Source organism: Platichthys flesus, chromosome 23, assembly GCF_949316205.1.
Source record: "Platichthys flesus chromosome 23, fPlaFle2.1, whole genome shotgun sequence".
Classification (NCBI taxonomy): domain Eukaryota; kingdom Metazoa; phylum Chordata; class Actinopteri; order Pleuronectiformes; family Pleuronectidae; genus Platichthys; species Platichthys flesus.
This window is the reverse complement of record NC_084967.1, coordinates 11,300,718-11,544,510: the sequence shown is the minus strand read 5'-3', so window position 1 is coordinate 11,544,510 and position 243,793 is coordinate 11,300,718. Positions and strand designations below refer to the sequence as shown.

General features: G+C 44.0%; 2 protein-coding genes and 1 long non-coding RNA gene across 3 annotated transcripts; 1 reads left to right on the top strand and 2 right to left on the bottom strand.

Annotated features, from left to right (window-relative positions):
• Positions 1-2,361: 2,361 nt before the first annotated feature.
• On the bottom strand, positions 2,362-8,000 carry LOC133949172 (zinc finger MYM-type protein 1-like). Its single transcript, XM_062383374.1, has 4 exons — positions 6,030-8,000; positions 5,814-5,916; positions 5,282-5,444; positions 2,362-2,528 (listed from the first exon to the last, which is right to left on the bottom strand). Exons 1-4 carry the CDS (start codon positions 7,523-7,525, stop codon positions 2,362-2,364), a joined length of 1,929 nt encoding a protein of 642 aa, XP_062239358.1. The 5' UTR covers positions 7,526-8,000.
• Positions 8,001-12,652: 4,652 nt separating this feature from the next.
• On the top strand, positions 12,653-198,587 carry plxna4 (plexin A4). Its single transcript, XM_062383138.1, is given in 32 exon segments — positions 12,653-13,976; positions 26,346-26,528; positions 116,293-116,421; positions 129,811-129,911; positions 143,508-143,631; positions 147,260-147,413; positions 149,923-150,022; positions 150,359-150,473; positions 157,075-157,275; positions 158,178-158,274; positions 159,967-160,157; positions 163,273-163,424; positions 164,148-164,271; positions 164,844-164,980; positions 165,391-165,558; positions 166,366-166,459; positions 167,975-168,214; positions 168,394-168,540; positions 169,354-169,588; positions 170,065-170,207; positions 172,561-172,829; positions 177,158-177,224; positions 177,915-178,061; positions 179,084-179,123; positions 179,126-179,242; positions 182,583-182,686; positions 184,649-184,748; positions 187,143-187,333; positions 190,403-190,572; positions 195,183-195,395; positions 197,372-197,522; positions 198,404-198,587. Coding segments are annotated over 32 exon segments (5,745 nt in total). The 5' UTR covers positions 12,653-12,731; the 3' UTR covers positions 198,500-198,587.
• LOC133949017 (uncharacterized) lies at positions 196,655-198,857 on the bottom strand. Its single transcript, XR_009920116.1, has 3 exons — positions 198,718-198,857; positions 197,653-197,713; positions 196,655-197,169 (listed from the first exon to the last, which is right to left on the bottom strand). It is a non-coding gene; the product is annotated as an uncharacterized LOC133949017 (long non-coding RNA).
• Between the last annotated feature and the right edge of the window lie 44,936 nt (positions 198,858-243,793).

Here is a 243,793-nt window from a genome sequence, read left to right as displayed (position 1 = left end):
CACACCAAGATGTAATGTGTTTATCCTTGACACAAAGGACACGTTTCCACTAAAATTCATGGAAATTTCTCTTGTAGTTTCAGTTATCTTGCTAACAAACAAACATGTGGTAGTATTATTATGTAATGCCGTACAGTATCTGGCATTTCTTCAAATGTGTCGTCTTTACGAGCCAACATGAATCTATTAGGAGATCTTTAGGTTACTTTCGTAACCCCGGTTCTCTGAGTAGCATGAGTGAGATGTCTCACTATGGGATACGCCCCTCGCGCGTATTCACAGAAGCACTTATTCCAATTTGCAGGTAATATCAGCCGTGCTGATAAAAAACGCCAGGCTCTTATCCAGATAGACCCCAGCTCCTCCGTGAGGATGCTGCTGCAGCTCCACAGCAGAACGCTGCCTCGAAGGTGACAAGTCACTTCTGTACACCCAGAACATGCTGCACTGCCGTGTTTTGTTTCTCATTCTTCACCAAAAACATCCATCATTCCAGCTTCAAGCAAAACTATAACTCATAATGACTGTGTCGGGAGGGATACTGGAAACCAGACCTGCAGAGGAAAGCAAGGAAGGAGGGAGGGAGTTGAAGGAAAGATGGAGAGAGAGAGAGAGAGAGAGATTGTGTTCTCATGTACAGGTAAGGGAGAGCTGGAAGGAGAGCAGGAACAGGGAAGGAAAGAATGGATGGATGGAGAAAGAGAGGGGAGGACGTGTTGGGACTTCAGATGGTGCCAGTCGGCAGCCGATGGAAGCGAGTGCTGATTTGTCGACACGGCCCTGCATTCCTGTCTACCCGTGAGCGTGGGGAATAAGGGAATTGAGGGAGAGGAGAGGAGAGGAAAAGGAGAAGGGAGCTAGAGGCTTTGAATATGTTCTGTGAAAGCAGCTGTCAGACAGCGCCTAGCAACACCGTTTATGGAGGATTCTAAGCTGCATTTATCATAATTACAGCAAAATATCTCAGTCTTTTTAGTCCACATGAGCTTATAAAGCACAACAGGACCATAACTAGGGGCAGTTAGGAGAACGATAGAGAGCGTATCGTCTTTGTTAACACCTATGTCACTGTGCGGCTTGTTAAATACATATTCCAGGGAGGTATCGAGACTCTGCTCCAGGCTTCACCGATGCAGTTTTCAATTTTTGAGCTCCATATCATTTAATTTTTTTTAAATGTATTCTTGTCAGAAGGTTTCAAACGTTTGCTCAGGGTTACTGTACTTTTACTTTCTTTTGTTTTAAACTTTGCATTCGCTTGCTATATCGTTTTTACACCATCAATTAATACATGTGAGTAAAGCTCATTATCGTTTCCGTAACATCATTCCTCATAAACAGCCGGGACTCCATCCTAATTGAATCCAGAGCTTCATCAGGTTCACCCTGTCGATGGCCCTGTCCAATCAATGCTCTGTCGTCCGCGTCAAACTCGGAGGCCCCGCCCATTCAGGAAGTCTGACAGACTCAGATGCCAATCAGAGCGACGGCTGGCCAGTGGGCTCCTCAACAGTCCTCCTAATGTAATTAGAGCCTGTTGATGTGCACTGATGATAACTCACCTATATCTCAGCCTCCATCAGCACTCACTGCACAGAGGACTGGCAGTGTGCGTGAGTGTGTGTCTGTGTGTCTGTGGAGGTTTACAGTGTGCGCTTTGACCTTACTTGGAAGCTACAAGGACTATTTGAGTGCTGCACTCCCTCAAGGACTCTGTCGCTCCTCGCTCTCTCTGCAGTGCAGTTCCACCAGCAACCAAAGACACAATGCAGAGATTATTATTCCTGTATTGAAAACATTCTGGAGGGACCTGACTCCGCGCCCGTGTGTGTGTTTAGAAAAATGAGTGCGTTTGAACCCCTCTTCTGCCGAGGAGGATTAGCGAGTCTCAGAAGTGTGCGAGGAAAAGAGGAGGAGTGGCGAAAAATGAAAGAGATTGAGCGGGAAGAGGGGACAGGCAGATGTCAGCTATTTCTCTCAAATCCAGAGGGGTTGTCCAGTTGGATCATTGCCTCGACCCCTTCTTTGAAATGCTCTGACTCACTGCAGGAGAGTGAAGAGGGGAGACGGAGACATAGACGGCCAGCTCGCAGGAAAGTCAGAAAAGATGTGACACAGAAAATGGGTTTATTCTTGACACACTTATACTAGATCAGTGATTCATATGCTCGGCCATGATTCTGTCATCCAGTGTCTTTTCAGGACATGTGCTGTTTGTATTGTATCCCACCCCCATTCTGTACAGCTGTCTCCCGCTGTTGTCGTGCGATTGTGTGGACAAGGATCTGATACACAAAGAGTCACTTGATCATCCTTTCGTCCAGTGCTGGGGGGTGGGGGGGGGGGGACACGAGCAAACATCTACGCTATCCCACACCCCCTTCGCAGCTCATCCAGCACAGGGATCCTGAAACGTAGGGATCGCCTCTCATGCTGCAACGAGGACATGATCCCTTTCTGGCTTCCCACCTTCAGAACACGGATGTTGTGTTTGGCGAGGCATCCGGCCAAGCCGAAGACACTCTTATCTGAATTCCCCACTGAGGAAAAAACCTTCAACCCTTAATCACGCTGCTCCCCGCCAATGCCAGACTCTTGCAGGAAGAATTTAAAAGCGTTGGCAAGGAATCGTCGTAAACGTTGCCATTTAACGTAACCTGGGGCTTTCGAGAGTCATGAACATCATCATTCTGTTTAGTGAATATATCGCCTCCATTTGAAAGCCACTTATGCAGTATAATCATAGTTAGCACATGTAGTAAGACATAATTCCTCCCCAACATAGGGAATTCATGTGTTTGGTATAAACCGATTTCCTTTAAAGATGTCAGGTACAGATTTCTGTTTCAGTTCTAGCTTAAATAATTAAAAATAACATGTTGCTGCTTGTAAACACTGGGTTTGTAGAACATCATGTCTCTCAGTTGTTTTTTTGTCATTCATATGACATGGAGCCGGTTGACGGTACAATCCTCAGGCTTTTTTTGTAATATCAACAGCTCCGCGGTGGATTAGACCTCCTAACCCCGATCTAGACGGGGTATCTGGTGACAGTAATCCATGCTGCTAATCCACGACTTGATGTAAACACCAAGGACACCCCGCCTTCTCTCTCTCGCTCTCTCTCTCTCTCCTCTCTGTCCTTCCTTTTTCTTCTCCACTGCCGTCTTTCCTGAGAGAGACGAGTGCACCATCTGTTTTGCGCACCAGCAGGGGTTAGCTCAGGCGGATAGGTGTGTTAAACCCGATAACTCCATCATTATTTAAGTTGTTGTTTGTTCACAGGTGTGTGTGCGTGTAAATAAAAGGGCTTTGCTTTATTATAATGGAATTCAGCCTCATTGTTGTTTCTCAATATCCCAGAATATTTTTGAAGCTGCTTCTAAACATAATAGTTCTTATAATGAAATGAAATGTTTGCAACGATACTCTGAAAGGCCATTGGATTCAAACCAAGACCGTGATGCCAATTTCTGCAGCCTCATGAGTCACAGATTATCACGGAGGAGGAGGATGAGCTCCATGTTCCACAGAGCTGCTGCAAATCAAATGTTTGGTGACACTTCAGATTTTCCGTCTGACGATTTGACAAGATGCTTGCAGTTTGATAAATATGCTGTGCTGCTCTAAATTGGAGAAGGAGCACCGCTGCTTGAAACCAACGGTGTTGAACAGCACTGCGTCCCAATAGAGGTGAATCATGTCATTTCAGATTTACAGCTCTTTAATCTGTATATTTAGATCAGTGTCATGTGCATCAGATTGACCTCAGTGATGGAAACAAAGTTCAAATGTCCTGCATGTGTTTGGATTTAGTTGAGCCCCCCCCCTCTTGTAGCCACCAGCAAGCTGCAAAATCCTCGGGTTGCTTTCCTAGTTTAATTTGGTTGTGGCAGTGGAAAGGAGTGGGGGGGGGGCATAATGTGGACTGCGCCAAGGTAAAATGCCAGTTTGTGTGTGTGTGTGTGTGCTCGGGGACATTCCTGCTCTGTATGCTTGTGGCGTTTTGTGTGTATTTTATGCCGAGGTGTCACGTTGGAGTGTGTTTTGCTGTTTTGTGGTCTGCGTGGTGTGTGTGTGTGTGTGTGTGTGTGTGTGTTGGGATTTGTGATTATGCTGGCCGAATGCAGGGACACTGTTTTGCTCCAGTCCCAGTGTGTGGCTGCGATGCAGAGTGACGCTTACTCCTCTGATCAGTGCCAGAGCTCAGCAGGGGACGGGGGTGGGAGGAGGTTTTTGGGAGGAGGAGGGGATCCACCACTACTCTCAGTACATCCACTGATCTGGGACACACATCTCTGCCTGCTTGTCTTCTCTTTCTTCATCTCTCTCTCTCTCTCCCCCTGTCCGTCTTTTGCATTTGTCTGGCTCCCTCCCTCACTTTTGTTTTGCACTGAAACTCCTGCTCGTACACACAGTATACTTATCTAATACTACAACATGGCTACTACCCATTCACATACTACAGCGTTCCAATCATTGGAGCGTTTATTTCTCGGGGATGGAAGGACGCATGATTCGTCCACATTTTAAAGCAGCCTTCAAACTGGGACAGCCTCGTGGCCAGTGGCGGCTGGTGACATTTTTTTTGGGGGGGGCGCACTTGGGCGGTGCGGTTTAAATAGCCCACCGCAATGAGAAAAAAAAACTGAGGTTTTGATTAGAATATTAAAAAAAACATAGCTTTATTTCAATAACATACAGTGCTCAACACTAGTATCCAACAACAATAACAATAACCTGTTACTTTGGGCATGACAGTTCAGAGCAGAATGGTAGGGACATAGGTAAGAGACATTGGGTAGGGTTTCAGAGATGAACAGAATAAAAAAGGTGCCCACACCCTCACACGAAAGAGGTTTAGAGCAGAAGAGACATAACATTTTACATTTGTTGTTTGTCAAGAGTAGGCCCTACTACTTGTAAAGAAACTTAGCCCTCCTCTCTTTCAAGCTGGCAAATCTCTCTATCACCTTCTGGTTAAAGTCAATCATGTCTGTGACAAGCCTTTTTTCCATTGAGAGCATGGCTAAGGCATTCAGTCTGTCCTGAGTCATTGTGTTCCTGAGAAAGGTTTTAACCCTTTTCAGTGTTGAAAAACACCTCTCAGCCTCAGCAGTGGCCATGGGAGTTGTGATGATGATTTTAAGCAGTGTTTCTGTCTCTGAAAATACCTCAGAAAGGTTATTGTCTTTGAACAACTGGTAAAGATCCACAGCACCACGACAGGTTCGGAATTCTTCTGAGCCATAGATGAGGGTAAGCTCTGTCTTCAGCCTACTTCCATCGAGCACAGGATAGGCCTTCAATGTTGTGGCCAGAGCAACTTCAGGGAATGCATCGAGGTAGTGGTCAAACTGGGGGCTGTCCAGTAAGGTGGCACTGATGAGGTGGTCCTTGAAGGCAAAGCGTTCCTTGGTGTGTCCAAGTATGGTGTCGCATACCTACAGATAAATATAGAGAGAGACAGACAGATAAGGTGTGGGGCATTTAGATGCTAATAACCTTTGACTTCAACCATCTTGTCCTGGCTGCAGACAAAAGCCAACAATCAGAGTCTAACAGCTCTGGCTCTAGACACACAAAAGCCAGGAACTAGCCTGGTGCTATGAAACACACACACCCCCACTCCATGACACACAAAAGCCAGGAATTAGGTCTCATGGCTCATCAACATTTCGAATTGGTATTTTAGATAAAGTATAGTCTGATATGATATCCACACAAATCTCACAATTTCCAACATGTGTTCTGCTGTGGGAAAGACAAAACATTGAACTTTAACACAGGCATCTGCTGATTTTGACACTCACCTCTGTGGCAATCCATTTAAGCTCATCTTGATCGATAGCCCGGCGCTTCCTCGGCTGCTCAGAGCCACTCCTGTGCTCCACCACCATTGCATGGACTGAATCTCTGTAAATAAAAATAATAATAATTTAAATATCACATTTGTCTTATTACTATGGTTAATGTAAAATAAGAATGTTATGACTAAGCTTACAGAATAATAACAATAATGAAATTACCTGATTTTTTGTATGTCCTCTTGGAACTGCTGGATGCAGCGATTTATATAGACTGAATCTATGTTTCTGTTCTGGAGCTTGGCATAGAGAATGTCCACGTGTGGCATTATCCGATGAAACAGTTTAAGGAAGAAGTTGAAATCAGGATCCTCCAGTAGCCTGATGTGGCCTCCTGCTTCGTGGCTGGTCTTGTCATCAAAGCCATCTGATGCTCGAATTCTTTCAAAGCAGTCAATGAGGTCATCTCTGTGCTCAAACACAGTATTGACGGCACGGCTGTGAAAGTTCCACCTCACATTGCTGGCCGTTGGCAGTCTACGGGCCACTGTTTTATCAAGGACAACGGTCCGCTTCGGGGATCTTGAAAAGAACGCAGCTAATCCACCCAAGTCAGAAAAAAAGTTCTTGACTTTAACAATGTGAGAGGTGGCCTGTTGCATTATAAGATTGAGCTGATGGGCATAGCAGTGGATATAGTGGGCAGTTGGGTAGTCGTCCTGGATTCTCTTCTGAACACCTGAAGAGGTACCCCTCATTACACTGGCACCGTCATATGCCTGGCAGATGAGTTTAACTTTCTGCTCACCTGGGAGGATGGCAGCAAGGCGTTCTTTTAATGCCATGGCAATGGTCGCTGCTGTAGCTGACTGCAGAGGGATGAACTCAAAGAATCTTTCCTCCAGGTTAGCACCATTTAAGTAGCGAAGCACAAGCACAAGCTGGGTTTGTGTGCTAATATCCGTGGTCTCATCTGCTTGGATCGATAGAAAATCGCTGCTTTGAATCTCGCTTATGATCTTTTCCCTAACAACAGCCAGCATACAGTCAAGAAGTTCATTCTGGACCGTTTTGGATGTTCCCTTGAACACAGTCGCGCTGTCGAGATGGTCTTTCAGTGCACCGTCGAGTGAGGCAACAACGTCCACCAAGCCACGAAATATCCCTGGGTTATCAGAGCTCTCGCTCTCATCATGACCACGCAGTGCCAACTCAAATGCACCACAGAACTTAATACAGTCTATAATTCTTGAGAGAATGTGCCTGTTCTTCCTTACTTCCTCATTGTGTTTACGGATGCCAATTCGGTACCCTTCGTCGAGCTGTTCCGCTATACTCAGTCTCCCAAAGAGACTTAGCTTCATGCTGTTAGTGAGATGGCAGCGAGACGATTCGTGTTTCTTGCATTTCTGGGTGAAGTGCTTTAGATCCCTCATCCCCGTTGTAGTCCAGAGTATTTCAGTCCCAGTACATTGGAACAACAAGCAGGGGAAACAAAAAAACGCATTACTCACTGCACAGCCCGCTAACCAGCTCCGGTTAGCATAAAGGCTGGAGGAGAAGCTCCGCTTGTAGGTTCTTCCGCGGTCAGTGCTTATCTGTTCAAGTTTTAAATCCGGACGGTCAGGTCCCATTTCTTTTAGTTTCTTTTTATCGACATCCGATCGTCGATTGAATGGTGTTCTGTGAATAGCTACAATAGAGTTTTCATTCGCCATACTCTCAGATTAAAACAAGTATCTGCTAAGTGCTAACTATGCTGCACCTTTAGATATGTGATGTGAGGGAATCACAAAAGGTCTCTGATTGGACAGTCCTGTTAGAAACCCTTTCATTGGCTGTGGGCGCAAGGTACGTGCGCCCATGGCTCGAACTGTCATCCGCCAATGAGAACTGTCCTTGCTCAAATGTTCCTGCCCCTTTTTTTGGCTTCCATAGACTTCCACTTGACCGGCGCCCACAGGGAGGAGTGGCTTCTCTCTCAGTGACGTTATCGTATGTTATCATTCAACGAATGGCAATATATTATATTTGGTCACATTTAAGTGGTTTTTGACAGGGGCTTACGGTCTCCGGCACACATTTAACGCTTTAAAACAGTACATTTCTTATTAAATTATTTGATATATAATGTTTTTTGACATGTCATTTTTTTTTTTTTTTTTTTTTCATCTCAAAATTGTAGGGTGGGCGGCGCCCCAGCGCCCTGTATTGACGCACCGCCACTGCTCGTGGCTCCACTGTGACATAATATTTCCTAGAATGCAGCCTTAGAGGGACGCTGCCCCCGAGTTGAGACACATTTGTTGTCCTGTCTTTTGAGCCTCACCTCCCCATTGTGCCTCTGTTTTCATGCAGTTGTCTTAATTGTCGTCTTCCACACAGCGACTGTCATTCTTTCACACCCCCCCTCCCCCCCGCTGTGACAGATTACCACCGATAAGTGTGGAAAAAGCCATATTTTTTTCTTTATGAATATAAAGGATTATGTGTAATTACTCTACTTCTTACCCACTCATAATCTGCTAATCCCATTTGACTCGTAGTGTTTTATGAATGTGATAGGTATTTTTGAATATCTTTCCGCACAGTGAGGAGTTAAGCTGTTTACCCAGCACTTTGACAGTTTCTTCGTTTCCCGAGTCGTTCCTTCAACACTCTAAATAGAGATTATTATGTCGAGACTCGTTTTGTTTGTCGTCTCCTCCGATTGTTCCGTCTGGCCTTGGCTCACCACTACACGATCATAGCCAAAGCAAAATGGCTCCTGACATTTCCATAATAGCTTCGCCTAATACCGTTGTCCCTGAAATTAGCTTTGCTGCATCAAAATACTTGAGCTGAGAACGGGGCCATTTCGAGTCGCTGATCTTTGAACTTGTCGATGTTTGTGGGTTTAATGCTCGTGTGAGAAACGCCAGAGAAAAACTGTCATCTGCTTTATGGTTTGAAGGGGGGGGCAGTTTATCCATGAGCCATCACATGTCTGGTGTGAAGCCATGTCGATGCCACGTCAGCTGATGGAGCTCAGGCAGGACCTAATCAATCTCTTCCCTTTTCTTTTCTATCTCATCCTCTTGTCCTCTTTCTTCTCCTCTTCCTCTTTCTGTCTTCTTCGTTTCCTCTTTCTCTCCTCACTTCCTCCTCCTCTCCTTTCTTGTTTCCATCTCTTCTCCTCTCCTCTTCCTATTTCTCTCCTCTACTCTACCTCTTTTTCTCTTCTCCTCCTCCTCTTCTTCCACCTCTCCTTTTCCTCTTCCTCTTCCTCTTCCTCTCCTTCATTTCTTCCTCCCTTCTTCTTTTCTTCATATTTTCTCACTCCTGTCCTGTCCTCTCCTCTCCTCTCTCTCTATTTGAGGGAGTCACACATTTATAAATGTAAATGCAGTTTCACAGTCTCAGTTTCCTGGCTGGCTGCTGACAGCCCTTAAAGAAGAAAAAAAAGAACGAAACAGGAAAACATCCCAATTATTTCCTAAATGCTGAGGTAATAGTCAGTGACTCAGTCTCACAGAAGGAGATAATACACACTGTGGTGTTTATGCCCACAGTTCCAGTGATGTGATGGAAGTGCTGTGCTAATCATGAATTCATTAGCACTCTTTGATGTCTACAGGGCTGTGAATATGTGATTGTGTATGTGTTTCATTAAAGTATATCTGTCATCTCACAGGTCCGAGGTCACACACACACATGCACACACACACACACACACACACACACAGATCTACTGTATCTGCAGGCCAGTTTGTGGACGTTACAAACTTTCTCTATTCGATCGAAACTGTTTGTCAAAGCAAGCAAGAATAAGATGGAGAAACTGTTAAGTCAACATCACTATAAGTAGTTTTACTCCTTTTTTGCACTTGTTCTCCAACATCATCCCTTTCTATTTTTCACCAGTGTCACTTCATTGTGATTTGCATATGTAAGAGTAGCTGCGGACAAGGGCTTGTACTAATTTCACATACCAGGATGAAGATTAGCTATATGCTGGAATAATCAGACCAGTGGGGACCAAAATACCAGACCCCACAAATTGATATGGCTCTTTGTAGGTAAGAGGCGAGGAGCTGCTTTATAGGTCCCTTCAAAGATACGAGTACAAGGCTGTCTGTGTGTGTGTCTGCGTGTGTGTGTGTGTGTGCGTGTGTGTGTGTGCGTCTTATGTATAAATCCACAGAACCATAGCAAGCTTTAATTAATGGCGCTTGATGATCAGCGGGCAAAGACAAACGGCAACTAAACGAGCTGGCCCCCCCGTCAGGGAGGATAATTGCATTTCACCAACACATTCATGTGGCAGACACGCTGCCATCGCAGGGTGTTTCTTATGAGGATGTTTTTCACGGTTTCAGTGTTTCATGTTTGCAAAACTCTCATTTATTTCTCGAGGGAGACTTCTGAGGGCCTTTCTCTTCTTGTGTTATTTGTTTTGTTTTTGGACGTCAGCCATGTGCGTGCGTTCGTCATATTCATGAGAATAAAGGTCGATGTGAAGGTGATGGAACAGACTCTCCCTGTGTCTCTCTCCGTGTCTCACACCTTCCTTCTTTCTCTTACTCTCATTTCATCTGACCTCCTTCCTCTCTGTCTCTTTTGCTATGAATAATACCCGCTGAATAAAGTTGTCTGGGAGTTTCAGAGGAACACTTTGTTAAGGGCTGCTCCTCCCGCTAGTTAAGTGAGAGGTGGGAGCTCCACTGCTGTTCCCTGTGTGAGATTAATATGCAGTTCCGCTTTTTATTTTTAGAGGAACATTATGGGCTCACTGCCCTGTCATTATTACTCAGGTAGCAGCAGCAGTTCTTTCTCTAAATGAGTCTCTCTCTCTCTGCCTCACAGCCTCTGTCTCTCTCTCTTTAGTGGCTGGACACAGAAACATCATTCACCATGGAAAACATACAATATTTGACATGACTCTCATATTGCAACACAAATTTGGTGGTTTTTGTTACTCTTTTGATTTTGTGTGTCACTGAATTCATATTTATTGCTTTATTTCCCTATATCCCCCTGAAATCTATGGTAAAAACTGCTGTTTGCTGTTTTACAAACTTGAATAAAACACACACATCTGAGCACATGTCACCTCGTCTATCTCCACATCATTTTTTTTCTTATCCTTCCCATCATCCTCTCTGGTCCTCTTATCATGTGCAGAGAGGCTCTGTTCTTACAGGAGATTGGGGGGGTGGGGATTGGTAAGATTGCAGCGAGGTTGAGTTTGACATCCCCTGCACTTGTGATTGCTCGGTTATGAACCTGAGATGAGATCGGCGGCAGGATAAAATCAGGTTGTGCCACCTCTCAAGGCAGCAAGCATCCGTAGTGATCACTGTAAAAACAACTTATTTCTTATAGTCTGCGGAATTAAAATGGTGATTCTCCGACAAAGTACATTTTGACTTTCAAATGTTTCCAGGCTTTACATGAAATATGTAAGAAGTGCTTTACGGACAGAAGCAAATATACACCGTCACATTGTTCAATAAAACTGTCTGATTTGCTGATGGAACTTTGCCTTAAGTGTTACAGGCGCTCACATAGCTTAGACTGTTTTTCTTTTCTTTCAATATCTGACAAAACAACAGACAGTTGAATTGAATTGAAAAGAGAAGATTATCACCTATTTTACTCACTGCTAGATTATAAGCACAATGCACAAATCACATTTTCCATGTTTAAACCTTAATCACAGTTGAAAAACTTTTACATTTTTTTTAATATCTGAAGTTTAAATGTCTTTTATAATTAGTACATAAAGGACACATTGACATTTGTAAGGATTAGCATTATCTCTGGCATTTTCCTACATCAAATAATACATCTACATGGTAGTAAATATGAATTGGATTAGTGTTGCAGGTCAAAACTAATACCTGGATACTACGCAGCTGAACACTACTCCTTGTTATACCCAGCTTGCCACTGGAGAAGCCTAATGAGCAGGGGCCACAGAAACACACACACACACACACACACACATTGGAACACCTTGTTTACAATAAATGCTGTCATTTCTTTATGACAATCTGTGTTTTTTTATACTCTGTGCCAGGCTTTGAAATGGTCACCCTAATGCCTGCAACATACCTATTAAAATACCATGGATTTAAGTCTATGTTTTGTGTGTTTGTGTTTGCACCTGGCTGTTATGGCTGTGTGTGCATTGTTGAGACTTTGCAAATGACCTGAGGACTACAGGGAAATGCAATTCTGCGAGCGCTTGCACTTTCTCCCTAATTGTTCCTCTTCTGCCTACGAACCTCCTACTTTGTGAGCGTGTCTGTGTGCGTATCTTTAAAGAGAGAAAGGTCCTTTTCTCTCTGCAAGCATTGTCAGCAGGTGAGCGGCCCTATTGGGAGAAAAGAGAGAAATCGCCAAAGCATGCAAATTGCTACTCCAAGGGGAGAATCAATTAGGTGCATAGTAGCTGGAGCAGAAAGGCAAGAAGGGGCGGAGAGGGGCAGGGGTTCATGCAGAGAGATGGTGCAGGGCCAGTCTGATCACCTCCACTGAGACAATGCATCACCCCTCCTCTTCTGTCACCTTCCTCAGCCTGTGCACGGTGCTTTAGCCTCATTCCTCTTCGGTCTAGCCTATTTCATCTCCAATTATAGATTGTGCTAGAGTCTCAAGTGAGCCGCCAATTCACCTGTAATCCTCATTATTCTTTCAAATGAAGCTCTGCTCTAACCTCTGTGAGATAGCGTTGGAACAAAGATCATGTATGGCTTTGTATGCGATATGTATGTTTGTGAATACTATGTGACCGTTATGTCAATTTTGACACATGTGTTTGTTTCTTCCCTCCTCAGGCACATGATGCCCTCCATCTCAAGAGAGGTTTGATCCTGATTGGCTACAGTACTGGTCTGTGCCTCCTTCCCTCTCCTCACCGCTCCCACCGTCAGCAGAGCCATGACATCCCTCACCAGGACATGGGCCTGCTTTTTTGTATGCTGCATCCTGTCTAGTCTGACACTTCCTGTGACATCTCAAACAGTGGTGCAAGCCCCGCAGGCTCACAGCGCAGGCTCCCAGGTGATCACAGTGTCCCTTCAGGAGGACGAGTATTCATCCTTCCACGCAGAGAACCCGGAGTGGAAATTCAACCATCTGGCGGTGGACTATCGCAATGGCAATGTTTATTTGGGTGCCGTCAATCGCATTTATAAACTGTCCCCTGACCTGGATGTCCAGGTGTCCCACGAGACTGGCCCAGATGAAGACAACCGCAATTGCTACCCACCGCGAATCGTCCAGCCATGCAGTGAGCCACTGTCACTCACCAACAATGTCAACAAAATGCTTCTAATGGACTACCGGGAGAACCGGCTGCTGGCATGTGGCAGCCTCTACCAGGGCATCTGCAAACTCCTCCGTTTAGATGACCTCTTCAAACTAGGGGAGCCCTTCCACAAGAAGGAGCACTATCTCTCTGGTACCAATGAGAGCGGCTCAGTGTTTGGTGTCATCGTTTCATATGGCAATGCCTCTCCGGACATGCTGTTTATAGCCACAGCAGTGGACGGCAAGCCAGAGTACTTCCCCACCATTTCTAGCCGCAAGTTGGCCACGAACTCCGAGGCGGACGGGATGTTTGCATATGTTTTCCATGATGAGTTTGTGGCCTCTATGATCAAGATCCCTTCAGACACCTTCACCGTCATCCCAGACTTTGACATATACTACATTTATGGCTTTGCCAGTGGAAACTTTGTCTACTTTCTGACTCTGCAGCCTGAAATGGAGGGTGGGCCTACTACCGGATCCTCCTCTACAGGCCGGGAGCAGGTCTACACTTCCAAGATAGTCCGCCTTTGTAAGGCCGACACCGCCTTCAACTCCTATGTGGAAGTGCCTATCGGATGCATCAGTGGCAACGTGGAGTACCGATTACTCGAGGCGGCCTACCTATCCAAAGCTGGTGCTACTCTGGCACGCTCGCTAGACGTGGCACCAGATGACGATGTGTTATACGCCGTCTTCTCAAAGGGCCAGAAGAGACGTCCTCGTCAGGCCTCCCAGGACTCAGCACTGTGTGTTTTCTCACTGCGGAAGATAAACGAGAAAATCAAGGAGAGGCTGCAGTCCTGCTACAAGGGTGAGGGCACGCTGGACCTGGCTTGGCTCAAAGTCAAAGATGTCCCCTGCGGCAGTGCGGTGAGTAACACTATCATGCACACACACACCTTTTGTGAGTTTTCAAGCACTCAAATTCAATAATGAGAACACTGGGGCATTGAAAACCACTATTTACAGATATTAAAAAGGGAAACGCTCCGGATGTTGCTATAGGTACTTTAATTACAACTACTACTACAAATACCCAGAACAGCAGGTGTCGAGCATTTCTGCTAAAAGCAGAGCGGGACAAAAACCCTCATTAAGGAAGTTAATTCTAGGAGGGAATTATATTGTTCAATAATTTGTAATTTGAAGGACGTTCCAAGTGAGCATCTCTGGAGGAAAATCCGAAGTGAAGGCTTAACCCCATGTTACTATAATGAGCTTGGCTGCACTGCGGGAGGCCTTTGTGATCACTGCTCTTGGGTGGGTTTCCGCTCCATCCCATAATGATGGGATGTTAACCATCCACTGCCTCTTTTAATCCACTCACCCTTTAAACAATGCAGCCGAATGCTCAGCCAAATTACCATAACTCCGTTCTCCATAACAGCATTACGAATTCAGTGATTCAGTTCATTTGATTTCTCACTTTATGCACATAAAAAAACAAGGTTAAATTGGGTGGTGCGTGTTTACACCACATCACAAGCACCCATAGCTGTTCCAGGCATGTTTTTCTTTTTTTCTTGATCTCATACTACGTCATTAATAAAAGCTTCCAACCTCAAGAAGTAGAAAATTACCCAGATCAGGATGAATTGGAGGCTTTCAGGTTGTTTCACATGGCAGGCGTGGTTAATAAATCATGTCTTCAAATTGCTTATATTGAGGTCAAAGAGGTGTAGATAATAGGATGGAATAGAATGTCACTGAAGAGGTCTATTGTTGCATTTGGATGGTTTTAGTACATTTATTATTAGTTTTTTTACTTAATGTTATATACTGTACATATATATACTACATGTAAACTGTATGTACAGTAACTGTACTAAAGCTTCAAATATATTTCATTCAACCGTGATACGATTTGTAGCATTGGAGAATCACAGTTAAAAATACTATACCGAGGTAAATAATGAAATCTCTCAGTCCAGTGGTCCACATGAGCTTTCATACAGCCACATGCACTCCTAACAAGATGATAAGTCCGTCATGGTCACATATCAGAAACATCAATTTGATCTTCTCAGTGCCTAGTCCATATTTCTCTGACCTTAGCCACGCACTCTCAAGACACCGTGGAATCACTGTGTTTATCTGTTAATTCATCTCTGGCACCGTACACGTGCCGCGGCGCCTTTGTCTGCTGCTCGAGGGCCTGATAAATCATGCCTGGGGTGGACCTGTCAGCGGGGCGAGGAAGTGTGAGGGAGCACGCAGGGGTTAGTGCTGAGGAATGATGCCATTTCAGCACGAGCCACAGTGTCACCAGCACCAGCCCCACCGCATAAATTAGAACCTGCTGAACAAGTGACGGAGGACTCTGCAGGAGATAGATGTAGTGCTGACCCTCACACACACACACACACATGGCATTACACTTATAACTACTGAAGAGATGGAGGGCAGGTTTGGGATAACGTAGAATAATGTTAATAAATAAACTTCTTACAAGTGCACTTATGGAATTATTTATGAAAATGCAGATCACAGGCTACTTTAGAATGGAGTCGATGCTCAAGCCATAAAAACATGGACACACAACACAGTGATAAATCAGCAGGTGAAGCCCTATTGCTTTAGCATTAGTAAATTAAGATGTAAATTCACGCTGTATATATATTTCCTGAAAGTTTTTTCACAGTAAAAACATGTTAAATCTAAAGTGAAAGTGTTGTGAGGAAATGTAGCAGTGTGGTAAGTCGTCTCTGTAATATCTCATGTTTGGTGTCTCTGATAAATTCCTTTTCTATTCTAAATGATGCATGACCGGGATGCCTCTGATATAAACAGTTTAAAACTCATCGCTCACATCTTCTCCACGCTGCGATTCCCTCGGATGTACAGTAGCGTGCCGTCAGACGGATAATCTCGAACACACCAAGCAAGGTTACTCTGGGAATTGCAGAAGGCAAACTGCTTTTTAGGATCCTGTACTCACAGGAGACTCTAATTGTGGAGTCACACAGCCACATAAATATCAAATAAGGATCTGACTCGCCGTCTCACAGCTGTGGGACATCTCTCACAGAAGCTCACATGGGCTTCTTCTTTTTTTCCTGAGGATACAAATATTTTTTTATTAAATGTGAAATCTAGACTGATGAAGACTGCTTGCAAACCTATAGAGTTTAAATTGTGTACATTGGCAGTTGACTTTTTAGATGCATTTATATTTTATTTAATCGTTAAATAATAACTGAAGATGTATCAAAAGCGACTATATAAAAAGACTTGTGCGGTGAAAAGTTCTATTTAACCACTGAGTTTTTTCTTATTTCTTAAAGGACTCTAGCCTGTATAGTTTCAACTCAATTGCTTATAATCTTATTTGATATAATTTGCAGTATTCAGTGTCAAAAAAATAATATGACAAATATCTGTCTTTGTAGTCATCAGAACAGTCTCGATGTTCTATTAAAAATAGTTTTTTTCCCGAAATTATAGCAAAAAAAAGATGTGAACAAAATATATATTTATTTAATGTCTGGTTTAAATGTCATTCTGGCTGTTACTATAGAGGGGACACAGATGAGAGGGGGCCTTGTATTAGGGCTGCGCCCCTTTATCTCGCCCTCTTTCTCGCTCTCTGTCTTCCCTGTTTCTCGCTTTCTCTTACACTCCTCTTCTTTTTTTTTCTTTTTTTTTCCAGACTCTTTCAAACGCTCTCGTATTGCGATCATGATGTGTTTTTCCTCCAATTAGGGAGAGGATGAACATCTTCCAGGCTCATTAGGGTAGCCTGGCTGTACGGACCACCACACACACACACACACACACACAAACACACACTCACACACTCACACACTCACACAAAGACACACATGTTTTTGATATGGATGAAACACTTTAAGACTGAATGTAGATTCTACACGTTGTATAGGCACACTCTCTGCTAGGGGAGATGGATGTTGGACGATGGATCAGTATAGAAGCTACTTTTTTGATAGTAACAATGTTCCCATCACATTCTATCCAATTTTGTATTTTAATAACATAAAACAAATTATCTGGTTACATACTTTTTGTTTTTATGGTGGACAAATTAGGAAATGATGTGAATAATATTCCGTAATTCACTAATTTGACTTATTTGTAATACAAGGTGTGTCCCATATAGTAAATGATCTCTTCAGCTGCTTTTCCTATAATTTGATTCATGAACATTATATATTAGGTTTCATTCAAGGTATTTTGGGGAAAAAGAGAGATAATCAAATAACCCCCGTATGTGAGAATATGTGCGAGGACACATTTGCAGGACCTGGGTGGTAACATCAGCTCTTAATCCTGACACCTACAACCTTGTTGCTTTACACCATCTTTAAGAGGCTTTCAGTGGGAGTGGGAGAGCTGCAAGGACGGAGAAGTTGAGAGGGAGAAAAGGGAACCGGCAGAGAGTGGCATGATGGGTAAGAGAACAGCACTAGAGAGGAGAGATGGGAAGTGAGAGAGAGTACGAGGGAGACGCTCCCCCCCCCCCCCCCCCCGAATGGCCATGCTTGGCTGAGCCACATAATGCATGCTCAACAGTATAAGTCTGCAAAGGGCCTGCATCCATAGATCATTGTGAAGTGGCATGTGACCTATAAAAAAAAAAAAAAAATACTCTGCCTTTTCCCTCCATGTTCACTGTGTCAGCAGAAAAAAAACACAACAACAAAACAGCGGGATCGCAATAAATTCTCCCTGCTCTCTTCTCTCTCATCCTTGAGTCGATGCACTCTGCCCACGCCGCTCTTTTCTTTTTTCTGTCCTTCTCTTCATGTCGTTATAAAACTCTCTCCCTCATATTATTCTTATTCCCCATCCGTCGGTCTGTCCTCCTCTCCCCTTTATCTCCACTGCTTCCCATAAGCACAGTGTTAAGTGCGCCTCCCCTGCCTAGCATCGTGTTAGAATTACAAGGTCGCCTGTAAGTCCCTGACGGGCCACGACCGTCCTCTCATCCTTTCTGCTAATGATCATTAATTACATGTCATTAACTAACATGCCACGGGCTCTTCTTCCGCATTTGTCATGTGCTATCGACTTCTCGTTCTGAATTCACTCCAATTAATTTGATTATTCTACTCGGCCGCTGCTGTTTCTTGTAGTCTTCTTCTTGATCTCTTGATCACACATGCTCATCCCTCCCTTGTTTCATCATTCACTTGAAAGGAACTCTTCCAATATGGCGTCCTCCGTCTCGCCGCTGTGCTCGTCTTTCCTGTAGTATTGGCTCTTTTCTCTGTTCATATTGTGTTCGACCATCCGTCTCACAGTGTTGTCTCCCGCACTGACCGTCCTCCCGTCCGTCCTCCTGATTGCCGAGCTTAATCAGTGGCTGGTTGCCGCTGCTGATGAGTCAGTCTGGGCCACATCCTCAGGAAGAGAGAGGCTGGTGGATTCATTAAGAACATCCAGCCTTCCCCCCCCCTCCCCATCCCTCCTCCTCCTCCTCCCAATTCACCCCACTCCATCCACATATCCGCTATCCAGCTTGCTGGCTGGCTCACTAATTAAATCTCCATACATGATACCACTTACTAAAGGTCAGAATCCATCACAATATCATTATTCTGTGATTAAACATGTCTCCCTCTTCCTTCAGCGTACTCCACTGGCTGGCTGATACCCTGCGCCTGAAACACGGACTGAATTGGCTGCTTTCATTTCTTTCCCCCTGTTGACGTTTGTCTTGTCACCGAGTAGCCCCAGTGATTTATTGGCTACACCGAATGTGTTGTGTTGTTTTGTTCCTGAAGTTTGTCATAGTCATACTTTTTGCTGCAACAAGTCGCCTGATACAACCCACAGGAGTATCTCCTGAGATAGAGCCCCCTTAGTGGCAGATGTACCAGACATTTAACAGGCTATTGGATTAGTCCCAGTTTGAGTTGATTTAGTCACAAAAAAAACAATTTAGTTGGGTTTATGGGAAAAAATATTGTGGGTTTAGGTAAGTGCTTCTTTAAGTTAAATAACTGTTGATGTCGTAGCTACAACAATAAGGTTGTGAAGCTGTCGTCGATAAAAGAAAAACGATTATCAGATTTATGCTCTTAGTGAACTTAATCCATAACTAATTGTTAATTATATCACAGGAGATCAATTGCAAAAAATACTCAATAGGTTTCCAGGGAACTTGGTGGATGGGTAGGACGTGGGCTAAGAAATAATCATTTAAAGTTTTCCTGCTGAATCCATAGAAGGGAATGAATCAGGGAATTTTTGATCAACTATTTTTAACATCGCAAGTTTCCGTTAAATTCCCAGAGAATAATTAATGGATCTTGATGAAAGAAATCTGGCCTACTGAGGAGACTGATATCAATAAGTCTAGTGCAGCTTGATCAAAGTTAAGGGGACTATTGGGCCTTGGTAATGGTTTGTGCCATCGTGTTGATAAGGTCTTTAATTGCTGTATTGAAGAAATCAGTTATGGAAGATCTTTTTCTTTCCTAAACATTACAATACACCATTGTAAGAATCAGTCTGTTGCAAGTAAAAGATCTTAATTCAAATCCTTATGAAAGTAAAAGAGCATACATTTTCGTTATGCAGATAATTGTCCCTTTGTGTCACATTATTTTAAAATTATTACAGTTCCGCCGACAGACGATTCTCCCGTCAAGATAATGAAATGCAATGCAACTCCACCGCGCAGACGGCTGCCTGAAATATAAGCTCCGAGTTGAATCAACACCTCTGTGACACGGCATCAACAAAATGAAAACGATAGTTGTTGCATCGCATCGCATTGCAGTAGCTGAAGCTAATAATGCCTAATAAACTGTCAACTACGCCGTTTGTTATACAAGCAGGCTTATTTTTTTCTCAGTTTATCTTTTCATTACTTGAATAAAAACAGTTTAAGGGGGAAAAAACTGGCTGGCAATGCAGAGTAATCCTTCCAGGATGAAATAATGAAAGATCTGCTGCCGGTACCCATGTGAAGTGGGTTGGCGAGGTATCTGACACATCTTTCTCTTTCTGATGCTGGATGTTTTTTTTTCTTTTCCTAGATTGATTTGTGAATTTACTATTTTCCCCTGCCTCTGCATCTTTTTATACTCCCGTCCCGCGTCTGACATTCTCCTAGCTTCTCTCTCCTGGCTCTGCTCCAGTGATGTCTCGGTTTTTCCCCCCAGAAATCCTCATGGTGTTTTGTTAGTTCCTGATTTGATTGTTTCCTCTAACAGGCGTTCATTATCTGCTGTAGCTGCTGAGCTAACAGGCAGGTGCGAACATCTGCAAATATGAATTTACAAAACATCACAGGATTGACAAACTTTGTTTTAATGTCAATCCTCACTAGGGGTGGAAATAACAGGATAACAAAATGCGACACATGGTAACGATACAGTATATTGCATTTACTAGATTTGTTTAATATGAATATGCATTAACACATTCTATCATTACCCACTTTTCAAAGTCGATGGTCAATCTTTCCTCAGTCCTAATCATTGTGAATGTTTTTTGGATACACTCCCCAGGGTGCCACACAAAGTGGCAGTTAAATACAGGCCTACACGGTGACAGCACTTGTTCTACATGTCGACCCTCTTGCATTCAAACTGAATTCCGATCGCGATACAGTTAGAGTGCCTCAAAAGAATGCTAAGTGTTTTGGATTGCCCTGCAGATGCGTTAGCAAAATGTCAAAGAGCAGTGAACCTCAGCCATCGGAAAGAGGTTCACGGCGACTCCTGCTCTTACCAAGACAAGGAGGTGCACACCTGAGCCCAAGAGGGATTGTCTTTTCAGTTTATCCAGATATCTCCACACTCCTTTACCTCAGGAAATATTCTTTTTGTGACAAGTGCCACTCTTTTGGGTCGACACACTGAATGCACCCATTCATTGTTATGCCCCATTGACTTGTCCAATCTCTGGACGCACTAAAAGCTCCATACTAAAATAGTTCTACGCGTGCTCTAGGTGATATATCTACACACATGCAGTCAGAAGTCATTGTGCACTTGTACGAATATTTGACCAGCCGGGCTTTGATGCCGAGGCTTCTCTCTTCCTCTGGTATTCAGTTGCTATCTCGCACATTCTCTTTCTGCCCGAAACACAAGGGAGGGAAATGGAAAAATCATCTATGGAGACAGGACACAACAACTAGAGGCTGTGATGAGATGCTGTTAGACGGCAATAACAAAAGAGGAAACCACATAAAGAGGAGTGCAGACAGGGTTGGCAGCGTATTTTTAGTGAAGTGGGAGTTTGAATTGTGTTTTTGTACATCTCACCGTGTGTGTGTGATGTTGTGTTCACACTCGTTGTTAGTGTGATGGAAGGCACTGTGGGTCACTAGTCAGACAGACTATGTCATAGCACCATGGAAACAAAACACACACACACATGCTTGCAATTTCAGACACACAAGCATGTGGAGGCTAGAGCTTGATTTAAACTTGCAGACTCAAAGGTTCAGCTTTCCACTGGTGTAAGCAGATCATGTCCCAGACAAAGAGAAGTCATTGTCGGTTAACATAGCTGACCCCAACAGGGTTTCACACAAATCACTATAATACAAATTTGAAATAAAGTTACAAGAGGAGAGTAATTTTAGTCAGTCTTTCAAAATCCATCAACCATTTATTTGCCAACGCATGGCATGCATGCAGGAAATATGTCAATATGACGTAACAACAACGTCCGGACAATGACACCATATGATGTCATGATGCATTAACTTCTGCAACCACTCTACAGTTATATAGATTAAACAATCATTCCTCGTCATATGGTTAACATAAAATCACTATGACGTCATCATGAAATACATTGTATATGGGTATAAACAGCGGGGGTGCAGGGTTCATCTTCCTCCTGATACTTTTCATTCGCTTTTTAAATCTTTGGAGATAAACACTTAAAAATCTAAACCAGTTTTCATTCAAATGGTCTAATTCATCTATTTCCATGCACAAATATATCATTGAGTCAAATATTCAATGAATATGAAATTCAGCACCAAATCCATGCAGCATAAAGCCTATGATTCCAGCTTATGTACTTTAGATGCCTTGAGATCATTGACACGTTTTCCTGCATATCATAATATATAGCCACTAATCAATACCCTGTTAGCAGATGCTTTCCTTCAGTGTGACTTCTGCAGGACTCGCACAGTCAATGTTTTATTATAGGGAAATTGAATGTTGACATTATGTCTTTGAATGAACGTCGACAACCCACTTAGTCGTGACATAATTCTCAAGTGCTGCCAATCATCCTGGCAGCTCCGTCCTTTAGCACAGTGGGACTAGAGGAAAAATATTGAATGCCTAAGTGCTCATTAAAGAACGACCACAAGCATACATTTCCACCCATACAGTTTTTCTTTGTAAGGGAATATTTCCCATATAGTCATCAATAACTCCACAGTAAAATAAGCTCCGAGTTGTTAAAATAAAAGAAGTAAAGAAAGTGTTTGAAACTGGCACATGCAGCATATCACCGTAATAAAAGAGAATGGCTGGAAGTGGAGGAAAACTGACTCTTTGGATCCTCCCACGATTGAGCAGCGACATGAAGCGACATGTCTCGGTGGTTTAATGTGTATCATTAACTTTGTGAACTCGCAGCCAATGGTACAGGGCCTTCACAGCAGCGCGAGCCCCAGATTAGGCCGTACATCAGAGAGCGTCGGAGAGCTGATCTCTTTCACTCCCCTCTAATCGCGTCGAGCAACTCTTCTCTCTTCCACGCGCGCCCACTACACCCCTCTCTTTCTCTGCGCTGTGTATCGGCTGATCCCTCTGCACAGTCCAGAAAGAGAGCTCTCTTTGTGCCGGCGCTGGCAGGAGGACAGAAGCACAGAGATGGATATGGCTGAGAGTGACCTGATTCTGCCTCGCCGCCTGGCCTCTGTCCAAACACAGGGACTCGGCCTCCCTGTCCCTCTGTCTTTCGGGGAGTAGCCCCTCCGTTGCTGCGCAGTGGGACTGGAACCCTAAACCAGACCTGAGCAAGAACTGACCTTCTAGTTTGAAGGGTTCAAGATTTGCAACTTTGAATCAGACGTGTACAAGTTAAGGTATCAGTGGCAGTAATCATTTGTTTAACTCGTATGTCTGCAGTTCCCAGACATGGAGAAGTTTGTAGGCAGTGATTTTTTTACTTACTCTTAACTTTCAGGGTTTCTGGGGAAATACTACTACCACTGTTTCAGGATCAGTACAACAAATTCTAGAGGAAACACTGAATTCACTTTATAAATTAATTGAATAGTAATAAATGATTAATTATTAGTAATATTGTTGAATAGAAAATAAAGTGTGAGCCTGCGTTTTGCACTCAGAGTGTGGGTCACTGACACCTTTGACTGAACCTCTACATTTAGATATGTTTTTGAGCATATTTCAAATAAACATTAGACATGTTAAATACTGTAACTCTTAATTTGTGAGTGGTTAGTACCACTTGTAATATTAGAACCTTTTGAGTCCTATATTAATTTATAATATGCGTCTCTGCAGAAATCCAACACGTGCATTACGGGAGGGGGACTCCACCTAAAGACGGAGACAAATAGGAATTAAAAGGCATCCTCAAGGTCTTACAGGGCATTGGCCATCAGAAGTTCAGACAGAAGTAGTTGAGAGAGAAAGCAGTAAAGAATAGTTAAGACAAGGGGCAGAGAACAGGATGAAAGCAGTGACAGCCTTGTCTTATTGGTAGACAACGTCGGGGGGGCAACAGTGATATTATTTTGGATTCAGACTAGACACGTCTTCGGGCATCACAACCACAAATGTCATGTTACGGTGGCGCTGTAATGAAAATGTGTCTCCTCGCTGAAAGGACTGACGGATAGAAAGTATATTTCATTAGATTGCAGAATGCGGCACAGAGATGGCGGCTGTGATTGGCAACCGGCAGGAGACAAAAGATGGAAACACACACATGAAAAAGATTCTCGTCCACGTCTACACATCGACAGAAACTAGTATAATTACATTTTTCTTTTCTTTTAACGATGGAAATGCTAAAGCAATCATTCTTGGGGGAAGTGGCTTCACCTTTATTATCTTTTGAGGAAGCGTTTAATCACGTAGACCCCCAAATACTACAAACTGCTCCCTTTGCTTCTGATAAACCCTTTTAACCTTTCACCCCCGGGGACAATGAAGCTCCTTTACAACCGATAGCAACGCACAGGGGCTGTTTATCTTTGTCACCAAACGAGGAATATGAGGGATTGCACAGAAAAAGTGCTTTATTGCCTAAACCTGCAGTAACTGGACACTAGTGCAGATCAGTGGCGGCTTCGGGGAATTGTCTTGATTGTGAAGCATCGCCTTCGAGTGACCCCGGTCCAGCAGCGAGCCGCCAGATGACTTGCATGACTTAGAGAGTGTTTTTGGCAGTAGCTCATTCTGAAAAGGTCAAACAGGGAAACAACACGTATTTTAAACACACCAGTATTCACCTGTGTTTTTGCTTTTGCACCACAACCTTCCATTGTAATCTCTCCCCTCTCCTGAATCCATACGCTGTTGCTTTTCATCCTCACCTCACCCCTCGGACCATATGACATGATCAAATCTAAGTCATCTCTATCGATCATTCGCACCACTTCATATAACCCCCCCACCGTGTTATTGCCTGGAGGGCATTGTGGCCTGGACCAGCCACGTTCCATTTGTCTAATGAAAGCAGACCCCATATTTCCTCTGTGGCTCGGTCTGAGGCTTCTGATGATGATGGCCTTTAGTGAAAGGTTGTGAGGAGACACTTGCGAGATTGATTGATTGAGTCCAGGGGGTGCACTTCCAGGAAGGGAAAATAAGACATTTACTAAAAGACCCTCCGCCACCTCTGACAGCTCCGCTAAGCATCTGCATGTAAAAATCTAAAAAGGTTAGGTTATTGTTGGTTTTTAGCAAAATGAAACATCCCATAAATCCCTGTTCACCTTTTTCTTTATCACACTGCAGAAATTTCATTGTAAGGCCCAGGAAATTTACCAAAGGATTTACGTTTAATTTATTTTACTTTGCCGGACGGTTTCTTTGTAAAAATTCGTTATCTTTTTTTTTTGTCTTGTTTTATTCTGTGGTGGAATATATATATATATATATAAGCACTTTTTCAAATTTGGGGAGCTGTCATGTCGTCCATCTTAACGTGCAATCTGTGTATCTGATATGATAAATTACAATTCAATCTCGACAAAGCAACTTTCAAATCCATCCGTAACTCAATGCATCCATCACGTCATTACAGTAACATGTGGACACCATATCTCACATCTAGTGTTTCATCTAACTACTGCCAACGGATTCATTTTTTATTTTTCCACACATCACATTGCTCAGCTATTAATCAAGACGCGGCTGCTTCGGTCCAAAACTCAGTGTTTCAAATCCACCCATACACACAGAGTAATGACCAATCCCCAGCATTATTATTATTCTCTTATCAGAGCCCATAAGTCATTCTGCCCACAATGACTGGTATGAATGTCCCCCCCCCCCCCCCCCCCAGTCATCATAAAGCACATGCACGCAAAGCACAAAAACAGAAAGTCACGAAACATGAAAACACACTGGTCTGTAAATAATCACAAAATCCGAGCGGCGTGTCCTGGGAGCGAGCGTAACAGATGAACCTCCATCGGGTCCTCTGCTCCTCCTGAATCTGTTCTTTCATACTTCATTTATTTACCGTAGATGCATAGTCTTGATTGGCCTCAGAGCCATGTGACCACGTAGCACCTTTTTTGTTTATTTGTCTTCTTCCTCCACTCGGTTCACTTTGAATCATTTCACTGTGCATGTCTTGCGGCACTGCTGCTGCTGCAGTTGCTGTTGCGTCGGGTGGACGGTGGGGGATTGTGCCTGACAGAGCAGCCTCCGGCGTCAGTGCAGAGCTGGAGCCTGACTGCAGTCTTCTCACTTCTTACTCTCCCACTTGTTTCCGCATTGTGTTCCAGACGCACACACTGGTTCTCTCACTAATCTGTGTTCACCTCTGTCTTTATCAGCTCCTTGTGGACACACACTCAAACTAAGACAATATGATTTTTATTAATCCTGAGCTCCTGGGTTGTTTGTTCTGGAGTGGCATGATCTGTACTGCAGGACACCCCCAACCTTTCTCCCTGGGCTCATCTCAGTTTTCTACTCATTATCGTCCAAGCAGTGACTTTTACTTTAAATTTGGAATCCATTTATAAGCCTTGTATCCATGAGAAAAAACTGTGTCTAACTAATCCCTCTTCTTCTTTTGCACCTGCAGCTCTTGACCATAGACGATGACTTTTGCGGCCTCGACATGAACGCGCCGCTGGGCGTGTCCGAGATGGTGCGCGGCAAGCCCCTCTTCTCCGACGCCAACGACAAAATGTCCTCTGTCATCGCCTACGTCTACAAGAACCACTCGCTCGTCTTCGTGGGCACAAAAAGTGGCCGTGTCAAGAAGGTAAGGCCGGGGAAGAGCTGTAGCGGAGATTTGGTTTCTCTCTGTTGAACGTGCACCCAAGCCTGGGAATTGGGGACTGCTTCGGAGGAAGGATCATAGTAGTGAGGCAGATTGACTTTCAGGCAAATCAGCTGAGTTAGCTGTATTTGCAAGTGGAAGAGGTGTGTGTGCAGGAAAAAGAGGGAGAGTGAAAGGAGGAGGAGAGTGTGTGTATACGAGGAAGGAGGATCCGGAGAGCCCCTGAGGGGGGTTTTATTCCAAGAGACAAGCCTATCTGGTATCTCTCAACATCCTCCTCATCCACTGCACCATATATCACACATGCACCTCAGTGTGCAGCAGCATCAGGAGGATCTGCTGTACTTTTCCTTCACTCTGGACTTGTATAAAATCCAGAGCCCTGGGGGCAGAATGCAGCTCACATCAGCATGTTGCAGAACTTGCCAGACAGCACAGATCAGCATGTTGCCGAATCGATTCAACAAAGTTTCTTATCTGTTTCTCGAGGCAAATTGAAGGATCAGAATAGGAAGTAATACATCGTTTAAGCGATTTATGTAACTGCATTAAACATTGTATCAGAACACCAGGCCGCGAGTCACAGTTATTTGACATTTTTCTTTACTGACTCTGTGTCGAAAACTAGATTATTTTCACATTATTTGATATTAAAGGAAACGAAACTGGTCTGTGCTGGAAAATTGCGTTAGTTGTGATCAACTTCAGACCATAACTGTGAAAAACCCTAACCCCGATACAAAGTTCCCAGCAAAAAATAAGATTTGTCTTCTCAAAGTTAAACACCACTGGATAAGTTAGTTTTGTTGTGTTGTTGCTTCCACCTCACACTCCTCTCTCATGCCCCGGTGCCGCAGCCCCTTTCTGCGCTAACGGGATGATGCGCCGCTACAACAAGGTGTGATTGAAGTGTGGTAGCTCCTGTGCTTCTACCTTCCCTTTCGGACACACAAGCGCACAAACATCATACGGCCGTGACTGAGACCAATTTGCCGGGGGAGCCGGAGCATCACAGGCTCGGGGGAAACTAGCATTGCATGGAGAGGAGGACGGAGAGAAGGATGGAGGGACTGGGGGAAGCAGAGGAGACAGATCTCAGGCTTAATGGAAGAAAGACATGGAGAGTAATACAAAGAGGTTATTGGGTCTAGAGCAAGAAACAAATGTCGGCAGGTTTTATCTCCACCAGTGCACCCTGCTGTTTCTGCTTTACACATTTTTGCAGCAGATGCCCATCGCCACCGAGTCATTACAGCTGGTGTAATGTTGTCAATGAAGTCACAATTACACAACTTCCGCAGAATGCTTTTAACAAACACCAGATACTGGGAGAAAAATCATGTGGCGACAATTGGCCAAGGCCACGGGGAGAGAGGGGGGGGAAGAGGAAGAAAAAAGAAGAAAGACGAGAGAAAGATAGATTTAACTAGCTGACGTTAAGTTAGATAAATGTTTATTACCTGTAGATATTCCCTCCGACAGCTGGCGTGTGTTTTAGTATTGTTGGTTTTTGCTGATTACTGCCCCTGCCTGTGTTTGCTGTTGTTTTGAACAGTGTGTCTCTTTTTTAAGACGATAACCGACGCAGATGGTTCAAGCAGGGGAAATACTGCAATCATATTTAACGGCTATTGCTCGTCCCTGATGACGAGTGTGTTAGCAAGGGGGACTTTTTGTGGCTTTGACTTCTTTAAGTATAACAAGAGGTTCTGCCTGACCTATTGTTTTTGCTTCAGGATGTTAAAAACAAATTCTGTTCCTGGTTATCTTTCGTGCTTCTCCCCTTCCTTCTTTCCCCCCGGCCTCTCTCCAGACATCCCTCTCAAAAACCCACATTTTGGCACTCGAGACAATCTGCAGGGATTTGGCGTAGTTCTCGTTCAAGCTGGACGTAGCTGAAGATCCGATTTTGGACATGTGGTAGATTCAGGCACAGAAAAGCTCACGGACAAAAGGTGATCAATATCCCGTGTCAACACGGGCGTGCACAACTTGCACAAAGGCCCATTACTGCCCCATCCTCCCCTCCCATGTACATACTTCCCCTCCCCTGTCGTTAGCTGTATACCATTAGATGACATCACTGGCAATAAAAGACAACAACAAGACAATAAAAGGCCCGAGTTTCAGTCCACCTCCTTCATCAGTGACTTTATAACCCCTCAGCTAATGGATGTTGATTTATACACACTCCTCCATCTCACTTCTTCCAGCCATCAGCCCTCCTCCTCCTCCTCTTTCTCTTTCTCCTCCTCCTCCTTTCGCTCAGATCTTCTCTCACAGTCTCCTTCACCCCCCCCCGTGTTATTTATGATCCTGTGACTACCACACTGTCCTGAGTAAATATAGGCATAACAGTAAAAGAGAGCGGATGGACTTCAATGCCGTGATGTTTGGGTGAGCTCAATGTTTGTGTTTACAGGCTCACGTTTATGACATCATGAAGCTGAGTCGGACGGGAAGCGGAGTGAATTAAATTAAATTTGCTTGTGAAATAGCTTTATGGAATCGGAGTAAGAGTAAAGTTTCTCTGGTGGATCAGAGTAGAAATAGTTGTATGTAAGGGCCGTCATTAACATTATTTATTCTCTAACCCTTAAACTTAACTTTAAGTAACATAAATGTATATCCAACCCCAGCCCTTACCTTTAATTCAACCTAAACAGGAGATCAGACGCAGATGCATATTTCAGATGCTAAAAGAGAACCACATGGGTTTTAGGCCCCTTATTGTCTTGTAACGTCGGCCCATGAGGAAAAGATATGAGACAGGTTCTCCCCGGAGTCTAGACAGAGCTGGTGCTGGTGAAGCCATTCCTGTAAAAATCTGGAGATGATTGTGGTTGCGGGGGTTGTATTGTCATGTTGTTCTGGAAATAGAGCAGAAAATTCATTGCGAGGGCCGTGGGAAAGTAGAACTGAGTCTGGGAACTTAGGCTGGATCAGAAAGAAACAACAAAAATTCACTTTATATATAAATATATAAATAAAACCCCCAAAAAGCAAGCGGGGACGAGCCAGAATGTCTCCACTCTGCTGTCAGGATCTGCCAGTTTTGAGTTTGTCCTCACAACGTTATATATTGAAACAAACCCTATCCTCAAATGTCTCTGGCGCTGAATGGCTGTGCCGTGTAAAGACCATATTGACACAGTCTATAAGCTGAGTTGTATAACACCCTCCTGTCAGCATAAAACAGGCAGCGCTGTCAGATCAGTCGAATTCTGCACATGCCCACGGCTGCAGCCACGTTCATCCTTCACTGTCTCTGAACAGGGCTGGTTTGTGTGATCTGCTCACGTCCACGTCTTTTCAATAACTCTTTCCATTTCCACCTCTTTTGAATCGAAAGAATGTCTCCCCCTCTTTACTCTTCACCACTTCCCAGCTCCTTCTCCTCTTATTCCGCCGCTTCCCCTCCCACTCTCCACCTCTATTTGCCCTCGCCTCATAATTCCCCCGTCTTCCCTTTCCCTTCATGTGTCTCCCTCCCTCGCTGGGCGCGTCTGTGGCTGAGCGGAGTTGCCGTGAGAGCTCTTTGATGGCCACCTCCTGCCATTGCAAGTGAATGGACCATATGGCTTCTGTCTGTTGGTCAGTTGGTGTGTGTTGGTCTGTGCCTTAAGGAGGAGATGGAGATGTGATGGAGATAAAAGACTTTGACTGGGAAAGGTTTAAACCCATTTACGGCGGGTCATTGCACACCAGCAGGTCAAGAGGAAAGCCGTAGCCCCCTGCAGGCTTTGGTTAGTTCATGGTCATCTGGTCATGCTGCACATTAGCATGTGAGGTTCATGCTTGTGCGGGCACACGATTGCATGTATTGAGATAAGCACACATGCATGCATCAGGGGACAATTTGCACTCGCACGCCAGCTGACGCACACACTGCTGGACAAAGGCGGCCCAGGTACCTCCACGGGGCCCGCGGATGGAGAGGTGGACTAGGGGACAGGAGGGTGGTGTGAAGGGATGGAAGTGCAGAGGGAAGAGATGAGATTGAGAGCCTCCCGCTGAGGTGCTAATGCATCTCCCCTCTGTCAATCCCGATGGGGGAGCATTGGTGCTCAGCACAATGAGCAGCTAACTGCGAAGACAGTGAGGCTGAAGAATCTGAGGATAAATGTGTTTTTCAGTATTTCAGATATTACCAGTTTGTACGCGGTGGCTGTCAAAGCGAATGCCTCCAGGAGCGATGGCGCAGAGGGGGTAAAAAAGACGAGGAGAGAAGAAGCATCTTTCCCACAGAGCGTTTGTCAGTATTTGGCCAAAGGCAAAGAGCAGAGTTGTTAGGCTGCAACAATTCATTCAACTTTTAAAACCGCTGTCACTGCTTTTTAACTGTCCCGCTCAAAAAGAAAAAACAAAGGAGATGGAGGGGGGGAACTAATTTGCATGACAAGGAAGAGAGATGGAGGGCGAGACAAGACGGTGATTGCAATAGCCAAGATGAGGAAATCTGGGGTCAGTGTAGAGACAGAGTGAGATATGTCATTTAAGGTTGTCAGGTGAAAGGACGTGAGCGGGGAACAGGTCAATTCAACACCGAATGGTTAATGTTTGTGTTGTTGAGAAGTGAAAGGTCACACGCTCACTTTTGACTCCACCTCTGTCAGTTTCTCTCTCTCTCTCTCTCTCTCTCTCTCTCTCTCTATATATATATATATATATATATATGCATCCCCCACCTCCCTCTCTCTCGCTCTCTCTCTCTCGTCTCGTTACTCCTCTCTCCTGCTATGTCTTTTCACCACCTGTCCGCTACATCACAAACATGCTAACATTAAATTCTTCCGCTCAGTTGTTTTCTATGCTATGTCAATCTGCACAGTAACTCCCACGCCTTCTTCTCACGCCTCACATGTGAACGTGAACACTTATACACCTATACATACGATGCAGATAACAGAAAACCACTCCATCGCATCAATCAAATGTATTTTTATATTTTATTTTATTTCTCTTCCTTTCAGCAGAGACACGGTTTCTTGCACAATCTGTATAAATTCCTGGTACTTGGATAATGTGGTGCAGATTATATTTCTTTATTTGTGGCACTTGTACTAAAGCATAGTTTAACGAGAAGCTCCACAGTCTTCATTTTAATGCAGATGACATTCCCCCACTAAAATGACACCTTGCCTTAAAAGTTACGACTTTATCCTCACAATATTACGACTCTTTCCCGGTAAAATTACGACTTAATTATCTTCTTCTTCCTTTAATACTGATACTCCATCGCAGTTGAATGTGGGAACTTAATTTGTGTTTATTTGACCAATCGTGTCTGTTAAATTTGAAATAGTGAAGATAAACGACGAAACGGGTTCCAATTAACTACTTAAAATCGTACTAGTGTTAAAAGAGCGCACTGAACAAATTCACCTGATAGGTTTGCTCCAGATGGTTGAGATTTCAGTGCCACATTGTTGGAAATATATGTCCAATTATTTTTCTTTTCAACTTATTAAAATCACACTTAACGTTGCATTTCTGTCTCTCTCTGTCTCTCTCTGTCAACCCAACACCCGTCTTACTAACTGGCTTGTCTGTCAGCACCACAGATAATAGATGGATGGATTCACGTGTGTGTGGGTGATGGAGCTTTTCCGTGAGAAATGTATTGCTCTGGACCAATCCCATATGTTTTGTAGGTTGATTGTGTCCTTGTCTTGCATGTGTGCGTGTGTGGATGTCTGTGTGTGTGTGTGTGTATGATGGGTTGGTTAGCCCCAGATGCAGATTATTGAAATAGGCTGAGCTGATCCGTGGTCAGTGGAGCAGAGGATTAACTGCTTACAGCTAATGATGAAATATGCTTCAGGACAGACAGGCATTGTGTGTGTGTGTGTGTGTGTGTGTGTGTGTGTGTGTGTGTGTGTGTGTGTGTGTGTGTGTGTGTGTGAGTGTGTGTGTTTGTGTTGGTGTGTGTGTGTGGACAGTGGTTACAACTATTCATTCTGGCCAACCGTCTTATTTCTGTAGCTGTATACAACCAGATTTCATGCATACAATCATTCATGTAGTATTCATGACTTGTGCTGGTGAAAACAGGTGCAGGGTGTTGGTGCAGTCGTGCAGGGGGCCACTCAGCTGATGAGGACTGCATCCAGCTAAAGGGACCTGACACCTTCGGAGAACCGCAGCCACATTTTAGCACATTTTAAGAGCCTTTAAAGGAACATTTAATCTTTTTCTAATTTCACAAAAGATCAAGTGCAGCCTTTAACCAATAATCTCGAGAGGGGGGCAAAAAGATATTCAGTACATCGTGCTTTAAATGCAGTACGAGCAAATCCATAAAGCCAATGAAACAGGACGGCTGCGAATGGTCCGTGAGCTGGTGCCAAGCAGGCCAACGAGGTGAAGATGCTGGGAGATGCGATGGCTGAGTGGGTCAAAGACTCACTTCCAAATACAGCTGGCAAAGTGCAAGTCCACAGTCCCAGGTGTCCTATACCACCGTTTAAATCAGTGCCAGGATTGATATGAGCTTGAAATAGTCTGTAAGATATGGAACACATGGATAACGTGTGGACACATTTCAAAACCAAACCACGCGTCTATATTGAGTTTGTGCTGGTGTTAGGGGCGTCAGAGGCGGCTGGAAGGATTGGCACATGAAGAGAGTGGTGTGTTGCCTCGAAACGCTATTCTCCGGAGGCAAGTATTAATATTAAAAGATGTTTTCAACCGATGTAATGGGAGGCATAGTGGGGAAACCAGTGAGGGGGAATATGATATGGCTGTAGGTCTCAGATTTGTAAGTAAAGGTGAAACTGAATAAACAAGTTAACAGATCAATAGATGCAAACGTTCGATCAGTGTTGAGATGATTTGCAGAGACAATCTCATATACTGCTATGTAATACTAAAGGCTGTGTCGGTAATGGAAGGAGGGAGCAGAGGGCTGGAGAGTGCAGGGGTATGAAGAAGAGGGGACGCTGATGATAGTGGTGACGCCAGGGGGAGATACTAGAGGGACGATGTTCCTTTTACTATTAAGTATTCCTCAGCGTGTGTGTGTATGTGAGAGTGAGAGAGAGAGACAGAGTGTGTGTGTGTGTGTGTGTGTGTGTGACTGGCTGCGTCTACACAACTAGTGCCGCAACTCACACTGCATGCTCAGCCGTGGGTTGCCATGGCAGCACATCCTGCTCTGCGTGCATAGGATAGAATGTATAGAAGGCATCAACGCGGGGAGGACTCGCACACAAACAAAGACACACAGACACACACACACAAACACACACACACAAAAACACGTTTGAGAGTATATTGTGATTCACTGTAAATAATTCCCGGGGAATCTCACGGCGCTGCACACACACTGTCGACACCGTGCTGCTGCGTGCGCATCACAATGATCCGATCTGATGATAGTGGCATGGTGTTTGATGACAGGTGCCGTCCACCACACTTCTCTCAGGCTGATTGAACACACAACATTAGTGTGTTGGTGTTTTCGTCTCGCTGTATTAACCGCTGTCTGTTACCCAGCTCCGCTCGGCTGTCTGTTGTGGAGATAGAAAAGGCAAGTCAAGGGCAATGAGTAAGTGGGAACCCCCGCAGCAAGTCCAACCACTCCCCTTCACCTCATCCCATCTTTTCTCTGTCCTCATTTTGTTCCAGGCCAGTTGTTTCTCCATACATGTTCTATTGGTAATTGCTTCGTGCACAATGTTTGCTTCCTGCTGAAAGATGCTGAGAGTTGGTGGATAGTTTGTGTTTCAGGCATGCACACAGGTTTACTGTGCGTATATATTAGTGGGTTCTGTGCAGGAAATCATGCGAGTTAATGAGGAGTGAGGTCCAGTAATGGAAGAGAATCAGAGGGTAGTGCTCACAATCCCCACAGTGCTTCCCGATCCGGCTGCCAACACAAGAAAAAGCTCATCCAGGAGCCAGGCAGCCTGACTGCGCAGCAGGAAGAGCCCATGTTGTATTCAAGCCTCATCCTTCACTCAGGGAAGGGTGTGGAGCGGAGGTGGAGGGAGGGAGGGAATGAAGAGAAATGCACAGACACCAGGAATGGTTTGGGGGCTGGATGAAGAAAAAGTGGAGTTGAGAGAAAGATGTGGAGATGAACAGAGAGACAGTTAGACGGATGGATGCATGATGGAGAAGCTGAGAAGACAGATGGTGAGATGGGGAGAGGCATATCTTGTTGGTAGATTGAACGTGCAACACATGGCGAGGGTGAGAGAGAAATGGTATAGAGATGGATGGATGCAGAGATAAAGCGAGGGGGGGGGGGAAGCAATCTCCCCTCTGATTCAGACATAAGAGTATCAAATGGTGCTTGGGGGAGCGGAGAGCAGCCAGTGAACACTCTGACTTCCTGATTCAACAGATACACAAAGTGCCCCGATAAGGTGGATGACATTGCCTGGTGCGTTCAGCGTGTCCACGCATGTGTGTGTATGTGTGTGTGTAGTATGCAAAAATAGATGTTCACCTCAAGTGTGTCAGGTGTGTATTTATAGATGCCATTGCTGTAGCTTGGCCTTATCCTTCCTTTCCAGAGCTCCTTTATAATTGATGAACCGCCAGGGGCTGAGCACGACAATAACACACACACATGCACACACACACGCACACACACACAAACACACACACGACACCAACCTTGGTCACCAGCTGCTTCACTGCAGGTTGACACCATGTTTGCACACACACTTTGCACACTAAGTCAGAAGCGCTTGATTACAATAAGCTCATGTGCTGCTGCAGCACAGAGGTGAGCCTCCAGCAATGACTTATGCTCCATGTTGTGTTACGGCCCAACTGCTTAAATTCTGTTTATATTGCTTTGCACTCCTCTGCTGATTAGCCGCAGTCAAATTAAACTACCTCTGAATGTCAACTCAACGCTTTTTTCTTTTGATGTTTTCCTAACCTTCTCCTGAAACTTAATTAGCATTCAGACGCAGTGCTCGGAGATGCATTTATTTTATTTTATATACACAGATCTATCATGAAATAGGAAGCAGGGGAGAGAGAGAGAGCACAGCAGAGACACTTAAAGAGTAAAGAGGGCGAAATTGTCAAGCAAGTGTGATGGGCGAAAAGCTATAGAGATGGAGAGAATGTCAAGAAAGAGTAAAGGGAAACAGTCTGATGGGAGGAGAGGGCGCGAGTGGTGAAATGGAGTTCGATGTTCATTGCGCTCTCGTGAGTCTGCACCTATTGAGAGGAGTACCAGTATGTGGCAGCCTATTGAGCTGTGAGTGATTTGAGTGGCCGTTCTGTGCAGTGTGTGTACGTGGAGCTTTGAAAGGCTCGACGCCAGCCGAGAAGTTGAGGAGAGAGAAAATGACTAACTTCAGCCTGATCTTTCTGTTTCCCGGGCAGTTTGAACTGCCGCCGCCTCTGATGTGTTGCCGGCTCAGGGTTAAGACAAGGTCGGCTGCTGGGAAAGATGAGTCAAGGGCCAGGGACAGAAACAAATCAAAGGGCTCTCACGGAATCCAGGATCCGGGCTGAGATCTTGAACATTAATTTGCCCGTCGTTTTTTCCCACTCTGCAGAAAATCTCAGGATTCAGAAGTTTCAGTATCTGCAGTTTACAACAGTTGTTTATTTCTGCAAAGCATTTTTGATGAGGCTGATTCAGTAGCTTACAAAGTTCTTTTGCTCGATGCACAGTGCCACTAATTCTTGTAAATAGCTGCGAATCATTGCCAGACTAGGAAGGAAAAGCTTCATTTGTGATTCATTCAGTTAAATATCTGTAGAAAACTGCGAACAAAAGGAAAGTGATTGGCTCCGTCAGCAGGTGAATTACAATTCTCAACATCAAACCTGCAAAAAAAAACGAACCTCCTTTTCTTTCTTTTAGCTTCCACCATTTAAGTGGTGTTTTCACTTCTCGTTCGACTTCTCCGCTTCTTTCAAGCTCCACGTTATCTCAATATCTCCCTTTCTCGGCTTCCTTTGTTTCTCTGTCAGTCTGTCTTCCCTTTCTTCCTTCGTTCCCTCCGTCCCCTCCCCTCTTCTCTAATTAACATGTTGTCGTATAGCCGTCCACTGAGAGAAGCTGGCAGCTTGTGTGTGTTTACAAGCTGCTCACTGAGGGTGTCTCTGCCAGGCGGGCATGGGGCTCGCATCATGAGGCGAGTCAGACTGTCAGACTGCTTTTAGGTTATCGGCCCCCGCTACCTCTGCTAAGACTCAAAGGTAGAAGCCCAACTCACTGAGATGACTGGGATAATGGCTGCTGCCTGTGAAGCTGCGCTGTGGAAGCCACACTAACACATGTGGCATACAAGTCCCAGACTGAACAAAGATGGATGACAAGACAGTTCCCCCCCAAAGCGTCTGGATCGTCTCCTGGTGGCTGGCAGCTGGAGAGGGACATGGGACAGTTAGTGGATGGGACATGGGCCAAACTAAAAAGTCAAAAGTTTATTTTCTCTCAAACCATTCATGTAGTTTTTGTCTAACGTTTGTATCTTTAAGTGTTCAAGTTTGGTTTAAATGAATTATTTGATGCCATACAAAAGGATCATCGCGCATCAAACACTAAATTAAAGCCTCCAGTTCCTACAAGAAATGAAAACCTGTACACATGTCACAATCCCTAACGGAACACTTTTGAATGTTACATACAACATGTGTCATGTTTTGCTCTCACACTCGCCTGCCATGCTCGCTCTTAAAGCCGAGATCTACTCAGCCGGCTAATGAGCTTCACTGTTCACATTCTCCAGCCACATCAAGCCGGAGTCTTGGTCATTATGTCCAGGCCTTTCCCTCTGTGTTCCTACTGATGGATCATTGGATAGGTAACCACAGTGAAACACTCCAGACTGCCGCTGTCTCTCACTCACACATTCACACACACACACACACACACACACGATTCTGCTTTTGTCAGAGGTGATGGACGGGCCCAGTTAAGAATCACCCTCCGTGCTGCTGCTGCAGAAGGAAGACGCCATTGCTTCTTTCTCTTGAATTAGCGTTAGTTACTCTTGTGTAGCAGACGGTGAAGGTACTGGCTCCTCAACACTGATTCCTAAAGGTGATTGATCGCTAATTAAACGGTGCAGAAAAAGTTTGTAGTAGCTGCCCCCCCCCCCCCCCCGATAAAATTACAGTGTAGCAATTATCACTTCAATTTGGTTTTGCATGCACGTGTGCGCGCGCCAAATCGTTGCGTGGCGATTTGTTAATTTGTGTTCCAGCAGGGGGAAATCAATACAGCGCCCGGCAACTAATCACACAGTGTGTTCCTGTGCAGCTCTGTGGATGGATGGCGAGCAGTAACCCTGCCAGGGCCGGAGTGTAATTTCCCATCAGTGCCTCCCCTACCTCAAATTTATACTGTTGTCTCCGAGAAAAGCGTTTAAGGCGTGCGAAGGTTAGAGGCGGAAAAAATAAAGCATTTAGCTCCACCTTCCGTTATTTCCCACGGCGCAACTAAAAAAAAGGATGAAGAGGGATAATGAAGATGAATGTTCTCGTCATCCCAGGGCCGGTTCATCACAAGCAAAGTTATCTTTTGTTGAGAACGTCTCCCCTTTTCTTTATCTTTCAACTCCACACAAACTTTCACATAATGGATCATCGTAAAAATAATCCCTGATGGGTGACGACTTTAAGCGTATATCCATTTTCTCCCCATTTTCTCCCCGTAGCAGTAACATCCATATTTCTACAGTTACACTTGAATCCCTGGAAATCACCCTTTCTCCTTTTCATCTTTCTATCCTCTGTGTCTCCGCTCTTTTCCCTCTCATTTCCCTTCTCCTCTCACAGTCTCTAAGTCGGTGTGATTAATGGCCGAGTCTCTGCCGCTATAGAGGACACACCGCTGCAGGTCAGCCCCTCTGCCCCCCCCCCCCCCTTCCCTCTCTACCTCCTTCCCTGCACGCCTGTAGCCAATCATTGCACACTTTAGGTCTCTGGGGGTGACTAGTGCCTGAACATACCTTTTCCCTCCACCTCTCCTTTCTCTGTCTGTCTCCCTTTCTTTCTCTCTCTCTCTCTCTCTCTCTCTCTCTCTCTCTTTCTCTCTCTCTCTCTGCGGAGAACAGTTTGCCTCACAACTGGGTCACTCTCTCTCCTCCCTGCAGCAAACGCCAGCAGCCAGTCAGGCAGGTAACGCTTAGCTCGGCTGCAATCTGTGGGCTCAGCTGCGATGGGAGACTTCTGAGACTGCAGACGCGAGACTGTGCCGGGTAGGGCGTTGCTTGGTGCGCATGCAAACCTGTTGAGGCTTTCGCCGGGCAAGGTGGCAAAGCGGGCGTGAATAAGAGGCCCATATGAATGGAACGCATCTCTTTCAGCGTGCTCATTTTCGTCTCGTGCGTTTGGAAGCTCGTGTTAACCACCACTTGCATTCAGCCCCTTGTAAATAACAGCTGCATCTGCCAGCATCTGTTTGTTTGTTTGTTTGTTTGCACTTTTTATTATACTGCTCAGCTTTTCCTCCTCCTCATCTCACACACACACACACCCCACTAATGTGGTGTCAGTGAGTTGTGATTCAGATTACGCCGACTCGCCCATTAAGCAGATGCCAGCGTAAACATCTTTAAAAGGGTCCCTGGGTCTGCGCGTGCGACATCAGGACTTTGAAGTGTGCCTCAGGTTCTGAAGCAGCTCCGCGAACACAATGACAGGAGGAGAGCGGGAAAGCGAGGGAGATTGAGGCGGAGGGAGAGAGTGAGAGAGAGAGAGAGAGGAATGCTGGGATAGATATGAAAAAGACGGCAGAGGCAAGCGAAAGGAGAGAAAGAAATTAACATGTGTAATCTTGCACACCTGTCCTCGCCGTCCTCTCTTTTCGTCTCACTTCCTCTCCATGCCCTTTCTTTCCCCGTCCTCAACACCCAACTTAATAAGTGGATTCTTATCTCGGCTGCACCAGCACTTCCAAAAGGATTATGGGAACCACCGCCATCCTCCTGGTGCACGCACAGAATGGTAATTGGGAATCTGCAGTTAGAGACACTCCTTGTTTTTAAGGAAAAAAAGCAGAATGGATGAACTTTTTCTCAAATGGTGATCGTGGATTTGTGTGTACGGTCGAATCTTATGTGCTTTCCTGCCGGCGCATCTCTCTAATGTGTGTGTTGTTTGGGGTTCGCACAGCATCCAATCACTGTCTCGACTTAGACAAATTACCAGTGGCCTGCACCACCTAAAGGCGTTCTTAACTCACACATGGTAACATATATGACACTTACTCCATATGCCTCATCTGCCTGCCAGCTGCCACAGCTATAGTAGTCGTCAGGTTGGGCGCTGCGTACAACCCACCTCTTCCCTTATCCTCTCTCCTCCCAATTAAAAAATACAGGAAGGAAGCCAGTGCAACACTTCATTAATTGTTTTTTAGGAGCGTAATATCCCCTGAGCTCAGAATCACCAGTACACAAACACACACACACACACACACACACACACACACAAAACAAACAAACAACGTGTGAAACCTTTTGAGGAGCTGCTGATCACATTTAATCGCTAATACTGTACATAACACCGATAACAAAACACACTTACAGTCATTTTGTGTGTATGTGTTTTGTTCATTTATTCGGAGGGTTTGTATTTCCACTATAACAGAAAATATAAGTGCAAAGGCAGCGGGCGTGACGTGAGAGAAGGGATTAGAGACAGTGTGAGGGAAAGATGATCCCTTCTTCTTTTTTTTTTTTTTTTTACAGTCGGTGTAATGGACTTGTGAGCAAAGCGTTGGGAATACCATGAGCTCGTCTCCTATCTGTCAAAACATTGTCTGTCAGCGTAACATCAGTCCAGTTACAGCTCACTGGCGTAATAGTCAAAGATGGATTCAGGTTAGCCATCACACTGCAGCCCCTGTGTATCCTCAAAGATGTTTGTGTGTGTGTGTGTGCGTGCATGTCAGTGTGTCCTTGTGTTTGCCGAACCTGTATGAATCCTCATTTTTTTATCCTTTCTCCACGTCCTTGATTCCTAACACTTGAGCATCCTGGGAAATTTGACTTGCAAGGACACTGGTGTGCACACCACCTACTCCAATTCCCCCTTTCCTCCCGTCTGCTTTCATTGTTGACTAGAAGTCAGCGCGGCATCTTGTCTACTACTCTCCTCCCTGGAGATGGAGGCCTAGTTCTTGCTCCCCGCATGTAATCAACTTCTGCCCTTTCATTAAAGTTAAGCCCTCAGCTCATAGAGAGAGGGAAAACAAGCTTAGTCACTGAATGTGCTGAATACCAATTGGAGAGAGAATTTGCGTAGAGGGAGAGGATGTGGGGAGGAGGTAGGAACAGGTGAAGGTCTCTAGAGAAAGTCCAGGTTAGAGAAAATATGCTTTAAATCCATATTTAAACAAAAACAGGGAATCTAAAAGCAAGATGCAAAGGAGACAATATCCCATCAGTCTCACTTCCACATTCCTTTTTTGTCTTAATTTCTGACAAACAAAGCGGTGAGAGAGCCAGACGGCCTCGTGGCTGTGGCCGTTCCATCTGGTCTGGCTCTCCAGCTCTCTCCTTGTTAGGCCTTTTCTGCCGGTTAGTCTCAGCTGCCCGCTCCTACAACTGGCAAACCAACCAAACCACTGTCTCCTTCTGCCGCCACCAGCATTGCTTGGCGGTGGTCCGCAGTAGCAGCTCAACTATCGGCTCCCATGTCCCCCCAAAAATCTGTCAGTCTCCGAAAAGTAGAAGACTAAAGAGTTTAGTGCATCATCGCAGGACTTGTTTGGTGGGAGTTTTTAATTAAATTATTGCAAAAACTTTTTGAGTAAGCATTTAGAATTAGATTTTTAATAGTCCACTTCAGGTAAATCAGTCAAAGTATCAATCAAAAGTTTTGCGTTTAAAACCCAAAATACAACATGCATCATTCTTGCATCATATTGCATCACAAGCACATGCAAAATGTGCTTTTAAAGGTGCATGTTGCTTTAGCTCTATTTATTCTCACAAGTACCTCGTGTTGTGATAGAATGCTCTACAGTTTAGGCTCTGATTCCCTCGCGGCTTTGCACACCACTGATGTAACTCTGTGTGTGTGTGTGTGTGTGTGTGTGTTAGAATGAGCTGGCAGGTGCCCTGATTCAAACAGTGTGGGCTACAGACTTGGCCAACGAAGACATGCCAGGGGAGACACGTTCTGAAATAGAAACTTGAGTCGCGCACGCTTCCACACAGACGGATGGAGAACGAGGGAACCGGGGAGGTGGCAGCGGGTGCCAGAATCCGGAGAAAGAGCTGTCGCCCCCTTGTTTTGTACCTCGGTGCTTTCCTCACACGACCGCCCGATCTGTTAGTCGGCCTCTGAGATCGTCAAACACTTGAAATAAACTGATAACGCACCACGCTTTGCCTCCTTCGCCCCCCCCCTGATTCGGCACACCGGCCTTCCTGGAGATCAGTGGGCCAGCTAGCAGCTGCTGGATGAGCGACTCACTTCTGATTTGCACATAGAGCTAACATGCCGACCAGTCGCTGAATAATGAGCTTGCGATGCCAATTTGGGAGCAGTGTAGTTTTTGTGGGTGCAGGAGGGGGGGGGGGGGGGGTGGGTGGGGGGGGGTTTGCTAAATGAGCAAAACGAACAAACGAGGAGGAGGAATGGAGGGTGCTTTCCCATTTCTTAGGAAAACATTGTTTAGGCTTCATTTGTCCCTAAAGAATGCCTGAAAAACTGTCAAGGCTCTCCACGGATCCGACTCAAATTAAAAACTGTTTTCCCACTTGCTTACGAACAAGGGAAATAATATTGAAGATTAATTCTTAACCCTCCTCCTCTTATCGTTGATTTCCTCTCATCCATTGATTGTTAATCTATTGCTTCCTTTACCCCCCCCCCCCCCCCCCCCCCCCCCCCCCAGGAGCTAAATAAACAGTTCATCCCAAAATTACCAATTATTTTTAGTCTTCTCTCAATCTGCCAAAAGGACTGTTTTCTAAAATTGGAAGTCTAACAAATCCGGGTGTTTAATCAGAGTTCACGGCTACGCTGTGGAATCACTCCTGATAATACATTTGTCACCTCTTGAAAGTGGATAAACGCTGAGAACGATTTAGACAAAAGGCTCTAAATCATGAGAAAAGTAGTTATCACTCTGGTAGATGAAAGTGGCTCAAACCAGGCTGAATTGCCGATGCTTTTGCCACATCGCCGGAAAATAACAATAACACCAGCCCCAGTTCATTATGTCCATCATCTCCGCAGAGAATTCACTTTGTGCTGAGTCAGAAATAAAGCGTGTTTACATCACTATAACTCTCTGCTTTAGCAAATCATCACTCAGACATCTCGCGCATAAACACACACGGACGTGTTAATGTGCGCACGCTGAGACACACTGAAACACTTAGCTTCCTCATGTTGAATGGCCACTAATTCTCTGTATCAGGGGATTATACATAATTGATTTATGGATGAGGAGTGAAATTACTCATCAGTTGAGAGAAAGAGGCATTTTGTCTTCGGGCTGGAGCGTGTCGAACTGTATTCTGAGTTAATGGAGGGGATGTAGCCGGCTCGTGCTGAAGGCCATCCGTACAGTCTGCTAGAATGCAATTTAGTGAATAATGTGCATCCAAAACTTTGATCGTGAACATGATAACAGATGCTGAACCTTGAGCAAATGGCACTGTGTAGAATTTTTAATCATGCAAGACATTGAACCCGAGGCCCGTGTGATCATCTAGTCGGAGTAGACGGGAGAAGCTGTGTCGCTGTAAACAGCTTCCGTGTCTTTCTTCGTGTAGACAAACCAGCCCTCGGATAAGCAGATAGAATACACACTTTATAAACTCTTCCTTCAAACTCCCCTATGTGGCTCAACAACAAAAAAAAAAAGGAATCATCTCAAGTTATGAAATTGTCCCTTCGTTGCCTCATAGTCCTGAACTGCAATCACCCTTTCTTTTCCTGCCACAGTTGGATATTTCCCTCGAAGCCGTGCGAGTGTGTTTGTGTGTCAACAGAAACCCGAGCCAGCGCCGAACACCAACTCGTCTAAAGGCGACTCATTGTGTTAGCAAACAGCAGGAAGAGGATCTGTGTCTACATTACAGTCGATATGGCAGATCCATTTCAGGAGAGTTGGATGTTCTCCCCGGTACCTGGGTTAATAAATCCCCTGCTTTGCTGAAAGTGGAGGTTTCTTTCTCCCGTCAAGTTTCCTGTGCAGCGATAGCATATCTCCACTGCTGCTGTTGCTATGGCCCTGTTGCTAGGCAGCGATTTATCTACTATTATGGGATTTGGTGGCGCTCGATGGGGAAGTTAGCACGGACAATTTGGCCTTCTGTTTTGTGCATTATGCGATGTCACATTATGCATATTCAAGTTGTGAGTGTGAACAATCTGCAGCAGCGGAGGTAAACAACAGCTGCAAGTCAGCTGCTGCCCACAACATATTCATGCATATATATACAGCAAGAGGCGAAACACCAAAACAAAGGCAACATCATAAATCATTCAGATATGCACAGTTTACTGTCAGTGGCTGGGTCTCGATTCAAAGGCTTCATCCTTCGACAGTCCAGTCACAGAGGTGCGACTGGGCTGTACCATTTCAATGGCTCCTTCAAATTCAGCCAACAAATGCTTCCTCTCATCTCCAAGGAGCGAAGGCGCCAATGTGTAACAGTTCCCTGTCTAACCTCCCAGGATTCATTGCATGTCAGTGACAAACCATATTTCAAAGAGGTAATGCCGCCTTAAGCATTGAGACTTCTGTCTAGTGGCAGAAACTTGGACTATGGGCAGAGAAGGTCTCTGGTTCGTCTCTGGTTCGACTCCACGGAGAGACAACAAAAAGACGAACCTGGATTGATCTGTCCAAAAATCCAAGAGTCTCCCTACCCTCTCTAGTGCCCCTGAGCAAGGCACCTTACTCCCCCAACATCTGCTCCCCGAGCGCCGTACATGGTCACTCACTGCTCTGTGTGTCCTGCACCAGATGGGTCAAAAGCAGAAGTTAAATTTCCCTACCTGCATGAGTGTGCCTTTGCATGTCTGTGCATGTGTTTGGGACTAGTAAATGCATCTTAATCTTAAGTTTCAGACTTCAACTAAACCGAAAAACTAACGGTACACATGTTAAAACACCAAGGACATTAAAGAGTAAGAGCAATAAGGGCTGGTGACCCTGATCATGAAGGAGACCTTCCACGGCTGCGTAGACCGAGTCCTCAGAAGGACGCCCCTGAATTGAGACACAGCTTTTCTAATAGAGGTTTTGCCTGCTGTTGTCATTGTTCAAGTACGGAGGCTGGCAGGGGTCAAGGGGAGGGTCGGATACTCATTAAGAGATCAGCTATTTATACAAGAGTGACTTCTACTGTATCTCGACCTGTCCTACACACTCACACACACACACATAGACCCACACTGTCTCTCTCTTTCTCTCTACTTCTCTACCTGTCACTAGGCAATCGATTGTTTTCCCTCTTGTCATTCCCTCCAAAGGTGAGTGTCTGACCTTCCCAGCCCATCCATTAAAAGCATTACTGTTAAATCTAATCTAACACACGCTGCAGGACTATCTGCACATAGATGCCATGAAAACACAGACACACACACACACACACACACACACACTATCATTATGTCATCACAGTGTGTACACTCAATGTCAATTGCTGTAGCGTTGGCTCACCGGCGGACAGGGAGAGGACATGACTGAAGCCAATCAGTGGCCAATGTTCATGGCAATTGGACTGTGAATAGGCCGTGATTGGGGGAATGGTTAATTTCCTTGCAGGACTTAGAGATCATCTCTTGAGGCTAAAGAAATGTCTTGATGGCCTTCACATTTTCATTTCATGAATCGGATTAATTGCGTGATTGGGATGTAATGAGCCTGTGGTGATGGCTAAGAAAACTGTTCTTGGCACCGGATCCCTCGTGTCTCTGCATACTAATTTAAATGTTGTTTGATTAATTTGACTTTAGAGCAATTGCTTTATTTAACCAACATTAATATTTCCCCTAATATACATCTCCAAGCTCTTCACAATAAAATTCCTTGTTATTTAAAAACAAGCATGCAAACTCCTTTTCCCCAAGAGTGCTGGCAAAGGTTAACGGTTTTCTCAGGATGGAAATATAAAGTAGCTGCTGTGAAAGTGGGAAGCAATAAATCTTAGCTTGTCTTGTGAAACTTTCTTATTAGATATGACGTGGATATGTCTGGGGGTGTTTTTTACACAAGGCTGTGTTGCTTGCGGATGTGGTGAATCGAGCACAGCGAGGGAAGTGCTTTTATAGAAAACGAGCAAACCATAAAGACATTTGAGGAGATCTTGTGAGTGCATGGACATCTCTCTGTGTGTGTGTGCATCTGTGTGCGTGTTGGAAGCTCCTCTGTCCAGGTGATGAATAAGTCAGGAGGCTGAGTAGAGGACAGGGTCTATAAACACACGCTCTTTTTTTTTTTTACCATCATCCATCTTTTCATCTTCATTCTCTCTCTCTCTCTCTCCAGCTGAAATCCCCTTCTCTCATCCTCTTTGTTTTGTCTGTATTTTTCCCTGTCATCTCTCTTCCCCCTCACAAACCTCTCGTCTGTCTGCGGCGCTTCGGGCTCTGGCGGCAAATAAATGAGCGCAATATTATTTCACAGGGACCGCGAAGTGCAAAGTTTCCCCCTGTTCGGAACAATTAACAAGACAAAACCCTGAGGGGACGATGCAAGGAGAGACAAGCTGGGGAAGAGACACTCAGAGGAGGAGGGGGAGAGTATTTGTTGACAGACAGGAGGAATATGCCCCAAAACAAGCCTGAGCTAGTGGGGGAGAGAGATTGATGGATATAAATAGTTCAGTTGGGACAGGAAACCCAGTAAGAAATAAACAAGGATACGTACAAATGTAGTCAGGAGACAGGACTTGCTCTTGCTCTAGCCTGGAACACGATGACTTCCCATATAATGCATGTGTGGATGCCTTGGGTTGTGGTTGTGCCTGTAGGGGTGGACAAATCCCACCGAGGCCCCCACATGAGCCCAGTCTGTTAATGAACAACAAACAGGGCTATGGTGGCATCTGGTTTTATAACCAGTTCAAATAATTTAGTGGGAGAGGAAAAGGGGAATATGAAATTGGAAAAATACTCCCCGTGCCTGTGTTTCCACCCACTTCACACTGCGCCGAGTGATTCAGTTCCCTGGCACCTGTTGGCCTCGACCATTATGGCTGTTTTTCTTCTGACCATCAGATCTCAGCCAGCAGCCGGCCCCCCCACACGTACACTACACAGTCACTACATAAACTCCCTCAACACGCCCCAGCTCCCTGCCTTTTATATCATGGTGTTTTAGCCTTGTTTGTGCCAGCTCCCCCTCACTGTGCCAACTAACAACCTCCCTGCAACCCTCCGTACACAGACTAACACATACACACAGGCTCCCCCCCTCCCCCCTCCCCAAACCAGCTGAGATAAAACAGGCCGCGGATCACACAACTGCTAAACTTTGATCAATCTGGCAACAAGTGTGAATAGGATCGTTAATAGGGATTTAGCAGGGGGCTGCTATGTGCGATTAGACATGTACGCAAACATGCACATATGCATTTTTCCGCCGCTGGTTTAGTGCACGGACACACACACACACACACACACACACATGCAGACAGACACAGATCATTTGTGTTTTCAGAGACGAGCTGCAGCATGCAAACAGAGTACCAACGGGGCCTTTAATTGGGGTGTAATCGGAAAAGTGTAATTTGCCTAGAGTGGAAGGGGAGATCTGACAGCTAGAGAAAAAGGAAGGACGGGAGGAGGGGATTACTGTTAGAGGAGGAAGAAAAAAAGGGGGGTTAGATGAAGAAATCGTGTAGATGAGCATAGAATAATAACCCGAGAAGCGTGATGGCAGGGTGAGGGGAGAGAAGCATAAAGACGCGTCTGGGATTCCGAGATTGTGAGGAGAAAATGAGCCAGAGCACGAGAAGTGGTGCAAACTTCACAGGTCCTCTCTCATATTAAACCATAATTCACTGCCTCCTTCTCTCATGTGCACAGCTCCTCTCAGATTACAGCCATTTGCCACATTAGATCTGGTTCTAAACAAGTCTCAGTCCAATTCAAATCCGCAAATCAGTGAGTATTCCCCCTTCCTAAACTCCTTGGATTTCTATTGCAGAAACCCGATTACATCGCTTTTGAAAACCGCAAAGCCCCACCGCTGCTGTGGCTTTCCAGCTGCAAGCCTCTTATCTATCAAAACGGACTAATGAGTTTGAAGCTGACCACCGCCCAAGCACACACACACACACACACACACAGAGAGAGAGGGAGAGAGGGAGAAATCCGGTGTTATTGTGCCGAGCATCGTTGGTTGATATACCTCTGCAAAAAATACAACACGGAGATAAAATCGACAGCTGCGATCTCGCAGGGGGGGGGTGAGTACGGATTGTCTCTTACAAAAAAATCGGTCTCTCGAACTCTGACTCTTGCCCTTCACCCCAGCTGTAGTGGCTTTATTCTGTGCAACCTTTCCTTTTTCAGAATTTTAAATCGAATTCCAAGCCCTTTTGTTTACATGTTTCTTTGGGCACTGAAATGTGGTTCAATTAAGTTATTTGGTGTTTTTAATTGAATCATTCAATCATCAATTTCCTCCGCTGACAATGGACGACAACCGGAGACTTGAGAAGGCGCTGGAGCAGCGACTCCACTCCTGCAGAGCAGCATCATCTTTATTCATTGACGTCCAGGTCCCCTCGGCGTTAAGATCAATTACGACGAGCGTGTGTTTATCCAGCCAAGGTCACATTGTGTCGGTCTATTGTTGAGCTTTGCAAAATGGCTCTGACCTCGACCTTCATCCCGACCTCCCGCACCTCGACCACTGACCCCGTGACCCCCTGTGTGGTGCGTAACCTCATTGATTGTCCAATGAGCTAAGCGGAGAAGACGGAGTGGGGAGGCGCAGCTGTTGCCAGTCGTTTTAATGGGCCTACTTATGAGGGTTTACAAGTCTGAGTGTGTGTCTTCTGGGTGTTGTTGTGTTTGCTATCTTCTGTTATTCGTCTTTCATTTTTTCCTTTATTCATCCCTTAACTCCACCTTTGGCTCCCCCCACCCCTTTTACTGATATAAAAGGAGCCTGGCAGTTGGCATTTTGCTTTTTGGATGGCAGGCTTCTACCCCCCCCTCATGTTCAATAATTCATGCTGAACTCCTCACTCCCCACAGCTATGGAAGCTACCACACACACACACACACACACACACACACACACACACACACACACTCTCACACACATACACACACTCCGCTCTGTAAATGCATGTTCCATGTGTTGGCAGTGATATTTTTGGGGCTTTGTTTTGGGAAGGGGAACTGGCAGCTCCACTATAGAGCGAGTGCAATACACAAGTGAAAGACTATTATTGGAGATGAAGGCAAAGGGACTGCCGTGTCTCTGCCTCCCTCTCTCACCTCCCTTTTTATAACAGTTTGATGTAATTTCCAGTGAGACCTGCTCTCACATTATCACACCTCCCAGTCATTTGACTAGTTTCTACTAGTTTCCTTTTAACACCCTTATTGTCCTCAGTTTTATATAGAGCTCTCTTTTATTTGTGGCCAATCTTCCATAATACCCATCAAGCAGTGAGTAGTCTTTGTTTCTAATATTTCCTCTTTATTTCCACCCATTCATCTCCACGCTCTCGTCATCTCCCGCGTGCAGCGGGATCTCCAAACCTTCTTCTGTCCATCTTCACACATGTCATTCTCCCTGTGCTGTGACAGAGGCTGTGAGAGGGTTAGGTAACAGTGTGCAGCTTGCCCTACTGAGTCTCTGTGAATAATTCAGTCAGCAGGACATGAAGCTGCGCTCTTATGTCAACGGGAATTACAAGTTACAAAATAGCCTGTGTACAGAGGAGAAAGTGAGGCACCAGCTGGGCATCGTGTGTGGATAAGAAAGCAGGAGAGTCCGGCTACCTCTGTGCATTTCTGTTTCTAAATGGCCTTTTCAAATTAAAACAACACAAACATTTTGGCTCTGTATCTGTATCATACTGACACGCAGTTGCATCATTGTAAAATGCAGAATTTAACCGTACAACCGCTGTTAGCAAATGCAACAGGGTGAATAACACCTGTACTTGATTATCCATGTTGTGTTCTCCAGCTTGCAGTAGGGGGTCATGTGATAGGAGTGTAAACCTCGACTGAAAGGCGTTGGGTCTTCATCGTTTCCAAACATCTCTGTTTCTGCCCGTCCTCTCTGAAATGCTACTGCAGAGTTTGTAAACTGAAACGGTTCAGCAGTGTTTCGCAGCTTCTCTCTTTAGCGGTTCCACAAGGTGGTGTACGGATGAAGCCTCAGGTGTGCCTGCAGGAAAGAATAAAGACACAAAGCTAAAATATGGCCTTTGCTGTAAGTATATCCATAGTCAGCACCTGCTGTACTAGATTTAGTTTCCTTAATATTGTGTGCTTATGTGCAATATAGTGCAACGTTGCTTGTGTCAGTGTAGTGCTTGATTTGAAAAGGCTGCCAAACTGTGGTTTAGCATATGAGCTGTTTTACTCAGTCAGGTGCAAACCACTTAGTCACAGGTGATGGCTTTCTCTGCAGAAAGGTGACAGATAGTGGGAGGAAAAGCATGAACACAGGAAGAGGAGATGAGTCAGTGGGACAGAGGAAGGACGGCAGCAACAGAGCACAGGGAGAACGAGACTAAATAGGAAATCAAGGTGAATTATAGCGACCGAGTGTTAGAAACCAGAAAAGGCTGCATGAACTCCAGATGGAGGTGATGAGAGGGGAGAGAGTGACTGAGTGAGAGAGAGAGATGGGCTTGGACAAAGGACTCCTGATGTGAGTCATCCAGCCAGGGAGAAATGGGTCACCATGGACACGGCCGCTGACCCCACACTGATGCCCGATCTATTGATCCTATTAAAGCGACACCTCCGTGTTCCTGCTCCTCCCTTTCTCTGTGGCTGCTTTCCTGTCCGACTGTATTCATCTTAATGAGATCAACGACTCTGCGTCTCTCTTTGCTGCTCTCTCGTCTGCATCGGTTTCTGTCTTGCTGCCCGGCTCTCATGCACATCTGCCTACTTCTGTTTTTTCCTTTTTAATTGGCTGCTGCTTTGTGATATATTAAGGCATTGATTTAAAACTATCTCTGTGTGCAAAGCCGTTCCAGTCTTAATGTATATATTTGTCATTCTGTTCTGTTTTCTTACATTCTTTCCTTATCGTTAAAGTTCCCTGTCCTTGTCTCCTCTTCCTCGTCTCATTCTGACAGCAGAGTTGAAACATTTGCCTCCTGCTAATTGGGCTCATTAGAGAGGGCATCTGAAGATTAAGTGAAGGCCGTCAATAAAGAATCTGCTATTTGTTCTACTGTATATCATGAATGTGAGTGTGTTTGTTGGAGAGAGTGAAGAAGTGCTGTCCTATTACTCAACAGTGAGATCACTCGCAATTAGCTCCCTTTGTGCAAATACAAAAGGTTATCAGCCATGTGGCAATATACAAATACACACACACACACACACACACACACACACACACCTAATTTAAAGCCAATAAAGATATTTGTGTGGGAAATGTCCTCGCCGGCAAAGCTTTACCATTCTACGGCGAGACTTGATTAGAGGTTGATTTAATACTCTCCAAACAATGAGCTCCTGTTTATTTCCAATTAGCATGATGGATGCAGACCATAACAAACATACTGCCTTTCTTTTCTTTTTTTCTCCCCCACTCTCCCACAACCTACATCTCTCCCTCCTACGTTCTTTCATTTAAACACAGCTTTTTCCTGGATGGCATGACAACAGCGCACTTTGACATGAGTGGTTGGAGCTGCCCTCTGTTACGATTAATTGGATGTTCATTGTCCGTAACCTGCTTGAGTTCTGCTCTGCTTTGTGTTAACTAGAAACTCTCTGCCCGTTCTATTTCTTAGGTTGTCATTAGGGATACTTTTGAAGATGGAGTCCACTATGTTCAAGAACTTATTATTCCACAAATGTCTCATATCTCGCTTAACGTTTGTCTAATAAACAAAATAACCAAAGTTTTCTAACTTGACTCCGCATCAAAGACTGTTTCTAAAAAGCTCTGCTCACAAATCCCAGCACGCAAACAATAAAATAGTGACCATCTACCACAGGCCGAGCAAAAAGGCTTCGCACTTCACAAAATGAACCCGGGTAAACAGTTCCAGTTTAGCACATGCATTCCTATTTCCCAAGAATCTTTCAGAGCTGAATTATCTTAACTCTGAAACCTATCAAATATATAGCCAGCCGTTGCACTCAGGCAGCCCCGAGCCATCAGTCTGCCACATCCACCTTGACACATCCCATCATTTAAAATCAGAAGCACTCAGAGCGCTATTTGCAGGCAAAGAGGGGCTGCAATTTTATGCATTTTTGATTTGGGAATTTTGAACAAGCTCCTTGCCTCTCCAAGCTGGCTTTCAATAAATTCAGATGATTCCCCGTGTCATTAAACGCTGAATTTGATTTGCAAATGGCCTCCTCGTGCTTCCTACGAGGGCGAGATGAATGCGCCGCAGACACACACACTCGTAGATCCAGACACGGAGAAGAGGCAGACAGCCAGGACTCGCGTAGCTCATGTTTAATTAAGCGGTTTGTCTGTGAGCTAGTGAGTGATGGGCCTCGCACTCCGTTACCTCAATGTGGGTTTTCTTCAATAAACTTTTCCTTTCATTACTCAATATCCTGTGGCCCTATAGGGGGCAGTGCATATTAGTGGCCTCTTTTGTCCTCTGCCAGCATGGCCAAGGTAAACATCCTCTTGGATTATCTCTTTCATTCTTTATCTCACTTTCTTCCCCTTTTCACCCGGCCCTCGTCCCCCTCTCTCCCCCCTTCTCATCCTCTTTCACACTCACTCCATCTTGATTCCGTCTCTCTTTTTCCCATCTCAAGAGATGAAAGCCACCCCACAGCTCCTTTCACTCCTCCTGAAGCGGCCCAAATGAGGTAGCTTATCTGATGAATTCCCCCTCTCCCTCTTCAGACAGGGAGACACTTACAAACACACAAGTGCATGCATGTCTTGCCAGCATATACACTCTCACCAGACCCATTCTGCACTTGCACCTCCACAACTCATGTATGCATCATATAAACATATGCATAGGCAGATAATAAGTGAAACACCCACACAGGCGCACATACGGTGTGCCTGGAGGCGTAGCAGGCCTGGTGGGAGATTGGGGGCGCCTGGCATCGTGGTATGAGGTGGCTGGCGTCGGGTCCCCGGGGGTGGCAGGCTGACTGTGATGTCAGGTTATTGGGCTGCGCACAGCAATGCCTTTTGGTCTGCTCTGCAGGGGGGCGTGAGGCAGTGCATGCGTATGACGGCTTTTATTAAACAGTAATCCCAACAGCTGTTGTTCATCCGAGCATCTTCCCTTCCCCCAGCTTCTCCCACCTTCTTTCTTTTCCTTCCGTCTTTGCAGGCGTCTGTCTGCTTTCCCTGTGAGAGCACAGCACGAGCCAACTGGATCCACCAGAGACCCATTATTAGCGAGCTGCACATCCGCCCTGACTCAAACATTATGTTCATTTACTTCTTATTTCGATTTGTGTTTTAGGAAATGTAAAAAGGCCTGGATTATGTATTTAATTGACATAACAATCAGAAAATGTTAAGAAAGTGAAAATAAAATGAGTCTGGGTCATTCCCCTTATTCAGATCCGCACCAAAATTGAGTTGGTTCCTCCAAAACTCATTCTGCATCCTTCCACCAGATTTTGTTTTAACCTGTCTAGTAGTTTTTACGTAATCCTGAAAAGTAACAGAAAACCAAGACGAAAACATGACCTCCTTTGTGGAGATAATGATGCATGTGAATGTAAGTGAGCATTTGTTTTACATAAATGTTCTCTCACACACACGCACAAACGTTTTCATGTTGAGTTTCATGTTCAGTAACCATGAAGGAAGCAGCTCTTCAATAGAGACCTTTGTGTTGCTTTGTGTTTGTTTTATTAAACCCCTTCTTTAATGTAGCATGAGAATTAATGATACCGAGTGCAAAGGCTAAAAGTGCAGCTGTGCACTGGCACCTGCACCTCCGCTCACTCTCTCACCCCCTCATACCTGCAGCTGGCTATTGATTGAGTTGTTCCACGCCCGGGGGACCGTCCTCAATGAGGGACCCCGTGTGTCCCGCTCACTAATTACCCCTCCAACGCCAGCTTGCCAAGTGCGCACCCCTTCCTCCTTTTTCTGCTTCCTAATAAGAAGAAAGATACTGTAGCTTCCTGTCTGCCCCCCCCCCTATGCTTTCACACACCCGCCCGTCCCTCTCTCTCTCTCGCCCTGCTGCCTGTCTGTCACCCAGGACGTCCCACCCCAGCTCTCTCCCCGAGGCCCCTGCCCTCTCCCCTGGGTACCATGCGGAGGAAAGTCCCCGTCTTTGTCTCCTTGTCTGGTCTCTGACACCGACCACAAGGGGAGAGAACTTAATGATGGGTTCAGCTAATGTGCTTACTGGCTCTAACCCGTGTGTGTGTGTGTGTGTGTCTGTGTGTTTGAAACATGCACATGCACGATTCCTTCTCCCCTCTCCACCTCCGTCCCTCTGTCTTTCCATGACAGTGGCGACAATGGTGCCGTCTGTTCACCATATCATTAACATGTCCCCCACTGTACTTATCCTGTTGCGGCGCATAATGAAAGATTATTTTAATCTAATCATCACGCATTTAAAATCCAATATTAAACCCACTAAACCATCAGTGTTATCCTTCATCTGGCTTAATGCTAATGCAGCTAAATAGACGTCTTATAGCGTTATAACTAGATTGGCGCAGCGCTGACAAGTTAAGAGAGAGTTAGGCTTCACTCTATTGACATTAGTGTTTGAATTAGTACAATTATTTTATTAAAAATAATTAAATCAGACTTTATTTACCACCCTATTTGAGAATTCATTACAATGTGTTGTTCTCATCCTTCTAGAATACATTTGTTTTCCGTTTAAGACCATTGAACTCGGAAAAGGAATAATCTCCCACGTTCTAATTAAAACCTTATTTATTCAATCTTTACACGCATGCATCATTTAATCCCTGAAAGTCAATGACATTGTAATATCCTCAACTCTGTGGAAGATTTAAATCGCACGGTTTGAGGCATAACAATGCTGCACTGCAGCTGGCTTCACCTCCGGGTGACCGAGGGGTTTGGTGACTCGGATGTTACACAACTTTTCTCTTTGAATCACGGGCACAACTTAACGTGTGACACCCCCCTGTCTCACACACTTCATCAGGCTCCTTGTGCGGGTAATTCTTTTTACAGAAATAAACCCCAAATCCTTGTGTAAGAAAAGAGTGGAAAAATCGGGGCTGGAATCGCAAATGCATTAGTTTGTCTCTGGTTGGAAAATGTCTTGATCGGCAGGAGGTGGTATATAAAGGACCGTGTCTGACTCTCGTCTCGCTCTATCTGTCTCTATCTGTTTATTCCGCCTTCACCTTCTCAAGCAGCCTTTCTGTTCGTGGCGGCGATGAGAAATCAGACCGCCGAACGCTTTGGTGGTGACGGGCCGGACAATAGATGGACGCTGCCCTTTTCTCTCCTGTGTTTGTTTGGCCGTGTGTTTGAGTGAGCACTGAGCCAAAGGGCAGCTTCAGTGGTGTTGAATGATAAAACCGAAAATATACCTCTGTGAGTGTGTGTTTTTGTTTGTGTGTCAGAGACTAACGCAAGAAGTGGGAACCGCTTTTCCAACTTGGGGGGACAATGCTGTCCCCAGTCTAAATGACTCATAGGAAGGTCATAATGCAAATGTATTAAATAGTGATGATTAAGGCTTTAGGTCATATTGTCCGATTGTGTATTTTGTCTTTAACGTTGACTGCAAGTTCTCAGGTTCCTTTTTGTTTTTGTTTTTTAACTCTTCATATTTACTGTTGCAATATAACATCTTTAGCTGACTTCATCCACCTCCTAATTTGTTTTCTCTGTCACATTGTCGAGTGTAGTTCGACCGTTTCTTTTTCTCGTGTTCTGATCTAATTGCCACACAAGCAGTTTATCTCTCCCTCTCTCTCTTTCTCTCTCTCCTTCTATTTCTCTCCTTTCTCGCTCTTGCCTTTGTGTTTCTGTTTCCGTCTGGTTACTTTTGACATCTTTACCGGCCGTCTAAGAAGCACACAGGCTTCTGTGGAACACACAAAGTTGCCCTGTAACAACAAGAATACCGCACACACAGACACACACACACTGGCCCTGCCAATGTATCCCTCTTCAGCCTAATGAGCAGTGCTGGACAGCCAGTATAACAATCATATCTCTGTTTCTGTGTTTGACTGTTTGCACTGGAAGCTCTGAGCCAATGCTAAATCTACAGTCAACTCTGTGTGGCTTGATGAGAACCGTTTTGATTCACTAGGCTGTGAAACACAACCACATTGAAGAGTTTATGGATCTTAGAGCCATTTTGGCCTCATACACTGCTTGAAACAGAAAAGGAATATTATGTAGGAGAAAGTCTGGAGTGGTAGCCACTCTTTTGATCAATCCACTCGCAGTGAGCAGAACAAATCTGCGTCTAACCGGTGGCTTTGTAAGTCTAAAGGGATCATAAATAATCATAAAAAACTTGTAATTGCAGTCAATGGAGCCGCTAATGCAGACAAGTTTGCCCACAGTGTTTTAGACGAGATGGAATCTTGTTTGCTGAGCTGGTTTCAACCCGAACATGTCTTTGACTTTGTTTCAAATAGTTTTAAAACCGACTCCAAGTAACCAACTGTTCCATAAACTAGAAAAAAAGTTAAAACCAGCAGTTTCCAATACGATGGGTGAGATCAAAGATGTGAAAACTGTTGCCTGTCCACATCGCTGCCAAAAACAATGAATTAATCCTGGAAGCCTATTGAAGAAGAGATGTTCATCCAATCAGCTCGTGGACGAGGACACTTCAGCTCAGAAGCTGGAGCCGCTCAGCCTCATAAACAACAGCTGTTGTTTCTTAAGGTTTTCTTTAAAAAAGTGAAGGATAAAAGTCAGGACCATTTGTTCTGAATTGAATTATGAAATCCAGATCTCTGTGGAAATTGAGCCAATATGTTTGTGTGAGTTTGTATATTGTGCAACTGTTCTTAAGCATCTAGGTCTTTGTCCCTGAGTGACCCAATGTGTTCTGCATGTACTTTGACTGCCACTGATAATACTCAACTTGATGAAGTAGATGTAATATGATCTCTCCTGTCATCTCAACTTTATGATTATGATGCATAGATTAATTCCTGTTGTCTTCCATGCTACTTCAATACTGAAGTGCTTTTTACCAAGTAGAGATCAATCATTTAGTCCTTCTGTTGCTTAACCACTCTGAAGTTATATACACAAAGTGCTCCATATATAAAACGATCATTTAGTTATTACCTAGTGGCAATTTTCTTGTAGCAGGTACAACATCTGCTTTCTGTAATGTTATTATTTCCATTGGATTACTAATATAGTTCATACAGTCATTTCCCTTGGTTTACAGGCCCTCATAACTTTTATCACGTCATTTAATAGCGCTCAGAATATCACAGTAAGCAGCGCCAACACAGATTGTCGTTATTCATTTATTCATATTTGCGACTGTGAGTCATTGTTTAGTTTTGATTTACCGCAACATCACGGGGGGATATATCTTGAGACCGCCTGTGTTTAATGATCAGAAGAGCAGTGTCCAGGAGGGCCAATGAAATTGCTAAAACGCTGGCATGTGTTTGTGTTTCCAGTTCCTGTGTTGCAGCTTTGTATGAGACCATATTTCCTTTTTTGTAGCTGTTGGACGTCTGATCTGGATATTTAGTCTTTTCTCATTCATCGTCATTTCTCTTGCTTCTCTTCTCTCACCTCTCATTGCAATTTCAATCCACATCCATTTCCCTTTCACAGTGTGATTGGTGCATTATTCTTCATGCATGCCTAATTCTGTGTGTGTGTGTGTGTTTTGATGTGAATACTCTGCACTGAACACAGTGACCACTTTAGTATTTTGGCACACGCACACACACGCGCACACACTCTCCTGTCCACGCCTCAGGGAGCATGTCACTTGGTTTGACCTGTGGAGTTTTGGCACCAGATGTCTCCAGCTGGCACTACTGGAGACATATGCTACATCTCCATCCGTGTGTTTGTGTGCGAGGACGTGTGGGTCTGTGGGTGCGCATGTGCGTGTGTACCCTGGCACCTTCAATAAGCCCCTGTGTTTGTTTTTGCCTTATTGCCTTTGTCCTTTCATTTCCAATCTCCTCGTGGTTGCTTTTCTCTCGCTCTGTATCCTTCCCCCTGTCATTTCCCACACTGATTCACTCACAACTCCCTGCGTCTGCGACTCTTTTCTAAATAAGCAATGCTTCTTTACATTCACGCATCATCACTGCCATTGTGTGTTGTGTTAAAGGAAATTCTTTGGCCCAACTCCCAGCTGCTCTGTGCTGTAGCCTTTATAATATCCACGGTTGTGAACCTTGGTGTTTACCTTGGTGTGTGTAGTTTTTCCTCCATATCTGGAGAGGTGTGACACACATACACACACAGACTCAGTTCTACACAGGAAAATGAACGAGAGTTGTTTACACCCGGAGTGGCCCCTTTGGTTCGTCTCGTCCATCATTTATGAGGCCACTTATTCGTCAGCATGCCCAAGGATGTTCCTTTATTTTGTAATGTTAAATTATTCAGCTGTTTGTTGTGATGGATGTGCATGATGGTAAGATAAGGTATAGTAACACGTGGACACACTCACACACAGACACACCCACACACACACAAATGAGGCGAGATTCCCTTTTGTGATCTACTGGGACTCTTCTTCCGTTGTTTATCGCTGAGGTGTGTGTGTGTGTGTGTGTGTGTGTGTGTGTGTGTGTGTGTGTGTGTGTGTGTGTGTGTGTGTGTGTGTGTGTGTGTGTGTGTGTGTGTGTGTGTGTGTGTGTGTGTGTGTGTGTGTGTGTGTGTGTGTGTGTGTGTGTGTGTGTGTGTGTGTGTGTGTGTGTGTGTGTGTGTGTGTGTATGTCTGTCCCATGGTAGATTAAAGATGAACCGTAGACTTGTCTGATCATGTACAGTTTAGGAGGAGCAAATTTATTTTTAGCAAGGATTAAATTGACTCTTTCAGTATTATCACTGAGGATATATACACTTTTATATCTTTTTGTTTTGTGTTAGTGATATTCCCTCTTGTGTAGCAGATGTGAGATGTGGACTCCCTCTCCTTGTAGCCTTTTGGTAATGGATGAATAATGCACTGAGCTGCTCTGCCGGCCATAACGGGGCTGACTCATCGAGGGGCACAGGAGTTTCCACCCTTCCACCTCTCTCTGTTTCATCTGTGTCTAGTTGTCGTGTCGTCACTTTGTCCTTCATCCACACAGATGAAAATCCCTTCTCTTGACCCGTCCACTCTGGTATTTTGCACTCAACCCACATTTCTGCCAACTCTCACCCAGTTTTTACTCATGTGCTTTTTCGGATTCAGTGCCATGTCACAGCAGATACAGACACTGGGAAATGTATTTGTGTATCCTATTGCGAAAAAAGGGACACTAGAAGTCTGCTGTTGTCACTACTTTAGGTAGTGAGGTGGCTGTTGATATTTGCTAGTTAGCTTCACCAAGTTGGCTATTACTTTATCTGGCGCTCTCCATTTACCCTTTTACTTTTGTATGTGGTCAAAAGGATACAGCTATTGAGAACGCCTGTTAAAAAAAACCTGCTGTGCTTTTTGAATGAGTTTCAAATTGGATGTTGCTGCACAGTTTTAGCCGAATTACCTTTTTTGTCCTTAATAAGAAAAGTTAAAAAGGTGCCTTGGTAAGCTGTTGCTACTTTGTATACTGTAATAAATTACTTCATTTTAGATTCTTATGTCTGTTACCACAAAGGTCAAAACTGTCAGGATGATTTATAATTGGTCAGTAGCACAAATAATTGTATCGCACACACACACACACACACACACACACACACACACACACACTCTCACACATTCACACTCACACTCACACTTAATCTCCATAACGGAAACTCAAAGCCTCTCCCGTGGTCTCCAGCTCTGTTTACTTTCCATGGTGTTGTAACAAACAGTGATTTGTTCCACTGCTGTGGTTGTTTACAGTCTGTTACATCATGGCTTCCTTCACAACTCCACCTTCTTATTAGACCTGTTTACGCCACTGTGCTGGAAAATGGAACCTCAGACAAACAAGAGCCACAATTCTGGGATTTGTTTGCATTTGTTTGTTAGGAAAATGTGTGTGACTTTTCTTATACTTGTGCCCAGCGAGTAACGGTGGCTAGCTGTGGACATTTGAGCGCCACCATTGTCGCACATTATAAGCTACTCTTAGCAGATGGAACTGGTTTACCTCCCACCTGCTGCTGATGTTGCTTGTGAGGGGCTAGACACACATATGAACAGATTAGGTGTTTGAGCCCACATAACGACAGCTGGATTGATAATCTCACTCATGCACATAAACAAATCTCAATCAAACAACATTAACAAGGTAAGTGTTCACTCTTTCACTGATAAAACACCAATCCCCTCCAGCGCATAGAGCTCGACTACATAGGGACAACATGGTATACTGTAACATCATTAATAATGTAATACTCACATGCAGGGGAAACACAGGGACCAGCACAGCACTGATGGAACCTCCTAGTCCTTATTAATAATACATAAGTGGAGAGACATCTGAATTTTAAATCATTAGAAACACCAGCCAAATTAGTCAAAGTAGTGGTGGTGGTTGGTTTGTTGTTGAAAGAATATTTTTAATTTATTGTGTGAACGGTCTTAACTTCTGCTTTTTATAACAACTTTACGTTTTTAGCAAGTCGAACAAAAACATAATTTACCCTCAATTAAAATTAAAAGTTTGAAACCATCACATAAACTCAGCATCCTTTGACAACTCTGGAGTCTCATCCAAAAATGTGATAACGAAGTCATTAAGCAGTGCTGAGACATCTCTCTGATTTCAGAGACGCTGTCCACACTGGCTGCGTTTTACCCATGGGGTTGTGTCCCACTCTCTGTTAAAGGTTGTGGTAAAGTCTTCTCTATATTTCTGAACAGTTTAAACAGCACCAGTCTCTGGAGATCAATTAATAGTTTATAGACGAGAAGAGAGAGCAGTGAAATTGCCCGTCTTAGTGATCCATGCTCTGATACGCACCGCCGACGTTTGCTTAATTAGGCCAGAAATATCTTTCAACTTTTTACTGCTAAACACATTTTTGTTTATGCTTTTATTCAAGGTTTATTTTTTTTGTATGTGTACATGCCTTCATAAGAAAATGTTTCTTAAATCATGGTGTTTTATGGAAAGTTTTATTAAGAAATAAAAGCCCAATAATATCCTGGGCCTAATGACAGATGATGGTTTGACCGAGGAAGATACCAACTGTATATTTAACTCTCGGACACATATTCAAGCTAAAATGCCTAAAATTGTAATTGACAATTGCATCACATTTGTCCAGACCATCAAACCTCAAATTTGTCACAGTACAATACTTGAAACTAAGACTTCATCCATACTACTTTATTTTTAAACCTGCATTTTTCAACTAAAATGACACCTGATAAGGTATGTCACGTGACCACTCATGTAAACAGGATTTGCTTTAATAGCTCATCTTCTATGCATGAAAGCAGTTGTGACATTTTAAAATCGAAACTTGATCTGGTTGGGTTGTTGTGTGAGGTTGTCAGATCAGCACCATGGACAGTGACTGGAGATGTGATTGGCATCATCAGCACCATCATCAGCACTCGAGACGTTGGTTCCAGGAGTAAAGTTCACACCTTGTGCCTCAAAAGAACTTTGGAGATTATTCCTATTTGTGCGTAAGAATCCAACCGCAAATTCAATTTCGTCTTTGTCAAAACAAATGAAATGCTCAGAGTCCCTCCAGCTGTTCACATGTAATTGAATTTGCCACAATTATTTGGCCGCAGGGTATAAATGTATTACAGTGGAGACTGTTTACTCTTGTTTTTATTTCTCTTGGGATAACATAATCTCTTTGAATGTCCTGAGTTTACTGCGCAGAGGGCTCTGCTGGCACTGCAGCGCTTCTGTCGAAGGTCAGTGAATACTGTGACACTGCAGAGGTGGAGGCTGCTGTAGAGGAGACTATTGAGCACAGATACATTCATATACATTTTAGTCTGTCCTCATCTGTAAACCAAATGGAAGAGACAAAGGGATATGGAGAAGTTGCAAATGATTACTTCTGTAGAGTTAGAGACAGTGACGTGAGGAGAGGGGGAAGCTGATCTATTACCCCAACAGTAAAGAAAAACTATTTTTCCCCCTTCTTTTTATCATCGCTGCCTTTTTAGAGGCAGCCATCACCCTTCCTGCCTCTACAACTATATATATATTATTGCATTATAACCTGTTTTGCATTATTCTTTCAGCTTTAAGTTCCAATTTAATTTTCTGTCACATGAAGCTCATTGGCAATTAATTATTTAAAGTAAAGGGAAAATGGTTTCGCTTGCCATATTTAGCCATATTTTTTTTAAAGCTTTTTTAGATGAATATAATAAACGGCTGTGTGCAAAAACATGTTCATTATGTATGTGCAATACTGTTGTATGGGTTACATGGAGCGTCTGTAGAGGGGATCCATATTTCTATGTCTCTGTATAAAACACCTTGTTTGCATGACTTCTATGCAACTTCTATATCTGTTATTTTAATTATATGAGCCTGCATATATTATATGAACAGGCAATCAATTTCATCTGCACGGAGAGTGTCTCTGTACACCTGCTTCTCCCCTCATTAAATCTGCGCAGAACGCCATTTGTCAGCACAACTGTCACCGTCTCTCATGGGCCACATAGAGTATGTGTCCAAACATGGATCAGGTGGAAAGCTGAAATCACAGCGGGCTTCATTAAGCCCGTCACGACAGACATCAGTGCAGCGCCAGTCGCTCACCTGCTGCTTGACCTCTGACCCGGACACATGGGGGAAAAAGATGGGACACATTCAGACCATGAAAAGCTGCTAATGCTTTGATGAATTTTGGCTCTCATCACTTCCTTCTCCTCTTGTAAACATCCCGTCTGTGCCCCTCCTCGAACCATCCCAGTTGATTTTTGGTGGTTTAAGACGCCACCATTTCCACCTTGCTCTCTTTCTCTCAGTCTTTTTCCAGCTCTGTGTATTCCGAGGAGAAAACACACTGATAGTTTTGACCAATCTTGTCCCATTTAAATAGGCCACGCCAGAAATAGTACGCCAACGTAACAGTCTGAAATCAGGCCTCCTCAACTTGAGTCTCTCTTAATGAAACCGAGATACGTGCGCCGGTTCATTTCCTTGTCTTAACCTTGATGGCTGGTTCTCCATGTTCAATGAACAGCTACACTGGCTGGAACGATCAGATATGTATTTTCATCATTCTTACAAGGGATGTAATATTCCTTTCATAAGGGAGTGGTATTATTAACACATGAATAGATTGAGTAACCTTGAGACTCTGACTCCAGCACTTCATGCGCTCTTCACCGTTGCCATGGCGATGCAGCAGCAGCAGCAGCGCCTTGCACTGTGGCGTGTTGTTTCTCCAAAGCTCCCTGCACTTTACATTCCAGTGGATTGTAGTGTCCTCTGAACATGTCCACCTGCATGGAGATGACCCAGCAGCTTGTGGCACCAGTGCAAAGAGACAGAGGTTCAGTGTGGTGGTGTGTGCACACCTGTCTGCAGGGGTGCATGTGTGCAATGTGCCAGGAAACATGGAGTGTGTATGTGTGTGCATTGCCAGGGAGATAACCGTGATTGGGTGTGTGTCTGTCAACGTAGCTGCATGTGAAGCAGCCCTGTCTGCCTTTAGAGATAAGACAGCCTTGTTAACAGCATGTGCACGCAATTTAAAGTTTGATCTCTAGATGTGTTGCTTGTTGGGAGCAGACCAGTCCCATCCCCTTGTTTTTGGGGCTGTCGTGTATCAGATATTGATTTTTGAATATAAAAGTAGAAACATCGTATAGTATGTTTGCCCCCACAGTGCAATCTCTAGACTTGTCTGAACAGACTAGTTTTGTTTTTCACTGTCTCACAGTGTATCTCTCTGTGTTCAACGACCGTCACTCTGCCTTTCCATCTGATTTAGCCCCGGTTACCAACATGCAGGGGGATGGCAACACCTGTCAATGGGAAATAAGGAACAGGTGCCTTTGCGCCATGGGAGAGCTGCTGAGTCATTCTTACAAGCTTAAGCACACACAGACACACACACACACTCACACACACACAGCAAAACCACCACTTGGGAAAAAAAATATCTGAATGAACCATGTCTCTTAGTATTGCATTCATTGCATTAGAGTTTTGCCTCTTGGAAAATAAACTATAGATATACAGGTACTGCTAAGCTTTTTGACCTCGATAGATGTTCTAATATATGATATATATGTAGTCAAGATAATGATTACTCTCAAAACATTTTATAAAGCACATTATAATGCACATAGGTCGATAGAAGGTGATAAGAGATTAAATGATGTAAAATAAAATATAGTATAGTAGTGTGTATAGTAATAGAATAAGAATAGAATAAAACAGAATGATACGATCTTATAAAATAGTGTAGTTAAAGGCTCAGATTAATAATAAGTGTGACTATAGACTGAGACTGTGTCATGTGAAGAGAACCAAAACGTCCTTGGATTATTTACTATCTCACTGGCCTCAGGTTCAACTCACTCTCCTCCACTCTCTCATCATAATTTCTGAATACGTAGAATGAATTGGGGGAAACCCCCTGAGTTGATGTGGTCTGGAGCTGTGCCTCGACTCCGTCCTGCGTCTAACCTCTCTGCTGCTACATGAAGCCAGCAGCTTACACTGTGTCTGTCTCTGCTGCAGTTACAGCTAAGCCTCAACCCCGGGGAGCCTCTCTCCAAGCTGCCTGAACAACAACAACAGCGAAGGAAACATTTGGACACGTCAGGAACAGCATCCTCTGTTGGTTCATGTTTCTCCCACTGAATTCCCACTTTAGTGTTTCTCTTTTTTTGGCTTTATTCATACCAACTCCTTACCTCCCCCCCCCCTCAGATTCTGTGCCATCTTTTTTCCCCACTCTATCCGTCTTCTTCCATCATTTTCCATACATCTTCAATTCTTTCCTCCTCTCCCTCCTTATGTTTTTACCTTCCCCTTTACCGCCTTACATTCCCTTCCTCCCTCCCTCCCTCCCCTCCTGTCTCCCGCTGTATGCCAGCCAAGCTCCAGCTCCCCACTACGTATCTTTACCCGGGCAGCGCTGCCAACAATTAGAACACATTACTGCCAATTGTGCCACCTGCGGCCCCCTGAAAGGCAGAAAAAGAGGAGAGGAGGGGACGGCACCGTGCCAGTGGATGTGGGGAGGGTGCGGGTGCAGTGGTGGGGACGTGGAGTGCTTTACGGCATTCTGGATACTGACACAAAGCACAGTGTTTAATTACCAATAAGCACTGGTTTAATCAGGGGCCTCAATATTGCAGGATGGACAGACTGCAACTGTGGATGTCTGCGTGTGGGGGGGGCTCGGGTATGTAGGGATTGTTCATGCGTGTGTGTGTGTGTGTGTGTGTCTCTGTGTGTGTGTGTGTGTGTGTGTGAGCAGTGGTTTATGGTTAAGCTGTTGTGGAAGAATGAGTTGCAGGCTTGAATAGATGGGAGAGGGGTCATTGTTTTGGGGGGGGGGCTTTATTGTTTGAAAAATAAGTGGCGCTTGTGGCAATGAGATAGTGGGGAGAGAAATGCAGAGCGAGGGAGATAGAGACAGAGACAAATATTGTGTGTGTGATTTCATGTGTTTCTTTGTGTGTGTGTGGGTGTACATATACACACCTGCAGTTTGGCCAAGGACTGGCTCAAATCACAGTGAATTGGATGCGTTGTGTGAGGCTTGAGTGAAAGCAGTCTCTTCTCTGGTCTTGGGGAGAGAAACGAAGAGGTGTCTGTGAGGAGATTTAGCCCCGAGCCAAAACCAATTCACAAGCACTCCACACTGGAGAGGGGTCTTATCCCTCCAACCTGTCCTTGCTATGACAGGCCTGAGCCTCCTGCACACACACACCCACACACAAATATATACACAAATGCATCCTGAGAGACACAAACACAAACACACACACACAGTCTTCTGCTGTAACCTTTGCTGTTTGCATAAAATATGAAAACGCACACTCACTTTAACACAGAAACACTGTGTGCCAAGGTAGAGTTAGAGCCACAGTGTTTGTCTGTGCAGGCTGGAGCCAGTGGCCAGATGAGAATGTAATCCTCCATTGTGTTTTAAATGGATCAACCTGAGAGCTTATAAGACCCGGACACTGTAAAAAGAAACACACACACACACTGGAGTAAGCCTTATTCGCTGTTATAAATTCTCTCCGGTATATTGTGACTATTGTTCTATATTGCTTTATATCACCACTGTTGTTGTGTAGGGTGTGTGTGGGTGTGTATTTTGTTGTGCAGCGGGGAAGCTACAGCTGGTCGACAGAACTTGGTCTGTTCTCCAGAAGTGCCGTGTGTGTGTGTGTATGTTTGTGTGGAGAGCATGTGCAACCCAGCTGTAACACACACACACACACATGACCCTCCCCAATGAATAAATTATGTTGTGTCATACTGCTGTGACCCCCCTCCTAAAAGACACACACTCCCCTTAACCTCACGCTACACACACACACACACACACACACATTACAGATGAGACTCACACACTCTTGCCTGACACCTTGACCCCGGTCATTGAGGAGCAGATGTTTTGAGATGCTCCTCCTTTTAAAGACTCTTGCCGTCAGGGACAGGCAATTTTCCATTCTCCCTCGCTCTGCATCTATCTCTCTCCATCCTTCTCTCCAACTCCTATCCCTCTCCCTCTCTCTCTCTTTCTCTGTCTCTCTCTCTTCTGGTCTTCTCTCGAGTCTTGAAGAGTAATTGCTCAGGGCTTCAGAGAGAAGGAGGGATGGAAAGAAAAAAAAAAGGAGGGGGGGCTGTACGAGAGCACCTATATACGAGAAACGGAGCAGGAACGATGGGAGGATGAGGAAGATTGAATGTATGTGTGTGAGAGTTTGTGCGCCATATATGTGCGGATGTGAGGAGAAATTGTGTGCGTGTGTGTGCAAGGCACTGGGGGATCATTGATCTGCTGAAAGTGCAGTGTGTGTGCTGAATTAGAGGAGCAGGCACGGGGCTTTGAGCCCGTACAACACTCCCACTGTTACAGCTCTTAGCGCTCTCCGTCTGTGTCTCACTCACGCACCCATCAACATACACACTGCCACACAGATCTATATTTGGGTGTTATAGCATCCAGACTGAACGTGTGAGAGCTTTTATTAATGCCTCATCTGTGAGGAGGTGACTTTATCTGCCGCAGGGAAAATGGATGGAGCGTTTTTTATGTAATCTCAGTGTCTGTGAAGCAGATGAGTCAGCAAATAGCTGAGTACTTTTGGCGTTTGGCTTTTATTTTACAGCATCAGCAGCACATTTGCATGAAAATTAATTAATAGCTAGGAGTAAGGACTGAATGACAAATGGTGAATTAGTACGTGCTGTGACAGTCAGCATGACAATGCAGAAAAGTTGGGGAAAGAACATTTGGCCTCCTTAATTGCTTTAAAACAAAATACTACATAAAATCACTAGAAAAGTAACAACTGAGCGAACAAGGATTTGAATAAATGAACTTTTGGTCGATCATCATTCTTCTTCGAGGCATTTCACCAGCGCGACTGAGCCGAGCCGGGCGACTCCTGGACACAATCTGTCTGTCACGTATGTGTAATCAATATTAATTCTCTTATCTGGGACCCGAGCTCCATCCCATTGTGCGCCCATTCAGTCCCAAGTCACCTGCTTCGGCCTGATTGCGGGCCTGACACGGCAGATTAGCTCGGCGGCCAGTAAGAAGATAGCAAAACAATCAGAGCTCATTTGCGGCGTGGTGTAGTGCAAGTGCTCGACAGCAGAGGCTCTTATTCTGGGGTTGTTAATTCACAAATGATGCTGTAGGCTTTCAGTCTGGAGCGAGTTTGTAGTAACCTCGATAAAAACCATAATAGACTACAGGCTGTAGCAGATGATACTAAACAGGACGTGTTAACAATTAATTCAAACAAAGGTGCAGTAAGAAAATATAGAAAGGATTTTACAGATCATGTTTCTTTTCAATGTGAAGTCCAGTTTATTCCTTCAAGACTTCCATGTACAACACAAATCCAAGTAAAATAAGATGTAGTCAAACAAGGAAAGCTCAGGGAACTAAATACAAGCTGCATTATTTAATGTTGTGGCCTCTTTGTTTTTTGTGGTTTGTCATCATAAATATAAACTATAATACTATAGCTAAGACATTAATACATTAATGGCAGTGGCAAAGCCTTTCAAGAAGCAATTATCCCTCACTTGATGATTGTAGTAAATCTATACGGAAAAAGAAAATCCTCAGGATACCGGAATCTGCCACTCGGCGTTCAGCTCCCACCCCAACACACCTGCTGTTGACCATTAAGATTATTAAGTAGCACCATCTCCATACAAACGACTGCTTAAAGCTTTGAGAGCATCTGGGAGCTCTAATGTAGTGTCTCCAAACTTTCCTACGATGACGTATCGATCGCGCCAATCAATGGGGCCTGAAAAGCCATAAGTGCAATCTGGTAACCATAATGGCGGCACTTAAAAGAAGAATGGATGAGGGTAATATTCACTAAGCCTCATTGTCTATGATGATGGAAGGAGGGGGAGGAGGAGGAGGGGGAGGTGGATGGAGGAATGCAGAGCGGGAGAAGATAAGGTTGTGACAAGCAGACGGAGAATTGAGGATAAGGAAAGGTACATCTGTGTGTGTCTGTGTGTGTGTGGGGGGGGGGGGGGATAAGATTTGGAGAAGAAGAAGTAGGAGGGCTGGATTTGATAAAATGAAATGAGAGGTAACTGAAAAGTACAAATTCCGTCTATATAAGCAAAGCTTCTTTTCACATTTCTGAGGTGCCGATTATTTTTCTGGGAAGTGTTGTGGCTTCAGCGTCGTCCCGTTCCCGCTCTTTTTTTTTTTTATGCGAGTGATTTATGTGCCGGTAAGCAGCGGGTTCTATCCTCCATCAGCTGCGGCTGTCCTCCCTCTATCTATCTCTCCATCCATCCATCTATCCCTCTCTCTTCTGATTCTTTATTCCACGTTTGCTGTTGAGCGGTGATTTGTGTCGGCTATGCTCTGCCACCGAGACCCAGTTTTGAATATGAGGGATTGCAGACAGTGCACATTAGGCACGACAAGACTTTGATCCTCAACTTTTTCTGAGTGGACGGGAAAGAAGAAACAATATATTATATATGTTTTAAGGGACATAATACATTCTCTCTAACTTTAATAAAAAAAAGTCTGTTTTGTATCCTCCTGGGAAACATAGGCCCAAATGTTGGTCTTTGTTTTGTGTGTCCTGCAGTAGCTGTGTGTGAGCCCAACCTGGTCCCCAGCAGCTGGGTCACACAACCGACCATTTGTGCTCATCAAACATTCATTGACCCAAATCTCTGCCTCTCCGTTCACCAACCTACCCCCTTATTTCCTTACCTTCTTAAAACACCCGCCCAGTTAAACTCTAAGAACCCTCACAAGGCTCTAAAAAGTAGAGCGGGACCCTAGCTTCTGATCAAAATACATCTTCTTTTACAGTACTCAGTGGGTCTGTACAGTTCCTGGTGGAGTGACTCAAATCTAAGCTTTGTACAAAGCACATGGGACTTTGTGTCATTACAAGAAACCGGCTGGATCTGTGGACAGACCTGCCCCAGTGGTTGAGGACTTAGGACTGATTTATATGTATGGAGGCCATATGTGTGTCTGGGTGGTGTCGAGGAAACAAGGAGTTAAAGGAAGTGAAAGATGAGAGTGGCAACAGTAAAAGGGTATTAGAAGGAAGATGGAAAGCCCTCAAACTTAATCCCGGAAAGATGGTCTCACTTAGCTTTTAGATATTCCACCACCTTGAAAAGCCCTAAAGGCCTGCAGTGGTACATTCCCAGCTCATAAACTCATGCATATTTTAGGAATGCTCCCCTCCAGGGAGGGGGTGGGAGTATCGACTGGTCTAGGATACACAACAACCCACGACGGAGTGGAGAATGGGATAAGAGCAGTAGAGAGCTTCCCTAAGGCAAACTAGGCTAACTAGCACCCGCCATATTTCATACTCCTTTATACCTCGTCCCCCCCCCCCCCCCCCCCCCCCCGGCAGGCTCTCAAGACCTCAATACATGAGGGAGAGGTGCTTCATAGGGCAAAGTGCTCGTCCCTGGAAAGCAGCTGTTGTGTTTGAAAAAATAGGACCTTCTGATAGTCGATCCTTTGATTCACTAGGTTCCTTTGTCTGCTGTAACAGAAATAATAACCAAAGGATCACCTTACTTACACACAAACAAACACACACACAAACACACACCCTCATAACCTTAGAAAGACAAACACACACACAAACACACACTGTAATATCCTCTTCAGGACTTTAAAGGACATTATATTTGTCCACCTTTGAATTTAATGTTTTACATTGTGGGGACTTGCTCCTAGTTCATAACAAGTTCATAACACATTTAGATTTCCACAATGTTAGTAATACATAGACCGCACACACACAAACACACACACACACACACACACACACACACACACACACACACACATTATAGCATAATGTTTGTGGGACAAGCCCCAATTTTGCATATTGTAGGGACTCCTTGAGTCAAGTTCATTTTGATTAATGACACAAGCCAATAACGAGCAGAGCATATGTCTAATCACATGACACTATTGATCCCGAAGGTCCCTCCCCCCTTACGCACCACACACACTATAGCTTGTGTTGACACAACACAGATGACCTAAACACTGGAGGGAGATTATCACAGATCTGGTTTCTTGTTTCAGGAGCCCCTGCTGTCAGTTTGTATAACACCCCCGACAAATCTCCGCATCCAACCGTGAACGTTTTTGTGTTTGCCAGAGTTTGTTAGAAACGAAAAGTTTCTTTTTTATACTAAATTTGTATTTGATTAATTTCTCATCATTTGATTAAATTCCTACTGAGCAGAGTTGTTTTTCAAATTGAATTGATTTGGCTCGAAGCTGAAGCTGCAACTGTTTCATTCAATTCCATGTTAATTCATGAATACCTTTATTGAGGAACATGACATTTCTAAAACTACTCAAATTAGTCTTTTAATGTAATTAAGGGAATAAACTCACTCAGGTTCTCTTACCTGCAGAACTGCAACAAATAAAAACAACAACAACCCAGTCCCTTCTCCCGCTGTCCTCTCTGATTCATAAATCTCTATCGGTAATGTCCTGAGGCCGAGTCTCTTCTCCTGAACCCAGCGATCAGTAAGAGGTCTAGACATATTCAGCACTCTGACTCTGTATCACTGTGAGAGGTCAGAGGTTAAACACAATGCGGTGGAAAGAATGATTGCCCCCAAGTATCACCCCTGGGGCGGTGGCTGGCTGACACACACACACACACACACACACACACACACACACGCCCACACACACCCACACCCTTTGCCTTTATGCATGCATGACTTGTCTCTACCATTATCCTAACAATGGAGTGTGTCGGCTGAGTAATTGAGTGGTTGCACTGGTCCTGTGTATACCATGATCATATATGACTCTCTGGATGTCAGCTGTTACACCTCAGACGTCTTCATTAGCTCTGCCATTGGACAGGCGGCACGTTAAACAGGCTTGGTGAGCAGGGTCAAGGCCCTGTGTTTGAAAATACATCAGGAGAAGTGGTAAAGAAAAAGGCAACATACATAATATAGATCGTATATATCTTACTGCACCGCTTTCTGACATGAAGGAGAAGGGACAGATGGTTATTACGTGTGATTATGAACGTCATGACAGCAGTGCCAGTAAATATTTAACAGGGGTAAGTGCCGCTGTCCCCCCAGGCGTGATGAGCTGGACATCTTTGTGCGCGTCGGCCTCTTCTCATGTGGTTTTTGTGCGTGTTGGCGTAGGACGTCCTGACCCGCACTCGCACACACTCATCTGTGACATTTGACCTCAATCTAGGGCCAGACTCGGCCTGAGGCAAGGTGAAGCGCTGAAGGGACGCAGACAGACTGACATAGTTAGAAACTGGACATTGGTCGCTATTGATTACACACAAAGAGCTCAGTCTCCGGAGTGGCCTTTCATCATCGTCGTCTTCATCATCTCAACAGAGGCAATGGCTTTTTCTTCCTCGTCTCAAAATCTTCTCTCATCTAGTTCCAAAAAGTGATTAACGTCCTGTACCCTCAGCCTAGTCCTCTTCTTCCGCTCTGTCTTTATAACCACCCTTACTCTTCTCTGTTCATGCTGTTATAGATGGTAATGATGACAGTAATGGCTGCACGACTGGTAGAAAGTCAAGGTCACACCGATTGTGGGTCATATGTTTTACGATGCCGCGTTAAAAATATGCAATTGAGTGGCGCTTAATCTAATTATACATTGTTATATCAATTCGTGGGATGAAATAAAACAAGGGCTACTTTGTAAGAGCATTTTTTTAAAGCTGTGACTGTTAACATGTAACGCCGACGCATGCACAGACACACACGCACTGTACACGCAACGCACACGCACCACACGCGAGGAGCGAGACTGATCCGGGAACAGATGCACAGGTATTTAATTAGGACCGACTGCAGCTGTTACTGTTTATTACAGAGACATTGTGAAGATAAACGTCTGAAACACACACACACAGACACACTCACAGGTCAACCATTTGTTTGAGGTGGCTTCCCGAGGGAACATCAGAAGTGTGTGTTTGTTTGAACTCTCTGTGTGTGTGTGGGTGTGTGTATAATATTGCAGAAGTGACCATGTCCACCGCCTGCGATATGGTTTCCTCTCTTTTTTTCCCGCAGAGGCTATTTGAGCCGAGTGCTTAAAAACATGCAGCTAGCAAACTAAAACCCCTTTCATTCAGTATATACATACTCACACACACACACACACACACACACACACACACACACACACCAGATGGCCTGCTGTTGTCTTTATCCTTTTCTTCCTTGTTGTGTTTCTCCATATTTGTTATTTTTCCCCCATGGCAGTAGTGTCTTTACTTCTCCGTTCATTCAAATCATCTTTCCTCTGCCTTTTTTCCTCATTTTTCTGCATTCCCTTGTACTCTCTCTTTTCCCCGTCCCCTCCATCCCTTGTTTTCAGGTGACAGGTCCCCTGCTTGCAGTTAATGCTGTCGTGTTCTCTGTCTGCTCTCTGTCAGCGTTGACGCGCTACTCCGCGGGCACAGACACACACACACACACACACACACAGACACACAAAGTGGCGTGATTGGGATGCTGCTCGGCTTTTTTGCAAATTCAGGCAGCCTCAGATTTACACTGGTGGCAGCTTCTGGCTCCTCAACTGTCTTATTGGACTGTAAGATTTTTAACTAGCGCAGTCATAAACTTCAATGTGACACTCCACCAGAATCATGTCTTTTCACTTGCAGCTGCTCATTTAGTGTAGACTCAAAAGATGGCTTTTAAAAGTAGTGGGAGGCTTTGCAGGTATAGCAGAGGTTGTGCTTAGATTTAATTCTTGGGAGGGGAAGTGTCAAAACATCCTTTTACTTACAGCTTTATATCCATTTCCACGCTAATCAGTGTCTACTCATTATGTTCCAGATTATAGACTTTATTTAAGAATAGTTGAAAGTAAATCATCGTGCCCTGGAGGCTGGCTGCAGTAGACTCTGTCTCCTCCCTTTTAATTGATGGGACAAAGACGGAACTAAAAAGTCAAGTTTCATACATTTTAATGGTTTGTTAAATTTTCCAGTACTTCTGGGTTTAATAAGGTATTTGATGCTATAAAAAACGTAGACTGACTCGAGAAAGGTTGCGCATATATAAATCCGTGGGAGCGCAAGGTGGTGGTGCCTGTATCTGGGATATTTTGGCTTCATCTGTGGCCGCCAAAATTGATATATAATGTATAATACTTATGTTTATGATCCTATGGTGCACGCTTTGCAGAAAGCTTTGTGTTTGTAACATGGTGAGTTCATTGTGTTTGTACTCCTGCCGGTGGATCACCTGAGCATCGTCTTTGTTTGGAGCTATGTGGGAGGAATTTAATAATGTGACACATGAACTTGAATTACCATAATGCATGTTTGTGTCGGTATATGCACTCCACTTCCTTTTGTACTCCACCACACGTACATGCAGTTCCTTTGAACACTCTGCACCTTAACTCCACTTGTATTTGTACTTTGTATCGGGAACTAGGCCAGTGTGATTAATGTTCACGGGGTGATCCGGCGCTGCTCTCCATTCCAGCAGGTCCCATAGGGAGCCCTGGGCTTTCTGTCTCACACAGGTTGGTTAGCCAGCTAACAGCCTTGCTCATCCTGAATGGTTACGGGGATGAATGATTAACATACTGCCTTGCTAAATGGTGACCAATAGATCATTTGTGTAGTACCCACAGAAGAAAACCTTTCAGAGAGTGAGTGAGAGATAATTCAGCCTGTTATCACAGCCTCTGTCTACATCCATACTTTCAAACTAAAGGATCTTTGTCCACACAAGCGATGCCTGAAAATTAGCGAAGACAACTGGGACAGCACATGTAGTTGTAATAACCCATGATGCGTTCTGCACTGGTATCCGAGACCTAAAACGGGACTGGCACTTTTTCCATACGTTTCCAATTTAGCGGCTCTAAGGCTCTTGAGTATAGTGGACTTCCAGGCATGTGTGTAGCAGAGTTGATGCATTTTCAAACTATTATAGCCAAGTGGATGCAGCCTCTATCTGGGTTTATCCCCAAGTTTGCCCAACGGTCCTTTTCTCCCCTTGACTCACCTCAGCTCCAGCTCATCACCTCATGTGCCGGTGTGTGTGTGTCTCCTCCTCCTCTCTCTACTCACTGCAGGAGTGCTTAGTTAGTGTTTCTGAGTATTAGTCAACTTCAGTCGCCCTCTGCTCATGATCCTCTGTATTTCCCTGTTCAGCATGTCTGTCCGCTTCCTGGCATCTGTGTCATGTTGCAGTGGCTGAGGTCGTGCTCTGGCACAGACACACGTGCACACATGCCCCCACACCAAGCAGCACTCACACCTTGGACCAGTTCCACCGGATGTCAACAGTCTCTCCTGCAACTCTTTGCGTCCCACTGCACGTCCTCGTCTCCTTCTTTTCACCGCCTGTCTTTCTCTCGCCTCTCCTCGAGCGCAGCGCTGTGAAGACAGCCGTGACACAGAGCCTCATTTCCCCAGTTATTTCCTGAAAAAGCCCAAATGAAAAGATACTACTAACCTTTTCTCTCTCCTGCCACACCGCTCGCCGCAAATGCTGACAAGAGACTGCGGGGCCATCTCTGACCTTTTTTGCAGGACTCCAAGAACACACACACACACACACACACCATTCTATGCCGGTTCCATTTGCTTCAGCAGACTCTGCGGTGGTGTGGAGGAATTTAATGACACACAATGTCACTTCAATTTGAGCACTCCCCAGGCCAGGCTGCCCAGGTGCACCATTTGTCCTTTATTCAGAGGAGAAAGGGGGGGCTCGCCTAAACTAGTCTGATTGCCAGTGTGTAAGGGAATGAAGGAGTGAACGAGGAGAGTGTGGATTCCATTACTTAGATGTGAATGAATATTAGATCTAAAGGTCTTTCTCATAGGTTTGTATTTGTACCACCCCCACCTTTAAAACACTCAGTGAAGCCCCTTATAACCCCCATCACCCTGCTGGCCCCTTATTGCCACTCTTATAAGCTGTCCATATTTCATAAGGACTGGGTTGTCCTTTCACCGTGCCCTGTGACCCCACAGTATGTCTTCCAGGGATGGTGGATGAGCAACTGGGAGGCAATGGCCTTAAATATCCTTTATGGAAATACTGCTCAGCCTCCTGTCAGACCCCATGCAGCCCCCTCCTCCGCCACCTCCTCGATCCCTGATCAATAAATAATGGGACGAGGCGGGTGAGTGTGTGCGGCTGAACAGACTGTGAGGGAGGGGAGAGAAAGCTGCTGCATCGCGAAGAGGAGCTGCAGGAACTGGACAGAAGGAGAGATGAGGGGAGAGGGAGCGAGGGGGGAGCCTGAGGAAGAAATCGACAATGGCAGAGAGAGGAGGGGAAGAAGATGAAGATAAAGTAATACTCGAGTAACACTTTGCTCCATTAAAGAGATACTACAGGAAAAGGAAGATCAAATAGTGTTGGGGAGGGTCTCCTGTGTGGATGAGAGGATGATGCAAGATAGCCTTGTTAGGCATCATCCACTAGAACTGGGCCACTTCAAAATCACTGCAAATTGAACCACTGGTGTTGGAGAACTGGCAAAGAAAATAACCACAGAGCAGAGAGAGAATATCAATATTTGTCTGTGTCCGCCGGTTGTAAAACTCTGGATTTTACGGCCACTAATTTCTCCCGCAAACCCGTCTCCCCCGTTCTTACTTAAGGTTCAGTTCTGCTGTTGTTGCCGTCAATTACGTCCCATTGGCGGATAATTACGGGCATATTAAGAACAGCCATTAGCTGCTGTGAAATAATGTCGTGAATTCTACAGGTAATTAGTTTGAGCCACAGTCGAGTGTGCGGATGCTGTGTGCAGGGAAAAAACAAGGCGCGCTTAAGCCCCCCCCCCCTCTGTTGCTCCCTGAAGTATTTGAAGGACAGGCAACACATGCACACGAGACGAGACGTGCACTTCTTCAGACACACTAACGTGCACCAACAGAGACACGCTTCAATCCTCTTTTCCTCTGAAGTGTTTACCTAATGCAGACACATTTTCAGGGAGCCACAAACCTCCCTAAATGAAGCCCATATGTTGAACCTTAATCAGAATTTCCATAATTTTCTTCATGCGCTAATGTATTTCTTCACTCCTCTGCTCCCTCCGTCTCTACCATGTCCGCCCACTATCTCATTTGCAGAGTTTAAATGCTAATTCATAACACCCAGAGTATTCTCCTGGTGGCCACGCATGTTGTGTGGATGTATATTTGAAATATCACAATGAAGTAAGTGGCTCCCAGTAGAACGGACCTGTTCCCACTATGAAAAGGGTTCCTGACCTACTGGGATAATGTTATGATGGATGGAGGACATGCAGAGAGGTGTGGAGCTGCTACTTATGTGCCCGGCCGTGATGACTGGCAACGGTCCTGCGTCCTCTGGGGGCTTCAATATGGATTTTTCTTTTCCCTTTAAAGCAGATCTAATCTGAAATAAGTGGTGGGTCTCACAAATCAAATGACACAGAGGCACACCCCTCGGTGTCGGACAGGACATATAGTACGATTGATGTGTTGCTGAAGCAGTCTTAAGTCGGGCCCTTTTTTTCCTATCGACCAGATTCAAAAGGCGGTTTGTGGTGGAAATGACCATTGTTTAAAAATCCCTTCTGTTCAGCATCACTGTGCCAAACACTCTGAATCAGTGTATTTCTCCTTTCAGAAACAGTATGTGAACTTTGTCACACAGTTGCTCTCATGTTGGTTGCGTATCCTCAGCGACTCATTTTCTCCAGCCTGCAGAGGGAACTCTTTTCCTCGGCTCTTTGCCTCCTCCATTAATGCTGCTTGCTTTAGGTCGATGTGAGAGCCGCGCTGCATCAAACAGTGTTTTGGCAGCACAGATATGACCTTTTATCTCTAATCCCAGCAAGACCGGGCTCTTAAAATGTCTATCAGAGGGCTCGATGGGCCAGACTGCATGGTTACTCAAGATGTTAAAGCAGCACTTAAGAAGAGCCCGGGAAACCTCGGGGAATTAAACGGCATGTGCAAGTTTTTCCGAGCCGGACACTCATCCTCAGTGTATTGATAGGAAGCATCCGTGGAGTGTCTCAGCTTGTTTCCTCAAAGGAAGCCGTTCACCAGAGTGAGGGGTGTAAAAAACACACATTTTCACCTGCTGTTATCTGAATGAGGATTTGGTAAAGGGAACCTGTTTGTGCAGGTCTTATCAAGCAGTAAAACATCACAGAGCAAAAACACACATCCCCTGAAAGTCCTCTCACCTTTATAGAGCAACACCGAGGACCCGTTTAATGTTGCACGTAACACTACAAACAGCAATTACTGGCCACTTCAGGCCCTATTATGGCTGACAGTGATTAATAAAACCCAAGTTGCTACATAAATTAAAATTGGAAGTGAATGTAAATGGTTGACCAAAGAGGGCAGGACTGTGCGAGAGAAATCTGCAGCTTTCAGATAAAAATTCCCAAACCCGCTTTCAACTGATTATCCTCCTACCCTCATCAGTCCCCAAACCAAGGCCATTCCATCACAGATAGGCCTCGGGAGACAAAGCTCAGGCAACACAAGTATGAATATTTATGTTGACATGCGGCGGCTGTGTTTGTGTAAGTGTTTAATTACAAGTGCAATGCATACCAGTGGGCTGGTACACGCGCACCCTTATGTATACAGCAAACTATTGTGCTGTTTGTCCAGTAGATAGTCGGAGCGTGGAGAGAGAGAGAGAGAGGGCGAGGCGGTGCCAGCAGGCAGCGTTATTCCCTGCAGGGAGTGTTGATTAATGAATCACATCTTTCTAACCTGCGGCGGCTGCTGTGCCGCTGCACTGCGGAGCGCCGGTTTGCCACCGCGCCAGCCCGCCTCGCTCGCACGACGTGGCACAGGCTGTGGGTGCTGTCACCGCTAACCGGGGCTGAGAGTTAGTGCGAGAAAAAGAAAATTAGATTCCGGGTATGAGCGGAAACGGCCTGACAAATTTGATCATTTCAGCCTGTGGGTGTTTCTCGCTTCACACAAACAACCCCCTGCGGGACGTTGCTGGAATTAGTTTGACATATGTGGTTATTATGTGGTGTGAATGGAGCTTTTGGTTTTTTGAGTTGTTGTGTTGTGCCACTTTTGATAATTTTAGCTCAAAATGTATTGTTATGTGTCCTTGTTTAATAATGTACTAATGTAATTTCTCTTTTTCTTTCTTTCTCTTTGCCATGTCCCTGTGGTGTCTCCTTTGGAATGGCCCTCCTCCTGTTACAGGTATGTAAACAGATATGAGTTCCTTACTGTCATGCAGCGGTGTAAAGCTTTACATGAGGATGATGAATCGGGTCTTATTTGTGTAAAGTTATCAAAGTATCCGAGTGTACTACCAAATTTAATTTCAGTCAAATTATGGTCACTTTAATTATGTAACAGCCAAATTTATTCTACAAAAGCATTTCTAAAAATGTATCTAATTATCATTTCAATATTTCAAATCAATCCCCAGCCTGGCCATGATTGCTGTAATTAAATTATTTGGTGTATTGGCTAATGTTCTGCTTTGAGGTACTGCAGAGGACGATCCTTTTAGTCTCTAGTTTCTATCATTACCTCTGTTGTTAGTGGAACAACTGGAGTGTCACACATATTTACTATCTGTGTGTTCTAGCCTGTCCGAGGGTTCAAAATGGTGACCTTTACGTGGGCCAGGTGAAAATGTCCCTGTTGCACCCACTTAATCTTTTTGTCAGCCGAGCCCCTAAGAGCTGACTGAGCATTACAGACAAAACAAAAAAAATGAATGTGATCTTACGCAGGTGTGTGAGAGTGTGTGTCCTGTGTGCCCTGCTTTCCTGTTCAGGCCGTTTCTCACTGCCAGAGGCCACAGCAGGCTGCTACCACAGCACTAGATTAGCATCTGGTATATGTTTAGGGCTTCTGCCCCGGCTCTGCTTTTTGCCGTACTCCTTTACTTGTGTTTGTTCCATAAGCTGTTCCATTGTCCATTTGAGTTTGTTGAAGAAAAAGTGGTTGTATTGGCTCAGGAACGATTTTGGATTGGCCTATGGTCATAATACTATGGCCTGAGGCAGATATTGCTGTGTAATATCTGAATTGTTGACTACGACACAAATGTTTAATGTTTAGAAGGTGGCTGCTTTCGTATCATCTAGAATTAGAGGTTGTGTCCTGAGGCCCTATTTGACACCCACTGCAAAGAGACATTAAGCACTTTTCAAGTTTCTTTGTTAGTTGTTCTTTGCTAGAGACCCACACAGTTGTCCCTGTCCCATCCAGCACCCACGCTGTTGCACTTGCACCATCTGAGCACCTGTCTGAAAACGAGGTGTGGTCAGTTGAATTGTTGGCTGCAAGAAGCGATGACCTAGAAAAACCTGGTGTGAAGTTAGCAGCACTTTACACAGGTGGTGGTACAATGTGTGCACTCTCTGCTTCCTCGGACTCACAGATGGTCTTGACTCTCACACTGACACACACACACACACAGCTAGTAAAGTTAAAAGCTTCACCACTGCACAAACGACTCTTCACACCTGCCTTCGTAATCGTCTCTATGAAGCTGTCACGCACTGATTTGCTCTGGATGTTAAGCAGCTAGTTGTCACACAAACTCACATGTCGAGCAGTGGTGGAGTTTTCATGACGTGCACACGCAATCCAGAAACACAACCAAGAAGAAATCACACACAACTCAATTATGGCAGCAGCCGCTCGAACGGTCTCACACTGACCTTGATAGATACTCCACTGGATATCTGTCTTTATCTTGCAGCTTCCCTAGTTAACTATACAGAATACAGTATTATCTTGCACTGCGTTATTTTTAACAGCTTCCACAATGTTGCTCTTGAGTAATTCTGTCCTTGCTAAAGACAGTTTTGCCCTTTCATGTTTTATTCAAGTTTAAAGAGAGAAAGAAAGTGTGAAATAAAACCTACACTCCTCTAATATTGATCATATCTGGGTCAAACACACGGTGCAGAGAACTCCCAGGGTTATTTATAACCCCTGCACTTCACCCAGTGTGTCAGGTTCTCTTCACGTAGCCTCGGAAAAATTGTCAATCACAGGTGAAAAGAAAAACTTTCATGGCTGCGATTTTTTTTCTGAGTATGAATGTCTGATTATTTCATACCAGAGACTTTTCAAAGTTTCCCCAGTAGTGACATTGAGCTGACAACAGGCACGTCTGAACTGATCGACTGCTTGGATGTGTATCGTGTTACAGATAGAGGAATGCTGTAGAATAGAATCGGTTTTCCGTTGTGAGTGTGTTTATCTGACACATTTATGTCTTCTAGTTGAAATGCATAGTTTCCCTGTTGTTTAATCTGTCCTACCAGACCTAATTCAAATTATATCTCCCCGTTCTATCATTCCTGTGATTTTTATCTTCCTGATTGTGTCCCTTTTGAGGACAAACACTTTCAGAAAGCACTGTGGACGACCATGGGAATTACCATGCCAACACGTGCTGTCATTCTTGCTGTTATCATCGAGATCTTAAGTGGAGGCCCATCGACCTCCGAGCCAGCGCTTTGCCACCCCGTCACAAAGGAGGCTGTTAAGCTCTTAACTGGACTTTTTAGCCAGATTTTCAATATCTGTGTCTGGGTGAAAAACCCTGCCAGAAGATGAAAAGCACTTAATCCGTCAGGTGGTGTCAAAAGGGCTGTGATGGTGTCAAGTGAGGAAAAAGTGCAGAACAGGTTGTAATTTTATCTTTTTGTACTTACAGTTAACTTGGCGTTCCCTCAGTCTCCATTAAAACCCTCCACCCTTAATTCTTATCTGCTCTTTCCTCCTCCCTAACATTCTGCCACCGCTCTCAACCCTGCTGCGTTCTCCTCCATCCAACCCGGCAACACCTGTCCCCCCCCTCACACAGTGCCAGACTCCCTCTCCGCGTCTTTGTCTACTTGTCTCTCACCTAGTGTATGCTGTCATCCGCACAATTTAAATGGCTCACGTGATAGTGTAATACATGCTAATTTAGGCAGATGAGATGTGTGGCGGCAGAAGTGTCCCAGTGTGGTGTCATGGGCTGGTGTGATCACTGCTTACCTGGAGGAGAGGCAGTGGAACAGCAGGGTAGGCAGCCAGCGGCGGCGGAAGATGAAAATAGAAACTGGAATATCTGTGAATTTATCCCTGGTTGAGTTACCTTTGAGAAAACAGGGCATAATGTCAAAGCTTAGTGACTTAATATTGGCTGTAATTGATATACATAGTTAATTCAATATCTCATAAATACCAATATACATTTTCAAATACGGATTTTCAGTGGAAACATAAATAATTAACTGACAAAGGTTGTATTTTATTTTATCTAATCAAATCAAACCTAATGTCAATCATTTCATATCTATGGACAGTATTTAAAGATGGATAACATAACAGGATAAAGTGAAAACAAATCATCTTGATCGCCCCCTGGGGGCTGGTTGCAACATGTACTGTAAACCTCCACTCCTCCATGTTAGAGGATGGGACATGGACATGATTGGGACATGGTAGATTCAGGCTGATTTAATCCTCCAGTGTTTCCCTGTTGTCTGCAGTAACCGGGACTGTTTGTCACAGTGTGAACTCAGGTCTGGATATTTCTCATGACACAGCAGCGGCCTATATGACCTGACTGGAATTCATTGAGGGTGTTTGCTGAGTCATTGTTTGTCTCTCTCCCTCTTTCTCTCTCTCTCTCTCCACTGACAAACTGTACCGACTGACAAGATATGACATAGCGAGGTCGTACGCTCTCTCTCTCACACACATACACACACACACACACACACACACACATAAACCTTGAGGTGCCTGCAGTCAGCTGTCATAGGTTTATTGATTAATAGGTTATTGGCACCTGTAAAGCAAATCACTTTTTTACTGCAAAGAATAAACCAAATTGCTGATGCTATTGAAATGTAGGTATTTTTCTAGAAGTATTAAGTTATTGATCACCTACTACTACTATTACTACTAATAGTATTACTTTAACATACCATCAGTTCCCATTAATTTCATTGGATGTTTCGGCCCTTTATTTGCAAGACTCCACCACAGGCTGATCAAACCTGGGTGTGTGAACCTGGGTGTGTGTCCTTAACCTTTAGTTCCAGTTGGGGTCTACCCCTCTGATCCAGAGCCTTGACAGCAGCTGAGAGTCATGTGGCAGACATAGTTTACTCGAACACAAGGAGAACATGAAGTAACAGGAGCTGAAAACATGTTTCCTGTCCCTCTATCAGTTTATTTACTTTGTTGTGCAACACTGCAACTGCTCAAGCTGAAGAGACTAAAGTGATAAATCGAAGTAAAGACGGAGATTCAGCAAATTCCTCCACTGTGCTCCGCGGGTCGTGACTGCAAAGCCATTGAAACCATAACAAGCTGCTGGGCTCTCAGTTATCTCTGTATCACATTAAAATGCCAATCATGTCAAGTACCCTCATTTCTCACAGTTCCTCTCATTTCCGCGCCTCTGTCTTGTTCTCTCTCCACTCGCTGCTGCAGTAAGTGCACAGTCCCGACTGATTGGAGGGAAAAACAGAGGGATACTTAAATAATTCATCGTTTTCTCTGTGGGTGAAACATTATGATTTGGTTTTCTCTTGTTTCTATTGTTTACACTCACTCCGCCTCTCTTCGTCGCTTGTGTGTTGGCTCCTCATTTTCTTACACTTCTCCCTCCTCTTCCTCTTCATCCTTTACCTGCAGTGATACTCTCCCGACCATCATGACTTTTTCTATGCTACTGGGAGGTTTGGACACTTCCGACGCTCTCCCAATTTACTTGTTTACCGTACGTTTCGCGCACCATCTCCTATGGAGCCTCCCGTTCCATTTCCCCTTCCTGCTTTTAAAATATGTATAGCTGCCATTGCTCCCGCCGGATCACTAAGTGGACAAAGCTAATCTAAATGGGGCTTAAATTATGTAAGGTGAATACCAGCGTAGCTCTGGCATGGAGACCAGCTGTTAAACACTGCTCCCATGGTAATGTAGTATGATCAGCGGAAATGTGCTTTTCCTCCCTTTACGTGGGGTAACAGCATTTAAGTGTGATAGTGTGTGTGTTGGTGTGTGTGTGTGTGTGTGTTCATGCATTCTTGTGCGTGTAGCATCTGTGATATTTTATACTTTTTCTGTGTGTTCTTCTTTGTTCGATCCCTCTTTCACTAATTCATTTCATTTTTTTTTATTCACCATAAATTTGCTTGTTATAGATGTGAAGGCAAAAAAAGAACTTAAAGACAAACAATGAAATTCTCTCACATTCACGTCTATGGTCAATTTAGAGTCTCCAGTTAATCAAACCCTAATTTGCATGTCTTTGGACTGTGGGAGGAAGCCAGAGTCCTCAGAGAAAACCCACACAGACGAGGAGGGAAACATTCAAACTCCACACAAAAAGAAGTGAAAGGGATTTAATCTGAATAAAATATTGGCTTGTGTACCGCGTCAGTCTGCTTGCCCGAACACTTGGGTCTATTGCCCCGTTAGACTCTGTTGTAGCAACGTCGTCATATAAGCCCAAATCACAGAAACTGCTTTTGTGACTAAATCGCCATCACAACCACTAGAATCTGAGGCCAAGACCACCACAACAAAGCTCTTCATTCTGCTCTAGTCCTGCATCTGGGCTTGGGTCCGTTTTCACCAGCGCACTTGATTTTTTCATACTCGGTGAAACGTTGTGAGCCTTGTTTGCATATTATATTTCCCCTCATTTTTTCTTGACTACTGAACTGGTTACCCTGATTAAAGTCCTGATGATTAAAATGCAAAGCGGCTGCCACCGAGGTCTGTAATTTGCTTTAAAAAATCCCCCCTTTTTTTAAGTCTTTGCTGGAACCACTCGGCTACTCACTATTTTCTATCACAATAAATAACTACCGAATGCAATATTGTGGCAAGCTCATATCAAACTTGGCCGAACAGGATTTAGTGGAACCCCCCCCCCCCCCCCCCTCTCCTCCATGCTGGTTTGCTGTGAGTCACTCCGTCGCCCTTATGAATATTCACAGTTTGTCTGCTCATTGTTTTCCCGCCCCCTGTCTTTTCTTTAGTTGTCTCTCTAAGCAGTGGCCACTTTTCCACCTACACGCGGCCACACATACACAGAGGCACGCTTGCTTGCTACACACAAAAGCGCACACATTCTGCTCTAGTCGCACAAAGGTGGCTGGAGAAGCCAACCTGATACCGGCTCCACTCATGAATATTCATCCACACCTGCTTCCGGCAGAAAGTTTTTAGCGTGTGTTGCTTCTCAGACAGAAGTTTGGACCAGATTTGTCTTTGTCGACTGGGGTTTTGTGAGTGTATGTTTCCTGCTTGGCCCTTGTTTAGCTTCCTGCAATAGACTCTAGGCCTTTTTTATTTCTATACCCAAGTCTGCCTGGGCACTGAAGTGATAATCTTTTAGCACATAAAAATGAATTAACTCTAATAGGTTGATATTTTGACCTGGAGATGAAATTATGCTTTTATTCTCCTGGCGAGAGTTTACATATGGTGTTTTATTGCCTGCAAAATAGCCAGGGTTACTAAGTGGCGAATTTGCTAATAGTAAGGCCATTATGCAAATCTGCATTTTCTTGCCAGCTTTTGGCCATAAGAAGCTTTGGTGATATGAATGTGTTTGTATATATAGATATACGCCGTGTCTGGCGTACAGTACTCACTGATCTATACCTCAAGGAGAGTCTGTGATGTCATCTAACGGCAGTGATGCAACATCAGTGGAGGTTTTGGAAATCACTGTAGGCTGGAGGAAGGGAGGTTAAGGGATTAGAGTTTGGTGGGAAAGGGTTTTGCAGATTGAAGGGGAAGCCTCAGGGTGTGTGTGTGCGCTGGCATTTCTACATGGTGTATGGGTCTGAGACTGTATGTTCTAAACCTTTCACACCTCCAGTTTACAGTTTATTTGAAGATGTTTGCTTTAGTTCCACCTGTCCATCGTCTTCTTCTTTTTCTTTCTTTCTTTCTTTGCTTTCCAGACAGTATTTTTCATGTTCCTTATCTTCGTCTGATTTATTATCCGCATCTGCCCTCGCTCTTCCTCTTCGTAATCCTTCCTCTTTCCATCCCTCCATCCCGGAGAAAGCTATCAGGGTTTGAGAGGCTGTTTTAGGAGAGTTGAGAGAACAAGAGAACATGACACTCACTCATTAAAGAGACAAGTTATTGGCCTGCTCCGGTCACACAGCAACCATGTCCCCCCCTTTACTTCCTATTCCCGCACACACGCACACACACACACACAGACAGACACACACACTAACCAACCCCTTCACCGGGAGCTGACAGTGTTGGAGAGTGTGTGTTCGGGGAATGAACGGAGCAAGGGAACAGGACATGCTCATTAAAGAGAGAAGTTATTTGCCTGGTCTGCTCACACAGAGAAAATGGAGAACAACTCCTCTCGACCGAGTGCCAGCACTGGGGGGAAAAGTGGAAACAAAAGAGGTGGGAGGGAACGAGTAATGAAGGAGCGATGGAGGTGCATCACAGGGAGGACAGGAGAGAGAGGAGAGAGGTTTATCTGGCGTCTGCGGATGGCAATGCACTTCCCTTCCTTTGCCGGTGGGTGAATGGTAGTGTGTGTGTGTGTGTGTGTGTGTGTGTGTGTGTGTCTGTGTTTGTGTTTGTGTGTGTGTGTATGCATTAGGCCGGTTCCAGGATTGGGAGATAAAAGACACAGAGAGGGCTTTGATGTCTTCCTCACATCAGTTAAACACCAAACCAAATAGCACTCAACTTTTCCACAATGTTATTTACACATCAGAGTGATGCAACGACACACACTGACTTCAAACCTGGGCTGCCCACTCGGCCCAGCAGACCACTGAATGGCCTCAATCGTTTATCTGTCCCATTACAAAATTAGATCAAATGGGAGACCTACTTTGAAACGATTATGGCTTTCGATCCACTCAAATGTATGCGCATATATAATATCTATGAAATAGAATCAAACTCTTCAGCTTGATGTTTTCACTTTAGTCATTTTGTCATCTTGTGTAGTGTTAGTCTATGTATAAATGTGCTAAACACTGGATAAGCATTGAAGCATTAATGCAGTAATGGGTTGATGTGGTTTCCGGACCTGTCCTGCTTGCCTGCCCTGTTATGGCTCCTGTATGGCTGCCCTCTTAAATGAATGCATCAAGAAAAAAAATGATAAGGCCTGTTTTTTGTTTTAGTACTGTGAGCTTAGTCTTAGAGACATAATACAAGTGTATCTCACATATTTGGGACATTAGGGGCCAGGACACCGCCTGTAACAAAGCCTGTCAGAGTCCAACACAGCTGCTCTGTTCAAGGTCACCGCATTGACTTTGTCTTAAAGCAGGGATCACTAGTGTGAGCTCATCTTGACGTGGCAGCGGTGATCTCACTGCCAGCACACCCATCTATCAATAATCTGTTAAATAGAGACGCATCTGCAGCTATGTCACTGGGCACTGATGGCATTTTGATTAGATGTTACTCACCCGTTTACGTTTTACTAGGTCATCGGCTGACTTATGCTCTTTGGCCATATGTTGCTTTTCAATAAATGTGGTTAAATACATAATTTGGGACTAATTACTGCTATAACATTAATAAATTAGTTGTTTTAGACATTTTAGACGAGAGAACATTTAATATCTGGTCTGCTTTAAGTAGTACAAGGCTCTTGAGGGATATAAAAGCAATTAATAATGTTTTAAAAGCAGTTCTAAAAACCACAGACAACCAGTGAGGGTATAGAATACAGCTACAGTATTAAAACAATAACTGTTATGTGGAATGGATTAAATCGGGCTTGAAAATGACAGAAGAAGAACGAACATGCGTCGTCCACCGTTGTTAGTGTGGTCTCTGTCTTCCACCATCTTCCCCTCATCCCTCTGTTCTGTTCAGCCTCTCCACCTCCTGACTCTTAACCCTCTCAATAGATTTCTGCTATTTGGACACAAGTCCTGAGAAACCTGCGCTTCCCTCATGCTCCCCTTCCAACACCAGAAACCAACATGGCGGCCAATTACACTGCGAGGCAACGCTCGCCATAAATCATCCATTGGACTGTCAGACGCGTGGGGACTCAGCGCGAGAAGAAATATGCTCTTCTCTCTCTTCGCCTCTATATAGTTTTTTCTCGCTCTCTATTTCCTTTTCTCTTTCTATTAGCTGGTTCAGATGATGGTGTTCCGAGTCACACTCATACTTTGCCACATTCCATCTGCATATCTGCTCCTGTGTCTCTTTTGTTCATTTTTTATCCTTCATTGATTTGTCTTTCAATCCTTTCAGGCTTCAGTTTAATTAGATTTCCCTTCTCACCTTTGTTGCCTGTTGCTTGAACTTTTAATCAAGGTTGTCATTTCTTTGTGTCTGACCTGCCGCCTGCCTCGCTCCCCCAATCCAACGAGACGTTCTCTAACGATTGTCTGTGACACGATCAATGTTTTGAAAAAAAGCTTTGCATTGGGCTCAATATTTCTCTCTTTGTATAAAGCACTGTAGATATTTGACTGTATCATAGCTGGTAGTTTCTCATAGGCAGAGATTCTTCACTTCTCTTCTCTTGTTTTTCTTCTCCTTTGCTTCTCTGAACTCTGTAATGGTGCAGGAGCTCCCACCTCTAATACCGTCTTTCTGCATACTTGTCCTGCGCTTAAAAGAAGACAAGGGAGCTTTATTGAGGTGGGGTTTTGACTTGGGTTGGGTGGATGTGTGTAAAGCATCAGTTTTAATGCTACAAATCCAGATGCTTACATTCTGCAATACTTTTTCTATGCTTGGTAGGTCTTTGTCTGAGGTCTATACATTATAACGATGTGTTTCTATAGGATGTGACTTGAGGGTTAATGGAGCGAGAGCTGGAAGAGCTGAAGCAAAATACATATTATAATTTTCTTTGGAGATTACACTTGTTGGTACCTATTTGAATTTCAGTGTTCACCCTGAGGTGTGTGGATGGGTCACATTGCGAATAATGTGTTTTGTTATTCGTCTGTTTGTGTGTGAGATAAGGTCACTGTTTATGATCAGCACTGTGTTGTTGCATCGTCTTTTACTGTGCGACTGTAGGTTGTGAAGGTTAAGTGTGTGTGTGTACTGTAAAGTGTGTGTGTGTGCGATAGGGAGTCTGGTTGTGTGTCATTACAATTCAAAAAAGAATTGGACTGGTCTTATCCCCATTTGACATAGATGGTAACACACACATACACATACACACACACACCCCATTTTCAAATCAGCTTTAACAGCTTTAGGAAATCTATATTCCTCCTAAGATGAAAAAGCTACATGAGCTGCGAGTGTGTGACAATAAGAACTTGACCTTGACAAAGTTTTTAAATATATCTGTGTCATTGTCATTGAGAACTATTGTGCATTTGTGTTACTTGTGATCCTCTCATCAGCGATCCCCCTCATGAAGTATAACTGTGCCTGGATTTTCTCTCAGTTAGATTTATTGCTTGTTCATATCAGTGTGAACAACAAACACTGTGCCGGCCTGCAGCAGGGTTGCACAGACACTGATAGAGAATTTCCTCTTGTATCAGTGGAGCCTCCCTCTGGTAGTGTGTGTTAATTAAAGTTGCTCAGAGTAACCTTGAAAAAGCCTGATAAAAGTGAGAAACGGGGGTTCAGGACTCGTATAAGCTTGCGACACACACATGACAGAGGCTGCACACACATATTAATCTACACATTAACATCCGACAGACACAGACGTGTAAAGTTACATGTGCTGGTTCGAGTCACTGCATCGTAATTATTCTTTGTTTTGTTTTATTTCCCCTTATGCACTAATGCACTCTGTTAATGAAGGGGTCCTGCGCCATATAACATCTCCATCTTTACATCCATGCTCTCTTAATTGTGTTTATACAGGGACTACATCAGCCATAAAAAGATTCTCCAGCTCACTGCATTAATCAACTACCATGTTATTGCATGTACTATATGATTCAAATGACAAGGACAGAAGTGGGGTTCAAGATTTGGTTCTATATCCCCTTTTTATTCTAAATTTCCAAAGTTGAACACGTTATCCCAAAATGTCTGTCAGGCATGTAGAGAATGAGATGTTATGTTAAGCCTCCTCCACGTTAATGGATGAGACATGGACCAAACTAAAAAGACAAAGTCAAATATTGTTTCTTTCATTTTATTAAGTTCTTATCACACTTATCTTCAGGGTGATTGACAGCTGAGACTGACTCCTGATTGGTCGAGCTCATTGTCCATGACACAGCGGCTCCATCCCCCATCGTTACTGGACAGACCCTGGCTCTAAATGCTCATTATCATCTACAACAGGATTTATAAATGCTATAATATCATCTGCCTGTAGGAATGGTGACTGTGGCCCTCATGAAAGTGCAAGATTTAATATTGTGTACCGTCCCGATTGGAATCTGTGACAGCAAACGCAGCCGCAAACAGCGACAAGTGATAATGGCTAAGGCTTTATCAAATCAGGTTAACACATCCGAGTTTATATTTCTAATCTGCTAAAGCTACAAATCCATGATGGATAACAGGTTTTTATTAAACGTGACCTCAGACCATTTCAGGTAAATGTCTTTAAACGGAAGGGATGAAATATTGTAGGCTGTGGCAGGATGACCTTCAGTAGGATCCATCCCAGCGCAATAAGCCACATCTGAAACATCAGGGTATTCAAGACACAGACAAATGAGTATATACACACATATCTACACACAAAAACCACACATCATTTGTCCTTTTCTAAAACCGGATGCTGGTAATCAGGTTATGTTGTCTTTCACAGGGAATGTGAGCCGCTGCAGTAATGATGGGATAAGCAGACTGCCTGTGTTGTGTGTCAAAACAGGATCCAGTTGTATTTTTGGATGGAAGGGCGGAGGATGTCCCTGGATGCGATCCTATCAGTGTTCTATGTGATTTCCTCTTGTCATCCAATACCCCAAATCTGAACCAGAATCAGCTGGTGAGATCACTGCGATCACAGTTGGTTTGGTCGCATAAATAGTGAAGATGAATGGGGCGGGAGCTTGTGTGTGTGTGTGTGTGTGTGTGTTTGTGTGTCTCTCCCTCCATCTGAATCCATGTGCGTAGTTGTACATGGCTGTTGCGTCTATATGGGCCCGGATAAGGATCTCTACACTCGGTGACAGCCAATATAAATCCTTTTATGAACATCTTTATCAGCGTGATGGGAGCCTCGGCACCGTGGCCCTGCTCAGGTCAGATTGGTACATCAGAGTGACAGCTTTGCCTTTACTTATGACTCTTACAGGCCCAGATACAGACGGACTTTATTACTCCCCTCTGCCACCGGAGCCACAACAGCGCCTCATATGATAATAATAAAGTCAGGGACCAGGACCGGACTAAATGTTGTATCTGCACAATCAGAAACATTACACCAGTTTCAAATTTCAAAATCAAGGTTTAAGTTAAACTTTCAAATATGACAACTACTTTCAGATAATTTATCACCAGTAAATAATAAAACTTAAAACTATCCTGAACACATATAGCCCAAAAAAAGAGCGCTGCAAATAGGTGGCCTCATTTCCTAGGGTCCTTCAAATGCGATCTTCAACCACCATATTATTGATGAATAAGGAATAAGCTTCTGCCTCGGTCAGCAGTATAACAGCAGCTCCACGCTCTTTTCTAAATGTCACAGAAAAGGAAACATGTAAAGATGTTATGTCCCAATGTATAACTTAAGTGTGGAGTGAGAGTCTGTGTTAGTGTTTTTATGTCAGCTCTATAATGTCATGAGGTGACATTTAAAGCACAGCTATTCCTCTCAGATATGACATGACAGTCCGACATCCATAAAAAGATGCTCTCCGCTCTCACATGAGACAGATGTGACCCCGCCAACAACATAAAGCAGATTGAGCTCTTTCTTCCATCTTTTCAACAAAGTACAGATGTCACCCGCTGTAAGGCCTCCTTCTCATTCTCCCGGCATAACCAGGAGTGACATTTTTATAATTACAATTCTACTTCACCACTGTGGACCGAAAACCACTGTCATCACTAATTCATTCCGGGAGGTGGAAGAGGAGAGGGAAGGGGAGGGACAGGCACAAAGGAGAAGAAGAAGAAGAAAAAGAAGAGGAGAGAAATAGGGGGGGAAGAAGAGGAAGGATGAAGATTGAAAGGAATAGAGAGCGTTTTGCGACAAAGAGGGACCAGGAGGACAGGATCAGGGGAGGAGGAAGGAGATAAGAGAGGAAGAGTGGGAAAGACAAGTCGGTGTTGATGCTGAAGGACAAATTTGAGGGGAAAAAAAGGAAGTTGGGGATGAGCTGTTGTCTCTTCATCTCTCCCTCCAGATTCCCCTCTGGGCTTCTGCTGCCGGTGAGGGGACTGCAGGTGGACTCTTCTCTCCCTCTCTTCGTCTCCTCTCTCTCCCTCTCTTCGTCTCCTCTCTCTCCCTCTTCGTCTCCTCGCTCCCTCCTTAGGTGTCGCTGTGCCGCACTGGTCCTTGTTGCCATGGTAACACAGGCCGAGTGAGAGAGAGAGAGAGAGAGAGAGTTTTCCATTTCTGTGATCTGTAGGGAAGAGGGTGTCCCCCCCCCCCCCCCCCCCCACAGGTCAACGTCAGAGGAGAAATAGATTCAAGAGACGTTTTCAATCCGTGAGCTAATGCTTATTACTATGCACATGATGTTTTATCTTCTCTGCTTTGTTTTTGCATCATGAGCAAAGGAAACTGGAGGATTTAATATATTAGACAAAAAGCATAAATTAATTTGAGTCGAAGGATTATGGTTGATTTACATTCAAAAACTTTATGTAAAGATCATAAATCTATTTCCAGAATGTTTAAGCGAAAAACAACTGCACCACTTCTCTTCTCCCAAAACACATAATACCTTTGACCCAGTTAGGATTAATTGTTGTGTGTGTATAGACCTTTTTAATGCCCCGTGCCAATAGATGCTCATTTTAAAAGCCTGAAATGCTTCTATAGTCAGTCTGTTGCTACCACCTGTGCATCTGTCTCACATGTTTTGGCTGTATGCACTTTGAAATAGACACACACACACACACACACACACACACACAAACACACAAAAGCACAATCACAATGCACAAACAGAACAATCCAACCAACCAGCCAACTCATTACCAACTCTTCCTGCGTGGCAAAAAGGAAAAGATAACGGGGAAGCAGACGGAGGGGAAGCATTCAGCTGCAGAGCTCGACTTTTCAGACCAACAAGTGCGGATAGGACACTTTATTAAACCATTCTGAAAATGCTGCCTGGCCTTGTTTATGAATAGATCCCGACTTCACGGTCCCTTGCTCATTCACTGCTGCATTCTGAAGAGATTTCTGCAGCTGAGAGGGGTGGGTGGAGGTTTTGTTCCTCAGGTGTTGAGACTGACCAGGGTTCAGAACCACTGTGATTCTCTGACACGACAAAGTGGTTGAGTTGAAACAAAGATGCGTCCATGAACAAAAACCTTGTGTTGTTGTGAACGCGTCTGAGAATCTCCTGTTGTGTTGTTTATGTGCGGAAAGCAAACTCCAGAAAAAGTTCAGACTCAAATCTTTGGACGTCTTTTGGAGGTCGTGTTCTGAATATGGCTTCATTTGTGTTGAAGTCTGTGGAGCTCGGAGCTCATCAGCCAGTGTACTGTCTCAAATCAAATCATCAGCTACATTAAGTCCCTGACAACACGTGTGTCACACTGTGTTTCACCAACAAACGACCGGGCTACTTTCGTGTGAGGCAAACATTTCACTACCCTCCATCCCAAGTGTATGCATCTCTGTGCTCAGGCTAATGGTCAACGACATACTGATTGTCGAGCGTCCGTATCCATGTGTAAGGAGGGCAACACAGTGTAAAAAAAAACAATTGCATATGGAAAAAGAATTAACCCTGTGAAGTGAGGGAGATAATTCCATGGTAATTAGTGTTCTGTGTAATCAGTTTTTTATTTTGCCGCGCCGTTGTGAGGCGCAACAGGCAAAACAAAAGGAGGCTCGCGTGCAACTCTCCCTCTCTCTGCCCCTAATTACAAACATATTCAATTAATCACACACAAGTCCCGCTTTCATCTGTGCGCACGACGTGAGCGATGAGAATGCGGAGTAGTCAGGCAGGAGCGGTGACACACACCAATACACAATGTAGAAATGAATAATTAGTCACACACTGGAATTATACGTATGCCCATCTGAGTCTTATGGATACATCTGAGGGGTTTCTTAAGGCAAACATGTCCGGAATTTGTTCGTCTGCTTTTGTTTTGCGAAGCGGGGTCGTGTTGCTGAGCTTCTTGTGTATGATTCTCTGTGGATATTGTTAAAGAAAGAAAGGTGAATTCCCCTTTGATTACTGTATTATTTTGTTTGTTTGTGTGTGTGTGTGTGTGTGTGTGTGTGTGTGTGTGTGTGTGTGTGTGTTTGTGTGTGTGAACAGGGTGATGAGGTCTGCTATCTGGATGGAAGACTCTTTAAGTTTCCCTACATCTTGTCTTTTACTCTTTGTACCTTTTCTACCAACTTTCTGAATTCATTCAAGCTGCACATCATTGTTGGATGCCTGTAGTTAATGAAGTATTAGTATTAATCTTTAAATTTGACATATTGGGCTCATATTCAGATTCAACATTTTAATTTTGAAGTAGGCGGGAGAAGTGCAGATAAGTAAACTGTATTTTCCTCATTGCTATATGAGCATCTTCAACAAACACATCATACATTCCACCTGGCTGCCTGTCGATTCAGCCCCTCCACCGACCCAGCATCCACCTGCATGGGCCCAACAGGTGCACTGCATTCACTTTGGTTTCGAATGATAGTATAAGACTGAGCCCAATGGACTGGGGGAAAAAAATGGATGCCAAATTGTGTTCTTTATGAGTCGGCAGCATCCTTTTCTCCAACACAAAACTAGCATTGTTAGCGTACTGAAAACCTTCAAGCATAAAACACTAATAAGAGTCTTTTATCACTCCACCTGTTCAACAGGATTTAAGAACCCAGAAATAGAGATGTTCTTAACTGCTGCTGTCCACAACCATGCGCTTGTTAAGTTAATAGGGAATTCTTGATAACAAATATAAACAAGGACTGTTATTCAGCCTGGCAGCTTTCCTGCCACAGATCTTACATTTATTGAAGTTAGTAAACTTAAAGCTGCAGGCTTTCTTTCAAGGGAGATATTATAAAGTTTATGTACTGCAGTGACTTCAGTGAGAACATTATTGTTGCTCCTCTAGAAACTCATTATATTTATCCTAGTCCAATTCTTAATGTAATTCTATTGAACAAGGCTATGGCGTATTGCAGTTTTACCTCTTGTCGTGCCGGCTTAGTAAAGAGGGACATTAGTTGATGTTTGGTAAAGGCAAGGTAAAAATAAATAGTTACAGAGCATTTGGCTCAAGAGGAGAGACTTACAGGAAAAATAAGTGTTCTGAGCCCACTGGGTTCAGGATGTGACTACAGAGGACTGGTTTGACTGGCATGGTGCTTGCCACTTGTGTCTGAGGCCATTCAGTGTATGCGTGAGAAAGATTGAGACAGAGGGACAAAAGCCGAAGTCATTGTCAAGCTTTAGTGACAGTAATGATTGTGTTCTCTGCCCCTTGACACCCTTGGGTCATAGCATTGAGCTTAGCCGTACTCCATAGGCATTTCTGCCCCAAGGCCAAGTGTCTTTGGCTGTGAAATGGTTCTCAGTCTCACCCTCTTAATGCCAAACCCACCGTGAAGTGGACTTCAGCCCAAATCAATGACTCCTCTTCATGGACTTCTCCATTATAAGCAATTCAAAGGCCACGGCTGCATGCATTCACATCAGTAGCATTCTTTGGCTGGTCGAGTTCCTTCTATTTTATGAAACCCTTTATCACTGACACACACAGAACATCAGTTCAAGGTTATTTGTCAGTTTTTCCCAAGGTTGATTAGCCATGCATTCTTGCTGAGTGTGTATATGCATGTGTGTGTGTGTGTGTGAGACAGGAAGAGAGAGAAATCCCAAAGAGCCATTGTACCCTTATTTGAGTTTTGACCACCCCTTGACCCCCTGTGGTGATTGACATGCCTTTTGTCCAATAGCGAGGACTCACTCGGACCCAGGCTCCAGTTTTGTTTTTCTGGGGGGGGGGGGGTGGGGGGGGTGGAATTGGTTAGTAGATTCTGAATAATAGTCTCAGTCTAGATTCTTCTGAGGTGTCATTGGATGCTTGCTCCTATGAAAGCATGGAGATGTGCATCCATGTGCACTCCACAGACACACACACACACACACACACACACACACACATCCTTGATCTTTATACGCACATCTAGACCCCTCAGCCCTTTTGCCTTTCCCACTGTCCATTGCTGTCAAGCCTTTTGGCGGCCATGCTTTTTTTTTTTTTTATCCATTCTCTCACTTCAGTGACAGAAGCTTTGTCCTCCTCCAAGCCACTGGTAGACAATCTGCCTTCCATGGCTCCAGGTGGCTTACACAGTATATGTCACAGCCAGTTTACGAACACTGAGCACAGTAGAACCCATATGTCTTTTTGATTGCAATGCAATGAATCATAGTCTTGAATGTGTGTATGTGTCTGAACTGTGTGGATATTAAATCTAGGTTGATTATTCATAGAGTAGCGTGAATTATTGAGGAGGCAGATCATTATATTAGCAAAACGAAATGACAAAACCAACCAATCAATCACCCCCCCCCCCCCCAAAAAAAAACAACAGAAGATGGACTCTGCCAACATAGATGACATATGTTCATCCAACCCTAGGACCCACCCAGTTTCTCTTTTACTAACTTAGCCCGATGTTCACTGTTACTCTTGAAGTCCCTTCCCTTTTCTTCTTCCTGCTTAGTTAACCCTTCCCCCCGGCTGATTTGGTTGATTGTTTGAAGGGGAAATCGTGAGGTTTTTGCCCGGTAGTAATAATAATATTCATATCAGCAGGTAATTACAGTTCCTTCAATAGAGAGGTAATCCCCATGTGCCCTCTCTGTGTTATCAGGGTGCATACCGGAGCTTTGGAGGTAGGCCCACAGAAACCTAAATTACTCTTTTATTCTGGCAGAAGACACACACACACAAACCAGGTTGTGCAGACACACTCGTACGCGACACCCACATATTTCCGTCTTGGTCTGCCTCACGCACACACCTCTCCTCGGTCCCCTCTCATCAGCGCCATATCTCACTCCATTTCCCCGTACAATAGCTGTACTGTATTAGAGCCGTCCCCCGAACCCCTGCAGCCACATTCTGTCCCCAGGCCCAGACTGGGACACAGTTGGCTGGGGTGGAAGAAAGACCCTCTGGCCCGGCCTCATTAAAATGGTAAAGAGCTGGAGAAGGATAGGAGAGCTAATCCCTCCACCAGTCCGCTCCGAGAGCCCTCATCTCCTGGCCTGAGACCTCCAGAGAGACACGCATTTTTATGGATCATGAGAAGCTAAGGGTCTGTGACTGGGCTCGCTAAAATACATAGCCCCTGGGAGAGATGGGAATGATTGGGCTCAAATGGGACAGTTTAGGGACTTGGAGTGACGGAAAAGAGGTTGAGGGAGGAGCAGCAAATCTGACTATGAGGTTTTATTGATTTTGTTTATCGGTTCTCTATAGATACAGCCGTGACCGACTGTGATCCTGGATTTGTAAACATTAAATCGCTTCTCACGCTGTTGGAGCTATCTTCTATTAAGTCACAGGGACCCAACAATATTGGATGCTGAAAGATTTCCACAAGAGAAATAACATAAACCTCGGCAATGTGACCTTCAGGGGTCAAATAATTTCAGCAACAATTTTACCAGCGTATCATACAGTAAGGCGACTGTCTGCTCATTGGGATTCCAGATGGCCAGTTTCATATCGCTGAATGAAAAATCAATCACACCAAAGCACATAATACAATTTGGCTTTGTATTCCGTAAAGAGGTTAAAACAATAATGAGTTTATTTCTGAATCTTTTCACCAAACCAGTCAATAATTGAAGATAATTTTCTTTTATGTATTTTGTCCCAATAGTAATTCCCGCAGCCAAGCGCACACTGCATCAGTCATTCGCTCAGAATGCAAGTTGCTGGGCTTGCAAAGGGAAAACAGGGAAATGTTGTTAATTTCCCCAAAGACTAACGTTACACAGGCCGGCTGAGTAGTGACAACAATAATCCCTTCTTCTATTACCCCACACTGACGGCCAGCAAAAAATACTGCAGCAATTTTTACGGTAGTAACTGCATTTATTGATTGTGCTTTAAACACCACAGTGGCAGCAACTTAATAATGCAGTGATTGATTGTACACAGAACGAGTGTTGCATGCACTGGTTTGGCCATTTAGGCAGTATTAGTTCCAGTAAGTCCTTCACACCCTGAATAATGGGGAAGATGTTGAGGGGAAAATGGATGAGGTCGGTCCGTGTGCTTACTCAGCAGGTCCACCTGAAGAACAGATAATGATGAGAGGGAGGGAGAGAGGGGAGAGGCTGGTGAGGGAACCCATCTGTCTGTGTCCAAAGGCAGCTCTCTCATCCAGACTGTAAAATTAACCCACTGTGGAGGATGGGGGGGCGCTCAGCCCTGTGGCTACCTCTCCGAGAAGGAGACCCTGGTGGTGTGTTTGGGCTGTTTTAATGTTTTTGGCCTCTAACAGCAGGGATGATAGATACTTTATGCATTATTTATACTCTCAGACATAATTATTATTATTATTATAAACTGTATTTATAAAGCAGCCTTCAAAACACAGTCGCAAGGTGCCTTAGACATGTGAAAAAATGAAAAATTGAAGGCAAACAATAGGAAAGAGTAATACAACAAAAAAACAATAAGAAACAATGTAAAAGCAATTTCCCACAGCAATAGAGCACAGATATAGAAATAGCATGTTACGCAAGAGAAAAGAGTAAAACGAGATCTAATAAAAGATTAGAAAGCACACCAATAAAAATGTGTCTTTCAGAGAGATTTAAAAGAAGAGAAGGAGTTTGTGAGGATCCCCTCAGGGAGGTTGTTCCAAAGAGTCAAAGCCCTGACAAGAAAGGACTCGGCCTCCTTTGGTTTTCAGCTGGGACTGTGAAATGGCAAGTCGGGTCTCCACTGAGGACCTCAGGTTACCATCGGGCACAAGTGCCGTGGTGACAAACAAGTGAATACTACTGAAAGATAATCATATTGTAGCATCCAGCATTATGCCAGTATGCCAGCTTTATTAAGCTCGAGCTGTGTCCTGGTCTTATCTTCTTCTTCAGGTAATTCCTCAATCTGACACTTGACATTTACTCACATCTGCAAACTTCATAACCTGATAGAAACGGTGTGCATACTGTTGTTTCCTGTACTTCTTCACATTATAATCTTGCTGTATTCTTGAACTTTTGCAAGGGGTGACTTTCCAACTTTGCACATTAGCATGGCTCTGTCATGCTCTCTCGATACTTCACGAACAATGCGCTTCCCAATGAGCCTGACAAATTAGCTGTTTTGTGGAAGGCTTTCATGATAAATGCTTATCATAACAGGGCAAGGCTCTGCTCTCATCTTTGTCTGTGTGTATGTTGTGTGTATGTGTGTGCGTGTGTGAGAGAGAGCCTGCAGGATTTTGCCGTCTTTTTCAACAGCTGTAAGAGGCCATTTGCCTGTTGATCACTTCATTCATTCATTCATTGAGCTCGCTCATCTCGCCTCGAGTGATTTCTGAATCCGCACACAGAGGATGTGGACGGCAACCAAACAGCCTCTGAGGGCCTATTGAGAGAACTGTGGATCATTCAGGGCAATAAGCACCACATACTGTTGCCTTTGATTGTAAGAATTATCATGACAAACATGTTAATGTATTCATTGTGTGTAATTTCCATTTTGATGTGTGCGGGTGGTAATTTCTGCCAAAGACTAAAGAATCGTTATTTCCAGAAAGGGCTAATTCAATTCAGTTTGTGAATGTAAAGGCTCTGCTCTGTTTCTCCTCCCCAGCCCTCCCTCTCTTTCCTCTCAAGTATTTCTCCCTCGCTCTCTATTTTTCTTGCCAAATTAGTGCGTTGCTCCTCGTATACTGGGATTGCAGTGGGAGCTCGGACTGATTGCATTTATTTTCTGTTTGCCTTTGGTATAAAAACACATTTATTATTTGGAGCTGGGGGGGGGGTGCGCGAGTTTGTGTTACGACTGGTTTCATTACTGAGCACCCTTACTTTCCGCCTGTCACTTCTGCCCTACTTTTGACTGACGGACTGTATTCTACTGACTGTATTGTGTTGTCGCAGCTCAGCGGTCTCACAAACACACAACCACACACACACACACACACACACACACACACAGTCCCTATGTGTCAGCTGGCATGCAGCCAAGGCCATAGTCGTAAGGCAGTGACAGTCGATGACAGCAGTAAGATTAAAGGGTGAGGGAGTTGTGAGTATGGTCAGAGGACAGGCAGCTCTATAAATATCTCATATGGGGATGCCCCTTATTCTTGAAAGGCCCATAACATCACACATCTGTTTCACCCAGAGGAGACATGGAGAAGGAAGTGGGCCAAAACAGTTGCTCAATTAACTATTAACTCATCACACATCTTGTTTTAATCATTAATTTATCATGCAAACGAATACAAACAATTGTAAATTTGCAAAAAATACAATACAACAGTTTCATGATAATCCACACAGTTGTTTTTGTGTAGTGCTGCTACTACTAACAGACAAATAAACAATTAAAAACTAACAACAAAAGAAACACAACATAAACCCCTTGGAGGAGGTGGAAATAAAATGTATTTGTAGAAAGTTGGAACTGATTCAGGATTTAAATTTGATGTTTTGGTGTTTGAAATCTTTGCAAGTACAACAATCTACACACATGCACACGCACACACACACAATAATTTCCCCCCCTCAGTAACCAAACCTTGCAATTGTCAGACGCTAACTCTGCACTCCACTGTACCCACAGCTGGATGCTCACTCACTGACTGACACAGTTCCCCATTTCCACAGTGACACAAATGCACAAAAAACTGCAAACACACGAATACACACCCACACAAACTGAGTCGGTGCGATAAACAGCTGGAGGGCATCCTGTAATTAAACCTGGGCTGCTGTTTGTAAACTGTCAGTGTGTGTGTGTGTGTGTGTGTGTGCGTGTGTATAGGCAGAGACACACACTTAAGCACAAATTCTGTTGCATTTACATCTCATGTATTTTTCTCAAGGTAAATATCGGTGTGCACGTGACTGGAGCCTGAATATGATCCACTTTTTCAAGAATGAAAAATGAGCTTCAGTCCAAGATTTAACAAATATTGTATCTCAGTCATTCATTTCTACTTCTTCATCCTTTCTTCCGTCTTTTTGAGCAATTCTCTTTGTTTGATTTTAACTCGAGTGCTGTGCATTGTTGTTGTTTCTCTGTTAATGCATGCTTTTGTGTTTGTGTTGTTTGTTTGCTATGCAGTGTTACTTCAGCCAGCGTCTGTGTGTGTGTCTCCCCAGTGAGGTGTGCTCTTAGCTGTGAGTGGGCGTTACACAGACAGCCAAGAGACCAGCAGGGATATTTCCCATCAGCCCATGGTGCAGTGTGTAGTGCAGGTTAACCACTGAAGGCTCTGAAATCTATAAGCGCAGCAACACTGCCTTTTCTTGTACCTCTTGTCTGTCTCTCTCTCTCTCTGTCTCTCTCTCTTTCTCTCCCTCTCCACTAGTATCCTCTGCATTCCTCTCTTTCTTTCTCCCTCACTCTCCAGCGCTCCCTCTGTCTCCCTGGATGAATCGAAGTGGAGATGAAACGCTTTCAGGAATGCTAGCAGACAGGCAGTGCTTTACAGTAATCTAACCTGGGCAAGATGAAAGCCAGCTGGGAAGCAGGGAATAGAGCGCAGGGGGGGGAGGTGAGAGGAAGAGAAGGACAGGATTGAGTTTTTGGGAAAGAAAAGAACAGAAAGGCTGGAGAGGCAGAAAGAAAAGAAACGTTAAAGGAGCGAGTGAGAGGGTTCGCGGACACAGGAGAGGCAGAGGTAACAAGAGATGGGTAGTTTGTAAAGAACAACGGGGGGGGGGGGTGGATAAAAACATTCGGTAAAATGTTTGTCGGAGTGTGATGGGATAGCGAGAGGAGAGAGGGAGGAGAAAGAAACTAAAGTTGTTTGAAAAGAGGAGCCGGGGAAAGTTAGAAAGGGGAACATACACCGAGTCATTGAGTAGACAACCATGAAAAGACATTTAGCTTCATCCTGAGGAATAATTCAAAGACATTCAAGGTAACCTATTTTCAAGTTTACCTCCGATAAGAGTCTCATTATCACATTGTCTCATTTTGCAAAGCAGTGCCCCGATGTTTATAGATCTTTAAGTTTACTTTGATGATAAAACTAATGGAATAGCTGGTTTGAATAAAGTACGTTTAACTTGGCTGATATTTACACCCTGAATTTGACTCTTATTAAAACACAATTTCAGAGCTAACCCTTGATATTGTCTCTCTCTTTCCGGCCGTGTGCGACTTTAAGGACAACGCTAAATGAAAGCGAGACAGTGAGGTTAGAGACTTAAGTGAAAACAGAGCATGAGACCAGGCCGCCACGTTTGGCGCGGCAATTACTGCAAGTCGTGTCGTCTGGAAAGATTGACACAGAGCGTAATTGCCGCTGTTACATGACTGCACAAACCTGTGGAGTTTGAATTTCAGATCCTCTTCAGTGGAACAAACTCAATTGCAATACCGCTCGCTGAACACTGAAGTAGCATCACATGCACCGCCGTTGTCACTTGAAATGACTGTGGCAGTTGGACGGGATGTTTGTGTGTGTGTGCGTGTTTTGTGTGTGTGTGCGCGTCTCATTTGAATGATAGTGTAGGTGGAGCGGGCCTGTCGCCGCTGTGACAAATCCCACCTCGTGCACCTTGTACTTCCTGCACAGAATGAGAGAAGCGCGCCGCACCGAAGCGCTTTCCCCACCTAATTGAAATTTTGAGGTATAAGAGGATTTCTGCACGACGTGAGCTGACAGGCCCCATTCACCAGATATCCTCTCAGTCTCTTCTCCCTCCCTCCCTCCCTGCGTCTGTCTCTCCCTGAGAAAGAATTAACTTTTATCTGTCGTCAAGTTTTAATGCAGCTTACACTCATATCTTCCCGGCGTTCTGCAGGTGATCTGTCTCAGTTCCTCTCAATCTCCCCTCTTTGTCTCTTCCCCTCTGTCATTCAGGCTTGCTCTGCTCCGACAGAGGGGCACTCGGTTTGCCTGTTTGCTCGTTGAGCTTTGATTTGTCAAATCGTGGCGGGGGAAGACATGAATGTAGATAATAAGACAGCGCTGGAGGAGAGGAGTAAAGAAAGACCCTGTGCAAAGGAGACAGAGCTGTGGGTACGAGTTGCCCACGGACTTCTCCTCGCACTTTAAATCTACTGTCTGAAGAGAAAAATAGAATTCCAACTCATGGGTCTGTGCTTTGACAGATTGCATAACACCCCATGTGCTTCATTATATTTTACACTCCAGTAGTTAAAGTGCATGTCCATGTTGTGACTCACTCACACATACATGAGCTACTTGAAAAGGTATTGTTTCATATTTGAAAGTGCTCCCCTTTACCTTCTCATCATTGTTATTATCTAACCAACCATCCTGGATCAATAAATCAATAACCATTAATGTACGGTGTGAAGTCGTCTAATGTGTAGTCTATGAAAGGATGGAGATAGGATGTAAAATAATAATAATAGTAATGATAATAATATTAAGATTTACTGAGTGGTTAATGAGATCATTTTTTGAATCCTACATGAAGGCAAAACAGAAATAATAAATCTTTCAGCTTATATAACAAAACTCATAGCTGCCGAGTGTCCCTCAGTCTAATGCATCATGGGAGTTTTTTTTTCTCCAGACAAGCCAGAAAAACCTTGCCGCTATATTAAAGTTAAAGTCAAGCTGTAGCCTATAATACAATTCCAGTGTGCCAGACATAATTGTGTTGTGTTGTGATTAATGTGTTTGCCTCTGGTGCATTTTTGAAGTGAGAGCGAGAAAATGGAAGTGACTCGAGGGAATTGGACTCATTGTTTGGTAAACGTACAGCACAGTTATTCTTTTATTTCTCTTCTTCCTTTTCTCCTTCTTTCTTGAGCTCTCTCTCTCTCTCTCTCTCTCTCTCTCTCTCTCTCTCTCTCTCTGTCTCTCTCACTCACGGCAAATGTCCACTGCAGCAATGATCAGCTTGCGGGGTAGCACTAACTCAGACGCTTGTTTTTGGAGTTTTGTATTTCTAATCCCTCAAAAAAAAATGTAACGCCGTAGTTTCCCATCACATATATCGACAAGGAAATTTACTCTTAGTTTTATACAAACTAATAATTAAAATGCTGACAATATGTGGTATTTCCTGTTCATATATTGTGCATGTTTTATTGCACATATTGTACTTAGACGCAGTATAACGGTCCACATGATCCCTGCAGCCTGCAGTGCAAATTCAAACCATTAAATGAACCAGTATTGTATTTGCACCTTCACATATAAGGTTCCAGGCCATTATCCGTGGACACTGACCTTTCCTCTTTTCGCTCCTTCCCAGTCTTACCTTATTTCCTTCAATGATTTCCATTATTGTAGCAGTTGACGAATCAACACATGCCTCAAGGGTTTAGTGTTATTCCTCGCTCCCCCTGTCCTCTTCACTTGCCTTATTTTTTTATTTTCTCTCTCCGTGCCTCCCCCTCCTCGTCCCCCCCCCCACCCCTGCTATACCAGCAACACAATTTTTCACTTCAGCGGGAAAACAAGTATAACAGAGGGAGTGTGGCAGTGTGTTTAATGAAGGAATAAAGCCAAAGAGGAGAGATGAGGAAGAAAAAGGGAAGTGCCCTTAGGGCTGGAAACAAGGGAATATACAGACACGCGTAGACTCACATACACACATGCACTTGCACAGACAATAAGGAAGGAGCACACAAAAAAATCCCACCTGCTTATCTCTGAGGAATTGGTTGTGAGGTGTTTCCCTATTTAATTAGAAACACTGATAGGAACCTCATAAATCACCACACCATAAAAGTGAAGGGTCGGCCGAGAATGCTTCCAATGCACATACACACACATATACACACACACACACATACACACACACGCAACAGTAAGGCCATTTGTAATTCATGAAACCATGGGTATGTGTAATCCTCAGCCTCAGTCAGTTTGCCATAGATTTGTGTGGTATTTTGGGGATTTTGTTACATAGCAGTGTGTGTCTGTGTGTACGTGTGTATGTGTGTACCATCCCAAGCCTTGTATCTCTTTACAACTGCAGTAGAAAATTGCTTGTTACCTCATGTAGTTCATCAACTTTGGCGAAGATTTCAAATTCCAATTTCAAGATCAAATTACTAAACTCTGTGATTACACCTGAAAAAAGAGATATTGTTGTGCATGGGGGTGTGGAAAGGTCACGTGTTTGTGTTAGTGTGTGCATGGAGCTGTGCACATTTATAGGCCATGTGCATGTGTACTAGTGCCTGAACTCAAGGTTTGTGTGTGTTTGTGAGAGTGTGTGTGTCTCTAGAGTTATTCTGATGGCAGTGTGTGTGGTAACAGGATCCAGGGTGATGTCTGCTCTCAAGACAGCGTCTGGCTTTCAGTCCTCCATCTATTATTCACACACCTGGAAGCAAACACACACACACACACAGACAAACACACTCTGCTTTCTAACCCCTAACCCATGTGTTGCTCACTACATTTTCCCACATTTTTTCTGGAAACAGTTAAAGGTTCAGAATTGTCAACTTTTTCATTTGTCTACTTGTGTATTGACATGTTTGTTTTTTGTGTATTTGAGCTTATCTGCCAGACAAACCAATGACACTGTTGAAGTCAATGAGCTGTCGTTTGACCTGATAAACGAGTCGAAAATGAGTATTGACCACTCAGAGGAGGGCGGGCTGATAAGCAGGAAAAGAGCAAGAGAGAGAGAGATATCCAATAAAACAAAGCACAGCCTGAAAAGTTCCCAAAGTCGTATCTTCACCTTGACTGAACTAGATCTGAGTATGTCAGTGCGTCATTATCTGTCCTAGACATCTCTTTGGGGACCTGGCCCATCTCCACCACCCTGGTCGGACAGGCTGCTGATTGACATTTATACAAGCGGAGTATGGTCCAATGAAGAAAGAGCCTGTTGAGTTGACTCTGTTAAGATGAAAGAACGTCCCTGTGTTGGGGAATATGAGCTTACATAGAGATGGGTAAAGGTCACAGTGGGGGTGTTTGAGAAGTGACCCCGTGAATGTTGATCAAAGTCTGTCGACGGACAATTATCTGAAGAACGAATGTCATTTGAAGAGAGTTGTATACATGTTCTGTGTCAGGTTGATCTGGTTTCCTCAATAATACCGTGTTTATCTATTAATCATGACCTCAGGTTATCATAGGTCAGTTATCTCATCCTCTTCTTATTATCTTCTCCAAGGTTGGACACATTTGTAATGGACGTTGAGGGAAGTAGGATCTGGTTAACTGATAAAAGTCCCATTAACTTAGTTATTAGAGCCTCTAGAAGAATGGAGAACCTTGTTAATATATGAAACTGACTTTTCAGGTCTTTTCACCTTTTCAGGCTTCAGTCGGAACTCAGCCATCTTTCCATGTGTTCTTGTTCTCTATGCTTTGGGCTAGGGTTAGAGATCTGCAGAGATCTACAGCATATAACCTTTTCCTCTCTGCTACCTGCTCATACACATAAATAAAACACTGCCTATATTCTCATTAGATTTATATTCGGCAGGCTGGATTTATACTTTTCATCCTGCAGAAATAGTTTGCAGGCTTCACTCCTCCCAATAAATGTCATCCATAGCTCTGGGTGTCTGCACTGTTGAAAGGCCAAATCTTAATTCAACACAATAGGCAGATTTGGCGCCCTCGCTCCCCACCGAGGGGGGGTGACAAGGAGTGGCACAGGAAGCCTGTTGACTTCATTAATGGCTCCCAAAGCCTCTTCAGCTCTTGCACAGTGGCCTCTGGTGACAAAATATGATGGGGCGCGCACAACTTTGTAGCACTGCCACCGGGTTGCAGCACTAATAGAGGCAAAGGTGGCGATGTGCACTCAAATCATGCCCTTGCCTCCGTGTGGTCCTTGAGGCCCAGTGAGGAGCTGCAGCAGCAGCTGTGGTGGGAACAGCAGCTCTTATCAGGGCAGAATAACAGGGTCAGAAAGAAAGAAAGAAAGAAGGAAATGATTGAAAGAGAAATGTGTGTGTTGGTTTTTCTCAGCCAGGGAAGTTATTTGTCTGCACTAAATGAGGTCTGTCATGAGATCTCTACCTGTCACCCCTCTAACACCCTGCTGCGGCTCTAATGAGACAGGGAAAGAGGAATTGGAAGGGGAAAGCGAAAAGAACAGAGGGTTTTATAGGGAGAGAGATGGAGAGAGATGTCTTTCTGCACAGTGAAAATGACTTGATGATGCATGTCGCGAGCAAAAAATTGCAAAACTGGAAAATCAATGGACAAAGAAATGAAGTAGGACCATGAGAACAGAAAGAGGCGACTGAGAGAGAAGAAAGCTTGAGCGATGCAGCAGTTGATGAATACGGAATAAGAAAGGGACAATTGCCCAGACGAAGTCAGGCCTTTTCTTTGATCACATCGAATATATTCTTGCTTTATCTAACCGACTTGATAGAGGAGCCTTTCTCTGTCCACTCTCACAGAGAAGTGCCACGGTTTACTTCAAATTTTTCAGGAAAATTGGCAAACTTAAATAACAATGTGCAAACAGGCTTTGCAGGGAAGAATGAAAAAAAAAACAACATTAATTCTGCAAGGCCCCTTGTTTTAAGTCACATGCGACAGGAGTGTAAGCACAATTAAAATAGGGGAGATGGATGAAAGACAACATGCAAAGGAGAACATTGTGTCAATGTTAAAACCCATGAGTCTCAATTGTCACTACTATGTAAAATGTAAAATACTATAGATTCAAGATCAAGATTCAAGATTCAAGATTTTTTATTGTCAAATGCACAACAATAACATTAAGCAGTCGCTGGCAGTGACATGCTTGAGTCTCAGGCTCTCTTCTAGCAATGCTCAAGTAATTACAACCTATAAAATAAAATAAATAGAAATAGTATAAAATAGAATATCAAAATATAACATTCTGACCTCAGTGTATTATATTGCGCCGGCCGGCCACATTCTAGTTTATCCCACAGTGTTTTATATTGAACCAATGCTTTTTACACATCTCAATATAAGAGATGAGATCTCTTCCTTGGTGTGTGCAGCGCTATTTGCTGCCTGCTCGCTACCACTTGCCCTCGCTATGCTCCATAAAGTTGTTGCCAGTCAGACAGACAGACCTCATAGTCTCAGTTGCAGTTGGTGCATGCACTGCAGTTTGGTCTCTCACGTGGGAGTGCATGAAAGTGACCTTCGTCCATGTGCACCCCCGCTACTGCCATAGACTGAATTAATTCAGTGGGAAACGCTGATTACACGACTTCTCAGAACGCACGGGTTAAACCAGGAATTGATTTTTTATCCTCACTTGCAGATCTGTAAAGTTTTTGCTGCAGTAGATTTGACGTTTTTCCGTGATGTCACACTTGAAGACTCACAAAACGATACGTGTCCGAGAGCTCAGTGCTGAAACGTTTCAACAGCAACAGCGTCTGCAGAAAAACCCTCACAAGTAAGAGAAGTTTTAGAATGAACTGGGAGGGGGGGGGGTGTATGAGAGAAGCTCTGTGAGCTGTGAAAGGTCAAGAGGTCACAAATGTCAAGATTGAACTGTCCATAAGCCTGCAGGTATTTCAGACAGCCTAATGACTTAGAGAGAGAGGGAGACAGAGAGACAGAGAGAGAGCGAGGAAGTGAACAAACTAAGAGCTGTAGCAGTGGAGAGAAATGAGTTACAAAAGCTGAGCTCTGAGCCCCCTGCCTGGCCACAGTGCTCAAAGGCATCTCAGCAGTGAAAGCAATGATAGCAGGGGAGACCTGTCACTCACCCTTTCAAGCCGTGGGGGAGATTGAAGGAGGAGAGGAGAACAGGTGCAGAAATGAGTTGGGAAGCCTCCAGACACTTGTCCCCTTTCACGTCCGACACGTTCTTGTCCTTCTTTCTGCCTCTCCCCTCGCTTTTCCTGCCTATCTCCCAGCAGGGGGATAAGGTTAGATTAGTAGGCTGCACGGACCTGCAGGCAAACAGGTACCACACCTTTAATGCCACGGCGGTCACTCACCAAACCAGGGGTCCCCCCGCGGCTCTGTCTGCTGTGGTGTCAGATCCCAAGTGGGAGACTGGAGGGGCACTTATAGAAACGGTAGAGGTGCAGATATGTGTGCTCACTTTCACCACTTTATTTTTAATTCTGGATTTACCTAGCTTTCAAAGTTGCTTCGTATCGATGCTTCATGATTCAACTGTCCAGTCAATTTGCAGACTTCGCATTTGAAAGCAGCATCAGCCATTTGTATCTCAGAGCATTGAGTTGTGGATTGTATTAAAGCTTTCTCTTTCTAATGAACCGCCAGAATAAAAGATCTGCGGAGGCTTAACCTCAATAGAACCAGACTCAACAGGAGGGCCAATGTCGATGTCATAATTCTGTGTCTCTTTGACTCTGCCAGCATAAGTAGTTACTTCCCTGCTAACAATGACATTTTCCCTGATATCCACCCACAAAGCACCTTCGCTCACAGTGCCGGCATCGAGGGGGGCATTAATTAAAATCCTGCTGTGTAGCAGATATGCATAATAACAAACATAGAACAGAGAATAGTGAATTAAAGCACAGAATGAGTTTAGCTCCACACTGTGTTTTTTTTTGCCCCCTCATCCTCCTAAAGAGCAAGAAGAATCAAGCCAGAAGGAAAAGGGAAGAAAGTAAAGAAGGAGGGAGCTTAAAAGTGTCTTTAATGAGGTGGATGAATATTTTACCTCCACAAAGGAAAGCAATAAAGCGTTGTCTTTGTTGTACCTGCAAGTTGTATCCATTATGGCTTGTCTTAAAACTTTAAATGCATGTAAAACTATCACCGCATTTGACAATCTCATGTGACCTTCTCCTGTGTAGACTGCGAAGGCCTGACCGAAATGAGACGGTCTGGTCCACTGAGGCTTTCTGTGAATACCTTCATCCAGTTGGACTCGACAGGAACGTATTAGATGCGTCTTGTTTTTATAACATATGTACTGATAGCTGTTCGTTTGAGCTAAAGCGTGGTACTCAAGCATCGGACGTCTCGTGCCATTACCTGCTGCCATAACCTCACTGGAGTGCAATGAATCCTGGGATAGGTTGGGCTCGGAAGGATCCCCCCCGCTGGAGCCTTTGTTTCTAGGAAATGGAAGGAAGCATTTGAAGGAGACTTTGAAATGGGACAATCGAGTCACTCCGCTGTGACGCAATCAGTCTTCGAATGCAGCGCCGGAGGTTGCAGGCCCTGAATTGAGACATGGCTCATATCTGCCATGTGCTGTCCACTCGGATAAAATACCAACATGCCCGTCTTTGATTGTCCCTCGTATCTCAGGAGCTGCACAACCAGGCTAGCTTTCCACAGTAGTGATCCACATCCTTGTTAATACTCTCAGATTAATGTCAAATCATCCACCCCCCCCCCCCCCCCCCCCCCCCCCCCCACTACTCCCACACCAGTCCATCTTGCCTAAAGCTACACATCTAGGCCACTGCATGTGGAAGTGGCGGGTTTGTTCCAGCATTGACTGACAGTCCGAGATGGATCCAGTCCACCTCCCAGCCCCTTTCTCCTCCTGTTATTATCCCCTACTCCCTCCTCTCCCCCTCTTTTCACTCTGTCTGCCATATGTTTCAGTGAGCCTGACACATTTGGGCAATCAGACAGCCGCCATTGTATTACTGTCGTTATGAATAGAGTGCGTGAAGAGATACATTGCCATTATGTGGGGACGATTCGTTGTTCCTTTTCTTCCCGTGTCTTTCACAGCTAATGTTTCTCAGTCGTCTCTGTCCGTCTGGCTGTCTCTCTCTCTCTCTCTCTCTCTCTCTCTCTCTCTATCTCTCTCTCTCTCTCTCTCTCTCTCTCTCCTCCTCTGCTCTTCTTGCGTGTCTTGCCTTGCCTGGTTGAATACCTAACACACCGCTGTGGTTTGACAAAGAGGGATGAAACCCGACCGAAGTGTGGCAGCTTGGGTTGCAGTGGCATTTGGCATTTGGCCGTGCGGCTGCTCCTCTAAAATGATTCTGACTGATATCATGAAGAGGCTAAGGACCCAGGGGCCTAAAGAGGAGATCCCGGGAGATCCCCCCACGTGTGTATTTTCCTGCTACTCTGTGATGCTTTTGAAAATTCTGCTGTTACAAATCACCCCCTATGCAAAGTGTAAAACGTCGGTTTTAATTTCTTTGCAGAGTCCAGTTGGAAAACAACAATTTAATGCAGAAATTTGAATTAAAAAATGTAAAGAAAAGTAAATGCACCAAGTAAAAGCTAATGCTAAGTTAGGTCAAATAAAACTGAGTAAGAAACGATATAGGATTTTTTTTTTTTCGGTATCTTTGACTTCGCGAGATATAGCTCTTTTTAGAAATATACTTTCACCTTTTTCCTAGCGAATCATTCATGGATCTTTCTGAGGACTGATATCTGTGAGCATATGAAATTTGTTACAGCTGTATTGAATTTAAGTGTTGAAGCTTGGCAGGTTGCCGTTATAGTTTGAATTGGAGTCAGTGCTGCAAATATACTTCAAGACTCTACCTGTTATCTTTAAAGCATTTTGTATTCAATGCGATCGTGAAACCAGACTTATTAATATTTATTGTGCATGACTTCTAGCCATGGTGATATGCAGCAGGTTGAGGTCCGTGCCCAGTATGTCCGTAGTACTGCTGGCACTGACTTTGGGTGCACGTTTCTGAAGATCGTGGAAGTATTGTGGTAATTGAAGTTTCCCAGCATGCTGTGTGACTTTGGATGACATTCTGCTCCAGCCCACTCACCTCGCTGTGGCTGTGTGACCCGTGTCTGAGCGCAGAGTGATACTTTAGTCAGCAGCTTATTCTGGCCTCTACCAGCAGCTTGTTGGTCATGGCGTGTGTTCCAGCCATAGTGGTTTAGTGTGTGTGTATGTGTGTGTGAGCCATTCTGAACAGACTGCAGCTCTGCATGACTAGCCTCCGTTTTGCTTCCCACAAAATCTATGGCATAACAGGGAAAAACACAAATCCTTCAACCGCTCTTTCATTCAGAATGCACATGCACATAACTCCGTCTCAATTCATGGGCCACGTCCATCCAACGCTGCATTTGAAGACGAGAAGAAGGCTCTCATTTCGGTTTACTCGTGAAAACTCCCTCCATCGCTGAGTAGACAGCATCCTCTGAAGGACCAAACCCCTGAATTGAGACACAACCTTAGTTCCTCTACATATGTTTTAGGAAGTGCCCATTCAGAGTGTTTGCTCCCTGTTGTCCACAGGGGTTCATTCTGCACTTAGCCACCACCATCATCTGCACAAACAACACTACATCAGTATTCTAGTTCTCCTGAGGGTCGACTGGTCTCGTCCTAGAATACGGACAATCCGTCTCTCCACTTGATCTAAAGTAGTTTGTGCATAATGGCACACCAGATTATCCAAAATCAATAGAAGTTCTCAGATGTGTAACCAGAAGTGCTCAATTACAAAGGGCAATTTTCACAGAAAGAAGGTTCCAGAGGGGCCATAACCTAGACCTGAAATATGTGAGGTGTCCTTTGGAATCATATAGACAAAATAACCTCTTCCTGTTTTGACTTTATAATAGTTTTAGAGTATATTCTTCCTGGATTGCTGCTTCTTTTATTGATTATATTGTATAACATAACATAAACAGTTAAAGCACAGGTCTCATCGTTACACTCTATCTGTAAAGTGGCACATTTACTGTATGTCAATGCAAATCTCCAGCATTACATTATTACCTGCCTCAAATTGTATTCCATGCAGAGTCAGAGGAAGTGCCATGCTTTCCCTGTGCTGTGGCGTGCGGTGCCAATGTGAGGAAACCGAGCGAGGCTTCTCCTGTGGTTATCACACCGGAACGGTTTCCCCTGTCTGTGTCACACCTTCTGCTAGCTCTTAGCCCCATGCAGAGGGAGAGAGTCACTTCGGGCACATTATTTTTCATTGAAGGATTCAAGGCAGATAAAAAAACATGTGCATATGAGGTGTCCTTTTTAATTTTCTCCACAGCTATCTTTTAAATGCATCCACAGATGTCAGCATCTCACTTCCCTTACAGTATATACTTAAATATCAATGTCAAAAAAAACAAAGGTTGGTCAGCGACAGAGAGTTCAAGGTCTGAACAGCTTCTAAAACACCTCATAAAAATTTGATTTGCCCTGAATGTGTTTTTATTAGAGTAAAGAATCAGAAAGAGAAATGTACTTGAGGTGCATAAACATTGTTTTGACTCCAGAAGCCACTGTGTGTTCAGTTGTAGTGCTGATGTAATAATCCATAACGGCCACTAGGGGGATACAGTTTATGACTGTGAGTGCTTGCTTCATGGTTGACCAGGGTTTTCTCCATGTAATCTAGAATAAAGCCTGGATCTTTTACACAAATGTACACACTTACACTCACACACACATATCCTGACACACACTCACACAGATCCTGACACACACAGCCATTGAAGAAATATTTACTCCACACATTTTACCAGGTGAGGAAGTGCCGCTCTGTGAGTCAAAAGTACCAGTAACTCTCCCCTCTCTCCCCTGAGTGTCCCTCATTACCATATGAGTCAGTCCAGCCAGACATCCTCGCAGTGTGTGTGTGTGTGTTTGTCTACACACACTCCATTTGCATTTGTGTGTAGGCCCGATGCATCTCTCACCTTCCCACCACTCGCAGGCAGAATGAAGTCTGTCCGGCAGTGGATGTCTATTGTGTCGTGCTAATGTGATAGCAGAGATTAGTATTGTAATCCATTTAGCATAGAGCAGCTAATCCACTTTATTGCCGTTGAAAGGGAAATCAGATAACATTGGCGAGCACGACTGACAGTTGCCGCCTTAATGATTTTCATCTGATGAAAAATGACTTTAGTGTATATTAATAATTACTGTTGGCAACAATGAAACTCGGATTAGTCGTTTCAGAACAAATCAGATTCATTAGTTTTGGTTTTTCATCAAGGGAAATAAGGTAGCGCATGTGCTGAGTAGAAGGTTTGGTTGTTGCTATAGAATAAAACGACACACTCGCCGTGAAATTTTATTTGACTTTAGAGCCACTCACTGTAAGTGGACATTTTGTTGTATCATTACTTGATTGTGCCGAGTCTGATATCAGGGGAAGTGTATTCTGCTGTAAATCTTTTAAAATCTATAAAGCCCTGGGTGACCCTGCTGTGTTAATGAAACAAAAAGTACAGTGTAAAACCACTATTCAATACTTTATATGTGCCGATTAGTACACCGATAATTCCCCTGGCCTCTGATTTGAATCAGTCCCTTGTGTGTTCCCTTCCAGTCCCAGTGTGACTCAACCAGCCATGTGTTGAATGCTTGCGGATATGCTGTGTGTTCCCTGGTGGCTCATTTGTTTTGTCGCTGGTCAGATTGAGGGATAATATACAGGAGCTTCCCCTCGAAGCCCCTCAGCTCCCTGGTGACTGTGGATCTGTCCCAACACAATAAAACTCTACATTCAGCCACTGCCACCGACTGCCTGCCCTTTAACTCTGCCCTGCAATTGACTCCACACTTCTCTAATATGCAGTGGGCGTAAACTGATACACACACATCTTCACATACGTGCACATACACAGCCACGCACACTGCCTCAAATTAACTCACCCGATTGGGCAGATTAGATAACCCCACCTGTTGAATCTGGCCCCGGTCGCATTGGAGCTTTTCTTTCTTCCGACCTCCCTCTCCTCTTACTCTATCTCCTATTTGCCTTCTGTTCTTTTCTTTGCAGCTGCCCCTAGTGCATACAATAGTTCCCAGTGAAAGTGTGTGAGGCTTTGATACATGGAACTCAGGGTCCTTTGAGATCAAGATCACTACACAAGCCAAGCAGGAGGCAGAGCGAGGGAGGGAGAATGACGGAGAAACAAAGGAAGAGGGAGAGCATGGGTGAAATCAGGGTGAAAGATGGCGTCTGCTTAAAGAAATGTCGTGTTGTGAAAGTGGATATCAGGAGCTGGGCAGGACTTAAACTGCAACTCTTAGTACTTAGGTTTCTCGTTTTATTTCCATACAATAGTTGATTGTCCAAGCAAAGACAAAGAAAAGTTGAAGTTTACAGGGAGGTTGATACTTCGGGTTCTGTTCCAATTCTGAATCAAGTGAAAGTGGATGTGACTCACATGCATTTAGTTACTGTAAATAACACGCACCATGTTTTTCTTTTTCATTGGCATTCATCAGTTTCATGATGGTAAGACAATGTATGATTTGAGAGATCCAGAGTTTAACTTTGCAAACTGATGCTGCAAAGCTTATTCTCTCTAATCAAACAAACATTTTGGCTCGGTGTCAGTTTTAATCTCCATCCATACTAACACGCCTGAAACCCAATCAGTTTAACACAGCCCCAGAGTTTTTCAAACATTTCAGTTTTAGCGGCTCTAAGTAGTAGTTTGGACAGCAGGCCTACCCGTGGCAGAGGTGATGCATTAGATTTGACTCTTTGGTCTTAACAACTGATAAGATATGGTTCCCCTCCAGTATGTCAAGTTGTTTTAACAGTGGCTTCAGCACCATTTCACCATAGGGATCAGTTTACCCACTTAAAGCAGTTGAGGCTTCTCGACCTGAAGGAGACTTTAGCTCGAGGCCGTTCTGCAGAGAGAGTTTCTAATGAAAAGCTGACAGAGGCAACACAGAGACTCTGTTGTCATCTTTGTTTTCTATTCATCATGAAGCGACTCACCTGTGTGCTCAACCATCTGCTTCCTGTCCAATTATCTCCTGTTTGTGCCTGTTACCTGTGAAGCCCTCAAGTGCCGAAGAGCACCAAGAACCACTAAGAGTCATCACAACTTTAACTAGACTCGCTTTATACCTGCATGCAAGCCCAAACAGGCCTCTGAGTGTGTGTGTGTTTGTGTGTAAACGTACGTGAGGGTGTATCCTACAGGGTGCTGAAAGATGCTTGGGTAGGTCTGAGTGTTACTGGGAAATTACAGCCAGAGAAAGGATAATTTAGAGGGTGTGTGCATGCCTATGTGTGTGTGTGTGTGTGAGAGAGAGAGTGTGTGTACATGCTTGTGTGTGTGTGACGATGTAAGCAGATGTTCATGCACAACCCGGGACATTTATATCATCCCACCAAGTGTGGTGCGCCAATTCCATGCACTTTCTGCTGAGTAAACACACCTAGGGGCCCACAGACCACACCTCTCGCCCAGATGCCCAATTACCATAATCACTTTTGAACGGCCAAAACTGTGATGGAGAGAGATGAAAGTCATGACATAGGTGGAAAACCTGAGGCAAAATCTGCTTGATGAGCAATTAGGCCAAATAATAAGGTTTGAAAGTACATGTTTAATGACAGCAGTGATGCTGATTGCACACTGTGCTGCTCTATAGACGCCACCTGTGTTTCATCCTTGTGCAAGACAGTGTTGCTCTTTCTCAGTTTTGTTTGCTTTCAGCTCATTTTTAATTTACATGTTGGCATTCGACTCCTTACGCCTTCTGGGATAACACCGGTAACATATTGTGCTTGATTGCTGTTGAATTCAAATTGGAAAATGTCCCTGACCCTGAGCTGAGCACTGCGCCCTCACCACATCCTATACCAAGAAGCAGTTGTGATATCATCTTCTGCCAATTCAATGAGGATAATGTTTAACACATTCAAGTAATTCCTATTGTCTTTCTTTGTTTTTCCAGATCCGGGTTGACGGCTCCTCTCGTGCTCTGCAGTATGAGACGGTGCAGGCGGTGGACAATGGACCCATCCTCCGAGACATGGCCTTCTCCACCGATCACCACTACCTCTACGTCATGTCCGAGAACCAGGTCAGACACACACATCAGCTGAGTCAATATCATCACCACTGCGTTTATCGTTTTCGTAAGTCAGAGGGCAGAATAACCTGAGAGGGTTTCGTTACTGCCTGGCAGCTGGAGAGAAAGGGATGAGATGGACCATTGGATGCTATGACCATGTCTTTTTTTATAGAAACAGACCGGGTTGAGCGCGAGTGATTTAATGTGTTGAATTATAGGGAGAAAGGAGAGTGGTCTTAGTACACACGTGTGTGCTTGTGTGCGTGCGCTGGCGTGTGTGTCTGCGTATAGACACATTCGCACGGAACACACCATCTCTCTTAGTGCCTTTGATGACATGGAATGTGGTGTGAAATAGCAGCACTCTGTGTAATGGACGCAGACACAGGGAGACTGTGAACATTTCTATCAGAGGCAGACCTTCGCTAAAATAGCTCCACAGAAAGCCCATAACACACATGCTGTGCTCACACACACACACACACACACACACACACACACACACACACACACACACACACACACACACACTCCGGTGACTCACTGTGTTATCAGGTATTCACTTCCTCTTTCTTTTAAACACAAAAAGATACACAGCCACGAGCCTGTGTTTACATTAGCTTTTTAACATGTGGTGAAGTAGTAATTCATGTGAGGTGGGATAATGAGTTGTTTGTCCAGGCCGCTCTTCTCCAAGTAAAACCTTCTAATGACTGAGATTAAATTAGCTCGAGTCATGAACGAGGGATGAGGTATAGTGTCTTTTTTCTTCGTGTTCATTGTCCTCACTAAGAAGTTCATCTAAAGCTGCTTTCAGACATGCACCTCCTGATAATCTGAAATAATATGCGACAGATACAAAAATAAAAAATACAAATGTTTCCAAATATAAATAAAAGATGTCAACGAAAATGTCAATTTGGACACTATTTCTGACGTGGTGTAAACAAAAGCATGTGATCTCTGCAGCGAAATGTATAAATTACCTCCTGGGTGCTTTGCCAAGGCCCCCCCCCCCCCTGTCCAAACACTCCAGAATCTCCTGCTGTGAAGAGAATTCACAGGAGTTCATGTCTAAAAACGTCTCGAATGAGTCCTGATCCTGGAAAGGCTTAGCTTTAGTAATGAAGTCATGGAGGCCAAATCAGACCCCATGATGCATCTGTCTCTCTCTTTCAAGTTCATTTTAGCTCCGTTCATTGTCTGTTATTAATGTGAATGTTAGAAATGATATTGCAAAAGCTCTGAAGAACAGATAATATGCATATCATCAGCCCCCCGCCCCTCCTCTTATCTCCGCCTCCCATTATCACAGAAGGCCGCTGCTGTTTAGTTGGCAGCGATCGCCCAGTTCCCCCTTTATATCGTCTGCAGCTTGCAGAGGATTATAAACTCTCTGGCACCAGGAAAGTGTCAGTATTTACTAATATGTGTGTGTATGTGCACATTTTAAGTGCCCAGATTTTCCAGATGACTCTTTAAATATCAGACAGACAGTGAGTTGAACGTGCCCTTTCAAACCTCCCCCCCCCCGGTCTAAGTCGGTTCTTCTGCAGAGAGAGGGAGGCGAAGAATACGGGTACTTAAGATGCCATTTTGTCATGCTATCCAATTACTACTCTTTGTGCAAGTCTGTTGACTAGCAATGTGAGAATTTCTTCTTTCCTATTTAATGCAGTGTGTGTAATTGGGCTCAGAAAAGATATTACAGAATAACTAATGAATTATTAGGAGCACTTAACTCCCATTTCTTCCCTCTTCCCATGTTAGACCCTTTCATGTCTCGCTATTATCTCCCAACATCTTTACAAATTTAGCATTTTCAATCTGCACGACAATTAATTTCTATTGAAACGTGAGTTTCACTCTCCAATAGCGTGTGTAAGGCCTTCTTAGTAATTAGTCTATTAGCCTAGTTAGAGGGCTGACCTCCACTAACTGTTTAAAAGGAACATCTGGGAATTAACCGCTCGCACAAATATAGAAAGCAGTTAATGAAAAACAACACATACAGACAAAAATATCTTTTACATTCAAGTGGGTGCACATGCGAAACACACTCCACACAAACACACTCATTTACTGCTAAAAGGTTTACAGAAAAAGATGAATGGAGTGAATGATTAAACACCAATCCATTAAAAACCCTTTTCATTTTGTTGACTTCAAAATGTTTTCTGCACGGTGCTGAAAGTCTCATAACCGCGTAGTGACATATTTAATTTGACTGATGCCGATGTTTCTCTTATTTAATTGTCAGTTCTTCATGCAGATTCAGACAGCTGACAAAAACTCTGCTTTATAATTGTGCTGATTCATATTAGTCAAATGCTGAAAGTCAGAATGACACACAACGCTGTAGAAATGCAAAAATAAACAGCATATACTATCATGATCAATTTGCCGACCAGTATTTTGATCTTAGTGTCATCTTGAATTTCCTGTGTTTGCTTTTTGTTTACCCTGCACTGACAGCCAGGTTCAAAGGTCACGCTGTGGTCACTCTTGAAATACAGTGCAGCGCGGCTCTCCGGATCAGTGCGGTGGTTTAGAATAACATCTCGCCCGTACACACACATACACGCTCCCAATTCCCAGCAGTGGCAAATGCTATTAAAGCAGCCTGCCCTGGTCGATATCAGAAGGCCACCTGCTGTTTCTAGGGCCTGGGACCCAGACAATCAAAGAGCGAGTGTGATAGATGGAATGGGGTGAAAATACAGAAAGAGGAAAACACATGATAGAGTGAGGGAGAGAGAGAGAAGAGGGGGGGGCCCACAACAGGAGGCTGAGAGCAGGGTTGGTCGATACAGCTGCTCCCCTGCTGTCGATAGCCTTGAAACTCTCCCGTCCTGACCCGGGATCGAGCAGCAGAAAGACCACCTCCAGATCCGGCCCGGCTGGAGTCAGGGTGATCTCCAGTTCATTCGGCTGGCCTCCTCACACCGAGGCATCTCCTCGTGCATCTTGAGCGACCACTTTGGATCTCTAAATATATATGTGTTGTTGTTTCCAGCCAGTCGAACTATGACAGGCAGGTGTGTTTCTGTTTGTGAGGCCGAGTGAATCAATGTGCTGAACACAGCTCTTCGATGAAATAATAATACGATTTTTCCCTGTTGAAATCGTAAAAAAAAAATATAAAAAAATCAATATAAGGCCTCTAGTGTTGATATTTTGGCAGACCACCACAAATAAATCAATGATTGGTGTTTCGGTTTTGAAACTCCAGCAGGCCAGGGGATGTCAGGGGAGGAGACTGACCTCAAATGTGGCCCAAGGACGCCGTTGTGTTGACAAGGCAAAAAAAATTGTTCATGTGTGTCTCAGACCACCTCTGGGTGTGGTTGGATCTTGGACTCAACCATGGTGGACGTTAGTTGTTGTCTGAACAGAACCCGAGAGTCCGGTAAAGGGAGAAATTTGATTTCTCTGTGTTATTGTGTGAATGCTGTTGAGTGGTCAATGGATTGCTCAGTATTTTCCTATGTTCTGGGATCTAGGTAAGTCATTTTTCAGTACAACATCTGGGGACAACACAGTCTGATTATATTAGATACAGCATTCTAGGGCTGCATTTGTGCACTGCTATCAATCCTATATAAATTACAGTGGCACGAGCACTTGCACACGAGAGAGAGAGTCGTATAAATCCAGTTTCACGGATGGAGCATCATGCTGAGAGTCGCATTGTACCCGGCTGGTCTCCGCTGCATTATACACTCATTAGAGAAGGACGCTGACCAAACACAACAAACACACAAATATCAACGCTGTATTACACACAAAAAAAACATTGTAAATCTGTCATTGTAATTCTCCTCTGATACCTTTTCTCTTCTTACTTTCTTCCCTCTCTCTTGATTGTATCGTCTTCATATTGTTTTGTTTTTTTTTCTTTCAGGATTATAGATTATTTGCCTCCTGCAGCCCGTATTCATTTCTAAGGGGATTTGTAAAGCGAATGAGGATTCAGCCTTTTGTGTCTCTTGCTCCTCTTTCCTCCAACCTCCCCTGCTCTCTATCTTAATTTCTGACCCGCTCTCACTGGCCATTGTCGTCTTTTCCCCGGCACCATCCCCCAGTTCTCCATTCCTTCATTTCTTGTTATCACCATTACTCACTAGCAGAGAAATCTGTCATCCCTACCCTCTCATTAATCCAGTGATTGCTGTCGTCTAATTGGATCCTTCTCTCTTCCTCTCCCTCTCCCTCGTGCTTGTACACACTCTGTCTCACACGTTCAAGTCATCTTATTAGTGGGTTAAATAGATGTTCGGGTGTAAAGAGGACACTCAGATTATAGAGCGGGCCGTGATTATGAATGTAAGGGTTGCAGTTTGAGTGACAGGGACAGGTTAATTCCTCTGGTAATATGAGCTTCTATACTGTGGATCACCGCTTTATTACGACCCAGTTAACACATGGATCATCTGTCCAGCACAATGGAAACATCTGGGCGGGATGAATGAGGTGGTGGTTATTCCAGCATCGCTTCTGTATGTAAATTAAAAGAACAAATCACACACGAGCCAACAGATGGTTTATTTTAATAAGTGTTGTAAACCAATTGGAGAGAAGAGCCCGGAACACTGTTTGAGGAATGGGAACCTAGCACACAGGTTACAGAGGCGGAAAATATGAATAACTTATGCTGCCATTGTAGTGCACAGGTTTTGATTGTCTTTCCAATGCAGCAAACAGGAATGTAAAAAAATACAGTGAAGACCTTGACTCTTTCCTCCCCACGTCCAGATTCACACACGTATGAGAAGTGTTACCTCTGCAAAGCTCTCACTGACTCATCTCTCTCTCACATTCCCCTTCACCCCGACTCCCATCTGACAAAACGTAATTATATTATGTAGTATCAAAGCCAGCAACACCTCAATGCACGATAGTTTTCATCCACAAGCACCGACACTGACCCGCCTCTTACATATCTTGGTTAACATACACACGCACTCAGTGGTGTTCTCTAATTATCGTATATATATTTTCAACTTGTCTACAATCAAATACATAAACTTATACACATAACCTGCATCTCACATTCAATCAGTTTGGCCTTAACCTAGCGTACCTCCCTCCGTGACAGGGATCTATGAGTATTCTAATATTCAGTAACCAACTTGAAGATAAACAATAAGCTGTAATAATTGCACTTCAGGTTCTGCTTTAAGACCAAAAACGTCAGCTCAAGTTGTTTTCTTCGGCATCAGGGCATGTACAGATGGGTGACTAAAGAAAAACTAACATAAAGTGACTTAGTAGGATTCTGGGCATTACCATGTGCAGCTTATCATATGATTCAAATGGTTTTCATCCGTTCAGTGCCCCCATCGTGCTCCATGGATGGGGGCATTGTCATCTGTTCCTCCATCTGCGTTTGCAATCCTCCACGTTTCCCCTTCATGTCTTTTGTGGCCTTCTTTTCTCTGAGACACACAGCGCCTCGACTTTGCGTTTCTAAATGTGCAGTGAAAATGCCATTAAAACAACTTTTTTTCCGGCTGGACCCGATCATGAGAAAGTAATTGGACTGAATATGATTTTAATAGCAGAGTGCATTACTCCGCGGATGGCTGTGTTGAGACTTGTGTTCGAGGGGGCATTTAAAAGCCGTTAAAAGCGTTTTTTTTGTTTTGTCTTAGTCATTCCATCCATCCTCCAATGTTCACACTGTCATGCTATTACCCTGCAGCGACCCAGGGCACCTATTAACTCACCCTGCCAGTAACACATCACTCAGTCAGTGGTTAGTTTTTGTTAGGCACGTCTCTGCATGGTTTTCTTGGTAAAGTACTTTTTTGTACCCATATACTGGCTTTTACATCCAGCGTATAAATTGTTGCTCGAAAGTGCTGCTACTGCCACACTCGGAGGGGTGCTAAATTATTCATATTCAGTGTAGCAAATGCAGATCTGTAAGTGTGAATTATTGAAAATGTGTACTATAGTGGGGTGAGATCGTTCAAAGTCAAATGCTCTTTTCTGTTGTGAACCCCCCGAGGGGATTCCGACAAGCCAATTTGTGGGAGTATCGCGTCTTCGCATCTCATCAAAGACGTTTAATACCGGCATCCTTTAATTTCTATCTGCGGGAAACTTTTTCCACCGCATCCCCTTACAGTGTGGCTTCCTCACCCCGCCAGTGAGTTATCAAGGTGTTTAGATGTGCATATTATGTTGCGTCCCAGTTTAGCTGCAGGCGGCTGTGGTTCTAACACGGCAAAGCGAAACAGAGCTGATGTGCCGCCGCTATCTGCTGCCTGACACAATTCTGACAAATGTCAACCAAGTGGGGCAGACAAGGTTGGAGTGAACTCTTGGCTCACTCGAAATCCCTTTTTGAAGTTTTACCTTTGTTTCTCTCCTTTGTTCTCTCTCTCTCTCTCTCTCTCTGCTTCTCATTATACTTCTCAATCTTCTCATCCTGCCTCTCTCCCAGTTGCAGACGGTTGTGAATCTGCTGTAACACTTTATGAAATGTGTCCCTCGCCTGAGTCATCGTGAGCAGCTTCTGTCAATATCTTGGCTCGTGGAAACAATCCAAACTGTCAGTGTAACACAGGCCTTGTTCTTACCCTTAATTCTTGAAACAAGATGATGAAAGCGGAATGCGTTTTCAGAAACTTTCTTGACATCTTAGTTGGTGTATTCTACGTGTGTGGCCCTGCTTTTCTATCCTCAGATGTTTCTTTTCTTTTTGTTATGGAAGCGTCATTAACTTAGCTCAACTTAGCATGCTTCAGCTTTCGGCTGCTTGTTTGGTAAGCACAGCAAAACCAAAGATGACAGATGGTTAAATAAAGCAGAGGATGTTGCATGCAAGAAATTCTAATGTGCAAACTGATTCAAGCTTGTTATCTGTGGGTCTCTCTGGAATACAAAGACAAGTGGAAGTGATTGATTGCTTCCAAAACGTTTGTCATGTGCTGATAAACCTGACAGCAAATGTTTCCCACAGCGGAGTGGGCGGGGCTTCTGACGGTTGATTGGTGTCACTGGTCACGTGATGAGATGCACACGCTGAATGACAAGTGCACAGAAAGAGGCGTTGTTCTGCCGAGTTCTGCCTGCCTGCCAAAGATGGTAAAAACTTCATGGATTTTTGGGGGGGCGGCCTCACGTTGCTCCTGAAGGCCAGACTGACTATGACAGACGGGTCTGTTATCTGTGTTAGACAGTGGAGCAAGGAGAGGCTGAGCGAATCAATGAGCTGTGCACGGCTCTCCAATGAAGCAGTGGCTGGAGACATTACTTTAGAGATCTTTCATGTCATTATGAGATGTGTAAAAAGGTTTTCATGGTTTTGTTCATTAGGAGACTGTGGCCTGATGCCTGGGTAATTAATGGGAAACGCTGGAAAGGCTTTGACCTCTGAGAAAGTCAAGTGAAAAACAATATATTGCACTTGCATCCAGCCGGCCGCTCTGCTAACAGAGTTTAATATAATATGTTGGCGGCTGACGGATTGAGTGGTGCGTCAGCTGTGACAGGGCTGTTGACGTGTCCCTTGCTTCATCTGACTCCAATGTCAATCTCTCCTCCATCCAGTCAGAGAGGGGAGGGGTAGGATGGACAAGATACTTACCAGTAAATTAATGAAAGAATAAATACCTTTGAATAGATATGTGGAGAGAGAGAAGAGGATATGAGAGGCCAATATTTATGAGGTGAAGAGACAGATTGTTGTTTTACAATAACTAGGTTAAGATGTTGACTCCCTTCAGGCCTCTTCAGTTTAGTCCACAATTCTCTACTTATCCCTTCTTGGGTGCTGGTAGATGTTTGTTTTGGGTCATTATCCTTTTGGACGGTCCACGACCTGCCACTGAGTCAGACGTGTCTGACACTGGACAGTAAGCTCTGCTGCAGAATGCCTTAATAATCTTCTCATTTCAGGGTTCCCTGCACAGATTCAAGGCCCCTTCTGTCAGACACTGACAAGCAAACCCATAGCATAGCTGGGCCTTCTTTTGCTCTTTTGAAAACTGAGCTGAGGTGTCTGACCAAAAAGCTATAATTTGGTCTGGTCTGTCCACTGGACATTCTCCCACAAGGAGCACGTCTTGTATTATAGTGAACTCAAGCTTTTTGTGTTTCTCAAATATGGAGGACGTCATGGGTCTTTTTCCATGGACACAGTTTTCCAGCTTGAAGCCACATACAGAAATGTTTGCTTTGGTCCCAGGCCTTAAACTTCAGCTCTTGATGCAGGTATACATAACTAGGCAAAACCTTTTAACCACACCTACAAATACTTCAGAGCAGCCTAGAGAGAATGAGTTTTCGGTATTTAAACCCTGCACGTGGTTGCAGGTCTGACGGAGATGTGGATGATGATTGGTTGAGGTTGTCATTAACAAGACATCCTGTTTTGCAGGTCAGGAGTTAATTGTTTGCATTGTCCTGTAGAGGAATAATAATTTAACTTCATCAGACTCAATGATTGGTGCCAGTTTGCTCGCAGTCATCTGTGAAACCTGAGATGTCTGCTGTCGTAACATTGCTAATTGACAATATGTTATTAAAATGAGTAAGAATCACCGCGTTATTCTCATTTAATCACATAATTCCGTATTAATGTCTGCTTCCCCATCGTTACTGGTGATACACTGGCAGCATTGTGCTGAACTAATGAACAAACTCACACCAGGGAAGGAGAAAAAGACGAAGCTTGCCTGTGGGAAGAGGAGAAAAGATAAGAGAAGTTCAGTGTGGCCCACAGGCTGTAAAGCAGGATTGGACTATCATTTTAATTCCCTCTCTCTCTCTTTCTGTTCATTTGGAGCGGTGAAGTTTGGCTGCAGGTTGAATCCCTGTTTAATTACAAGTGGAGGGGGCAGGAAAAGAGTAGGATAAAGAGAGGAATAGATATGAGGCGGAAGAATTAGTTGATAATAAAAGTCTCTGCAGATTTAATAAATGATCACTTTCCCTCTGCAGGTTGACTCAAGGGCCCCTGGCGTGATGTAAGGAGGAGGGGAGATGGAGAGAAGGGAAGGAGAGGAGAGAAAAACAGAGTCATGCCTCATCAATTCTATCGATGAACATCTTGAAAGTCTGAATACGCTCCTCCCTCTCTCCATCCGACGTATATTCACTCTCAGACTTTCTGCATGTCTATATAGAGAGACCCTATATATAATTTGATGCCATTGTGCCATCACGGTTAAATGATCAAGTGCGTTATCGTGTCTCTCCCCGCACATTAAGGCATCAAGTACTCCTGTGATCTCTGGCTCTTTTAAAAGCGTTATTATATTCAGCAAGCTTCCTTCTCTCCTTATTGTGAAGAGAGGGAGAGGGAGAGTGCAGGGTTTAATGGCTGTCATTTGCTCACCTGAAACTGGAGGGAATTAGAAATGCCACGCAACCCCCGTCCTTTGTGTTTATCCCTGCTGATATGACAGCACAGCTATAGTGAAGAGACAGTGAGGCGTAATGGTTGCCGCTCTGGCAAAGCCCACGAATAAGATAGCATGAAATGAATGTGAGAGCGAGATGAGAGAGACAAGGGGTTCAGTGGGTCGTTTAGCCACCAAATCCCCATTTCTTTTTTTTATATATATAAGAGGGGACAAAAGTGTTGAGAGAGAGAGAGATAGTTCTGGAGAGTGAGTGGAGGCTCTGGAGATGATGAATGTATGATCTTATACACCTCAAAGCTTTTGAGTGACGGGGAAAGACAGACGGACAGAGACAGAGAGAGAACGAAGGATATCAGGATGCACGCTCTGGAACAGAGGACTCACATTGGCGCCCATCAGTTCTGCCGGGCTCTGAACGTGCTGTGTGCGTTTGTGTCTTTGTGTGCCTGCGCGTTTTATCTGTTGAGAAAAAACCATTTCCCAAGATGCCGGCGTCTGAGGCCTCGATAGGCATCAGGGGGCCCCTTCCATTCTACAAAGTCTAAATCAGTGTGTGCGTGTGTGTGTTTGTATACAGTATGTGTGCACATGTGGGTGGTGTGTTTCCCGGCGTATCTGCCGCCATTGGAGTGTTAAATTATAAAGCGTTCAGATAGGGTGGCATTGTTTGCCACAGTTCTGTCTCGGTGCTTGGCTTTATGGAAGATCACAAGGTGACAAAACCTCTCGATGTGGAGACATGGTTACGTAGATTACACACACACACACACACACACACACACACACACACACACACACACACACACACAGGGACATTGTGGTTTCATATTCTCTCATGATAAGGCTTTGGCAGCTGAAATCCCTCCATAAACTAAAACCACAGCCCCTTTCTTCACTGACTAATGGGTTGTGTAGCCGGGAGTGGGCCGAGGCAGTGCTGCATCTTAGGAGGAGAAGCAGGGTTTGGCAGAAAGAGTGACAGGGAGGGAGGGAATCCATCATGTGAAATGCAATGAGGATCAGTGTTGAGTTTGATCGTGTGCTCACACACTCGCACCGCTATCTCTGCGATTCCATCTCAAACTCATTCCCTTTATCTGCCTAATGCAAATACACTTGTACGCGTTGGGGAGGGCAGAACAGCTGATTTCCCCCTCCAAAGCACGCACACACGCTTTACACACACACATGCACCTGCATTGTTTCTATTCTGTAATAGTACGCAGGGTTCCTCTTGACTTTGGCAAGCAGATACGCCCCCTCTGAATTCATTCACAGTGTCTGTGTGTGTGTGTGTGCGTGTGTGTGTGTACGTGTGTGTGTGTGTGTGCATGCACTCTCACATGACAGCCCGAGTGTGCTATTTATAGAACTCGGAGCGACACACAGAAGAGACATAAATGCAGAGAGCAGGAGGGAGAGAATGATGCACTCGTGTGTTTTTCAGAGTATCTCCATTGTGTCTTCAGTGACAATCGGTGCCCCTTTGTGGTTCTCGTGCTTCAAAGGGCACACGTGTTGAAATATGACTTCCACGGCGAGCGTGTGCAAAAAAATTGTAACACTGACTGTGTGTTTTTATTTGACAGAGGGGGAGAGAGAGAAAGAGAGAGAGAGATGGAGGCTGTTAGGCAGAGATGTGCAGTGTGATAGACTGAGTGTCCAACAGAGAGAAGTGCCGTCAGTGCCAGGCTGTGCTTTAGAGATACCACTGCGCAAAGGCATTTCTGATCTCTCATTACATTCAGTCATGCCCTACATTGGATGGTTTAATTACGGCCCTTTTCACAGCCTGAAATATGGAGTTCAGTCAGTAAAAAGTGCTGTGAACAGATGCATAATCACACATAATATGAGACTAGTATGCAAAAGGATATGATCCTCAGAACTTATTGGAGGTCTGAATTTACATCGGAGCTTATTATCACCAGTGTAGTGCCTTTGAGCAAGGCACTTAAACCATCCATCCTCCATTCTGTCCTTTGACGCCAGGTTCTTTATGTCTTCTACTCAAAGGAACGCCATACTAACACCAGAGAGGCTGTTGCTTTGCTTCACAACTACCTCAGTTCTTTATGACATGGATTCTTCAAGATGTTATTTTGCACATTCTTGCTGTAAATCAGGATTTAGGTCTGTGGAGTGAGGAGGCCATTTATGGACAGTTTTAGACGACTGATCTTTTGTGATATGTTTCATCATCTTGCTGGAATGAGCCATTTAAAGATGGTAAATTGGGGCCATAGATGGATGCACACGATCAGTAACGACACTCAGTTAAGCTCAGGCCTTCGAACTATGATTCATTTGTATTATTTGGCCCAAAATGTGCCAAGAAAACATTTACCACATCGTTACACCAGCAGACTGGACTGTTGACACAAGGCAGCCTGGGTCCGTTAATTCATGCTACTGATGATAAAATCTGACCCCCCCCACCATCTGCAAGCCTCCGAATTACAGATTCATGGCCGTGCTAGGTATCTCAGTTTTCTGTTGTTTAGCTTTGGTCTGTGTCCACTGCAGCCTCCAATTTCTCTTCAGGCCGACCTCTTTTGTTTTGTCGCCCATCCACCTCAAGGTTAGACACGCACCTGAGATGCTTGTCTGCTCACCGCAGTTGTAAAAAAAACGGCTGTCTGAACCTCCTTATCTTTTATGTGACCTCCAAACAGTCTGACCTGTCAACTTCCTGTCCGCAGATCTGCAGCTCTGTGGATCCTAGGAGTTCACAAAGACAAAAGTCGATTCCCAAAGTCTTTTATTGTGTCTAAGATGGATATTAACACTTTTAAAGTGTGATTTTCTTGTTATTGCGCTGAAACACACACACTCACACAAGAACATAGAGCTTTAGCCTCATCATAACCCAATATTGGTTCCACACTCACAATTTCGTCTCTCTTTCCTACCTGTCGTCGGTGAGCCGCCTGAGTGACAGCGGTCATCCACCAATGACGGCACATTAATCAGAAGTGCCCGAGACACCTATTATTGCACCCTGCCGTTGCCATCGTGACAGGAGGAGGAGACGATTGCGATCCACCTCAGCTTTGTTCCTCGCGCTCGGTCACTCAAGGCCCATGCCAATCAGTGCCAGTCAATGCCAGTTTGAATTGGCAGGGCCATACATCATAATAGATGGACTGCTATCCCAGGTGACCCCCGTGTCTCATACCGAGCCAGCGGAAGAAGATTGAAACTGTCAAAGTGACATTTTTATGAAAATCTGGCTTGATAGAAAAAACTCTTCCCATTCCACATTTGACTTGCTAGTTGGGTTTGTTGTTTGTTTTTGTAGTTTTTGGCTGAAAATAGAAAATAGAAAAAATAAAATAAAGATGGCATGATAGTGAGAATGAGAAACTTTTATACTGCCGCAACAGGTCTTATCTTTTTCTTATGGCTATTTGTATATTATACAAAACGTAGTAAAATTAGGAGTCACAGTATTTTTGATATTTAACAATGATGATTTACAGTATTTGTTCTTTCCCAAAGATATTTTTTCACATAGTTTCTGCATGCATGCAACAAGTGAAAAGCCTGTGCTTCTTGTTCAATGACTAAATCCATTCGATGTTCTATGGACACACAAAATATGGGCCATTGTCCGACAACTTGTTCAGCCAGCACACTTTAATTTCCACTCTGTTTCTGAGGTCGTGAATCACCTGTTAAGTGCTATGATGGTACAGGTAGTAGAAATAAATGTGACTGCTCTAACCTGAGCTTTGAAATATTCCAATACCATATTTTTAAACCTGTAATCCAATTATTTATAATCATCGATTCATATTTTTCGCTCTCTGAGCACCGCTCGCACTTTTGAAACACCCTTATTCTCCCGGAACAAACTTAAACACTGGATTGCTTTCAACATAACACAACTCTGGTATCTCACATTGTGTGTATTGTGGTGATACGTGCTCATCTTTACTCCATTCATTAAAATTGAAAAAGTAAAATGTTGAAATGTTTCCTCTAGAGTTTTTAATCACTGCTGTGTGTCTCCCTGCAGCTTGCGAGGGTGCCGGTGGAGGCCTGCAGCCAATACTCAACCTGCGGTGATTGTCTTGGATCTGGTGACCCCCACTGTGGCTGGTGTGTCCTGCACAACATGTAAGTACCACTTGACATACACATACAAATAATCACAATTATACTAATCGTAATCTTTACACAAATACTGAATTTCCCCACTTGGTTCACTGAAGCTCTTACATACTAACTAGACAGTTTGGGGGTCGCTCTGTCTCGGTTGTTACTCTCCCCTAACTCCATGACGCCTGGGCCACTGCCCAGCTCTCCCTCCCTTGCAGCCTTTGAGCATTCAGGGGACTCTCCTAACCAACTCAGGGCGTATCTCAGATTGCTTTCCTGGGGCTCGGCCTCGTGCCAGCACCCCCCTAAGATCTATTACCAAACCTAACCACTGGCATTGTTTACTAGCTGTGTAACCAGAGCCTGGTGAGAGCACAGACGCTGTGGGCGACTGCCAGGCTCTAATGGGCACCTCTCCAAACTTTAGCCCTGACACAAGGAGAGTGATAGCTTCTGTTATTAAAGGAAACTGCTGAATGAGACCTCAGAGATTAGCTCATTAAGGACAAATGACTCACACTCACCTTGCTTACCTGTCCTCTTCTGAATTTTTCTTGTTGCTTCACCAATAAGCTTTTCTTTCTGTCTGTATGCCTCTCCGTCGGTCCGCCAGTCTCTCATTACCTCTATGATACACAGTCTTTTTCTCTCACACACACACACTCACAATCACACACAATCACACACAATCACACCCCCCAACTGCTGTCAAACCCTTGTCCCTCAAGATTGGAGAGCGAGATAGAGCTCCACTGTAAATTGAAAATTGCTTTCTTGTGTTGATGCTAGCCCTTGGGTTGGTTGTGTGCGAGTGTGCGCGTACGTGTGTGTGTTGGTGCTTTTGTGCGTGCGTGCGTGCTTGCTTGCGTGCGTGAGTGCGTGTGTGTGTGTGTGTGTGTAGAGACTCAGACAGAGTACATTTAGCACCTTCATCCCTGCTGGCAGTGAGAGGACATAGCGAGGGCAGAGGAGCAGTTTGAGTGTGAGAGGAACATACACAGTGAAACCAGGAGAGGAAGCGGTGGAACATATAGATTTAGAAAGTGAGAGATAAATGTCCAGAAGACCAATGAATATTTGAAATGCAAGCTTCTTAGAGACAAGAGCTGTGAAGGACCAACAGGGACCTACAAAGAATCTGAGTGGGATAGAAAGCTGATTGTGAAAGAGTGAAAGATGAAGAAACAGAGGTTGAATGTCTCCAGGGTAGAAAGTGCATAAACAGAACGATGACCCACTCAGATGGGTTATGGGTCTCAAACCAGTAGTTTGAGTCTCATGTACATACACCAACATGCATGTACGCATAGTTTGTGATACCAGAAGTTTTATTTTTAATACAGTTTCTTGAATAACACTCACACACAAAGCATATGGTGCATTTTAGATAAGCATTAAATCATTTGGTTTTAAAGAATGATATGTCCTGAGATAAAGTAGAGGAATCTATCCCAAAAATAAGAAATGTGGGACACAAGTGAGTAGCCTGTGCAGATGTTTGGCCCCTGGAATGTGCTCGTAATTCAAAGCGAAAGTGTTTGTGAGTGACTGTATGTGAATGTGGTGTGTGTCTTTCTGTCTCTCTTACTGTGTGTGTGTGTGTGCTTGTGTGCATGTCTGTGTGAGTGCGTGTGTACAAACCCATTAACACCCTGGACATCCTCCCAGTCACAGTAAATGGGTGGCCACAGATTGGCCTGTCACACTTAGCCTGATAGAATCAGCTCACCTCAGCTCACCCGTCTCTTTGCACAAATACACACAATGGCAGACACACACACACACACACACACCTCTCTTGCTGTAGAATTAGTGTCAAGTCACCGAAATGAGAAAACAAGTCCAGTGAGAGAAAATAGCCAAAATGCCATTTTAGTTGCATTAGGTGTCTATAGGTGTTTGACCATCACAAGGGCAGACAGGGAGATTACAGGTGGTGTGTGTGTACACGTGTGTGTGCTTGTGTGTACCGTGATAAGTGTGTGTGTGTGTGTTTGAAGGACAGAGAGGTTGTGTGCTATCACGTCAGTTGGACAGTTTTCCCTCTCCTTCACCCCTCTAGCACTCAGACACACTCAAAATGCACAACCCAGTGTAGCTGATCGACCACAGGTTTACCTTTCCCAGATCCCCCCCCCCCCCTCGCTGCTCTTCAACCCCCAGCTTGTGAATTCTTAACAGGGTCTTGGTGTAACCGAACCACCCCCCCCCACCTGAGTGCCTCCTCCACCACAAGGCAGCCAGGGCTTTCTACCCACTCTGTAATCACCTCAGTTTGCCTGCTATTTCTCATTCTGTTCACCACCTTTTTGTTTTGTTAGCTTCTTGTAAAGTTTATATTTTGGCCTTGCACTAGGAAATGCAATAGACCCCAGCATTCTTACCACATATTTCATATTTTTCTACCAACTAAAAGATTGCATTGTTTTATTATTGTTGGAAAATGTAATAATATCCCATATTAGGCTAATATATCAGAGGCTCAAAGCTTATTCATTTATGTTTTGATAATGATTTTTCCTTTTCTGTTTCTATTCATTTCCTCTCTCTTAGAAATGTGTTTAAACATTGATGGACAGAGGAAATTCAGTGTGGCAGATTTGAAACTGTAGCTAGTAGACTGCATGCAGTCTACTAAATGAATTCTATACTGAGTGAGGACACATTCATGCAGCTACATGTTGTTCCACCCAGCTACAGTATATATTTCACTCATAATCATATATATGCTCTGTAAACCTGCCATTAGTTTCCCACAGGTCAGTTTTGTCCGGTCTCCAGGGGGTAATTATAAAATAATAAGCACATAAAAACACACATTGAGATGACAGGGCCTTGGATGTTGTGTTTTAACAATGTAATAAAATGAAGGCAGGGGTCATGTTAGGTTAGTAATGGTGCCTGACTGTTAACAAGCCTGAATCCTAGTAGGGTAGAAAATATTGCTGCAGGACATGAAAGCATCCTAATAGAAAAAGAAAAAAAATGGCCAATCTAGTCACTAGCTTTCAATTTTCAGACTGTCTTTTTCAGACGTGTCTTTTCATGGAGTTCTCTCCAATCAACAAAGCGTAAGTGTCCATCACTCCAGATACACGTCACCTTTCATCTCCCTACAGAGAAACATGCAACAGGTATCGCTGCGTACAATTTAAATATGCTAAAGGATAAGGGAAAAGAAAAAGTGCTGCCTCGTAAGAAAGATAGTGTGACCGTGAATTAACAATGCATCAAGTCTGTCCTTGGTGAGTAGGTCTGACACACACACATTCACAGGAACACAATCACACTCACACACACAGGCGCCTGACCCGGAGCCCTGCTCGTCAGGCATCTCAGCCATAACAAATACAACATGTCTTAACGCAAGCTGAGCTCTTTGATATTCAGAGGGTGGAAATATTCATCCTCTGTCCTTCAGTCCCCCTCTCGTCTCTTCTCCAGCATCTTGGAAGAATAACGCTTTTTAATTCTATCACTCCAAGAAGTGACAGGAATAAAATAGAAAGATTGGCGCCTGGAAAACTGATTTTAAAGACATCAGATGAACATAAAATGGGAGTAATTGAATAGCGGCAAACATCAGTGACGTGTACAGCTTCGAATACTTCAGTATCCACACGTTCACAGTAAATTCAAAGCTTTTGTCTTTTTTTCGTGCAGTAATACTTAATATCCTCTCATGTCAGCCTCCAGTTCTCCGATTGGCCGTAAGGGCTCCTACTCAGTCACATCTTGAAATTGATTAACCTGACATTATCGGATGCAGCCAAAGGGAGGAACAATGAATGAGCATCCATAAGTGAATGAATTTGATGCTGTCAGCCCACAGGGTCAGTGTCTAGCTCTGCAGAGGAAAAGCCACAACAGATGCATGTATATTTATAAATATATCTCATAACTGATGATAGTTCTTTTGGGCTCGCATTGCAGCGTTGATGCAGTGAAATGTTCTTTCCTGGCCCGGCCACGGTGAAAGATATTTCTACTCAGGATGAGAACAGACACCAAAACTCTAGGAAGTCAAATCATTTAGAATTCACGCACACACTCTCCCACCCACGATTACTTTGTGCTGAAGGAGCGGTGTTGAAGGGGGAAGGATAGAACGCTGCTCTTCTTCAAAGTCTTCCTCCAGATAGTTTGTTGTTCCCAATCAACCTTGAAATCACCTCACTGGTCTGAGAGCAAACAGACGTGCAATCAAGCTCTCTCCCTCTGTCCCTCTCTTTCACACACTCTCTCCATCCCCACCACCCCTGTCTTAGTTGTGTTATATATATATATATATATACCCTGCTTTCTACTTTCTTTTATCAGCATTGCCTTTATTTACTCTATAGATCGGTTAGAGGAGCTGTTAGAGAGAACACCAGGGGAAGAGGAGAAAGACGATCAATAGTACACAGGGAGGAAATCAACAGGAGTGGATTCTGCATTAGTTGTGTGTGTGTTCTTGTGTGTTCTTGTGTGTGTGTGTGTGTGTGTCTAATAGCAGCCATTGTCCTTGACAAACACCACCTATTTATTTATAAAGGCAAACGTCTTCAATAATCAGCCACAAGCTTGACTTTGAGCGTCGATGTGTTGGCTGTATATAGATAAACGCTGCTATTTTTCATATTAAGTATATATTCTGTCTCCCGGCACTCCGCTGCCTCTGTTCAAGCAAACCTGAAGCCTCACCTGTCAGCCCAACTGTCTCGGCCTATCAAAGTCAGGACTGGAGCTCTCTTCTGCCGAGATGCACGACTTATGCTAATGTCTGTCGAGCGCGGCGGGTGAAACTTTCCGCTCACATCAGCCCGTCCTTTTCATCGCTCCCCTTCTTTCCACTCTTTTACTGCTGACATTGGATGTCATACTCTGTCAATCAGAGCCTCAAGGACTCCGACAGAGGATTACCTCAAGGAGACGATCCGTCGAGATGTGTACAAAAGAAACCTTAAATACATATATAGGCGACCAGCCATATGCATATTTAATATTTTCTCTAGTTCTATGATAAATAAATACTACATTTTATACCACATAACAAAATGTTTACCATGCCGATTTTAGGTGTTTTTTTGGCAGCGCAGCATTTCTAAACAATACACAAAAAGTCCTATATGGAAAATATTATGTTTTTTAACTTTAGAAACCACAGCTTAGCTCAATGAACCATTTTTTCCAAGTTGGAAATTCAAGTGCAGGTTGTAATACAAAAACTTGCAGAGTTTCCAGACAGGTTTTTCCCGAAAGCTGTTTAATAATCACATAACTTCTCTTTATAGAATTCATTGACAGTCTATAGTCTGACATTGCATATTCAATTTTCTGTGTGGTTTCCATCTACACTTCAGTCCCCAAGGCTCTTCTGCAATGAGTCAGCTTGTCAGAAACGTTCCAGCCACGTTATGGATACGTTACCTCCCGTAATACTGTCAGCTGTCAGTTTCGTAAGCGGTTAACTATGGTGTCACCGCGCCCGTCACGTGTGACAGCCAGACAGATTGGAAACCATATTTGGAGAGGTATCTTCGTCAAATTGAATGTCATCTTATTTGGCACGGGTGTTGAGAATATCTCTCGTAACCCGGTGGTATCGGTGTCAATTTGGAACAAGTGGTGCTAATGTTGCTATATCTTCACATTAATAATTAGTTTGACATATCTCAATCTCTGCTTTTGGCTGCGATACTGGCTGGAAATATTCCCAGACTGCTGAAACCATCTCCCCTTCTTCTCCTTTTCAGTTTCTCTTTCTCGCTTCACGCCCTCATTCTCTCTTTGCTTTCATTGAAACCACACTCCATGTGCAGCAGACCTATTTATATAATACTTCTATGTGAGTGTGTGTGTCTGTGCTTCCATCAATCCACTCACGGTCTGTGTTTATTTAACATCAGTTTCATATCATACATTTTTTCTTGCACTTGCATGCACACATATGATCTATGTGCGTGTCCCATCCCAGTAGAGTTTCTGATCAGAGGCGTGTTTTGCCCATAAAGAGCATCACTCTCTCCCACTCCTCCTCCTCACTCCTCTCCTCTCTTCCTCCAAACTCTCATAAACATCGATCCCTCGTCCCTGAAGTGGAATGGGGGGGACAGTAAACTCGTCTCTGCCTCTGACCACGGGGCAAAACCCTTTTCCTAGTTCATTAGAGAAGGTGCAATCAATAGTAAACCTCCAGAGATAAACTGTGATATACAGGGGAGTCCTTATGAATCAGTGGACCACGTCAACCGCCCACCTCACACTGTTATGGGTTTGACTCTGATTGCTCCGACAATCACATCCACTGATGCACATTTTCCTCTGCTAGAATCACACCATCGCTCCTTGATAAACAGTTGTCATAGGCGTGTACAAGCTTAGGATGGTTCAGGAAGTCATAAATAAACACAAATAAAATGGCTGATAACACTTGCAAGTAATGCGGCGAAGCTTCCTGTCCTCCAAGGCCTTTGTATTCCCAGGACATCCTGGGCTCCGTCAAATGAATAACCTTTAGACGGGAAAAGCTAATTGGCAAATCCACTGAACGTTTTTTTTTTTCTGTCTCTCACTCTCATATTCATTCTGCACCGTCCGCCCGCTACCTGTCGCTGTGCTCACAGTCATCCGTTGCCCCAGTGCGCTCATTACTGTGGTATGCCACACTAATTCTAATTACACTGCCGCGCCACAATTAGCATGCGACCGAGGACGCATTGTGCTTGGTTGCGGCAACCGCTGGCCTCCCCCTGGAGACGGCCGCTAGAGCTCTGAAACATATTGTTGGCAGGGAAAGGCACCAATTACACCAGAATAGTTCCTCCTGTGTCAGTAAAAGTTAATTTGTTTGAAAACACAAGATACAACAGAAATACACTCTTTACTCATTTACTTTATGATACAGACAAACGGAAACATTTATTAACTTTCCCACAAGTACAGGGACTAAATAAAAACAGTGAACAATCCCTGAAATGGAAAATATTACAGTTATAGATTTTAAACAAAAAGTTAGTTGTGTGGGTGAAGCCAATAAACTCTCTTTCTAAATGATTACAGACCTATTCGATTTCAAAGCTCCTGCATCACAACTTCAGCTTCTTAAAGAATTACCTGCAACCATCAGAAAATGCTCTGCTCGGCCTCGTAGTCCCCAGTGTAGGAGCAGGTTTGGTTTTTAAGCAGAGCTACAAAAAGTCTTGGTCAACTCAAAGTTAGATTTATTCAAAGTTGATTCTTTGATCTGGAGATTCCTTGCATCTATGGCACTGGCTCTGATGTCTGTGCCCAGGAGAGGAAGTGGCCGTCCCCCTGAGTATGGGTGACCGGTTTCAACCACCGCCACCCCCCCCACCTCCCCTTCACCTTTCACTGGATGCTAAGGGAAGTTGAGAGAAGGGAACAAGGCCAAGAAGTGACAGGGGCATCAGGATGGAACGGAGTGCTGCACCTCCCAGTCCCCTCTCAACTGTCACCATCACACACACTCACACACACACACACACACACACACACACACACACACACACCAACCTACCACCAGCTGCACGCTACCTTTAAAGTCAGGACCATTGCTCACTGTCACCTATTGTCACCTCACCACACACAGGGAAACACTGGGAAATGGAGATGCACACACGGGCACATTCTCACAGCGGGGGGAAGGTGTCTCGCTTTTATCCAGCAGAGCAGGAACCAGACACAGGGACTGACGTGAGACAGAGGTGTGCTGACAGTCAAAGGAAGTGCAGCTACACACTGATGAAAGGAGTGACACGGACAAGAGAGAAAGAGAGCAGGGCTGAGAGATCCCCCAGTGAAGAGGAACCGTGATGGAGAACAATCCACCTCCCTGTCTCTCTCTCTCTCGTTCTGTCTGTCTGTTCATATCTCCCTAAGCCAATCAACTTCAACCTTTGCAGGGGGTGTATTGCATAGGACCCAAGCAAGTGCAGCGTGTGGGAAGTTTTTTTGGACAAGTTGTTCTAGAGAAAATCCACAAAGACGTCTTCATTTATTTAAATGTGTCGAGTCCACTTGCTGTTACTGTGATAACCATGTGTTCTCTTTAATTGAGACACCACCCCAGAGGTCACGCTCCAGCTTGACAGGAACTGGTTGAGTAAATTAAACTCTGGGAATCAGGCACTCCTAGGGGTGTGTGGTATCACGGTGTATATAATAAAACACCATCACATCTGATTTGTGTACTTTGGTTTTTGTGTGTGTATGTGACAGAGAGATGAAGGAAGTTGTTACCAAGTTTTTGGCCCCAAAACTCACGTCAGAGGGAAACAGATGCCTCGTTGTGTGTGTAACAGAGGGGAATATAGAACTAATAGAGGTTTTGGAAATACTAAACTCTAATAGCCTTCCATTTTATTCAAATTTTGATGGAGCACTTATTGATAAAATCCTGCCTCGTCCTTTTTTCTATATACATGTTTTTAGAGATTGTTTTTGGCTCAGGTTGCTTTATACCTATGCAAACTCTCAGCAGCAGTGTAACTGCGTAATTTTCCGCTCAGCTGGTGTTCTTGCTTTGGAAGTACCTAAAGGGGATGGCTCAGAGCTTTCTAGACCTGGGGGCATTTACTTTGAAGTTTCTATGTCTTTGGGTTTGGGATTATAAGAGAGACACTGCTGTGTTAGTGTGTGTGTGTGTGTGTGTGTGTGTGTGTGTGTGTGTGTGCGCGTTTGCGTGTGTGGTGTGTGTGTGTGTGATTGTCCACAACGGGAGAAGCTGGGTCATGGCCAGTGGGCCAGGTAATGACTCTCCCACCGGTTCCTCCATGTGGATTTCTGCTCTCTGGACCACCTCTCTTAATGATAGTACATGGTGGCAAACTGTGTGTGTGTGTGTGTGTGTGCGTGTGTATGTGTGGCTACATGTGCGAGTGAGAGATGAATCCGGCCTGAATGTAGATTTGTGTCATTTGACTGAATCTGACATGGCTGCTGCTCTACAGTCACTTATACAGCCTCAGGCTATTAGTATGTATAGGATTCCATACAGTGTCTGATGATGCATGGCTGCTATGATAATTGGGTTTCAGTTGGACTACGGAGTGCCTATTTGTTGTGTATTGATTCACTGCAAACAGCATTATAAACAGCCAGGAACCGAACAGAATAACACGACAATCACTTTAAAAGTTTTGTTTTTTCACTGCTTGAGGATTTACTTTAATTAGTATTATTGCATTGTATATTAAAGATAAACCGATGCTTGTTTATACTTGGTGTGTGTGTGTATGTCCACACTCGTGCTAGTTTTGGTCCAGTGACATAAGCATGGGATTGAGCTGCAGATGCCAGGACCTGGGCTTTGTGAGAATTTAATAGCTTTCATTTCCCAGCCTGCTTGACCTTCCCCGTGCCTCACATTAGATATGCATTACACCTGAAGTCTCACATGGCCAGATACACCTGCACCCTCCCTTTAGTATATTCTCTCTCAGCTCCCCTGAGCCCCTGCAACCTGTGCCCCATTGATACTCCACTACTCTCGGGCACAAGGGATTAAGAGTGAAATTATATTTCGTTCCCATCCAGTGAAAATACCTAAGAACACAGTGTGATACTGACTTTGATTATTGTGGTATGATTTTGTTGCTATGACAGTATACATTGCACTGGATGGTGAAAGTAGTTTCTGTCTTTAAGTTTCAGTATTTTTCAGTTTGACCTTTTACATGATAAATGTTATTATACATACGTAAATCCAAACTATATGAATCAATAAGTTATAAGTGTTTATCAGTGTATTTTAACTATGTTTACTGTGCCTGCAGTGAATTAGACTGATTTCATTTTTGGTCTTTGTCCACAGAGAATAACTTGATCATTGTTTCCTAAACATTATAATGAAAAAATCTACATCTACATGATAAATAGAATAAAGCATATCCTCACGATCATCTAGCTTTGAATTAGCCATGACGGCCTCATCAGCTAAAATTGCGGAGGCTGAAACTCCGCCTCTGCCCTCTCCTCTCTCCTCAGACTCTCTCTAATTGTATCACCTTATCAACGGCTGGGAGAAACAAGAGCGCAGATTAGTTTCTGTTCAGGGCCAATCTAATCCTTTCAGCTCGCTCTCTCATCATGTGTCATTGTGAGTCCGTCAAACAGCCCGGCGCCGTGTTTACCAAGCAAATGAAGGAGCATCGGACATCTGACTCCCCACGAGATAGATTGGCTTTTTATGATGATTTCAAATCTAAATTGCTTTGATTTCTGCGTTTCTCTAAATGCCCCATTGTCTGATGTTTACAAAGGGTGGGATTGTTTCATATTGTTGCAAATGATGCCATCTTCTCGTCTTTCAAGGTCTGTCTGGATAGTAATTGAAGACAATTATCCAGTGCTTTGCTTTGATAATGCTCACCACTTACATCAGCTAAACCATGTACGGCATTATCTTCAGTATCCTTCCACTGAGGCACCAAATCAGCCCGAGCCGCTGCGTAAATTCCCCTTCACAGCAGCGTGGATACTTGAATTAATCCAAATCAATACGTCTACATGTCCTTCACATCAGGGAGACATTCAGTCAGGGTGTAGGGCTGTTTAATAAAGGCTAATGTTAATCTGCTAGTCAGGTTCTCAGACATGTTTTTATCTCATATATGCAGCTTAAAAAGCAATAGAGAAATAATGATATTACAGTAGTAGCCTTTGTGATAAAGGGAGTGTTTTTCTCCACGATTATACTGCAGCAGCTTTGAGATGTACACTGTGCTCAAGAGAACCTGCAGATAACGACTGATTCCAATTTTCCAATTCTGAGAGTTTATGTCTGAAATTGGCTTTTGTACAAATTGTGCATTGTAATATATGTTAACTTTAGTGTGATGGTAAAATCAGAAGGTTTAAACACTTACAAAATACCAAAAAACCTCACAATAGTCGTATGACGTTGCAATGAGCTGCAGAAAAAGTTAACTCAGGACCTCTTTTTCACTGGCTCTTCACTCCACCATCAAAGTAGGCTCATTGAATTGAATGACGAAAGCCGGCTTCTTTTTCCTCTTCTTCTTTCTTTCTTTTGGTTTTGCTGTGGATCTGTTGCCCGTCCCTCAGGGAGGGAGAGATGAAAAGAGGAAGAGAAGCTTCCCTGCGTGCTTCGTGTCTGGGATGTGAAAGCTAATCATTGGACCTGTTGTCTGTGTCATCCTCCACAGCAGAATCTGTGACCTTCTGACTCTGACAACAAGATGAAACTTATGGTCCCTGCAGGGCTATTTGACACTTCTATAGATAAACATGCAGGCAATACAATTCACTGGCTCACACTATACCACCTAATTTATGGACAATATGACATTTCAGATTCGGTGAAGACAGTAAAAGTATGTACAGTTAAACTGGACAAAAGACAAAACACAATCGATCTACAATGCATCAATCAATCAATCAATCAATCAGCAATTTTTGTATATTTATTTGTAATTCAAAAAATGTCAACAGAAAGGGCTTCTCAGAATAAAGACGGAAGAAATACACATACACACACACCCACACACTCGTACACACAAACACAAACGTATACAAGACTCGCACATTTTTACAATGTTACTTTTTCCCTGGTTATTATTTAAGTTGGTTAATTGATGCACATGTATTCACATGTTTGTATTGATTGATTGATTGGCTTGTGAGGCGCCGTCAGCTTGAGCCGGAGGTTCCACAGCGGGGGGGCCGAGGTGTTCCTCTGACCTATTCCCTCATGTTGAGCGAATGTGTAAAACGAAGTGTGTACAAACCTTAGCTCTGCCTCCTCTCCTTCCCCCATGCAGGCAAAATTATTCCCATGGGGCCCGCACACCTATTATTAGTTCCAGGAGGGTGAATACAAGCAGGAAGTGGGTACAGGGGAGTTCGGTCTTACTGCTTAATATAATAAGTATCAATTCTGGAGCTGGTGCATAATTTTTAGATTGTAGTTTCTGATTATATGCTTTTTCGAGTATTGATGTGAGTGTTTAATTTTGTAAATGGAATGTCCCAGTCACTTGTTGGCCTCTAAACTCACCCTGTGTTAGCACGTGGAACGAGCAGGCACGGTTCTATGTGAGAATAGAATATTCCTTTACTGAGACGTCACCAAGAACCAGCGCCGCTCCTCATTTCCCTCCTTTCAGCTGCTCTAGCAGGGCCCTATACTCGTAGGTAAAACTGTGCAATTGTGGATTTTCTGTGAGGATTGTTTGCCCGGGGGTACTTATATGATGCGGTCTTATTAAATCAGGGCTGGAAAAGGAGGAACAGACAGGAGTGATAGAGGAGCACAAAGGAACCCGAAGCGATTAAACCCCTACTCAAACCGGCTTAGCAGGGAAAGCTTCACAGAAAAGCCAACAATGGTTCCCTTCCTTTAAATCTTGCCTCTCGTTTGCTTCCCTTTCTTGCACTCTTTACCTCTCCTCCCCTCCCTCTCTACAAAGATTATTGCTTTTCTTTTTTTCCTTTATGTCTGTCTTCTTCGCGGCACGTTAGGCTGCTTAACTTTACAATACATATGTCAGTTCAAAACCCACCCTCCCTCAATCTTTGCAATTCGGGGTGAAAAGCTTCCGGCGGCACAAGGTGTTACTGTATCTCAAGACGTTGAACGCCTCGAAAGTCTTTCTCTCATTCGTTCATTACGACCTCTTCCTTTCTTTCTAGTCTTTTAATTCTCTAACAGAGTTTCAGGGCACTCTCTGGATTTAACTAGGCTGCTAATTGCACTGCAACTTTTTTCCCCATCCGAATCAATAGGGGATTAAAGTTGGAATAAGTTTACGAGGGGATTAGATGAGAGGAATGGTGTGTGGGTGTGGGGGTTTCCAGGAAAATAGAAGGTTGAGGTTATATCACAGTTTGGGCCGGTGTATAACTTCACTGAAGGTCACACTTTTATCCTCAGTTTCATCATTGTTTTGTCAGCCACTGTAATGTTTGACTTCCAAACTTTTCATGCTGCAGGAGTTGGAAGAGAGGGGAGGGAATGAAACGCAGCTCTAATACCCTGCTCACCTTCAAGCCCATTTAGATGTTAGACTTTTGGGGATTACCTTGCAGTATGTCAAGGGATAGAGTTTGGAACAGGAGCCAGGAGCTACTTACAGCACAAAGGGCCCAGGCAGCCAACTCCCCAAAACACGGTAATGGACTGGATTAGACCACCTGGTATAGCATTAGGAGGGAAAAACATTAAATCCATCCCTTCCTCCACCAGCGTCCACATCTCCACCTGCACTTGGCATCGCTCAATGAATGCCAGTCATTAAGACAGCTTTTCAAAGACCCGGCCTACCTCGCTCCCAGCGGACCAGTTCCACTTCCACATATAGAGCAGCCATTGTTTTAAATGCAACTGCTCCCGTCCCCCTGGAGGGCCGGGTTTCAATTCACCGGCCACTGTAGCTGCTGCACTGCCAGAGAGGAAATATGATAAATGCGTCTATCTCCGTCCGTCAGGGAGCAGCGGGACATTCTCCTTTTCCCATGTGCCAACAGGTGGAGAGCCCCGGTCAGGTTACCGCATGCGTGCATGTATGTGTACGCGTGTGCGTTAGTGTGTAACACTTGAATAACAAGCCCCCCCTCCTGTCTCTCTCTCTCCCTTGTGTTGTTTTCCAGGTGCGCCAGAAAGGAGAAATGTGAGCGCTCATCAGAGCCCCGCCGCTTCGCTTCGGACATCAAGCAGTGTGTGCGTCTCAGTGTCCACCCAAACAACATCTCTGTGTCCCAGTTCAGTGTCACGGTAAGAAGAGAGAAATACACAATAACCCGATCTGTAAAGGCTTGTGAGGCTGCTCGCTGTTTCATAAATAGCAGACATCAGAAATGTCGTAAGCACAAAGACAACAATAAGCACAATTCACTTCTCACGAACAATAAACCTATTTCATTGCATTATATATCAACAGGCTCAACAACATCAATAAGAATCCAGTAAAAACAACATAAATAGAATAACGCGATCCTACATTCAAATTGATAAAATGTAATAAAATGTGAATTAGAGTATTTGAGGAAGAAATGAGCAAACGTTTGTTTCTAATTGAATGCGATGCTGTTGAGAGAATCTTTTCTGGCACGTTGACAATATAACACTCAAACGCAATTTGTGTTGCGATGTAATTATGCTCTAGATAGTGATTAGAAGCCCGTGTTAACTGTGTAATCCTGCTTTACATTATTTCACTGGCTGCCAACACGCATCCCGCCAGTCGCGACCTCGCACCTCCCCCGTCCATTGAGATACTCTCCCAACAAATGTCAACAAACATTAACTGCGCACAGTTTTACCTAGGGTGTGTTTTATTGTGATTGTTGGCAGCTAAATGTGCCCCCCCCCCTCCCGGCTGTTTGTTTCATTGTAATACAGCTGCAGGATTTAAAGGGTCTGAATGGTATTGATTAATTCACAAGGGCCTGTTGATCCATTGCAACAAAAATATCAGGAATTATAGAAAACCTGTTTGGAGAGAAAGTGATGTTGCCGACTTTAATGACTTTGCTTCATTAGCTGATTTAGCCTGAGCTGCATTTGAGTGTAATTAATCAAATATGGACCCGTGGCTGTCTCCTCACTTGCACTGCACCTGGCTTCACCGTCACCAAAGGCCTTTTCTGATTTGGTGATCATTTTTCACTGGGACAGGAACAGGCTGCCACTAATGAGTTTAAGTGACTCCTCAGGTGTTTGTGTGTGTGTGTGTGTGTGTTTATTTCCCTTTGGGTGTGTGTGATATTACCGGAGGTCAAAGAGGATATTGACAGCGGCTGAACACGTCGTGCTGTTTTATATCGTACACCGCTTCCTGTTTTTATTCGTCCAAACTGGGCAAGATAACAAATTTGAAAGGTTTTAAAATGTAATAAAAATCCCGCTGACCTTAACCACCCTAAGTGATGTCACATTTCAATTCCCATTTCCTTTTTAATGGCGGTTTGGAAATTGAATCTCAAAGACCAAGTGAACAAAATATTCAATATGATTTTCTAAGGTCGAGCATGAATGACTATTCTCCATCCCAGTTGCCCTGAGGGTCACACAGGGTGTTGATTTTCTGAGGTAAACCTCTGCACCGCTCTAATGATATTCATAGTGTGTGTGTGTGTGCTTGTGTGTATATGTGTGTATGTGTGTGTAAGCCTCAGCCTTTTGAGAGTGTTTAACCTTTTCTCCGCAAGCAGGCTTTACCCAAACGCCGTGCCACCGATCTCCCATCCGACTGATTGCAGGGCAGAGGCCTCGGCCAGGCAGACAGGGGCTCCTCCTTAACCTTTGTGTTATTAAATATTTGTTTGCGCGGAGAGGACGAGAGAGAGAAACTGAGACACTTCACTGCTGAGATCACATCCATTCAAAGGAAAAAATTATATGTTTTCTCTGATTTCAAATTTTTATGCTATAGTGGTATTGCCTCTATATGCATGCATCTGTTTGTACAACTGCTCTAAACACAGATACAACAAAACTGAACGCATTATTTGTGTGGAAATGGCTGAAAAAGTAAATAAGCAAACATATTAAGACTTTATATCTTACTATATAATTAAGTAAGTACATTATTGTTTTATTTTTAACATTATAATAAACAATGTCAGTGGATATAAAGTTCTCCTTCCTCTTCTTTTGGGGCATCTGTCTGCTTTTAAATAATGGCAACATGAAAATCCCATCATTATACGTCTGCAGCCTTAGAGGTGGGGTTTTAGTGTGTGCTTTTGTGTGCTTGTGGGTGTTTCTGTTCACACAAGTAGGTTATTTTCATATTTATTCAGCCCTGTTGTGGCTGAGCATGGCCGTGACTACTCTAAATGTAATTGAGGGAACTCGAGGTCTGGCTGTGTCCCCATTCTTAAAGGGAAAAATAAATTAAAGCGCGAGAAGAAGACGGCGAGAGGTGGAGGGATGAGAGGGAGGATGTGCAGGAGAAAGACGCCCGGTCATGCACTGTCCATCTTACGTGGGAAGCTGTGTTTCTGTTCTCGTCCACGCTGCCGTCTTTTCATTAAACAGCAATATAAAAACAGCGCGGGTCAGCCCTTCTCCCGCGCTGAGGCAGCTTTCAGCAGCACATCACAAGTGTACCGTGGACTGCGCTTCAAATCAATGCCTGGACCAAGGCCCGCCAAAGACACACTTTTCTATCAATATGTATATTTTGGTCTTGACCCCGCTCCACCTGCCCCCCTGACCCTCTTTCATTTGATTTCTTCCTATTCAAGGACCGTGTTTTTTTTTCTTCCCCTCCCGCTCCACCTGAAGCCACTTTCTGCTCAGGGGCAGAGAGCTTACACAGCGTTTCCCAATGAAGTGGGAGAATTTGCATTATATGTTTCCCAGAGTCCTCTTTTCTCACCCTGACCATCCGCCCCCCCCCCCCCCCCCCATTCTCCACTGCCTCATTTGTTCACCTTCCTGCTGCTTCTCTTGTCCTCACTCCGCACTTCTTTCAGCCATCTACATTCAATAGATTCAACGTTCCATCTCTTCTAACTCCTCATTCTTCCACTTCCAATGACTTTCAGCATTTATCAATTTGCAAAATCCATACAGCTCATTGATGCCACAAGGCATTATGTGAGGTGGTGAGACTGGTAGCAGCACTTGTGGCTGTTGGAAATATACGGTTTTAAGATGTTGCTGTCAGGGTTTTTAGGTATGACTCATTCAAAAGTCCTCTGGCCACTGACCGCCCTGCAGATGGATCCTCACTCTGCACAGAACTTGCAGCTGTGCCTCTCAAGAGTCACATTATGTTGCCGTCGCATTTGAAAACTGTGTTGTCCCTGAAACAGAACTGAAGGGCTCCCAGATGCGGGGGTCTCAGTAACGTATGAAAGCTGTCGAGACATAGATTTGTTTACCTCTGACCGTGAATGTGATGGAAATCGTCGAGCTGGTAAATTAATAATAACTTGCGTGACTAGCTGTCCATGAGATACTAGCTGTCCATGGTCTGTTCCACAACCACCGCTGCTAAGGCAACAGCGATCGGGGGAATGAGCCAGCTTGACTCATCAGTCGGGTGGAGACAGACAATTCACTCCAGTGAGCGACAGTAAATGACATGTCAGCGCGACCTGTGTGAAGAAGCATGGACTGGAAATACACAAAGACCTAAAGAACTTAAAATAAAGGAAAAGTTACATAAAAAGTAGAAGTTGCTTCATAATGGATCCAATGATAAAATTCACTCGTTTTTATTTTTGTAATTATCTGATGCAACTTCACTAGAGAATCAGAGCTACTGATCAATTCACGGGCTTAAAATATTAAGTCATATTCTTCCTCTCATCTACTATAAAGTGAATGTTGTGCAGGAAACGCATACGGATGTTAACACACTTCCCTGTTTCCTCCTTTCGTTCTTCAGTTGGTGTTGGAAGCCCACAATGTCCCCGAGCTTTCCGCGGGTGTCAACTGCTCCTTCAAGGACCTGGCTGAGATGAACGGCTTGGTGGAGGGAAACCGGATCAAGTGCTTTTCACCTGCTGAGAAGGAGATGCCGCGCCTTAGCGTGGACAAAGGTGAGCGGAGATGTATTGCATTCCCATAATAATGGGATCAGAAACCCATTTTCAATGCAAACGTGTACCTGTAACTTTTATTAGTCATAACATCAGCTATCATTTTTACTGTAAATGCTGCTACCTCACTACATCTGCTGCCATTTCATTTTCCAAGAAGTATTTTGTACTTCTCAATCTATCTTTGCATCCTTTCTACCCTGTTACATTTGATTTTGTACCATGTTGTGTGCTTATGTCACTTGAGTACTTAATATGTTGTGTATTTACTGTGTTTCAATCCCGTCTATTTCTGCTACCAGCCTGTAGATGTCATTGTCCCATAATGTGTGCATTGTGAACATATACAGAAACTGACATCAGCATAATCTGCTCATAAACCTTCAAAATAAAAGAAAATTGCCACAGTCAACGTTAGACCTGTCGGATACAAACAGAGCACATCTCTCGGTGAAGCCCACACTCAGCTGGAAGTTTTGCCCTTCAGTCAGGATCATGCTACACATCTAAGTGTTATATGAAATTTGGTTTCCTCATTGCCGTCAGTATCTCAGCAGGCCTGGGAGCACTGCCCTAGGATGTGTTTAGTAATTGAGTGAACATTAGTTATTAGGCAGCTGTGGGATTTATTTACCACCCTCCCTCAAAGTGGATGTGTTCCAGAGGGAGTGATGGGACCCCAGTTAACCCCAGTGCAGAAAGGAGAATATCAAACGGCAGCGCCAAGTGTTCTCACCGCAGTTATTCAGCTAATACACAGCCTGGAGATTACACAGTCCCTGCAGACAATGTCACTGCTTCCATTGCTTTCAAGAGGCAAACAGCTCAAACATGTCTGATGGTATTCCTTCCACAAAGCAAAGAAGAGAAAACAGTCTTTTCTTTTTTTTCAACCTCCTGTCCCCTTGCTCTTCACCTCCCCTTCTCCGTGGTTGGCTAAGCCCAGTCTAATTGAACTACGCTCCCATCTGGGAAGGCCTGTCCCCAGGCAGCCAATCCTTGATTACCAGCCCTCAGTGTGTCCTCATGTTGAGATAATGAAGATGCCACCCTTCCATAGCTCCACACACCAAAAAAAATGAAAAATTAATGAAAAGAAAAAATAGACTGAAGAGGAGAAGATGGCGATCCATCAGTAATGCTCAAAATTTGCATTCAAAGGGACACTGACGGTGTGGGAGCGCTCAAGAATATCATATTTACACATTTTCTCAATTTAAAAAAATCAAGGTTATCTATCAGTTGTTTAGACACAAGTTAAATCTAGACTTAAGTCCAGAAACAGTAGGTGAGATGATGAGGCCCTTTTTTCCTTTACTCCTTCAGTGTTTGCACGTGCACAGTAAACATTAAACACACAAACAAACATCTCTGCAATAATGTAATCCAAGATCCACGGCACACAGATGCACGGCTGACAGCGAGCCTGAAGGTGCTTCCGGGAATTAAAAACATTTGTTCAATATTTGCCTTGTCAGTCATATGTAAAGCTGGTGATTTTGCAGTTATGCAAATGTGGACGTGTAAATATGGACTCGCACAAACGAGGAACATTTTACTTTCTCCCGCAACCATAAAAAAGCTTCTATCCTTTTCCTGTGTCAGGAAGAAGGAAGATACCTCCCATTTCTTCCTGTATTTCAACCTTTCATCTCCCATTTTTCACCAGTCCTCATTAGTCGAAGCTCGGGAAGGATAGATAGTGTTAGCAGGCTTCAAGGTAACATTTAGGTGGCCTAATTAGGACAGATCCGTTGTCAGCGGTGCTTTTACCGTGATTGATGAATGATTCCTTCTTTGTTAAAGAGATGGAGTGAGACACGGGGGAGAAGAAAGAGTCGCCGTGTGGAGGGAGGCGAGGGGACCTGTGCGTGGAGATAGAGTGGTGATGAGAGAAGGAGAGGTAGAGAGGAGAGAGAGAGAGAGAGAGAGGGAGCAGTTAGATGTGTGGATGTGCTGTTGAATTAAACATGAACGCCTTCATTAGGGCCAGACAAAAGGACACACCAAATACAGATGAGGCACAAGCTTATACACACACACAAACACACAAATAAACGTATGGTTTTTGAATCATCTTCTTCCCCTTTTACCTTGTCAAAGATACTCTCAAAGACTTTTCCCGGGGAATATTTTCCATCCCAAGGGAAATGTGTGTGCACCTACTCTTGTCTGTTCTAAGGTGGAATGGATAGAGAGACTTAACCCAACAAAACCCTCTCTCTCTATCTCTCTCTCTGTCTTTCTAAGACACTACCTTTACCACTGCAACAGGCTTGGCACCTGTGGCTCAAAGTGATGCAGTCATATATTCTTCATGAATGAAATTATCATCTTACAAGCATTGGTCCTAGAATCTGTAAACATAGCTGACATGTTACTGCTGCCTTTATATTACTGTAATATCTTCTCTTCAATAGTGGGTCCAATTAACAAGGTGTCATTTGTTGACCATAATGCAAAACTGTCAGTCACACTTTTAATTTAGATTATGACTTATTCCATCCAGGTGACCACCAGATCGTGCAACTCTATCTCAAGTCCAAGGAGACGGGCCTGGCTTTCGCAAATACCAGTTTTGTTTTCTACAACTGCAGCGTCCACAAGTCGTAAGTCCATGTCTCCTTATACCCGTCAATTAATTTGATGTAATTTACATCTGGTCTTGCCTGCACTGTCCTTGATGGGTCAGACATGGCATCTCCGTTTATTTTAATAAATTCAATTATTGTTAATGTGATGGAATTATTGTGCATTTGCTCTCTGGTATATGTGCTTGAGTTCAGTGTTCAATTCATAACACTTCCTCTCTTCTCCTCTCCTCTCCTCTCCTCTCCTCTCCTCTCCTCTCCTCTCCTCTCCTCTCCTCTCCTCTCCTCTCCTCTCCTCTCCTCTCCTCTCCTCTCCTCCTGTTCTCCTCTCCTCCTGTTCTCCTCTCCATGCAGGTGTTTGTCATGTGTGAGCAGTCCCTACCAGTGCCACTGGTGTAAATACAGACACGATTGCACCTACGACCCTCGCACGTGCTCCTTCCAGGAGGGACGGGTCAAGAAGCCTGAGGTGAGCCCCAAGCCAAAACTGGAGATAGAAGTCTTCTACTTGATTTTATTTTGTTCTTCTTAGGTTAACACCAGTTATTCAGGTATCTCCCCCTCCCACAGGTGAGACCCTTAGTGGACGCTTGATCTGTGTTCAGGGAGGTGAATATCTCCTGCAGAACCTCTGCCTGTTGGCTGACCGTGGCCCATTAAGAGCACATCCAAGACTCCCCTTGGTTTTAACGCTGACCAGCTCCACACAGCCTTTTCTCAGCGAGCCAGCTAACTAATAAACCACAGTGACAGAAATCGAGGGTAAATGTTTGGCTACAAGAGACTAATAGCCATCATTCTACGTTTCCCATGCAAAAAGAGTAATGTTAAAAGGATGGAGACACCTCTCAGCCGCAGAGCTTCCATCTGGCTCGGGCCTCCTGGCATGTCTCGCTCTTGATTGCACATCAAAGGGCAGTGGAAGCTAATAAAACTGAGCCATTTCCTCTCGCCCATCCCTATTCCCTGCGACAGCTTACTCTGTGTGAATTATCAATAGTATTGGCAGCCGGTCCTATTCCCGTCGAAGCAGAGCCCAGTGTAATTAGGCTGCACTGCTGCAGAGGACAAGCTCCTCGCTGGATGGGGTACATTCAGTGAAGGCCCCCCCCACCCCCCCATCCGTTCCGCCCACTTCTTCCAGCGAGAGAGGTCTCACTCTGATTTAGAGGCCCCACCACAGTGGCTGCCTTCACAACAGTGCAGGGGGGTGAAGAAAGGTCTGGACATGTGCCTAGAAAAGCATTGTATACAACATCTGCTGTGGGTGCACAATGTCTCCTTCGATGTATTTCTACGTGTTAACAGTCTTCGCCCGCCTGCGCCCTTGCCAATTGACGGTAGTTTTCCGGCGAGGGCTTTACAGGGAGTTGGTGGCCTGTTAATCTTAGCCTGAGGTGAGCTATGATGAGGATCACTAGTGCTCTTGTCTGCGTTGGCAGACGCTTCACGACAGGCAGGGACAAGCTTAGCCAGATTGCCTTCTTTGATGAGCAGTCTGCTCTCAATTGCTTTATTCCACCCGTGTTTCCCCTGAGCTGTTCAACCTGCACACACGATATTATTTTCCTTTTCCACCATTTTCCATTATCCTTTTGAACCTTCTGCTTAGTCGGACCCAAGCTGGCGTCTTTGCAGGTTTGCTTTTTGCAATGAAGTCAGGCGTCGCTGTTCAATATTGACAGAGGATAGTAATGTGTGAATCCCTTCCTATTGTGTTGCTGCCTAAAAGAAAGCATAAACATAGTCAGGGGGGATTTGGCATTAGCACATTAATGACAATCCCCTCTTTTTGACAGGTGTTTTTCAGGCTAAATGACTTTTAATTTGCTTTTAATTAACCCCTTAAATCCAAGGTCGTGTGTTTGCTGCCAGATTCCTTGTTGTCATTTTGAATTAATAACTTAGACACACACAAACCACCACTCATTGAATCCTCCTCGAATTTCATCAAAGGAAACGAGTCAACTTTGCTTTATGAGACGGGACGGCCTCTTTCTGCTGGAGATGATTTTTTTTTGTGTACTATTACAATTAAGGGATTTCAGGCAGCGATCTGAATAATCCCTGAACACTATGCTAATGACTGAGGCCGTGCAAATCTCCCGACTGCTTGAGCTTGTTGTTAGTATGCATGGCAGGACAGAGGAAAAGCCAGGCCTGGGTGTACAGAGGGTGCCTTTTTATTCATGCCAGCAATGATATGGGCACCCGGATCAGACGTTTGCCTGTTGGCACATTAGCACAAGGCCACGTCCCTGTTTGCCCTCCACACATCTCAAGGACTCAGCCGCTCTGCTGAGCCTCGCTGACAAAAAAAAAAAATGCACGCTGTTCCAATTGGTTACATAGAGTAAACAGCCAGAAGTGATTCCTGACCACACGAATATGGGCTGAAATGTTTACCTGCATATTCAGCACTTTTTCCACACTTAAGGCAACACTTCCTGTTCTCTTTCAACCTAAGAAGAATATTTCCCTTTTCCTCTTCTTCTTTCTAAAACACAGTTTCTATATTCATCAGCCTCTCTGCTCACATCTTCCTGCTGGAGTTACTTCCTGCTGAGGGGATCCATGCCTGGGAGTTTATTAACAAGGGAACTTATTGATCAAGTGATCAATATAATTTTATTAGAGCAGCTAAATGCCAGCAGTAATAGCTGCTAGTTGCCGGTATTAGCCAGGGATGGTGGAAAAAGGTGTTCTGGTTCGATTCATGGGCAAATCGATGTCATGCCCAGGCAGGGACTGTTGAGGAGTCAGTGGAGTATTTACAGAGTGAAGTGAAAAAATCGAGAATGAAAAGAAATGGAGCAAAGTGGGAGAGAAATGAATGAATAGATATATTTAAAGGGAAAAACTAAAGAGCTTTGGATGCTTTCATACAATCTGGATCATATGTTTTTGGTTTGGGCCCCTAACGACCAAAGTTATACATTCTGTACATTTAAGTTACTAGATAAGAGAGTGTAACCAAGAGAAGTCTAAACTAAGACAACCCCAACTTGTGACAATTCAAATTGTTCTTTTAAGACAAAGGACAAAGAGGCTGAGAAAGATTGACAGGAAACAAAAGAAAGCTGCGAGAGGATATTTGGAAAACAACTTTTGAGGTGAGGATTGAGTGGTGGGATAGGAGCAAGGTGAAGAGCAGCAGGGAAGGAGGGAGCGTGAAAGGAGAGCAGGAGAGTGTCTTTGCCCGAGGCTCTGTAGGAGATGATAAAACAGAGGCCAGTTAAGGGGAGCTCTTGGTTACCACAAGGTGTTGTGTGTGTGTGTGTGTGTGTGTGTGTGTGTACGGACGTGTATGGAAACTTAAGATCCTCCTCATCTTCACACCTTACACTGCTATAATTACGGGCCTGCCTCTCACTCGCACCCTCCCTTGCTTCAAACTATGCCAAGGGCTTCTACATTCACAGTTCCCCCTCGGCTCGCTACTCTCTGTCACTCTCTCCATCTCCACCCTTCACACCTCCCACCAGCCTCTAATTATCAGATCTAAGTAGGTCCCCGAGAAGAAGAGAAGTCAGGGAGGAGAGGGGGGAGCGGGAATCAGCGCGAGGGAGAGTTGATAAGAGAAACGGGAAGGGTCAGCGAGCGAGGCAGGCAAAGACGAACAACACAGGCTCGGTTTGGAGGGAGAGAGATGAATGAAGGAGGAATAAAGCTTGAAGAAGAATCAAAGATGAGGTCAGAGGAAAACAACAAGTCTGTGATAGAAAGGGGAGAAACGAGGGATAATTATAGAGAAGAAAAAGAGAGGCGCCAACATGTTTTTCAGAAGTCTGCGCTTATTACGTGGTTACGATGACTCACTCTATTGACAGGTACTTTTCTCTTTCCGGTGCTTTAGTGGTTGGTCGATGATAACACGACTGAAGGTCTGTCTGTCACATCTTCACACAAACAGACTTACATAAGCTGGTCTCTCTCTCAACTACTAATCAGACAGAAAGTGTTGTTTTACACAAAAAACACAAATAAAGTTATCTAATTCTACTGGTATCTACGTTTGCTTGTGGGATTTGTTTACATCTGTCAAGGTTTTGAGATAGTCACCATAAAAATGGAAGCTTCTGTCCCTAGAACAATCCGCCAGCTACTCAGTTGAAAGTGATGTTAATAGCTTCTAACTAGAAGTGTCTGTGAAAAATCTATCCATCCATCCATTCATCCATTTAACCAACCAGCCATCCATCCACCCATCAATCCTTGACACTATCCAGGCTCAGGTTACTGAGGAAGTTGGCCAAGTGGGTATTACACGGTAATAACTCACTGCATGTCATTACAAAATTGAGGTAAATGACAAGACGTTATATTATTATGTAAAGGTAAAATTATGCTTTAAACTTCACTATTCTCCCAGAATCCACCCAACTCTCCCTCTCGACCTCCTCTTAGAGTCAAACAGTCTTCGGGGTGACGAGTTGTAAATCCAATTTGTTCTGCCCACGTGATGTCACTCAGCTCGAGCGTGTGCCTATTTATGGAGCTGACTTGTTTGTGTAGCTTGCTGTGTGTGTACATGCATCTGGGCTGTGATTTAAAGTCGCTGCGCCGTTATTTATCACACCTCAGTCACCGGGGGTCGAGGGGGTGTGGAGCGGCAATAAACGCACAGGCATTAGATCAACTTAACGCTGACATGAATCTTAACGGGCGACAGAGAGCATCACTGCCAACACCAGCAGCATCAGTAGCCAACTAGGATACACACATGTGATTGTCCGTACCACAGTGAAAGCCCACTTGGCCTCAGGGCCTTCTGGCAACAGTCATGGTATATGATGAGTGTGTGTGTGTACATACAAATAAAGACGAGGAGAGGAAAAACACAGGATGTTGACACATCATGAATTTTTCATTCTTGTTGAAGCAAATAAGGAAACAGATTTTGTTTAATATGTTTCTAATATGACAAAATAAATTATGTTATTTAAGTTTTTATTCATTATAGCAGGACAAGGAATGACAGGTTCTAGTGATAGAGTGTGTGTGTGTGTGTGTGTGTGTGTGTGTGTGTGTGTGTGTGTGTGTGTGTGTGTGTGTGTGTGTGTGTGTGTGTGTGTGTGTGTGTGTGTGTGTGTGTGTGTGTGTGTGTGTGTGTGTGTGTGCAGTCTGTAAAGAAATTACTCTGATGTCGGTGTTGTAAAGAGAATGTGAAGGTGTTAATGAAACGGTGGAATAGTGTTGATGTGTGTGTGTGTGTGTGTGTGTGTGTGTGTGTGCGAGTGTGTAGTCGGCAGCTGTTTCAATTTGCATCCCGAAGTTTTCCATGACACGTTGGCAGATGATGCAAGAGATGCTGTCTGGCTTTGACTTGTGGCGTTTATCTTACACTACAATGGGATTCCAAGGCTGTAGTTTCTGAATGTGTTTGCATACATTTGTGGGCGCACGTACCCACACGTGTCAGAAGCATTCACCTTGAATCTGGCGAAGTGTAGGCAAGGCATGGGGTTTCCGGTGTGTGTGTGTGTGTGTGTGTGTGTGTGCGCAAAATCCCATGACATCTCCACCTCTGGCCACTATCGCTGCGGATCTGCGTGTCACCGTGTTAAGTCGTACTCCGGTGCGTCCTGTGCCTTCATGTCCACAAACCAGATCACATGTATTTTCTCCATTGTTCCAGTGTATTAACCGGAAGAGATTTGAGAAATAAAAAAATAAAAAAACGGATTGCATCCGTCTTTGCTCGCCCAATCACTTCCGCTCTCCAAACGCGACCCTTCGCCGTTCTTATGAAAATGAGATTTGGACGAGCACCCACGCACCCACAACCTCTTCCTTCCTCTCCCTCCAACCGCCGAACTCACTCACCCTGTGTGTCATTTATCTATAATGACTTTGTGAATAGTGTTACAGAGTGCCCCCCCCCCCCTCCATCCTCCTCTCTCACCAAGCAGCCATCCAGTCAGTCACTCAGCCTAACCCAATCAAGTGGCTTTTAATGAACTTCAAACAAGTGTTATCACCCAGTTCAATGTGCGCTGTGCTTCGCCCCCCCCCCCCCCCCCCCCCCCCCAGCGCCATCCATGCGGGGGTTCATCTTATCTGGTCTCCTTCTTTTCAGCCTCTCTCCTGCTGCCTCTTTGACACGACGCTCCTCCTGTCGCATACGCTCTATTTTTTTTCCCCTTCCTTCAGCCGCTCTGTTCTTTTGTTGTCCCTCTCTCGCTCATTTTGACTATTTTGCTCTTACACTCGCATCCGTGGCTCTTTAACAAAAACATGAAACAGTTTGCAAAGTACTTATAGGAGTGCTCTTTCCTATTTACTATCTTAACACTCTCTTACCTCACTTCTCAACTTCTTTCACCCCACTTCATCCGTTTTCTTCCCTGTCCATCGCTCACCCCTCTTCACCTCTCCTCCTCTTTCCTCTCCTGTCCGTCTTTCAGGGAAGTCATAGGTGCTCTATATTTAGCCAGCTGCTTACACCTGAATTGATTGGCTGTTAATTTTAGAGCTTCAATTGCTAAGCGACTCATCCCTCTACCTCTCTTGCTCTCTTCACCTCTGTCATTCAAACTTGCCCAAATACCGCACAGCTCGAAATCAACCTTGTTTTGGTCCACATCAGCCAAACATCCATCAACAGAGTGATTGTAAGAGCCAATTTCATTGTGTCATTAATTTACCCTCCTGTGGATAATGACAGTCGAGTACCATCAGTATCAAGCCCCTGGATGTGAGCAGGTCTGAGGACCGTCCAACTGAGACTCAACCGATCTCAACCCCACAGAGACTACCAACAAAATAAAAGCCAGAAAACACTAAAAAAAAGTTCACGCTGAAGAGGCTCTGTCATTAAATTTAATGAATGTTGGTGAAGAGCTAATCTGTGTTGGTGTCGATGAGCTCTTTATGTCAACCATGTTTATTTAGGATCCTCGTCTGTATCTCCAAACAGATTCAACCGAGTAAAAATGTTGCTGCCGATCACATTGTAGGATCTCGTCGAGTAACGTAAACCAGTCGCAATTGTGCTCTAGACTCTCGAAGAATATAGTAGTCAGAGCAGGTGTTGACTTTCCTTCCTTGTCTCCATGTCTGTCTTGCAGGGGTGTCCCCAGCTGCTGCCTGCAGAGAGGATCCTGGTTCCAGTCAACGTGGTGAAGCCCATCACTCTGCGGGCAAAGAACCTGCCCCAGCCCCAGTCCGGTCAGAGGGGGTACGAGTGTCTGCTGACCATCCAGGGAAGCGAGCACCGGGTTCCTGCCCTGCGCTTCAACAGCTCCTCAGTGCAGTGTCAAAACACATCAGTAAGGAGTGTGTGTGTGTGTGTGTTTTAATGTGCCAATAACAGATCACCATTAAGCCCCACACACTGACATATACTCTATAAATTTTCCCCACCTCCATAAAGGGCCCCTAATGGTTTTTCTTTCATCTTACACCCAGACACTTGCACACACAGTCGTTCCAGCTGAAGTATTTCTCTTTTATCAGCGAGACAGTGATGAGATGAGTCAAGAGTCTGACTTTGTCTCTTCTCCACAGCCACCCTTGCAATCAGGCTCCATTTACTGACTGAATAACGCATTGACAGCAATGAAAGACTAGCACGAAAAAGGGCTTTGTGCTGGTCCTGATGCAAATCGTGTGTTGATACAGTAACATCTCATCTTCCTGTCTGTCTTCATCACGCTGCGTGTCAGTGTCTGTGTGGAGACGTCTCGAAGAAGACTTGTGCGAGTAAAATCACAGTACGATCCAAATATTGTACTGTGATCGAGCCGTGAAGGAGGGAAACTGTAATTTAGCGGAAAATTATGATTCTAGCATCAACCCTCCGTGCTGCTGGTGTTAAAGAACCAAATACAACTTAATCTCCTCTTTGAGAGCTCTGTGGTGTGTAGTGTGTGGTTGTGAGTTTGTTGCGTGAGTTCATGTGCATGTTCATTGTGTGTGCGACCACCTGTTGATCATGCGTTTTGCATTCGAAGGAGTACTGTGATACCAGAGGCTTTTTGGACTTAAAGATAATGGACAGTTTAAAGTAGCTCAACAGCTTCTCTAACTCTCTCTCTCTCTCTCTCTCTCTCTCTCTCTCTCTCTCTCTCTCTCTCTCTCTCTCTCTCTCTCTCTCTCTCTCTCTCTCTCTCTCTCTCTTCTCTCTTCCCCCCCATCTCTTGCCCTCTCTCTGCGGTTGCCATGGTGATAGTATTTCTATGATGGGATGGAGATGAGCAGTCTTCCCGTGGAGTTGACCGTCATCTGGAACGGGGATTTCAGCATTGACAACCCCGCCCACAACAAAGGTGAGCGTGCACAGATGCTTGTGTATTCACACGCAACGCACCCACACACTCACGCAGGCAGGCATGTGCACACACTTACACACACAGAAATTGACTCACACTACCATACAAGCTTTTCCCTTAGTTCCCACAGCATCATTGTAAAACACACGCACAAATAGTCGACATCGTCTCTGATAAACTCTCACTGACACACACACACACACACAGAGACAGACACACACTTACACACAGTAAAGCTGCTGCCTCCCCATTATTCCCCTTGTAGAGCTGGTTTCCATAGCAACAGACGGGCGGTGTGCTGAGGTGCAGCATCCATCCCTGAATGTTGGTGTGTCGAGTGGTTAACTTCAACACTTCCTCTGTTACGCTGCACTTCTGCAGGTCTCTCGCTCCCCCGCCTGTCTCTCTCTGTTTCCATCAGTCTGTCCTGCACGTCTGTCCGTCTGTCCCTTCCCAAATCGAACTTCCATTTTATTGCCTCCTCTCAAAATATTATCTCCTCTCAGCTGTTTATTTCATTTGCCCGGTCAACACACCTCGCTGGAAATTTGGCAATCTATCAATCCTTCTCCGCCTCTCTCTCCTCCCTTCATTTATTTTTTCTCATCTCAGCAATTCAGTCTACTTTAGTGGTTATACACTTCAGAAGTGTGGTACTGGGGAAACATGGGTGCAGCTCAAAAACATGATGGTAATAAACCACCAATATATCATCAAAACAAAATGATGAATCTAAGTTATCTAAGCTCATTTATTAGTCCATGACTGATGGACAAAGCTACGACATGATATATGTTTCGTTTTTCTCTGCCTTTCATATTTCTATCTATCTACTCACGGTATATATGGAATGATAACTCGCTGCCAAATTGTTAAGCATTCAGCTGCTGAACCGAGTCAGTCTGGCCACTGGCTATCCACCACGGCGAAGGAACCACGCTGGGACAGGAAAACAGCCGCATGCTGGGGGTTGTAGTTCTCTGACAGGAAAACAACTCGTTTTAACCAAAGGCGGTGGAGGAGAGCATGAGAAAAACAAATTGTTAAAAAATGTGGATGATATGCCAACATGACACTGCGCTGTAAGGCAGAGTTTGCACAGTGTGCGTGTCTGCGTGTGTGCGTCGGAGTCAAATACAGTGTACAAAACGTATCCTGGAGCGTGAGCGAGGAATCAAAGAAGCAACGAAAGTCAGAGGGAGCTGCTTGCACTCGAGAGTCCTCCTCTCTCCTCCCTCCGCCGCTCCCTGTGTAGGAAGCAGCTCCTTGGGCCTCGTTTGATGGACAGATCACACACACATCCAATCACAATTAAAAAAAATGAAATGGCTGGCCCGTTGCCATGGCGCTGCTATGTTAAATGTGTGTACACAGGGATGATGATGGATGGAGAGATAATGAGACAGAGATATCAGCGAGTGTCTCTCTCTCTCTCTCTCTCTCTCTCTCTTTTTTCTGAATGTTCAGTCTGTTTGTTTGCTTATATTTCATCAGCGGTTGGCAGACGTTGAGAGTTGTGCCTTAACAACCCAGATTGGAGTTTGTTGTGTGTCTCAAAGCTTTAGAACGAATTTGTGTGCATGTGCAGTTGTTTAATCGCTGCTCACTTGTGTTCTCCCTTCTCTTTCTCCCCTGTGCCATCACTTTCTTCTCTCTCTCTCTCTCTCTCTCTCTCTCTCTCTTCCGCAGTCCATCTGTACAAGTGCGACGCCCAGCGCGGCAGCTGTGGCCTGTGTCTGAAGGCGGACCCGCTGTTTGGCTGTGTTTGGTGCAAAGGGGAGAACCGCTGCACCCTCAAGCAGCACTGCCCGCACCCCGAGAACCAGTGGCTGGAGCACAACGGCATCAACAGCAAGTGCACCCACCCTCGCATCACACAGGTGAGACACACGTCAGCATACGTCCACACAAAAGCTGCAACAATGCCGGCATTGATTTACCCCCAGGGGTCATACATGCATTTTCTTCACATCTTAATACCAGTGCAATGGATTGAACACCACTAAGACAATGTGGCAGTTTATCATTTCAACAGAATAGCAGAGGCTGAGTCACCAGCAGTTATTCAGTCTTACAGCTTTTGTGAGAGGAATTTATTTTACACCTCTTGTGCCGTGCGGTTACACGTCGCACTTATCAAAAGGTTTCAACAGTAATGACACATTAGAATCACAATAACAGTCTGTTCTGACAACCGTGATTGGTGACAGAGGTTATATACGTACAGCTCGGTAACATTTAAATAATCCACGTAGGACCTAGAAAACAAATCGTTCTCCAACTCCCAAGTTATCAATCAACGTAGCCCAGATGTTCTCGTAAACCCGCACTTAACCCGTCGTCCTCCGGAAACCCACGAACGCTGCGTGAGGCAAATAGACTCGACCTGTGCGAGACATATAGAAGGGTCAATGACGACAGGGAGACGGTGAGATGAGGGATTAGAGGATACAAGGGAAAGATAGATGGAAAGATGCCACGTGAAGGGAGAGGAGGATGGATAGGCTTTACATGAAAGCGTCTGGTGACGTATGGGTTGACTGAGCCAGAATGGAGTCACAAGAGGCTGAAGGGGTGGAAGAGGACCCCCCCCCCCCCCCCCCCCCCCCCCAAACATCACCCCCTCCCCTGTTTCCCCATGATGGATGCTAGGGTCCGCTCTGTAGCCGTTTTCAAAGGAGGAGCAGTAGGAGCAGATGGCGAGTTGAAGGGATGAATAAAAAAGACAGAAAGGAAACTCGGTCTATGTCCTGGGGAGTGATGGGTTTGGACGGAGAGAGGGGAGAGGGACACGAGAATGGAAGAGCAATCGTCTCTCGTTTTGTCTTCGGACTGCATACTGGATACAACAATTACCATTTGGTGAAAGCAACACCATAAACCAGAGCTTTATGGAGGAAAGAAGAAGGAGTCTAACAGGAGATAAAAATCTGTTTAAGACATGACCTGGGATTAAATTCAAGAAAACAGTGGCTCTAATTACTCGACTTTCCCCCCTCTACATTGTTGACGAATACCCAGGCATACTCTTGAGTTGGGTGATGCCCATGGGAGGGATAGCTGTGTCCCTCCTTCCACTCAAAGTGTCTGGATCTGTTACTTTCACTCCATCATCCCTCCTCCAGTGTTTGTCTTCAGTGGATGTACTCCTGGCGATCGTCCCTCGAATTTCTCCTCCCATCCCAGAGGCTGCAGCGGGGACATATTGCAGCCATCTCACGTCCCCCATAAAAACTGTCAGTGGCTGAGGAGTGAGTACTTCTCCGAGACGACCAGAGCCCTAATGCATTCTAATATGCTTTATTATAATGACATCTCCCATCAACAATGTGAGGGGGGGGGGGTGGTGGCTGGTGTAGACGGATGGAAAAAGAAAGGGTGAGAGAGGGAGAAGTGATTAAGTTTTTGCCTCTATCCAACCCATCAATTATCTTGTCAAAGTCACAAATCTAATCAACGTCTCATTGTGTCTCTCCCCCTCTCTCTTTGGCTCTTTTGCTCTCCTCCACTTTTTCTCACTCTCCGGCTCCATCCTCCGTATTTTGCTAATAAACGGAGAGCCACCATGCATTGTGTGCAATCTTTTTAATTGCACGTATTGTAGCTCCATTCCCAGAAGGCTCTTCTTTTTTCATTAAGATATCAGCAGGGAGCCTTATTAATCAGACATTGAACCGTAGGATAATGATATCTGCACACGACAGCTACAGGACCTGTGTTGAACATGACCTGGCTCGAGCTCGCCGCTGTCACTCGATTGGCTAGTTCCTCTCGAGTGCAACCGCTTCAATTTGTTTTAATTCACTTATTTGAAAAGTAATCAAATAGTCAAATTAAAATCCTTTGATGCACATATGGTTTATCAGAATATAAAATAACAGAGCCTAAAGCCATGGGATAAGGCCACGCTCCCTCAGCAGTGTACCTGTGATCACCACAGGGGGCCACGCAGACGTGTTAACTGAGCAGAGCTTCGACCTCAATGAAAATCCTTGGGATCAGTATTTTCCATGGGGCTGGTGACACAGCACTACTAAAGCTGGGTCCCTGCCCACAGCATGGAGGACTTCTATTTGGCAGAGACAGATGGGGACAGGCTACCAAGTGTCTGTCCCTCACATCCATCTGTCTGGCCCGACCTGGTGATGTGTTTGCACTCGCTCACCGACCAGAGCGTAAGTGTGTTAGTGAAGCGCTGATAGATGCTAGAACCTCCTCATCACCAGTGAGAGATGTTCCTGATAAATCAAACCACACAGATTACAGCGAAGGTGTCACCTAATGCCCGGTTTCCAGTTCATCTCAGGCAGGAGATTGTTGTGTATTTCAGGGAATGTGGGATTGAGAAATGACAGTCACTTGACCCCGAGTCGTGACCCCGTATAGCTGTCTCAGGAGCTATTATTTGATCATTTATGGGCTCTCTGCTGCAGCCGTCTCTCCCACCCCCCCACCCCCACCCTTCAGAAAAGTATTTTCTTTACCCGAGAGTTACATAACGTGCAAACAGACAGATTTAAGAATGCTCACAGATGAGTAACATAAAAAAAAAAAAAATCTATAAAAACTAGAATGGCACTCCGTGGAGCAGATATGGAAAGGCCCAACAGTCTCCTTAAATCCGGTCAAGCTGCACCACAGTGCACACACTCAGGATCCAAGAAATATTCCCCAGGAAAATGGTGCATATGTTGAAAAATGCCCTTTTATGCTATGTTAAAGATAGATACAAAAATAAAGGTTCATGGAAATCCATTTAGTTGTTTTTCTGTAATCCTGCGAACAAACCAACAAACAGACAGGGGTGAAAATATAACCTCCTTGGCGAATGTAATAACTCACATTCTACAAAAAAAAATTCCCTCCACACCTGACTCATATTTTTGAATAGGGCCTTTGTCGCTACAGATGTTTCACTATAATCTAAAACATTTCTCAACATGCAATTTGAAGCAATGCCTCTTGTAACATCTGCTTGGATCTTGATTTCAACAGATCACCCCTCTGCGAGGTCCCAGGGAGGGCGGCACGCTGGTGACCATCCGTGGGGAGAACCTGGGCCTGGAGTTCGCGGAGATCCAGGGTAACGTGAAGGTGGCTGAAGTGGACTGCACCCCGATACGCGAGGGCTACATCCCTGCAGAACAGTAGGTCACATTTAATATTTAAAAAACTCAAAAGTATGTGTGTCTGTGTGTGTGAAAGAGAAAGTGTATAACACAACCATTAAACTAGTGCTGACTTGGACTAATTCCTATAGAGGAAGAAGAAATTGGAGTTTGTATGTGCACTGCTGAGGGATACAGAATAGTCCGGCTTCTTTATATCATTAGAGCACGTACACATGCCTAAAACATGCACACACACACACATACACACAAACACAAACCACACGGGACCATTATCTTCGCAGAAAGTTCAGGAGGTTACGTTTTGTTGACATTTGAGTTTATTCCACTGCTGTGGTTCCTTACAGGTGGCATATTAAAAGATTTTAAACGTGTTTTAAAGTTCTGTTATCAACAGACCCAGAGCCTCTTCTGCTCAGAAAGAAAGTTGTGTGCCAGCACTTTCTAAGCAATCGCTGACCCAGCAGAAGCGCTCGCTGAATCTGAGGTCATTTGTAAAAGGATAGAGAATTTTTTTTCTTCTTTTTCTCCCACAAGTTGGCAGTGCACTGGAGGGGAAGCTGCTGCCAAACAATACATTATTTTATTAAGGGTTTAAACGTAGGTTTGGATGCATCTTTTTATTACATAATCTGCTCGGAGTTTGTCAGCAGGGAAGGCTGCGGCAGGGTTTTCCAGATATACTTTATAGAATGTCTATATCTGCTTATTCTCACACATTCCCACAACGTGTGTCCCCAGGATTGTGTGCGAGATGGGTAAAGCAGAGAAGAGCCAGTACACAGGGAATGTGCAGGTCTGTGTCGGAGATGGAGACTGCAGTTCTGAATTCAAGGCGAAATCCTCCAAGTACTACTACTTTGTGGTGAGTCTCTGTTTCCTAACTTTTGTTCTTTTCAAAGTGACACACGCCTGTCAGTCGTTAATGATCGAGAATCAGGAAGAATCACTGAGGGTTATAAAAACATATTTCTGCCTTGAACAAATTCACACAAATCGTAACACACTTTCTGGATCTTTCATTACTTTAATTAATCAGCATCACTCACGCTGGCACAGTATGAATACAATTTACATTCCCGCCGTTATTCCCGCGGTCATTTTATGCAGAGTTATCTTTTTTACTGCCATCCATTAACGGGGTGCTGACCGAGGTTTATCTCTCGGTGGGATCGTTGTGCAGGATTATATGATGTCAGGTCTCGGTGTCGCGCTGCACAGCCGGCTGGAGATGAGATTATAAGAAGGCAGAAGGAACTGGAGGAGGATTTACTGTAGGTCCTGCTTCCAGTAGATGGCATCAGCTGCTGTCTAAGTTTATTTGATAAAAATCTTCCTGGAATTAAACAGTTCAGTTATATATCGGTGTTCTGGACATTAGAGCATAATCATTTAATGTTATTCATCATTTATTCTGTGATTTTAACCTTTCTCCAGATCCCAAGGATTATCAACCTGAAGCCGAGCCGTGGGCCGGTCTCTGGGGGAACGGTAGTCAACATCACCGGCAGCCACCTCGATGCTGGGAGCAACGTGTCCATCATGTTTAAGGACCAGCCATGCACTTATCTCAGGTCAGTGGGGAACCAGCAGGAATGGACTCTGCCAGTCACACTTAAAATGTCTATAAACGGCTCAGTCAAAGACGATGTTAGTCTGACTACAGAGTAAACTGTTCTCATTTTTCTACCACATAAACTTAAGACTTAATGATTAAAAGTAGATTTTTAATGCAAACATGTATGTGGTATATTATTGGAGAAATACAGTAATGTAATCCAGCACTTAGCCCTGATCAATGTTCAGTCAATAAACTCTCTGTCCATGTCCACTTAAGCAACCAATCAGCCATCTTAAATATTACATTGTTATTGGTTTTTGAATCATTTATTAGTCAGCCCTCACAGTGAAAGCATCTAGAGAGATGATCAGAGTGTAAATATCAGCTACACATCACTAACCTTTCATCCTGTGGTCACTGCAGGAGGGGCGGACAGTGGCTCACCTGCAGGACCCACTCCTCCCTGCAGGGCTTCGGAAACGTGTCTGTGTCTGTGAGCATAGACAGGGCCCATCTCCAGAAAGACCTGCGCTTCGAGTATGTGGAGGATCCCAGCATCACCAAGATAGAGCCTGAGTGGAGCATCTACAGGTACGGTGGAAGAAAGGCACTTTGCAGCTCATCCAAGACGCAGCAGCAGCAGCTCTGAGCTCAGATTTTAGCTTTTCTTTATTGGCCTCCAGTAAATTTTAGAATTGACTGTAAGATTTTACTGCTTATTTTTATGGCCCCTTCTTGACTTGCACCCTAAGTATATTTCAGGTCTTTTGGCGCCATATGTGCTCGGTCGTAACGTGAGGTCCTCAGTTTAGGCCCTGCTCGCCATTTGGCAGTCTGATGTTCCAAAAATCTGTCTTAAAAAACCCTTATCCTATTTTAAATCTCTCTAAGATACTCATTTGAATTAATTTGTAATGTTTTTATTTTATCTAGTTCTCCCTCTGTTTTCATCTGAAACATTTTTTGTTTCTATATCTGTGCTCTACTGCTATGTGATCTTCAATCTGCTTTGAAATCGTGTCTCGTGTTTTATGAAGCACTTTGAATCTGTGTTTTGAAAGATGCTAGATCAAGTTTATTATCATTATTATCATTTGAGTGAATGTTGCCTCACTGGTCACAGACACTAATGTTTGCTATGGACACTGTGGATGGAGGCAAACCACCAGCGCAGGATCTTGACAAACATGATCAGCAAATAAAGCTGGTCAACAAAAATAAAACAAATAGCCATCAACCAGCACAATGGATATATTGTGCTGGTTTATTTATGTTATATATTCTATGAAATTTGAATTCTACATTAGCACATCAGTATCTGTCTCTGTACGTAATTCCTGTGTATCCGAAACGTCAGAATCCCTTAAAATCATCGTCAATCTCTTGTCTGTCCTACAGTGGACACACACCAGTGACAGTGACAGGAACGAACCTGGACATCATTCAGACTCCTCTCATCAGAGCCAAATACAACGGCCATGAGACGCTCAATGTAAGTGATCGTGTAGTAACACCACCTGCCTTATGGTTGACCCTGGAAAAAGAAAGTATTGCTTTTATGTGTATGTACTTTAGGTTTTGACGCCTAATCTTAATGTTTGAGGAGTTTATCACAAAATTGTCATTGCTATGGACCAATGGAATCAGCCGTTCTCGGGGGGGGGGGGGGGGGGGACCTTCTCAGCTTGAGGCCCCTGCTTTTTCCTACCCTGTTGCATCACCCCTGTTTGAAATAGCTGCCCGACCACCAGGGATCTAAGTGCCCACTTTCCTTTTACAAGCGAGAAAAGTCAGCCATTGTGAATGTTAGAGATTTATTTTTTTAGAGCATGACTAAGATCCTCAGGGCCACTTCGAGGTACATTGGTCAGGGCAAAGAAATTCAGAAGAGGGCATAGTGAAAAATCTACGGGGTTCCATTGCGTTAAAGAGAATCATGTACACTCTCTCCATGGCTTTTTAACAAAATGGAAGTTTTGACTCGACTTGAATAAAAGCCCCAGGGTTCAAATTCTTTTATCCCTTTTTCCACCCTTTTACCCAGGGGAGGGCAGGTAAAGACACACAGGGGGGGGGGGGGGGGGGGGGGGGGGGATCTTAAAGAAATAAGAGACGCTTACAGAAGGTAGTAATGCTATCTTCACGGTTCATTTGAGCATGAGCCAGCGCGTTTAACATCTGTGCTCACGTGTGTCAAGCTGCTGCACTTTCAGGTCCTACTTTGAAGCTTCGTCTTACTTTTTTTAGTCTTTATGCAGATTTTGTTCCACCTTTGTTACCTTTCTGCAGCAGTTGTACAGGATGCATGTCATTGATGTCCAGAGAGCCACGCAGGAATTGTCAAGTTGGACGTTTAAGGAGCCAATTAGAGTGACAGGCGATAGTTGGAGTGGCGGTGTGGCAGAGGTCACTCGTTAAACGTCTGAATGGGACGAAAATGTGAATAAAACTGGGGCTCGGGCTGATTTGTCAATGTCCTGACAGACGGAGGGGAATGGAGATGTTACAGGGATATTGAAGGACATTGGACAATCTTGTCTCTCTGTCCTTGTTTACAAAACACTCTTTGAGATGTGAATAAAGGCTAAATTTCAATCACATGTCAAATTCTAGACGAAAAAGACAAGACGTGTTGTTGAGAAAGATGAGAAGTAAAAGTAATGAAACAAAGACAGATGTAAATATCACAGGGAGCCGTTACTGGGCATGTGATGAGAGGCCTGGTCTGAGAGCAGCTCAAGAGGAACCCAGGTTCTCGTTGCACTTTCTGGAGCATCTAGTTTGAATTGTGTCTCCAGTGGGTTCAGTGAAAAGGTAAATCTGTGATTCATACTAATAATTAATGATGGGATGGCTCTACATGATGTGAAGTTGCTCCATTTTCTACTTTCACTGTGGCGCAACAAGTTTCGGTATATTAAGATAAAAAGAAGGTGAATTATCTATGTTTCTAGCAAACCTTCCAATTCATGCACATCTGTTCATCCATATATATTTCTTCCTGCAGCTGTGCCAGGTGCTGAGCGCCACCACCATGCTGTGTCAAGCTCCAGAGCTGCCCATCAGCCTGGCCAGACAGCAGGAGGTGCCTGAGCGGCCCGATGAGTTTGGCTTCAAACTGGACGACGTGCAGGCGCTGATGGCACTCAACAACAGCAACTTCATCTACTACCCCAACCCTGAGTTTGAACCACTCAGTGTGTCGGGGGTGCTCGAGCTTAAACCCGGATCGCCAATAATACTGAAGGTATATATATAATTTATCTAATTATCAGATTGTTTTATATATGGTTTTATATGCATATTTTGACATGTATTTAACTTTGCAAGACAAGAGACAAGTCATTGACTTGATATTAATGTGTTGCTTACAACCCGTCCCTTTAACTTCACAAACACTAATCATGGTCACATGTTTCTGTGCAGGGGCGGAACTTCCTCCCACCAACCAATAGTGGAAATGGAAAGCTGAACTACACGGTTCTGATTGGAGAGAAGCCCTGCATGTTGACAGTGTCAGAGACCCAGCTGCTCTGCGAGTCGCCCAACCTGACGGGTCGACACAAGGTCCTGGTGAGTGAGCACGTGACCCACACAGGGGAGACAGGACCTCGCACACACGCATGACAACTTGAAAGGTTATTCTTGAGAAGACAGACAGTCGCACAAATCAACTCGTATTCTGACAGACGGATGAACATTCCTCCTGTTGTTTTCTATATCTTTCTCTCCCTCTTCCACCTCCAGACAGAGCACGTTCTAATCCAATCAGCCGTGTGGGTTCAGTTACTGCCCACAAGCAGACAAAAGACAAACAAATAAACCTTCAATAAGAGGAATTAGGGCCCCGGCAAACTCAATAAAGATTCCATTTGTGGTTTTAGGAGGGACCACTTCGAACAGAGCGCTTCCTGATGTTACCACATGGCTGCGGCCTCGCAGAAAGAGACGGACACATTACTGTAAAACAATTAGGAGAGGCACAAATAAACACAAGTGTGTGCACACTGAAGACACAAATCGATACGTCTGTCTGCCTGAGCTCTGATCTTGAGTTGGAACAGAGAGATGCTTTTACAAAAGAAATATTAACTTAATGAATATGTGTGATGTGTTTTTCTTTGAAAAATCTCTTACTTCATTGATTGCCACTTATTTCTCTCGCTCTGTGAGTCCTATCATTATCACTGAAGCTCATTGAGGTGTAATTTATGAAGTGATATCTAGTTGAGGCTCTTCTCTCCAGCTCAGCTTCTTATCTCATCAAGTGTCAACACAATATGTGCCTTCTCATTTAAAACCTTTCAAGGTAATATGCTTTGTGTTAATGTACAGTACGTGCATGCGCTCATTCTATCCTGCCTCTTTATCTTTCATTATCACAAGGCCCGTGTGGGCGGCATCGAGTTCTCCCCAGGTGTGGTCCTCATCACATCCGACAGCCCGCTCAGCAGCACCGCAATCATCGGCATCGCTGCAGCCGGAGCCCTGCTCATCCTCTTCATCGTGATGGTGCTCATCGCCTACAAGCGCAAGTCCCGGGAGAGCGACCTGACCTTGAAGAGGCTGCAGATGCAGATGGACAACCTGGAGTCACGTGTGGCCCTGGAGTGCAAAGAGGGTAAGAGGCCGCTGCTGATGAAGTTGGTCAACTTAATGCCGTGGGAATATTTTAAAGTTATTCAGAAAGGATGTGAAAGCACAAACATCCAAACTTGATAAACACGAGCTGCTGGACAGAGGTGATAACAACCGGAAGATGAGAAATGTCTGTGCACCAGTTGATGCTCCCTCAAAGAAGGTCAAATGGATTTGTGGGAGCAACTGGTCTGTGTTTACACATCTTCAAATATTCTAAAGTGACTCTCCACTTCTTTTATTTCTAACTCTGATCAGGTATTGTGTTTTTTGCAGAGTGATCTTATTGATTTTAAGTTAAATATATATCAGCAGCCTCCAGTGCTGCAACTGTTGCATGTTTTTATCCTTATTTATCCGTGCAACTTATCTCATATGATCAAGGAACTATTAGTGATTATAGGCCCTCATCAAATTACTGTCATAATCTAATTATTGTGCGATCGGATTATTCTCCAGCTTTTGCAGAGCTGCAGACAGACATCCATGAGCTGACCAGTGACCTGGATGGTGCAGGAATCCCCTTCTTGGACTACCGGACCTACACCATGAGGGTCCTCTTCCCAGGCATAGAGGAGCATCCTGTGCTGAGGGATCTGGAGGTACGGTGAAGCCGTAGTGAACATGAACATGAATTGACTTTATAAGATAAAGATCTCAGGTCCTACTAACAGGCTGGAGGGTGGGTATCTGCACCTTTTCTCATCAAATAGGAAGATGTGCTGATCAGCATAGTACGGTTAACAGGATTCTTGCAAGAGGGCGGCTATAGTTACTCCCTATTGCTCTAATGAACAGAGCAAATATCACCGGTGTTCCTACCTGTCTATATCAAATAGCAATCACAATCCAATTAGTTGTATTTGAATGAAATGCAAAGGGAGCGAGCAAATTAACTTTGCAGCGGGTCACAGTCGGTGACATTGACGCCGATGCTGTTTGTGTTGTCGTCTGATAAGCAGAAAGCCTTTTGACGGCCGACAACCGCACTTTCACAAAAACAAACACAGCAGCCCTCGGATCAGGAGCGCTCTCTCGTTAATAACTCCCAGCGTTATGAGATGCTGCACGGCTTTCTCCCTCCACCCCAAAAACAAATTAAAAGTCAATCAGAGGGGGAAAAGCAAAGGCAAAAAAAAAATAATCAAGTCATTTATCCCCAGTGGTGACATTGATAGACAGACGTAATTGAGCAGGTCGTCTTGTTCCATTAAGAGAATGATGGACCCCCGTTTCACTGCCCTCGGGGTTGGCCACTCAATCCCCGGTGAAAATGTCCCAGTAATAAGCAATATTAATTATGTTTTAATTGGTATAAATGTCGAACTGTAGGAGAAGTGCAATGCGGAATAGGAGCCTAATGAAGAAAGCAGCAGGCTCGTCTTCGGCAGTTGATAGCTGCCTAATTGTTATTGATGTGGCAGAGAATTTAAAGTCCAGTTTTTTGACTGGGAGCTGCAGACATTCAGAAGAAGCACAGGTGATGGAGAGTCTGTCGAGCTTTACTGAAACAGAGGGTTTGCTCAGTAATGAAATATTTAACGTCACACCAGACACTCATTCGACGTGAGTGTCATGTTGAGAAATATTAAAATATAGTCGGCTGTGTGGCAGCTCAATGGAGCCTGCCTTTTTTATATTGTATTTGTTCCTTGAAACTGTTGGGGTTCATTCTGAGCAGTCAAATCATTTCCTTTCCCTCTTTGTTTCCAGCAATTTCACTTTACGCCTGAATCTCATTTAGAAAAATATGTCGACTTGAATTTTAAAGGGGAATCCATGGAGATCAGGGCATTTTTATGCTTCCCTCCCGGCAACAACAAGCGTCGGGAGCCATTTGGCCTCATTAAGCAATAATCTCTTTAAGAATTCTCTTACGTTTTTGTGCTTTTCAGTTGTCACTTGCACTCAAAGTTTAACTGATTCGAATTCTGTCGTCAAAAGTCATGGTGACCTTAAATGATTCTTTAAAGACAAGTTGAAACATTTTGTGTTACAGCACTGTGCAATATATCAGTTGTGTCTTCAACCTATAATACAAAAGTAGGGTGAAATCCTGCACATGTACTGTAATGTCAGCGTTCCCACATTCCCCACATTTCTATTTCTGCTCCCATTCACACGCTCACATAATGCACATGCACACAAAAAAAAGGCAAGTGCTAAAAACACACGTGCCCACACAAACACTGCACACATCCTGTCAACTGGTATGAAATTAGACTTGCAACTTAACAATAGCTCCCGGCAGATGACAAGGGGTTCCTCCAGGAAGGCTAAAAAGACAAAACATATGCTGGTTGACAGCTGCAATGGGTGCACAGGGATGCTGTCTTAGCATGAATGCTCCTGACAGATTCAAAAAAGACAAAACCAAACATAATCTCCATAGGTGCTTCTATATTTAAAAAATAGAAGAAAGCATGTGCAGGGAGAGACTATTATAAATGGTGCAGGGACAATCTGGGCTCAGACGAGGGGAATTCACATCTCTGCTGTCTCTTTCAACTTGAATCAATGTGGAACACATCGTGCCATCAAAGTAATAAACATTCCCTTTGTGTGTTCCTGCCTCTATTCTCAACTTTTAGATATAACAAAGGCTGGAAGATCCTAAACTCCTCATCTGCACAGACTCATGTTTTTCTTTCTCACCACTTTCATCCTTATGAACACACACAGATAATGAAACTGTTTATACAGGTTTTCACATGTTTAAGTTTGATAATATATATAAAAAAACCTGATCTTGATATTTATGATTATACAATAATTGTCTTCACAAATATCTTGATGCAGCTATGGAGGCAGAGAGTGGATATTACATTCAAGTGAAGTCATGACTAATTAGCTCTGTGTGTTATCTCTGAATGTGCCACACAGAATCTGCACTTTCACTCCTTGTTATTTCTAATGTGTTTCAGTCAAGTGAACATTCCTGCTGTTTCCTCGTAGGTGCCTGGCTACCGCCAAGAGCAAGTGGAGAAGGGACTGAAGCTCTTCGGCCAGCTCATTAACAACAAGGTCTTCCTGCTGTGCTTCATCCGCACGCTGGAGGCCCAGCGCGGCTTCTCCATGAGGGACCGAGGCAACGTGGCCTCACTTATCATGACAGTGCTGCAGAGCAAGTTGGAGTATGCCACCGATGTCCTGAAGCACCTCCTGTCTGACCTCATAGACCGCAACCTTGAGAGCAAGAACCACCCCAAGCTGCTGCTCCGCAGGTAGGAAGGAGTTTGAGAAGGTCACACAGAGTTTAACTCCTGTCACGTCACACAAACAGCTGTGGTGACGGATTTTGACGTCCTAAGCCCCTATTGTTCATCTTTATCTATTTAGGAAGGTTTTGCAGTAGATATAAAAGATTTCTGCTTGTTAAGTCAAGCATCTGTGACATGTTTGGATTAACCCATGTGACCTTGACTCGCTGGCTCTGTTTCCGAGACGCCAGAGACCCTTGCCATGCACATCATTAGCAAAATAATTATGATTAATTAGCAGAGAATCCAATTACAAATAGCTCAAGTAGAAAAAAAATACTGATTATTGAAAAAAGGGGAAATGAGAGTGAAAGGGGAAAACCCTGCACTCCGGCACATCCACAACCCTCCCTTGGATTTGCAGCCAGAGCCTTAAAGCCATGCATCTGCATGCAGCACATGTGATTATGCTCCCTGCCCGCAGTGTTTGGTAAATGTGATGATTATAGTTACTTAAGTAAAATGCCGTGCTCACAGCAGCTGTAAATGTGTGTAGTGTGTCTATACATCCATGCGCTGTTATGTTGTGTTGCTGGGGGGTTGTCAGTCAAGTCCTGACACCCCCGGATGATTTGAGAAGCATGTCACAAATTAATTGGTCCGTCTCATTCCAATTAAAATTCACATTCTCCCTCCGGCTAAAAGCAGAAAACCCCAAAACAGATCTGCCAGTGAAGACACACACGTAAGCAGAGGATCCTGAGATGAACGCTGTTTGTCAGAGCGTCCAGAAGAGAGTGAACATATTCACCTCATGAAAACCTGTTTAATCTCTGCTTGGTGATGCAGAGAGAGATTAATGCTGTCTGGGCAGGAGGCATGATTAATGCAGCCAGGGTTCACTGAGCATAGAGCAGCCACCAAACAATGGCGGGATCGCTGATCCTGGTTGAAGATATAACATGAGAGATGGCACACAGAGCACAGACGGGGAGAAGTAGTCAAGGACAATGGAGACACTTGTCGTTGTGTCAACAAGTGACGAAAGCTAACCACGCGAACATGGTGGCATCAGACATGAACTCTGGAGGATGTCCACAGAATTGGGTTCGGACATCGATCACCAAAACCTCTCTCTCTCTCTCTCGTCCTCTCTCTTCTTCTGAGATATTAGTCGTGTGATAGAAACATCATCAGCAGTCCCACTTGCTTGTGGTGAATCCTGGTGGATATCGTGTTCTGCTGTTCTTACATCGTCTCCTTCTGCCAGGGAGGAAATTCTCAATGAAATAGTCAAACTGCCCAAATTCAGCTTCTTTTCCACATTCCTTCTCTTCTTCTGTCACTTTCTTGGCATCTCGAGAGACGGAGACAGAAAACCTGGCAACAGCACCATCACAGTCACTTAGCATTAGACACAAAGCGCATGTTGAAGAGTGCGTGCTCACTTTGATTGTCCATTTGTCTTACGCCCGATTGTGACGGGCACAGATCCGACTGTCTTCTGCTCCTTCGTCCTCCTCTGATGCGCTTATTAGTCTTTCAACGTCCCAGCATGCATTTCAGATGCGAGTAGGCAGTGTGCGCGGGCTACACAACCCCATAGGGCGGGCTGACTGGCGTGTCCTTGGATAGCAGCCGAAAATAGCTCAAGATAAACCAGAGGGAGGCTGCGGAGACGGAGCTTAATCTAGTCTTGGAAAGATGGCCTCCCTCCGTCTCTTCTTCTCTTTAATGTCTTTCTTTCCTTCCTTCACTCACCATGTTTGCTCAGTTTGAGTCCAAGTTTCTCTCCCTGTATCTCCATGCTCACCCTCCATTCGACACTTGTGCTGCTTGTGTCACACTGTCGCTGTCTTATTTCTCTCCTTCTCTTTTTGTTCCCTCAATCTATATATCCAGCTCTTCCTCCCCTCCTCTTCCACCTCCCCTGTTTTCTTGATTGCTAAATCAATGCTCAGAGTGCGTGAGCAGGGTGACTGGCTACCCACTGCCTCCCCTTCCAAGAAATCTGTGTATGTGCGTGGACAAGTGTGTGTGTGTGTGTTTGTGTGTGTGTGTGTGTGTGTGTGCATGCTTCCATCTCGCTCCACGCACAGACACACATCCTTCCATCTGTCCCATCTCAACCTGTGCTGAAGCACAACCACCAGGCAAGCTAACTAACGAGAGCCTTCCACAACCATCTGTCACATTCCTCGCTGCATCCTCCTCCTTTGCCTCCTCCATCCCTCCATCCCTCACAGCCAGCTCTCCTCCCATCATGCAGAGCGACGCAGCCTTTTCCCAGAGCCTTAAATTTAGTTTGGCTGCAGTTTGGATATCGGTGAAAAGATGAGAGCAGAATATGTTCTGGTGTTGATCGCTGCCGTGCTTTGGCTCCAGCGAGGACTCAATCATCACACAGCTTGTTTAACTACTGAGGAGAAGATGTTTGTATTTGGAGAAGAGTAGGATTACTTTAGTTGGTTTTGGCTTTTCTCCTGGAAATGTCTTTAGACCTCATTTTATATACACAAACTTATGTTATAGCCAACAACAATGTTGAATGTGTGATGAAACACACTTGAATTCCCATTAACTTTACCTCTGGCCAGGTTCCCTCTCTGGTTCCCACTGCCCCTGTGACTGGGAACGAAGCGTGACCGTGCCAACACGCCACATTTACATCTGTTCAATAACACAGCACATTTCAGTGCTTTGACGAATGTTAGATCTGCACCACTTCGCCATTTCCCCCCTCGTTCCCTACGTGCTCTGATCGAGAGTGAGCATAAGCAAACTGGTGGGGCTGTGCCAAGACTTCTTATTACTGCAGGGCTGGCACCTACTGCAAGAAACACACACACACACACACGCACTTAACACTAGTCAGCACACATGGTAATTTCCGAACACATACACAGTGGGATTAATTTGTGCATTTCGCACGCTAGCCATAAAACAGCCTCACACTTGTCCAGTTATTCAAAAACATGCACAACAACACTATCTAGTGGATCATTTAAAAAGAAGAGAAGGGGAAATCCAGACTCAGTCAACCATTTGTTCCTGTTCTTTTCTTCATCGCCCTCCCTCCCTTCCTTCCTTCCTTCCTCATCACCTCCCTTCTCCACTCTCCTTTCTTCCCTTTGATAGATGGGCTACATTTGTAGAAATTGAGAGGATTTGGACGTGTATGTGATTATGGGATCCAGAAGTGTTCAGCCAGAGGGAGGGAGAGCGACAGCAAGGACACATGAAAGAATAGATGAAAAGTGACCTTGTTGACCCTGGGATCTGTGGACAGAGGAAGAGTGGTGGTGGTGGCGTTGGGGGGGGGGGGGGGGGGGGCAGGAAGCTAATCCCCCCAGGTGTTGTGCCAATGTAGGCAGGGGGTGCCAGGCCAGCCCCACTGGCACAGCAGACATCTCGCGAGTATGGAGCCCTTAAAGAGGCTGTCTGAATAGTGAGGGGTGGGAGGGCTGCAGGTGGCAGCCGAAAACACTCTGGACAAAGCCTATGCATATACACTAACACACAACCACACAACTACACAGACACACAGGGGCACAATGGACACTAATCCTGAAATATTGATGCCTTTGGTAGTGGCTCATTGAAAGCAGAGGGAGGGTTGTGCGGGTGTGTGTGTTTGAGGTGTTCTGACAGATTACCCACACACCCCTGCTGCTGGCCAGGAAGGTTGCTGTCAAAGGATATCCGATCCTCGCCTCTCCTCTTTTTCCCCTCGCCACCACTGCTGTTGTTATTATGTATGCATATTAGTCATTCACACGGGATCATTCACACTGTTGGCCCAGGTCAATACGCACACAAACACACACACACACACACACACACACACAAATGAAGAGACACACCATTTTGCCACACCAGTGGAGCATGGAAGCCAGGCGGAGAAAGAGAGGGAGATGTATTCATTCACTTTCTATTGTGCACGGATCGAGTGTTAGTCCAGTGAATAGGCGAGGGAGCGCTTAATAATGAGGCCAGTGTTATTACAGAGCCGCTCCAGCCCCTAACGACATCCATCCACGGGGATCAAATAAAGGCTTTTAATTGCTTTGCCTCATATTAAAATCCCCGCCACCGTAGGCGAGCTGCCCTCGGCGTGCCTGAGCATAAAAGCCAGCTGAGAGATTGTCTGAAAGGCCATCATATAGCATGTGCAGGGGCTCTCTCAATTCATGTCTTTGCAATTATGTTTGTGTAACGAAAGCCTATTCATTAGCGGCGATCGTCATTTTCAGCCGAATATTTGATGATAATGTTGAATATGTATGGCGGTAATGAGAGTGTGGGGGATCATATGTTCATTATGTGCTTTGTGTCCGTCTGTCTGTTTGCAGGACCGAGTCTGTGGCAGAGAAAATGCTGACCAACTGGTTCACCTTCCTCCTCTACAAGTTCCTTAAGGTGACCCCTCAGCCAGTTTGGGTTTTTCAGTTCAAGCCTCAGTCAAGTTTATAATTTTCACAGATGAAAATCACTGTGATATTCACTGAGAGTCAATGATGCTGTTGATGAAGATTCTCCAATTTGTGAAGTGATTGAATATAAAAAAAGACTCCTACTCTAAATCAAAGTAATCTGCTACATAATTAATTATAGTCTAATTATAGTTATAGTCTACTTATATTAAGGAGGCGTCTTTGCCAACTTGTCCATTGAAGCGAAGTTCCTGTTACTTCATGAGACACCAGTATTCATTGAATTAATTAACACTCCTCTTACCTTGAGACAACAAAATGTCACTTCTCCAGCTCCACTCATTCTTCACTGCAGCAGGGAGGAGAATAAAAACATAAACAATCTCCTCTCCTGACAAACAGCAGAGTCCGAGTCATATGGCATTTTCTTATATATTTATATATATATATATATATATATTTGATTTTTGTGTTAAGATATTCTTTAATTTCAGGGAACAATGGAGTTTGTGACATGATGTTTATACGTCTGGCTCAGTGACTTTGAACATTACAAAAAGGAACATCATCATTGTGTGTGTGTCAGACATTATTAAACGATGGTGTCACTGAGTCGAGAGCAGGAATGGCTTCAAAGTTTCCTCACCCCCTCCCCTCTCTTCACATCTCTTCACAGGAGTGTGCAGGCGAGCCTCTCTTCTCCCTCTTTTGTGCCATCAAGCAGCAGATGGAAAAAGGCCCCATTGACTCCATCACGGGAGAAGCACGCTACTCGCTCAGCGAGGACAAGCTCATCAGACAGCAGATTGACTACAAGACGCTGGTAAAGAGTTCACCTGCCTGGGGGTCCCGGGGCTAAAAGGGGAAACTTAATATGCATTCAGGGACAAGAGGAGAGAAAGGGTGGTTATGGGTTGTCGGTCATGAGATGTGCAAGGCAACATAAAGTTGTCGTTGTCGCGCTTGACACGCGGGGGGCATCGGAGTGGCAACCTAGCGTCCTGTTGGAACCGGAGCTGTCAAGGAAAAGAGCGGAGTTTAGCGATGAGGAGGAAGGAAGGAGATTATGCATGTGTGTGTGGCTGTGTGTGTGTCTGTGTGTGTGTCTGAGACGACGATTCTCTCCCCATCTGGAACCTGTTGTTTATTCCCCAGGTCTGTCTGTCTCTGTTCTCCTTCCATTGGAGAAACTGTTCACTTCTTCCTTCACTTCCTTTACTTGTCTGTTTGACCTCTACTTTCTGGGAGTATTGATTTACATGTCCAATTTAAACAGTGATAGATAAAAAACTCCTGGAAATGTTTCTCCCAGTATAGACAAGTGACTACACTTAAATATTTAATGAGACGTTCAACTGTAGGTCTATGTATTCGGGGAAGGTGCGAACATAGAAGACGACTCATTTACCCTCTCATTCATAATGTGTATTTGTGCTCATTTTGTAAATCAGCTATTTCCACCAACACCAGAAGGCAGCACTGACGGAACTGATGAATATGATAATAATATTATAATGAGCTGTTTGGCTTCTCATCAATTCCGGTGGCACGCTGCAGTCTTTTCCGAGCTCTGAGGAAAGAGAAATTTCCTCCGTGAACCGTCTTTTCTGCTGCTGCTGTTTCTCTCACAGGCTCTTTGACAAGCAGGAGCCGTACAATCAGCTTAAAGAATATAAAACACACAAACCTCTATGAGATTAAACAGGCATTAGACACAGCAACATGTATCCTTGCCAGAACAACTTGGGAATTTTTTTTTTCTGAAATCTTACCTATAGGTTACCAGAAAGAAGTGAAGCTGGCAGCTAGTTCCTCCTCTCAGCCCTGCGTGTGTTTCTGCTTCAGGTGGTGAACTGCATCCATCCAGAGAATGAGAAGAGTCCAGAGATCAGGTGAAGGCTCTGAACTGTGACACCATCAGCCAGGTGAAGGAGAAGATCCTGGACGCCATCTACAAGAACGTGCACACTCACACCGGCCTAAAAGCCTCCGACATGGACCTGGGTGAGAACCTTTGACATTTATCATATATACTGTATATGTACACTTTGATATATAATGTTTCAAAATGCCTGACATGCAATATATGACAAAATAACACCAGTTAAAAAAAAAAACATAAAAAAAACAACTGAGAATAAAATCTTCTTTGCAGATAAACAATTAGAATAAAGATGTCTAGCTTCACTCTGCATCATAGACTGTTAATAGAATTAGTGAACACTTGTCCAAAGGGCTAATTCTGCATTCTGTTTATCACTGGCTGTTGACTAGTTTTAGACTTCATCATGTATTTACAGTTTCACTCCTGTAGTTTGTTCTGTCCAATGTCAAAACATTTCTATCCTGTCAGTGATTCAGGCTGAACTTAGACACCATTGATTTCTACGAAGGCCCTCCCCACCCCACCAGGCTCTTCTTTAAAAGTCCATGTCTCTTCAGACACAGAGAGGTTGCTTCTTCTCCACCTCAGGAGACTCGACTAACTGCCTCTGTTGGCTCAGATATCTGAGTCTGGTCTCTCCCCTCCGAAAAACTTCCCGATCGATCGACTCGAGTCCGAGTCAGATGATTGATCAGATGATCAATCCAGACGCTCAGTGATCTCCCCTAAGAAAAAGTCTTTCTTTCTTTTCTTTCCTTCCTTCTTTCTTTAGTTTTCTCTGGGTTGTGTAATTGTATTTCTAATAAATTAACTTTAAGGGGCCCCTGCTAGGAGCATGGGGCAATAATATATCTGCTCTGCAAGAAATCTAGTAAATAAGTGGTTCGCACACCTTTTGTGAGCATGTGTGTGTCTGTCTGAAGTCCATGTAGAGACATGCATGAAAGTGAGCATAGGAGTGTTATCCATGATTGTTTGTCTGCCAATACCTACAGCTGACTCCTCACTGTGCCATGCTTTTTATGGTCTAATATTGTCAGATGGATTTTCCAAACCCCCGTTGTGTGTTCAGAATAGCATATTTATAACCAGCTTCAGATCTGCACTGGGCTGAGTGCGTACCATAGGGAATCTGGCTGTGATAGGTAAGTGAAGGAATTGGTTTAGCCTTTCGACGACACTCCTGGATCAAATTGTTTACGGCCCCCCTTCGGGCAGGATGTGTTGTTCTATTATTGGTTTATTACAAGAGGGAGCTTGGATCGTCAGAGCCGCCTGGCCACTCACTCTGTATGTGTGTGATTATGAGCACGAGAGAGACGCTGAGCAAAGAGAACATGTGCCTGGAATTAAAGATTCTTTCCGGTGCCATATTTACAGTATTTATAAGTTCTCTCTTAATCATGAGTCCACAAACAGACTTCATCTCTTGGTCTCGTTCTTCATCAGAAACAACTCTGTCGTTTTATTTATCTGTTTCGATGCTCTGTGTAATATAAGGGGCTGGTATGATCACCCCCCCACACACATACACATGAGTACACAGACTGATTGCAATGGCTGATAAGGATAATGGGATTGTGGAGGCCTGTCTCGAGACAGATTGGCCAAGAGTGTTGTTACCCAGGTATTGTTTTTAATTCCCCTCCCCTTTTTAATTCCCCTCCCCTTCAAATCACAGTCCTCTGCAGGGCCCCAGAGGAGATAGGGCCTGAGAACAAAGCAGCGAGGTGTGTGTGTGTGTGTGTGTGCGCGTGCGTGCGTGCGTGCGTGCGTGTGTGTGTGTGTGTGTGTGTCTCAAACGTGTGTCATGCACAAGTCTGTCTCTATAGAGTACAACAGTCACCTTAAGCCTTTCTCTTTACCATGGACCTCCATACACTCAATGCCCTTATCTCCTGCGTTGTGTTTGAATATACACACACACACTCAGCCTTGTTCTCCTTCCCCAGCTGAGCAGTGACCACTGGATTTAGGATTCAGAGTAATCTCAGTTTGCTCTGCTTTCACAGCAAGTTTATTCTCTCTCTCTCTCTCTCTCTCTCTCTCTCTCTCTCTCTCTCTCTCTCTCTCTCTCTCTCTCTCTCTCTCTCTCTCTCTCTCTCTCTCTCTCTCTCTCTCTCTCTCTCTCTCTCTCTCTCTCTCTCTCTCTCTCTCTCTCTCTCTCTCTCTCTCTCTCTCTCTCTCTCTCTCTCTCTCTCTCTCTCTCTCTCTCTCTCTCTCTCTCTCTCATTTGCATCTTGAGATAAAGATGAACCGTATAGACAAAGACAACAGGAGGATCTTTTATTTCTCGCAGATTTTCCAGACGGGAACACAATTCTGGTCAAGTCTCCAAAGACGCACCTCATGATTGCTGCTTTGTTTTCCTGTTTGTGATCAGGATGGGATACGACAGTGGCTGACGCAAGTGGGAAACAATAACGTATTCATAACGCCCACAAAAGGAAAAGGAGGAATCGTGTGCCTCTTTGTTTTTTGAGATGGTTGTTCCTTTTTCCCTTATGTCAATGTTGCTGGGCTGTCGTGAGAGGTTTCTTTCAAAGCTTTAGGTTTATGTTGAGCTGAGGCTGCACCGATGTGGGAGACCCTGGTCATACTGTATGTAGTGTATATGCAATGTGGCTGTAGGGTTATATGTTTAAATGAAAGACACTGTGAAATCTGGTGATCTACAGATTTTGGCAGCTGTGCACTACTGGATCTGTGTCTGGTCTGTTTCTACGAAAGCTCCCAGCAATAACAATAAGAGCAGCCAGTTGGAGGGGGGGGGGGTTGACAAGGAGGAGAACAGGGACCAACGCATCTTCAGAGAGCCGAGCGAAAAGAGTCAGAGCCGCCGTTGTAGAAATGAAGTGCACGAGCCCTGAGCATACAGCCGTAATCTTGGCCATTGATCGCAGCAGAGAAAGCGATTGAAAGGAGCAAAGAGGGGCAGCTTCGTTCTAGAGAACACGAGAGTGGGTGTTAATTTAACTCACCTCTTGTTACTGCGCCTCATGTGTTTCTCTCATCGTTTTACATCGTTTAGCTTTTTCCATTTTACTCCCACCCCGAAGATTTGAACCCACTTTCAAGGTTTTTCATGACTGTGAAAATGATTATTCTGATACTAAAACCCTCAATAGAAGGCGATGGAGATCAAGGCAACTGGTTTTCTTGCAGGCTCGGTTATTTTTCTTTCTGGTGTTGATATTGTTCATTTCTTGAATCTAACACTTACTAAATCATTTCACATATTGTCATATCCTTAGGATTTGTAACCAACTGTTAAGGACAACCACCAAAATCCATTATTTCTTCCCCCAAAGCCACGTCTGAACGCCAAAGATGGCACGATTTTCAGATATGACAGATGCACAGAGAAGGGGAAGAAACAAATTGAAATTAAATCTTGCTGCATGAATATGGGAGAAATATTCTGACCACTTTGATTATTTTGTTCCCGTGTCTCTGCAGAATGGCGCCAGGGGAGAGGCCAGCGTAATATCCTGCAGGACGAGGATGTCACCACAAAGATTGAAGGAGACTGGAAGAGACTGAACATGTTGGCCCATTATCAGGTACGTCTGTGACTGTTTATTTAAAAAACCTGTGCTTCAGTATTAAACATCTGTTATGACATCATTTCCTGTAAAGAAGGTGCTGAATAAATTACTTGTGGAGAGGGCTTGAGATCAAATCTGATGCTGTCAAGTGTCCTCGTCTCTCTGGAGTCAAAGACATGTGAAAGCACCATATGCCTGCACACACACACACAACGTTTGCAGAGCTAATACGACAAGGACAGGTTTAAATAAACACGTGTTAACAGATATGCACAAAAGTGTTCTCATCCATTAAATACACACAAATGCTTTAATGCAGACAAACACAAATCGACAGGGGCTTTGAGTGTCCTGAGTAGCGACTGTCCGTTCAGCCAACCAGGACGAGTCTGGTCGGGTAAAACAAGCCGGCTCTGTCAACACGGTGTTAATAAGTCCTGCAGCTAAGCAAGCAGCCGCTGTCCCCTCATGGTGCAGTGCGCATGGTGCCTAAATTAAATGTCACCGGCAGCAAGTGTCAACAGGCTTGGAGTACGCCACGCTGGAGGAATGGATTAGGGAGCTGATTGGAGAATCGGAGATAAGATAATGAAGACAGAAGTTAATTCATTTTATTTCCGGACGGGGAATGAGGACGCCTTATCTTTGACAGAGCAAAGAAAAAGAAAAGAGAAAAGAGCTCCCATCCACTCCAAATTTGTCAGGAGCCGGGGACGAGCAGGGGACAGCATATCTCATCCAGGCTTTTATCAAGGGCATCTGTATAATAATATGAGTGACCAGACTCACTGAATAGAGTCGCGTGCTTTCCTTTATAAAAGTAATCTCATCTGCCGCTCATTAAACCCAGTCACTCACACGCTCACTCTGCCTCTGCATCAGAAACTGAGAAAAGTTTGATTCCTTGTTCACGTCGTGGCTACAAGCAGAAAGGTGGCATTTGTCACATCGGATCTTATAATGAGATATTTCTCTGGTCCTCCTGCAAATGTTATTTCCCACAAATGCCACTCCTCCTTTTCTCCTTGCATTACGTCCCATTGTGATTTGCTCGCTTTGTATCTATTCAGTGTATAAGAGCAGTGATCAGGGAGAATGCTTAAGGGCACCGGAGGGTCCGGGGGCCTCCCCACTGAGGAGAAAGGAGATTTGCCCTGTGGGGCCTCCTGCCTACAATGATATAAACATATTATGCATAAGGAGCTGATTGAGTGAGTGGATGAAATCGTGATATGATCTTAATAAGGTCCCGGCACACACACATGCACATACACACACACTTATAGGAAGAAAAAAACCCTGGTCCGGATTCCCTGTCCCATCCACCCTCACTACGATAGACATCACTTCAATTAACCCTGCAGAACGGGTAGCCAGATTATGTAGAACAGGGGTACACTGTGTGTGTGTCTGTGTGTTAGGCAAGGGGGGGTGCTAGACAGCCTCCCACTTGTGTTAATTGAATCCTGTTGGACTGAGTGGGGCGGGATTGCACAATTGACTCATTCGCTCATTTAGACACACTTATTTACACACAGACCAACACGGACGCACACTGCCGGATTCCTCACACCTTCATACAAACACACACGCTCGTGCACACGCCCACAACCAGCTCTAGAGGAAAGGTATTACTGCATAGAGACGGTGGGACGCCCCCTCTCACACAGGCCTGTACGACTCTGTGCCGAGCTCTCCCTCCCCCTGTCAGTCATCATCTGGATGTGTGGGCTAAGTAGAGCACATAAGGGTAATAAGATATTCTGCGTTTTATTGCTCTGCCTCGCAACATGAGAATAGAACAGATGGAGGGAAATATAGAAAATGACACCAACAGAATGATCTATGGCTTTTTGGATTGGTTGTGTAAGAAATGTGCTCAAGTGAAAAAAAAATCCTAAATCTGGGTTTCTCAGAAGCCTGCTCCGGCTCTGATGCTTTGGTATTTGCATAATATAAATGTTTTCTGTTTTTCAGGTTACTGATACCGCAATAATGGCCCTGGTTCCCAAGCAAGTCACAGCCTACAACTCAGTCAACAACTCCACTGTCTCTAGAACTTCTGCAAGTAAATATGGTGAGTTTTTGCAAATTGAAGTTTCTACTGTATCTGCATCATCCACTTTAACAACATGACAAAGAACAGGCACACTGCAAGAAATTACATGTTTATCCCCTCATAAAGTAGTTCAATACTGTTAATGTTAATCTTAAACATTTAACAGGGCCTCGTGTCAAGTACACAGGGTTTAAGTCAGAGATTTACGTTTATGTAATTTAACCAATAATATCAGGTCACGCAATATGTTCCCTTTAATGAATTAATCAATCACACTTCATTCATATGCACCTTTTAAGCAAATCAAATTCTATTCAGGTGACTGACAAAAAATGAATGAAAAATACAATAGAAGAAGATCAAGATAAAAGATACAATATAGATGTAATAAATACAACAGAATAAGGTAAATAATAATTTTCATTTAAAGAATAATTCATGTCAACAAAATGACCATCTTAACAATAAAAATATAAAATAAATGTTCATATCAAAGAATTTCCTTGCAGAAAGTAGAAAACACAAAGAGACTGATTCTGCAGCAGATGATGCTTCCATCTGAAAGTGATGAGTATCCCTAAGAAGCTGTACAACAACAGACACAATTTAGAATAGTTGAAAGGATTTCTGAAGCATGACAGGAGATCGAATGGACTCCTTCTTGTTGTGGCTCCGGCCTCTTGAGACTCTGAACATCCTCCGACGTGCCCAGTTGTTCATCCTCCTGTCCGTCTGCTCCACATCTCCTTGAACCCCAGAAACCATCGAGTTAGTCGCTGATCAAAGGGCCCGCCTCACTTCCCACAAACACTTCAGACACATCAAATGTGGCTCCACGTTATTAGCATCGCCTCATCTCCATACGATCGCGCCTCTCTGGCTCCAAATGAGAGCAGATAGGACAAGGTGAGCGGAGCAACAGGAAAGGGAGGGAGGATGCCAGAAATATCTCCAGCATTTCTTTTTTTTTCTTTTTAAGGGATCGACTTCAAACGCAGGTGTGATCCACTTCACAACTGGTGTGGTACTCGAACGACTTTGAACTCTCCCTGAGCACAATGGCCAAACAGCAGAGAGAGAGAGAGAGAGGCTGAATTTGATACAGCCGCCCAGGATGGGGGGGGGAGTTGTGGAAGAAGTACAAAGATTAAGACAAACACTGTAACTGTTGAGTCAGAGAGTGAAAGTAGATACCTCTGCGTTTGATCTCTGATGTAATGTTTCCATCAAAAACCACACGGAGAAAAAAAGAAGAGAAAAGACCACCTCCAGCGAGCGGAGCAGAAATCTCTCTCTCTCTCATGTTTGTTCATGACACTCGACTCTCCAACTTCTTGGAATAAATAAATCAATGCTCTCACTGAAAGGAGAGAAAAAAAAGGACCCACCTCAGATGCTCCTGCGCCCACAGAGCGTTAACCGCAGGGCAATTAGTGTCACCATGCTCCTGCGTCTATGAAAAATAAAAGTAATGCCCAATTGACGGCCCTGTAGAGAATACTTGACACAGGTCTTACAACAAACCCCCTAAAGTGCCCTAAAGGAGAGACGGCCATTTTCAGTTGATCATGCTGTAATCAAATTGGAGCGGTCGATACAGACACACACAGTCTGCATGTGATGTCTCCAGCTCTCTCTCCTCCTCACACTCCTGCAGCTTTCCTCTCTGAACACATTGATTTCTGTCACGTTTTATTTTATTTATTTCTTTCGCTCCTTCTCTCCAACTCTCCGCCCGCTGATCAATTGTTTTCACGCTATGTAAACATTCATTGAGCCGTGTGTTTGGAAATGTCATCGCCACTGCGGTCAACCGGGCCGGCCATACATATTTCATTTCATCAGACACAGGTTCGATTTTGTGTCAGCCCGGGCGATGCTGCGTCTTTTCCCCTCGGAGAAGAAGCCATGAAAAATTAACCATGCACGCTTTCTGAAAGTTTCATGTCCAATCTCGCAGACGTGTAAATTGGAAGTGAAAAAAAGTATTCTTGTGCTAACACGCAGGTCATGGTTTCCCACCCTCGTCTTCTCAGTATTTATTTTTTATTTGAAGCCACTATCTGCAATATATTTATAGTATTTTTCCTTCTGTCTTTTTGTTATTGTTGACCTCCTGCTTTTATTACATTTTAGATTTATTTTTGTGTCTCTGCTATGATCATTTTCTTTTCCTGACTCAATTCAATAAATGTTTGTTCAGCATCCGGTTTTAAATTGGATCATAATAAGCATTGATAACCATAGGTAGCCTATATGATAATCGCTCTAAGTTACCACATGACTGAGAGAGTAATATATCAGTTCTAGAAAGTCTAACTGATGTAGAAGAAGAACCACTAACACTGGAGGTGTCAGTGGTTTATGGTTGAGTCTGTGCCACATGATGTAACCCGTGTTGTTCTTCCACAGAGAACATGATCAAGTACACCGGGAGCCCCGACAGCCTGCGCTCCCGCACGCCCATGATCACTCCCGACCTGGAGAGCGGCGTCAAGGTGTGGCACCTGGTGAAGAACCACGAGCACGGAGACCAGAAGGAGGGCGACCGCGGCAGCAAGATGGTGTCTGAGATCTACCTGACACGACTGCTGGCCACCAAGGTGAGCCACCAGCGACAGGAAATCTTTAAATGATTTGTTTAGGCCGTGGCAGGGGCTCAAGGTTTTGTACGGCAGATTGTATCACAGCAAAGATGATTATATCCGTCCCAGAAGTTCTATTATTGACGACACTATGGGACATTGTATAATTTTGTCGTGGTTCACACGGTGAAAGGCTAAAAAGTCACTGTAACCTTCACCACTTTACCATGACTCACAACTTTAGTTAAATATTCATGATTACATTGGGTGAGTCATCTCCGTGGGAAATATTATTCAGATGTATTCTTCTGTTCCCTGAGGTGAGAGAGAGAAAATAGACGCTTCTGTTTGTTTTCTCTTTCTATTACTTTTGCGTTGACGCTGCCGAATATATGAAAAAAAAAGGCTAAAGATGAAAAGTCCCATGAAGCTAGTGTAGGTGTTTCTGTAATGGAGAAAAAAAAAAAAAAGATCAGGCAAAAATAGAAATGGTTATAAAATGAGGCTCTTTTGAATGTGTCTTCCAACAATGGCCCCCGGGAAGAAGAAGGGGAAAAAAAACTGTTAATTTGGTTCGGAGGGAAATGTGACTTTGATCCAACAGCTGAATGCTAATTTCCAATCCACTCCAAAAGCACCTTCTTCTTTTCACATCAAGACATCGGCTCTATCACACACAAACACACACGCTCAGACAGGAAGAAAGAGGGAGGCCACGATCTGAGGAAGTTCTGCCTGTAACTTTTCATCCACCAACATTTCCGCTTGTTGTTTCATCCAGTGTCCATCTTTGTTTGGACGTTCACATGCAGAACATCAGCTCAGCTCCGTGTAGGACATGTAAACACAAAATGGCAGTACTGAGTGACTTCTACACACCCACACGAGCACAGACACACACTAAAGAGACATAGACAGAGGAGGCTGAACGACTTGTGCTGATCAGCAGACCACAGGAAACTCATGTGCCACGAGTTGACAAACATCATTAATCAGTTTGTGCGGTCCTGGCGATGTTGTCGTCAGTGTGATAGTCACTAAACATTGAGTCTTAAGTTCCCAGTGTGCGAGTTCAAATCCGAGTCCGAGTGAAATCTGTGAAAGCAAAGTGTACGATACAGGGAGTCTCTTTGGGCGAAGAGGCTGGTGAAGACACATCCCCGTAGACCAAAGGCACCAACAGTCCACTTTAATTCAATCAAGCTGCACCAAGTTGTGAGACTAAAAGACATCAGTCCTCTAAATATGCCTGATTGTTTCATCAAGATTTATGATTTATTTTCCATCAATGACAATGCAAAAACAAGTTCCTGATAAGTCAATGTTAGAGTCTGAGTCCAGGTCCAAGTCTTTAGTGCTGAAATTCAAACTGAGTCATGACATGTTAAGGAAACCAAGCAGATTCCTGCAGAGAAAGAGGTGGGGGGGGAGTGGTCCTGACATGTTAGCATTTAGCCCCCCCTCACACCTACACACCTGCACTTCCCCTCTTAGCCCCCGCGAGCCTCTCTGCTCCCCCGGTATTATCCCATTGCAGAGTGCAGGAAGGTGGCTGCTGACGGGAGACAGCACATCATACTTCCAGATGGATTGTTTTTGTGAAATAACCGGTTTATTTTGGCCGGCCATCTCTCATGGTGAGAAATCACGGGGCAGACAGGCAGTGTAATTGACTGCATTTGGCTTTCACCACGCCAATAAATACCTCTCCCTGGCAATGCGGCTGACGTCGCTCGTATTAGCTCCATCAGCGTCACTCTGACTGAGTGTGGGTCCGGGCTGTGGTCGTGTGCGTGCAGAGTGGAGGGGCACGGGCACAGATTGCATTTTCTCCCCTCTCTTCCACACTCAGGAGCATTTTCTCCCTCTTCATCTCCGTCTCCGCGCCATCACAGACGCTCTGATTGTTTGCCTTCCCTACATTTGAATGTGGAGGCAGCCGGCATCACAACATCCACACGACACATTGTGTTTAGAGTGTGGTGTAATGACGGGGTTGACGGTCTTGGAGGGGGGGGGGGGGGGGGGGGGGGGGGGTGTCGGCAGTTTGAGCTCCAGCTGGGAAATGAGAGAACCCTGTGATGATGACAGCGTTGATGCAGACGTCCCCCCCTTGAGATGGAGGATGACATAAAGTGTCACAGTCTTAACACTTGTGGGCACACACACAGGTTTTAGTGTCTCCCCACACATTTATGCAGGCACACACAAGATGTCAGGTCTCCTCTCGGCAGCTGACGCTTACTGTCATTTGGAACACGTGGCCTTGATGTAGAGATATGTGATTCCATCTTCACAGGAGAAGGATAAGCCTTCAGGAATGTGGGCCACATTAGAATTAAAGCCGTTATTGTCGGACTAACAGGATTCTCTATTCCCTCATCCGGTCACCTGCTTCAGACCAAATTGGATTTTTCATTTGCCGGTGCCTGTACACACCTCATCTGCCACACTCAATGGCAATCTTTCCCTGTCGTTTCATTTCCATCCCTCGTTCTTTCCCCTTTTTTCCCCGTGCATCCCATCAGCTCGATCCTTACAAGAGGATTAGATTCTCCGTCTCTCCTGTCTCTTCTCCTCCTCCTCCTTAAAGTCGCCCAACATTAAATCAAATTAGGGTCAATGGTGCAGTGTGGGAGCTAATCCGGCAGCACAAAGAGGCTTAGGAGATGCGCCTCCTGTTCCCAGATATTATTAAAGTCAGCTGTGAAATAACAATTTCCCCCATCAAAGTTGCAAGTGGATTTAGGGGCCGGGTCTGTGAGATACGAGTCAGACTCATAAACATGACAAAGTCCCTCTCACTTCACGAGTTTATGCCGATCTTACTGTCAACAATAAGTCTCTCAATGTATCAGTGACAAATTCATTCTGTTTAATATAGAGGTTTTTGCTCAATTCTTGAAGTTGTGCACACGTTAATATTCCATCAGAGTAAAGTCATTACTGGTTTATGGATTGTTTCCCTTGTTCTACCAGTAGAAATTAAACTGGAAAGAGGAAGAGATACAATGATGTTTAATCTGCAGATTACAGGTTGTAGCAACTAGTGTCCTTCACCTATTCTTTCCTCTCTCTGCTCCGTAGGGGACATTACAAAAGTTTGTGGACGACCTGTTTGAGACCATCTTCAGCACAGCCCACCGAGGCAGCGCCCTGCCACTGGCCATCAAGTACATGTTTGACTTCCTGGACGAGCAGGCAGACAAACACAGCATCCATGACCCACATGTCCGACACACATGGAAGAGCAACTGGTGAGTGAATGAACAGAGCAAATGTCTGCACACAAAGAAACACACACAAATACCTTTTTGTATTTTGTGAACTTGATGGCTGGACGAGGTCAAAGCATCCAGGAAGGCCAAAGGGCAGCTCTTCATGGCAACAGATCTTCCTGATATCAGTGGCCTGTTTCAGGGGATTAACGTCCTCTGCTTCACTGCAAAGATTGTGGAGAAATGGTTTGAGGAACAAAAGAGTTGAAAGTCTCGACTTGGCCTTCAAATTCCCTAGATCTCAATCTGATCTCTGGACATTCAGAAAATAACAAATGTGTCTTGGTGCCTGATACCATACAACATCTCCAGAGTCGTGCCTCAGAGGGCCAGATCTGTTTCGGTGGCAGAGGGGAGGACCTACATTCAATTAATATCCGCCTTTGGTTCCATTCATGGTCTTTCTGCACTGCTAGTTGTTGCCGACACAATCAGTTCATTTTGGCATATTTCACACGGCACGGCCCTGGCATTGCCCAGTGCCAGGGCCAAGCTGAACCACACGCCTCTTCCCGTCCTAATATCCATTAACCACAGGGGTGTGTAATCTTCATTAAAGCCAACCACAAAGGGCTTATCCAGTTGGCTGCCAGGACTCTCCGTCTATTATCATCGATAACTGCGCCAAAAACGCTTGTCACCGTGGAAATCTCCAATGTGACAAATCTCCGCTCCCAGGTGCAGGACGTGAGCCTCTAAATTAATATCCGCTGATTGATGTAGACCACGCTGACCTGTGTGAGCCGTGCTGAAGTGGCTGCTGGTGCTTAAATAACCAGCAGTTCACCAGAATGCAGCGAGGAGTGTCACGGAAAGGTGAAGAAAGGGAAGTGAACTCAGTGGGAGTTAAACGCACACTAATATCTCATTAGCCTCTTGGCCTCTGCCAGGATCCCAGCATGCATCACTCAGCTCAAGGCCCGGGAGAACCGTGGAAATGGGAAGATAAGATTTATGTGCATCGAGGGGCAAATAGAGGAGGAATGGTTGGGGGGGGGGGGGGTACAGAAAGGAGAGGAATATTATTTACTTTACGCTATGGTCCTGGTTTTGGTATTTTCCTGTGTCTGCGTTCTTTGGCCATTTGCACTGAGTGTTAAGTGTTTTCTGAGAGCAAGACAAGCTCCTGCATCAGGCTTTTAATGGAATGGGCTCTCACTCGAGGGCTGTGAATGAACAGCAATTTATCATGATACACCATCACCAAAAGCCACTTAGATTGCACACAACAGTTTGTGCTGATGCCACCACCGATAACTTGGGGACGTGCATATGCTCGAGTCTCTTCTCCTCTCTCCCCGAGAACCTTTAATCGTCTCAGAACGCTCAATCTGGGCCCCAGCAAAAGCCGTAATTTTGTCTGATGGTAGAGCGTAATCACCAGCGGGGCCCCTCGCATGCTGAGCCCCCTGTCCCATTACACCTACCAGTCCCATCGCCATCACACACACCATTAACTTCAAGCCATCTTCTCAGTGAGAGCCCCTACTCCCTACAGCTACCCCCCTCCTCCCCTCCGGGCCTCCCCCACCATCAGAGCTCCACTGTACCCCCTGATGTTGCCCTGATGTTAGATGATCCTCTGCTCTCGAGTGCTCCAGGGCCTTTCCTGTTCACCAGGAACCAATATTTTACCAAGAACAGGTTTGATTTGCATGTGAAACTACACTGGGAACATTATTTTCCTCTAATATCATCTGCTGGGAATTTACCTGTGACCCTTTACAACCCAAGGTCATCCCTCCCATCAGCCCCAGCTCCAACAGAGCAGCCGTCCACGCCCCCAAACTGTGAAGATGTCAGGGCTCTTCAAGCAAACCATGTCCGCATATTGTTATTGTGCAAAGTAAAAATCTGCTTAACAGTCAGTGGTGTCTTCATTGTGCGGCAGAGCTGTTGTACATGTGTGTGAGTGTAGAGTAAGTGTGTGCACGGATGAGTCACTGGCTCCTAGAGGCGCTCCAGATGGTATCTTTTGGATTGGCGACAGTGTGTCAGCATCTCTTCTTATCCTCACTCTTCTGTATTTGGTGTGTGTGGGTCTTCAGTGTTTGTCGTGTGGGGATGCAACAAACAGAATTTTAATTATTGCCGAACTGGCACATGCATTCTCTCCTCTGCCTGCAGATAACCACCTATCCTCTGCTGTCTATCTACACTGCAATTACACCCCCGCACAGAGTGTGGCATCAGTACGACTTTTAGAGTTTCTGGAATCGTTGTTGTGTAATTTACAAAAAGAATTTCCATGACAGGATTCAGTAAATACCTGTGACTTCTCACTGGCACTAAAGCTTGTGACTTTGTTCCAATGAGGTCCAGTTGAAACAATGCCAAGGTCACCTTTATAAAGATATTAACTCTAACCTTAGGTGGCTGGATGAAAGAGGTCCGGCTGTGTCAGCTCCCTGATGGGACGCCCTGCATCACAACATCTGTGACCCTTTCCCCACCAGTGGTGAACGACTTCATCAGGCAGAAATGGGAAACATTTCACATGTGCAGATTCAGAGGCAGACTGACTGTGTGTGGGTGCCAGCGGTGTCAAACAGTGCAAACTGCAAGAGGCGGTTAGACGTGCTCCTGAGGGAAAGGCTGCGAGATGTAGCTGCTGTGAATGTGTAACTTTGGATGTTTTCATTTGCTGTATAGTACCTGTCAAAATATGAATGGCCCTGTAAGTAGAGCTTACAATTCAATCAGGTGAAACAAATTAGAATGAAATTAAATGTATTTCAATCAGAGGAATTGACTTTAATGCTTAGGCCCCACCATGGAAGTTAGAGTTGTAGGGTTTAAGGAAGATGACCTGGTGGAGTTGAGGTGGTGCAGGGGTGGAGGTGGGTCACTGAACTGACAGCTGAAGGAGAGATTAATTTAAACCTTGACAGCTTACAGGTGATTGGCTCAAGGAGAGCGCGTCAGATTGTGATTGGCTCAAGGAGAGCGCGTCAGATTGTGATTGGATGAAAGAGAACAAGCTGTAGAGATGGCAAACAACTTTCTCTTAGCGTCATGAGTGTAGTTGTGTTGCTGCATAAATAATGTTGATTTGGACAGTCCACTCTGATCCAAAAAGTATTTAATGAAGTGAATTAAAAAATAAATGTAGCCCATATCATAAATACTGCCTGTTAGGGTAAATAGGCCACATTTTTATTATATCTCACCCTCTCTTGTGTTATCAGTCTGAATTGGCTGCACTTTGTAGTCCTCAATTGATGGACAGAAATAGTCCCCGATCACAAAAGCTCTTTCTGGCTCTGCTGGTGTAATTCCTCTCGGATAAGAGATGTCCTTGATCTTGGCAGCTGATATTTAACCTAATCCTCGACCAAAAGAACTGATCGTGGCCGTTCTTCACAATATCTGAGGCTGCTCAGTGGGAGTTCGCTGCAGAGAAAGGAAACTGTGCTTTGCCTATTTTCAAGACGACAGATCCTATGCAGATGTTCTAATGGGGGGTTATTCTGAACATGACATTTTGCAGGAAACTCATAATTTAGACATCTGAAGCTGTGTTGAATCCCACACCTCAAAGCAGAGGACAACAGGGCCAGATTGTCAACAATCAAGGCAGCACAACAGTGGTGTTAATATCCTTTTGATCCCTGCCCCTAATCCCTCTAGATTCTTTGCTGAGATTAATTTCCGAGTCATAATGCAGAGTTGTTTCTTCCTCCGGGTCCAAATCCTCTTTTGTCAGATTGTACATGTGAATGGCTTTGTGGTTGGATAAATGCTTAGTGGGATGGAAGCAGAACACCTGTGGTATTTAAATGATTGCATTTCAGTTTTTATTGTATTTTCTGCCCTACATCTTTTGATATAGTGCAACACACACACACAGAAACTTGTATGCAGGCTTGGATTTAGTTATTTTCGTTTAGTTTTTTACCGTGTCAGCTAAAACCACGCAGCAGTGGTAAAGATACGGAGATCCAAGTAGCACTCTGCTGTTTCTTAATGCCACCTGAGCCCTTTCACTGCAGCACACAGATAAAACGCTGGCCCCTATATATTCATTTCGCTAGAAAAAGCCCAGCAAATGAACAGACTTGTATATTTTTATTATTCTGGACAGGCACAAAATAGACCCACTTGCACAAACAAGGCGATATGAACTGTGTCGCCGTGCAGCCTCGGCGAGGACCCCTGGACACTGCTGGAAAAAATGAGAGCCAGCCACCACCTGGCTTTCAAGATAAAAGCCTTATTGAATTGAGCACACACATCAAATAGAGCACAGCGGCCGGGCCTGTGTAGGAGCTTTGCAAAGCGAACGCATCCTCGTCCCCCTTCTGGCGCATAATATGTTTGTGTCTATTGCCCAGCTGCCTGTAGCAAATATAACAATGGCATTTAGGGACTAAATCTCCGAGTAGTTCAACCGGACACTGACTGTTGTTTTACTTTATCCTCTTTGTGTCTCGGTTTGCATGGCTATTTGAAGCAGCCCGTCACTGAGAAGCAACTGAACAATGTCGTCCATCAGCAAACATTCCACATTATGCTGCAGCACATCATCACACTATAATATACGAAAAAGAACTTGTTTAAATCAGTTTTACTTTCTTCTCCTCCTGCAGCCTACCTCTGCGTTTCTGGGTGAATGTGATCAAGAACCCCCAGTTTGTGTTTGACATCCATAAGAGCAGCATCACAGACGCCTGCCTGTCCGTGGTGGCACAGACCTTCATGGACTCCTGCTCCACCTCAGAACACCGCCTTGGGAAGGACTCGCCCTCCAACAAGCTGCTTTACGCCAAGGACATCCCCAGCTACAAGAGCTGGGTGGAGAGGTAAGCTGCGGATGAAAGTGCACATGTGTACACATCACACGTTGGACGGATGAAGAGAGGGAATGTGTGTGTGGGGGGGTGCGAGTGAAAACATCAGAAAACCTGCATTAACCATGTTTCAGTCCAACACACACACTGTGATCTACGGGCCATTAAACACAATCCAAATTACTACACAGTCAGACTGGATGAGAGCGCCCAGGGCACGAGATCTACAGTACAGAGGAGTTTGTGTAGCGGGACGATACAGACTTGTGTGTTGGGGGGGGGGAGAGCATTTCTGAGTTAAGCAGGAAGCAGAAGCCGGTAATTTGTTAAAATGAGAGTTGTATTAAATGTATTTGTCATCAGGGGAGGCGAGTCTCTCCTGTCCTGAATAAAAGATGGGGCAGTGTGAAGCGGTTCAGAGTATTTATGTAGCTTCGTCACAAGGCGAGCCTCAGGATGAGAATATATATGTGCCGCTTGACTGGGTAGAATCAAATGAGCAGCTTCAGGCTCAGGAGCACACTCATTAGTCCTGTTTGTCTGCATGTGGTCTCTCATAAAGACAAATAAGCGTGAGCACATTGTGAGGGTCCTCTGCTGATTCATGCTTTTGGAGAGCGTAAGCAGAAAAAGATTTGTGAGGACAGAGAATACGGCTACTTGTATTGTACAGTGCAGCATAAGCAGAAATGTTGTAAAGGGCACGAGCACATACTTCAAGAGCATTTAAAGTCAGAGAGAAGCGGCTATGATATAACGCACTAGAACAGATATGGTAATAAAAGCATTTATTCATATTAATAAATTGTGCACTAAAAATAGTCCCTTCGTCATTTAAGCATCGCAAAATCCGAAGGTGAAATGAATAAGTCCTGCTATCGAATTGGAGACGATGAACTCTGAGGTTTATCGAAGTGTCTTTCAGGACAATGACCCAGAACATTAAAGTAAATTTAATACAGAATGACTTCTATAAGAAGATCCACGTTTTAGCTCAGACTTTAACTCAGAGGAGATGCTGTGAAACGAGTTCAGAGACACATTCACACCAGACACCAGGAGATAATGTCTGAGCTCTGCAGGAGGTTGGGTCAAGAAGATCTCCTGAACACCTGCAGCTCTCACCTATAGCTTCTGAAATGTGTAGTTTCATCACCGGGTTCCCCCTGACTCGCTCCACCAGCACGGTGCATGTTTGTGTGTTGTTTTTCTCTGTAGTTGGGACTAAGATAAAGATTAATTTTTCTAACCAATTAATGCAAGAAAACAGGTCATTTCAAAGGGCTTCAAATTTTTTATGTCACATTATGCATGAAGGTAACAAATGACAGACAGGAGGTCACTTTGAGCTGCGGTGAAATATGATGTACAGCTGTAGCCATTAGAAATCCATCCATATCTGTCCTGTCACACTCGAGCAACAGATGTCTGAGATAAACAGCTCGTAAATAACTGTGACTTATTTGAGGGACATAAACAACGAGGACACGAGGACACGAAGCAGCAGGTCCTAGGTTAACTTCATGTTGAAATAGGGCTGAAAACTATTGTCTGTTTAGAACATCTTTTGTGTACACCTGGTGTGTACACTAACAGTCCCCTGCTAGCAGCTCCCTGTACAAATGCCCTGCAGCACTGAACAGGTGTTGGTGTGTGTGTGTGTGTGACCTCTGTGCAAAAGCTACGAGCTGCACCCACCTGCTTTTTCCTTTGCTCTGAAGACTCCTGGCAAACATGGTCTCTCACACGCCCACAGTTATCCAGCAAACACCAGGCCGTCCTCGGGCTGCAGGAATTGAATATGTAAATAAGCAGATTTAATTTATATAGCTGATAGGGGCAACACAGCTGCTACCGACAGTGAGTGGTTACCTCAATGCAGAGTGTGTTGAAAATCATGGGCCTGTCAGTGTCTAGTATGACTCTATTTCAGTTGTGTTACTGTACAAGTGTTGTAAACCTGTGTTTGTGCTCTGTGTGGTTTTCAGGTACTACTCAGACATTAGTAAGATGCAAGCGATCAGCGACCAGGACATGAACGCCTACTTGGCAGAACAGTCACGGATGCACATGAATGAGTTCAACACCATGAGCTCTCTCAGTGAGATTTACTCCTACGTGGGCAAATACACTGAGGAGGTATGTGACACTACACAACTGTACCATGTACTCACTTAATTATTTTTCCTTAAAAACATGCAGGAGGTTGTAGCTCAGTGGATTATATTGGCCAGATCATAAGAGGCTAATTCCCATTAGAAATACTCACCTGCTGTAAACCGGCTCCTCTGTGCTACAGCAGCGATGATGAATTCCAACATCAAGCCAGACTGAAAAAAAAAAGACATCAAAATATTCCAAGCAATCATTAGTTCACCATTAAACTTGATTGATGCTGTATTTCCTGGTTTATACCGACAAATGTGAAAGTGTATTAAGCTTTGTAGTGGAAGGACAAAGGGGATCACTTTGCAGGAATGATGTGAAACGACTGCAGGTGTTTTGTTGCCCCTGTCAAGCTGAATAAAGGAGGAGGTCACAGTCTTTCATAGCATCATTCAAGCTTATGTGGAGCATTTACTGTTGAAAAGATAGATCCTCAGTATTGTTTTATTTAAAGGGGAATTTATATCTGGACCCAATGTTTATAAATATAGGTGTGTAAATGACAAAGATGTTGAATGAACCTGCCCAGTAGAGAGAGGCAACAAGGCAGCAGAGACCCAGAACAACAATTTGGTTATTTTATTTCTTTTAGAGGACGTTTCATAGACTGTCACTGTTGCCCCATAACATTACATTGTCTGCTGCCAAAGACGTTCACTGGACCGATTCCTAAAGTTTTTCTACTGTTTTATAAATGGCAAAAGTTGAAAATAAAAACTAAATTGAAGTTAGCAACTACAAAAACACATTAGATCATCTTCTTTCCTCAGATTTAACAGGATTAGAAAGCGTCATCCGAGGTTTTTATAATCCCGAGTACATGCAGTAACGTCTTTGTGTGTTTCCCTCTGCAGATCGTGTGTTCGCTGGAACAGGACGATGCAGCCAGGAAACAGCGGTTGGCCTTCAAGCTGGAGCAGGTGGTGGCCTTCATGAGTCTGGAGAGCTGAGGACCGCACTTCCCAGGGCGCACTGGGAAGAGACCCCATCAGAAACCGAGCCGTGCCTGAGCGAAGACCTGTCCCCATCTTTTTCATCATGTGACTTCCTCCCTCCGCCTTTCAAAGATGACTTCTTCCTCAACCTTTTTTCTGCTTCCTCCTCCACCCCAACCCCCCTAAGAGATATTTTGTTTTCCTCATCCACTCTGCTGCATAGACTAGTTTACCTGAAAACATCTGAAGGGTGGTCCGGGGCTGAGGGGGGCTTCTCCCACAGTGCAATGCGGGGGACCCCTCGGCTTCACCACAGGGAGAGCGCCAAGGGGTGATTTCTTGAAAGCTGGCCATATTGGCATACTTCAGTCCCCCTGCTGGAAGAAAACAAGGGGAAAGACATTTTTATGTTGCCTTTAAGAATTTACACTGGTAGGTAATTCTTTAAAAACCACACTGCTGGTCCATTTTGTTGAGAACTTTTTTCGGGAATAGGATAGTTCCAATCAAACCATCTCTAGAGTAGTTCTATCTTCAACATACAGAATCAAGAGGAAACATCAAAGATGATGACTGCAAGCCAAATGAACACCTCTGAAGAAAATCCATGCAAGGGTGGTTTGCCAAGTTTACACTGTACCTACAAACAAAGCATACATATCTGTGAAATTTGGGGCGAGTCCAGGCAGACCTAGAATGTTCTTGTGTTCCTTCACTGTAGCTGGAGCTGTATTTAAGAGTAAGACTGATGGGGGGGTAGGGGAGAATTAGTGCTTCTCTGAACTTTTCCTTTATCGAAAATGTGACTGACACTAAAACTTTACAAACCAGAGCATCTCCAACGTGTCCCTGCCAGCATACATTTACTTGAAAGAAAATGCTCATGATTTCTGCTTCCATCTGGCTTATGTGGCTACTGCAAATTGAACCTATTAGACAAAACCCCTGGAGGCTCTGACCCGAGTTGGATCCTCTGTAAGAAGCACACAACCAACTCTGGAAGACGTGTTCCGACTGCTCATCCAAACACCAGCAGCAGTCTTTGGCTCGTGCCACTTCCACAACGGTCTATCAAAGCACACACACACGCACAGATACACACACAATCAGCAGCTGCCCGGTATCTACTCCGACCACTGAGGAGGTGAAGAGAAGAGCTGACTGAAATGTGCTGGGCAAGAAACTGCTTGATCAAAAAAAAGAAGAAGAGTGGCACAGTGAAGTCCGAGGCGGCTGACTGCTACCTAAAGAGAGAGCAGCCCCTCTTTCCCAGGATGTTCTTATTTAAAGACTTTTGTGTGGAGAACTCAAACAAGATGGATTTCACCAGTCAGCCAAAAACCAAAGGAGCTTGACATTTTCAAAAGGGTCAATGTATTTGTAAAGTGCCACTGAGGAGCTGACGAATTCAAAAGGACTACGAAAAAGACGACCACTTCTAGGACAAAAAAAAATATTGTGACTGGAACTTAAAGAAACCTGTGTGATTTTTCTGACCTCAGTGTGTCGAGGTGAGAGGCTCCGTGGGCGACGTGATCCAACTCCTCCTCCTCCTCCTCTCTCCATCGTCCCGGGCCGCTGCGGCTCTCGGCACACCGTTAACCTCTGTGTCCGGCTCCTGAATTACCAGTTCCCTTTTCTGTTTTGCACAAGCGTTGGAGACGGTAGCTAGTTGCATACAGCAAAACCCCAACTCTTCAGTGTGTAACTGTTGAGGCGCTCTTGTCTGTATTAGTGTAGTTGTCCTCAGTGGCGGCAGGGGCGGCCTTCTCCAAGCCTGGAAAAGAAAAATGAAAAATGAAAAAAAAAAGAAATCTGATTAAGCAGAGCAGGAACAGAACGTGAGCATCACGGCAGGATAAAGAGAAAATGATAGACATTAAAGTTGCTCAGACTTGTTGGATGTGAACCCCCGCGGTGGGAGAGAGCTATTGAAAGAGAGATGATGGAGGCGCCCTCCGTACCTTTTGACCTCTGCCCTTTCTTTTGCCTTGACAACGTGCCCCATGTGGTGATGTGAATGTGTGAAGACCGCCCTCGGTCCACCTTGGGTCCTTTATTGGCTTTTTAAGCGCATGTAAAACATAAACAATTTAAGAAACTTATAAAAAAAAAAAGAAAAATACGAAAATTAAGCCTTGCAATGATGATGTGGATGTGTTCTTTTATCTTTCTTTTGCTTGGAAGAATCGAGACGGAAAAAGTGGATTGTTCATGTAATAAAAACTATAACTTTCGTTTAAGGTGGAACCTTTATCCAGTCCAGCCCCTACTGCAGAACCTCATGCTCATCGTTTCTGTGACGTGTTAGATGCTAAATGAAAATAATATATACCCTTGCATGTTGACCTATTTGGATGGTATGAAATGGAACTGCCTTGCTCAAAGATATTTATATACTTCTACTGCTATTAGGGCTTACAAGTCATTTACAAGCGGACTGTTCATTGGATCTCACAAGACAACACAAACCCTTTCTGAGATTCTTACAGTGCAACCATCTTCGTGTCACCTTAACTTTAACGTCTTCCATTACAGTTCGGTCTCTCCTCTGTGGTGTTTGGTAGAAGATGCGAGCTGAGTCTTGCTCTTTCTTTGCTGCTATTCCATCTTGTTTTTACTTTCATTCAACTCATCTCGATAAATTGTGTAAATTCTTTTTCCTCCATCAGTTGCGCCCAGAATAGTAAAGACACATTGAGTTTTTAAATCCTGTTTTTTTTTTTCGAATAACAAAAGGTGGATACGGTTTGATAAAGGTCCATTTCACAAAAAGCAACAAAAGACTGCATCAGTTTGCCAACATCATGAAATACAAACTTTACAATCCCATTTAATTAGAAGAAAAACCAACTAGAAGAATCTATGTATCCATGTAATTGATGACACAGCTTAACGCTCTAAAAAGCCAGGATGATTGTAGACTTATGTTAAAGACTGAGTTTGGCAAGTGACTGTTTTTTTTAGCCTTTTTGTCAAATGTATGTGAGAAATCCAACTCATTGTGGTTTAACTGCAGCTAATCAGTAAAATGTCTGTTGTGTCAACTCGGTGGGGTACATTCACAAGGGGTTTGCTGGACGTGTTGTGTAGTTAACATATCAAATATACTGCTGTTATTGGAAAATGAAGGGAATAAGGTCTGACTGGCATTAGAGACGATAATTTCAAAGTACCTCCTCTATTCATGTAGCCAATGTAAACTGTGTCTAGATACCCAAAGCTTCCCCTCACAGCCGCGTGTTAATAATAACACAAGGTGAGAGGCCTGGACTGTGGTTGTGAATCTGCCCCCCAGTGTAACACCCCGTCTTTCATTTTCTCCCTGCCCCGTCCCCTCCTCTGCAACAAAGGTCGACTGCGAGTTGCCGAGTTACCTTGTGTTGCCAAGAGCACAGATAAAGTTTCCACCTTCAAACGTTTTTGTAGGAACTAGTAGTGTCCTCCTAGTTCAGTGTTAAAGCAGGTGTTACAGAAACATGCTAGAAAAGACTTTTACTAGACCATATTTGAAAGATAAAGAGTATCTTATCGAGAGATAAAAACGAAACCTGGGGGATATAAGGCGAGCTTCTCTAACTTTGTTATAATTAATTGTATACCTGTGTATGTAAATATGATGCATTCCTATTTTGCAGTCAAGAACAAAATACTATTTGTAATATAGAATAAACTTTATTATGAAACCAAGCATTGTGTGGTTGTTTTGTGTCAGTTTTCATTCGGTTGACAAAACCTCAACGGCTACATTTGAATTTTAAGAAACTAGGAAGGGTGCCTCAGCGGCCATTTTTTCTGCATTCTTCCTTTATGCTACTACCACATAAAACCTCATTAAAAACTCTGAATTCTTGCTAAAATTATGTGAAAGCTTGCACAACAGACAACACTGCGAAAGTGACAGACGCTACATCAGCCAGCCTGTCCAGGGAAGCTGAGGCCATCTCAGGTCTCCCACTATCTGCAGTAACAAACAGCAGATACAATAAGAAAACTGTCATCTCAACGTAAGGGGAGAAAAACCTAATAAAAATGTCATCGTATCAGATGTTGGCAAAAGTGTTGCCAAGATGTATTAGTACGGCATCGTATAGTATTGTGTCCAAAATGTCATCAACACATCATAGTATATTAAGGCTTCCAAATGTTAATTTAAACGTCATAGTAGGGCATCAAAAATGTCATAGTATAGTTAGACGTGTAAAACCTGACAAAATGTCTTAGTATAGTTCTCTGTATACAGGATATACGATAATAATAAGAAGGATGAGACCACTCCCATGAAGAGAAAAATATAAGATTTTTAGAAAGTTGTACAATGGATCAAAATCATTATATAAGTAATATTGACATCATCCAAATTATTTTTTATCCAATTAATTCAAAGCCTATGGTCTGATATTCCACAGAGCCATTGGGGACAATGAAGGAAGTGAGGTTTGAAATAAATCCACAGAGTGGAAGTGAACACACATACACACACACAGTGGTCATATTGTGCACAAAGAGTATTTCTCAAAATAAAATGTAAATTAGCATCTGACCATCATTCTGTTAGCCTGCTTGTCATAGAACAGGGACAGCTGGGCACGCAGTGATGACATCCAATTCACTCAGAAGCAGCATCGTCCTACAAAGCCATCTCATATTGAGTCGGACAAAAACAAACACCCCTGCCATCCGGGAGCAGGAATAAAGAGCTGGGCCCACAAATCACTGGGTCGGTGTGTCAGAAGCTGAGGTACCAGGCTTACTGTTGGTGAATTGGTAGCAGTCCTCTGTGCCTCTGTGTGCGTTCTATTCCTCGACTATGATTTTTAAGTTGTTTAAAAGTTTGATCTTAATCTTATACTCTTAATGAGGAAACAGGATTAAGCAGAACTTGGAATGAAAGTAAGATTTAAAACAATAAAATGTCCGATTGGAGTTTTCACAACATCTACCTACAACAGACATGGCCTTCAGCTTTACAAAGTGCATTCAACTGTTTCAGGTTGGGTCTTTGAAATTATGGTGGGATAATTAATGTAAACATCATGACCGGAATAACGTCAATAGTCAGATTATTGCACTGCTCAACATCACACATCAAAAGCACACTTGTAGTTTTTCAAATGGCCAATCAGCTCATGTAATCTCACAAAGCACAACACTTGCAATGACAACATCACCTTACAGCTCACAACAAAGTATACAACTGTACTTCACCACAACATCCTCCCTGTGACAACAGGGCTGCAGAAGCAAGTAAATGGAAAACAGTGGTGATAGATGAGGAAATAGGAGGTTGCGTGTAGAGAAGGAGAGGAGGTGTGGAGTACACAGAACAGAATGCCTTCCCGTAGATGGGAGGAGGAGGCTGCAGGTTGAGTGGCTGAGGGGGTGGGGAGCGAGATTGAATTGGCCCAGAGTCACCCTCCATATACCAACCACTGAACTGGGAGTAATGGGTGAGAAATAGAAAGAGAGGGAGAGGTGGAGAGAGGAGGCAGAGCTGCCAAGTGTCACCCTAATTCTCTGACTAGAGAGCTGGAAATAGTGGCGGGGAGGAGGGAGGCAGCTCTGCGGGGTGATGGGTTGAGGGAGAGGTTGGATGGACTTAGCGGAGGGGGCAGGATGATAGAGAGCCAGCTATGATTGCTTCACACCGGGGGAGGTTTTCCACACTCCCATGATCACCGGAGCCCTTTCGTCTCCAACTCCCTCACCCCCGCCCCCACCGCCACCGCCACCCTGCCGTCACATTCACACACCCTGACGCCTGATGGAGAAAATACACACAGAGATTAGAGGGTTCGTCCACATGGAGATAAAGTGATGAACGGACGAGAAGAGCCTGATGCTGCCAGAGAGCACCTGGGGTTATGGGACTGGATAATCTAATCTGCTGCTCCAGGGATTTGAACCCATATTTGTCTCAAGACTTTTGATCTTAGATCTCTGAGACAAGAAACTATTAGATTTACTATCTAAAGAGCGATTTGTTAGATTCATATCAATCTCTCAGCTGCTGTGTCAAATCAAACATGTTGGAGTAACGTGTCCAGGAAGAGATGAATTCTAAGCGCACACTTAATGGCACATGTGGAAACATTACATGTCCGTCATTTACAATGGCTGCACATACAGCTCAGTTACCTGGGGAGTGTAAAAACACTTGAAGCTTGGTAATGGTTTGGTCTGGATAATGGAGCCAGTCTCATGTTCCTGATATATTTCGCTCACTGGCACATAAAATGTAGTGAGGCAATTTTTTTCTCTGTCTGTATGTCTGTCAGTCAGTAAATGTGCAATGTTTGTTTTATTGCTGTAATACCATCAAGCTGAATTGTAGGGCTTTTATTTTGTCACTTGCGTAACAGATCGCAGACCTGACATGCAGAACACAACCAGTCCAGTAAATCATTCAAACCTATATACAAGCCACATGCGTAAACAGTAATAAAGTATATTCTGTCTCATTTTATGTCAAATCTTCATTGTAGATAAACCAGGTAGGATGAACACAATGTTTTCAAACTTCACTCTGCACCGTGGAATAATGTAAAACGCTTTGGGGAGTTTTTCTTTAGGTTCACATATGACTTGCTGACAGCCACTTCTCTCCTTGTAATAACCGTATCAGGAACCTGAGTTTAAATGTTTTCTAATGAAATACTGCCAGAAATCTTTTTAATAACCCTGGATGATCTCTGTCCTTGTTGTAAGCTGTTATTAAAACATCAGGTTATTGTCTGGGATCAGGAGATTGGGAGGGAGGGAGCTTTCTGGTGAGGCTCCATCATGTGGAAGCTGGCTGTTGTGTACTGACTGCCTGACTGGCAGGATGGACTGACTGATGATAGGAGCGCAGCCTGGACACAGGTTGACGGCTCTAATTTCAGTGGTGGACTCAGATATTGACAACTGCATGCGAGCAGATGGGAGCAATTACTGATATTAGTCCATCCTCCGTCTGCTCTGTCCCGGTAAACATTTGTGATGCTGGTGGCAGCCGGGAGAGACAGAAAGAAACACTACAGCCAGAAATACCCTGAAGACTACAGATGGAGAATGAAGATACAAGTCTGTCAGAAGGTTTTTAAGAGTAAGGTCAAACTGTTTTAACGATCTGTGTCGTTTATGCTCAGTTAGAGTTTTAAATGCATAATTGTTAGCAAACTACATCTCTCAAAGCTCCTCTGCAGCTACACCCCCCACCAAACACACATTGTATGAAGTCTCCTTTTTATGGCCTCCACAAATCTTTACTCCCATTTCAGCTCCTCATCAATAACAACCATGCAATTCCCTCTAAACTTCACATTTGCTCCTCGGGCTCTGGCACCATACAACCTCACTGCAACACAAATTACCGGAGCTGCGTGCGCCTACAACACTATACATTGATAACCTGGTTTAGAAGTATATTGAAATGTATTATTACTTTATTGTCCACTTACAACAACTCAAAACAGTATGTGTTTGTCAGTAAGACGTGAACCTGAAACAAATACCAGGAGCATTACACTCAGCCAGGTGCACAACTCAGCCGAGGCCAAACAAATCAACATTTAAATTCACTAGATCATGATTTCACACACTCATACATTACAGTCCCCTAATCATTTCCAGATTTTTTAAATCAAGATCCATGAATTGTTCTATGAGAAATACATTTTTTGGGGGGGAAATTCCTTGATCCATCCTCTGACCCATGCTACATCCTTTTGTATTGTATTTGTTTTTTGTACAATCCTATTGGGGAGGTAGTAATAATACCTCCCGACGTTGGGCCTTTTCTTTCATGCTCATCATATATCATATATAACACTGAAACGCTCATAAATGAAGTATCTACACACAATAGTCAAATTTACCTTCTCTACAAAAACAGTGTTTCAAACGCTTCAGATTAGATTTCTCCAAAAATGACAATCAGTCCTTTTCAGTGAGAGCAGGTGCGTTAGAGACAAAGCAGCAAACGAATAATGATTGATGAACGGCATCACTGCTCCTATAGGCTGTAAATTGTAGAATAAAACAGTGGCCATGAAAATAAATTTGAATACATTTAAATAAATATGCTGTTTGGTACAAATACTGTCCATGATCAGTTTCTGGGAGAAAGAAAATCCTTCATCAATCATTGTCAGAGGAATCAGTGTTTGTGTGAGCTGCTCTGGTGGGGCAGCAGACAAAGGGCAGCCCTCTATCATAGTCTGCCACCTGTGGGCTTTTGTCCCTGGCTCAGTCGCACGACTCATTCCCAGTGTGTTAGCCCGTCTACAATGGACAGGAGCCCATCAGCTGGGCTCGGTGCTGGAGCGTCTCTGAGGGCCGACCGCTGCACAACGCTCCAAACACGAAGGCAGACGCACTCGCACACAGATTAATGTAAATACACCCAACCCCCTGGAAAACCAACTCCGCACATGAACAAAGCTGTGCATGTTGTCACTGCTTCTACAGCAACAACATTATGAATATGATTAACCCTCTGGCCCGGACTTGAGCAGGCTGTGCCATTCTGTACTGCATTCAAGCCCTCGAGATGTCAACACAGAGACAGAAGGGCAAACTGAGAAACAAATGTGGCAGCGCAGTGTGAGCCGGCCATGGGCTCTATAGGCATTAGTCATGTGACTTGGAGCAAAACAACAAATGTAAAAAGCTTGTTCTAGTCTGGTCCCAATGTGCTTCATGGGGCAGAGTAAATCTGAACAGAGCACAAGGACATGCACCAGTAAACTGTGAATTAAAAGTTTGTAGAGCAACTTGCCAGGAGCCCCGTGATGACAGCTTGCTGAGAGGGTGCAGATTGTTGAGGGGTAGACATGATGGCAGGAAGATCGCCCTCTAATCCAATTCGGTGACAGCCATTTGAATAATTGATGTGGGGACATAAATTGGTCCATTCCAGATGTCCCCTGCTCCCTTAATCAATACTGATTCCCTTAATCAATGGTTGGCTGGCCAGCCCAAGGCTTTGGCTGCTCCCTCCCCCCCACCACACAGCAATGCCGCAGCCAAAGCTCCCCTCAGATCGAGTCACAGGTGGTTGGCTGCAAAGTGGCTGTTTGCGGTGATAGGCTCTGGGTAATTGAGGCTCTTACCCGGTGGGGTTGGGGTGGTGGGAGCGGCGCTGGGGACAGCAGATTGGTCTGGTGTCTAGAGAAGGGAAATGGCTTCCTTTGGGGAATGTCTGCAGAGAGATTCCAAGAAAAGTTTTGCCTTGTAGAGACGGCCTTGATTCATTAAAAGAGGACGAGGACATGGAAGGACAGGCTGGTCGCAATGGTGATTGCCAACTGTCTTGAGGATGGGGGCTCCACGCTGCTTGAATAATTTGAAAACCTGCTAATTTCCATGCTAACAATCAGCAAGTGTAAAGACTAACAAATGTGGAATACACAGAGGCAGAGGACGGTGGGCAGAGGGAATCGGATGCCAGGACAGAGTGGAGCATTGCGGCGTGTGACAGCTGGATGGCACAGCTGGAGGAGACAGATAACCCTCAGTCTGCAGGAGATGACAAAACAGCCACATCCCTCCTCGGAGGACTGAATATGACTTCACCTGGCTCTGCTCCCCCTCTCCTCCTGTCCCTGCACCCGTCACTCCTGTTGTCCCTCTAGATGACTCTCTCTTTTCAAGCTGCCTCTCATTTTCTTCCTTCACAATCACTGCACCCGTTACATCCCTCACCCTTCCACTGTCCTCTTCATATCCGTCTCTTTTTCAAATGTAGCCCGCGGCTGACAGGACATCGATGATCCATCAATGTTTTATTCTTTTTGGGCCAAAAACACATCTGTGTGAGCCCCCCCCCCCCTTCACACCCATTAACAGGTGAAAAGTGAAGCCAGCGAAGTTGTTGATGTGGGCAGCAGAGCAGAAATCAAGATATTCTAACACAGATAATGTGTTAGAAAGCAAATACCAACTTCCAGCGTCCCCATATAAAACTGTATTTATATTCATCATGAATTTTGCTTGTTTGCTGAAACTCGCTGTTTCAGAGCATTTGAATTTCCAACACTAACATGTGCATGGGCTAAAAATCTCAGTAGAGCTGCAGAAAAGCACCTGCCAGATTGACTCCCTGCTAATATCACATTGCATGGATACACAAACGTGCATACATGTTGGTGAGTGACAGTAGGTGTTGCACACTTAAGCCAAGTACATACTACATCACTAAGTCAGTGGATGACGTGTGATCAGGAGTCCTGCAGTCGTGAGTTCACACTACATGATTGACTGGCAACAAGCTCACACACTACACACTCTTTCATCGGGAGAAAGCCCGACTAGAAAAGGAAAAGGAAGGCCAGAAGAGACACAGTGAGTTCGGTGATCCTCCTGCTCCTCTGTGTCTTCCTGGAAGAAACATCAAGCTGGAGGAGGTGAAACATTTCAGTGGTAAATGTATATCTTATTTCTCTGAACCAGATAAAGAGAAAACTAACCGAACCAGACAGGCATTCTGATATTTTTGCTGTCTGAGCCTGATGCAGGTAATAGAAGCTGCACTGACCTTCACCACCCTCACCCTTGCATGTGCTCTGAGTTGGCGCATTGAGGAGCACTATGCAAGCGTCTCTCATCGCTTCGTTGAAGAGTCCAGACATAGCGAAGAACAATTAGCAACTGAGCACCAATCGGGGACGTTTGTGTGCAACTTGCAAATCGTGTTTGTGACTTTGAACGCTTGTCTATGAAGTATGTCAGGTTGAATTTCCAAATCTCTCTTCTCAAGCACTGCCCTTGGCTCTGAAGCAGCTTCGAGCTTTCTGGCTCCCTGACAGGAAGCTCGGAGGCTGAGGGGGGGGTGTTGCCATAATCGATTTACACAGCAATCACAGATCTGCACACAGCGTCCTTGAACGGGTCCTTGAACATTATATCTCTCAGACGATCAAACGCCATCACGCAGAAAGTCAGTAATTAATTGGTTGTTTATGTGCATTTAAAACATTTGCTAATGGCTTTGCTGCAGCAGTGATTGTTACACTTGTGTCTGTCAGGATGAAAAGAACGCACATTATGTCTGGCTGTCGTTTCCGGCCAACCTCAACTAAATGACAAGTCAGTCTGTCTGGATTTTAGGAATGAATGGGAGAGAGACAGTAATGTAAAGCAGAGAGGGAACAGAGCGAAAGGAAGAGACAGACACGGTGAGGCAAGGTTGTTTCTTTTGAAGTTTTTAAATATTAAAGATGAAAACCAGGTTGCTTTTTATAAACGGCAACAGGAGCAATAAACACCTGAGCTGTCTAAACCACCAACTGCACAAAAAAAACACCCATAGCCCCATTATTTGTGAATGCGGCCGGAAAGCTGTCAATTTTATTTTTCCTATTTCTGTGCCTCATAAACTCCTATAATGTCTGCCATTTATTTTACTGGCTACCCACAGGGGGGGGGGGGGGACTGGGTGAAGCCTTGCTGTATCCTGACAAGGAGGAGATTTGGCAAAGCAAGACACTTGTTGTGAGGCGCCGGCTCACTGTCAGTATCTATCCGTTTACCGCGCTGCCAAATATGTGGTGTTGGTGCTGGAAAACAAGTGTTCTCGTCAAAGCCCATTAAAAATGAATGAAAGGAATGAACAGATCATGCAGGACTCTCCAAAGCACTCAGGCCATTGTATATCCCAGGTTGTGAGATCACCACTGTCGCAGTTCAATATCTCAACATAACAAGATAATATTTAATTCCCTGCTGCTCTGAGACAGAAACACACACATACACAAACACACAAAAACACACACCGCTAATGAGTCAAGCAATTAACTTCCAAACGTGCAGCAAAACTTTGTCACCGGGGAGATAAACAGACACGCTGTGTGTGTGTGTGTGTGAGGAAACATAAATGATTGTTGCCCTGCTTTAATCAGCATAAAGAGAAGGAGAGCGAGGAGCCGGAGGAGAAGGTTTTGGGTTCAATCTGCTAATCGATCATCTTGACGCAGGTGGTGACAACCTGTCATTGGGAGGTGAGAGTGTTATGTCCAACAGCTCGTCACAGGAGTGTGTGTGACAGACCTGGTGTTGGGTTTGACTCTTAATGGGCCCTCGGGTCACACCGCAGCCAGCCACGGTGTCATTTAGAGGTCCAGAGGTCGCGGTCTGGTCTCCCGAACACACACACACACAGCATCGGTGGTCACCATCATTGTCAGTCGGAAAGTGAGAGTGTGTAGTTTATCTGTGTGTGCAGTGTCAGTGTGCAGATGGAGGGGGGCTGTCTGTGAGGAAAAAGAACAGATCGAAAGAGCCAAGAGGAAAATGCACTTTTCAAATGTCACCTTGCTTTGCCACCCTTTACACCGAGAGAGAATGGTGGGAAATGGAGCAGCCAGAGAAGGTGGCTTGATGAGAGCAGGAAGAAAATGAGTTTTTATCATCTTTAGGATTTCATGGCACGTACTGAGTGCACAAGAAAAAGTTTCCTGCTGTGCTGCTATGGTTTCAACACCATGCTAATAAGACATAGACACTCACCATCAAAAACGGTTTTCTGCTTAATGATAATGTGTGAAAAAGTAGCCTGCATGTACATTATCTCATATAGAACTGAACTAAACCTGGCTAACTCTTGCTGAAATACCTTAAACAACCACAGTAACTGAAAGTAGGAGTGTGATGGCAATTATACCGCTTATCCATTGAAGGCCATTAGTGGGGAGCCAATCCCGGCTAGGATGACTCGACACTGGGCGAGAAGCGGGTTTACCCTGGCCAGTCTAACGCAGGGTCAAAATACAGTGAACTATTCACAGCCATATTGACAATTTAATAATCACAATAATAAAATGATAGTTTATCAAATAGTCCACAGGCTGGAACAAGCCAAATTAATTCAAAATTCCAATGTATTATGACTTACACATACTTGTAAGAGTCAAACTATTCACCTGTCAGGTTTTTGTTCTGTCACTGGGAACCACCGGACTAGTAAAGTCGAAACATACACAGTTTAAAAGGTATATCACTCATATCCCTGATCAGTTCCCTCTGTGCCAGAAAGGAGGTTTGACACCGTCTCCGCCCGCACTTCACAAACACATCAATCAAGCCAGTCAGAAGTGTCAGGGACCTTCCACTTGTCATTGCGGACCAGTTTGCAGTGATTGATGGTCCGATGGTCATCTCCCTCCGTCCCTACCCAGCGTCCCCCGTCTTGCCCATGCATCATTTTGCGCACCGTGTGAAAAAAAAGAAAAGAACAAACGATAAAGTTTCTGAAAAATGATTCACAATATCCTGCAGCAATTTAGATAGAAAACATTCCCTTTTATTAAAAGAGGGGAGCAGAACGGAGACAGACGGTGACAGAGAGCGAGAGGGGGAAATGTGTCAGCGTCGGTTTCTATATTGACGTTTAAGGCTCGGAGGCTTCGGGAAATGTGCATTGCGGGGAGTGTGTGTGTCTGTGTGTTTGTGTGAGTGAGTGTGTGTGAGTGAGTGTGTGTGTGTGTGTCTGGAGAACAGAAGATGCTCTGAATATCCGATCCATGTTGACGGCTGCAGTGGCCTCTATAGGCAGTATGTGTACACACAGATCCATTAAGCTACGTTCTCATGGGGAAGCTCTGATAGGGAGAGAGTCATGTTGCCAACAGTGTCTGTACATATAGTGTTTCCGTCCATTCTGTCTCACTACTACTCAGGTTTTTGTTTTTTTCATTTTCCACTCTGTCCTCCCTCATTTCCTTTTTCGTAGATTTTCTTCAACTCTTTTTCTTTTTCATTTGACACTTTCTTAAAGGTTTTCACTAATTTTTTTTGTCGTTCTGGTGCTCTCCTCCTCTCGTCTCCTGCTAATATGATTTGTCTATTTCGCTCAGTATCCACACACACCCTCTTTCTAGCGTTCTGTTTGACATGCTGCTACCTTTCGTCCATCTCTCCATAATGCCGCTCTCCCTCTCCCTCTCTCCCCCCCTCCCTCACTCAGACCTGTCAAACAGCTTCATGAAATGAGCTAGAGAGATGATGAGAGAGATTTCAACCCCTAATGGTCTGACATGAAGCATTGTCCCTGGCCCCTTTGATAAATGAATTTAACCGAGCACTTGCTCTGTGGTGAACCATGCTAATTAGGCACGGCATCCCAAACAAAGATGTCTCCCGCTAATTGAGGTGAGGTCAGAGGGATTGAGGAGAGTGTGGACATGACTGGGACGGTGTGTGTCGGCGAGGGAAGCTCCGACTCATCTGTCTGTGGGAAGCTTGTGTATGTGTGTTTGCATGTTTGCCCAGTGGGAAATGACTCGATACCCCCTCAGGGGAGCCGGTAATGGCAGTCTTTCCCCTTTTGAGTATTTGCTCTGTGGCTGGAGACAGAAGGTTAGTGGATGACCTTGTTTCCCAAGTGCACTGAGACTCTCCCCCAACAGTGTAGCACAGCGACTGCCCGACTTCTGCCATTATAATTCTAGTGGGGATCTCTGTGTGTGAGGTCAGAGCGAAAATTGAAAAAGCAAGGGCAAGCCACTCACTTCATACTCAAATTACAAAAGCTCAATTGCACATTGATTCTATCCATGCATTGAAATGGATCTATGGACAAACACTGGGCGGGTGAACTGCTGGTTCACTATCTTAAACAAACATTATTGACATGTTTAGAGCCGATCCAGATGACCTCTGCTATTTAGCCTCCCATCATTGATATTATTGGCATGTTTATAATAACTCAGTGGCTGTGCATCTGTCATTCCCAACGTCGGGGATTGATCCGGGAAAAAAAAAAATACGGAGAAATGCCTTTGGACAACAATATGCTCTCAGGTCATTAGAGACACGGGATAGAGAGAGAGGGAGAGAGAGAGTTGAAGGAGTAAGGAAGGTGTGGAAGCTTTCAAGATGACACTTTTGAAGTTTTCAAATTAGTTTATATGCATATAAGATATTAACTTCCTGCTTTCAGGCAGAGAAAAAGGCTGTAATGTATTTCTGGATTCAAATAAACATCTGACCTTCAAGCAAAGGTTACATAACCAAGTAATTCAATTTCAAAATTGCAATGGTTAGTTGCTGGTATGACTAATATTATAACACTAATATTTATTTGCATTATCATTGTAGAGATGCACAACTGTGATTATCAAGATTTAAAATAAACTAAACTGAAATACAGAGCATTAAACTACAGGGGCTTTATCTGAAAGAAGAGTATATGTAATTATGCAACCTTTTTTATTGTCTTTTTATTTTGCCAATTAAATCATTTCAGTTGATATGCAAAACTGTCTAAAATTCTATTGTTGTGTTTACTGTAAACAACATTTACATTATTTATTACCTTGTTTTGTATTTCTTGGTATTAATAACATTGATTAGAATTCTGTGTCTATAGTCACTGTGGTTGAGCTTATTGTTGAAATCCTGATTTTGTCCTAAAAAATTCTATATCGCGGAGGTATAAGTACGTACATGTTTATAAATGATACATTATACATATGTTAATTAGCTGGTGAATATGAAATATGGGCTATCTAGCTGGAACATCAGTGTACTGTACATACAGGGAAGCCAAATTCCACTTGTCAGGTAATATGAGGCAAGACAAAGTTCCTCATTATAGTGGCTATCAATTTTAATAGGAGAGTGGGGGTGAGAGATATTTACATAGTGGCATCACAGGAGCTGACAGTCTGCAGTCATTATGAATGTGAGGTCAGCCGGAGCTCGGTGGCGGCAGCCAAGACACATTTTTTGACATGTCGTAGTAACAAGTCCCTCCCTCGATGGTCTATTTCACAGAACCTTGAGCAAAGTGTTGTCTCGGTAATTCAAGGTGCACTTTCTCATTTGTCAAACGGGGCGGGGGGGCTAGGTTCAGATGGCGGGATGGAGGAGGAGGAGGGTGATGGTGAGACGAAGGATCTAAAACGGCTCCACTGAGAGGGCTCATGCATATTTAAGTAGGCTAGATTAAAGGCTGGGAGTCGCGTGAAGACTCAACCTTCTCCTGTGACATGTCATTAACCCTTTAATTGACTAATGGCTGGTGAGGATGCAGATATGAGCTTATGTGGCCATTTCTCAACACAAGTGCTGTCCATGCTTTACTGATGGCCTGTAGAAGTGATGAGCATTGACAAATGGACTCTAGGTGAGGTCAAGGGTCAAAGGGTGACGTAACATAGGCCATTTAAGCCCCTCTCAGACACACAGAGAACACAAATGTCAGAATCAGTTAATTTTTCCAGAACTTTTACCGCATACCATCTAGTAAAAACTTGTGTTGTTAAAATGTAACCACAAGTTGAACCAGAGGATAAAAAAAAAAGAATACAAATATCTCAAGAAGAGTTTCCTTATGTTGTAAATGTGTCTGACCTGCACAATATCCTGCTGTGTTCTTCATATTTGAGGGGCAAACTTGGGGAAATGTCCAGATCCAATTTGTGTCTTAACACCAATTAAGACACTTTAAGGATTCCTTTCCTGTACAGTCTATCTGTGCACTCTCATTGCTGTGATTACTTTGTGCATTTGCCTTAAAGGTAATTCGGATTTCCCACAATTTAACCAGAGACAATGATCCTAAATCAGCATAAAGCTCCAGAAACTACAAACCAGCTACAACAAACCCAGCCTAATTGTGAAACAGACACAGGACATCTTTCACGACTTTCAGAACATCTGGATTCGTGACAGTCCAGCTGCCTTCTGTGTTGCTACACCTCTGTAAAGACAAAGTTGCTTTCTATATGTCAAAGTCAATTATAGGGCTTAGAGTCTGCCTGTAGGAGAGCGAGTGGGAGACGGCCAGACTGGTTGGCCTTCGAGAACAGTATCTCTCACATCTCAAATCTCCTCTTAATCTTCTTATAATTGGTTGGTGAGCCTTTCTGCTTCCTTCCACCTTAATAACCCATCTTCCACCTGACCTTGTTACATCAGTTCCACAACAGTAGAACATTTCACAGTTCAGGAAGTCGAGACAAAACTTTGCAGTGAAACACCAGATAAAAACGTGTACTTTCTCCCTTTGGATTCACTGAGCTCGTGTAAGCCTTTGTTAGTGGAAAGGAGGAGCGCTGCACTCTGGGAGCAGAATAGACCCAACAGCCTATTAACAATTAAGCAGTAACAAAAACATTTACAATATAATCTTGTTGCAAACTGTGGAGCAGAGATTCTTAACTTATTAATAAATGGGCTATGTAGACATCACAACTAAGAAGATACATATGCAAAACTGACATGTTTTCTTTATTATTCCCCCTTCGAGAGTCAACTGAGAATCACATCTGCTACGGAAAGATTTGAACATTTCCATAGAAAATCTGTAACCTCCCTGAACGACAGAAGTCTGTTTAATCTGCATGACTGCAGTTTGAAAACCATCCAAATTTGATGAAGGCTCAAAACCAATGGCCCTCGGGGAACCAACCTCAGCCAGGAGAGAAAGGCCCCATCTCAGCCAGGACCAGTGACCCGACTCGTTTTCAGAGCGTCGACCTTCGCCACCACTTGTATCTACCAACGCCAAAATGTCAACCTCACACCACATGGAGACACAAACTTTCCCCTTGATTTCTAGAAGGAGTTTGATGCCAGAGTTCATGAAAATTCCAGAAAGCTAAAAAGTTTGGGTTCTTTCATTCATTTCTCTGCACAACACTTATATAACCTGCTACTGCCTTCATCTACATTTCTAAGTAGTTCTTAAGTCTGGAATCCTTTTCTGACAAATTCATTTAATTTTATTCATTCGTCGCTCTGTGCTCATTTTAATATTATTCTAGTGTGGTAAATATGTATTACCTTGATTTTTGCCAGTAAAATACTGACAGGGTGAAGAATTTCCTAATTTCAGATGGATTTAAGTTTATGCTGCATTTGACTTTTCAAAGAACTTACAACTATATCAGTAAACACTTACTGACCAAGTTAGTTCACTTGGTACGGATGCATGTGTGTGTGTGTGTGTGTGAGTCTATGTGCATGTGTGAGAGTGTATGTGTGCACATGTGGATGCATGTATGCAAATGTGAAAATTGAATAAAACCGTTTGGGGGCATGAGGAATCGCAGAGAGTCGGAGACGCCTGAGAAAAGGAGATAATTGGGCGTTGAGATGCCTCAAAGCTGCTTTTGTTGCCATGGTGATAGACTGCCAATGTAAACATTGACCAATCAAATCTTCTTATAGAAGCAAGTGTAGGGAACTGGAGACTGAGATAGACAAAAGTCAATCATGCAAGCAGGCACACAGCCACACAATGACATGCAAATACAGAGAAGTGACGCACACACACACACACACACACACACACACACACACGCACAACCTTTCCTGTGGCCAGGTAAAGAGACTTTGTGCCGGGGGTGTTGTTCCAGAGAGATTATGAGGAACATGGGTGGCACAGATCCCATCAGGGCCTTGGGCTTCCAGGCTAAAGTCAGGCAAGTCACTAACACCTATGCAATGCCCAGGGGAACACAGAGGGAATTACATTCGCCACATTCAATCTCTGAGCAGGGCCTCAAGATGCACGTGTTTCATGGAAATAATGTAGAAATGGGAAAAACAATGAAATTGAGGAGATTATGCTCTTTCTCCAGTCTCATCTAAATTCTACTCCCACTGGACCCATGCAGGACTTTCCAGACATGCTACCTTTAAGTGGCAACCTTGTTTCTGGGTACCAAAGAGCATTTCTAATTCAACCCCTCAGGGGCAGAGGCTCCTCATTTCAGTAAAATGGAATATACAGTGAAAGCATTGCATTTTATATTCATAATATTGAACATGATGCAAATTCGCTTCCTAACATTGTGGTTCTCGAGATGATGAAAAACAAATATTCCCACTGAAAGCTGTCAGAGTGCAATGTTTCTATAATCAATGAATGATTTGGCACATTTTTGTGTCACTTCACTTACAAATCCCCTCCAGTTACCTGAAGTTCAATATCATTGTGGGTTTAGAAAGTTTCAACACACCAAATTTCATGAACTTGCATTTATTTGACTAATACGGTTCCAAGAACAACTGTGTTACAGCTGGGGTGAGAACATGTGTTCAGATGAATATCCTTATTAATCAATTTGTTGAATTAAGGTAAACAGAATCACACCATTGCCATCTGGTTTGAAAGACTGCAGTGGACATAAAAGGTAAAGTAAGTGTATATTTTGGTGATCTAACACCGAGTGGTGTCGGTAACCTGACCACTTTGTGTGTAATACAACAATTACATACATCCATTTTCTGAGCCTGTATGCATGATTATGTGGTAACTGAAGGTGGAGCACCATCTCCATGTGTCCCCTCCATCTGTCCAGGGCCGAGGTCCAGCCTCCCAATATGGGATTGCTGGAGGGAGTGTGAGGGGCGGGTCAACCTCCATGTCACTAATGGACCAGGGGCCTGGGACAGGGGTGGTCTGTGTCTGTATTTCTTCATGTATGGATGAATGAATGTATGCATTCATCATCGGCCGTCAGTAGAGTATCTGAGTATGGCCTGTGAGCACCAGAGCTTTGCTGACAGACAGATGGACAGAGTGACACAGGCAGACACTTCCCTGAGCCCGTAGCAGAGGTCATTAACTGGGACTGTGATCCACAACGGCAGTCATTACTGGTGGAGCCGTGATCCCCAAAAACTGACACGCCACAATGTCCAGGCTGTGTCAAGAAGACAGAATGAAGCGTTTTAGAGGTCATTACCCAGAAGCCAACGGGTCAGTGGCTCTGGAGACGTATGGAGGGAGAGTGTGTGGGGGGGTGCGGGACAAAGGGCAGCAGACATATTGTCTGAATCTGTGATTACAGGGCAGTGTCCATTCAATCATGCAATTGGCTGTGTGACTGCACATGTAGCTGTGTTTGTGTGTTGCCGTGTGTGATTCTGTTAATATGTGTGACTTTGTGCCACGATCAGGCTGCTTCGAATAGGAGCTCACAACTTCTATATACTGTGGAGTGTCGGCCACCAGCAGAATATAAGTGAGTACATTTACTGTACTTGTGACCAACTTTAAGGCATTTTGCAAATTTCTATTCTATACTTGCTATTGGAAAACTAGAATGACGCATACCTCTGCCAAGGCCTTATAGTTCCCTTATCAGAAATCATATCTTAACTCACTAGATCAAGATAATTAGTTGGATTAACATGGCAGATTTTTTTCCCATCAAGATCTACGATAAATGATTAATATTTGTAATGGAGTATTTTTTATATTTATACATATATACGCTTGTATTGTGACTTTTACTTTAGGATATCAATTATTCTTCCACCATTGCCGACTACTTAGCATTCCTGGCAATTTCCATTATGACTCATCCTCTATTATAAAACTGGGGAGCCTAAAGTCTGTCTCATAACAAGTAGAATCGCCAGACTTTCCATCTGCTCATCAGATCCTTCCCTCGGTTCTGTTGCTGGTGCTCAGAATTTGATTGCAACCACTTAACGTGATGGTTCTTACGTGTTTATTACAGCTGTTCCAACCTGACGGGCAGCTGCTCGTAGTGGGTTTATCTGAGGTGTGTCTGTGCACGTTTAGATATGTGGGTGCGTGAATGACGGGTGGGAAGTTAAAAGACAGACAGAAACAGAGGCACAGCGAGGTAACAGCAGGCGTCGCTGCTGACAGAACCAGGAAAAACAAGCTGAGTGAGTCGAGCACGCGGCTGATTGAGCTGAAGATAGGAATTACAAAATGGGCTGTGAAATAGCACTCCTCTGACACTTTGCTCAAACTCCTTTAAAAACAAGATATTTGGGACGCAGCAGTCTATCAGTTAACAACACATAAGAAAAGTTCACGGCTCTGGTGATAGGGAAAATTAAGCTGCTGCCAGAGCCGCTTGAAGATGAGCTCGGGGAGAAAGAATAACATCACGAGAACAATTCTGAAGCTCTCAGGGTGGAAATGCAAAAACTGACAAAAACAAAAAGGTTGATTAAAAAAAAGAATACCTCATGAGATGCAGGCTTATTGTATAAAAATGTTTTATGTGCAGGAGGAAGAGACAATTTACCTCTAAGCTTAATTGTGGATTGTAGTTTACATACAGGGGGGAAAACGGTGACAAAATGAAAGTTGTTGTAATGGTTCAAGCCTAGTATTCTAGCTTAGGGGGTCGAGTGATAGGATAGGAGCTTGACGAAGCAGCTAAGGCTCGACCGAAAAGATCCAATCAGCAAGCGGGCGTGGATCTCTGAACTACTGCGATTCTACACGACCAAAACAAAAGACAGCCCTGGAGTTTTCAATCGTAAACCTGGCTAGTTTTGATGTGGCCTTACTCAGTTTTACCATGTGTGGCTTGTAATGATTTCTCTTCAAACTCTGCGCTCAGAGACATTCTGTGCTTCTGTAGTTTCTTTGAAATATTACCATTCCCTATGAAACCTGCAGAGTTGATATCTGAGAATTTAACTGCTGACCTTGAAACAGGCAAATCATTCACCAGCCTTTTAAATGAGGCGTCACACTGGGTGCTTCATATTGTTAAATGTGACTAGGGGGGGGGGGGGGGGGGTTGCCTTTTTTGTTTCTAAGTGGGTCACAGCCCCCCACAATGTGTGTGACACCCCTGTGTAGAGTAAAGACAGTACAGAGAATAATCTAGCTATGCAAAACACCCTCCTCAACTTTTCTTTTAATATCCCACGTCTGCTTTATCAGGTCCTCAAACCCAATTAAAATAAATTATGTAAGTTCCAATCAGCGTGTATGTCCAGGGGAGAGCCAACCACTTGTCCTCACGATGAAAAGATTTCATCCAACAAAACCATCCCAACCCAAAAAAATAATAATTAAGCAGCATATTTTCTGAACTGTTATAATTTTCCTCACGGTCCTCTCTTGCTATTTCCCTGAAAATATATCATGTAGTTTTACAGCCGCTCCTAATGTGAATTAAATTCCTCACTTATGATAGCCGGCCATATCTTCGGTCTCGGGAGAAATTTACCACAGTTTGCTACTTTCCAAGATCTTAAACATACTGTAATTAATTCAGTCTCCTTGTCAGGGTCCTCTTCATCTCTTTAATTAATGAAATATCTTGTGCTTACGTGAGAGGCGAAGCTTCGTCTCGTGTCAAGTCATTGTCAGAATTCTGATAGGCAGCGGCAGACACAGCAACACAGACACGGTGAGAAATAATCCAAACCTTATTGGATGAAACGACAAGATAACATAATTGACAAATGATTTCACTTTGCATGCATATAATTTAATTGTTCCTGGACAGTGGTTTGCTTTAGTTCCATCTGGTCCAGTGAGATATACACAAAAATTTGATTAGCATCACTCGCTGGACAAATTCACTGAGCTTTTCATAACTGCATTGCACACCTACTTTAATTGCCAGTGCCAATCATTAATGCGACAAAGGCTCCATTAAGTTATCCAAAACTTTTCCTTGACCCCTTAATTCACTCTGTATTTACCTTTATGCATTGAAAATATATCTGCACCCTCAACCTAACATACTCACTTTCTTATTAACACAATCTCAAAGATATTCTGTTGAGCAATAACCCCCCCGAAGTCAATCATGGCAATTACACACAAGTAGTGCGCTCTATGAATTTATCCACACATTGATGTATTCATTGACCAAAGATGGTAATTAAAGGTTCTTAGCAGAGTGGTCCTGGATAATGTGGGGCTAGTTAAAAGCCTTAACGCCCAGCACTGTGGGGCTTAATTGGTACTGTGCCATTTATATGATTAACAACCTACCCAGGTCTGCCACCTAAAAGGTACTCTATACTATTCATTAGAGCAAAGGGTGCTCTGGACTCTAATGAAAAGAAAATGTGTTGATACAATAGCCTCATTAATTTTCAGAGATCATATTTGCTGTGAGCCTATTCGCTGATTATCAATCAATTCCATTGCTATTTGGCCTCGGGGGCATGGAGCCAATGTACTGTTTTATGTGCTTATTTGCAATTTTGTTGATGGACAAAAAAATCTATATGGGGCTGCCATTAGACACACAGGCAATGTGAAATAGCATTTTGAAAGAAATTAAAGGGTCATGGAAAAATAGAAAAACTGTAATGGCGATTGCTCCAAATAGGATGTAGTGAGATGCGCCACAAAGCAGAAGATTAAGCTCTTCTGAAACTAAAACAATTATTGCAATACAATACACTCAGTTTGCCAGTTTATTACGGAAACCAAGTCAAACCTAATGCAGTTTATGAATCAGGGCAATAAATCTTACGTTGATTAAAGTAATTATGTTTAATCTACTCTATGCTCATTTAGGAGGCTGCACTATGATGCCTTTAACCTGTATTGTATTGTACAGTCTCTCTCCTATAATTCTCTCTTAAAATATGTTGACAGGTGCTTGTTCATGTTTGGTTTCCCTCTGTAATATTAAAAGGTCTTGACTTTGCCCTGATATAATATAATGAATGTTGTTACTTGGCGCTGAATAAAGAATAAATCCCATTGTAATACAATATAGTTCTACATCATCACAAATCAGATCTGTGTCATATAATATATGTGACACCAGGCTAAAACTAACTGAACAAAAAAGGAGATATGCTCAAGGCACAGTAAGAATTGAGGATATTAGTGGTAAAACCCCACTAAGTCTAATTTAAAAACCACAGGATGACGTTCAACCTTTTTCATCTCCTCTGTTGATACACTGCAGCAGTAATGAAAATATTATATTTAGTGTAACGTTCATGGTTATGGTGGTTGGCTGACTTTGAAATCAAGGCTTAATTAACTCATCAAGATTGAGTAATGTGTCACACTGGTAATGAGTTTTAAAGCTGCTCATCCCCCTCTCTCTCGCTCTCTCTCTCTGTGTGTGTGGGAGTGTGTATGTGTGGGTGCTTATCTCTATATCCATGTGAGGACTTTGAATAAACACAACCCATGGGGCCTTGTGTCACTTGTGGGGACAAAATGGACCACCCCATGCAGACTCAATGTTCGGACTATTGAGACCTGGTTTAGGGATCAGGTAACAGCCTGGTTAACGTTGGGGTGCACCCCCCCTCCCCAACAGCTGACCACACACCCCTACTGGATCAGTCACACTTTCCTGCTGCGTCGGGGGGGAGAGTCTGCCCCTCTCAGTTTTGATGAACCGAACTCGGCTGTGTGAATGCAAGATCTCGGGCCTTGAATTGTGCCCAGCTGTTATCTCTCCATCAGAGGTGGGGACGTTTGCAAAGAAACTTCTCATGAAGAACGAAAAACGAATTTGATATTTTTTTGCATCATTAAATGAGCTGATTTGGGGGTTTGTTGAACTTCTAACAATTTTCTCTGAGCTCGATTTCGTATTTACATGTGTGAATTACAACTTTTTGAATGTGTATGTCACAGTAGGTGTGCGTTAAGCATTTTGCATGTGTGGTGGCTTTGACTGATTTAATATTCAGTTTGCTGCAACTATAGGTGAGGCCCTGGTGTCTAAAGATGTCCAATTACCCGGACCTTTCCTTATCTCTGTCTATTTTCAACCCACATGTGCTGTCAGCAATCATCAGACCTTAATGAATTCGCCCACATTATTTGCCAGGTTTAATGACCTGAGACCCAGACCTGGGACAGTCAGACAAAAAAAAGCAATTACACATCCTCTACACATCCTAATTTCCCACATTACGGCCTCCTCTCTTTCTCTAACTGAGCAAAGAGCTTTAATGTAACACTTACAATGGCTGGGCTTTGGATATATAGTATTGACATGCTGCAGAGGAAATAACCAATTACACAGATCAAGGTTGAGCCAGTGCATTAGGGGAAAGCAGTCAACTTGCAGTAACCACATGAAAGACGGGCTGTTCACGTGGGTTGTCAATTGTTGAAGAGTTTTAATATATTTTCAAAAATGTCTTGTGCAACAATATCAGTGTGTGAATGTTAAATACATTTTCCACCCTTACAAAACATTGGATTTCAAAAAATTAATTAAATCCTACATAGTTTTCCACCACATGCTTATCACATTATCCACATGTATGGGGGATAGGAAGTGGGACCCACTCGCAAAAAGAATGCTCCAACCACAAGTAGTGGTCAGAAACTCCACAGGGTAAATCTAAGCGATGGAACATTTAATTAAATGTTTAGTTAATTAAAATATGTGAACCAATGTTTTACCAGAGCACAAATGGAAAATCTAATATCTAATCAATCTCAGGTCATGTGGTGTGAGTTGTTATCAGCTGACAGTGTGAGGCTGTGAACATGATTTCAACAAAGCTCATATATGTCTTACATCTTATAAAACGGAAACACTGTGTAGGTCATATTTTATAATATAAACTTATTTCATAGAAACTTTGGTTCCCTCTTTTTGTAGCACAAGACTATCTGCATTTAATTGATGTGGAGTGAGTTTGTATCTGTAATAAGCATAATACACACAGAGGTTTTGGAAATTAATTGAAAGTTGTAATTTCCAACGAAACTAGTCTTTTACAGAGATGTCAAGTCCAAGGATCAATAGTCTCTTTTGGTGGATAAAGGACTGATAACAGAAAGCGGGAGGAAGCTTTGCTGTTATTGTGGTGAGGATAATGGTAAAAGGAAAAGTGTCTAGATGAGGAAATAATGATGCTGACCGAGGATAGAGGGAACACAAGACAGAGCAATGAGGAAGGAGAAAAATGGAGAGGGGAGACAGAAAGATATAAATTAGACTATGATGGCGGAAAAACAGAGCAGTGATAGGAGGAATATGGGTAGAGACAGAAGGAGGGGATGAGAAGAAGAAGCAGAAAGAGAGGGAGGAGAGATAAGCAAACAGAGCTGGGGAGAGAAAGAAAAGGAGGAGGAGAGGTGCTCATAATGGATTGATTCTCACATTTCTTTGAGGGCCTCTTCTTCCTGTCTCCTTCCAGATGAATGGTAATTGCCCCGCCGGCTTTAATCATGTGTTGAATTGGCAAAAAAACAGGGGGAAAGCGTTTCAACGGCGATTGAGAATCGATCGCTCTTGGATTCAACCTATTGCTACAGCGCCTTACCCCCCCCCCCCCCCCCCCATCAGACAAGCACACGCCCGTCTCATCTTACCCTCTCACTTCCAAACACACATGTGCACACGGGTGTCAGAGCAAATGACAGAGGCACTAATTACGGTGATGGCTAGGTGAGGAAAGGAGGACAAAAAAATGAGGGAGGGAGGGAGTGAGGGAGGAAGAAAGAGGACAGAGTGTTGGTGAGAGAGTTGAATAGAGGGGCACACTCTCCACTCTCGGCCTCAGACTCTGTGGCAGCCGATTGAGAGGGGGGGGATAATTGTTTCGTCAAGGGTGTGATTGCCATCGCTTCCCTTATTCTGCGCGAACAAAGCATGTGCACCTTTTAACATTTGTCTCTCATTTAACTCCGTGGCTGCACTCTGACTGGCTGATACAACTCTGCCTTTTATCCTGCTCATCAAAAGACATGCAGCCAGCGAGCGAGAAAAAGAAAGTGAGACACAGAGTGCACGGTGCTTGTATAGACGCAGAATATCAGGCTCTTTACTCAGCAGGGCAGGGAACCTCACAATATCTGACATCGCTCAGCTACAGCGCCAAGATGCACCCTGCTTATATATAGGATACGTACAGGATCATGGCACGAATCTATCTACCAAGAAATCTGTCAGTGTGTATGTGGAATGCATATCTTGAGATTCAATTCTCTTATCAGCTTCACACAAAAAAAGGGTTGGTTGGAATTAATCAACAAAAGTGACATTGTTGGTCACGACAACCGGTTCCTGGTTTGGGGTTCCACGTACAGCTCTTTGTGTAGCAGCTGTGGTGCATGGTCTCTTCTACAGTTTTAGAAAGAAAGCTAGGACCAGCATCACCACAGGCAAAGCAACCCATTCCAAACAGACGGGTTTAGAACAGGCACTTCACTCGAAAAATCCTTCAATCTCGCCAAAGTACTGTTCCGCAAACGAGATTTCCAAGATCTTTATTTCTGTTGTCTTTAAAAATAAATGTGTCAGTAACCAGGAGGCTGCGACTGGTTATAAATGAGAACTGTTGCTAATGGAATGATATCACACAGAGAAACAGAACTACAAAAACCTGGAGTCTCTGTTGTGAAGCCAGTCACAGCAAATGTTCAGTTTCTCCGGGCCAACAAACATGTCAGCCATCCACACACTTGTTGGCTTTTCTCCGCAGTTCTGGTTTCAACAGGAAATGAATCTAGCCCAGGTCGCTGATTGAGTGTTTCAGCAAAGAACAATTTAAACGAAATGCTGCACAAAGCCAACAGGGTTTATTACAAGTGGATTTCTTTAACCTCTCATACGTCGACCTTTAAAAGGTCACATCCACCGTTTGGGTAATTTCTGCCATTTGCCAACATTTGATTCATTGAGTTATTTTACTTTTTTTTGGGCTTTTTGATCCCAGGGTAGAAGATAACTACATTTTCAAACCATAATGTGCAAAGTGCAGTTTTAACTTCCATCATCTTAGTTTGGTTTGTATTTCAGCCTTCCAGTTTTCAAATTAGACAAAAGTTCAGACACTTAATGAAACCATATGAAGTTTCTCTGTTCTTAACTAAATCTATTTAATCATTATCCAACTAAACGCTGCTCATGATTTGCTGCTTTTCTTTGTTGTATGAGAGTAAAATAAATCTTCTCGTCTTTTAATGTTGAAATTTGAATCTACTGAACCTGAAACAACTTAGCCAGAGAGCTGGTTTTATGTTTTTTTTTTAAATCAATTGCAGGGTTTTATTTGAATCTTTAATCATAGACATTACATACAGCAGCATTAATGAATAAAAGATGGCTAGAAACTGCTTTCACTGATGAATAATCAAGAATAAAACTGTGGCATAGAATTCCTTATGATTATTTAGCCACAAAACGAGGCTGGGTTTGTGTATCTATCATCTTATCCAAGCACAGACAGTTAATCTGTTGCGGATATTAAAATCCACTTTTATGAATTTGCCTCAGTTAGCGTTAATTACTCCTTGCGATGATGGGCCGTGTGCAGGGTCACAGCCCCTCTTCACAGGGGTTGAGTGGTTAGACGTGAGGACTGAAGGGTGGGAGTGACTTGAGGGCTGCTGGTGGTCGATGTGGCCAGTCAGTTCATCCATTTACACTACATTTATCTTTGTTGTCGATTTGGGGGTGTCAGCACTGCAGCCAGACAATCACTGTGTGGTTACCTGCGGGGGGGGGGGGGGGGGGGGGTGTCTGTTGGACTTGTGCGAGAAGCTTCTCCGGCATGGAAAAAGTCCATGTTTCACCAAATAGAGACTGATGGACAAGATGTGACACCGAGACCCAGCCACTTAACGGGCACTAATGGGTGTAGCAGATTACCTGTCAAAGCCAGCCCACTGCCACCCGGATCACCATCTCAACTTGATAGTGCCGACAGTGGCACTGAGAAATAGCCCTGATCGGCCCCCTCGCATCTGATGGCTTCCCTCCTCCATTAGAATTGCCATTTTCCCACCAGTGGGTTTCAAATTGAGTTTTCGCCCCTTCTTAATATTCCACTGCTTTGATACCTATGGGCTGTGCTGGGGTGGCGTGTGTGTGGCATTATTTATCAGTTAAGTTTAGAATATTAGATTGTGTCAGCCGTCCCAACTTCATAATAACGTTCGGCGAGAGAGCAGGTGATAAATCTTGAGCCGGACCTCCAGCAATTTATCACATCACAGAGACAAAACAAGAGTGAGGTGACAACCTAGTCCTTTAGAAAGTTGGAAAGCCTGAAGTGGTTTGGTATTGGAAGAAGCAATGTTTTGTCAGGCAAAGGGATAAGGCCATTGGCGCCATGGCCTCTATAGCTGCTTTCAGACATGCCTCCTGAGAAAATATGGAGGATCAGTGCATGTCTGAAAGCAGCTTAACACGCGACAGAAGCAAAACTGAAAAAGAAAAACACGTATATCAGGATGAAAAAGTGTTGATGTGCTACAAAAGAAATACAAATGATCTCTGCAGGGAAATTAACACGTTAAATCCTGGCTTTTCCTGCTGCTCCACCCCTCACCTGAACGCTGAGGAGATTCCTGTGATTTCTGTGTGTGTGTGTTGCTCATGTGTGAAAGGCAAAATCCAGAGAACACACAGATCCTCAAGCCGTTATTATTGATATCTGCTACTGAAGCTATCAAATCCAAGAACTTTATTGTCGTGAATCTGTTTCACTCTCATCATAATATTTTCCTGAGATATAATATATGGGAAATGCTTCAGGTTTAAATCCTTTCCTTTCACACTCACCAACATCTATAGAAATGTGAGTTGGACTCAAGGCTAAAAGGTCAAAGCTCAGAGGAGGAAAATCCACAGGTGCCCGACAACATGTAACGCTCACTTATGAAATAATAACTGAACATAAAAGACTTGTCTGGACTTATTCATTCAGGGTTTTCTGATACAATTTATCTTTGTACCTTATGTACAACTTACGTTTTAAAGCTGAGTGTTTTATGCACTTTTCACTCTAAATTCTTCTTTATTTATCCTTGTGCACTGTATCTATTTTATGCCCCTATTAACTTTCTTTTCTGCATACCCATCAATTCTTCCACTGGAATGCCTGCTTATCTGTAGTTTATGCGTTGTTTTAAAATACTATTTGGTGTACTTTATGACTTTGTTTCAAAAGGTACTTAAACAGTGCAATTACTCTTATTTTAATATAACGCTTTATATGTATACTTAACTAAACCATATGTGGGTTGGCTGTAAAAAATCATGACACAACAGATGAGAAAATCCAAAACACTAACACCATGTAGCTTGTAAAACGTTCCTCAAATTGAGATTTCTTCCGTTTCTTTCCTTTCTATTCTGCGAACACCCAATTTCTTTATTTTTCTGCAAGTCAGACAAGTTCTGCTCCTTAGTTTAGTCTTGTCAAAATAACATCTCTTTATGCTAGTTACTGTCTAAAGAGAAGAAAAGTTGCAAGGAAACTGGGCAATTCAAAAACAAAAGATAACTTTGGGTCCACCAGGGAAGCATGAGGTTCAAGAGATCGCGATCTTTAGCTGGACCTAAATAAATTTGAATTTATTCATTTTTAAAAGAGGGAGCAGACGTCTTGCACCACAGCGAGAATTTGCACCGCATCCAAATTTGCATCGGCCTAATTTACATCAGCACAAAACACAGTTTCTGTGTGTTTCTGTGTGTTCACATACGTGAACATGATTGAAACATAGTGCTGCACTCAGCACAACAACAGGGTACTTATACTTGCATTGTTGCGACTGCCAGGGTGAGAGCTTTAATTACACTCCACACAGTTTGCAGCATGGAGCCTTATAAACTGGAGTGTCAATCTCAAACTCATTTAAGGAGGAGATGTCACATCTCTGATTACATTAATCAATGATACTGAGGCTGAATGGAAACACGACACCATGATGGATTCGCTGCATCAAGTGATGAAGTTAGGAGAGTATGATGTAGAGTGAATTTGATCACAGATGGAGGATGATTAACACTCTCCTCAACTTCTACTGAGGGGCACTTGAGCAAGGCACATGCATCCAAACAACTTCTACTAGAAGTGGTTAGCAAGTAGTCAGCGTCTGGTTAAAGAAAAAGTTACAACAACTAAGAAACAACACAGATACTCATAACAACCAGGGGTGCCAATCAAGACCAAAAAGTAAACAGATTTGTCAGATTAATAATGGACACATATATGCATCGATCAATACTCCTGTCCTCCCGTACATGATGGGTTAATAAAAGTATCAGGAAACTGTTTTTCTTTTTTTACAATTCTTACAGTGTTTCCTTGACTCAATGCTCTCATGTTTGGCTTGAACGATTAGATTCACAGATGCAGTTTGAGAAGAAGTGGTTTGGAGAGAGAGACGATTACCTGCGTTTATTGCTCTAGAATGGTGCCATTATCTTGGAGGTGGAATCAATCACACACTGAGTCACCATCGACTGTTTTGAGGAACAAAAAGCAGAGGAGAGGAGAGTCAGGGCTTTGACGGAGACACACCCGACTTTTACAGACTTGGACGAGTCAAGTATTTGTCCCGACAGCAGCACATTTTTGAAAGCTGGATGAATTTGTATTGAGGTCGGCATCGGAAGGTGCATGGGAAATGACAATAAATAACAGCGTATGAAAAACTCATCAAGAAAAAAGTGGTCATCAAGCTCCTAGAGATGCCTATCAAAGCCCCGTCTTTATGGGGAAGTTGGTTTACGCATAATCGGTTTGTTGCCTGAATGCAGAAAGAGAGAGCCCGGTGAATTTTGATCACTCTCTCCATTATCGCACTTGTCATTGTCAATCATCAGTGTCCCTTTTCTCTTCGTCCCCCCCCCCATTGTCGTTTCTTCCACTCCGCAATCCATTATTCATTCTTTCTGAGATTTACATCATACTTCTCTTTTTGTTCGCACTTTTTTCAAAGGCTCCCTCGCTCGAGACGGCCGACAGATTGATGAACATTTCCAATTAAATGTTGTATTTTTATTTTTCCCCGCCAGTCTTGAGACTTTGTGTTGGCACGCTATTCGTGGAAATGTCCCTTGTAGTCGTGTATATACTTGAGCGAACGCTGGCACTCGCACTGCCACATCTGTCATAATGAGATGGTACAACTTAACAGACTGTAGGTGTGGGAGTACGCCTGCCCCCCCCAACACGCACTCACACACAAACACTCTCTGCCTGGTTTAGGGTTCATGTCGGTGCCAGTTAAACCTCAGCTGCTTCAGCCCTCGCTGCAGCCTTAGCATCGCGCCGTAAATCAGGCCAGATGGCATCCTCGACCGGGGAACACATGGCACCTCGTGACAGGGCCCTCCAAACGTCAGCATCCTCTCTGAGTTATGGAGACATCTGAAATACGGAAAGCGCTCCCCTAAAACTAACACTTGACTGTTGTTAATAAAATGCAGTATCTACGGGGGGGGGGCTGCGGCAGTCCCCCCTGCAGGCACCCTGACGTGGAGATCTCCGAGTCGTATTTTAGCCATCTCTATTGCATTTTGAAACTTTATCAGTGGCACGCAGGCCTCCTCTGTGCTGCTACGAGGAGACAGCGTGATGCTATCAGAGGGCGCGTTAACTGCTGCGTTAAGCTTTAATGAAGAATAGATTAGGACATTAGGATGCAAAGCACACACCGCTCTCTCGCTGAGGGGAAGGCCCGTAATAGGCCTGATAAGGGCTTTTTCTGCTGATCTCACACAAACATGGCCGCCTGTCTCCAGGGCGCTGTTGTGGCCTGGCTACGATGCCATTCATCACCGAGACATGTTTTGTTTGCTGACCGCGTGTCACTAACACACACGCAGGTGTCCGTGCACACGCAGTCAAGCCGAAACAATCCCACCCTTGTCTGTAACGCAGTGATGTATCCTGACCTTTCAACCTTCGATTGCTCACCCTCTCACCCTTTAGATAAGCAGCATCAGGTTCAAGTCGTCTCTTTGTCCCCTAATTAACTCTCAGAAGTGCCATTGACCTGGATTCCACACTTGAAACCCTTCCACACTATACCCTGTAGAATTGAGGAGGTAAGACGCAGCTGCTCACACGAATGCTCAACTTCTACTTCCTCTGCTCTCAAAAAGCATTTATTTCATAGACGTAAAACCTCTTGAACAGGAAAGATAAGTAAGGAGACACACATCTCCATCGCTGACACTGGACATAAATGTTTGTTTCATCTTCAGTTCCAGCATCACAGTTGGTCGTTTCATCTACTGGGCTTTCTCACTTATTAACAAGGCTATCAATATTACTTCAAAGCACTACAAACATATTTCCAACACCATTTACTTTTCATCTTTTTCTTTCAGGGCAATAAGGGCAACAAAAAAGAGAACAAAACATAAACCCATCCTGAAGTTATTTCCTCTCATCTCGGCCCATTATCATTCCAGCCTCCTCTGTTTTCTGCTTTCAAACGCCAAAGGTCACTCCACACCTTAGCGGAGCTGCTCCAATTTGACTGGGACTCGCTTCAGCCCATAAACATACACACTGAATGATGACATACATCAAAAGCTGTCCATCACTCACTAATGATCTTGACAGAGCATTAGTCGGAAGGTACGCCAGCTTATAGTTAGAGATAAAATAGAGACAGGGAGGGAGAGATAGACAGAGAGCGAGCGAGTGTGTGTAAAGAGGACATGATATACGAGACGGTGTGGACTGTTGCACCTTTCATCTTCTCCTCTATAAAGTCCAGCCAGTCATGAAATGAGGATGTTAAAATCCTACAGCAAACAGAACCATCAAACTGTACAGCTAGCTCCTCCACAACTATAGATGAGTGCAATACTGATTAGGCCAAACAATCCAAACAAGATTTGCAAAATGACAATATAACAAATATGAAGATGGTGCACAAAAGATTTGAGAAATTGACTGTTGTCCAAAGCCTCCTAAGATTGTAATGCATATATAGAAAAAGGTCTGTTTTTCAGCCATTTGAGAATTTGTCTTTCCCATGTATAGAACACAGCAGGAGGTTTTCTGGTCAGTCGTGTTCACAACAACACAGACGTCACCAGAGCCTTCAGGCAAAGGCTGGCGCAGCATGCAGGGGAAGGACGTGACTTCACGTGTTTTTGTCTATAGCACATAGACACCGGCATAGCTGACATCTTTGTCTGTTTATCCTGCATGTACAGCACCTCATTTTATCTCCTGACATCTATATTCGCCCTCTCGCTTGCTGTGAATCCTCTGGATTATCTGTTTTCTCACATGAGCTGATTCAGACGTTATCCAGAGTTCTTTTCTAGAAAGCGGGCAGGAGAAACTCCGGAGAATGTTTGCAGCAACTGCCTCTGACATTTGCGCTCTCACACACAGCCCCCCCTCACTTAGTTCAGTGGATGAATGAAAGCAGACAGGAAAAGGGTCCCTAGCATCAAACCTTCAGGCTGCAGAAGATTATCGGACATCTATGTAAGTACATCCTGTTTTTTCACCTAAATATAACAAAGCTAATTTCATCAAAGAGGTGGTGTCATACGTACACAGAAAGCACATATTAAAAAATATCAAATGTCTGTTATTGCCTTTTGTATAAACTTCAATAATAACCCAAAGACATTAATGTGACATTTACATTGCGCTGTGATTCATCTTCAACATTTCCACCATGATTTATTTTTTTTTTACTTTTGAAAAAAGGTTAGCATCCTGTGATGTGGAGTGTGTGCACGTGTGCACGTGTGCGACAGGTAAGTGGGATTTATGGGGACAGTAAAACCACGGATGCTTGCAGATACCTCTGCTGCAACTCCTCACACATGTGCGTGAACACACACACACACACTCTGCACGCACACACAGACACAATCCCTGGTACTCTACCTCCCCTAGTTTACTGCAATGCGCCAGCAGTGGTTAGCACATAAGCACTAGCAGACAAAGGAGAGACAGAAAGAAAAAGGAGGAATATAGTAGGAGAGAACACAAACAGGAGAACACAACACTCACAAAACACTGCTGCTATGGACTTTCTCCTTCCTCTCCATTGATTCTTCAGATACATTTTTTAATGCACCCTCATCAATAGCACTGGTGGTCTGACAAATGCATTTTTCAAACACTTGGCAGTCAATAGTCATTTAGTCTGTATCTTTGTCCCTTGAGTAAAGGCTCTCGATCAATTGAGGTGATGAAAATTCAAATAAATCAGAAACGGGAATGAAGCACAGCACTACTCTGTATCCAGTGGAGCACAGTGCATGTGGCTGTATGAAAAACCAATATGTGCCGCTATCTCTTTCAATGGGAGATCAGTTAGAGCCGAGTGTGGGGCGGAGGAGCTACAGCTAGTTGGCCACGGCATTGTTAAGAAAACAGAGTCAATAGACTATTACAGACACATATTCTTCGGTTGTGTTCAGCGTGTGATGCTGCAAGAACCAGATAAGATGTCCACATGGGGTGGAGGGTGATGGAGAGGTAACAGGCTGCAGGGAAGCAGCTCAACGTCTGTTCTGTTCTGGAATAAATACTTTTATGTATTTTGTTTTTAATCACAGAATGCAGTATGCAAGCATGTGTCAACAAATATCCACAAATGCTATTGATTATTTTATAAACGCTTTTTTTGTAAAATAAAGAATTCACAAGGCGTTCAGACCAAACAAAGTTTGAGTAATAGATAGAAGGATTATTTGACGCCCAACACCTCACAATGGTTTTAAGACTATGCTGCAAAGTTAACAGAAGAAAAATAGTGTCCCTTATTGTCAAGAGAAAATTTTTTATTACGAATATGTGTCACCGGCATAGGTCACCGGTGGAGTCTAGCAATATCTGCATTTTTTGTTTATACGGAAAGGGCCGGGCCATGAATTAATGTCTTTCTGGGGCAATCTCTGTTTATTTAGACAAACCAAGAGAAAATCAAATCGTTTACGTATGTTTCAGGCCCTACACAAATTAACCAGGGGTAGGTTTCCATGTGATTCTTACAATTAACTATACATATATAAATGTTACATGCCACTAAAGTAAAGTTAAAAACACAATAACAGGGAAGCTAACATACAAAAGCCAACAACAACAACCAATCTCACGTCTTTTCACATCCCAACTACATCATAGTTTCGTGAAAACATACATGGCTTAAGTTAAATAGGGGAAACACTGTTAAAGAACACGCTAATTTCTTTCTGTTTCTTTAAGAACTAAAGATAAGCATAACTTATTATGCAAACTCCTGAACAAAACTGTTTTACAATTTAACTCTATAGTGTTAAATGCACCTATTATTAACATATACATGCCAGGTTATAATAATAAGCATTGAAACATATTAACATATATAACATATATATAGATATATTTGTATATCAATCATATTTAAATAATGAATATCTTACTTAATTTTCTGTTGATCAACTAATCAACAAATTTTCTAAAATCTTTCGTATTCATTGTTTCATCATCAAGTCCAAATGACATTTGGCCCTTCTCCATATTAGCTTTAATTGGCTCCGGTGAGCCGAGGAAACATTGTGCCCCTGTGTCTCCGCGTCCGAGTTCCTCTGCTTCCCTTACTGCGGATCACATTCTGCCATACCACCACTATTTAGCAGGACAATTAGAACCCATAGAGACCTAATTACAGCCAGGACTGAGGCTTCAGCTCCTACGAATGGAGCGGCAGAGGACGTCTCCGGGGCAAAATCCTCTCGCCTGTTAATTATGTCATTATTCTATTATTCCAGACTGACAGAGGGGGCTGGAGCTGGGCTTGACCTGCAGGACCCACAGAGCAAAGAGGGGAGATCTCCTGCAGACCCCTGCAGCCCTGGATGACTCTGCGACTTCTCCCTCTCCACCTCTCACCAATATACAGTGAAGTAGATGAATAATGAGATGTCGGTCCAGGTCCAAATTAAGCGCCTACAGTGTCCACACCGGTAATCTCTCCTCTTGCACTCACCCAATAAATTTGGTTACTCGCAGATGACAGCAGTGGGTTTTTGCAGACGCTGATTGGGAATATGAAGGAAGCTGCGGGACGTGAGCTGGCACAGAAGGGTTTTATAGCCTCGACCACGGCTTACGCAAGACTAACGCTGGCCCTGCAGTGCAAAGGATCAGCCAACTTGACTTCCTTTGTGATCATACACAGATGTGAACTGAAAATGGCTTCACTTCCCTCTTTATGCCACAATATTAGACTAAAATGTCATCTGTTAATGTTTTTTCATCCAGCATACCGTTGACCCGAGATCATCCATCATAAATCACTACACCAAAGACACCACGGGCTATTTATGATGAATTGCAGATCTCTTTTCTTCCTGCTCCCAGAGTGAGTGATGTCACTCAAAGACTATAATGGACCTCTAATGAACTCCAAATCCCATGCTAGTACATTTACACTGCATTATCGTTTCCTGACCCTTGGCCTCCCAGTGGAATAGAGTGGAGAGCGCTCCTGTCTGCAGAGCTCACTCATTATATATGCATTCACAAGGACCGCCTAGTGTGGCGCTAGAAGAAGGGGATATAAGCATAATGGAGTGTGTGTTAGTGTGTGTGTGTGTGTTAATGACCAAAACATACTCCCAGCCCTTCCTCTAAACAACGAGCAAGCTCTGAGTGTCCTTGCTATACTTTCCCCACAGAGGTTGCCTTTCACATATGCACAATTTAGCAAGAGATTCTCCGTTAAGACTTTTTTGTTTTCTTTCTGTCTTTTTGTCTTTTTCATTTTTGCATCTGTAGGTGCTCCACACACCCACTCGCTCGCAGTAAATCCTGTGCCGCCTCTCCTGATGTGTTCTCATATCGGCCCCATCGGACATTCTGCAGACCTTTCACTATGGGTCTGGAGAAACCCAGCAGAAAGTCTCACTCGGACATTTGCATTCACACATTCAGCCCCGCAAGATGTTCTCTGGAATTCCGTGCATGTCTGAAAGCAGCTTAACCCACATTCAAAGTGTAATGTATTTGATATGTAGCCACGAGTTCAGAGGAAAGTGGTAATAAATGGAACCCAGGCTGAAGAGGGAAGGTAATATCAAACAGAGAACATCTCACTCTTAACTTCTGGCATTGAAACGCAACAAACCGCTTTGACGAACTCCCTCATCAAACCCAGAGAACCTGTCTCCGCATTACTCACTCTTTACAGTATGTGGCCAGAGAGTAGTGGGGAAGGAGGGGTGAGGAATGAGAGGTAGAGTTCAACTAATTGCCCGATGATGGAATTTTAGTGTCTCCTTGATTATAAAGCGGCTTCAAAGTGTTATTGATCTTAGGAGGGGTGTCTCAGAGTCATGTGGTATTAGAGAGCCCAACTGCTCTGAGGCCATGCATTATTCAAAATGCATTCTGACACAACTCGCCAGGGCCTGCCAGTTCCCCTCAAGTGGCCTGGGAGTAGCAGCTACTCTCTATCCACCCCACCAGCACAGAGAGACCGGGAAAAACACCAAGTCTCGACTCTCCTCCCCCCCGACTGGAGGTCGTACATTGTTGTTTTGCTGATCGACCTCACACTCCACAGAGGGGTTCATCTATAATGAGCTGACTGATGCTGTTGTCTTCCTCTATTCCCAACAAGTCATTTATGGACATCAACCTTTCCCAGCAAACATACTTCAGACAGCACTGAGACTACAGACTACGCCGAGCGGTAAGGAGGAGGCAAGAGGAGACAAAAGCAAAACAAAGTGAGACACTATAGTTAGAAAGTCTGTATTAATTTATATATTCCTTTTGCAGTCATTCAAAATTCTTCTGAAACTCTTATTAAATCTTTCAAGGTGTTTTTTTTTTGGCGGGGGAATAAAGATATATATGTTAAAAAATATGAACAGATTTATTTAGACATCAATTCATTACAACTGCCAAGGAGGTAATCTTTTATTTGTTAGTTTGCAGGATTACCCAAAAACTACTGAACCGATTTCATGAATTGTGCATTTTGCAGCACATATGAATAAACAGGCAGATCAAGAAATGTTTATAAAAGTCTCTTTAGCCCCGAAGAGATCGGTTTGTAGCCTTGGCAGAGTGCTCTTCAAGAACCCTTCTACTCAACCCTGTACTGATTCATTTTTCATGTTGCGAGAAAAGAAGGAGAACCCAGAAGAAAATCCTTTTCTTTCCTTAACGGCCTTCCTTCTACAAATTCGTTCTACAACTTCGGAAGGTTGATAACATGAAGCCACTTCTAAAAGATCAAATATATCAAAAATGCAGATTTTCTTTTGCAAGTATGATGTAACTGAAGGTGAAAATATTTTTACACCGTTCAATCTACATTCTGGTAATTGGGGAACTTTTACACAATAAGGCAACCATGTCTGGATCATGTAGAAACGATGAAGGCTTCAGACATTTCAAATGTACTGAAACATTGTTTAAACCATAAAATAATTTGAATTCAACTATTTTCTATTATTCATTTCTATTATTTTTTGTTTCTTTAAAACCCCATTTCATACTGACCACTGAATGTCCTGACACTTCATCTTGTAAAATTGGCTACAGTGCGACAGGTGAGAAGTTAGAGTGGGACGGTATTTTGTTATAATGTATCAAAATGTATTTCATAAACGTTAACTTTACAAGTGTGAAAGTTTGCATGTGGAGATCTCAACTATATTAATTTGAAAAAGACTAATTTAACATTTGTGATTGTCCTGAATCAAGTTTGCTTTATTTAATTATTCCTAATATTCTTTATTCTGTCACTATTTGAATTCATTGAACCGATCAGCATGTCTGTATCGACATTATGATTTCTCGTCTTTCTTAGTCTCTGTGGACTTCAAGCGTCTTTAAGAGACGGGTGTTGTGGTGGCCGTGGGTTCGTCCTGACTGTCGGCATTCTGAGCTAAGTAATGCAATGATTCAGAATGTGGCTGCTTTGGCAACAAGACGTGGACAGTCGACCAGAGCACTTGTATGAGCAGCCATGACTCTTGTTTTGCTTAAAATGGTTGGCAAGCGATGCCCACAGGGAATGGAGGCAGAGCACTGTGCACACACACACACACACACACACGCTGTCCTGTTATACTATTAAACTACACTATCATTCTTAAATCACTGATGCTAATAAAATGGGATTTTTAGCAGCAGGGTTTTGTGGTAGTTTTCTGGTATCGGCATCTTGATAACGCAGTAACACGATTGACCACCCGAGCTCTTTGTAATGTGGAATAATAAAAATACTCAACAGTTAATAGTACTATTATTTCCCCCATTTTTTACCATGAAGCTGTAGATTTTGAATGGGAGGCATTACCATTCTCCAATAACTTTATAATGCTGTTTTATAATTTCTCTTTACTGCTATAAAAAAAGCAAAGACTATAAGTGAATCACAATATCAGGAGAAATTAAAAGGAACCTGATTGATGGGGATAAAATTAATTAAAGGCTGATCAATCTAAATTTAAACGATTGAACCAGACAGCTCATCCTTGCAGGTGAACTCTCGGAAGTCGGAGTTGCTATGAAATATTCCCGGGAGGACGAACAATCAAGAGATGAGCACAACGAAAGCACTTCTCATCCACAGGACCATTCATCATTGTTTAGCCCTGCACTCGTGGTAAAAAGGGCCTTAGTCTCATATAATGCATCTTTGTTTTCACTGATTGCAATTATCTGGGAGATCAATGGGTGTTATCAATACCTTACAGCAATTAACATTTAATATCCTTCCACAGCCACTTACTCCATTAATGGCTGATTGATTATGCAAGGCCTGGGAGCCCCAATGCAAGGAATGGCATGGATCCATGGATCCGTCTGTCTGTCAAAGTAAAGGCGGGCTGTTTCACTGCAGAACCTCAGACTCCAGCTAATACTATATCGATATAAGGCTCCTTCAACCAGTAAGATAGAGAGACAGGGAAAATCTCCTGGATTTTTTAAAACCTCTCTTTCTTTCTTTGTAAATGGTCTGAATAAATAAAACCAATAGATACAGTGCATCCATGTGCAGCAGTTTGTCTGTCATACATTACACACACACTGCAGGCGATTGGGGTTGCAGTGTCTTGCCCAAGGACACTTTGGCATGTAGAACGGGGTCATTGAAAGAACCCACTCTGCCACCGCCGCTCCGCTGGTCTCATGCCCCCACAATGATTTATTCCCACCTCTCTTTCTTTCTCTTGCCACTTGACGCTTACTACGGTGAGTTCTGCTTGCATTTACCCTCATATCTGCCACCGCTCCAAACCAACCCCCCTCCCACCGCTGCAGCTCTTCATAATCTAATCAGCAATGATGTATTTTCAGAGCAAGAAGGCACTGCTTTCCATTTCAATCAAATTTCAGGCCTTTCAGAACAACCCATAATGCAATCGTTCTGTACAAAATTCGGGCCCATTTTAAGCCCTATAGACTGCAGATGACTGATAAACACTCCACTACACGTCACTCTCGCTCCTCGTGGCTCAACTTTGCTGCAGTGCATCATCATAAATAAAAGTTAGCTCTGCGCTCGCTCGCTCTCCGGGAGCGGTGCAACTTTAAATTGGTAGCACAGGTGGACAGGGTGAGGGACCGGGTGAAGAAATGCAGAGGTTAGGAACCTTGACAGGTCGGACTTTTTCTGAGAAAATAAATGTAATTGGAAGACGACAAGACTCAGCTGAATGGACAGGTCCCAGAAACAACCTTTCCACTGTGAAGAAGGTGGAAAGCGGAGCAGAGAGGAGAGAGGGGGGGGGTTAGACGTAGATTGGGAAGGTTTCGCTTAATAAACACTTTGTTTTCTGCTGACGATGAGAGGGGCAGAGCAAGGGATACATGGACGGATCAATAGACTGATTTGTTCCTTGTTAATCAGTCCCATACTTCTCCCTTGGCGAGAGAATCTGAAAAAAAGAAAAAAAAAGGGATGAAGAGAAGAAAGAGGAGGTGGTTTAAGGACGGAAATGGAGGAGAGGAAACCAGGGGAGTAAAGAGTAGAGAAAAGAGCAGGAGTCAGGAAAACAGACAGACGGATGATGGTTGGGGATAATAGAGGGAGAAAATAGCGATGGTGTGGGAGGGAGAGAGACTGCGAACGGTGAGAAGAGGAGTGGGAGAGGATTTGAATGGGCTGAGGGTCAAATACAAAAGGTAAACGACAGCAGAGATGGTAGGGGGAGTCGACTGTGTAGGCGACAACAAAACAGGAAATCCCTTCTATCTCCATTGGATCATTGTCTCAAGAACCAGCCAAAATATAAGCATTCACACACACACACACACACACGCACACAACATCATGACTATAAAGAATTTTACATCAGCTTAGATTTATTGTCTATTCTATAACCTTAAATCACCTTAGAATGAAATGATTTACATGATAGGAGATTACTTTTTGGTCCAAAAAGGAAGATAAGTCCCCACAACCTTAGTAATAACTCCACCACAAACACAAACAGACACATGTACAAAATCAGGGCAACTTTATTCAAGAAGAGAGGATGAGAGATGAAGGGGAACGCTTAGATAATGGCATAGCAATTTTGTGCCTTCTCCACAAAAGCAACAGAGGCCCTGGTGCATAATGGAAACAAGGAATTGTATCTGCAAAGATTTCCATTGCTATTACAGCATTGTTCGCCATTGTAGGATTTGATGTCAGTCAAATCACTACGCCTGTGCCTTCGAGGTTCTCTCGGCAAAAGAAAAGACGTATATTACTCTAGGCTAGGACTAATTTGACCAATAATTGCACAGCGCACGACTTCCTGCCTAAACTATGGACAATTAGCACTGAAATTACGCCTTAGAGAGGGATTGTTTTTTAAGGTCATGAACCAACGTGAAATTATTACGGTGTTCGTATCAATGCATGATTGCAATTCATTCAAAGACAAAACAACAGGGGCCCTTAATGGCCGTTCCTTTTACAGCTGCTTTACTCAGCACAGGAGAGAAGATTGATCTCATTCTTTGATTGGTGATATGGAGGTCTGTCTTAATAAGGAGGCTCCACTTCACCTTTAAATCATAATCATATTGGTAACTACGCCACAGGGCAACGTTCAAGGTTCAGATGATTATTGTACTCACGTATACAAAACAGCCAGAACAGCCAGACATGTCATAAAGCAAGAACATCAACTGAACTTCACTTAAGTGCTGTTTAAATAGCATAAGTGACATTTAACATAATTGCAGGCAAATCCTTTTGAACACATGATAACAAGCACCCAACAGAGTTCTCATCTTTGTGAAATTTGTCAACACCAAACGCTTCAATGCAATTTCGCAGTTACCGTGCAAGTGGAAAACTATCTCTGCCTCTGTAAACAGCTTAACAAAAAAAAGAAGCTCAAGTCTTTTAAAAGTTTGATATTAAGGCCATCACTTTGTTATTCTTTGCCACCTGCTTCCATCATCGATTCCCTGGAGCTTCTCTCCACAAGGTGAGCGGCAAAAAAAAATGAATATGATAATAGTAAAAATACACAAAAGACAAATCTCCCGACATAAATGAAAAACACAGCCAGGGGTGAGTAGATAAGGAGCTACACACAAATGGAAATTGTAAAGGTATAACTGTTCCACAGACTGCAGGTATAAATATGTATTATGAACCTGCTCTGCTGGTGCATTGCTGTGGGCTGCCATTCTTCCACATGGAAAACAGCTACGGATGCCATGTTTTAACCAATCAAATTTGCCCCTGGGCAGGTCGTTTTTTGATGCAGTGGAGCACAGTAATCTCAGCCAATCCTTTTGCGTGACTGCTGGTGCTTCTGGGTCAGAGACGAAGGAAGGGGTATGAGGAAAACTCGCCAGGCAACTGCAGTCACAGCCTGTGGCTATGAATGAGCAGTAATGCCCTGAAAACTAGTGTTTCTCTGCTACTCTTCAAGTTCATCACTGCAAAGTTCACCTGATTGTATCACTACAGACAGTTTAATAAAATATGAATATATATTTATATTGATATTTACTTGCTTTTATGTGTTTCGTATTCCACATTGAGGCCCAAATATAGGAAATATGTTAAGTCAAAAATCGAATATGATGCTTTGCCTGATTGTAATAAAGGAATCGAAGAAGAGGATGAAATGAAGGGTTGAACTGTTCAGCTTACACCTACCTCAGTATACAGGCTCAGATTGAAGGCATTAGCAAATAAATGTATACTTTAGTGAAATACATAATAATTACATTACACCGAGGATTATTGTTGACTCAGAGTGTTAAGCAGTTTAGTTTCCAGTTGGACACAAATGTTTTTAAGGCACCTGGTGATCAAAAGTGGCAAGTTAGTGTAGTAAACTACAATGGTTCTAATATAGTGTAGAAACAAACACAATTTCCTGATTCTGAAAGAGAGATTAAGAGTAAAATTGAAATTCATATTTCGTATTCATGTACACAGATAACAGGATTTCAGTTTTTTTGTCTGCGTGTTAATTTGCACATGACAAAGCAGACGGGGAAGCCATGCTCCTTAGTCAGTGTCCCATTAAAATGCAAGTGTGTGTGACTGTGTCAGTGTGTACACGCAGCTATTTTCGTGTGAATGCACCCGGTTGCATTTGTGAACACATAAATAATGTAGGTCAGATGGTATGCAAATGACGATAACATTGTAATCCTGTTAGAGCTTGAAGGACAGTTCAAGCTCTAGATGCACTTTGCCAGGTGGAAAGTTACTGTATCTGCCCGGTTTCCTTTTCCCTGACAAACTACCTGCTTTAAACAGCCTGTACATCTTTACTCCTGACACAAGTTAGTAAAATTCTTTGTTGAGATTATTCAGCTGTGAAGAAAGTCCTTGCATTTCTGTTGTGCAGTTGGAGAAATTACCTTTCGACAAGGGGCTGTTGTTAAATGTTATTGATTCAGTGATTACATTGCAGTGTTTTCCCAAGGTTGACCGCTCTGGTCCCTGTACTTGTCGGGGTGCATAGGTAAAACCAACAGCTCCGATACTGTCCTGGTGCCAGCATGCACAGAACAATGCAGATATTCTGGTAATGAATTAAGATTTTTTGGGTCCATCTATCTTAGATCTATCTATCAAAGAAACACACAAAGAAGCAAAGCGGAAGACAAACGCAACCATAAATGACAACAGACTCTCACACTGAGCTGAAATGAAAAGAGTGCACATAAATTAGATAAATATAACAAGTCAATTTTCGGGGAGGGTAAGTGGCAGGTTGCCCCAAGCTAGGAAATTTAGAGATTTGGCCTTCCACAATATCATTCCCTTGTTTACTGAGTGGTCTGGAAAGTATCTGCTTGGCCTCAACCACCTCCCAGGGACTGAACTGAACAAGCTGATTCACCAGTTTTGTTTTAATTCAGTTTAAGAGTGAAATGCTTTGTTGACTTGGCAGTGCCTCGTGTGGCAGCTGTTGGTAGACTCTAATACAATGAAATTAAACTTCAGTGAACTGTAAACATATAGAGTGAAAAGTGCAGTTGTGATGCAAAAGGTTGAGAACAAATGTAAACTTTGAACAGGAGTGTTTGCTCACTGCCAGTCTGATAGAACACTCTGGACTCTCTGTTGTACAACTTGTTCCCCAAATCCCTGCACTTTTGAACCTACTTCTATTCTTCCCATATTCTTAAGCAAGGGCATAGTATTTGTAACTGTGCACTTGAAATCAATATATATTCTTTGCACTACATTATGTATGTTCTTATATTTTGTACAGGTTGGGATCTATAAGGTCTCTCCATTACCAACCCAACCACCTATCTACTTATATCCCCACCCACCGACCTATTTTGGAAAACATTTATCATTAAACAACAGGCATCTCTTTCTAGGATCACCATTATGCTCTGATGTGCAACAATCATACACTACACTACCAAATCCATAAAAAC

Excerpts from the sequence above, each read along its gene's own strand:
- LOC133949172 (XM_062383374.1), bottom strand. The coding sequence starts at position 7,525 with ATGGCGAATGAAAACTCTATTGTAGCTATTCACAGAACACCATTCAAT. Across the intron at positions 5,917-6,029 it reads GAGGACATACAAAAAATCAG|AGATTCAGTCCATGCAATGG; the intron begins GTAATTTCATTA and ends TTTTATTTACAG. Across the intron at positions 2,529-5,281 it reads CTATCCTGTGCTCGATGGAA|ATAAGAGTGTCTTCGGCTTG; the intron begins GTAGGCTGAAGA and ends TGGGGAATTCAG.